This window comes from Delphinapterus leucas, chromosome 3 (assembly GCF_059928025.1).
Source record: "Delphinapterus leucas isolate spDelLeu-1000000601 "Yukka" chromosome 3, BTC_Dleu_Yukka2, whole genome shotgun sequence".
NCBI classification, from domain to species: Eukaryota; Metazoa; Chordata; class Mammalia; order Artiodactyla; family Monodontidae; genus Delphinapterus; species Delphinapterus leucas.
The window spans coordinates 126100814-126389171 of record NC_143131.1 but is presented as its reverse complement, the minus strand read 5'-3'; the positions used below and the strand labels follow the sequence as shown (position 1 = coordinate 126389171).

At 41.2% G+C, this 288358-nt stretch overlaps 1 protein-coding gene and 1 long non-coding RNA gene across 9 annotated transcripts; one reads left to right on the top strand and one right to left on the bottom strand.

Moving 5' to 3' along the window:
- Positions 1-25900: 25900 nt before the first annotated feature.
- Positions 25901-48882, bottom strand: ADRB2 (adrenoceptor beta 2). Of its 3 annotated transcripts, none has more exons than XM_089909486.1 (2): positions 47333-48881; positions 25901-39890 (listed from the first exon to the last, which is right to left on the bottom strand). In XM_089909486.1, exons 1-2 carry the CDS (start codon positions 48519-48521, stop codon positions 39883-39885), a joined length of 1197 nt encoding a protein of 398 aa, XP_089765612.1. In that variant the 5' UTR covers positions 48522-48881; the 3' UTR covers positions 25901-39882. The 3 variants fall into 3 exon arrangements, with proteins under 3 accessions (XP_089765612.1, XP_022445752.1, XP_089765613.1); XM_022590044.3 differs by having other exon boundaries at positions 32430-33918; XM_089909487.1 differs by lacking the exon at positions 25901-39890 and adding an exon at positions 41454-45200 and having other exon boundaries at positions 47333-48882.
- Positions 48883-67569: 18687 nt separating this feature from the next.
- LOC149749690 (uncharacterized) lies at positions 67570-229308 on the top strand. Of its 6 annotated transcripts, none has more exons than XR_016392803.1 (5): positions 67570-70504; positions 102015-102085; positions 124465-124549; positions 186031-186273; positions 221688-229308. It is a non-coding gene; the product is annotated as an uncharacterized LOC149749690 (long non-coding RNA). The 6 variants fall into 6 exon arrangements; XR_016392801.1 differs by having other exon boundaries at positions 76876-102085; XR_016392799.1 differs by lacking the exon at positions 124465-124549.
- The last annotated feature ends 59050 nt before the right edge of the window (positions 229309-288358 follow it).

Sequence of the window (288358 nt, the reverse complement as noted above, 5' to 3'; positions counted from 1 at the left end):
TGCCTTCGGGCCTCACTGCTGCCTCCCGCCAGCCCCTGTCAGCATTACACACGCAGTCCTCCTGATCTTTCAGTTCTCAGAACGTGTCCCCAGGTCCTCATCTGGAAGCTTCTTAATCAACTATAGCCCATTTTTTTTTTTTTTTTTTTTTGCTGTACGCGGGCCTTTCACTGCTGTGGTCTCTCCCGTTGCGGAGCACAGGCTCCGGACGCGCAGGCTCAGCGACCATGGCTCACGGGCGCAGCCGCTCCGCGGCATGTGGGATCTTCCCGAACCGGGGCACGAACCCCTGTCCCCTGCATCGGCAGGCGGACGGACTCTCAACCACTGCGCCACCAGGGAAGCCCTATAGCCCATTCTTGAGGTTGCTTCTTTCAGAAGGTTTTTTCTCATACTCAAGTCTGGGCTAGGTCCTCTCCCTCTCCTGGTAACTTTGTCCTCTTCCTTGTGATTTATTTAGAGTTTGGGCTTTGGAATCAGACCATTGGGATCTGAATTCCAGCTCTACCACCTACTGGCTTCTATTTAACCCAGTGATCTTCATTTTTTTAATCTGTAAAATGGGTCTAATAACAAAAACTGTTTTATAGATTTGCATGTTTATTGAAATAGGGATTAAATGGCTTTTAATTCATTATTTGTATAATTAATTGTTTAAAATCTATATTTTTAATTTGAATTTAAGCTCTATAAGAGCAGGGGCTACACCTACCACTGAATGCCCAGTATCTACTATAGTGCAGGTAGCAGCTTAACAAAAAGACATTGAATAAATTATTAAGCATAACTTGATATTTTGATTTGAAAAAAATTTTAACATTATCTTGGTGGCTTAATAGCCTATTGCATAAATGTCCCAGAAATGATGTAACTCTTCACTTATTATTGGACATTTAGGGTATTTCAGTTCTTCATTATTTTAAATAATACTGTGACAAATATTCTTGTGCATAATTTTATGTCTATATCTTTTTTAAAAAGATTTATTATTTATTTAATTTATTTTTGGCTACATCGGCTCTTAGTTGCGGTACACAGGATCTTTGTCGAGGCATGTGGGATCTTTCGTTGCAGTGTGCGGGTTTTCTCTTCACTAGTTGTGGCGTGTGGGTTCCAGAGTGCGTGGGCTCTGTAGTTTGTGGCACGTGGGCTCTCTTGTTGAGGCGCCACAGCTCAGTAGTTGTGGTGCACGGGCTTAGTGGCCCAATGGCATGTGGGATCTTAGTTCCCTGACCAGGGATCGAACTTGCATCCTCTGCATTGGATGGTGGATTCTTTACCACGGGACCACCAGGGAAGTCCCCTTATGTCTATATCTTAGATTCTTTCTTTAAGTTACTTTTCTAGAAGAGGAATCTTTTTGTTATGTCTTCTTTTGAAAATATCCCAGAACTCTCTATTTCCTTTTTTATTGCCTACAAAACATGTACCCTTAATGTTTTGTGAATTTTTCTTTCTTTCTAATGGCTTTGGGATAACTAGTACCCCAAGCCCAGGGCTGAGCCTTACTCAACCTTGCTGCTGTCCATGCTAGGGGTAGATGTTCTTGCTCCTACACTGGAAGCTACCAACATTTAGACCTTTGACTTATTAAATCTATCAGGTTACAGAGAGGGAATAAAAGCAGATTTTTAAAATTATTCTTCCTCTTCCTACTGCTCTCCTTTGTCTTACCTCCCCCATCCTCTTCCTCCTCCTCCTCCTCCTCCTCTTCTTTTTCTTCTTCTCACACTCACCTTTTTGAAGAAGGAAAGATAAAATTCTTTGAAAAAAATAACAAAAATATATTTGTTACATAATATGGGTAATTAAGGGAGAAAAACAATGAAAAGAAGGGAAGGAAAGAAAGGAGAGAGTGAGAAAAAGAAGTAAAACTAGAAAAAGAAAAAGAGAATGGAATAAAAAGAGACGAGAAACAACATTTTAGGATAGAAAGAATAATTAGAGAATGAGAGAGGAGAAAAAAGGAAAAAAAATACTGATGTAGCGAAGTATACCTGTGGGGCCATTCTTATACATCCCTTTGATTTAAATTTTACCTGACAATATTTCAGAGATTTGAAGAAGCTATTCTGATTCCATAAGATTCATTTTTACTTTTATTTTTGCTTTTCTCTGGGGTAAATTTACCTAATTATTTCCACCGTTCCTCTGGGGACACAGTTTTCATACTCCTCAATAGTCCAGTTACCCCTTTTGGGTAGTATTCAGTTTGTCAAGTTCCCTATTAAAAGCGTGGTGCTCGGAGCTGGACAGGGTATTCTTGAGTGTTCCTGGTGTGGGATGATGTACAGAGCACACAACAGGACAGTTACCTCTGGTGCTTGGTACGTGGAATTCAGTTTACTCTTTTGCTGTTTCTCAAACATTTATAGAAGTGATTCTAAACGTCTTGGTTTTAGATCATTTTACTCTTTAAAAAAATGGTTGAGGAACACAAATGAATTTTGTTTATGTAGATTATATCTACTAGTATTTACCGTATAAGGAATTAAAACATATAAGTTAAAAAAATATTGATTCATTAATTCATTTAAAAATAACAGAAATAACAAAAATAAACCCCTTACATGTTAACATAATTAACATATCTTTATGAAAAAATTTCAGAAACGAAAAATAATATTGAGAAAAATGGCATTTTATATCTTTTCATATCTTTTTAACATCTGACTTAATAGAAGACAACTTGATTCTCATATTTGGTTCTGATTAAATCTGTTGCAGTGTTTTGTTGAAGTGTATAAATAAAGTCTGGCTTTGCTCAGAGGCATAGTTGGAAAATGGAGACATATTTTAATGGTCCTTTTAGATAATTATGGGTATTCTTCTTTGATATTATGCTAAAACCTGACATGTAGAATAGAGGAGCATATCAGTGACCTTTTCATATGTTATTACATTGGTCTAAGTTACATTAAATAGATTTTTTACCCTTGCATGATTTTGTAACATCATGCATTGCTCAGTGGGAAAATATTGGATTACTGAGTTATGCTGGCCTTCCAAATGTTAACACATTTCATTCTATAATATATAAAAAAAATCGCATTCGTTAATATTACTTCAATCTCATTAGAAAAATCTTTAAGTATTGGGAAACTGATGAGTTTATGGTAGCAAATATGAGAGTTCCCACATTCACTTGAAATCTTGAATTTTATCATTGGCAACAAACATTGGTAGTGATTTTCCTTGACGTGACAGACTCATTTCATTGATTTTTGAGAAAATGTCTGCAAAACGCCTTTGTTATCTGAATAATAAAGTTTGTTAGGCAGTCAGTCCTTTCAAGTAAAAATGTTCTTTCATGACAAAAGCAGCTAATTCGTGTTGCAAATCAAACATCTGCAGGAGTGCTTTTCTTGGAGACAACTATTGTATTACAGTGTCCAGCAGAAGTATTTTATGCCTGTCTTTATTTTGTCACACAGAATATTAACAAGGAGTATACTCAAGGGCCAGGATTGAATAAAATTAACAACATTTACAGCTTAATAAAACACAGTGTTAAGTGAAACAGCCTTTTTTCTTCTGGTGCCTAGCAGTAAAGAATACAGTGGTGAAATGTACTTGGGAGTCACTATTTTGATTCATGCTAATAAGGCGCCAGCAGTTTTGCCTGCCATTGCTTTTGCACCATTGGTGTAAATATCGCTGCAGTGAAAAAGGCAAGGTAGTATTTTCTTGAAAATAGTTTTGGCTTTGGGGATGCCTTGAAAGGGTCTTGAGAATTCTCAGGGTCTGTGGACCATACCTTGCGAACTCACTGTTTCCAGGATGCCTTGTATAGTAGTTTCATGAGTTATGTCGAGTCTTACACTGATCCCATCAGTGATGGCTGGGCTGTCACCAACAGATTGGGGGTGTCTTTAAAGAGAGAACACTAACAGCAGTAGGAACTAACATATCTTAGGTGCTGCATCAGATACTTTTTTATACACTATCTCACAGCAACAATTGAGGTAGGTTCTGTTTTATCCTCGCTTTCAGATGAGGAAACTGAAGATCAGAGAGTTAAATTAACTTGCTGAAGATCACACAGCTGGTAGGCAGGAGAGCCAGTATGAATATCCAGGCAGTCTGATTCCAGAGCCCATGCTCAAACGGCATTGCTATTGCTAGAGAGGCTAACAGGATGGGCACAGTGAGGGAATAGCCCTTTAGAGGGTCAGGCGGTCAGAGCAGTGGCTGAGAGTCTTGGACCCAAGGGTCTAAGTAACAATTCAAAGGTTTCCTCCGAAACTATTTTTCCAACTGATTCTCACAAAAGCTCTCTGAGTTGGCTGGTCACAGTTCTAATTTCCCTCTCATAGTTCAGGAAGTTGATGCTGCTTAGCAGAGAAGGAACCCCTTAAAGGCCCAGAGTCATATACTGGGAGAGTTCTACCTTCTCACCCAAAGCCAAGCACTCAAGGCCCTTCTTGGTAGCTCTTTCCCCTTGGGGTGTCCCGCTGTCACATGTTATGGTGGGGAACTTGGCAAAGCAGGTGTTGTTGGCACTGATTCTAGAGAGAGAAAGAGAAAGGAAGGGCAAGCCCATTAGCCCTGGTGCCAGAGAGGAAAAATCAACCGAGGTCTGGCAGCCACGGGAGCCCTCCTCACCCCAGGTGTCTGTGACTTGAGACTCAAAGTGGTTCCCCATTCTGGAGATGAAATTCCCCATCAAGCAGGAAACAGTTTATCTGCCAACAAAAAAAGGAGGGGTGGGGGGAGGGAGCAGGTCAGAAAAGTACACCAAAGGCTTGGAGACTGCTGACAAGGAGGTTTGAAAGAACAGAGAAAAAGGTGCCCCAATGCAGCCCAGATCTCCTTCTATGGAAGGAGGAACTGAGTCCTGCAGTGGGGAGGGAATCTGCCAGAAGTCATACAGCCCATGAAGTAAAAATGCATGCTGGCCCGCAGGTCCCTGATGCTTGCTTCACAGTACTCCCTGAAAAGAGACCATATCGCAGATGTAGAGAATGGACTTGAGGACATGGAGAGGGGGAAGGGTAAGCTGGGACGAAGTGAGAGAGTGGCATGGACAAGTATCCACTACCAAATGTAAAATAGCTAGCTAGTGGGAAGCAGCTGCATAGCACAGGGAGATCAGGTCAGTGCTTTGCCACCACCTAGAGGGGTGGGATAGGGAGGGTGGGAGGGAGACGCAAGAGGGAGGAGATATGGGGATATATGTATATGTGCAGCTGATTCACTTTGTTATACAGCAGAAACTTAACACAACATTGTAAAGCAATTATCCTCCAATAAAGATGTTAAGAAAGAAAGGAAGAAAGGGAGGGAGAGAGAGAGAGAGGGAGAGAGAGAGAAAGAGAGGGAGGGAGGGAGGAGGGAAGAAAGCCTGCTGGGATCTCCCTTCTGCTTTCTGAGACCAGAGGAGGCACAACTGGCAGCCAAGGTTGCTTTGCAAGGAGAAGCCCAGGCTCTGGGGACACGTGCCCCTTCTATGAAATTCTTGTAAACATAGACTGAGAACCAGGATAGAATTTTGTTGGTTTATCTGGACCCCTCCCCAGGGGGTTTGTGTTGTTATTCTTTCTGCATGCCACTCTGGGTGGTATTTCAATTCCAAGCAGGTTTCATATTCCATTAGCTCTGAGATTCCTTTCCTTCCAACGTGTGGGTTTTGCCTTTGTTCTTTTGTTTATATTCCCTAGACAATCAAGTTCCTGAAAGTTAACAGGCCTCCTGGCTGTGGAAGAAGGGAAATTTCAGGACAGTTCCTGAATGTCCAAGCCTTTAAAGCCCCATGCAAGGCCAGCAAACAGCCTCCACAGTCAAGGGGGAGAGCCTTCCTGAGTCAGGGTCGGCTCCAGGTGGAATGTCTGTTCTCAAGTGCACATCCTCCTGCGGTCCCCCTGCCCTGGGGCAGTGCCTCCACTGCCCTCTACACAGGGATCTGTGTAGAGAAAGCTTTGCAGGAATAAGGGGGATGATTGCTGTTCCCCCAGTTCCTTTCCTCATTAGCAGGCTGAGTTCTGAATTTTAGCAATTAGAAATTAATTCTTTAACTTCAGGTTTTGTTCACCAGGACAAAAGAGAATGTTTTATTGTAGGATGACTTCCCCTCCCACTCTCCTTCCTCTCTTCCTTCTTCTCCTTCTTCTTTTCTGTCCCCAATATTTATTGAGAATTTGCTATGTCCAAGGCCCTGTTCTAAGAGCTGGGAATTCAACAATGAAAGCAGACATCTCTGCCCTGGTGGAGGCAGAGCTGATGGCCCTTTGAGGGAGTCAGACAATATATAATGTGATGCACAGTGTAGTTTAAGGGCCTAGAAAGTGACAGTTTAGACTGGGTAGTTAGAGGTAGGCTTAGAGTCAGGAACAGGGTTAGGAGGAGAGAGTGAGGAGGGGGTATCTGAGTAGAGATCTGAATGAAGTGAGAGACTGTGCCCTAAAGCCACCTGGGGGATGTCGCCTACTTGCCAGAATGGTCCCCAGGAAATGAGGCAGGGTCTGCCATCCACCCATGGATGGCACAGGACCAGCTTAATCCTGTTTCCAGGTGATGTCCTCCTCTACATTCTTGAAGACAATTCTTAGATCCCAATTAAATCATCTTATCCCAGCAAATTTGGCTGTTATTTCAGCCTAAAGTAACCTTTCAGAGTAAATTTCCCTGTAAAAACATCTATTCCAGAATCTCAAGTCACTTGACCAAGTCTTTGTTTCTTCTTTCATTCTTGATCCTCAGAAGATTCCAGTGTTTTAGAGTGGGAAGTGCCCTTTGAGGTCAGAGGGCCCAACCCCCTCATTTTAGAGATGGAGAAGGTAAGGCCAAGGCATAGGAAGGGCCTTGCTTATGGTTGGTTGGTCACAGGGTTAGGTACGGAATGGCAGAGTGAGGACACACACCCAGGTGTCCTCCTGTCCCAGTGCTTTTTCCCCTCCACCCCCACTGCACCACATGACATATGCCCTCTAATCCACATCTGTTTTCTATACTTGCAGAATAGCAGTGCTAGCTCATATTTCCCCAGAACTTGGGTTTCCTCTTGCAATGTTGTTCTGTTCTTCTCTGAGAAAGTTTTCTGAGAAGAGAAACTCTCTGTAGGTTTCTTTTTTTCCCTTTTAAACTAAATATTGTCTTTTTCTCTATGCCAGGCTCTGTGCTAAAGGCTTTACACCCGGGATTTCATTTAACCCTCACAAGCCCTTTGTGAGGTATTATTATAATCATTCTTACTGGGAGACTGGGAAACTCAAGTTCAGAGAGAGTAACTTACCCAAGGTCACACAGCTGGAGAATAGTGCAGCCGGAATAAGAACCCAAGCAGTGTGACTCCAGAGCTTGTACCCTCACCCACTAGGCTAGTCTCCTGTTTATGTGTAGCGTCTGGCACCAGCCAGGGCTGAAAGCTCCGGTGTTGGAGCATCTGTACCTTCAGACTCATAGAGCCTCTATCTCTGGCCATTTTGGATATTTTCCTCACCTGCATTATCATAGCAGGTGGTCCAGGCAAGGAGCTTACTGCCCCCTAACCTTCTGCTGGGAGGCCCTTGACACATAGGTTGGTATGCTTAGCATTACCTGACTTTGGTACCCTGACTACAGATGACACAATACAGAATGGCAGCTTGACCCAAAGACATAATAGTGTGTATGCTCTATCCAATAGGAGCACGGTGCCTTGGCTGGGGACTGGCTGAACCAATCAGACCTTGATTCTTAGAGAGCAGTAAGATAGGAGTCAGGCACAGAACAATGCTCCTCCTCAGAGGAGAAAGTGACAGGTGCCCACTGCTAATGGAAGGATGAGATAACCTAGTCACAAAGAGTGACAACAGTCCAGTGGCTGAACAATATTCCCGCCTCCGGGTGGTTTGGCTCTGCGGCTCAGATTGTTTCTTATCTTCCTTCTCTGTGAATTCTTAAAATAAATTCCTGGTAAATGAGTAACATGAGTGGGTCCCTGTCCATGCTCCCTGGAAGAGGCACATAACCGTCCTCGGTCTGTGTCCCTTCAGTTACAACAATCAGTTGAGCTGATCACCCTCCAGTGCCAGGCACCCACGTCGGGCAGGACTTGCACGGTCGTCCATTTTACGGGCCCCTGGCTAGACCTGAGATCATTTTCCCAAAGGGAGACCTAGTGATCATCTGGGAAGATTCCCGAGGCCCGCCTCAGACTTGCTGAATCAGAATTTCTGTGGGTGGTGCCTGAGGGATTCATGTACCAAAACTCCTAGGCTGCTTTTATTCCCAAGTGATTTTTATGGATCCTAAAGTTTGAAAACAATGGCCATGGAGAGCTGCTTTTGGATCAGATACTCATCCCGGGTTCTACCAAATGCGATCAGCGTGCGTTCTCTGGAGTGGCGTCCCATGTTCTTTGGGGGATTGGAGGTGGGGGGCATTGAACTGTGTGATCAGCATGCGTTCTCTGGAGTGGCGCTCCATGGTCTTTGGGGGATTGGAGGTGGGGAGCATTGAACTGTGATCAGCGTGCGTTCTCTGGAGTGGCGCCCCATGTTCTTGGGGGGCTGGAGGGGGGCATGAACTGTGTGATCAGCGTGCGTTCTCTGGAGTGGCGCCCCATGGTCTTTGGGGGGTTGGAGGTGGGGGCATTGAACTGTGTGATCAGCGTGCGTTCTCTGGAGTGGCGCCCCATGGTCTTTGGGGGATTGGAGGTGGGGAGCATTGAACTGTGATCAGCGTGCGTTCTCTGGAGTGGCGCCCCATGGTCTTTGGGGGATTGGAGGTGGGGAGCATTGAACTGTGATCAGCGTGCGTTCTCTGGAGTGGCGCCCCATGGTCTTTGGGGGATTGGAGGTGGGGAGCATTGAACTGTGATCAGCGTGCGTTCTCTGGAGTGGTGCCCCATGGTCTTTGGGGGGTTGGAGGTGGGGGCATTGAACTGTGTGATCAGCGTGCGTTCTCTGGAGTGGCGCCCCATGGTCTTGGGGGGCTGGAGGGGGGCATGAACTGCAGCAGCCAATACATGTGATATGTTGTAGAGACTGATTACACCGGAAACTGCAAAACGCCTCTCATGAGCCCCGTCTACACACTGTGGAAGCATATTGTGCTTAAAAGATTTTGAATTGTTTGCCAACCTTAATGATCAGAAGATTTCACACAAAAAATACCGACTTCCAACTTTTGAAAATCTGGAAGCTCTAGTGGCATTGAACGTTCATTCTGTTTGGCAACAACCAACTGTTGCTGAATGACGGATGCCACCTTTAGGTGGGGCTTGAATGCCCTGACTTGGTCCCCTTTCCCTCTAGTCTCTTCCGATTTGAGGCTTTGTCAGTGGTTAAAGAGAAATGGGAGTGAGCACATTTTTTGGTGGATATGAAGAACATTCCTTCATGTTTAATAGGTCAGTTTTGTGACTGTATTGAAAACAACAGAATTCAATATGGCTAACTTCACTCATGCCTGATGTGCATCTGATCTTAAAGGCATTTAGTTGGGACCCTGGACATTGACTCCCAGATCACTCTGAGGGTCTGTAACTAGAAGCTGAAAGGCCACCATAAACGCAGAGAATATTAGAATTCAATTGTAGAGTGCAACACCTTCCTTGTACAGATGGAGAGACGGTAGCCCAGAAAGAGGAAGAGCTCTTCTGGAGGTCCCTCAAGAAGTGGAGTATGGCCAGGGTGCCAGTCCGGTCCTCACTCTAGTGCATCATCCAACTTCCCCCGTCTTCATCTATAGCTGGTACTATTTCCTACAAATTTTCCTTACACTTGGCCATATCATTTTTTCCACTGGATGTTTACTGTATTCCAAGTACAGGGCTAACTATAGTGTTCTACAAACATGTCTGATTTAATTTTTATCTCTGTTTGACAAATGAGAAAACTAAGATTTACAGAATCACTTTACATATCAGTAGAAGAGACAGGATCTGAACCTAGGTCTGGGTATAATCAGAGCCTTCCCCACTGTGCAGCGTCATATTGACCAGCCCAGCAACCCTGCCAGGGAGGCACCATGCTCTTCCCATTTTACAGATGAAGAAAGGAAGAGGGTAAGCATCTTGGCCAGGATCCCACAGCTAGTAACTGATACAGTCAGGACTGACATCTAGGTCTGGCTTCAGGGCTGGGTGCATAATTGTGTCTTCATTTGCTGCCCTTCTGTACCTCCTGGGACCACTTGAGGCCTTCCAAGAGCTCATTTGCATTGCTCGGTGTGTAATCACCCTACAGAACTCATTATCGTGTGTAAATTTGGATGTGTAGAGGGGCTGCATCCATTCTGTGCCACACTTAGTATACCTGTGTGGTTAACTGTAGTGCAACCTTCTGTGCCAAACATGCTGAGCAGCAGCCACAGCCTAGACACTCAGGGGAAGTGACTTCCGTGAATGGGGACTCTTGAGTCCAAAGACAGGAGGGGACTTCTCAGGTGTCACCCAGTTCGTGCTAAATCTCCAAAGACTAGAGCCAAAACTCCAGGGCTCAGAGTAAAACACGGGGCCCAGACTTTTTTCTGCACCATCCTTTCTCTTTCCAACACACAATGCTAGTTCCCTCTTGTTCCATTTTAACCAGTGAAATGCTGTGAAATGCTTCAGTGCCCTTGTGTTGTCTTTATCTTGCTTTGTGAGACATGATGGCAGTGACCTTGTGTTTTTAATCTCACTTTGTGAAAGATGAGATAGTGACCTGTGATGACTCAGAACCCTAACACCCCAGAAAGGGAGGACTTATCAGTGGTTTTCATGCCATGCTCCAGAGAACCCTGCAGTCTCCTGTACGTCCTTCAAGATTTTGAAAATAACAACATCTTTGTCACCAAAAAATAAAGATTCACACAGACTAAGGAACATGTTAATCACCCATTTAAAAATATATTTTATATATTGGGATTTAGTGCAAGATGTCATTTTGAAGAAAGAATTCTACTAAAAAGATTACAATCTCTTTTACTAAAATACCATGGATCACAGAGCTATAGGATACATCTGCTCAGAGGTAGAAAGTAATCATGGAACAAAGTCAAGCACCCCAGCAAAGCAGAGGAAACAAAATCTTCATCTTGGGCTAACCAAGCACCTTGCTGAAAGGCGATCCTGCCTTCCCAGCATTCCCACCTCAATCTGCTGGGACAGTGACAATGCATCCTCTGTCCCCACTGGGCATGCATTGATCTGCCCCATCTTTGCAATGCAGGCTCTGGATTGCCCAGCTTTTCCCTTGCTCAGACAAAGGTCTGAGCTTGCTGGAGAGTCTTAATATAATATATAGGCTGCCCTGTAGGATTCTACACTCTGGGCCCTCCAACCCAGAGACCTGGCTGCAGATTCTGTCCCTAGAAACCTGGGGGCAGGGGTCACTGGTAGAGGAGTGCTGTGAAGGTTTCTGGAAACAGAGCTACAGCTGATGTTTCCTTCTCTGTGAGTACGAGGGATTAGAATGGTCTGTTCACACAGGAACAAACTTGAGAAAAGCAAACAGATGAAGCACATATACACTCAGGCCTGTTCTCCCCTGTGCCCCTCCAGCTCAGGCAGCCGGGTGCATACACACACACACACACACACACACACACACACGCACGCACGCACTCACACAGACTCAGATTCAGAGTTGGTTCGGTTCAGCTATAGTTCTGGTTCAGCCGTGGTTCTTAGTAAAGTGGTTTAACTAGACAGGTCAGGTCTCTTGCTTCTTTCCTCTCCAGCCAGCCTCACCACCTGTCCTGCTTGTCTTTTCCCACAGTAGGTCAGTAACCATGGGCTTCTCCGCCAGCCTCCCTGGCAGCTCACCCAGCCCTGGACCCTCCCAGTGCTCATCTCCTCAGCACCGTCCAGACTCCCAACGCCTTCTGCTGCTCCTCCTGACTTCTTTCTTTACTCAGGCTGCTCCCCTTTCAGTGCACCACGAAGGCACTTAAACTTCATCTCAGACTCTCCCTTCCTTGCTCATTGTTTTAAATCAACATTACATTAAACCCTGTGGTACATTAAACCCTGTTCATATGTTCTCTGTGTTTTTGGCTTCAGATCTTTGTTTTCTGCCTCCCTCCCACCTCAAATCCACTCTGCAAGGCATTGCCATGTTATTCTTTTTAAAGCAGTGGTTAGATCACATCACTCCCCTCCTTAAAGACCATCAGTGGCTCTCTGCTGCCTGATGAGGCATTCTCCCCTTCTTTAGCCTGGCCTTTGAGATGCTCTACCATATGGGGGAAGCTTCTCCAAGCATAGCTTCCTATAATTCCTCTTTACCTTTCCAGCCCTCCTGCCAAGCCAAACTATTCCCAATTTCTCAAAGGTCCCCAGTACTCGTCCTGTCTAAATACTTGTACCTTCTGTTTGGAATGCTCCACTGCTCAGCCTTCCTCGTGGGACTTCATTCCATCTTTTAAGGTCTAGCTCAAAAGCCACCTCCAGGAAGCCTTCCTTGAACAAAATTCTCTCCCTCTGCTACCACCCTCATTCCTGTTCCCCAGCCAAGGAGGCAAACTCTCACCATTTGACAACTGTTTATGGAACATCTACTATGTGCCAGGCACTGTGGATACTCATTCATTCATTCTTTAAAATTTTGGCAAATACTAACGGAGTGCTTAGTATGTGGCCAGCACTATCCTGATATAAGAGATGTAACACTTACTGCCATCATATAATATCAGTGCAATGAAGAAAATAGAAAGCAGCTAAGTCTGATACACAGGGCATGGTAATAAACAAGTGAGGGATGAACAGGATCCACCAGGATCCATGGCACTGAGGGACACCTGCTCCAGAGATGTGCAGGCCTAGCTGGACCTGCTCAAGAGCAAAAGTTCAGCACCAGCCTCTGGCAATTCTGTGGCTCGTCCTGCATCTTGACTCCTTTGATGTTGATTGACACTGTGGCTGCTGAGCCTCCTTTTTTAGTGCTCTCCAAGGGGAATGCAACCATGAGAAGGGCCTTCAGATGTAGGAGCTCCCCATGGCTGGGCCCTGGAGGCTCTATCCTGATGCCAGGCACCCGACAATCAGAGGAGGAATGCAGGTCCAGGCCACTGGACAGCACAGGGCAATGCAGCCAGTCAGAACAAAGCCTTCAAAGAAGGGTGAGGGGGTTGATCTTTCCTTCATTGTGCCCGTCTGAAGTCTGTGAGCAGGATGGCAAGCTTCAGCCACGAGTAGTAGCTCAGGTGGGCTGATCATGCTGGACATGATGGACATTGTAGGCAAACTGGCTACTTTTAGCAGGGAGTTCCTCCAGGCAGAGCAGTGCTGGAGGGCGAGCGATTATAATTCTTGCCCCTTTCCATGCAGCAATCCTGCAGAGCTGAACTTCCGAGTCCTCCGAAGAGAAAGGAATGATCTGCTGAAGCTGTGCTCAGTGTGATTCTGGTTTTGTGGGCTTCTACCAAGTGTTTATGAAGTCACTTTAAGCAAAGCCCTGCTCCTTTCTCCAGGGTGCTATCACTCCAGCACCTCCAAGACTAACCTACCCAGAACTTAGAAGGAGCCAGGATTAGGCTGTGCCCAGTGGAATTCCCAGGCTGAGGTCCAAGAGAAGCCCTCCCACTCCCACCCCACCAAGTAACTGAATGGTATTTCCTCAGTCAATTAGAAGACCTTTAAAAAGGAGGATAGGAGGAAACTTGCTGAAAAGAGCTCTAGGCAGGCTATTTAGAAACTTCTGTCCTTTTGCCCAGTCCCTTCTCTAGAACCAACGGGTTCTTAGGGACCCAGCTGAAGGCAGTGGTTCTCAGCTTTTTTATAAAACAGAACTTTGAGAATCACACCAAATTTTTGCACTCTCTCCCCACAAAAATCCCCCCCTCTCCCACATACAACCAAGTATATACAGTTTTAGGGTATTCAAGCGATTCCTGAAGTCTACCCATGAACCCAAAGTTTGGTGTCCCCAAAGTGTTGTATGCAAATAAGATGATTTTAGGTGGTATGTGGACAGATCCTGTTTTAAGTTTTCACTCCTGAGTATTTATTTTAATATGCCTTGGGATCATAGTTAATGCATCACGTCTGTGATATTGTAAATGTTCTAGGATGAGGATAGGCTAAAAAATTATGACTAGAATTGAAGTCAGTTTTAAAGGGAGCATTAAGTAAATGATCACCATTCCAGGGAACCTGTGTCTGGAGAAAAAGCTGGGAAGTACTACACACACATGACCCGTGTCATGGATGTGCTGCCCTGGTTTGTGGAAACTCCAGTCTGATGCAACGACCTCATTGCACAAATGAGGCAACTGAGGCGCAGAGTTAAGTGACCTACCTGAGAGCTCTCAATAGTCAGAAGCAGATTGGAGGAAAGTCCCCAGAGTAGCACATTCCCAGGCCAGTGTTTTTCCTATAAGCACCATTAGTTTTCTTGCTTTCTTCCATGCAGTTTTAACCTCTAGAGGGCAAAAGGAGTCTACCCAGGTTCACTCTGGGAGCAGAGGGAACCAGCAGTAACCTCAAACAGCCAGTTAGATCACTGTCATTTTACAAGGGCTTTTACAAGTATTTTCCTTAGATTCTTCTCACTGCTTATACTTACAAATGAAAAAATGTTTCAAGATGCTTGTCATTCCTCCCACACTGTTCCAGGTTTGCCTGTGTAGAGTCTCAGGAAATGATTTGATGTTCTCCCCTGGGGGTTATTCTGTTTAGCTGGAGTCATAAGAGAGAATCAACTTTGTTTGTTGTGAGGCTTCTTTCAATTTGGGTTGACATTGTGCTCTCTGGTCTCCTTGCCAGGTTGAAAACTAATGGTATGTAATATAAAGACTTTCTTTAAATCCTCTGCCTGGGTCAGCCCCCCTGGGGAGCATTGTTCTGGGTTCTGAATGCATCCCTTTAAGGAGTGTGGTCAGAGGAGAGGGTAACAGGACAGGGAGGAGACTGCTGCCTAAATCAGAGGAGGGACGACTGAAGGAACCCGTGTTGAGAGTTCCAGTTGCAGGCAGAAGACTCGAGGAGCCATTCCAAGGTCACTGCAGATCTTTAAAGGGCTGCTGTGGGACGGGGCAGGGCAGGCACACAGTGCTGCAGGTCTGCTGTGCTCCTGTTGGCAGCGCAGGTCTGTGGAACGGGGTGGGCAGGTGGAATGGGTGAGTGGGCACCTGGGAAAAGAGAGGAGGGGTGCACAGCAGCTCCAGGTTGTCATGCAGGCTAGAAATCCGAATTTTATATGAAATCTGACTTTTAAATGGTGGCAATACATTTCAAAAACATTTGAAAACATTGCTTGGCCTGTTTTGTTTAAACACACCTGAGTCAGATCCCAGCTGTGGACCACTATTTTGTATCTTCAGCCTCTGTGTTCATGAGTTATTTAGGTGTTCCCGGTTCCTGATCCAGTACTTGAGCCCAAGCATGGACTCCCCCTTTTCTGGGTGGCAATTCCTGTGTCATGGTCCTGTGAGCAGTGTTCAGGGTACACATGGTCTTAGAACAGCATCTTCACCACACTTTGGGTAAAGTGGGAAGCTCCAAGGGCTGGGGTACTCCTTCTGGGGTGAAGGGAGGGACAGGCAATGCCAGGGAACCTGAAGGAGGTAGCATTGTACCTAGAAATATCATTGAATCAGAGGCAGGATATCTGAGTTCTCATACTACCTGTGTGATCCCCTAGTTGTGTGTCCTGGAACAAGTGACTTCTCTGGGTCTGTTTCTTCCTCTGAAAATGGGAGATGGTATTGGATGGGGTTCTGTGATTTTTATGACAGTCACTCCTCCTCACCCTCATCCCCACCCTTGTAGGACTTCCAAGTCCCTGTATCCTGTGTCCCTTTCTTCAGTGGGTTTCTGCCAACCCTAGGAAATCCCTCTGCATATCCAGCCTGGGTCAAGTTGCCCTGTCCTGTCACCTTAGGGATCTCTCTTCTGCTTATAATGTCTTCCTTGTCACTGTGCCCAGTAATTCCTACTTATCCACTCTCTGGGCAAGCTTCTCCTGACCCCAGGCCAGGTCTCTTCCCCAGTTACATGCACCTTTCCTTCAGAGTACTCCCTATAGTTCTCCTACTCATTTATTTGTATGGTTATCAGGTTAATATCTCCTTGGATAGATTATCCTGATGGTCTCTTCCAACCCTGATATTCAATGATTCTGGAATTACCAGCCAACAAGGGACGGAGCACAGAGCAGTGGTTCTCAAGCTTTATTTCTGCCCCATGCACCTAAGAGATTACAGTACACACCCAGCATGAACTGGGCCCATTGGACAGAAACACTCACACGGAGGTAAAGAACACAAGCCTGGTCTTAACATTTTCCCTGCTGCTTGTTAACTGTGTGGCTTTTTAGACGAGCCACTCTGAGCCTCCGTTTCTTCTTCTGCAATGTGGAAAAAATAGCTGCCCCACAGGGTTCTTGTGAGGAGTAAGTGAGCTAAAGCCCTTAGCCTCCTATTGGGCACAAAGCAAGCACGCAACACATGGAAACCATAAGAATATTTTCAAATTGCAGGTTAGAGTATCCTTACGGTATAAATCCCGGCTGAAGTTTTGGATATTTGCTCTCTTCACCAGTTAGCATCCCACTCTCCACCAAAGGACTAAGAAAGACAGGAGGCCAAATCAGTGGTTCTCAACCAGGGCACATTTTTCCTCCAGGGAACATTTTGCAATGTCTGGGAATATTTCTGATTGTCACAATGTAGGGCAGGAAGATGCTATTGGCATCTAGTGGGTACAGGCCAGGGATGCTGCTAAACATCCTGTAGTGTACAGGGCAGCTCCCACAACAAAGAGTTATCTGGTATAAAATGCCAATAGCGGGCTAAACAATAACCCAGGGACACAGACTACAATGGAAAAATAATTTCTGAGGTTTTATATATGTGTGTGTATATACATATGTATATAATACGCATACATACATATATATACACACATTATGTCTCCGTATATGCCATCTGTATATGGACCATATACTATATGTATATGTATATATAATCTTGTATGTTCTAAAGTCCATACACATACCATCAACTGACAGCCAGCACAAATACAGAGCCAGTGCACAGACTCCCAGCCACACACCGGACTGACACTCTGGAGGCTGACTTACTGGAATGGGAAAGTCAGCATTTGATCTATGCACAACTTTTCAGGAAAGTAAAGCTTCGGGGAGGCTGAGATGTCCCTCGTTTTCTATGCAGCATGATCAGGGAACATGACATACATTTGTGCCCACACCCTCTTCCTGCTTAATCTCTCCCAATACCGAGCAATTCCTGTCCCTGGGAAACTCTTTTTTTTTTTTTTTTTGCGGTACACGGGCCTCTCACTGTTGTGGCCTCTCCCGTTGCGGAGCACAGGCTCCAGACGTGCAGGCTCAGTGGCCGTGGCTCACGGGCCCAAGCCGCTCCGCGGCACGTGGGAACTTCCCGGACCGGGACACGAACCCGTGTCCCCTGCATCAGCAGGTGGACTCTCAACCACTGCGCCACCAGGGAAGCCCTGGGAAACTCTTTAGGAAAGTGAGAGGCAGAGAGGTGGCAGGCAGCAGGGGAAATGGCGGGGGCTGGCGGTTGTGCTGTGCTACCGGCTGGCTGGGCCACCTTGGTTGACTCACTTTCCCCTCTTTGGCTTTAATTCCCTCATCGGTGAGATGAGAGTGTGGGATAAAACGACACTGTGTCTTCTTTCTGTTTGGACAGTGCTGATTCTTAGTGAGGCAAGGTTGGAATTCCCTTGTTGAAGGCCTATTTTCCCAGCCACTCTGGTAGGCAGGAGACCATAGAAGTTGGGAACAACAGCTTGGGAATTAGAGAATCAGACAAACCTGTGTTGAAAATCCTAGGTCCTTCTCTTACTTCTACGTAACCCTTGGAAATTTTCTTAAATGAGAATAGTAATACTACTTACCTCAGTAGGCTGATGCAAGATGAAGTAAGATATTGTTTGACTAGTCTATGACACAATAAGCATTTGATAAATAGAAGTTGCTATTATCATTATCAATATTATTATTAGGTATTGGGTGATGGTGGTGGTGGTAGTGTGATTAAGAAGTGGTCTTTCTACTGGAAGAAGTTACAATCTACCGAGAGAACCAGATAAGTGATACAGAGAATGATGAAGTGCTAAGTAGAAGCATGGCCACTGAGATTCGAGGTGGGGTTTGCATTTGGCATGAAGAAATTCATCCCAGCTGGAGAGGTCAGAGAAGTCTTTGTTTAGTGGAAAAGGCAGGATAGATGGGAATGTTTCAGGATATGTTGGGAAATTCCCTCACCTAAGATGTTTTGTGGATTCTAAGCACCCTCATCTTTACTCTCCTAAGGAGCAGTCACATGGGACAAACAAGTTCTCTCTGTGGTCCACATTCAGCCCAGGTGTCTGTGGAACTGATGGGTTCCACAAATATTATATGTTCTTCCTGACCCTTCTGCCAAAAGGAACTGGGAAGAAAGGGAAAAAAAATACATTCTGTGTCCCAAAAGAGTATTTGGTGGCAGGACACAAGTGCACAAAGGGAAAAAAAGAGCAGGAAAATTTGTGTTGGCTCTTCTAACCAGGAACTCAGATGGGGAGTGTAAAGAGTGACTGTTGGGGCTTCCTTCCCAGTGGATAAGACTCTGCGCTCCCAATGCAGGGGGCATGGGTTCAACCCCTGGTCAGGGAACTAAGATCCCGCATGCTACACAGTGTGGGTACCCCCCCTGCCCCCCCCAAAAAAGAGTGACTATCTTCCACTTAACTCTTTGGTTGCTCTGTGAGGCTCACATCACACAAGCTGTGCATTCCCAGCCAGCACACTTTGCTCTCAGGTAGCAAAGCAACTTCCACCGCAAGAGAGGGGCAGCGAGGAGTGAGGGTGAGGCCAAGGCAATGAGGCAAGTCCTGCACAGTGGAACAGAACCCTAGACTTGGTGTCTCAGCCCCTATCAATTTCCCTCATATGTGGAATATAAAAAAATAAAAAAATAAATGAACAGGCCAAACCACATGAGAATAAGCATATAAATACAGAGAACAGGGTATTGGTTACCAGAGGAGAAGGGTTGGGGGGAGGGCAAAAATGGGTAAAGGCTGTCCCTTGTATGGTGATGAGAGGAAAATAAACTTTTGGTAGTGAGCGCACTGTAGTGTATAGAAATTGAAATATAATATTGTACACATAGATATATAATAAAGTTTTATTTTAAAAAAGCCAGCTGGGGGAAGGGCAAAAATTCTGGACTTGGGGCCCAGACCTGGGCTGAAGTCCCACCTTACTAGTTGTGTTATCCTCTATGGCAGTGGTCCCCAACCCCCAGGCCGCACAGCAGGAGGTGAGTGGCGGGTGAGCAAGTGAAGCTTCATCTCCCTCTCCCCATCGCTCCCCATCGCTCGTGTTACCGCCTGAACTGTCCTCCCACACCCCCACACACCCGCGTCCTTGGAAGAACTGTCTTCCACAAAACTGGTCCCTGGTGCCAAAACGTTTGGGGACCGCTGCTCTACATCACAGGTTGTAATGGTATTAAACCGGAAACCACAGGTAAAGGGACTGCTGTAAAATGCACAGTGTCCCGTGTGAAACAAAGATAGCATTCCCCAGAGATGAGGAAACTGAAGCACAACAGGCAGAGTCTTTGCCTGGGCCCAGAGCAGTAAATGAAAGGCAGAGCTGAGAGGAAGGTTCCATCTCTTCAGGCCAGATGGGCAGGTTGCAGGCAGGCCAGGGTCACCTGAACAGCCAGGTCCTTTGCTTCAGCCACAGGAGCCAGGCTGGGTCTGATAAACACAGCCAAAGTCATATCTGGTGCACATTTCAGCAGCCCCAGCCTTTGCCGCCGCCCAAGCACACAGGTTGGTTGTGGGAAGCCCTGGGGAGCCGAGAGGAAGAGCTTGGGAGAACATGGGGGAAATTGAGCCTGCCAAGAGAAATGAAAAACACCTTAGCTGGTGTGAAGGGAAGAGGATGCAGAGACATTATCCATACCTTCAGCGTTTCCATCATCTGTGGCAGAAAGGTGAAGGTGACTTTCTGCAGGGCCAGCCCCAGTCCAAAGCCCAGGCTGCTTAAGCAAAATGCCTTTAGACTTCTCTGTCAGAAGTTTTGCACGCAAAGTGACAATGACAAAATCACTGCAATATAAATGTGCAGAATTTCCACAGCTTGGCTTCCAGGTTGGTCCATGGAAACCAACTTGTGTGTACTTTGAGGAATGGAGTGGGAATGGGGAGACTGTAGCTTAGTGACACATTTCCTGACTTTCTGAGTCAAGAGGCAAGGATGCAGGTGGGCTTCCATATCAATTGGCTGTGGTTTGCTGAACAAAGTATCTGCCCTGCTTGAGTCTGTTATTCCTCAGCAAGACATCTGGATGGGAAGAGTTATGGGGTCCTTTCTAGGCCTAAAAATGTGAGGCATGTGGGAGAAGAAGGGGAAAACATGAACATTTATTAAGTATCCCTAGTTGCTGAGGAGTACTAGCTTACATATTTTATATTTATATATATATATACAATATATATAATAATATATATAATATATATAAATTATTTATATATTGTGTATATATATATATATATATATATATATATACACACACACACATAAAAGTATACCCTTTAAGGTTTCCCTTTGAGGACTGTGTTACTGTGTTATTGTTCCTAGTTTAGATATGAGGAATCTGAGGCCTGGAGAGGTTTCAGACTCATCCAGGGTCACACAGCCAATAATCACAAAGTTGGGATTCAAAGTCATGTCTGTTGCCCTTCAAAGACCACGGTAAAATAGCGGGAGCAATACTCTCGCCCCTGAGAATGATGCTGTCATTGAACATGCATTCCTTGTTTCCCTCATGGGCCTGTGCCATGTCCTAGTTCTGGATATTTTAGGGGAAAGATCTCTAGCTTTGGAGATGGGACAGAGAAGTGTGTGCTGGAGCTGGCTTACAGTGTGTCAGAAGAGTCAGTTGTGCGCATCTCTTTCTCAACTCCACATTCAGTGACGTCATGTTGGTGGCTTGAAACTGGCCATGGGAGGAGTATGGAAACAGGCACACTGCAAATCAAGGGCTTGCCCCCACCAAGAGCTGGCTTACTAACACACCATTGGATGTTGTCTTATCTCCATCAACACCTGAGACACTAAGCATTTAGAAACCCAGATAGTAAATGTGGTGTTGCTGTGATATTCAAGTACATGAAAAGTGAACTTGTCTCATTGAGCTGGGTTAGACTGGTTGGGTGTCGGTGAGTATCAGAATTACCTGGCATGCTAAGAGAGAGAACAGAGACCCAGGTTCCTTGAAATAGGGTAGGGCTTACTGTGTTTTTACCACATTCCTCCGTGATTCTGATACCCATTACAGTTTGAAAACTGCTGGTCTATAGTACAGACTGTGAATAGGAATCCCTCCCTTGACCTTCCTCACAAGGATGATTACTGGAAGTATAAACAAACAAAATCAACACTTAAAAAGGAAAGAAAGCATCATATAAGTGCCACTGAGGCCCCATCTCCTTGACTATAAAATGTGGATAATTCTGCCCTTGCCCATTGGTTATTGAGAAGGTAATACTGTAGTAATGTTTTTATAAGTGGGAAAGCTCTGTATGACATGTGGCATTGTGATGATAAAAATAGAGGATGAGTTCTCCTTTGGCTCTACTTTCCTTGGAGTGCTGGGGAACACCCTTTTTCACCTTCTGTTCCCACACCCTATTTTTGAACCTGGCATATTTTGGCCGAGGGATTAAATGACCACTGGGGAGAGCAAACCTGCATGACTGCCCTGCCCCGGCATTTCCTAGCCCCTCTGCTCCTTGCAGCAGCTGACCTGCCTCCTCCCAGCGCCAATCACTGGCCTACAGCCCGGGCTGAAGACACCCAGCAGTTCCATCTCCTTTCCCAGGGTTGCTTTTTAAAATCTGACACTTAGCTTTTTATGTAGTAGCTACCTCACCTCAGGAGGCTACTCAGTTTTAATTTTTTATATATCCCTTTCTCCCCTGTGTTTTGGAGTAAAGCCAACCTGACCCTAGCCAGTGACCTCTCCTATTCTTGGGTACAGCTCAAGTCCCCAAGCCTGTGGGGCAAGGGCCAACATTTTAGCGCACACTTGCTATGATCGTGCCAGCTGGTGTTCCTTCTCAGGGTCTCCCTTCCTCCTTTGGTGTTTCCCAGAAGGGAGCTGTCGGCATTTTGTGTGGGATGATTCTTTATTGTCCCGGAAATTGCAGGGAGTTTAGCATTCCTGGCCTCCAGAACTAAATGCCAGTAGTGTCTGTTTTGTCAAGAGTGACAACTTTAAGCATCCTCACACATTTTCAAATGCGCCCATGGGGCTGCTTCTGCTCAGGGACTGTGTTCTGAAGGGCCTCAGTTTCCTCATCTGGTAAATGAACAAGAGAGACTCCCCAGAACCAGAGGGGCCTCACTCAGGAGCAGCTACAAGAACTGCCTGGGGCTGGAAGGAAAAGCTGTGTCTCTGCCCTGATCTGACCAAAGCTCTGCTTGGATTCATTTAATCTGTAGCGGTTCTACAAAATAACTTGTTTGGAGAAAACCTTCTGTGGCTAAAAAAAAAAGTGTGAAAACCACTGAACTGGATCAGAGGTTGCCAGATGACAGCCCAAGGGTCCAATGTGCTCTGCATACATGTTTTGTTTGACATGGGATTTTAAGATATTTGGAATCAATGTTGGAAAAAAATCTGGGCTTTAGGCTTCTCAAAAAAAATAAAAACAAGCAAAAAAGAAAACAGGAAGATTTGGCAACACTAAGCCCAGATTTCTACAAGCAACGGTGGGCTACAGCCGAGCACAGGCTGCCCGCTGAAGTGGAGTCTGTCCTGTCTTCATTTCCTCTACTTGCCTAGCCTCGGAGGCAGCTTGATGTGCAATGTTTGGATTAGATCCGTGGTTCTCAACCCAGAATACCTGGAGGAGCTTTTAAAATTCCAGTACTAGGACCCTAAGCCAGACTAATTTAGTAACTGTCTCTGGGCGAGGGGCCTAGGTATGAGGTGATTTTACTGTCCAGGCAGTCATGAGAACCAGCAGACTCTAGAGGATCTCTAGTTTGGAAACCAGCTCCAAGAAGTCCAGATTCATGGCAGGGCTCCTGATCCCTACCTTTCTACCCCTTAGGCTCCCCAGCGTCCTACTCTTCCTCTGGAAACCCTTGATCTGCCCCAGACTCAGCCCGTCAATCTCCTTGCTTGATTAGTGGGTTCTCAGTTGGCAGATTGTCCACCTGGCCTCCCCTGGGTTGAGTGCTTTCCGGTTGGATCCAGTCATTGCTCTGTTCTTACCAAGGCCCCCAGGGCTCAGTGCCCTTTCTTGGGGCCCCAGCCCCCCCCCCCAGGGAAACTCTGCAAGCCTCATAACTCACCAGCTCCTGTCAGCCTCTACCACAGAAGCAAGTCCAGGCTCCTTCCTAATACTAGTCCTTCTGGACTCACACCTACAGGACCCTCTTCTCTGGGCCTTCATTTGCATAAACACAGAAAAGCAACTTGTAAAGCAGGGTTCTCAGCCTCAGCATTTTGATACTTTGGGCCAGATAAATCTTTGTTATGGGGGCTGTCTTTGTGCATTGAAGGGTGTTTAGTAGTATCCCTGGCCTCTACCCACTAGATGCCAGAAGGACCTCAATCCCCTGCTCCCCCTGCCCCTGCAAGTCATGAAAACAAAGAGTCTCCAGACATTACTAAATGTCCCTTAGGGGCAAAGATCACATCCATTGAATACCACTGCTGTAAAGTAATTCAAGTTCTCACTTTCTCTTAAGGGGTAGGTAATATTTGCTAATATTCCACTTCTTATGCCATCCACTTACCTGTACACTCTCCAGCCCGTGTCCCCTAGAACCCCGTTTCCCTTTATAGTAAATAGTTCTCTCTAGTCCCATCCACCTCTAATGTTCCTTTACCACTTCAATAATAGCACATCAATTCACCCTGCTGCTCAAAAGCCTAGAAGTTTTCTTTGAGTCCTCTGATTCTCAGTTTCCATAACCAGGTCATCAGCAAATCTTTTTTTAATAAATTTTATTTATTTTATTTTTGGCTGCGTTGGGTCTTCGTTGCCGTGCGTGTGCTTTCTCTAGTTGTGGCGAGAGGGGGCTACTCTTTGTTGCGGTGCGCGGGCCTCTCATTGCGGTGGCTAGTCTTGTTGCGGAGCACGGGCTCTAGGCATGCGGGCTTCAGTAGTTGTGGCTTGTGGGCTCTAGAGCGCAGGCTCAGTAGTTGTGGTGCACGGGCTTAGTTGCTCCGTGGCATGTGGGATCTTCCCAGACCAGGGATCAAACCCGTGTCCCCTGCACTGGCAGGCAGATTCTCAACCACTGTGCCGCCAGGGAAGTCACCATCAACAACTTTTAATAGGATCTATGTTTAGACATATCCCAAATCCTTCCACTTCTTTCCATCTCCATTGTTACTCTAATTTTGTCTATCGTTTTTTTTTTTTTTTTGGTCAGGGCTATTTCATTGGCATCATTCTGTCTTCTACAATCCATTCTCCTTCCTGCAGTCAGAGGGGTCTTTAAGAAATATAAACTGTAGATTTGGTTGCTTACCTGCTTAAGAGCCTTCAATGGCTTCCCATTCTTCAAATAAAACCCAAACTCCTTACTAGGGCCCATGAGGCCAATCTGGTCCCAGCCTACTCCTCCAGCCACTTCTCATGCTACTTTTCCCTTATTACATTCCAAGCCATACTGGTCCCCTTTCCACTCCTTAAATCTACCAAATGCTTTCCTGCCTAAGGGTCTTTGCACACACTATTCCCTCTACCTGTAACTTCTTTACATCCTGGTGTCCCCCGGTGCTTCCTTCTCAAGTTTCAGATTTCGTCTTAAGTGCTGCTACTGCAAAGAGTCACTCCCCCATCCCAAGTTAGTCAATATCCATTCGGTAAAGTGAATTAATCTATCATATATTTTTTATTACCTTTCAAGCAGTTATTACAAACTGTAATTATCTTGCTTGTTTCTTAGTTTCCTGTTATTACGCATCTTGCCCCACTAACGTATGTGAGGGCAGACATCTCATCTGTCTTATTGATGTCTGTACCCCAGGCCCTAGCACAGTGCTTGGCACGTGGCACAGGCACAGTAAATTTCTGCTGAAGGAACCAGCGAATGGATACCCATAATCTTCAGGTCCCAGACTCCTCAGTGTACCCATAGTGGATGATGATGACAGATGCCCTTCCAGCTCTGACATTTTAAGATGCCACAGACTCTGCACCATTAAAATGTCAATTCACAGTGGGCCACTGGGAATGACGTAAGTCAGGGGATTATTACTATCTTAGTGCCTCTGGGACCATAATAGGCCTTCTTTGGTAGAGGGACACTGATTTCTTAAATGTCAGTGCCAGAAAGGAACTTACAGACAATGAAAGCACAGTCTCTTCATTTGTCAAGTAAGATATAAACCCTTAAATTTTATCATCCACTGACCACTGTCCCTTGCTACTGAGATACATTAAAAGTTACAGAGCACAGGACCATTCTTGCTGAGAGAGTCAAACCACCTTGTTCCACTGGTAAAAAATATTGCCTTTCTCTTGGGCCTGGTGTGAGTGCCCTGATGCTTGGTCAAATGTTCTGGCCATGACCTGTACTTTCTGGTACAAAAGAAGTAGAAGGGAAGGGATCATACCTTATGATTTTCACTGGAAGCCTTGAGGTTGGCAGAAAGGCTGATCTCAAAGAATTTTTGATGATACTGTCTTACACCTGATAGCAAAGGGAAACTGAGTTATTTAGAAAAGTTTACACCCACTCAAAATAGATATGGCTTAGTGCTCAGCTTTCGTTGTCCATCAGCAGAGTATAGAGGAAAAAGTCTGTGAAACTGAGTTGTCAAAGATTATTAGGAAGAAGAGATAAAAGACTAAAAGAAAAGGAAGAAGGAAAAGTTGAAAGTACAAGCTACTATCTGAGATTAATTTGAAACCCCAAGGTCCAAGGAAGAGAGAGTTTCCTCTTGGGCTCCATGCCTCCCTCCGCCAAGAATTTGGTATGTGACAACGTGCAAACTCCATCCTCTGTCTGGTCCTCTGTAAAATGAAAACGGTGGAGCAAATGGTCTTGAAGTAATTTCTAGAGTCCTGTTTATTTGTCGCTTTTTGATTCAAACCCACAGACAGATCCCCAAATAGAGCTGAGAACGGGCTCTGACATCCTTTCAGTTATGTGCCAGTTTATTCAAAATCAGTTGGGGATTTCGAAGCCTGATGGCCCAGAGTGACAGACTGAAATAACAGCCAGTAAAAAGCAGAGCTGCTTCTTTTTACTTAGGCAGTTAGCTCTGCATATAAAGTTCCCAATGACACCTGAACACCATCCCATTTTTTTTTCCACCAGAGCCTAAAGTCCAAAACACTTTGGATTAAAAAACCAATAATAAAAGCCCTTACATTTGTATATATGCCTTTTGAAGCTTATAAAGTGCTTTTTCTGATTTTATTTCATGTAAGTCTAACAAACAAATGTGAGAGTTATTATTCTTCTCAAATTGCCAGTGAGGAAACTAAGACTCTGAGGGATGAAGTGATTTGCCGAAGGTCACCTGGGGTGCCCATCAGCCCGTGTTTGTTTTCTTCTCCTTTCGGCATACTTCCTCTGCTCTGCTCTGCACCATGGGGACCTCCACCCTGCAGGTTACCCACCCTGTTGCTTCAGGGAAAGTTTGGCTAATGGGAATCTATGATAGAAGACTGGAGGTGAGGAGGGGAGAAGTGGCTGTTTCTCCTCTCTTTCTGTCTCCTGTGGTATCTTCGGCGAATGGCTTCGTGTGTTCTGTGCCTCCGGCTCCTGCCAAGTAAGCGCCCTGGCTTCTGGGATCTTGTAACACCACCTTCTCCTCTGTCCCTCCAGACCCAGGAGCAGCAGCATCTTCCTGCTGTTGCTAATCTCTGGTTCCTCACTATCCCCTGTTTGGCTTTGCAGCTCTTCTATCACCTGTGCATCCAATTCCTTATATTAAATTTCTTATTTTGAAAGATCTAGGGTGGTTTCCATTTCCTGGTTGGACCCAGTGCACGTCCCCTGACTGGGTAGTCACTACTATGAGGAGCTATAAGCATGGCAGAAATAGCTTGAGATAGCATATCATACTAGTGTATGTGTGTGCATCTCATTATTAAATGGTGAGAGGCTTTTCACCCAGGAACCGAGTTTATACAGCTTTAGGCCTTGAGATTCTAGCACAGCGCCTGGCACTCAGCAGACACCAGTACAGTAAATGTTTGTTGACCTTATATATTTGTTTGGTAAAACAAACCCAGCCAGAGTGGCTGTTTAGTTTATCTCTGTATCTCTACGTGTCTATTTAGACATAAGAATACAGGTCCTTCCAGTCTATACAGTGTACCCCAGTGAGCCATTCGGCCACACTCTACAAAGCCACACAGGGAACTGCATCATTTGCAATTTCTATGGGATATTTCTGACTTTGAACCATAGTAGTTATTTCAGATGGGAAGATATTAATGAGTTGAAACTTGGAAAAATATACAATTGACCAAAAAAGAAAGTGGATGAAAACCATGGGAAAACAGGAAAAAAGTTTTTTCTAATTATGTTAGTTTTCATATGCTTATATAGGCAGAGTTTAACTGAGTATAATGCTGGACTGGGATTGGAAGATTGGGTGTTTGTGTCAGCTCTGCCACTAACCAATTGTGTGGCCTTGGGCAAGTCATTTCTCTCTGGGCCTTGGTTTCCTTCTTGGTAAAATGAAGTAAGATTAAATGATCTCTTGCTAAAATATCCAATAGCTCATCAGTGACTAGAGAATCGAGCCCAAATTTATTGTCATATAAAATAAGAGCTCACCTAGTCTGACCCTAACTTACCTTTCTAGCCTCACCTCATTCACCAACCCTCTATGCTGCCTGCTTAGCCAGCTCCTTACAGACCTTGACCTTTAATCCTGTTTTCTCTACTTGCAATTCTCTTCTCTGCTCTCTTCACCTCACTACATGGTGTGACTCAGCTAAAATTTCCTTCCTTTTCACAGTGGTCTCATGTTCCCCTTCCTTATGGGATAAAAAGAATAAGATTCCTTGTCCTGAAGAGGCAATGTGGGGTGCTGGTTAAGAGAGTGGACTTTGGGGCCAGAATGAGTGTGTTTAAGCTCTGCCTGCAATTTACTAGCTGTGTGACATTTGGAAAGCTACTTGCTGACTATGCCTCAGTGTTTTCATCTGCAAAGTCCTGACCATAATAGCACCCACGTGAAATTTCTTATGTGGAAAGACCTAAAGTGATTCCCATCTTCCTGTTGGGCACAGACTAAATTACCTGGCTGGGGAATAATAACTAGGATGGGAGCCATAAACATGGCAGAAATGGACTAAGACAGTATATTAGATATATGAGTGTGTGCATTTCCTTATTAGGCAGAACAAGTATTTCCACTCTGATCTAAGCTTATATATTTTTGGACCTCTGGGCCTAAGCATAGTGATTGACATGGCAGGCACTAATGAAGGTTTGCTGAATTTAATCCTGACAAGGATTAAATTAGATAATATATTCTGTGCTTGGCAGTGTATGTGGCACACAGAGATGCTTGGTGATACAGCTGTTATGAATATTAACCACTATCTGTTCTCCACAAGGTTTTTACTTTCCTGTATTGCAGCAGTTATTACATTGTCTTATCATTCCATTTTTGGGCACGTCCATCCCTTTCATTAAACTGTGAGCTAGTCAAGACTGTTATTGACTGAATTGTGTACCCCCCAAATTGATATGCTGAAGTCTAAACCCTCACTATCTCAGAATGTGGCTATGTTTGGAGGTGAAGCCTTTGATGAGGTAATTAAGTTAAAATTAGTCCATTAGGGTAGAACCTAATCCAGTCTGACTGGTGTCCTTCTAAGAAGAGATTAGGACACACAGATAGACACCAGGGATGTGGGTATACAGAGGAAATATCATGTGGCGAAGCAGGAAGGTGGCCTTGGAGGAAGTCAACTCTGCCGGCACCTTGATCATGGATGGCCAGTTTCTAAAACTGTGAGAAAATATCTGTTGTTTAAAGCACATGGTCTGTGGTATTTGTGATGGCAGCCCTAGAAAACTAATACAGAGACTATGTTTTTATTCATTCATTCAACAGATATTTATGGAGCATCTATTACGTGCCAGGCACTGATCTGTGAAATAGGGTATAGAGTGCTGAGAAAACACGGAAAGAAAAAGAGCTTCTGCTCTCAGGAAACTTATAGCCTAGTGGGAGAGATGGACAATCAAAAGATCACATGAGTAGTGTGGTAAGAATGAGGGAGAGGTTGCTGTGCTCTGAGGGTGCGTGATGCTGGATGGGGGTGGGGGATGGTAAGAGAGGGCTGTTTAGTTGAATGTACTGTTTTATCCTCAGCACAGTTGCTGCAGTGCTGTGCTCACAGCTGATAACTGTAAATCTTAGTTGGCTTTTGTTGAAGGCTACAATCTCTCAATTCTCTACGTGGAATGACTAGAATTTTTAGCACCCAAGGAAAGAGAGCCCACAGGCCGATGCTGCCAAGTGTGACAGTTTATAGGGCCCCACGAAGCTGGGGCAGTAGAAGGACTGATGGATGAGAAGGATGAGGAAGTTGTTCTCATCTCAGCCCTGCCACAAGCCGGTGGTGTGGGGACCTACTACAATGCCCTTGTCTAGACCTCCGTTTCCTCATCTTCAGCAATGATGAGGCTGGGCTGGAGTAGTTCATCTCTAAGATCCCTTCCAGCTCTGTGAAATCTTTTCTGAAATCTAGTTCATATAAGACTAGTACTGAAAAGAGGAAGGAAAGGACAGAGGGAGGCAGGGATGGGGGAGGGAGAAGCGGAAAGAAGCTCCACCATTATTTGCTACGGGACTCTGGGCAAGAGGTTGCCCCTGATCTGAACCTCAGTTTCCTTTTTCTTAAAGTGAGGAAGTTATTTACGTTTAATATTCCTTTCAGTTCAGGAAGATTTTATAAGTCTGTGAGTATTTGGAATTCTTGAATCTTCCCTGAGCATTAATTTCAACAGGAAAACACCCTTGGGTTAAGAGTGTGCATTGAAGGTAACCCTGACGGCCTCTGTTTCCCTGTGCACTCCATTCAGTTGTGAACACTTACATTGGCTTATCTTTCAAACAGGAAGTTTTAGAAACACAACTCTTTACTAACCACAAATCTTAATAACTAGATCATCAACTAAGTCAATCCGCACTGAAGGAGGTCACAAAAAACATACAAAACTAAGGGTTGGTCTATAGATATTTCGTGGAAAGGAAGCAATGTCTTTTTTCCAACTACTCGCAGTGAGAAACAGTTACTCCAGGTACCTTAAAAGCCAGGTTCTATCAGAATGGTTTGCACAGAAAATAGATCAATTAGAAAAAAATTAAATTGTCATTGTCCAACAATAGGGAGTTGCTTAAACTACTTTTGATACATCCATATGAAACTTTATGCAGCACAGAAAATAGTGTTTAAAAAGATTGTTTTAATTTGTATGGAAATATGTTAACATAAATGTTTCAGACATTACATGAAATTTCTAAAAATCTTAAAAAAAAAGATTGTTTTATAACATGTGGAAATACAGTATAGAGATAAATTAAAAAGCAGGATATAAACCAGAACTTAGAATAATCTTAATTTTTAAATATATACTATATATCATATATATGTATACACATAGAAAAAAAAACCTGAAAAAAGAAATAATCCAAAATATTAACAGAAGTAAAATCCAGAAGGGGGAAGTATGAGTGATTTTTATTTGCTTCTTTATACTATTCTGCATATTCAAATTTCCTTCAGTATGTACTCATTTGTTTGTTTAGTCTGCTGAATATTTAGAAATATTCAGCAAATATTTCTTATGTATCAACTATGAGCCAGCTGTGTCGTCGAGACTAAAGACAGAAGTAAATCCCAGCTCTCCCGCAGCATACCCTCTGGTGAGTGGACACAGATAATAAAGAAAAATAAGTAAACGTGCAAGATGATGCAGATGGTGGTCCATGCTGTCAGTGCCTCCAACCAAGGGGATGGGAAGGAGAATGCGTGGGGTCCTGCATCAGCCTTGGTCAGGGAAGGCAACCCTGAGGTGGTGTCTTTAAACTTGAGACTGAACAGCACAAAGAAGTCTGATCTGGGAGAAGAGCATTCCAGTCAGAGGGAACAGCAAGGTTGCAGGGACCTGTCCACACATAGGCTTGGGAAGAAGTTTGACTTCCTACTTTAGCTGCAGCGGGGGCCACAGAGAGCTTTCCCATGGGGAATGACAAGGTTGCACGCCCCTCAGACAGATGACTCTGGCTGCAGAGTGGAGAGAGGCTCCTGCTGATAGAGGCAGAGTAAAGCAAAGAGACCTACTACGAGACATGTTTTCTTATAATTTGCCAATTCTGTGACATCAGTTTCCACTACTGTAAAATAAGGCAGTAGGGCAAGGTCAGTGATTTCTAAGAGCCCTTCAGTATTTAAAAAATAAAAGCATTATTATTTTGTACACCTTTTTAAAAAGTGTGTAAGCTTCTTAAACCCAGGGCCTAAGTCTTACTCTGCTCCTCTTTTGATTCCCTGCATGCTGCCTGGCACCTCACAGGACTGAATGAAGGGACGTGCTGTGGGCTGGTATCACTTGAGGTGCATCATTACTTCCCAACCTGAGTTTCCGCTGTGCTTCTGTGGGCTCACCTGCTGAAGCCTTTATCCTGAAAGTAACAGGGAGCCACTGAAGGCTTTTCAGCAAAGGTTGAGTTCTGTGTGTTAGAAAATTCACACTGACAGTGATGAAGGGGGTCTGGAGTGGTCCACAAGCAGAAGAAGCACAGAGACAGAGAGACACGTTGCTTCCTTGAGAATCCCCCTGGGCTGTGATACTGAGACCTGCCTGTGGGAAAAGGGCACCTCACCTGCACAAAACCACCTCGACAGGGGGCTCTCACACACTGGGAGAAAGTGCGAGATTCGGCCTATTTATAGTTGGGGGAAATGAGGCACAAAGAGACAAGTGGCTCATATGCCAAGGATTTCTGGCTTCAGGGCCTCTACTCAGCTAAGCTAATGTGAAGCCAGGCTGCACTTAGCATGTCATGGGGCGGGAGGGCTTTTGCTTGTGCCAGAACAGAAGGGAGCATCAGGGGCTGGGGCAGGGTAGGGAAGGGGGAAGACACGAATCCTGGGCAGAAGCGGTGACAAATGTTCCAATACCTTCATTTTGACACTCCCATAATCCAAGAAGGGCTAAAATTGGCTGTAGAGCTTGTATTACGAAACCAGAGCAGGTCAAACAAAAGAAATAAGCAAAACTTGAGTCAGCCGGATGATAATCCTTGTGGTGAGCATGCAAATCCAAGCGAAAATAGATCAGAGACATTTTCCCAAGAGACACAGAACTTGGAGATCCTGGAAACAAACCCATCACGTGAAAGATGGGGAGGCAAAGGAGGGAAGGGAGGTTAGCATCACACCCTGGAGAAGGAGACAAACTTTGCTGGCAGAGCCAGGGCTGGGACTCGAACCCAGCTCTCCCCATTCTGAGGTCAGAGCTCACATCACTCCTTCAAAACTAATTATGGGTCTAACGTTTTATTTGCCAAACCTACTGATAGGCAAAAGAGCAGGAGGCAGTTAAAGTGATTTCAAAGCACCCTGTGTATACTCAGTGTGGCCATGCGCACACGCACACACGCACAGAGCTTTAGTTTGGCGAAATCTTTCTTTAAGTACTCTGGACTAATTAAATACCTGCATTCACTGCCCCAAATCAAAGGCACAGCTCATGGGACCTAGAAGCTATCCTAGTCCAGCCCTTTTATTTTATAGACAAGAACTGGAATCCAGAATGGATGAAGTTGCAGTCACTTAAGCCAAGAACCAGGGCACGCTGCCCCTGAGTTCAGTGCTCTTTCTAGCCCTGGCCCTAGCACCACAGGCAGGAAAAGTGTAACCTTTAATACACATGCATTACTTTATGTTCTTCAGCATGGATTCTCAAAAGGAAGGTGTTGGAGACAATTTCCAGTGTATTACTTTGACTGGGGCCTGAAATCTTGGCACACTGATTAGTGAATTCCAGGAGAAGGCTTTTAACTTCTTTAGAAGTTTTTACCATGATGATAACAATCACAGTCTTCCATTAAATAAACATTTATTGAATGTCCACTATGTACCAGTCACTCTGCTGGGTCATTTATGTACTTTTAATCTCTTAATTTTCATAGTACTATGATACAGGTGTCATCATTCCTGTTTTGTTTTTTTTTTTCCCCCACAGTGGGGAATACAGTTTGGAAAGTTTAAACATTTTGTCCAGGTCATAGACTCAGGAAGCACAGAGCTGGGATTTGACCCTCTGTTGTCTTTTATTATGCTGAGCACCTTAGATATGAAGTGATCTGTACTACACCATGGATACTGAATGGGGCAGTCTCATAGTCCTAGAGGTGTATGAGGCTGGGTTTCTCCAGATCCCATGTTTTTCTGGGCTGCTAAGTTCAGCTGTGAGCTCTATGCTACATCTCAGGTTTATAAGCCACTCCCAGAGGCTCAGAGTGGGGTCTCCGACAGCCAGGACCCAAGGTAGCTGGGCTGGGCTATGAAGAGGCCCAGACCAGAGCAAAGATCATTAACTTGTGAGGACTAATCTCCTAGAAGGATTTGGCTTATAGATGTGAAAGGAACATAGTAACAGTGACTCCAGGATGGATGGACTCAGACGGCAGAAAGCATATAGATCATGGGACAAAGTTTTTGTTTTTTAAAAAAATTTTATTTATTTATTTATTTTTGGGTGTGTTGGGTCTTCGTTTCTGTACGTAGGCTTTCTCTAGTTGCGGCGAGCGGGGGCCACTCTTCATTGCGGTGCGCGGGCCTCTCACTGTCGCAGCCTCCCTTGTTGCGGAGCCCAAGCTCCAGACGCGCAGGCTCAGTAGTTGTGGCTCACGGGCCTAGTTGCTCCTCGGCATGTGGGATCTTCCCAGACCGGGGCTCGAACCCGTGTCCCTTGCATTGGCAGGCAGATTCTCAACCACTGTGCTACCAGAGAAGCCCTTTGGGACAAAGTTTTAAAGAAAGGTTTGCTGTTCTGTGTTTTATGTAAATAAAACTTCCATAACAGACCCGGAGAATTTCCTACACATAACAAGAATTTCCTCTAACGTCCCTGATGGCATTTTTGTTTCTGCTTTAATGTCTCCAGGAACAGGGAGCTCGTTACCTTTCAGACTCTTGTAATTGTTAGAAAGTTCTAGTCTTCAAACTAGGTCAAAAATCTGTCTCCCAGATGTGTTCATGCATTGGGTCCAGATCTGCCCTTCGGTTTACAAAGACTAAATCTGCTTCCTTCCTACTCAGCAAGACTTTGGATATTTGAAGACAACATTTATTTTTTATATCAGCATTCCCCAAAGCGCGCTGAGCAGAGTAGTAAGTTTTCACAGTGTTAATAGGTGTCCTCTATAAAACAAACATATCAAAACAAACAGACAGAAGCCCATAAATAGCACTCTGTGGGCATGCTGGGTTAAATCAGGTCAACCAGATATGCTTCCTGCAAGGCTGCTCAGGACGTTTACTACGCTGATGCAGAGTATGGAGTCCAAAGTGGAAACGCTGGGCATGCAGTGTTTCCCAAACTTTCAACCTCCCAGATTTTTTAATCTCAAAACCCTTTTTTTCCCCCAGTATACCTTTTACTATTTTCCATATATACTTTTAGAAACTCTGTTTGGAAAATGCTTCCCTACACAAGTCTAGGTTCTTACTCTTTTCTCCAAGCTAAAAAGCCAGGCTCCTTCAACTATTCATTTTCAGACAAAGTGTTGGGTTTCCTCACAGTCTTCCCTCTGGTTCTCTACTAGGGCTGTCAGTTTAAAATACAGGATGCCCAGTTAAACTTGAATTTCAGATAAACAATGAATAATTTTTTTGGTATGAGCATGTTCTATGCAAAATTTGGGACATACTTATATGAAAAAGAATTCGTTGCTTATCTGAAAGTGGATGTCCTGTATTTTTATCTGCTGAATCTGGCAAACCTAGAAGGGCCCCGAATGCCCTTCTTCCCTTGAAAAATGTGGCCCTCAGAGCTGGGCACATTATTTCAGATGTGGACCAAGACAGAGACAATTGATAACTTTGTGAGCCACCATCAACTCCGATTTTCCCAGAGACATTTTTAAAGGGATGATAGAAATATTTTTTGTAGATGATTAGAGGCCAATCTGAGACTGATCCAGATATCTTTCTGGATCTACTGGCAAAATGCAGAAGCCGATTTCCCATCCCTCACTCCTGTTCATAAGTATACTTAAGTTTCTCTGGTGTGAGTATTAGGGAACTCGATCCAAATACCATTTATAATTCCCTTTTCGTTGTCCGTCTTCTCCATTAGACCGTAAGAAACTAAAACAACAGTGACCAACCATGTCTACCTCAGTCATGGCTGTATCCCTGGTAGTTAGTACAGGTTCTGGCATATAGAAGTCTTCAAACATCTTTTGAATGAATGAATGAGCAAATTAGTCACACATTGCTTAGAAAGCTAAGTAAACCAGATAAGCTTACACTCTGAGAAGAGATGGCCAACAGGAGCTTTCCTTGTGGTTGGATTTGTCATCCACTCCAAGCTTTCCCAGATCCATTAAATACAGTTAACCTGTGCTGAAGGCACCTCTATTGGAAGATATGTGTGTAAAATAAGAACACCTAATTGCTCTGACTAAAATAATTTCAACCCAACACAAGCCATTTTCAAGAAATGGAAATATTTCCTGGAGCCTGCAATTTTTATCGAGGTGTGGAACTTGGCCCTTAAAAGAAGGCTGGGCTGTGGCCCAATGTGTGTGGGATTGGGGCAGCAAATCCCACTGGGTCTTCCCACAGGAACGTCCTGATCCAAGAGGAATTGGGCAGAGTGAACAAGGACAGCCTCAGTGGAGCCCTAAGTTGCCAGCAGGGCATGTATGGGAAGCCGGACATGTGATTCCATAGCTCTGACTTGGTGAAAGTGCATCTGGTGACTGTCATGAGGAACCCAGAAGGCTTGGAGCTTCTGCTCTAAGCCATAGTTGATAGATCTGGGCCCTGCCTACTCCGAGCTTAAGCTCACACAATCTCGGGGCTTGTCAGTATTGAAAGCATCCTGGGGACTGTCCCTGGAGCTGGCAGTCACTTATCTGCTGCTTGGCAGCTGTGGCTTCTGTGCTGGGGAGTGTTAACCGTAAAATTTTAAGTTAAAATGCAGCAGAAAGCAGGAAAATACAGTGAGAAGAGTCCTGGGTCCTAGGAGGGTAGCAGAGTGTGAACAAACTTTTTTTTCTTCATATTCCATATGAGTATGAAGACCGAAGTTTAAGTCCCAGCCCTGCCATGTCTTAGTGCCATGCCCTTAAGCAGGTTTTGAACCTCAATCTTTTTATCTGTGAAATGCGAACAACCATGTTGACCTCAGAGTTGTGAGGATTAGAGAAGATGGCATATAAAAAAGCCCTTTGTAAACTGCTAAGTGCTGGATCAATGTGAGGGATTTGCTACAACAGTAGCCCCATGAGCATAGTGCTGTGGCCTTCAGTCCTTGATGCATCTGGTACTTTGCTGCTGTGATAGCATAAAAGAACCACCCAACTGAAAGAAAAGAAGGATGTTCCTTACACAGCCTGAAGCAAAATAAAAAGAGCTTCAAATTACATTATATAATTCCTTTTAATTATGGAGGAAAACATTTTGCAAGCACATATTTGAAAACATAAAATGTCAGTGGGTAGGAGTCTTTAGAATATATACATAAAAAATCACTTGGGAACATCCTTAAGACCCTAAGATGTAAGGTTCTAGGTGAGCCTTTAATTCTGCATGAATGTTTCTGTTGATCTCCCTGGAGCCTGTCACTGCCTCTGGTCAAGGCCTTTGCTGCCTTTGCTGGTAAACAGAAGCAAAACTACAAGTGTCGTTCTAGTTCATTTGAGAGAAAATAATGCAGGGTATTGTGGCTGATAATTACTTGCTACTTCCTCTGCTGTGGGATGGTACACCCACTGGGGGAAAATTTGTATGTGTAGATATGTATGTACATGTGTTTTCTGTGCCAGGGCAATAAGGGACACCTCGTCAGACATCTTGCCTTGAAAAGGCTTTCTTTCCTGGCTTTCTCTTTTTCTTCCTCCAGTGTCACGTTTCACACAGTGGTTAGTTATGGAGCACATTACTTCGAGTCCCATCGCAATCCCCATCAGGACCCACAGACCTCTGATTGTGGATCCTTATGTTAATATCTTGGTATAGCTGACTCTGTGCAAAAATTACTTCAGGCCTGGAGCTGGGCAGAGGCTCTGCTTATAAAGTTCTGGGGGGGCACAAGGCAATCTTTATGCAACCTGACCTGCCCACCCTCCCCTCCTTGCCTGGGCCAAGAATCGTGAACGATCCTGTTCTGGAAGAAACCCCACCTTGCCACTGAGTGCTCTGAGCCAAGAGAAGGGGGAGCAGAGCTGGAGGCACAGGCATGAGGCCAAGCCACAAAGCCCAAAGCTCCAAAGTCAGAGGGTTCAGATCTGATACACCATTTGCCTTGTCCCTGCACCATGGACTGGCTTAGTTAGGCCTGATGGTACCTGGCAAGGAAGGTGTTTCCCTGCCTCCTAATGCCCACTGGATTTATATGTACCATGAATATAAACATATAAGAGTATGTTCACAGAGGCAGAGTTTGCAAGTGAATACTTATATGTAAGTGTGCATTTTAGGAAAACATACACAAGTGTACATAGGAACACATGTGTGCACTTACCTATGTGAGAATGCTTTTGTATGGACAAGCATATCTTCAGAGAGTCTTTTAAAATATACATCTGATCTCTGCCGTAAACATATCAATGGCTTTTAAATGCTTTTAGGATAAAGAGCCAAAACCTAATGCAGCTTATAAGGCCCTTTATGTGTGGCCCTGCTATGCTCCCTCTCTCTGTACACCTTCTCTACACTGATCTTTGCTTAGTCCTTCTTATGCGTGAGGTTTCCTTTCACCACAGGACCTTTATACATGCTTTTCTCCCTGAATGGTATGTTTTTCCCTTCTCTCCTTTTCTAGAAATTACTTAGTCATCCTTCAGCTCTCAGTTGAAACCTTACTTCTATGGGGGAACCTTTACAAACCTCTCAGAATTAGTCAGATTCCCTCAAAACACTCTGAATCTCTACATAGAAATTGCCACAGTTAAAAATCTGTCTTCATTAAAAAAGAAACTTATCCCTCCCATTACACAAACTCAGTAAGGGCAGAGATAAACTGTTTTTGTTCACTCACCGATCTTCAGCACGTAACAATTCCTGCCACTTAATAAGAACTCAACAGACATGTATTGAATCAGGGGTGTATACATTTACCTAGGAAGAAGGGCCAGTATAGGAACTTGTGTGCCTGTGTGTACTTAGGTAGCGGTGGGACCATGATTACATGACATGGCATATTTTCTCATTTGGAGAACACGAAAGTGTGCTTAGGAATACCCGTGTGTATTTATCTAAGGGAGAGTGTGTAGGTTGAGTACATCTGTGTCCTGTACGTGTGAACATATTCATATGGGAGTATACACAAAAGAACATAGATGTGTCCGTACATCTAAGTGAAAATGTATGTGTATATACTTGTGTTGATATAGGTGTAGGCATCAATGTAAAAGTCTGTGTGTGTTATGTGTGTTTATTTGGGTATGTGCATATATGGAAGTGTATGTATATGTATGAATCATCCTGCAGCTGGGTGGGTCCTCCTTCAGATTTCTAAGTAGGAGGGTTTATGTAAATTAGGCAAATTGATTCAGATAGACTTTAGTATGATTTGACTTAATCATAGCAGAGTGTCCAGGAGGAAGGAGCACTGGACTAAGAGTCCATCCCTGCAGCAGAATCCTTTTTTCTTCCTGTGCTGCTATTTCTTGGTCTACATGCAGAGGGTTCAGGACAATGAGACAGTGATGCTGTTGTGGAGGTACAACTGTGTAGATGCCGTGTTGTCACAAAACACATTTTAAGTCAAGTGTCTAATTGCTCAATGCACTTTATTACCACCTTCGTCTTTCATAGTAACTTTTTATCATTTATAAATTATATTCGTCTACATTGTTCTATTTGATAACACAGGGAAATTAGGATTCTGTTTATTTGACAGAATGGTTATTTTTGTGAATGTATGCAGATGTACAGGATCAATTTTTACAAGCCTACATTTTGTGCTCTTGAGCAGGAAGAGTGGGCAGGGGAAGACAGTGAGATCCCTAGGTCCCCAAATTGCCATCCTAGGAGCACCTGCATCACAGTCCTCTGGGGGAAGTAGTGACAAAATGCAGATTGCTGGCCCCCAACCACAGTCCTGTTAGAATCTCAGGGAAGGGGGTCAGGAATGTGTATTTTCTCAGCGCAGATCATTTTTGGCCTTTGTAAGGCTTGGGACCCACTGCAATAACAACATAATGTCAAAAGACTCACTACCTAAACCAACAACACAATTTTATAGAAAGAAATTTCTAAGGCTGCCCACCTCAGGCCCTCGAGATTGACCCTTGGTTCTCTTAGGTTGAGGAGGCTAGGTGAGCATCTGGATTTATAGAAAGACACTGTGGGAACTAAAACAAGAAAGGAAGTCTGACAGGCTTATTGTTGCAATACATATTGTGAGAACTGTGAATCTCTCTCAAACAAAACAATAAAAACCCAGCAGATTGTCAGGGTTGACTGTAGTATTTAGAGACATCTAGTAGAATTTTTATAAAGAGAAATGCCAGGCAGTCGCATAGAGACAGAATTGTCTAAAAATGAAGGAATCTCCCCAACAGCAGTTGTGGCTTCTGGGCACAAGGCCTGAGGCTGCAACGCCAATATGGTGTGGTAGAAAAGAAAGCAAGCAGGGATTACCTAGGACTCCAGTTCTGCTTCGTCATGGATGTTGCCGTTATGATTTCAAAAACCGTTTTCTCTTCCTGGAGAAATGAATACATGCAGAAACTCCAGTCTTTCCCTCATAGCACTAGAAAAATAATAATAAAACAAGCCACGAGAGATGGTCATCTCCAGGTCCTTGTGTTACCTTGCCACTGACGTTGCCTCTTGGAATCTGGGGTCTCTTAGTACACTAAGGGTGTATGCACTCTCTCAGTGCCCCTCCTACCCTGATATTCTCTGTTGTGGAGACTCGGATGCAGACACAGACCTGGGCAGAGAAATGGAAAGAGCACCCCATTTCCAGCTGTCAGGAGCCTCCTGACCCTAAAGCAGTGACTTGACTCGGCACAAACCCATGTGCCGTTAGCAGGCGCCTCCCTCTGCTTCCTTCCTGGCCTTGGCGGGGGAAGATCACTCAAACTGTGCCTGAATAATGGTGAAAGAGTGTGCTCCCAGCTCTCAGCACAGATTCTAAATGCAGATTCTCCCAACTCTCAGTCTGGTTTCCTAGCTGATACTTAGCCACCGCCTACCTAGAGGGCATAGGCTTGCCCCTTCGTTCCAAGGCTCAGAAATCCATCAGACCTCTCTGAAAAGAGTCCCTGGAGAATAAAATAAAATGCACCCCTTAAAAATCTCCTCTCATCATCGTCTCCCTCCTACTTTCTTACCTGATCCCCAGCAGGAGGAAATATTGCCTATCTTAATGGTAAAGCACATGGGCTCTGGCTCAGAATGCATGGGTTTTACTGAAGTATGGTCTGTAATCTTCAGCAACTTAGTTGATCCCTTCGAGTCTCAGTTTCTTGATTTCTAAGATAGGGACAAACATAATAGTACCTATTTTGTAGGGTTGCTCTGAGTACTAAATGAGATCATGCATGAGAATTGCCAAGTACAAGGCCTAGTTCATGGTAAGTACACTGTGTTTATTAGCCATCATGATCACAGCAAGTGCTCTATGGAGTGGAAACCTGCTGTTGCACTTTTCAAATGGTAGGTATTGGTCACTATAAAACTTGATTAGACTTATTTTAACACAAGTTGACAGGCTGGGTCAGAGGCACTTAACAATGCAGAAAGAACCCTGCCCTGGAAGTTTGGTGGTTAGTTTCTCATGCTCTGAAAGCAGATCAGAGCCCGTGAAAGGAGCTTTCAAAGAGACAAGTACAGCATAGAAACATCTTTTTCAACCACCAGTAACAGGAGAGGGAGCATTCTGTTTAATTTACAAAATTTATCTCTGTAACCTTGTTCCTCAAAATGTGGTCCTTGGAAAAATCCATGGGAACATGCTAAAATGCAGATTCTTAGGCCCCAGCTCAGATTTCCCAATCCAGATGCTCTGGAAATGATGATTCTTTTGTACTCCTAAAGTCTAAAAACTGCTAAATACTCTGCCAGGCTAGTAGCAATTACGATATCTGGATCATATTATATATAAAACATATTCAAGGAGGCATTTGTTAAAGTGTTATCAGTGGGTACAAAATTGTATGAATAATAATCATGTATGAATAGTCTAATTCTGTTTTTATTTAAAAATATATTTCTACCCATAGCCATGCTTAGGACAAAGGCTGAAAGTATATACATCACATTTAACAATGGCTGTCTCTAGGTGGTAATGTTGTATGTGATTTATCTCATTTTGTGCTTTCGTATATTTTTAAGTGTTTTACAATGAGTTCTGTTACCTTTTTTTTTTTTTTTTTCTGCGGTATGTGGGCCTCTCACTGTTGTGGCCTCTCCCATTGCGGAGCACAGGCTCCGGACACGCAGGCTCAGCGGCCATGGCTCACGGGCCCAGCTGCTCCACGGCATGTGGGATCTTCCTGGACCGGGGTATGAACCCGTGTCCCCTGCATCGGCAGGTGGACTCTCAACCACTGTGCCACCTCTATTACCTTTTGAACAAGGTAAAAATGTGCTTTTAAAATAAGAGCCATCCAGCCAAATGTGCAGCACTGAAGACTTCCTGAAATCTTACAGAGTTTTGGAGAAAGAAGGAAAGAAGGAAATGCAGGACTTACGTAAACCAAACCATCTCTGCTCAGAGATGATTAAACAGGTCTAGAGAAGGGAAGTGACCTGCCTGAGGTTGCCCAGTGATTAGGGGTAGGCTATACAGTTCCCAAGTCTTCAGGACCTTAGGCCAGAGGGCTTTGAAGTGCTCCCTGTGCTGGCCAGGGACCTGCCTCCCTTCCTTTCCGTCCTGTGAGGGTGACGGAAAGACCACGGGAAGTGCAGTGATTCTGAGTGTGGAGAAGGATGTAATAGACTTTGCAGAGAGGACTTTTCAGCTTTCATTATTTTCTCTGTGGGAGTTAGTAGGTCATTTGCAAAAGGCATGGGAAGAGCAGCTGATGAAAAGGTCTAATAGTTTGGAAAACTGCTTAACCGTATTGCTCTATTTCTGGATTTCCCCCCATGGCCAAGGACTGTTGAGATCCTGATTTTCCCCAGAGGTTTCCTGGTTAGGAATGTAGTGAAACCTCTGAAATCCCAAGGAATTGGGGAGAAGGCCAGCTGGAGTTAGGGAATGGTCTGAATACTTTTTAAGAACATTTAGGTCTGTTGTTTTCAAGGACATAGAATCACAGATTTGGAAGGTTAGTCCAGGCCCTGCTCAGTGTAGGGACCCCTTGTGCTTCATCCCACACAGAGCTTTATTTGGACTTCTCTTGAATGCTTCCAATGAAAGGAGACTCACTACTCTGATAGAGAACCTGTTTCACTCTCAGAAAAGTTTTCTTTCCTCTGAGCTGGAATCTATCTTCCTGTAATGTTCTACTTGCCTTCTGGTATTCATCTAAAACAGATATGCTCCTTTTTCCCAGATGGTCCTTAAATATTTGAAGGCAGTTATCATGTACCAAGTAGTCCTTCACAGCATTCTCTTCTGCAAGCTGACCACCCCCAGTACCTTAAACCATTATTTATATGACAAATGTCATCAACTCTAATTAGAAACAAACTGTTGTCTCTAATTAGCCTCTTAATTAACAGCTATATAAATTCAGAGCTAAGCAGAGCTTAGAGACCACCTGCACTAGCCTCATTATTCTACAGATGAGCAAACTGAGGTCCACTGAGAAAACAGGAAAACTGCCTTACCCAACTAGAGAGAGAGAGACAGAGAGAGAGGAGAGGCAGAGTTGAGACCTGAAATCTAGTTGCATGAATCCCAGTCCAGGCCTCTTTTCGCCTCACCCGGCCTCGCATTATTCGTGAGACGCAAGAATTTCTCAAGTTCTTGAAAGTGGCTGGGAAGTTTGTTCTCTTAGGTATTTCAAAAATTCCTCCTTAAAATTATATTTGCTCTCTCTGTGAAGTAGGGATTAGCATAGGGCTGAATTTAGTGGAGGTTATACTGTCAATGGAAAGCATCCTTCAAAGTGTATTAAGTCTCATTGCTCTCTGCTGTCAGAAGTTCATCTCCATTGCCCTAAATGCTAGCTCAAAATGGCCAGCACATGTATAGGGCCACCTAGGCCTGCCAAATTTTCCATAAGGTCCAGATACCTGCTCAATGTAGGAGACCTTCCCAACTCTGGAACCAGAAAATGAATTTGCCAGGACGTGAAGCAGGCTGTGTTTCTGCTTTACCCTGTGCTTGTTTTAAAGTTTCGTATCCTCTTTTCAGTCTGGACTGATTCTCTGATGAAAAGACAAAGCAAAGACTCAGAGAAGCAAACTAGACACTTCAGTGATTGGTTTCCTTTCCCAGTCCACAGCAAACTCTGCAGTCACATGCTTCCAGGGGAACATTCCTCCCTGCCCCAATCCACAGCAGTCTCCCTCTTCTCTCAACAAGGTATTGCATTTCCAGTTTTTACACTTGTTCTGGCATGGATTATAAATTGCCTCATGCTGCTCCCTGGTTTCCATGTGTGCAGGAATCACTGCACCTGGGTTCCAGTCCTAACTCTGCAACTAGCTGGCTGTGTGGCTTTGGAAGGTGACAACCCTTCTGAAACTCAGTTCCCTCATTTGTTAGATGAGGACAGTTTTGCTACCTACCTCATAAGACTGTCAAGGTCACATAATGCCTAAAAGGTGCCTAGCACAGTCCCTAACATTTAGTAAGACTTTAGAAAAGATATCTATGTAGTATTATTAATATTATGCTCCAGACTTCAGAGACAGAGACCTGTATTTTTCTCCTGCTGCGCTCAGTAGTTGTAAATACCCCGATTGATCCTGGTCTAGTCTTCTTTTGGCAGTAGATACATCAGAAACATTCTAAGCGTCGTGTAATGACAGTTCCTATTTCCCAGCTCCCTTTTCCCCAGATTCCCTCTCTCAATAATGATCTCAGTGGGGAGGCCCACCCTGTCCTGCCACTTTGCACACCTGTCAGCTTGCATCTCAGCATAAGGTTCTCATTTGACAGACTCTGAGAACTTGCTGTCCAGGCAAAGACAACTTTATGATGATGAATCCAACACAAACCTTATGTAAGCAACCTGTCAGCAAACAGAGGGACAGGGAGACGCTGACCAATGCCCACCCCCAAAAGAAACAAAGCAGAACAAAAGGAGAGAGAAAGCAAGGAGTTGAGATAGGCCTAAAATGCTCTTGCTTGTCAAAACCCTTAAAACTGGTCAATGTTCTTATATTTAAAGTATTCCCAAATGAACATGAATTAGGCTAAACTCCCTTTTAGCTGAGAGTCTGTGAACTAACATTCATAGCAGAGTTCTAAACTGAAATTACATTAAAATGCATCTCTAAGCAAAAGAGTATATATACAACATTGTTTATTAATAATATTTATTGTCCATGGGACTTAACAAATGATGACGGAAAAGTTTCCAGCTTTTTTTTCTTTTAAATAAGACTGGGAAATTTCTACCTGGAGTGGCTTGAAATCCCTTCAGGTCATAAAGAGTTAAGGAATCTCCCAATTTCCCTAAATGCTGAGGATATCCTAGTGAACTCTTGCCGAGAAAAAGGAATAATTCTTTCTTTTGTCCCTATCGCAGATTATTTGTTTATTGCCTGCGTTTTGTATTAAGGACGCGAAAGAACTAAAAATATCTGCTGAAATGAATTTGTTAATGTGACAACCCCAGGGAAAAGCTTCCGCAATTGAGGGTGAGGGCAGAATTCAATGACAATGTGGTGGAGAGCATACACCAATTCCTGGTATGACAGCCAGGTTTGCTGGCTTTAGCCCCATCTCTGACATCCTTGGCTTCTTACTTTGGGCAGGTCATCCCCCCTCACAGGCTTTTGGTCTCTTTGGATGTCAAATGCTTTCTATGCTTTCTCTGCAAGTCTGATATCCCATGAGGCTATGAGGAGTGTGAAGATTAGCTGGAGAAGCTGCCTGCATCTCTGAGTGCAGGGCCCAGAGCAGGAGAAGAATGTGATAATAGGTATGAAAGCCCTTGGAGAAAAAGCAAAGGGCTAAAGGGCTCACGCTCTCCAAAGCTCGATGGCACATTCTAGAAACATGGGCAGCTAACTTTCTCTTGAGAGCTCAGGACTCACCCAGAAACACCCCATCACTGAGCTGACAGGAAGCAGAGGAGACTAATGCTTTTCTGGTTGGGGACCATGGCTGGGACAGAGGGAAGAAAGGAGTGGAGTCAGCTTCATGAGCGAGTGAAATGGCAATGAACCCTGCAGGCTGATCCTCTCCAGGCTGCCGTTGCCAAGGAGGATGATCCACTTGGTCAAACCTGGGCCAAGCTGTGGCTCAGACACACAGGCAAAAATAGAAAGGGGGTGGTAGAGGAAATGTGTTTACTTTTGTGATTTTTCCCTTACGTGCCTCTTAACACTATTATAATCTCTCCACAAACAGGCAGTAACTGCTCACAGTCCTCGCCTTCATTGATAAACCCTCCAAAACAATTCATGTCTCACAGGCAGTATGTGGGCAGCTGGAGAATCAGCTTGGCAGGCAGCGTGATGGAGTAGAAAGAGTACTGGCCCGGGGTCTGTCACTAACTGGGTGAACCGTGAGAAATTCCTCTCTGACGCTCTGCACAATGAAGTGGTTACATTAGGCAGAATCTAAAAATCTGTTTAGATTTTTGAAGTTTCTAACTGTAGTTCTCAGCCAGGGGTAATTTCATTCCTCAAGGGAAGGGTACTTGGCAATGACTGGAGACATTTTTGGTTGTCACAACTCAGGGGATGCACTGGCATCTAGTGAGTAGAGACCAGGGATGCTGCTGAACATCTGACAATGTATAGGACAGCCCTTCACAATGGAGAATTATCTGGTTAAAAATGTTAATAGTGCGAGGTTGAGAAATTTCGATTTGTACTGAAGTGACTAGAGTCACAGGGAGAGGGGAAAAAAGGGACAGCAGTTCAAAGGAGGAGGGGTCAAACCCTGTTTCTAGGTCATGAGGTATTCACCAGTTAAGTGTTTCCCAGCTTTTCTCCCTATAACCCACGACCTTTTCATTTCCCTTGGAATTACCGGGCTATGTTTGAGTAGCTTTTTCACAAGAACTTTCTTATCCTTAAAATGCCAAGCCCTGATGCAGTACAAAGATCTCTACTGTAAGACACAGCAAAGATAAAAATATAAGCAGCTACAAAACAAGTAGAACTGGAAGGTGGGCGGTGGGGGCACATGATGGGACACAACAGATGCCCTTAACTCCGTTTCCATGAGTCAGTGTTTCTGATGTTACAACACAAGAATAATACCCGTAGGAAGAGCAAGATGAGCTGTGCTCAGGGCGGGCAGAACTGATGTGGGGGCACCAGCGTCAGGAGAGATACAGGTTTACAACAGCAGATTCAAAGGCAAATGAACAGGTTAAGCAATCAGTGCATGTCATTCCACATTAAGTCACTGGGAAGTTATTGCAAATAGTTACCTGCGGTTTTCAGTGGGGGAGGCAGCCACACTCCAGTCAAGGGGTTTTGGAGAAACAGGTGCAATTAAGTCATGGTCAAACAATTTATTTACTGTAAACTTTAGACTTTGCTCAGGAAAACAACCAAAGCTGCCCCTCAAATCCCTGCCTACAACACCCCGTTTGAGCAACTAAGAGGGGCGGGGAGAGTCCACGTTCACAGCAAAAGGTCCGAGAGACTCGAGTTTGTCCAGTCCAAGGGTGCAGGAAGGAAGGTCTCCTTCAGATACAAATTACCAGCAGCAATATATTACCCCTAATACTTGATCAATGAGGTAGATATGCGGGAAAAGTCATTAAAACATAGCAGCCCCAGGTCCTCTGAGACTGAAGCCCTTCAGACATAAACTTACAAGTTCCATGCAAAGAGGAACTGAACTGTACAAGAAACAATCACTCAAATACGTTTTCTCTTTTTTACAACTTAAAAAAATAAAAAGGCAGAAGGATATCCTTCCTCCTGCACATCTCTATACAAGTTTATTCTAAATTTATTACACTCAAGTTAAATAGTCTGTTTAGTGTTTTGTTGGGTGGGGGGAGAAGGGGTCTTAAAAAGTAGAAAAAGCGCATTACAGCAGTGAGTCATTTGTACTACAGTTCCTCCCTTGCGAATCAGTGTTATCATTGGGCACAGTACCTTGCCGGTTCACAAAGTCTTCCGTGCCTTGGAGATCCTCACACAGCAGTTCATTGTCTTTCTCCTCCCCCAGGTGATATCCACTCTGTTCCCCTGGGTAGTCAGTTCTGCCATTGCTGTTGCTGGAGTAGCCATCCCCAGAGGCCTTTAAGGAAGACTTGCGCCAGCACAGGAGCTCCTGGAAGGCAATCCTGAAATCTGGGCTCCGGCAGTAGATCAGGGGATTGAAAGCAGAGTTGACATAGCCCACCCAGTTTAGAAGGATGTAAACTTCCTTAGGGATGAGGTTATCCTGGATCACGTGCACAATGTTGACAATGAAGAAGGGCAGCCAGCACAGGGTGAAAGTGCCCATGATAATGCCTAAAGTCTTGAGGGCTTTGTGTTCCTTCAAGCAGAACTTGGAGGCCCTGCGTTGTCCGGGCCCGCTCCGCCCATCCTGCTCCACTTGGCTGATGTTCTGGGCATGGAAGCGGCCCTCAGATTTGTCGATCTTCTGGAGCTGCCTTTTGGCTACCTGGAAGACCTTGGAGTAGACGAAGACCATGACCACCAGGGGCAAGTAGAAGGACACAATGGAGGAGGCAATGGCATAGGCTTGGTTCGTGAAGAAGTCACAGCAGGTCTCCTTGGCATAGCAGTTGATGGCTTCCTGGTGGGTGGCCCGGTACCAGTGCATCTGAATGGGCAAGAAGGAGGTAAGGCCGGACACGACCCACACCATCAAAACGACCACCCGGGCCTTATTCTTGGTCAGCAGGCACTGATACTTGAAGGGTGATGTGATGGCAAGGTAGCGATCCACGGCGATCACGCACAGGGTCTCAATGCTGGCTGTGACGCACAACACGTCAATGGAAGTCCAAAACTCACACCAGAAGTTGCCAAAAGCCCACATTTTCATGAGGATGTGGCAGGCCCCAAAGGGCACCACCGCCAGGCCCATGACCAGGTCAGCACAGGCCAGGGAGGTGATGAAGTAGTTGGTGACCGTCTGCAGACGCTCGAACTTGGCGATGGCTGTGATGACCAGCACGTTTCCAAACACGATGGCCAGGACGATAAGCGACATGACGATGCCCATGCCTACCACCCACGCCTCGTCCCGTTCCTGTGTGACGTCTTGGTCCGGTGCGTGGCTTCCGTTGGGCGCCAGCAAAAAGACGCTGCGGTTCCCGGGCTGCCCCATGGCGCGCAAGCTGGCAGGTGAGCGCACGGGCGGCCAGCGCACCAGCCGCCCCTCAGCGAGCGGACCTCCGGCGGGGCGCTGCGGGCAGCAAGCGGGCACCTGGAAGCCTCATTCAGCGGCCGTGGGGTGGGTGTGGTGGGGGCGCGTGGTGTTCTCAGCTCCGGGGGTGCTCTGGGCTCGCGGTGCCAGTCAGTCCCAGCCTGCGCTCTGGAGAAACAGCCTCGGAGTGCGCGCTGCCCGTTATGGGCACAGGGCTTTAGGGGAACTGCCTTCCCCGTGACGTGCTGGAACTTTTGACCAATAGCGTGTGCGGGAAGCCCCGAAGGGGCAAGGCCCTCCGCCCCTTCCCTCCTCTCTCTCCCGCCCCCTCCTGGGGGTGGCCTGGGCGGGGCCCCCCCACCCCCCACCCCCCACCCCGGCGGGGCCCCCCCACCCCCCACCCCCCACCCCCCACCGCCGCTCCCGGCGGGCGGGCGGGCGGGCGAGCCGGCCGCCGCTCCCTCCCGGCTCCCTTGGCTGGCGCCGAGGGCTGAAGCTGGGGCTGGCGTGCTTACCAGCCAACCCAGGAGGTGCTGGTTCTTCCGTGGCTGCTACCTGTCTGCGCGGGGCGCCTGTGCGGCCTGAGATCTCGGAGCAGAGGGCGGTAGACGGGCCTTCCTTCCCGTTCGGAGATAGATGAGAGCGCCCACCGAGACACGCACCGTGTACCCCAACAGTCATGCACAGACTTACACGGAACTGGAGCCACAGACACTCATACACCCGTACAGCGCACCGACAAGTGCGCGCGCAAGCACAGAAGCCGACCGGCACAAAGTCACCCCTGTCCAACACAGAGACACGGCCGGGGGCAAACCAGGAGGACCCAGAAGCACAAAGACATGGGCACACACACAAAAAGAAGTATGTAAACAACATGCAGACACCCACTTGGAGGCAAGCAGTGCTCCACAGCTAAGGACCTCCCGTCCAGGTACTCCAAACTCCTCAGCCCTGCATCCCGGACATCCACTCCCTCTTCCCCAACACGGGGACACGCGGCATATTCCCTTTCAAACATTTGGCAAGACCACAGGAGGTGACTTCAACAGCAGCCGATTTCCTCAGCACGCTTGCTGTCAAGTACTTTTGGTGCCCTCCTTGGGAATTTGCAGGCATTGAGACATAATTTTACAGTTGGGATTTCTTTCGGAGCTGGGGTATACACGTATGTGCATGGGGACGGAAAGAGAAAGTTGTATGCTTTAATTTTTAATTCTAGGGAGTGTGGCATCACTCCATTATCTGTTAAAATGAAAATGCGTTGAAAATGAGATTATTTTCCTTTCAAGTTCAACTTCCTCAGTAATCCCTTTGCAACTAGAAAAATCCTCTGCTGGGTAGTTGGTTGATCTGTCGGGCTGAGCCATATGAAATTGTCACTGTCCTGTCGTGTCTGACTTTAAAAAAATGGCAATTTTATATGGCTCAGATTATTAAGAACGTGATAACATTAAGAATGTTTTGAAACCACAGAAAGCAAAAGATAATTTCTCTTAAAAAAAGAGTCAGACCAAACCTTCAAACTAGGGTCTTTGCCATGAAATAACTATCCTTTGCATCTGGCATATGCCTTTACTGTTAAAAGAAAAATATTTTTCAGGATTTGATTTCACATGTATCAGTTGTGCTTTTGAAAAATGGAAAGTATTTCACGCAGTGTAACCAAACATTTTCTAGATTACATAATAACATAACTATGGCTAACATTTATGGAACATTCTGCTATCCGCTTTTCATGTATTATTCCATTTAATCCTTCCCACAGTCCCATGGTGTGTGTTGTTGGTGGGGGGGAGGGTGTAACTATTTTTAGCTTAATTCACAAATGGGTCTCAAAGAAGAAAATAGTTTGCCCATGGGCACAGGGCCAGGCAGTGCCAGAAGCAGGAGTTGAACCCAGTTCTGTTTGACTCTAAAATCCATCTTTTAATCCTTTCAATGTACTGTATCACCGCATGCAGAAAGGAATGGAGGATGGGGAAGAAGGATCACAACTGGAATTGGAATATCAGCTTCCAAATCCCCATCTTAGAACTTTCTAGCTCACACTCCTTAGACAAATTAAAAATGTGGACTCTAATTTCCTCCATGTCTAAATGGGGAATAAAGTCACTTCTATTGATCTGAGTGAGAATCCAATGATATAATGACAAACATAATAGTGTTTTGCACGTATAAATGCCACACAAATATAGGTTATAAATAAAATTTATATAAATTAGTAGTCTAGAATATGTTGTTAGTGTTCTCTAATAGAACAGTAAGATACTTTAGGACCAAAGTAACTTGGGCATTTATGCTAGAAGTATAACTCAGAAACAAAATTTAGCCTACATGCCCTTTTTAACTTCCTTCACTAGCAGAAATTGTTTTTGCATGAAAGATGCCTTAAAAAGCAAGTAGTTTCCATAAAAGCCACGTGTATTAATTAAGAATGTATTATGTTCACATAGTTTTCAAAATATACCCATCCCATATTTGTGTTTTCCAAAATTGGCTCTGGTGTGATGCATTTTAGGAAGAGGCAGTGTGCATTATGCAATATTTCTTTAAATATATATCTACCCCAAACTGTGGAACTGAGCCATTTAAAGCCTCCTTCCTCTTTGTGAAGCTATGGAATAAATAAGCATATTGTTTAAACTTCTCATAACAAAAAAGGAACAAAGAAAGCCCTTTTAGGACAAACACTAATTGATCATTTAGATATACACATAAGTCACTTAAAAATTTAACTTTGATTATTTTGGTAAGCACCTTTAAAAAAACCCACAAACATTAAATCTAGAAGGGAGGTCTGCTCACGTCAACAAAGTTCCAGACCATTGTCTCATCAGCCTTGCCAAACGGACAATACCTCTCCCTCAATCTCTTCCTCTTTCTTTTTCCTGCATCACCGCGGCTGGTAGGAATTTCAAAATGTCTTCACGCCAAGAGTCTTTTGCCTGACCTCCCTTTTAGAATTATAGGATTAAAGAGAGTTATAATGGGAAAGAGTTTAGTAGATCATTTACTTTATTCCCCCCAGTCCTTCAGTTTGCAAATGAGGAAAGTGTCCAGTCAAAGGTGGCAGGGAAGATTGGGAGTCCAGGTCTGTTCCTGGCCCCACACGTTTTCACTGCCCAACATTGTGGCGTCATTTCCCAGCGGAAGAATGTGACCAGCACTGCTTATTGAGCTTGTGGTCTTAGAGAGCTAATGCTTTAGTTGAACTGGAAAGTTCTCAGTAGATTAAATGCACTTTTATCTGATATAAGAAAAAGCAGGCTCTTTTATGGTGATTGATAGTGTCTAATTACATGTATTTTGTCAATCCCTTAAGACACTGATTTGTCATTTCCTGCCTGCCAAACAGGAAAAAAAACCCACATTTTGATTTACCAAACAAATGTTTGAATAGGAGTAAGGCTCTGTGAGCCAGGGAACGCTCTCACATGAATATCTGGACGCTTTAGGAAAATCTTATCCTGGTCTTGGCTTGGACAAGATTCCTTCCATCTTTTAAAACATTTTTTTGTTGCTGTTGAGGTGTAATTGACAAATAATATTATATCGGTTTCAAGTGTACAATGTAATGATTCAATATTTGTATTCATTGAGAAGTGATCACCTCAATAAGTCTAGTTAACATCTGTCACCATGCATCATAGTTAACTTTTAGGATTTATTCTCTTGGCAACTTTCAAGTATGCTCTACAATATTATTGACTACAGTCACTGTGCTGTACATTATATCCCCGTGACTTATTTATTTTATAATTGGAAGTTTGTACCTCTTGACCCTCTTCACCTGTTTCACCCTCTCCCCATCACCACTCCCCTTTGGCAAATACCATTTTGTTCTCTGTATCTATGATTTTTGTTGTGTTTTCTTTTGTTTGTTCATTTGTATTGTTTTGTAGATTTCACATGTAAGTGAAATCATACGGCATTTGTCCTTTCTTTGTCTGACTCATTGCACTTAGCATAATTCCCTTAAGGTTCATCCATGTTGTTGCCAATGGCAAGATTTCATTCTTTTTTTATGGTAGAGTGGTAGTCCATTTATGTGTGTGTGTGTATATATATATTCTGTTATATATCATATCATTTCATACCTCCCTTATCCACTCATCTATCAGTGTACACTTAGGTTGCTTTCTTATCTTGGCTATAGTAAATAATGCTGCAGTGAACATGGGGGTGCATATATCTTTTTGAATTAGTGTTTTTGTTTTCTTCAGATAGATACCCAGAAGTGGAATAGCTGGATCATACAGTAGTTCTATTTTTAATGTTTTGAGCAACTGAACCCCCATACTGTTTTCCATAGTGCACATTTCCTCCAGCAGTGCACAAGGGGTTCCCTTTTCTCCACATCCTTACCAACACTTGTTATATCTTATCCTTTTGATAATAGCTGTTCTAACAGATATAAGGTGATACCTCATTGTGGTTTTGATTTGCATTTCCCTGATGACTAGTGATGTTGAGCATCTTTTCATGTGTCTGTTGGCCACCTGCATGCCTTCTTTGGAAAAATATCTACTCAGATTCTCTGCTTATTTTTTTTAATTGAATTATTTGTTTACTATTGGGTTTTTATGAGTTCTTTATATATTTTGGATAGTAACCACTTATCAGATACATGATTTGAAAATATTTTCTCCCATTCAGTAGGTTGTCTTTTCATTTTGTTGATTGTTTCCTTTGCTGTGCAGAAGCTTTTTAGTTTGATGTAGTCCCACTTGTTTGTTTTTGATTTTGTTGCCTCTGCTTTGGATTCAGATCCAAAAATTTTTTGCCAAGATCAATGTCAAGTAGCCTACCACCTATGTCTTCTTCTAGGAGGTTTATACAAAGTGGATACAGAGGGAATGTACCTCAACCTAATCAAGGCCATATATGACAGGCTCACAGCAAACATCATGCTCCATGGTGAAAAGCTGAAAGTTTTTCCTCTAAGATTAGGAACAGGACGACAAGGATGTTCACTCTCCCCACTTTTATTCAACATAGTATTGGAAGTCTTTGCCAGAGCAATTAGGAAAGAAAAAGAAATAAAAGGTATCCAAATCAGAAATGAAGAAGTAAAGCTGTTACTATTTGTGGATGACATTGATTTTATATAGAAAACCTTAAAGATGCCACCCCAAAACTGTTAGAATAATTGAATTCAGTAAAGTGGCAGGGTATAAAATAATATACAAAAATCGATTGTGGGACTTCCTTGGTGGGGCAGTGGATGAGACTCTGTGCTCCCAATGGCCCAGGTTTGATCCCTGGTCCGGGAACTGGATCCCACAGTTAGATGCTGCAACTAAGAGTTTGCATGCCACAACTAAGAAGCATGTATGCCGCAATTAAGACCCAGTGCAACCAACCAAATAAATAAATAAATATTAAATAAAATCGAGGGCTTCCCTGGTGGCGCAGTCGTTGAGAGTCCGCCTGCCGATGCAGGGGACATGGGTTCGTGCCCCGGTCTGGGAAGATCCCACATGCTGCGGAGTGGCTGGGCCCGTGAGCCATGGCCGCTGAACCTGCATGTCCGGAGCCTGTGCTCCTCAACAGGAGAGGCCCCACAGTGAAAGGCCCACGTACCACAAAAAAAAAAAAAAAAAAAATCGATTGCATTTCTATATACTTAACAGCAAACTATCAGAAAGAGAAATTAAGAAAACAATCCCATTCACAACTGTCAAAAAGAATAAGATACCTAGGAATAAATTTAACCAAGGAGGTGAAAGATCTGTACACTGAAAATGATGTCATTGATGAAAGAAATTCAAGAAGACACAAAGAAATAGAATAATATTCTGTGCTCGTGGAGTGGAAGAATTCATATTGTTAAAATATCCATATTACCCAAAGCAATCTGCAGATTCAGTGCAATCCTTATCAAAATTGCAATGGCATTTTTCACAGAAATAGAAAAAACAATCCTAAAATTTGGAACCACAAAGGCCCCAAATAGCCAAAGTAGTCTTGAGAAAGAAGAATAGATCTGGAGTCATCAAGCTCCCTGATTTCAAGGTATATTACAAAGCTATAGTAATCAAAGGAGACACAAAGATTAATGGGACAGGATAGAGGACTGAGAAATAAACCTGTACATTAATGGTTAATTAAGTTACAACAAAGGAGGCAAGAGTATACAGTGGGGGAAAGAACAGCTTTTTCAATGAATATTGTTGGGAAAATTGGACAGCCACATGCAAAAGAATGAAACTGGACCACCGTCGTAACACCATATGCAAGAATTAACTCAAAATGGAATAAAGACTTGAATGTTTCCTAGAAGAAAACATAGGCAGTAAGCTACTTGACATCAACCGTGAAGAGTCCTTCCATCTTTACAATCCTCTAAGCAGAGAAACATCTATAGATTTTTTTCTAAATGATGGTCTCAAATGTTTGTCTTTAGTATTATCTCTGTACAGTATCATCTCATTAAGCTTACATTAAATGAGACTAAATGCATGCAAAGCTTAGCATGCTGCCTTGGAAAAGAGATAGCTATTACTGAAATCTTATTTTTGAATCAAAATGTATATATACAATACATGTCTTAATCAGATCATGTTGTGAAAAGACACTTTGAACATGAGTAATTCATTTTTAATTTGAATTTCTGTGAAAATGAATTTAAAAAGGGATAAAACTTGGTTCCTTAGAAAGAAGAATGATCCTAAAAATGACCATCATCACTGAGTTATATAGCTGGATGGGATGTTAGTGGTATTTGAATGAAGCATCTCACAGCCTAGTCAGCTCCTTCCACAGCATCCACCAAAACTCTTTGACAGCCATCTCTAATGAAAGCAAGCTCACCAGTTCCTTTCATCAGTGTGTATTTCTCCAACTATCCAGATATTGAACTGAAATCCATCTTCTGATAGCTTCTACCCATGGATCTTAAGTCTGCCCCCTTGAGGCCACTCAAACAAGTCTCCTCTCTCTTCCCCAAGATTGTCCTTGAGATTTTGGTAGAATCCCTTAAGAGTTCTCGTGAGCCTTCGACTCTTCAGGTTAAATATTTCTGTTCCCTTGGGTCTAGAGTCTTCTTTACCATCATGGCAGGTCTCTTACTAGTCATACTTGGGTTTGTCAATGTGTAAACTTAACATCAGTACCTAGAATGATCCAAGAACAAGTCATCAAACAATCAGTTTACAATTACCTTGGCAACCATAAAGTAAGCATGAGCAACCAGCAGTTTTCAGAGCAATACCAGATGAATTTAATTTCCTGCTATGCTAGCATTTTATGAGAGACATGCTAATAAATTCTCTGTGTCTCAGGGGGACTGAACAAAGAAAGATGGCATTAAATTAAAGCAGGAGGAGCTTCAGATGGTCATATGAAGGACTCTTTGGCCCGAGGACAATTAATCTTCAAAAGGGGCTAAACTCTAGCAGCTTTCCGTGGTTGGGGTTTTGCAAGAGGATTAAACCTTACAGAAAGATATTTGAGTGGTCATTCTTCCCAGTTCTCCCAAGGGTGGTACAAAACTATTATTCTACTAAGAACATATAATAAAATAGATGCCTTAGGGAATAGGGCTTAATTTCTCTTACTGAATCTGAGTAGAACTGCTTGGAGTCTCCTTTAGTTGTGGGGATGAACAGTGTGTGATGGTAAATACAAGTCATCATCAATCTGATGCAGAGGAGAAAGCATGAATTGGGGATAAGGAGACCTAGGTTCTGGTCCCAGAACAGCTATAATGTTATCCATAACCTTAAAGAAGTCACCTTCTTTCTTAGAGTCTCGGTCTTGGTCCATAGTTGGCATCTAAGAGCCTTCCTTTTCTAAACTGAGCAAGCCTGTAGTGGGAAGGAAGCACATTGAGGGCCATTGAGGAGCTGAGTTCCTGCTCTGAAGAGCTACTGAAGAGTTGGCAAGCAAAAACTGTCAGCATCCCACAGAACAACTTGGTTATGTTTGTTTGGTTTCTTTTCGGCATGCTTCACCATGGTGATTCCTGCTATTCTGAGTAGCAGGTGTACTATTATTTACTGAATACTTCTTTTTGACACTGACTTCTAAAACTCAGATACATTTATTTATCTATTTATATTTTAAAAATCAATTTTTTTTTGTTTTTTAAATTTTATTTATTTATTTTTGGTTGCATTGGGTCTTCGTTGCTGTGCACAGACTTTCTCTAGTTGCAGCGAGCTGGGGCTACTCTTCATTGCGGTGCATGGGCTTCTCGTGGTGGCTTCTCGTTGTGGAACATGGGCTCTAGGCGTGTGGGCTTCAATAGTTGTAGCACGCGGGCTCAGTAGTTGTGGCTCACGGGCTCTAGAGCGCAGGCTCAGTAGTCGTGGTGCAAGGGCTTAGTTGCTCCACGGCATGTGGGATCTTCCCTGACCAGGGCTTGAACCCGTGTCCCCTGCATTGGCAGGCGGATTCTTAACCACTGCGCCACCAGGGAAGCCCTCAAATGCATTTATTTTTAAAGAAAATTTTGTATTACTGCCATTACCGCAGGAGAAGGTAACCATGAAAACGAAACAATGTTAATAAATTCTAGCTAGATTTTGTTGCCTGCCAAAGTTCTGAGCCTGGGGCCTGCTCTCATTTTATTGAAAAGGAAGATTAGGAAGTGCCAGGGAGATATTAACGGTATTCTAGTAATAAATGGGACTTTCTCCATCTATTTTAAAAGATCGAAATAAAATTGAAAAGCATAAAAATAACTTCAAAGTAGTACACTGTTATTCAATGTAGTGTTACTGAAGTGTTTAAAATAATCTCTTATTACATCTAAAGGTATCTCAGCCCCAGGCTCGGGCTAATGGAACACACTGCTGTGAAGGAAAGAGCATCGGCTTTGGAGCCAAATGGATCTGGGTTCCAACCCTGATAATGCCCTTAACCAACTGAGCGCTGCAGGTAATATACTTGAGACCTCTGGGCCTCAGAATGTTTGTATGTAAAATGAGGATAAAATCTCTTGGATGACTGTTAAGGAAATAGAAAGAACGTATAAAAAACTGGGTTTGGAAAGGGAGGGAGAAAACCAAGAGATGAGGCAACAGAAGAAATCAGCCTAAGTTGGATTGGCTGGGGGTTGAGGAGATGAGTCAAAGGAGTGGGGGCCGTTGCCCAGCAGGTGTGAGGAGAGCAGTGGCCTAAGCGTCTGTAGCACAGGAAGGAGTGATGAATTCCGATATAGCCACATCAAGTTGGAGGTTTTGGTTGGACATCAAAATGGAAGTTAAAATATCATAATGTTTAGAAGATAAACAGATTTGGGGTGATGTGTCTGTTGGTGGTTGCCATTACAGTGGAAGCATTCCCTGAATAGCAGTACTCTCAGAGGACACTTTTGATGGTTAAATGAAATAATGCATTTAAGGTACTTAACACAGTGTTTCCAAAAGAGAGTGTTTATCATTGTCATCATCATCACTGTCGTCATCTTAGACTTTCTAGCACGGCTTCAATTTCACAACATTATATTTGTTTCTCTAAGGGCAGTCCTTTAAGTGAATTAATAAATTTATCCAACATGGAAAAAAAGTCCTTTGTGTATATCAAACTACTAACAGTGATAACCTTTGGGGCGGGTTGTTGCAAGAAGTCTTAGGTTGGATCTTCTAGCAGCAGCTGCTGAGATGAGGGTTTGTGAGCCAGTAATTGTTGAAGGAACAGCTCCCAAGGAAAACCCGTCAGAGAGTGGGAGAAGCAAAGCCCGTGGTGCTTTCAGACAAAAACCCGGGCATGACCTGATCCTTTGAACGGGTGCTCTAGAGCGTCTCTGGAGCCAACTGCTTGGTTTGAAGCCCTGCTTCCTCCAGCTCTTAGCCATCAAACCCTGAGCAAGTTACTTAATTTCCCTGTGTTTTGACTTCCTCATCTGTAAATTGGGGCTATTGATAATAATATCTCACAACCTCTTGGGGGTGTTCAGAGGAACAAATGAGTTAATATCTGCAAAATGGTTAGAACTGGCCTGACACATAGTAAATGCTGAATTAATTACTGACATTAAACCTAGAGAAGCCATGGAAAGGTCTGCTGGCCATGGAACTGAGGAAACCTCTCACGGGGAAGGGATTGTACATGCAGCCTCTTGGGCTGAAGAGCCCCTAAGCGCTAACTGCCCAGTGCTGGAGCCCAAGAAAAGGAACTGCAGTTGCGGGCCCTGTAGGAAAGCAGGGATGAAACAATTGTAGGGATCAAGAAGTGTCTGCTTGAAGAAAAGCAGCAGAGCTGACAGGGAAACAATGGGGGAAGATAAAGCCAACTGTGGCTGGGGAAGATGGACAAAGGAGGAGAAATGCCTTCCAGGTGCTTGAAAGGGAGCAGGGCTGGCCTCCCTCCAAAGTGGTGCCTTTTGCTGATGCCACAGAGGGAAAGATCTCCCTGGCTCAAGGTGAGAAGGTACAGATGCCCAGCTGAGTCTAATCACTGCGGGGTGGTGAAACATGTGCTGGCCTGGAGGAGGAGAGTCCATCCTGGCCCTCACCCCTGTTGTGTGATTGCCCCTCACTGGGCCTCAGTTTCCTCAACTGTAAAATGGGAAAGTTGAATCACGTGATCCCTTCATAGTTCGTTGGTGGTTGTTAAGGGGTCTGAAAGACAACAGGCATAGGTTTTATTTATTATGTGCATATTCTACATACCAGGAGCTATGTGTAGCACCTTACCTGCAGTCTCTCATCTTTTATCTCATCTCATACAGCACTACGAGGTGGCACAGTTATTCCCACTTCACAGATGAGAAAACTGAGGTTTAAAGAAATTAAGCAGCCTGCCGCAGGTTACACCATAGGTAAAAGGAAGAGGAGAAGGGCCTTAGACCCAGCTCTGTCTGATCAAAAGCCTGCCTCTGAACCACTTAGTCAGGATTCAGACTCAATGAAAGTACTGCGTGTTAAGGCTGCCGAGGTGAAAGCGCCCCAGTTGTCAGGGTCTCGGAGCTATGTTTCACCACACTGCCGGAGGCTGGAGTAGTGGCAGCACTGCCCAGTCACCAGTGGGGAGAGAGGTTGGAAGGCGTTGGCCATGAGCCTCTGGGCTTCATCCAGCCTCCTTCCTCTACTCATAGTAGCTCCCTATTCCACCTCCTTTCCTTCTCCCCTCATCTCCTGCATGGTCCCCATCCCCAGTGCACACGTACACACACACACACTCACACTCACACACACTCACGTTTTGTCAGCTTCCTCCAGGAAGACGTGCTAACTATGAAACCAGGTTAGATGCCTCTGGTATGTGCTGTTGTGTCACACCAAACAGTAGCACTTGCCCTATGTTAGTATTATTCCTCATTTTGTTTTCTAATACTAATTTATTCATCTTTGTATCCCTAACACCCCAACTCAGGGTCCAGAATACAGAGGGCAGATACTATACGTATATGTGTGCATGTATACACACACACACAAACACACACACACACATGTATTTACTTAGATATCCTTAAAGTATGCGGCTGAGGAATGTAAAGAAATGAACAAGGCAGGGCTCTTGCGTTGAAGAAACTCACAGGCTAGTAGTGGAGGTTAGTACATAAACTTCAGTTCCATATAATGAAGTAAATACTGTGAGCTGGGAACTTGATTTTGTGCACAAAAGAGGACTGATTCAGTAACCAATCTCCCCACATAAATACTGGGGAGGAGGCATGGGGAAGACTTCCAAAAGAGCAGGGAGTATTGGATAATAAAGAGTCTTTAGCCAAGAGACTAACAGGATTTTAAAAAAGAAAATAAATTGGCACAGCTGTTTCGAGAGTAATTTGGTAGAATTTATTAAAATGTAAAATGTATATATCCTTTCACCTAGCAATTCTCTTGCTGGAAATTTGTTTGTTTGTTTTTTTTTTTTTTTGCGGTACACGGGCCTCTCACTGTTGTGGCCTCTTCCGTTGCGGAGCACAGGCTCCAGACGCGCAGGCTCAGCGGCCATGGCTTATGCGCCCAGCTGCTCCACGGCATGGGGGATCTTCCCAGACCGGGGCATGAACCCGTGTCCCCTGCATCTGCAAGTGGATTCTCAACCACTGCGCCACCAGGGAAGCCCTGGAAATTTGTTTCTTAAATGTCAGATGTTTATGTAAAGATACTGTTTCACTTGTGATTAAAACAAAACTAATTGTTCAAAAAGGGGAAATGGTTCAGTAAATTAGAAGAAATATATATTGTGATGTGTAGTTATTAAAAAGAATGAAGTAGACCAAAGCTTGCAGACTCAGGAAGTTGTCCACGCTTTATCACTAAGGTATGAGAGCAAATTATATGCCAGATTGTATGAAATGGTTTCATTTTTGTCATGTTCAAAACATACATATGAGAGTTTTGGGGGGCACCTTAGTTACTACTTCTGGGTCCTGCTGAAAGCTCTGGGGGGACACAGTTAGCTGCCTCCCAAAGATTTACTGTAACACAGTGAAGTTAAGAAGGAAAATTATGATATGACAGGATGTGTGATAAAGGCTGTAAAAAAGGTATAAAAGAGGCCTGCATTCAACAGAGGGCTGGTCTTGTTAGTTATGTGGGCGAAGACAAAGAGAAATTATAAAAAGTTTCATTCACTTGGTGGCCATTGAGCTTGGCTTGAGGATGGATGTGATTTGGGTAGTCAGGGAACAGAAAGAGAATACCACAGCGGAGATATGATGTGAACAGATGTGGAAGTGGGAAACGTTGAATTATGTTTGAGTAACAGTAACTATTGCAGGAGAGCTATAACACCTGATATATGAGGAGAATAACAGTAAGATGTGAGTCACACTATGTATTTTGAAAGCCCCTGAATGCTGGGATAAGCAGTTGAGGTTTAAGAGAAATTACAGAAGGAGGCAGGCAGGCCATGAAAAGCTAAAATCTGGAAAAAAAACTGGTGGTAGGATAAATGAGGCTATTTCACAGAAATGTGCCCAGCAGCCCTGTGCCAAAGGAGCAGATGAGGAAAGAAACCAATTTGGCAAGGGGCGTGATATGGCACTGCTCCTGTGGGCCTTGCTGGGTGACAGGTCTTTGTTTCCACATTTGTAAAGCAGAGTGTTACTGCTCTCCTACCTGCCCTCAGACTGGTGGTGAGGTCAAGTGCACTATGTGCATGCAATTGTAGGCCTGGATGCTGGCAAAGGGCTGATTTCCTATAGAGGATTGTGATTAATGCTGCAAGAAAATACAGGACAGACCTCACAAGCAGGGAACTCAGGTTGACACAGGGAGAGGGATGTGTGACAAGCTGTGGGAGCATATGGCGTGGTCATCTGGGCACTGAGGGAGGAAAGGAGGGAGTAGATTGCCATACAAAATCCAGAAACAACAGCAAAAATTTTTTTCTCTACCACACTGGCAAAATCGAATGCTTTACAAAAACTCAGGGTTGGAACCAGACTAGGATAGACACTGTTATTGTCTCATTGAAATTTAAAGTGCACATATTCTCTGACTCAGCAATTGCACTGCTAGGAATCTAGGAATTTCTCTTGGAGATATATGCACACGGATATGCAAAGGATATTCTTTGCAGTGTTGTTTAGCATAATTTAAAAGCTCCCAAACTGGAAATAACCTAAATGTTTGTAAAAGGAAAATGGCTAAATAAATTTATGTATTGACATTCAGTGGATTATTATGTAAACATGGATGTTTGTAGCAGCTGTATTCATATTTGCCAAACTTGGAAGCAACCAAGATGTCCTTCAGTAGGTGAATGGATAAATGAACTGTGGTGCATTTCGACAAAGGAATATTATTCCTCAGTAAAAAGAAATGAGCTATTAATTCATGAAAAGACATGGAGGAAACATAATGCATATTACTAAGTGAAAGAAGCCAGTCTGAAAAGGCTGCATACTGTATGACTCCAACTCTATGACATTCTGGAAAAGGCAAAATTGTGGAGACAGTAAAAAGATCAGTGGTTACCAGGGGTTAAGGATGAGGGAAGGATGAATAGGCACAGCACAGGATTTTTAGGGCAGTGGAACTACTCCATATGATACTACAGTGGTGGATACATGTCATTCTACATTTGTCAAAATCCTTAGAATGTACATCAAGAGTGAACTCTGAACTATGGAATTTGGGTGATGATGATTTATCAGTGTAGGTTCATCAACTGTTAAAAAATGTAGCACTTTGGTGGGGGAGGCTATGCACGTGTGGGGCAGGGGGCATATGAGAAATCTCTGCTTTCCTCTCAGTTTTGTTATGAACCTAAAACTGCTCTAAAAAATAAAATCTCTTATCAAAAAAAAAAAGAGGTAGCTCTGTACCAGCTGATATGAAGCAATATCCAAAATATATCATAAAGTAAAAAAGCTAACTGTACAACAGTGTAACATGTCCCCATTTGTGTAAACAAAGCATTGTATGTGGCATCTTCCTAACAACATACACATCAATAAGGAGATGTGTAAATTGATTAAACAAATTAGTGTAACCGTACAGTGGAATGTGGAATTTTATGCTGCAGTTCAAAAGAATGGGATAGTACATGTGATAAAGCTCTCTAAGATATTAAGTGAAAAGGGTTGAAGCAAAACAGTATGTGTATCACCTTTTTGTATAACGTATGTTTCTATTTTCACAAACATATTTTGGAAAGACACTCAGAAATAATTAACAGTGTTTGATATGTAGGGGACCAGGGACTGGGAGATGGGGCTGGTGGGGAAGGCAGGACAGTATACTTTTACTTTTTACTCATCTGCTCTGCTTGAATTTTCACTCTGAGTACTATTAAAAGGCATAGTTTAGGGCTTCCCTGGTGGCGCAGTGGTTGAGAGTCCGCCTGGTGATGCAGGGGACACGGGTTCGTGCCCCGGTCTGGGATAGATCCCACATGCCGTGGAACGGCTAGGCCCGTGAGCCATGGCTGCTAAGCCTGCACGTCCGGAACCTGTGCTCCGCAACGGGAGAGGCCACAACAGTGAGAGGCCCGAGTACCGCAAAAAAAAAAAAAAAAAAAAAAAAAGAAAAAAAAGCATAGTTTAATTTAAAAAAAAAAAAATAATGCACACAGAATTCTAGAAAATACTGTCATGGCCACAAGAGTCTTTTCCTTTGACTACTCTTTTTTGGTGAAGAAATTGAGGTGCAATTTAAGCAAAAGTTAGTGAATTCTCTGTAATTATGGAGACTGAGGGTGGGTTTGGGGAGGGAAGTGCAGTAGATAACAGCAAAGAAATCAAAGTAGAAATTATTAGAATTTTTCAGTAACTTCTTTGGAGGGAGAAGAGGAAGGATGTGAGAAGAAACCAGGAGATGAAAATAAAGATGGCAAAAACTTGAGCAAATGCGGAAGCTATAAGAGAGAAGACAGAGCTTGTTAAAGCAGTTTCTGGGGCCTGTTTTCTATTTAGAGTGTACATGGGTGTGTATCTCTGCTGATGCGGCCCTTTTTGACAGTCCAGTGGATTAACAGGGCTGTGAATCATTCCACCTTGGAATTGGAGTGCTCTTAAGGATTGCCTAGCTCAGAAGGGCCCCCACTTCAGCAGAAGGCCCTCAGAGGCAGCCACAGACACAGGGAGGTGGGTGGAGGTCCTGGGTTCCCACTCCAACCAGAGCTGCTCCCCTTGTAGTTGCCTTTTTATATCCTGCCTCTGCATACAATTAGATTTGTGCAAATCTTCCATCGCTAAAAAGATACCCGTTAAAAGATATTCCAACCCTCTCACAGTAGGAATGGGGAAACTGAGGAAAAATGAGGAAGAAAGTTGAGAAATGTCACAAAGATAGTTGGAGGGATGTGTCAGAAGCCAGGGCTTCTGACTCTCAATCTTTCTTATGGCTTTTTATTCTTATGTTTTAGTTGAGACTGAACAGAAGAGGAACAGGCCTGCAGGCAAGCTTAAATTTCAGTGGCTTAAGTTGTAAAGGAATGTTCCTAGGGAAAAAATACTAGACTCACAAAGACCAAAAAGGAGGAAAAACAAATCAGATTGACAGAATGACAGAGGAGAGTAGACAAAGGAGGAAAGTTAAGCCTAAATATGTTTGAGGATGAAATGGACCATAAAGTGGAAACTTACAGAACTGGACAGCAGGGATTAAAATATATATTAGCTGGTGCAACCAACAAATATGTTTTGATTACCCGCTATGGGCCAGACACTTTTTATAGCCGTTACAGTGATGAATAAATGAGCTGCAATTCCTGTCCTCAGTGGATTTGCTGTCTAGTGTACAGTTTGGCAGTTTGCACAAAACAGGACCATGGATTCATTTATACAAGCTCTCATTTGACATACCCTCGTGACGTACTAATTATTTGCAAAGAGCTGCACAGCCTACTGTGCTGTTTGGCATAAAAAAGATGTTGGCCTCAGCCTTTGTAAAGCCCCTACTCAAGAATGAAACTAGCCTTCAAGGGCAGCTGTTGAGGGGGAGAGACGTAAGGCATTGCTTACTGGTTATGGTTACAGGAAAGTGGAGGAGAGGCTGGGTAAACAGAGCAGCCAGGGGAGCAAAGCAGAGTGTTTGCTAAGAGGAAAGGGAAGGAGGGACAACAGAGGCTCCTGCCTGACAGTGGAGCTGACATGCTGTGATGTGCTAAGTGGGTGAAGGAGCCAGTTGGTGACCACCCAGCTCAGAGGATGCAGTATAGACTCTCAGACCCTTAGAATCCTAGAGCCCCACCCATCTCTCTCTGCGTAGTGGAGGAACCTGAGGCCCGCAGGTGGGAAGGAGCTTGCTCTGTCACACAGCAAGTCGGAGGCCGTGCTGGGAGCAGAACCCAGGATTTTTCTTATTGCTCCATCCTTCCCTGCTAAGAGACTATCACAGAGCTTAAATGCAGTGTATTTTGGAGTCACATAGACCGGGGTCTGCATCCTAGTTCTTCCACTTGTTGCTGGCTTTGTGATCTTAATAACTTTCTTTCTTAGCCTCTGTTCCTTCATCTGTACGGTGGTACTGTGGTGGCTTATCTCCAACACAGTCATCATTGACTCCTTCCCTCCCGTATGCACATGCCATTGCCCCATCAAAAGATGGGCTTTATTCTTCCACCCCCTTGAATCTGGTCTGACTATGACTGCTGTGACCAATGGATACAACAGAAGTGACACTGTGGCATTTTGGGTGCTAGTCTTTATGAAGACTGGCAACCTCTGCCTATCTACCTGAATAACTTACTCTGGAGGAAGACGTCTGCTATATAACTACCCAGAGACCTCATGTGAAGAGGCAGCCCAAACTAGCCACGAGGTGGAGAAGCCCCTTGGAAAGAGATGCCCCCTGCTCTTCCAGCCACTCTAAATAGCTCAGCCCCAGCCACCATCTGGCTGAAAATGCACGACGAGCCCCAAGCAAAATCCACCCAGCTGAGCCCCTTTCACAATCAAGAGACAGGATAATGAAATGATTGTTGTTAAAGCCACTGAGTTTGGCAGGTGTTTGTTACACAGCAGTGGTAAAGGGAGCATGTACCTTCTGAGGCTATTGTGTAGACTCATGAGACAGTTATTTAGAACAGGGCCTGGGACATGTGAAACTGAATAAATGATAGCTCTTTATTTTAACTAAAAGCAAATAACAAATCCTAAACACTCCCATCAGTCTCTTATGGAAAGTGTGTCTGTGGCACCCCTAATGGATGCATTTGCAGACTGCACAGAACAAGCCTCATGAGGATAGCCTCCCAAGTCCCTCGTGGGGTGCTCCCACCACACTGGCCTTCTCAGTCCTTCCTGTGAGTCAGGTATTTGCACATGCTGTTCCTGATGCCTAAAAGCCTTTCCTTCCCCCTGTTTACATCATTAGTGCTCACTCATCTCTTAGCTCTCAGATGAATCATCATTTCCTATGGAAGTATAGGTCCCCACCTCTGGGACACACCCTCAGAGCACTATACCCCTCTCCTTCCCATCACTTATCTCAGTTTTGCACCTTTGCATTTGTTTTTGAGATTATTCAATCCGTGTCTTTCCAGAAGACTCCCTCGGGGTAAGTACAACATCAGTTTTATTTGCTTTTGCTTATCACTATCGCCCCAAAACTTAGCACCAGCTGGAACCCTGCCACATGTAGATGCTCAATAAATATTTTTGCCAGCAAGCCAGCCAACTCCTGTTTCCTTTGTGCCTTTTCTTCAGGCTAAGCATCCCCAGTCCCTTCAAGGTATAGGACTTGGTTCTGACTTTATTCCTCCTCTCTTCTCTTGACCTCTGGTCCAGACTCCTGAGCCCACATGCCCTTCCCTCCCTGCTACCTTCTTGACTCTGACCTCAAACCCTGTAATGGGTGGCTTGTTTAGTCTTTTTGCTATTTTGGGAGGAGGGCTCTCTAATGCTAAGTGGTTCCTCCTCTCCAGTTGTCTGTTATCAAACAAGGCACTTCCTTTCTCAAACTTGAACAGTGGGTCCCCAGGGCTCTAGGCAAAGGTGTGACATTGGTACCCCTCTTGGGCTCCTGGCCCCTCCCTACATCATCAGTTCTCCCAGCACTCCCCCCCCCCCCGCCCCGCTTCCCTCTCCACTGCCCCAGTTAAGGCACCAATCATTCCTCACCTGGAATATTATCTTTCCGCTACCTCTAGTTTCTTCCCACTTCAATCTCTCCTTCATACCAGATGCCTCAGAAATTTTCTCAGGAATTTTCTGCTCCTGTTACTTCCCTGCCTAAGACCTTCAATGAACACACCCCTACCCTCTTTGCCTTTAGCAGAGGTTGCATATTGATAGCTATAGGCCACATTTGGCCTACAGATGTCTTCGGTTTGGCTTAGAGAGAGTTAAAACATTAAGCAGGCACTGACATTTAAAAATTGGGGACTTTCACATATTTATATGCTCAGCTTGTCTTAGAAATATAAGCGATCCAGCCACACTGGAAATATGGAAGAATGAGTTGGGGCTAAGTAGCCCTTGGAGCACATGGTCTTGAGTTTGCCACAGCCCTACACTGCTCCCCAGCAGTCCTCACCTTTCAGGCCAGCGTTCAGCTGCCATTTACATTGAACTTGCAGTGGTGCGTCTCAGGTGTTTCACTTGATATCCCACCTTCCTGTTTTCTGTAGGCCCTTGCGTTGCCACCTGGTCCTGGCTTATAAGAATTCTCAATTTCTGAATCTGTTAAGAAGTAGAAAAGAAGGAAAAGAATAAAGAACATTGTCACCAGTCAGACCCTAGTAGTCCAGTAGCATTTGTAATTCACAGAGGAATCTTAATTTTGTGTATGTGGCGGTGAAATTGTAGTTAATTTTTATTTTCTTCTCTGTGCTTTCCTATAGTTACCAAATTTTCTGCACTAAACATGCATCGTTTTTTGCAAAGCTAGAATTAAGTAGGGGATATACCTACAGAATTTCAGCTATGTCTATAAAATCTAGAGTACTTAGCTCTGCTTTATATAGTTATACTATTGGCTTTGTTATCTAAGTAGATCACTTCTTATCACATGATACTTTTTAGTCCATAAATTAAACTAAATTTAAATCACCTTTTACTTCTTACAGTTTTACTTTTTTTGGGTAATTGTTTTATTGAAGTAAAAAGCATACATGTAAGTGTAAAAATCTTAAGCATATACTTAGTACATTTTTATAAATGCACTTTAATGCTTCATTTATTTTATTAAATGAATACACTTTTGTAAACAGCACCCAGAATGAGTAGGCACTTCCACACATATTAGCTCATTTGATCCTTATGATCTTGAGATGCAGGCGAGGAAAATAAGGCTCATAGGAGGCAAAAATAAATACCTTGCCTTAGGTCTCCTGCCTGGCATGTGGTTGTGCTGAGACTTGAACTGAGTCTTCTACAGCATGGTTGGACTCCCAACAAGGCCACAGGGGGCAGAGAGCAAGGCCGGGCCAAGGGGACTGGAGAAAATATTGTTGCTGTGCATCAGACACACAGTAGATTTAGGCCCTGTGTGCACACAAAACATTTTTTCTTTTCACTTGCCTCCTCCCACTTGCTCCTGCCTCCCCTGACCCCCCCACCCCCTGCAATTCAGTTATTTGGTCACTTAACTAAATGTGAAACATTACCCTTAATGGCTATTTTGGGATTGGTTTGTCTGAGACAGTCACCATATTGGAGAAATGCAGCCCTAGCTTCCTTCCTCTGCCTTCTTTGGAGCATGTAAACAGTAGCTGCAGAATGGGAAGAAGGAAATGTCTTATTTATATGATGGCTAAAGCCTGAGATTGGATCCTCTAGAGTGACATCATCATTCAGAAATCCCTAGCAACTCCCTGGTGCTTCTGCAGTCAAATCCCTGCTCATACATAGAAAGGCCCTAAGAAATCATCTAGTTCTTCTCCCCTGCCACGGATGGGGAAATTGAAGCTCAGAGGAGGGAAGCTCCTTGCCCAAGGACATAGTCAACCTGTGACAGAGCCAGGGTTTGAAACCCACTGGCAGGAATCTTTCATAATTATGTGAAATATATATACCTTTGTATCAGATTCTTGGTTTGTGCTAGTTATGTGTCCATTGCCTCTCAGCTTGTATCCCACCTTCCTATCCCTGCTCTGTGATTCTGGGGTTGGGAGTCTGCAAACTATTGTACATTGCCTAGACTTCCATGCTGGGTATCTTGAGGTTTCCCTCTGACAGTAGAGGACAGACATGGCTCCATCTCCAGCAACCTTCAGCACACCCTGTATCACCTATGGTGTTCTCCAAATCAGAGGTCTAAGCTACAGCCATGTGGTTTCTGCCTGTCTGAGATCTAAGCTTCAGCCATACCTGACACCCTCCTCTAACTCTTAGTTTTTGGTAACATTTCCATTTCCCTTCTATTCCCTCAGTCCTAGGAGTGGGAGCTGCTTCCTGTAGTCACTCATACCTGGATTTTCTCAGCATTCTCTGTTTGCCTTCCCTTCCTTCCAACAACTGTGTAACTAAGTCCCTGTATTAAATACCTTTTATTGGAAATAAGTAGCATGGATACTGATCTTCAAACTAAACTCCAACTGATACGCTGCTTAACAAAATTTTGCTTTCTAAGTTTTTTCTAAAAATTTTGCTTTCTACTTTTTTCTCCCTCTAACCATCCATGGAAACAAAATAGGTGATGCCAGAATCTGGAAAGAGATGTTAGCATTCATTAATTCAACAAACGTTTACTTAGAATCCATCTGGGTTCTGAGACATAATTTTAGGGAATCTTTGTTGAAATGATATTTGAAGTCTTATGGGGAGACAAGCAGTAAACAGGCAAGTATGGTGCCAAGTGATAAGGGTTGTGGGAGGTGTAAGCACAGGGACACTAGAAGATATGAAAAAGGCTCTAATCTAATTGGTGGGTTTGCGAAATGTTAGGGAGGAATTATCCAAGAAAGCAATATCTAACAAACTTGAGGGATGAGTAAGAGTTTGCCAAACAAATTGGTGACTGTGTTAGTTTGTTGGAAGAGATATTATGGGCAAAGATGGTAAGACAACACGTCAGGGCCTGTTATCGGTTGAGTTATATCTCCCCAAAATTTGTATGTCGAAGTTCCAACTCCCAGTATCTCACAATGTGACCTTATTTGGAAATAGAGTTGTTGTAGTATGAGGTCATACTGGAGTAAGGTGGATCCCTACAATATGACTGGTGTCCTTATAAAAAGGGAGAAATTTGGAGACACAGGAAAAATGCCATGTGAAGATGAGCACAGAGATTGACGTGATGTATCTGTAAGCCAAGGAATGACAAAGATTCCCAGAAAACCACCAGAAGCTAGGAGAGAGGCCTGGAACAGATTCTCCCTCCAAGCTCTCAGAAGAAACCAACCTTGCCAACACCTTGATCTTGGATTTCTAGCCTCCAGAACTGTGAGCCAATGAATTTCTGTTGCTTAAGCTACTGAGGCCACGATGATTTGTTACGGCAGCCCTTTCAAACTAATATAGGTTCTAATCATGAAGAGTATTATAAGCCTTGTTAGTAATACTGTACATTTAATGAGCACTTATACATCATGCTCTGTTCTAAGGGCTTTATAGGAATTAACTCATTTAATCTTCATGACAACTCTAAGAGGTAGGTACTATTATTATCTCATTTTGACAAATAAGGAGAATGAGTACTAAGAGTTCAAGTGACTTGGTGAAGATTACACAGTTAATAAGTGATATTATGAGGCTGGGCTTTGAATCCAGGCTGAGAAGGAACATCTAATCCACTATGTAATACCACCACCCTGCGAAAAGTTAGATTTTTACCTGGAGAGCAATGACTATCATTAGAGATTTTTTAATTCGGATTTATTGAGATGTAGTTTACACACTGTAAAATTTACTCTTTTTAGGTGTGCGGTTCTATGGATTTTGACAAATGCATAGCATTTTGCAACCACCACCATTATGAGCTATGTAGTCACCGTTGTTGGGGGGTTTTCAGGAGAACAGTGACATGATAAAATTTTTGTTTTAGAAATATAACCCTGGCTACAGTATGGAGAATGAATTGGAAGGGGGTGAGCATGGAGACAGAGATAAAAGTTGGTGGTGGCCTGGACGTGAGCAATGGTGGTAAACATGGAGAGAAGGGAACGGGTATTAGAGATCTGGAAGAGGTAGAATCCATGGACCTTAGAAGTAATTTCTTGGGTCAAATACAATCTGAATGACCCCAGATCATCTGCGATCTTTCAGTAAAGACATTTTTTAACCAAGTTATCTGATACACCAGCAATACTGTCTATTCACCTATTGTTGCTCCTTTTCTGTAACCTACTCTGGCCAGGAGTCTCTCAATTAGGCTTAGAACAATTAGTATTTACAATGAAACCTGAGCAAATTATATAATTTGAGGCTACTAACTTATACTAAAATTACACCATGAAATTGGATTCATGATGGAAGGTTTATTGACAAAGGGGGGACAGGCTTAAACCAAGCTCCCACATGCATCTAATTTAAATTTGAGGCAATTTCAATAGTTATTTAACAGCTGTGGGCCTTCTTGGGTATTAATGCCTATAGTTCCAATTCCATGTAGCCTGTGTATACTCATTTCTTACTCCTTCCTTCTCATCATTCTGTTCTTTGCTCAAAACTCCCCTCCCCAGAGTGCCTTCACTGACCACTTCATATAAAATAGCCACCACCCTGCATCTGTCACTTTCAATCTCTGACCTTATTTTATTTTCTTCATGGGCTAATCTTTTTCTGAAATTTTCAACCTGTTTATTCTGTATTGCTCACCCCTGCAACACACCTAAAATACAAAATCCATGAATACAGGCACTTTGTTTATATTGGTTATTATCATATTCTCAGTGTCTGGAATGGTGCCTGGCACATCATGGGCACACAGTAAATATTTGTGGAATTAATGAATAAAGCTATAGCTGACTAAGGAACATCCTCAACATCCAGTCATTTGGATCTGCAGATGAGGAAACTAAGGCCTAGGGAGGGACAGAAATTTGCTTGAGCTTCCAAGCAGGTTGGCTGGGCCCCAGATATTCCCTAAGTTCCCTGGTTCCTGGCCAAGACCTCTTTTGACTGCTTTATGTGGCCTCGCGAACCTGTCCAGTCCCAGCACAGCAGAGTGGGTTAAGAACATGGACCTCAAAAACCAGACCTTGGTTTAAATCTAAACTCTACCATTTGCAGAGGTGTTGCTTTACATCTCTGGCTCTGTCTCGCTCACCTGTAAGTCAGGGATAAAATAAAACCTACCTAGTAGCATTGCTGTGAACCTTAAATTGATAATTCAGTCAAAGTACTTTGAGCAGGGGGCCTGGCACAAGATAAATTGCCCATAAATATTGGATATTGCTGTTCTTTCATGAGAACCACGAGTGGGCATTATATCTTTCCTAACTTCTAGTGGCTGCAATCATTACTTTTTTTTTTTTTTTAACATCTTTACTGGAGTATAATTGCTTTACACTGTTGTGTTAGTTTCTGCTGTATAACCAAGTGAATCAACTATATGCATACATATATCCCCATGTCCCCTCCCTCTTGTGTCTCCCTTCCACCCCCACTTATGCCATCCCTCTAGGTGGTCGCAAAGCGCCAAGCTGATCTCCCTGTGCTATGCAGCTGCTTCCAACTAGCTATCTATTTTACGTTTGGTAGTGTATATATGTCAGTGTTACTCTCTCACTTCATCTCAGCTTACCCTTCCCCCTCCCCGTGTCCTCAAGTCCATTCTCTACATCTGTGTCTTTATTCTTGTCCTGCCCCTAGGTTCATCAGAACCATTTTTGTTTTTTAGATTCCATATGTATGTGTTAGCATACGGTATTTGTCTTTCTCTTTCTGACTTACTTTGTATGACAGACTCTAGGTCCATACACCTCACTACAAATAACTCAGTTTTGTTTCTTTTTATGGCTGAGTTATATTCCATTGTATAAATAAATGTGCCACACCTTCCTTATCCATTCACCTGTTGATGGGCACTTAGGTTGCTTCCATGCCCTGGCTATTGTAAATAGTGCTGCAATGAACATTGTGCTACGTGACTCTTCTTGAATTATGGTTTTCTTGGGGTATATGCCCAGTAGTGGGATTGCTGGGTCATATGGTAATTCAATTTTTAGTTTTTTAAGGAACCTCCATACTGTTCTCCATAGTGGCTGTATCAATTTACATTCCCACCAGCAGTGCAAGAGGGTTCCCCTTTCTCCACACTCTCTCCAGCATTTATTGTTTGTAGATTTTTTGATGATAGCCATTCTGACCAGGGTGAGGTGATACCTCATTGTAGTTTTGATTTGCATTTCTCTAATGATTAGTGGTGTTGAGCATCCTGTCATGTGTTTGTTGGCAATCTGTACATCTTCTTTGGAGAAATGTCTATTTAGGTCTTCTGCCCATTTTTGGACTCAGTTTGTTTTTTTGATATTGAGCTGCATGAGCTGCTTATATATTTTGGAGATTAATCCTTTGTCAGTTACTTCATTTGCAATATATTCTCCCCTTCTGAGGGTCGTCTTTTCATCTTTTTTATGGTTTCCTTTGCTGTGCAAAAGCTTTGAAGTTTCATTAGGTCCCATTTGTGTATTTTTGTTTTTATTTCCATTTCTTCTGGAGGTGGGTCAAAAAGGATCTTGCAGTGATTTACGTCAAAGAGTGTTCTTCCTATGTTTTCCTCTAAGAGTTTTATAGTGTCTGGCCTTACATTTTGGTCTTTAATCCATTTTGAGTTTATTTTTGTGTGTGGTGTTAGGGAGTGTTCTACTTTCATTCTTTTACATGTAGCTGTCCAGTTTTCCCAGCACCACTTATAGAGGAGGTTGTCTTTTCTCCATTGTATATTCTTGCCTCCTTTATCAAAGATAAGGTGGCCATATGTGTGTGTGGGTTTATCTCTGAGCTTTCTATCCTGTTCCATTGATCTATATTTCTGTTTTTGTGCCAGTACCATACTGTCTTGATTACTGTAGCTTTGTAGTATAGTCTGAAGTCAGGGAGCCTGATTCCTCCAGCTCCATTTTTCGTTCTCAAGATTGCTTTGGCTGTTCGGGGTCTTTTGTGTTTCCATACAAATTGTGAAATTTTTTGTTCTAGTTCTGTGAAAAATGCCAGTGGTAGTTTGATAGGGATTGCATTGAATCTGTAGATTGCTTTGGGTAGTAGAGTCATTTTCACAATGTTGATTCTTCCAATCCAAGAACATGGTATATCTCTCCATCTATATGTATCATCTTTAAGTTCTTTCATCAGTGTCTTATAATTTTCTGCATACAGGTCTTTTGTCTCCTTAGGTAGGTTTATTCCTAGATATTTTATTCTTTATGTTGCAATGGTAAATGGGAGTGTTTTCTTAATTTCACTTTCAGATTTTTCATCATTAGTATATAGGAATGCCAGAGATTTCTGTGCATTAATTTTGTATCCTGCTGCTTTACCAAATTCATTGACTAGCTCTAGCAGTTTTCTGGTAGCATCTTTAGGATTCTCTATGTATAGTGTCATGTCATCTGCAAAGAGTGACAGCTTTACTTCTTCTTTTCCGATTTGGATTCCTTTTATTTCCTTTTCTTCTCTGATTGCTGTGGCAAAAACTTCCAAAACTATGTTGAGTAAGAGTGGTGAGAGTGGGCAACCTTGTCTTATTCCTGATCTTAGTGGAAATGGTTTCAGTTTTTCACCATTGAGGACAATGTTGGCTGTGGGTTTGTCATATATGGCCTTTATTATGTTGAGGAAAGTTTCCTCTATGCCTACTTTCTGCAGGGTTTTTATCATAAAGGGGTGTTGGATTTTGTCGAAAGCTTTCTCTGCATCTATTGAGATGATCATATGGTTTTTCTCCTTCAATTTGTTAATATGGTGTATCACATGGATTGATTTGCGTATATTGAAGAATCCTTGCATTCCTGGGATAAACCCCACTTGATCATGGTGTATGATCCTTTTAATGTGCTGTCGGATTCTGTTTGCTAGTATTTTGTTGAGGAGATTTGCATCTATGTTCATCAGTGATATTGGCCTGTAGTTTTCTTTCTTTGTGACATCTTTGTCTGGTTTTCGTATCAGGGTGATGATGGCCTCGTAGAATGAGTTTGGGAGTGTTCCTCCCTCTGCTATATTTTGGAAGAGTTTGAGAAGGATAGGTGTTAGCTCTTCTCTAAACGTTGGATAGAATTTGCCTGTGAAGCCATCTGGTCCTGGGCTTTTGTTTGTTGGAATATTTTTAATCACAGTTTCAATTTCAGTGCTTGTGATTGGTCTGTTCGTATTTTCTATTTCTTCCTGATTCATCTTGGCAGGTTGTGCATTTCTAAGAATTTGTCCATTTCTTCCAGGTTGTCCATTTTATTGGCATAGAATTGCGTGTAGTAATCTCTCATGATCTTTTCTATTTCTGCAGTGTCAGTTGTTACTTCTCCTTTTTCATTTCTAATTCTATTGATTTGAGTCTTCTCCCATTTTTTCTTGATGAGTCTGGCTAATGGTTTATCAATTTTGTTTATCTTCTCAAAGAACCAACTTTTAGTTTTATTGATCTTTGCTATCGTTTCCTTCATTTCTTTTTCATTTATTTCTGATCTGATCTTTATGATTTCTTTCCGTCTGCTAAATTTGGGTTTTTTTTGTTCTTCTTTCTCTAATTGCTTTAGGTGCAAGGTTAGGTTGTTTAACCGAGATGTTTCTTGTTCCTTAAGGTAGGATTGTATTCCTATAAACTTCCCTCTTAGAACTGCTTTTGCTGCATCCCATAGGTTTTGGGTCATCGTGTCTCCATTGTCATTTGTTTCTAGGTATTTTTTGATTTTCTCTTTGATTTCTTCAGTGATCACTTCGTTATTAAGTAGTGTATTGTTTAGCTTCCATGTGTTTGTATTTTTTACAGATCTTTTCCTGTAATTCATATCTTGTCTCATAGCGTTGTGGTCAGAAGAGATAACTTGATACAATTTCAATTTTCTTAAATTTACCAAGGCTTGATTTGTGGACCCAAGATATCCTGGAGAATGTTCCATGAGAACTTGAGAAAAATGTGTATTCTGTTGTCTTTGGATGGAATGTCCTATAAATATCAATTAAGTCCATCTTGTTTAATGTATCATTTAAAGCTTGTATTTCCTTATTTATTTTCATTTTGGATGATCTGTCCATTCGTGAAAGTGGGGTATTAAAGTCCTCTACTATGAATGTGTTACTGTCGATTTCCCCTTATGCATTGAGGTGCTCCTTGTTGTTACTATTTGCCTTATGCATTGAGGTGCTCCTATGTTGGCTGCATAAAGATTTACAACTGTTATATCTTCTTCTTGGATCGATCCCCTGATCATTATGTAGTGTCCTTCTTTGTCTCTTGTAATAGTCTTTATTTTAACATCTATTTTGTCTGATATGAGAATTGCTACTCCAGCTTTCTTTTGATTTCCATTTGCATGGAATATCTTTTTCCATCCCCTAACTTTCGGTCTGGATGTGTCCCTAGGTCTGAAGTGGGTCTCTTGTAGACAGCATATATATGGGTCTTGTTTTTGTATCCATTCAGCCAGTCTGTGTCTTTTGGTGGGAGCATTTAATCCATTTACATTTAAGGTAATTATTGATATGTATGTTCCTATTCCCATTTTCTTAATTGTTTTGGGTTTGTTATTGTAGGTCTTTTCCTTCTCTTGTGTTTCTTGCCTAGAGAAGTTCCTTTAGCATTTGTTGTAAAGCTGGTTTGGTGGTGCTGAACTCTCTCAGCTTTTGCTTGTCTGTGAAGGTTGTAATTTCTCCATCATATCTGAATGAGATCCTTGCTGGGTAGAGTAATCTTGGTTGTAGGTTTTTCTCCTTCATCACTTTAAATATGTCGTGCCACTCCCTTCTGGCTTGCAGAGTTTCTGCTGAAAGATATCTGTTAACCTTATGGGGATTCCCTTGTGTGTTATTTGTTGTTTTTCCCTTGCTGCTTTTAATATGTTTTCTTTTTTTTTTTTTTTTCAGTACGTGGGCCTCTCACTGTTGTGGCCTCTCCCATCGCGGAGCACAGGCTCCGAACGCGCAGGCCCAGCGGCCATGGCTCACGGGCCTAGCCACTCCGCAGCATGTGGGATCTTCCCAGACCGGGGCACGGACCCGTGTCCCCTGCATCGGCAGGTGGACTCTCAACCACTGCGCCACCAGGGAAGCTGCTAATATGTTTCCTTTGTATTTTATTTTTGATAGTTTGATTAATATGTGTCTTGGCGTGTTTCTCCTTGGATTTATCCTGTATGGGACTCTCTGTGCTTCCTGGACTTGATTAACTACTTCCTTTCCCATATTAGGGAAGTTTTCAACTATAATCTCTTCAAATATTTTCTTAGTCCCTTTCTTGTTCTATTCTTCTTCTGGGACCCCTATACTTCGAATGTTGGTGTGTTTAATGTTGTCCCAGAGGTCTCTGAGACTGTCCTCAGTTCTTTTCATTCTTTTTTCTTTATTCTGCTCTGCAGTAGTTATTTCCACTATTTTATCTTCCAGGTCACTTATCCGTTCTTCTGCCTCAGTTATTCTGCTATTGATCCCATCTAGAGTATTTTTAATTTCATTTACTGTGTTGTTCATCGTTGCTTGTTTCACCTTTAGTTCTTCTAGGTCCTTGTTAAATGTTTCTTGCATTTTCTCTATTCTATTTCCAAGATTTTGGATCATCTTTACTATCATTATTCTGAATTCTTTCTCAGGTAGACTGCCTATTTCCTCTTCATTTGTTAGGTCTGGTAGGTTTTTATCTTGCTCCTTCATCTGCTGTGTGTTTTTTTGTCTTCTCATTTTGTTTATCTTACTGTGTTTGGGGTCTCCTTTTTGCAGGCTGCATGTTCGTAGTTCCTGTTGTTTTTGGTGTGTGTCCCCAGTGGCTAAAGTTGGTTCAGTGGGTTGTGTAGGCTTCCTGGTGGAGGGGACTAGTGTCTGTGTTATGGTGGATGAGGCTGGATCTTGTCTTTCTGGTGGGCAGGTCCACGTGTGGTGGTGTGTTTTGGGGTGTCTGTGGCCTTATTATGATTTTAGGCAGCCTCTCTGCTAAAGGGTGGGGTTGTGTTCCTGTCTTGCTAGTTGTTTGGCATAGGGTGTCCAGTACTGTAGCTTGCGGGTCGTTGAGTGAAGCTGGGTGTTGGTGTTGAGATGGAGATCTCTGGGAGATTTTCACCATTTGATATTACGTGGAGCTGGGAGGTCTCTTTTGGACCAGTGTCCTGAAGTTGGGTCTCCCACCTCAGAGGCACAGCACTGACTCCTGGCTGGAGCACCAAGAGCCTTTCATCCACACGGCTCAGAATAAAACAGAGAAAAAGAAGAAAGAATGAAAGAAAGAAAGAAAGAAAGAAAGAGAGAGAGAGAGAGGGAGGGAGGGAGGGAGGAAGGAGGAAAAGAGGATAAAATAAAATAAAGTAAAATAAAATAAAATAAAGTTATTAAAATAAAAAATAATTATTAAGAAAAAAATTTTTTAAAAGAAAACAAACAAAAAATGGACGGACATAACCCTGGGACAAATGGTGAAAGCAAAGCTATACAGACAAAATCTCACACAGAAGCATACACATAGACTCTCACAAAAAGAGGAAAATGGGAAAAAATAATATATCTTGCTCTCAAAGTCCACCTCCTCAATTTGGGATGATTCGTTGTCTATTCAGGTATTCCACCGATGCAGGGTACATCAAGTTGATTGTGGAGATTTAATCCGCTGCTCCTGAGGCTGCTGGGAGAAATTTCCCTTTCTCTTCTTTGTTCGCACAGCTCCCGGGGTTCAGGTTTGGATTTGGCCCTGCCTCTGTGTGTAGGTCGCCTGAGTGTGTCTGTTCTTCGCTCAGACAGGACGGGGTTAAAGGAGCCACTGCTTCGGGGGCTCTGGCTCACTCAGGCTGGGGGGAGGGCGGGATGCGGATGCAGGGCGAGCCTGCGGCGGCAGAGGCCGTCGTGACGTTGCACCAGCCTGAGGCGCGCCGTGCGTTCTCCCGGGGAAGTTGTCCCTGGATCCCGGGATCCTGGCAGTGGCGGGCTGCACAGGCTCCCCGGAAGCGGGGTGTGGATAGTGACCTGTGCTAGCACACAGGCTTCTTGGTGGCGGCAGCAGCAGCCTTAGCGTCTCATGCCCGTCACTGGGGTCTGCGCTTTTAGCCGCGGCTCGCGCCCGTCTCTGGAGCTCCTTTAAGCAGTGCTCTTAATCCCCTCTCCTCACGCACCAGGTAACAAAGAGGGAAGAAAAAGTCTCTTGCCTCTTCGGCAGGTGCAGACATTTCCCCGGACTCCCTCCCGGCTAGCCGTGGTGCACTAACCCCCTGCAGGGTGTGCTCACGCCGCCAAGCCCAGTCCTCTCCCTGCCCTCCGACCGAAGCCCAAGCCTCCGCGCCCAGCCCTGCCCGCCCCGGCGGGTGAGCAGACAAGCCTCTCAGGTTGGTGAGTGCCGGTCGGCCCTAATCGTCTGTGCGGGAATCTCTCCGCTTTGCCCTCCGCACCCCTGTGGCTGAGCTCTCCTTCGCAGCTCCAAAGCTTTCCCCCTCCGCCACCCGCAGTCTCCGCCCTCGAAGGGGCTTCCTAGTGTGTGGAAACCTTTCCTCCTTCACAGCTCCCTCCCACTGGTGCCGGTCCCGTCCCTATTCTTTTGTCTCTGTTTATTCTTTTTTCTTTTGCCCTACCCAGGTATGTGGGGGAGTTTCTTGCCTTTTGGGAGGTGTGAGGTCTTCTGCAAGCGTTCAGTGGGTATTCTGTAGGAGTTGTTCCACCTGTAGATGTATTTCTGATGTATCTCGACTGCGACGACATGGTCTTGAAGCCCTTCACCCGGTTCTTTCTGCGCTGTTCCCACGAGCACAGCCGGCGGGCCCAGGGCCTGATGTGCCTGCAGAACTAGCGCGGGGGCTGCCTCAACTTCTAAGACATCAGGAAGCCAGTCAGTGACGAGTGGAAGAGCGGCCTCAAGGCCATGAAGTGTGCCTTGTTCCTGGAGAAGCGCGTGACCCGGAGCCTGCTCCACCTGCCTCTATGTCTTTTAATTGAAACTTTTTCAAGTATTTTCAAGAATATGAAGTTTTATAAGATTGTCTTTTAAGATTTTTTAGATAGAAGTCTTCACGTAGGATTAAAAACTTGCAATTACGGAGAAACATAAAGCGTTAACAGGAGCAGGTGTCTTCAAGGCTGTGCTTCCAGGCTTAAGGATCTTGGTAGGGGCCTTAAGCCCACTTGCTTTTAGCGTAGTCGTTGTACTTAGTATGTCAGAGCTGTTTTTCCTTCGCCTGTTGCCACTATCTTTCCCCAGTTGTTGATACAACTGTGGGTGTTTCTATAGTGAAGTCAGTCTCTGGGTTAAATCTCTCGCTGCCACCTGGGTCGCCACCAGTCACCCCCACGTGCCCCACTGCAGCAGCAGCAGCAGCAGCCGTGTGGCCATCGCCTCCTGCCTCCTCTTGGGATCATTTCTCATTTAAATTTTAAGCTGTTGATGACGGCAAAGTACTAGGAGATATGTTAATGTATGATGGAAAAAAGGGGGAAAGGGTTCCCCTGCATGGGAGGGAGACACGCGTATGGAAAGAACTAGTCCCTTCCTCATTAAATCCGATTTTACTCATGTGTAGAGTGGAAGGCTGAGCTCCATAATCTCTATGATACTGTCTGTCTGGCATCTGATGATTCATCCCCTGAAAATAGAATGAGGTTAAAATGGCTCATGCTGAGTATGAGTTTAGAAGTTGAAGGAAGGTAATCTTGTGTGTCAACCTCTTTTTTTACCCCCCTAACAATAGTGGATTGCTTTGAAATTCATTTCTTTCTTAATGAATAGGTCAACACATGTCTATTATATGCTGGACCCTGTGATGAACCTGGGAATGGCTTTGTCTATGAGAATCTGAATGGAGGGGTTTTCCCAACTTCCTTCAGGTCAAGGGTGCTCCTGGGCCAAATGCTCTGTAGATCACTGTGTTAGTTTCCCTGGGCTGTCATAAACAGGGTGGCTTAAAATAACAAAAATTCATAGTCTCACAGTTCTGGAGGCTAGAAGTCCAAGATCAAAATGCCAGTGGGTTAATTCCTTCTGAGGACTTTGAGGGAGAATCTGCTTCTCTCTCCTCTCAGCTTGGTGGTTTTCCAGCAGTCTTTGGCATTCCTTGGCTTATAGATACTTCACCCCGATCTCTGCCTTCATCATCATATGATGTTCCCCCTGCGTGTCTGTTCCTGTGTCCAAATTTCATTTTTCATAAGGATGCCAGTCATACTGGATTAGGATATACCTCATTACCTTAACTTGCTCATTGGCAAAGACCCTGTTTCCAGATAAGGTCACATTCACAGCTACTGCGGGTTAGGACTTCAACTTCTTTTGTTGGGGGCACAATTCAAACCATAACAAGCACCCTTCCAGCCTTAAATAGCAACCCTGAGCCTTCCCTACAGAGAGTCCAAAATGTGTTCTCTTGGCTTTGACTTCCCATGGAATTAGGCTCAGAGCTCCTGAATACCATGAGACCATTAGTACAACCCAAGATTCCATTTGTGTTTCTGGCAGTCACCTCCCATCATGGGCTCATTAAGCTTGTGGTCAATTAAAAGGCCCAGATTTCTTTCATATTAGTTGACAAACCAGTTCATCATACCCAGTGCTTGAACAGCTGATTTATGAAACTACCAAACTTTACACAGTTTCCTAAACAATTAAATTTTGAATGGCTCAAGTTGGTATCATGAGAACTTAAGTTATTAACAACTTTAGGTCCAGAAATAATTTCTTTAGTTGCCATTTCTCCATGACCCCAGGATCCAGTTAGAGGGCTATTTTGTTCAAGCAATTGGTCCCATTAGTCACAGGCCTGTAGCTCCTCGTAAGCATTCTATCCCAGCACTGGAGACTTACTTGTAAGGTCTCCTCAGGCACTGGGGCTGGAGGTCCCCAGATATGGCTGGAATGAGGGTGAGGTGAGTGAGGCACTTGCCTCAGGCACAAATTAATGCAAATATATCCATGATGAGCAAAATACACAAATTTTAAATAAGGACCAGAATTAGAATGAGGTGAGTGAGGTGAATCATGCAAAAGCAGGGTTAGATACTATCTTTATTTAGAATTTAAATATTTTGTTCATTATGGATGTTTTGTATTCTGATTTTTAAAAATATTGCGTGAAAGTATTAGCTTAGCGTCCCTTTAAAATTTGCACTTTAGGTAAGTGCCTCACTCAACACACCCTGGTCCTGGCTTTTGGTCCAGGTGTGGATTCTTGTGGGTCAGAGTGGAGTCTGAGATCAGCCTCATAACTGGAAGTCAGGATACCTGGGTCTCATCGAGTTCTACTATTAATTACCTGTGTATAATTGAGTAAGTTACTTCCTCTTGGTGGGTCTCAGTTTCTCCAAATGCTAAATTATGTGGATAGAATATGATTTTAAGGTACAAACTAATCACAAGATTCTGTGATGCTAACCAGAGTTCTGACTGGGGGTTGGGAGACTCCCCTCTTTGAGCCTATCTGTGCTATTCACTGACTCTGTGACTTTGGGCAAGTCACTTCCCAGTTAAGACAGACAGACTTTCTCCTCTCCACTAGCTAGGGTGCAATTGAAATGATCTGCAAGGCTCTTTTGAGTTCTGTACTTCTCTGATCCTTTTTCTGTTTAAATGTAAAGAAGAATATCCAAACACCATAAAGTACTGGCAACTAGGAACCAGTTGCAAGCAACTATATTTTATCAAAGGGACTTTCTTAAGAGCAAAGTTAGTTATTTGGCAAGATGTCAGGAAGCCTTCTCTACAGGGAAAGAGAATTCAGTGTCAAACAGGCAATATCTAAGTATTGTTTAATTTTGAAACACCCTCATTAGAAACTTGAGTTAGTGTGTTTTGCTGTTGAAGACGAAAGTACGGATCAGGGTACTGTATTTTTCATTGACATGTTGACATTTCATCCAGTGATGTGGAGAGGGCCCTCATGGAAGCTCAGTGTGAGTGTAACCTTGAGAAAGGCTCATGACTTGTGTGGAATTCTTTTTCCACAGAAAATGATAGGGACAACAAGACCTGCTCGTGGGGTTGCTGCAGAAATCAAGTAAGGTCTGAGTATAGATGGAAGTGCAGTTTAAGCTAAAGAGTTCACATAAGTTATGAAATCTCATTCAAAATTACCAGAGGGCAATTTGAAAATGCATATCAAAGACGTTTAAAATGACTCAGTAATTCAGCCTCCAGGTATTATGTCTGGGGAACTAATAAAGAATACAGACAAAGATGTAGTTGCTGTGCATTTATTGCAGCACCTTTATAATGGAAACACACTAGCAAAAATGAGCTTTCTGGAATAATAATAGAAGATTGGTTGAGCATGTTGTAATAGCTCCATTTGGCGGAATGTGTTGAAAATGACTTCGTAAAGCATATTTATTGACATACATAGATGCTCAGAACATATTGTTGAGTGAAAATTACAAAGTAGTATATATAGTGTAAGCCTATTTTTGTAAAAATAGGCATGGGTTATCTCTGGGTGGTGATATGATAAGCTTTATCCCCCCCCCCTTTTTTTTGGTTTTATCTAAGTTTTCTGATTTTTCTACAGTGAATATACATGACATAAAATTTTTAAAGGCTTTCTTAAAAACGGAGATACATTCAAGAGATTGTTCTTCTGAAAATAGTGTTGATCACATGTTAAAAAAAATTAATAAATATCAGAGGTTTTTATGATTTTTTTAAGGAAATGTTAGCGTGGGATCTTGATCTAGAAAATTATATTCATTTTGCCCAAATTTTCCTGCTGTATATTCTTTTGCTGAGTCCTCTGCATATACTTATTCACTGATTCATTCATTCATCTTGCCAACACGTGTTGAACACTTATCATGTCCTGGACAGTAGGCTAAATACTACAATCAGTGCTGCAATATGGTTGCATAATGATTGATTGGCCCCCTTGTTCTATTCTGTCTCAGTTTCCTCAACAGAAACTTCAGCCATCTCCAGAGCTCCTAGAGTTGGCATCACCATTCATTCCACTCCATATCAATTGTGTCATAGTTGCTGCTGATGACTACCTCTAGCTCCCCAACACCCTCTCCTCCCTAATGCCACTCCCATCAAGTTCCTGATTTAATTCCTTCCTCTTTACTTTCACAACCATATCTTGATGCAAGCACTGTACATTTCCTTCTCCATGTCATCTAATCTAGCAACCTCCAAGCTTTTTGTGATCAGACATACGTCCTTAACCATAACATTTTTGACCACCCAAACGCAATGTATATATTTATAAATCATATGTGCCACTTTCAATCCATTTAGTAAGTATTAGAGTATTCATTTCTTTATGATTTTTTGAAACAATATAAACAGATATGATATTTTCTTCCCATGCTCCAGTGGATCATCTTGTAAACTCCCTGGAATGTTTGGAGACCTTTGCTCTACCTATAGTTCTAAACAGGACACAAAAAGTGACCTTCTTATGTTTTTATTTGTTATAAACTTAGTTACGAACTTTGGTAAGTTTACACTGGCCTCATATTAACCCAAAATGCCTGATCCCTGGATTCAAGGGCTATTACTCATTACATCCCTCCAAATAGGTCTTAGCTGGTTTTAAGCTGAAGTTGTTACACTGGGGTTTCCCAAGGTGTGTTTTATGTGAAGAGTCCTGCAGTTGAATAAGGTTGAGGAGCCCTGCCAACTTCAGCCCTGTTGGAGTCTACTTGCAAATGACCACCCTGAAGGTTCAGAGAAGGCCCTAGTAAAGAGGGAAAAGGAACATTTTCTAGGCTGACTCGACCCTTTATTGTGTAACATTTATTCACACACCCTGAAACTACTGTTAGCATAAGATTCTTTGGGAAATACTGAGTTACACAGCTTACTGACTTCTGCCTACCTCACCACGTATATATTTGCCATCACCAAGAATGGCTTCCTCCTTCTTATGTCTTTTCCTCACTAGGATCCATGTTCATCCCTTAATGAAATCATCCCAGATGGACCATGACAAGCCACAAAACTTTATTTTTATTTAAGAAATCACCTGGTCTTTCATGGACAGCCCTGTATAACAATCAGTTATACATTAGTCTTTTAAAAGTACAGATTGTATATGTTATTTCTCTGCTCAGAATCCTTCAGTGGTTTCCCAAAACATGCAGAAGAAAATACAGCCTCCCTAGAGCCCCATGATCTGCCCCATCTGCTTCTCCAACCTGATTTTCATCCCCTTCTTACATCTTTCCAGTCACACTGGCTTTCCCTCAACCGTGCCAGCTTACTCTTGTTTTGGGATCTTTGCACTTGCTCTCCCTTTCACCTGGGATGCTCTCAGTCCAGAACCCATGTGGATCACTCCCTCTCTTTGCTTAGGATTCTCTCACAGATCACCTTCACAGTGAGGTCATCCTGGACCTATGCACCTCAAGCCCCACTCCCCGCATTGGCTACTTTCTGACCCCATGCTCTGCTGCTTTTTCTACATAGTCTTACCACTACCTCCCTTATGCCATACAATCATTAGTTTATTTATTTCTTGTCTTTATCTCCCACAAGAATGTAAGGCCCAAAAGGGAAGGGAATTTGGTTGCCTTCTTCATCACTCTATCCCCAGAGCCTGGAAGAATGGTTGGCACATAGTAGGAGTTCAAGAAATATTTGTGGAATAAGTGAATAAATAAAAATGCTTAGTCAAGGTTAAAATTCTGGTTGTTTGCATGATTTAGTGAAATAACTGGGCCTCTATTTATGTTTCTTTCCCATAGGGCTGTTTTAATAAATGGGACTGACTGATTATTTTTATTATTATACTCAGCTCAGTAACCCAACTACTAGACTATAAATTTGAGAAGAAAGGAATAGTATTTTATTTATCATTCCATAGCCCACTGACACAAGCACAGGACCTTAAGAATAAAAGGCACTGGAAACTTGATTCCTTCTAGTTCTGATTAGCGCAACTCGCTAAAACTCTGAGATACGTAGCTTTCTTTAGAGTATTTCAGTTTGACAGTAATGAAAGCTTTATTATGTTTTTTATTATTTTTCAAGGCGAAATGCAATTTTAACCTTCAGCATGCCAACTTTGTTCTTTATGAAGAATCTATACAGTCTGAATGGCTCCTAAATACAGTTGTAGGTGTTCTTTGTTGTTGTTTGTATTGAATTTTAGGCATTTTCTGATTCGCAGGCAGTGAGTTAAAGGTACTGAGGCTGGAAAACCTTGGACTACACATTCACTTGACTTCCTTCGGAAAAAAAAGGATATGAGAGGCCTTAAGAAACATTGAGTTGAATTCGTTGGTAAACAGAAATGTGCCCTGCTCTAATATTCATTTCTGGTATGACAGTGGGCAAGTCACTTGACCACTTTTGTAAAACGGGTATAATGATAGTACTTGCTGCATATGGCTATTATGAAAATTAAATGAACAGTGCATGTAAGGTGTTGGGCACATAGATATTATTCTTTCATTTTATTGTTTTTCCTGCACTGACTCCATTGCCTAACACATAATAAGGATGGAGAAAACGTTAGCTAATATAATTATTAACTCAGATACCTCCTTTTTCCTAAAGTTTGCAGACTGATCCTTTACCAAGCAATCGATGCATATTTTCAGAGGTTTTTCCTGTATTTGGCACTCTACAAGGCATTGTAGGAGGGTATGTATACATATGAGATATGTACTTGAGATGATTGTAAGTCAGGGAGAAAGCATAAATGTATAATATCATTTGAAAACTGGGAAGACTTGAAAATGGACTGTAAATGCTGAGACGCCTGGATAAGTTATGCTCTGAAGGATAAATACTACCTGACATACAGGAAGAGGAAAGGGCTCTCCAACGATGGAGAACATAGAGAGGAAAGGGGCAAGATCCAAAAGGGAGAGGTGTGGTGACAAAGGAAGGGGGATTGATAGCCAGGAGGATAGTGAGACATGCAAGGAGAGATAAAGCCAGGGAGGCAGTATGGGAAGAATCATGGGTCTTGGTGACTATGAATGATTAAAGTAGAGGCAAAGGAAGAAGACGGACTATCAGGTTTTCAGCTTGGGCTACCAGAAGGGGTGGTGCTGTCTGTAACTAGATGGGGGTACAAGAGGAGGAGTGAGTGTAGGGTAGAAGAGGAAGTAAATGGCACTGTGAAGACGGAGAGTAGCTGTGAGATTAAGTTCCTGGGGAAGGTTGGAAGGAATGAGGAAATGGAGGATTTGGCTTAAGGAAAAAAAGAGATGTTTCCCAGAGATTGGAGGAGGGATGGGGGGAAGGTAATACCAGTGATTAAATCAGATGTGCATAAAAGTACATTGATAATAGGTATCATGTAACATGCCCTTGTCAAGTATTATCTCATTTAATGCTCATGGTGGTTCTATGAGACAAATTCTTTGAGGATTACATAAAGGCCAAGTAATAAAGGTTGCTTGTCCAGGGTCACACAAAACCTAAGAGCAGAGATCAGATTTAGATTCAGAGTCAGACTCTAGAATCCACTCCCCAGACCTTTTGCTGCCAGTTGTCCAAGGACAGGGAGGGCTATGATGCATGCAGGAGTGAGGCTGGGGTTAACTCAGGAATAAGTGATAGGCTGAGAGAAAAACTGGGAAGTGGCGTTGGAGAGAAAGGAGAGGCCAGAGTCCTGCGGGGTGAGTTGAGGATTGAAGGAAAGAAGTCGTCCAGAAAAATCACTGTGGGAAAATATGTTGGGTAGAAAAATGAGAAGGAAAAAGGAGGCCTGACTCAGAACAGCATGAGGATCTGTTCACAGTGGGGCAGAGAAAGTCATTTGAGGTGAAGCCTGGAGACACACAGAAGGCTTTCGTCCTCATCACCAGGGCAGCCTTTTAGAGTTCAGTGAAGGAGTTTTCAGTATCTCTCCTGCAGGCTGAACATTGCTCTTTCCTGAGTGGGTAACTCTGAGATCTGGATCTGCTTAGGGTGCAGTGAAGTTGTGGCTCTCTGTGGGTCTGAGAGGCAGAACAGACCAAGATTCAAACTCAGCTCCTCCACCACTGGCTGTAGAGCCAGGGGCCAGGAATCCTTGTGCCTTGGTTTCCATAACTACCCAGCACCCACTTCAGAGGAGTGTTGTTAGAATTAAGTAAAGTTTCTAACATAGGCTGTTGTAACTTCCCTAATGTATACATTACATCCTGAGAACTATAAATGGCTATACCAAATAAAGGGAAAAAAAGATTCAAACCATGGCTATTGGTTATTGGTTTAAAGAGAATTATGTTCCAAAAACTCTATATAAGCTGTTGAACTTTAGGCATTATGTAGATATTATATATCACTATTATTACTTGCTGTAAGCCAAGTAATGATTTTTTTTCTAGACCCAGCTCATTGGGTTAGCCTTTTGCTTGTCCTTTTGCCATCTGTCTCATTCTGTTATTCACTTTTCACTGAATGACACCAGTTTACACAAAGTACTTTTCACTTATATTATCTCATTTCATTTTTAAAGCAAACGTATCAAGTAGATGCATTTATTACTCCCATCTTATAGATGAGGAAGACTGAGGCCCACATACAGAAGGTGACTTCCTCAAGGCCCCATGAATTTTCTACCTCCAAAATCTTTTTTTTTTTTTAAATGTGAAAACTACTCTGCCAACACCCCTCAAAAAACGGCTGTGTTGATAAAATAAGAGACGTGATTATGCCTTGACCACATAAAAAGTGCTATAGTAGGTTGTGGGGTTTGGGAAGCAAGGATGGAGGACAGAGGAAACCAGGATGACTTGGCTTGGATTCCTGGCTCTGCCTACTTGGGCAAGTCACCTAACCTCTTTGAAATTCCATTTCCAGTTACTTATCATCTCTAATCCCTTAGCTTCTGAAAACATATAATAATCATTTTTACTAATGGAGTTGTTATGAGGATTAAAAGGCATAGTGCATCTGAGATTGATCCTAGCCTAAAATACACTGAGTTAATTATGAATTCCTTCATCTTTTATTTCATACAGTCTCTCATTGGTCCACAAACCACCTATTTATCTTTAATGCAAGGAGGGCCCCTCCCTTGCCAGCTTCTCATAGATGTAGTAAAATCCCCTAAAGATTTTAGGAGCTTGGTCTAGTGGTTAGAAAGCAGAGTCTGAGTCACAAAGTCTGTTTCCAAAGTGAGTCACTTTGTAGCTAGCGTTTTGCCTCAGCAAGAGTCAGCTGGGGAAGAAGGGAGACCCATCAGTGGAGTAGAGGTTAAGGATGGGACTTCTGCTTTCCATGGAGAGCAGCTCTGTAAAGACCAAGTGGTGTTTTACTGGATGAATTATTTCAGTTTATCATTGCTTCCATTGTTTACATGTTACCAGCTCCTTTCTTTTTACTCCTCAAAAACTTGCTCTTGGAAACATCAGTTGTACTTGCTGTGCGCCCCTGGCCAGGTCTCTTCCCCTCTCTGTGCCTCATTCTCATCTGTTAAGTGATGGGATTGTGTCTGACATCCTTAAGGTTCATTCTTCTTTGGCATTCAGACCCTCTGGGATGGGGAATGGAGACTCAGGTGTGTTCTTTCTGTGCCAAGGAAAAGAACATGACATGATCATCACACCCAGCTTTTCCTGGTCCCTGACACATCATCCTGTAATTTTTGACTGGCTCCCAGGGCACCTCATGCCAGAGAGTTATTTTCCATCCTCCCTACAGCTCTGCCATTCTCCTGGCATGAGGAAAATGGTGCTGGTGCTAGAGAGATTTAGAATTTTCAGGGGAACAAAATACCCCAAGGGCTGCTTGCTTCTTTAAGCCCCCAGGTGATGGCTCAGGAGCCAGAGGGATGGCTTCAGCCTGAAACAAAACCATTCATCAGGGGTCATTTCCCATTTATGGCTGGTTGTTGTGGTTACCAAACAGATGGACATATATGGAATTGTATTTTCCCCTCTCTCTCAAGTTTATAATAGTGAGGTGGGGCCATTGTAGGATTAGCTTAGAGCTGTGAGTCACTGGGTACAGGGCATGTTCTTATTTGTCTTAGCATTTTATTATTATTATTGAAGTGTGTGAGGCCCTGTGGATACTGAGCCCTAGCTCCACCACTTCTTCTCCTCCAGATGGCCTCCGTGTTCCCATATGCATCACGAGCATGATGAGGAGCAGCTACGTAGACATTCAGTAATGAAAGACATGCCTGTTGAAGTTAGGCCAGATTTCTGCATACCTGACCAGTTTGCAGGCTTATAATAGTTGAAAAGATTGGAGAATTTTCAGAAGGGGGAAAATGGAGAGAACATTGAATTGGGAACCAGGAGTTTAAGCTCAATTATTAACCATTATATAAATTTGGGTCAGTGATTTCACTACTTTAAGAGAGCAGGGTGATGGGGAGAGATAAAGAAAATAAAGTTCATCCAGTTTGCCAGAACCAATTGATTCGTAGTTGCTGTCTGATGTGGCATGCTGAGAATTATGGGGCATGATTTGGGCTCCAGGGAAGAAGACCCTCTAGGAAAGTGACAGCACTGGGACTCTGTGTGCAGAGCTGGGTTCAATTAGCAATGTCCACCACTGGCTCTAGGGGCAAGAGTGTCAGGGGGTGTCAGCCATTCAGGTACTAGATGATCTCTAAAGTCCCGTTTAGCTCCAAACATTTCATAATTAGAAATTAAAGAAATAAACTTGTCCCAAATCTGTCACCACTTCAATTTTGTCAGTGGGACTTGATCACCAGGGTATCTAATTGTCAAATATAGCTATATTCCTGGAAAAGTGAATGTTTCTGGGACTTTTGTTACATGCACAGCACACATTAGATCTGAATAAGATTCCAAATAAGAACTATAAGGACTTCAAGTCATCATAAAAGAGATGTCCTCTACAATTTTCAAGGGCACTGAACGTAGGATGGATGAACAGCATGTGCAGTTTTAGAAGCAAGTGTGTTCCTAATACTTACTGCTTTCATATTATAAACTTCAGAACACAACCTCCCCACCTCCGTTTCCCCGAAACCCCTTTCAAATCTTGACTCATGTATGGGGCATGTGTTTAGAAGGCATAAGAAATATTGCCAGTCATAAAGCTGAGGCAGCTTTTTGAGAAGAGTAAACGATGTTTGGATGCAGAGAAGGGTTGCTGGAGTGACAGAAAGTGAGGTAGGAGTCTTTGGTAAACACAAGCTCTAATACACCAACTAAATTTTTGGGCTGCTAAAAAGCTGAGCTAATCTTCGGCTAAATTAATAGACGTACAATAAGTGTAAAATTTCTCCATACTGTAACCTAGCAGATCTACATATGGGCAATTATACTCTTGTCTGAGCATCACGTGATCAGGATGGCGAGGTATTTGGAACCACGTGTGATTGTGCACGATAGGAAAGTCAGGGAGAAGAGAACTGGGGAACCAGAGTTTTATTAGGGTTCCCTCTGGGTGTCTCCCATCTCAGCTGTCACCCGCTCAGCCCCATTTCCTCCTTCTACAGTTGGGATTCCTCCACAGTGACATAGGCCGGGTTTTCTGGGAAAACAGACTGTAAGATGGAGATCTGTTTGGAGAGTTATTCAGAACATCAGCTGTGGAGAAGTGAAGGAAGTGGGGTGGGGTCAAGGGAAAAGTTAGGCTGCAGTGCTCTCACAACAATGGCCTTAGCCCACCCACCACATGGGGGTCTGGAGCTGGGAGAGCTCTTCAGAATTGTCCTGGATGGAGGCACAGGAGCCAGGTGTTTCTACTCTATATTAGCCAGTCCCTGGATGTGGGCTGTCTGTACCTGGAGAGGGCATAATCATGCTCAAGACAGTTCCCTTAGCTCAGAGGAAAGACTCAGCTGTGAGCCTCCAGCAAGCAAAACTCATGGCATTTGGGGGGGTAAATGCAATGTATCAATCCTGAATCTGGTGGCACGTCTGGTGGCCCATCACAGCATCCACTGCAATGAGGCCAAAGACATGGCTACCAGTAGCCCTAGATCTGTACTTTCCTAGCCCTATGACTTCAGAGAAAAAAGAGTCTCAATTCTGGCTTTAGTTTTAAAAAGTCTTGGAGAAGACTGGGTTGGCTTGGGGCACCAACTCTGGCCAGACGTTGAGGAATTATGATTGACTGATTTTGAATGTGGTTGACCATTATGGCAAAGTGGATGAAACTGGTTAGCAGAAGAAAGAGTGATAGCAGTACTGTGGGGAGCAGCCAGCTTTTGTCATGTTACCTGTCCTGGGAATGAGGGAGCTCATTGGCTCTGCATAGCATTAGAAGGCAAAAAGAGAGTGAGGTCAGCTCCATGGAAAGTTAATTCTCTTTTAGTAATTAAAAATGCTTTCTAGGGAATTCCCTGGCTGTACAGTGGTTAAGACTCCATGCTTTCACTGCCAAGGGCCCAGGTTCAATCCCTGGTCAGGGAACTAAGATTCCACAAGCTGTGCAGCATGGCCAAAAAAAAAGCTTTCTGTGGGGAAGAAGCTCCATAACTAGAAACATTCCAGCAAAGGCTATATGCCTCTCTTTCCAGTACTCCGTAGAGAGATTTTCTATATTTGGATCACATCAGAATTAAATGAAGAACTTTAAAACGATACTGATTGCTGGGCTCTGTTATGAGAAGTTCTGATTCAGTAGGTCCAGGGTGAAGAGTCCATTCCAGGACTCTTGTATGTTTTAAAATCTTCTTATTTGATTCTTATAAGCTGCCAGGTTTGGAAATCCCAAAATATGAAGCAGATATTAACAAAACTGCTCTGTTGAATTGTTTGAAGCACCAGAGGGAAGTATAGGAGGCAGGTAGAGACAAAGGAACTGAGTTTGCTTGTCCACCCTGTCACCCCGTTCTCATAAAGGTGATATCTAAGCCATCTATATGGGACAGAATTTAAAATCCACTATACTAAAATTTTAGACTATCTACTAGCTCTAAAAACTCATTGACCCCATGGATATTCCAGGTAAAATAAAGCAATAACTGTGTTCATTGTTCTTTACTGTTTCGGATAATTTTGGGCATTTCTGAACTGAGACTTACTTGGTGAAAAGAGGTTTATTAGATCTATCTTATTTGTAAATGTTTCCTCAGACTTGCATAAGGCACAACTAATTGTGGGCCCAGGAGTAAAGAAAGAAAAGCGAGTTACCTTTGGAAACCTTAGAATTATGACCGGTCTCTTCTGATTCAGCAGAGGAGATAATTTGGGAGTGACCGAAGATATTTTTCCTTCTTTAAAAAAAATGCATGCTTGCATAATACTATGAGGCAATTAAAAAAAAAAAAACTCTTTTGAAACTATTAAGCTGTTAACCCCTTGTCTTTGATATCTTCCTGTCATTATCAAGGTGCAAACAGATTTTATGCAGCTCTACGTGGGTTTATGCAATCTGTTGTTTTATTTTTTCCAGTTGGCATTATTTTATATATGCATATTTATGGCTCTTGTAGTTCTTTCTTTTATGGCTACGTAGTATTTCATTGCCTTAATATGCCATGGTAGACTTTTATCTTACTGTAATTTGGGGTATTTGGGTAGTTTTCATTTTGTCAGTGTACATTTGGGTGGTTTCCATTTTGTCACAGTGCATTGCGTTGCCATGTACCATCTGGTACCCGTCCTCACCTGTAACTGCCCCACTTCCAGAATTCCTAACTTTGAAGCTCCTTTCCCTGACTACAAATTCTCTCTGGTCACTATTGTCATGTAAGGTTTTTAGCTTTAGTACATAAGGATTGCTCAAGAAATATCAGCTATTATGATAATGACTGTGATGATAATCATGATTATTGAATTCAGGGTCAGTGTCTTACTCATCGTTACCCAATTCCCTACCCAAGAGTGTCTGACCCACAGAAATCATCCCATCACAAAGTTATTTGCTCAATGAATGGATGATTTTAATATTATTTTTATCAAATGTTCTTTCTCATGTTAAATAATAATCCATTTTACCTTTTTAAATATAAAAATATCACAATGAATTCCTGGAGGACAGAAAACATATCTTATTTTTCCTTTTATTCCCAATACCAGTCTGATTTCTGTCAAAATTTGATAGAGAATGTTATCAAAACTCTTTTTGATGGTTTCTGCTTTCCTTTACTGTGTTAGTAGTTTTCTTTGAATTTTTCCAGTTTTGTTATGATAGGATAAACTATATTTAATCACAGATAATGAGAATAATTTTCTTACTATATGGATGAATTCTATTTGCACAGATTCAGTTTAGAATAGTCTCATAATAAAACGAATTGCTTATAACAATTTTCTTGTTATTTATGAAGAGGGAGTTTTCTAAATGAAAATTTGAAAGAAAAATTTCCTGTAACACCAATTATCTTTTTGTAATAACATTAACAGTTCTTTAAAAAATTTTCCAATTTTCTCTTGGTTTTTTAGTAAGTTTACACCTCTTTATTTCTTTCTGGTCACTTTTGGTCATTTTTAGTTTTGTAAAGGCTCGACCATGTCACTGTAAGTTCAAATATATTAGCATGACACTGTGAATAATACAAACACTAACTTCTTAAGGCACTTTTCCCTTAATAATTAATTTCCTTAATAATTAAGGAAATAAGTAAAGTAGTAGTAATGCATGCATATATTTAAATAATTCAATATATAGTTTTTAATGAAAAATAACCATTCTCTGCCCTACATATTCATATCTTAGCTCCAATTCCCAGAGCCAACCGCTTTCAACCCTTCTAACTGTAACCTCTATTATCTACTTCAGTATTTCTGCATAACCTACTTATGCTGCCATTAGTTTTTCAGGTAATCTACATGTGTCTTAGTTCTGCTCTATTCTCACTCTCAGAAACCCTGGGACCCCAATTCCTGGGTGGTTGGTTCTGCAGCTGCCCCCTCCTTCCACGATTTTGTGGGCATCCCATGTTGGAGACGGTCTTCTCTTCTTTTTGACTTACTACTTTAAAAAAATATCTTGTCTTATCTATTTAGTAGGTGTCAGGAGGATATAGAGATAAAGCATATTCGCCACTTGCTATGCTTAACTACTAGTCTCTAATAACTTTTTAATGAATTCAGTTAATTAATTAATTAATCATGATAAATAAACTAATTCCCGTGCTCAAAATTCAGAAGGTGTAAAAAGGTTGAGTGAAAACACTCCCTTTACCATGGCCCCTGGCCGGACAGTTCTCTGCAACTAATGTCAGTGGTTTCTTGGACAGCCTTCCAGAGATACATTATGCATGTATGTGCAAATATATGAATGTTATTTAGTCCCTCTATACACAGAACTCTGCACACTGCTTTCTTCCCCTCACTTAGCAATACGTCTTGGAGAACATTTTTTATCTTTATATAAAGAGTTTATGTTTTAGTGGCTACATAATATACCATGATTTATTTAAGCAGTTCCCTGTTAATGTTCACTCATATGTTTTCTAATATTTTGCTCTCATGACCAGTGCTGCAGTAATTAACCTTGTTTTTTTGTCATTTTGTAAGTCTGTTAATTGATTTGTAGGATAAATTCCCAGAAGTGCAGTTGCTGGGTCAAAAGTACACCCATTTGTCATTTTGTCAGTCTGTTAAATTACCCTCCACGTAAGTTGTATAACTCACATTGTTCATTTTGGCAGAGTTTTAACGTGTATTTTTCTCATTACGAGTAACGTGGGTCATCTTTTCGTATAATCAAAGCCACTTGAATTTCCTTTTCTGTGAATATTTCATCTATTCTTTCTTTGCCCACTTTTGTAATGAGTGTTGTCCTTTATCATTTTTCAGAGGCTCTTTATATTTTAAGGAAACAACATGTGGTTGATCATATGAGTTGCATTTTTCCCAGTGTGTCATTTGTCTTTTAATTTTGCTCATAGCTTATTTTGCTGTGTAGACATTTTAAATTTTTATGTAGTCAAACATCAAACCAAATTAATCAAACATCAAACCAGAGAGGATTTTTTACAGGCCTTGAAACCCAGTGGAATTTGCCTCTTGGGTTTCAGACTCACTTGGGACCAGAGACCACTTTATTCCTTCCCATTTCCCCCAGTGGGAATGGGAATGTCTATCCTATCCCCGTCCCTGCATTTTGGATCCAAGCATATAACCTATGTTCTAGTTTCACAAGATCACAGATAGAGAGAAATTTTGTCCCTGGATGGATGAAACCCAGAATCTCATTCAGGCTTGATTTGAATAATTTAGATCATGAGGTTTGGGACTTTTTGAATTGATGAGATTTGAGACTTAGAGTTGATGCTAGAATTGATTAAGACTTCAGGTGATGTTGGGGTGGAATGAATGTATCTTGCACGTGTGATGCACATGAATTTTGAGGGGCCAGAGGATAGACTGTGGTGGGTTGAATAGTGTCTCCCCCAAATTCATGTCCACCTGCAACCTCAGAATATGACCTTATTTGGAATAAAGATCTTTTAAGATGTAATTAAGGTGAAGGTTGAAATGAGATCGTACTGGATTAAGGTAAGCCCAAAGTCCAATGAGAGTTTCCTTATAAGAGACAGAAAAGGAGACACAGAGAAGAAAGTGATGTGAAGATGGAGGGAGAACTTGGAGTGATGCATTTATAAGTCATGGGACACCACAGATTGCTGACAATCACCAGCAGCTAGGAAGGAGGTGTGAAACACTGCCCTTAGACCCCAGAAGAAATCAACCCTGCCAACACCTTGGTATTTTAGACTTCTGGCCTCCTGAACTGTGAGAGAATAAAGTTCTGTTACTTTAAGCCACCCAGTTTGTGGTAACTTGTTATGACAGCCCAAGGAAATGAATAAACACTAACCTGGAGTATAGGAAAAGGCAGAGAGCTGGCAGTGTATGGGAATACTGAGGGATGATGGTTAAAATCATGGCAATTTATAGGTTCACTCATTTGACAAATATTTACCCCCCGAAACATCTGAGCTCCTCTTTGGTGCATATCTTGTATATACTGGGATGAATCAGATATATTTATTACAATATGCTCATACCCTGGGATGCCTAGGTTGAGAAGGGCAAAAAGATGAGATAGTGAATCTTAGGAAATACCATAAGTAGAGCAAGCCTGAGGGAAGAGTTGAGGAAGGAAACAGAGAAGTGGTTGGGGACACAGATGGAAGACTGTGAAGGAGCTTTATCACTGAGGTCAAGAGGGGAATGGTTGGTGGTGGAAACTGCTGAGGGGGCCATTTGAGTTGGGAAGCCTTTTGGATTAGACCGTTGAGGCCACAGATGACTTATAAGAATGGTGAGAGCCTTGAGAATCAGAGTTAATGTGTTAAGGTGCCATTTTTTCAGAATCTCAGAACGAATATCTTCCTCACAGGTTGTCTTTTATTAACTGTCAATTCATGCCCCACAAAACTTGGGCCAATACTGCACCAGGTACAGGTGTACAATGAGGAACAAGAGGGCATGGTCCCTGCCCTCTTGGAGATTAAAGTGCATTCAAAGAAACAATATTAACCGATACAATTATGGAAAGTATTATTTTATTTCACCTGCAACAAGTGTTTTGAAGGAAAGTGCATTGGGAACATATGAAAGGCCAATCTTACCTAATTTTCTGGGAGAACTGAATGAAGTAGCTTGTCATGAGAGCATGCGGCATATCTTATGCTTAATATGTACCAACTGATACTAAAAGAAGTCTTTTTGCTTTAAAGCTGAAGAAACTTAGGCCCAGAAAAGTTCAGTGACTTGCAGTGTGTTGTTAGAAAAGCCAGGATTATAATTTAAATCTTAGTCCTCTTTCGTGTTCTTCTCCAAACTATACTAACTCCCATAATCACACAAACACACGCACACGCAAGTACGAATCTCTACCTGTATCTATATCCACATCTATATCTATTTCTGTATACACATATATGATGTATCACTTATATTATTAAAAAGTATATTTTATGAGATATGAGTCAGTTTAAATTTTGGATTGCACCCATACATGAAGAAAACATTGTATATAATCCTGTCTCTTTACCTATATTGTCATTGGCCACCCAGGTTCTTTCTAGAAATGGATGAGTTATACATCATTAATTATGGAGTGGTTATTTTATCTGTGGCCTGGGGATTCTCAGCTCCTGAGCCTTTAGGAAATACTCCAGTGATGCTGTTACCTTTGTTGGGGGTATCTGTGTCACAGGCTTCCCTGCAGGGCTGGAGAGGATTTTCATGGTGAGAAAATTTTATTTACTTGCACAGCCCTCACCCCTGGTGACTCTCATGGCTGCATTGCCAGGATGTCAGTTATGACGCTCTCTGCAGGCCAGCCAGGGGCTCCTCATACTCAGTGAAGAGGTCTGCTCTCTAGCATTTACAGCCTCTCCTCTGAGTTGGGGCCACTCAGGAAATCCATGTTTACGTGTACAGGCAGTGCCTTCTCTTCACTGTAATGCTGTTCTGGAAAAAGCAGTTGAAAAGCAGATTGCCAAACAGCAGGTTTAATTTTCCCAATAATGTTATCATTGGTTCTTTGTTGGTAACCAAGGATTCTGCATCAAACCAGTCAAGAGGAGGACCAAAAGTAGGTCTGAAAAGCAAAGGTACAGCTATCAACCACCATTAATATTTGAGGTTAATACGTTATGCTTACTTCCAAATCTGGAAAAACAATCATAAATAGATTGTGTCCGTTGATTATTGCAAGGGGCATCTTATGCCATAAATAATACATGCAGGACATGAAATTTAACCTGTGTCATTAGGCTGACAATATTTTTCTTACTGTGGAAAGGGAGAAAGCAAATGAATTTTGGGACCAGGTGCATCAAGTGTGAATCTTGGCTTTATTACTTCTAGCTAGATCACTTAAGAAAGTTAAATCTCTTCTGAGACTTTTTTTCTTCCTCTGTAAACTGGGAATGATTTCTACACTAAGGGCATATTATGAAGATTTAAAGAAAGTAAAGAATGTAAAATATCTAGCACAGTGCCTAAATATTGTTTTTTGTTGTTGTTTTTTTTTTTTGTGGTACGCGGGCCTCTCACTGTTGTGGCCTCTCCCATTGCGGAACACAGGCTCCGGACGCGCAGGCTCAGCGGCCATGGCTCATGGGCCCAGCCGCTCCGTGGCATGTGGGATCTTCCCGGACCGGGGCACAAACCCATGTCCCCTGCATCGGCAGGCGGACTCTCAACCACTGCGCCACCAGGGAAGCCCCTAAGTATTGTTGACATTCAACAAATATTAATTTTCTTAACTCTGCATTTTCCCTTAATTTTTCAAATGTAGATGTCTGGAGGATGGTTTGAATGAGTCAGATCTCTGACAAAAACTACTTTGATAATTTTGAATGTCTTGTGGGAAGAATATTTTTAAAAGTACTAAGCTAGTTTTTTTTTTTTTTTATCTCAAGTTACCCCTAACAGTTTCTACAGTTTTTATAGCCCATGGTTAAATAATACATAATCTGATAGGAAAACACTGTTAATTTGCAAAAAAAAAAAAAAAAAAAACATGAGAGGGAAAAAATATTTTTTGAATCTGGATTTTACATGTAAAGAGCCAAGCCAGAAAAGTCCCAGCAAAGACTATTTATCGACCATGGATTAGAAGGATGGAAATAAGAAATAAGAGCAACTCCTGCCATACCAGGGCAGGGGTGGGAGGCATGTGGAAATACCCCAAAAGGTTTAGGAGATAGCAGGTAATAGATGCTAGGAAGTGGCATGGGAAGGATGTAACTTCATATGTGGCAAGGTGCATAGCATTTATGTCCATGTGGCAGGACAGTGTAGAGAAGCAATGCCAAAGGGAGATGCCTGGGTGAGTGGGGTGGGTGCGGGAGGAACCCTGATCACTTCAGCTTGGTGAGAGTTTCCTGGGGCCCCAGAGAGAAGTGTGAAAGAGCTGAGTGTTTTGACAGACCAGAGGGACTGTGGTTGGGCTGAGAAGGTCCTAGACTACAGACATCTTATGATCAGAGTCCATAGTCAATGGACATCAATAGTGGAGCCCAGTGCCATGACCTCAAATCCAGTTTGGGGAATCATATCCAGCTGATACCAGTGGAGGGTGCCCAGAGTCTGGGGCTAAGAAGGTCAGTTAGGTTCTGGATTCCAGCCTCCAGATTTGATATTCCTCACTCCCTAACCCAAAGATGCCATGCTTGGGAGCTACCCCACTTTCCCCCAGATGCCACTGCAGGACAGAAGGGGAGTGGAGAACCCTGAGTGGGGTAGAATAGTCCTGATACGGAAATTGAAATCTGCATTGCTTCAGCTTATACCTTGGTGGTAAAAAAAAAAACTCCTAAGTTTAAAAAAAAAAATTAAATTTCTGAAAAAAGTTTTTTGGAGGGGAGGAGCATTTAGAAAGAAAATTAAATTCTGTTAGAAAAATAGGGAATTCCCTGGTGGTCCAGTGGTTAAGACTCCAAGCTTCCACTGCAGGGGGTACGTGTTTGATCCCTGGTCGGGGAACTAAGATCCCACACACTGCACAGTGTGGCCCAAAAAAAAAAAAAAAAAAAAAAAAAAAATCCATTCCTGGCCATTTGATTTTTTGAGTATAATTTTTATACCTGCTCCAAGCATAGGACTTCATTCCTCCTAAGCTGATCAGCAAGAGGAGGATATCCAAACCCTTCATGAATATAGTGCATAGCATCTTTTAGTATGAATGCCTGTTTACTTGCCTGTCTCCCCCACTAACACGAAGGAACCTGAGGCCATAACTGTATGCTGTTCACTTTCCCCAGTTTGGATAGGACTTGGCATATGGCAGGTGCTCAATAAATATTTAGAGAATCATTTAACGTCACTGGCTTTATTGCTGACACATGAGATAGATGTGCCTTTTAAAAAATAACTGGTAGGAATCTTTTGCATGACCAAACTGTACACAAATGCATCTATAAACATATATTAAAATTGAACCAGTCTCACATTAGGAAGGCTGAATTGAATGGAGCAAAGTGACCATCTTGTGTAAGCAATGAAGTTCCTAGAAATCACAGTGCTTTTTACGGAACAAGATTGCATATTACTATGTTAAATTTAAAATTAAAAAAAGCATTCAAGCTGTGCTAAATCAGATGTCATCTTATACTTGATTCTAGTATAGACCAGAATTGTAGGAACCAGCAAGTATAAAATAACTAATAAAATTCAGAAAGTTCTGTTTACTAAATATAAGTGCTTTGCAAAGTACAGTAGGCAAACTAGTGGTGGAATATGGATAATTTTAGAGGCACATAGATGAACATCTTAATAGTTATTTGTGTGTTTTAATGAGTATTAGAAAAAATATGACCAGCACAAAAGCCCCATGATATCACAAATCTTATTGCTTTGGGTGAAGCTAAAGTAGATATCTGAGCATAAGAGGTGTGTTGATTTGAAGAACAATGTGAAGTAAAGAGTAGCACAGGAGGTACAGTTTTGGCAGAAAGCACAAAGGAAGCACTGAGATCACAGAGGTTTGGCATGCCCAACATTAACTGTTTTTATTAAAAAAACTTCAGTTATTTCCCAGTTGGTTTATTTTGAAGTGGATTAGACAGAGTGGATGGATTGCCTGCTTTGTAGTTTCCTGGTTCTCATCAGGGGGTAATTTCCCCTGATGGAGCAAGTCAGGGGGCTAGAATCCTCATCTCTTACATGCAGAGGTTGGACTGAGCCAACAGTTTCGAGACTATATCCCTTAAAACTAGGGTTCCATACTTCCTGATTTGCCCAGGGCAGTCTCAGTTTACATCGGTTGTCACAGCATAGTTATTAATGGAGTCTCTTTTCATGCTCAAGTGTCCCGATTTGGCAATATATCATATGGCGCCTTTACTTGGAGCCAACTCAAAGCACTCCAAGCAGTGGGTACAGGGCTGGGCATTAAGGAACATGAGCAGGCATTGCTCAGGAGCCCCTATTTCACATGGAGCAGTTATACTTTTATATGGTAGGGTTTTGCATAAGATCTCATTTGGGGGACAAAAAGAGGATTATAAAAATAACAAAAACTGAAACTAAAACTGCTTCACAAAATGAACTTCAAGTTCCTTTCTCTCTCCAGCTCAGTTTGACTGAATTCAGTGTATTCAGTCCCTGTGGGGCTGTCTGGAGATCTGAAAGTGAATGAGAGTGCAGTGATTTGCATCACTGTGTGCAAAGTCTCAGGAAACAGCAGGCTAACTTTCCAGTCCACTGTCAAGGAGGAGAAATAGCAGAGCATTGTAGTGTTGGCTTTTCTCTCCTAATCGCACTTCTTTTGATTCTAGGTGTCGCCAGCACCAATAGACTGAAGACGTCTGCAGAACATCAGGGTTCTTCCTTCACAGTTAAAACTCAGGTAACATGGCTTTGTGAGATTAAGATAATCTTAATCTCAGGACTTCTTTGATATTTCACATCTCTTTTTAAACATCAGTATATAAAGCTGTATTTCATAGGCCACAGGGGATAAAAATAGGGTCATGACAACACAAGACAATGTGTCTCTGGCTCTGCCTTCTCTATGGAAACATCAGTTGCTCTCAATTTTTTTTCTGTACAGTTTTAGGAGTCCCCAAGAGGTGTTTCCCATGTAATTCAGAGACTGGCTCTCCAATTGGCCAAATGGGGTCTGCCATTTCTCTTGTTGTGTTGATGTCTGGTTGCTACTGTCCCTGCTGGTGGCAGCTATGCTACCAAGAGGGCCGGGGTGGAAAGAGCATCAGCATATGATATCAGATTCTGCTCACACAGAGTCATCATACACAAGTACAGAACTTGGACTCTGGCTTCAGGTTGCCTAGAACAAAATCCTAGCTTTGCCAGTTGGTAGTTATCCAGCTCCTCAGACATCAGTTTCCATGGGGGAGACAATGATACCTGCTTGACTGGGCTGTTTAAGAGAGACGATTGTGTAGAGTTTAGTACTTTGCCTTCATTAAATGTTAGTTATTTCTCTTATTACTACTATTGTTTTGAGTCACTCCCTCCACCCTTCTCTGGACCACTTCTCAGAATACTTTTTAGTGTCTCATGTAAATAAGTTTCTGACAGACCTGCCGCATAGTTCTTTCCCTTGAATCCTAAAGAAAACACAGCTTAGGCTTAAGCTGTGTGTCTGCAAATAATTGATTAAATTCCAATCATTTAGAAGTTGAGCTAAGTATTTAAAAAGGTACTTTATTACATTTATTATATAAATTAACTTATTTGTTTATATTATTAAACAGATGATACAAGCACATGATATATTTAGGCAATACAAAAACATTTCCAATGAAAAATGTACCTCCTCCTCTCTCTATGTCCTCAGCCTCACTGCCTTGAGGCAACTGACTTCAGCAGTTTCTTGCATGTTCTCCCAGAAGATTTTATGCACATACGCTGATGTACATGTGTAATTGGAAACAGGTCTGGGTTTGCTTCATCATTTTAGTGTAATAAATGTCTCAGTTGCCAAGTACGAAGATTGATAGTAAATGAAATCTGTCATGCTTGAGGGATTTGCCTTCCTTAGGGTAGTGTAAGACTCTTAGGAGGTTAAAGGCTATGGGAAGTGAGGAAAGCTGGGTCCTAATAACAGTGCCGGCGCCCACCATTATGACTCCTGCTGTGGCTGCTCCATGCTGCTGGCCATTACTGGTCCTCCAGATGGGCTCGGAGGTGGCTGTCATACCCTTTCTCTGCACTGAGCCAGGCTCAGCTACAGAGACCTTCCCTGCTTCTCTCAGGAACATATGGCTTAGGGTCTATGATCCATAGATATTTAGCAGTCAGTATTCCAGAAAGTTATCTGTAAAAACTTGTGAACCGCTACAATATTACTTAATCTCAGATAAGCTGTCTCTCAGTTGGAGCTTTCCTTCTCTTTAAGGCAAAGCCTGAGCTTCCATCCCTTCTGGAAACACTCAGAAGTATCCCCTACATGCCTAGAAAGGGCTGGTGGGATTTGTCTTCCCTAATCCAACAACCTTTGATTTTGGCTGTAAAACCAAGAGCTCCTGACAATCCTGTAGAGCAAGAGTGCCGTAAAATCCTGTCTGTGAGAAGAAAGATGTATTAGGAGCAAGGAATACAAACACAGAGACAGTTATTCCCTTCAAGTAGTTTACTGTCTAGAGTAGAAGAAAGACAAATGAAAGATTTTAAACAGTGTGCAAAGCATCAGCGTAAAAGGATGGACAGATACAATGAAACAGTGGAGATCTCTAAATTAGATTTGGGGAACATCCTGGAAGCTTCGTGGAAGAAGTGATGCATAGGTGCAAAATTTTTAAAACGTCGTTTAAAAATAAGGCATTTTTGTGTAGCATGAAATGTTCAGACATCAGTTCTATAAACTTGAGCTGGAATTCTGGGCTGTACCATTTGTCAGTTGTGTGACACTGGGCAGGTGATATACACATTCTTTTAAAGTTTTGTTTCATCATCTATAAAATAGTGATGAAAATAGTACTGATTTCATTCTGTTATTGTGAAAATTAAATAACATAAAGCACATACAGTTCTTAATCTAGTGTCTGGAACATATTTACTATTCAGTAAATAACTATTCGTTATTACTTTTATTGTTATTATTTCACACATTAATCAGTATATGATCTAATCAGATTTTCTAAATATTTGGCCTTCTCTGTATTTTCAGAAATATTACAGAAACACTTCATTCTTTTATCAGAGGAGATTTTGGGGTAGAGGTCACAAAATGCACTTGGGTGTATGAGGAATCTACGAGAAGGTGCCAGAGAGGAGGCTGTGTGGGACCCTGGGTGAATGCCAATCAATCGGGATTTTAATCTGGAAACCTCCCTGTAATTTGGAAATGACTCTGGAAGCCAAGGTGGGAAGGGGTGGGGCTGCTCTGGGATTTCAGCATCCCTAACTACTTCAAATCTCTTCCCAGCTTGAGTGCATTGCAACATCAACAATGAGGCAGGCGCCTACCCCACCTTCTCTGGACTATCTTCTCCATCTCCAGAAAAACACAAACAGAATGGAAGGAAGGAAAAGGCACAATGGGCAAAACATTAGGAAATACTTTCCTTTTAGAGTTTCTGGCAGCGAGCAAGCTTTTCTGTTTTGGGGTACAGTTATTTGGACATTTAAAATATCATAGGGTCATAGAAGGAAAGCTTTATGGAGATCTGACAAGACTAGTCCATCTGTCGATTTTATAGATGAGAAAACTGAGACCCAGACAGGTCCACAGAGGAAATGAAAAGAATCAAAGTTGATGAGATCTGGAATCAATTATCTGAGGGGTTTCTAGAGGGAAATAGCAAAAGGCTGACTGAGGACCAATGGGCGGTAATGTCAGGGGACACATTTTGTTCAATAAAGAAGGTTAATAACTTTCAAAGCTGCTCAGAGATAAAAAAAGGATACCTTGGGAGGCTAGGCCACCACCTAATAGGAGTGTTTCAAAAGTTGTAGGGTGGAAGTGGTGAAGAGAGAAGAGGAATAGTGGGTCTGATGACCCTCTAAGAATCCTTTCAACTCTGAGCTTCTAATGTGTTTAAAAGCAGCCAGAGAACGTTAGGATCCTTTTTACTTGGTGATCCAGTAATTTACATTTCAGTAAATTCAGTACATTTCAGGTACTTTCAGTAAATACAAATAAACTTACCTGTATTTTTGGCTAACCCATGTTCTAGAGGTGGGAAATAGTAAAGAAGGGCATTTGGAGTTGAAACACTTATTGTCTGTAAGCTTTTAGGAAAATCACTGGCATAGCCTCTGTGTCCTCATCTGGAAAACAGGCAGTTGTGTTGACTGAATAATGTAGCATATGTGAAAATGCTTTGCTAAATTGCTGAAATGATTAATAATATTTAAAGGTGGAAAATAGCAGTGAAATATAGGACCACACAGGTTAAGACTTCTGTGTGCTGAAACTATTTATAAATACAATGATTTTCTTTCATAGCTAATTCAGGGCATAGCTAGAATTTCAAATGATTCATGTCTTTTGTGTGTGTACAAACCAGAGATAATCCCCAGGTTTCCAGGTGAGAAGTTTTCTCTAGCTGGGAGGGAGCTAGGCAAGTAGGTCACCTTACAAGAGAGGAACTCTTGTAATCAGCTCCAGGATGACCAAAGTTTGTTGTGGCAGAAACTTCTTTAAAGTCTTTATAGTTAAGTTGGAATTTAGATTATCTTGTCCAACAATCTGGAGCAAACACCCTAGCTCCACCACTTATTAGTTAGGATAACCTTGGCCAAGTTATTTCAACTCTTTGAAAGTAGATATCCTCATCAGTAAAACATAATGGTTGTAGAATAGTGCCTGGAACATAGTAAAGTTTTAATAATTATAAGTGGTTGTTATTATTATTGTTGTTGTTGTTTATTTTATTATTAGAAGTTAGTGCCCAGAAAGGAGTCAGGACTTGTCCAGGGCCACACAGTGAGGTGTATACTATGAATAGAATCCATTTTTTTCCCTTGCAGATTATTTCTTTTTTCAGTACAGCCCCTTTGCTTTCTAGCTAGCAACCTGTGTTCATAGATTCAGCTTGTAGAGGCCATTAAGCTACTGATCAAATTCCACAGCCCTAACCCAATTTCTACCAGCTTCCACTTGTACATCAACAGTCTCAAATCCTACTCAGACTTGGCAGTGCAGCTTAAGTCCGGCCACCTCCATGAAACCTTCCAGTATGTGGCCTAGAGAAATATTGAAAACCCCCTACTTGGAAGCAGTGATCTTAACGCAAGTCCAAGTCCTTTTGCAAGACCTGTCACTTCCCCTCTCTGGACTTTTATTTCCCCAGTTGTAAAATGAGAAGGATGTAAAAGAGTCAATAAACAGTTGATTGCTGACTGGGGGCTTTGCAATGTGCTAGACAACAGAACAAAAGATGATTTAGACCAGCTCCCTGTCCCCAAAGATTTTATAGTTTACTGCAAGAGACAGGAGAGGAAATGTGAAGTTATATGGACTGTTATAAAAGTCTCTGCTCCCCAAGCAGTAGACTCTTAACAGAGATTTGAATAAGTAGGTGGGGAAAAATGAATGTACCAAGGGTGTGGGGAGTTAGAAAAAGTGGTATTCAATTTAGGTCTTCTTAACAGGGAAGGAAAGAGGAAAGGAAAGAAGGGTAAACAGCATGTACAAAGGCTCAGAGGTATCAAGGAGTAAAATAAACTGGTTAATTATGGCAAAAAGTTTTGTGTGCTGGGGAAAATTTAGGGAGGGCAGTGATGGCAACAGAGGAAGTAGAGGAAGATGAAATTGAAACTGGTCTCTTGTCTCCCTCATTAGACTATTGGCGAGGGGAGGACAGAGATCTCAGTCACCACTCCTTCCTTTTTTGTTTTGTTTTGTTTTGTTTTTTTCCAGCAAATAGGATGTGAACAAAAACATTTGGTGAAAAAACCAAAGGAAAGAATCATATGCCATGAGAATTATATGCCGTGCTATGGCATTTGGACTTTCTCTTGTCCAAACAGGGGCCCTGAAAGTTGTTAAACAGAAATAACATAATTAGATTGGGTCTGTGGAAAAGATGGGTAGAGGACAAAGCGGGGTAGAGGACAAATAAGAAAAGATTGAGACTGGAAGTAGGACAATGTGTCAGGAGACTATTTCGCTCGTTTGGGAGAAGGATAAGGCTCTGAAATCAGTGGAGGTAGATGAAGAGAGGAAATTAAAAAAAAAAAGAATTGCTGGGACCTGGGAGCTCGCTGGTTGTGGAGAGTGAAGCAGGCACGAAGCCTCAGGAATTATTGAGATTTCTTTCATTGGAAGTTGGTGAATGGTATTCTGTTTGGCCTTTTGGGTAAAAGTTACTAGTGAGTCATCTAGGAAAATGTGGCCTCGTAGGCAGTTGATACCTAAGTCCCTTCCAGGCCTCTCATTCCAATCTGTTCTACCTAATTTCAACTTTGCACTGCCATCTTTCTAGTAAATGTTAATAATACATCTCGCCTGGACTACTGCAGCAGTCTCCCAGCTGTTTCACCCACATTAATTCCATTCTCCGTGCAGCGGCCAGAATACTTCTGAGACAAAAATATGATCATTTTTTCTTTCCTTAAAGCACTTCAGTGGCTCCTCATTACAATGTATCATTCACAATGTCCTAGATACAATCAAAATTACTAACATACAAAGAGCAGGAAACTGTTGACTCCTACTTGAGAAAAAAGGCAATCAAAGGAGACTGACTTTGAGATAACCCAAATGTTGGACTTGGCAGACAAAATTTTAAAGCAGCTATTATAACCATGCTCAGAGATGCAAAGTTAAGTAATTATTGTAATTAATAGACAAATAAGAAATCTCAAAAAAGAAAAATACTATAAAAACTGAAAATTCTAGAGCAGAAAAATGCAGTATCTGAAATAAAACATTTACTGAATTGACTTAACAGTGATGAGAGATGACAGAAGAAAGAGTCAATGAACTTGAAGACAGAGCAATAGAAATAATTCAATCTGAAAAAAGAGAAAAAGACTAAAAATAATTTAATACAACCTTTGCAACTTTTAGGGATCATATTGAAAAGATGAATATATAAGTGGAATCCCAGAAGGAAAGGATTGAGAGAATAGAACAGAAAAAAATCTTTGAAGAAATAAATGTACAGATAAATTTACAGATTCCAGAAGAACAGTAATCCCAAATAGAATAAATACAAATAAGACCATATCTAGGTACATCGTAGTCAAACTGCTGAAAACAAGAGATAAAATCTTGAAATCTGCCTGAGAAAAGTGGCACATTCCATAAGGGAATAACACTACATATCATCTCTGACTTCTCATCAGTAATGATGGATTCCAGAAGAGAGTGGAACTACATCTGAAAGTGCTGAAAGCAAGGGGAGGGGGGTGGGGGAAACAGACAAGCTTCTCAACTTGGAATTCTACATCACTAAAAACATCCTGCAAGAATTAAGGTGAGGGCTTCCCTGGTGGCGCAGTGGTTGAGAGTCCGCCTGCCAATGCAGGGGACACGGGTTCATGCCCCGGTCCGGGAGGATCCCACATGCCGCGGAGCGGCTGGGCCCATGAGCCATGGCCGCTGGGCCTGCAGGTCCAGAGCCTGTGCTCCGCAATGGGAGAGGCCACAACAGTGAGAGGCCCGCGTACCGCAAAAAAAAAAAAAAAAAAAAAGAATTAAGGTGAAATAAAGATGTTTTCAGATAGAAGAAAACTAGGGAATTTATCACCAGCAGACCTACACTTCAAGGAAAACCAAAAGATGTTTTCCAGGCTAAAGGGAAATCATACCAGACTGAAACATGGTTCTTGCAGTAAGAAAAGAAAATATCAGAAATGATAAACATGCGGGTAAATATTTTTTTAAAAAGTAATTTTTCTTCTTAACTTCCTTAAAATACATATGACTATTTAAAGCAAATATTGTAACTTTGAATTGTGGAGTTGCTAACATTTATATATGTAAAAACTATAATAACTATAGCATAAAGGACAGTGTTGGGGGTGGGTAAATAAATGTATATGGTTACAAGTTTCTTTCATTTAACATAAAGTAACACAATATTAACTCTAAGCAGACTGAAATGTTAAAAATATATGTTGCAACCCCCTAGAGCTACCACTTGAATAATGAAAATAAAATAATAATAATGCAAAGGCATATAGCTAAGAAGCCAATAGATAAAATGGAATTCTAAAAAAAAAATATTAAATTATCCCTAAGAAAATCAGGAAGGGAAAAACAGAAGAACAAAAGACGAATGAAACAAATAGAAACTAAATAGTAAAACAGAAGGCCTAAATCTCCATTAGCATGTTGACTCCATAAAGACAAAGACCGTATTCATTTTTGTTCACGATTTATCTGAATGAGTAGGTGAGGGAGTGCGTGAATAAACGTATGCTCTGAGCAACAGCTCCTCCAGTCCTGGGGTCTCCTTGATGACTTCTTGTGATAAACAGGACATATTATACATTTGTTGATGTTCTGCTTGTCAGAAAGTTTTCAACAATTTGGGTTTGTAATTCTTTGGGTAACTCCTTGAAATGTATGGAAAGACATGGGCTAAAAGTTGAATTGGATAATCCTTTATATTGAAATTCCACAAATCCACTTGTCAAGAAAATCAGTCCCATTTCTCTACATGGAAACCTGGCTGTGGACAGGGTGTTGCCTAAGGAGGCCCCCCAGGATTTGGTGGGTTACTTTGGCTTTTACTGTGAGACATGACTGTTGAAAACTAATAACAAATAATTTGATTATATGATTGATTTTGATTTGGAGGGGATTCCAGCTGTAGGGAAAAGTAGAAAGTCTCGAGTCACGTTCAAGTATTTCATGGAATGAGAATGAGAGGCAGAGAATTCTTCTGAGGACCAAAATAGTCTAAATTTTTCTGAAATGATGTTTAAATATTGATACTTGGAGACTTTTTTTTTAGTACCCCAAGGACCTCTTCTTTGGAAGATAACTCCTAACTGATGAGTTCCCACTGAGGATACAGTTTTCCTGTCAAAAGTGAGGGGTGGACTGAATGACTAATACATTTAGCAACTATTTGTCAAATATTGATTGTGACCACTCAAGATTTTAATTTTTTCTCAGCTGAAAAAAATTATGCTTAATGGGGGAACTCACTTTAACAGAAGCCAGATATAGTATAAAGAGAGCAGATTGGGAATGGGGGGATGATCCTCATTCACCAGTTATTTATATGATGTCTGCTTTCTCAAAGGAATTTTGGGATTCCGTGGGAGACCTGAGGTCAGAAAACCTCACTTTCACTCCCACTCTGCCACTTAGCAGCAGGTTACCCTAAAACAAACCACATGACTTCTCTGAGCCTCAGTTTCCTCCTCTGTAAAATGGAGAAGTAATAACATCTTTTCTACAGACCTAGGATGAAATGAGGAAATAGATGTGAAACAGTGGAGCGCTGGATGAGTATGAGAATAATCACAACCAAGAAGAAAAATTTTATATTTTTTTCTTTATGAAAAGAACTACATTTTAAATTTGTTTGCCTTTTTACTTTTATGGGGCTTGAGGCAATACTAAATACCTTGCATGTTCACTTTGATGTCTTCTATAATGCTTTTATTAGTAATAGTGCCATGTTAAACAGCAAACCAGTCAGTAATATACCCAAACACATAGGGAACTAAATATATAATAAAGGGAGTATTTAAAATCAATAGAAAAAGAAGGATTATTCAGTGAACAGTTTGGGGAGGCATAAAGTTCAATTCTTACCCTTATAAATTCTATGAGAATACAAAATTTAAATGTAGAAATGAAATCATAAAAGTACTAAAAGAAAATATTGATATATATTTAAAAAATCTTGCTTGGAGTGAGGAAATTCTTTCAAAGCAAGACACAGAAACCTAGCAGCTATAAAATGTGTGATTCATTTACCCATATAAATGCCTGCTAGGCAGAAAAATAAATTGCAACACATAAGAAAGATGATATGCTATTTTTTTCTGTTAAAGAGCTATAACAAGTTTGGAAGAAAAACAATGAAACTGGTTAAATGATATGAACAGGAAATCCACAGCAAATAAATAAAATGACTTCTAAATTTATGAATATGTTCAACCTCATTCATAATTAAAGAAATGTAAATGAAAACATTGAAATGCCATTTTGTCACTCATAAGGTTAACAGATACTGAAAAGAATGGCAGTATGGCAGAGATTCATCTTCATATGCTATGTGTGTGAGAGTACAGTTCGGTGCAGCTTCTTTGAACAACAATTTGGCAAAATCTGCCAAACTTCTAAATGCCCTTCCTTTGGACAGCAAAGATGTACGTACATGATCATTTATTATAATAGTTTTTTTTGTAGTAGCAAGAGGCTGAAAAAAAAAAACCTTTGTTGTTCATTAGTAGAAAACTATTAAAAATTTAATGGAACATCTGTATAGTAGAAAAACATGACACCATAAAGAAAGAATGAAGTAGAACTTTATTATAGCTCTAAGGTATATTGTTACGTGATTAGAGCAAAATCCTAAACAGCAGGTATGGTATGTGCCCTTTGGGTTATAAAGAAAAAAAAATTTTTTTTTGCATATTTATATTAGTAGTCCCAAAGGAATTAAAAGGCAACTGCTAAACAAATGTTCTTTAAATGGATTAATTCACTTGCTTTAATCCATGACATAATAGGCGCTGGCTGCCTGTGAGGAAGCCATACTTTTCAAGGCTGGAATCTCCTCTCAGCATTCCTCCTCATTAATTTTTAATGTGCTCAGAAGAAACATTCATACACACACACACACACGTGTGCGTGTGTGTATATACGACCCTTTAAATAATGAATAAGGAATAAAGGAAGAAAGGAAGGAAGGAGGGAAGGAAGGGAGGGAGGGAGAGAGGAAGGGACTTGGTCTAGCAACATACATGGTTAGAACCTTAAGATACCAGATGTAATTATGCCCAAGGAAAAACTTTTGACTCAAAACTTAAAATTTTTGAAAAATTTTTAAGCAGAGATTGATAACAGTTAAGACCAAATAGAAATAAAAAGTGTGCCTCATGTGTTTATTTTATTTAACATTTTGTTTCTCAAGAACATTTATTTCCTTTTTAATGGTTATGACATTTTAGTAAACTCTATAAAACATGTTATTCTCATTCTTGGTTACCTACACCTTGAGGAACTCTCTCCATCTGGACAGTGAAATTGAAGGTACTGCATCACCACTTACCTTGCTCATGGATAAAATACCCAAGAGAAATCCTGAGAATATTTTGGGCAGAGCTTTCCGTGGAAACAATTAGATAACATTAGCAGACAGCACACAATTTGAAAACTATCAAGCATGGAAATATAGACAAATTTCAGTACGTGTTATGAGTAGTAGGAATGGAGTTGGGAATCGCTGTGGGCTGGAACCATTGGCTGGGTTTTCATAGAGGACTTGGCAATGAAAATAGGACTTGGAGTAGTTGGGGAGAATTTATAGAGAAAAATAACAATGGAAAGGCGGGTCAGGAGCACCAGCAAAGACAGAAGAAAGGCACAGGATGTGCTTGAGACCCAATAAGAAGAGAATTCAAATGACTGGAGTCCAGACTTGTGAGTGAGGAAGGCAAAGCAGATATGACAGGCCAGGCTCAGGACTTGCATGCTGAGGAGAGATGTAGCCATGTGGAAGCTATTGGAAGTTCTTGTGTCTAGGACTGACATGAAGAAAGTGTGTAAGGAAGATCAGCTGTATGATGGGTAGATTAAGAAATGGAGGGACCAGAGGCAGGAAGAACCATTGCAAGGGTCTTGTAGGGCTACGACCACAAGGAGAGGGCCAGGAGTAGGCAGGTAGTTCTGGAATAGACACTACCACTATGATTTTCAAGCTTGGGATGCTGACCAAGCCCTGCAAAGGAAAAAACATTTCTTATGGTTCCCAGTGTTGACATGTTTCTTTTAGTATAATGTTATCTACATGTACACAAACATAAAAGTAGGAATACCTTGTTCGTTTTATAGCTTGTATACAACTAAAGTGACAAAAATAAAGTTATAAACTAAATGCAAATAAAATGACAAAGTAACTACAATTTAAGTGGACAAATTTAATTACATATGAAAGATAGTCCTGTTTGGCTGAAAGGAATTCTCTGCTCACACCTGCTCTGACAAGGTCCTTTGGAGTTTGATTTGTCTGTACTTACTTGAGCCTCAGATCTCCCATCACAGGTTTTCTATTTGCATTGTTGCAAAACTTTTGTTCCATGAAGTTCTGTGATGTCATTTGGCTTTCACTTGCTGTGAAGACATCACTTATTCATTAAGACTTCTTTTTTTTTTTTTTTATTACCCACGACAGCTAAGTAGTATTACTTGAGGCCAATGCCAATTTGCTTATAAACACAAGAAATACAGGCACTTAAATCTCGTAAATAGTAATGCAGGTGACCCAAGTATTAAAAGTGTTTGAATGGTTATAAAAGTCAAAGGAAAATTATAACATTATCATAGGATGCCCAAGAATTTGTGGATCTCTGAGACTCCACTGAGAAGTAGAATACCTATAGAAAGGTTTCCTGGGCTTACAGCTTCTTTCTAAGGGAGCTGCCTTTTCTAAGCCTCTGCTACTTAAGTGACCATGTCCTGTGCCTTATCACCCATTGGCCTTTCCCCACCCCCACCCTCCCTGGCCACTGTGGGTTGGGTCAGGAAGGGAGGGTGCACTTGAGCCAACGATATGCAATCCACTGGCTAGTCAGTAGCCAGAAATTTTTAGACAGCAAAAAGAGAGTTGGCTGTATTTCGTCCCTCTCACTTCTCTCTCCCAAATATGGAGAGAAGTTGCCAATTGACAACACATATGAATGCAGAAAGGTGATGTCAAATGGGGGCTAGAGACCTATGTTGCCCATGAGCAAAGTGAAGTTATGGGGAAATGGACACTGAGCATTCTGAATCACTCCTCAGTTGCAAGTATCAACAGATCCAGCACAAGTTAGGTTAATCAAAGAAAGGAAATGTCATTGCTCCAAGATGGGCAGGTCAATCATTTCACCTGGACCAAGTCTCTCTCCTTCCAGTGGTTCTACTTTCCTCTATGATTGCTTCATTTCCAGATACCACATGATGGTAAGAAGGAAAGTGGACACACCTCTCCACCAAACAATAAAAGTCTTCTTGTATCTCGTTAACTCTAACCAAGTCTATAGGCCCATCCCTGAAGAAATTTGTGGGACCTCAAAAGTCTAATACTGTTATTCACGTGCCCCATCCTGAGAGTGATAAATGGTGTTGTCAGATCTTCTTAAAGTACATGGACTGAAAACGGGAGTGTGTTCCCCAGAGGAGGACTAGGACAAGGATGGAGGGATGTTTGGCAGCATCATTACTTATCCACTACACATCTTTTCTCTGCACCCAGTTTCTTTGTAAAATGATAATAGTAATCCTGCTCTGCGCACCACTCAAGATAGTTGTGAAAATGAAATGAGGCAGTGGGTATAAACACATTTCTAAACTATAAAATACATACGATATGAAATAATATTGTTTCAAGGGCTTGCTATCCCCCCTTGTCAGGTACACAAGAGCATCATCGAGCTGCATGGGCACTTTTCACCCTACTGACTGCAGCTTCAAGTTTCCTGGGACCAGTTCCTCTTGCAGGATTCAAGGGTATTCCCCTTAGTTTATTTTGGGCAGCACATGTGGTTCACAAAATGCAAATATTGCTATTTTAATGGCAGCTGCTAGAGGTTTACGGGGTCATTAATTTTAATAGTCTGAAGGCTTTCTCATTATCCAAAGTCTTTCGCTTCACAGTTAGAAGGCATGTACAACTTGCATATTTACTGGAATCTGGACTGGCAGAGAACGATTATAGCTCAAAAGAGGAGGGGCACTCTAAGAAAGCTGACAGTTTCTGCATGTTAAAGGCTTCCTTGATTTTGAAATGTATGTGATTCAAAGAGCCAAAGAACACTATACTCTTTGCGTGTCTTCTTTTGGACAGTGCACAGTTTGATGCAAGAGTTGTTAGGGTAGATTGGTGTTTAAATAAGCAACCCCTCAGGAGGGAGGGTCAGTGGTGAGAGGGGCAGCAGACTTGGAGCCCAGAAAAAACTCTCATGTGGCAAAAATAATAGTTAATCAATAGGGCCTACTTGCTGGGTTTCTTTGATGTGAAAACTGAGCCCAGATATGCCTGAAAGAAGCTGGAAACTAAGGCATAGATGGAGCAATTCTGATTGGACTTTGTGTTCTAAATTGGAAAAATGTAGGTGAACTTCTTGGATTTATATCACTGTGTTGAATACAAATCCCATCCTCAATACCAGGAAAGTTCAGTATTCACTTTTGGCTGTATTTTCTGTATAACCTGTGTCAACGTAAGGGTTATGGAATTTGTTATTAGATAACATTTGGAGGAAGATGGCTTGGAAATACAGCAATTACTGTACAGTCTGCAGGCCACTCTGGCAGAGAGTGCCTTTGTGTGAATAACAAAATGGCATCTGCTCCAAAGGAACCAAGAACAGGAAAGCTCTTTCTCCTCTGGGCTAACACAGTGCTTTACCAAGGCCCGTGGCTGGCCCTGGCAGCCCTCTTGGCTGGGGTCCTGTGTGCAGGCACAAGGGTATACACACTCCCAGGGAGAAAACCTGGCAAGGTATGTATCCTAGTTTGCTTGAATTAGGGGGAATAGGAGGGACAAAAGAGTCATATTTGTTGTTTTAATCAGCATTTTGGGGGCATCTCCTTGAAGCAGAGTTTCTTAAGGAGGGGACTTAATAAGAATTTACTGAAGATACATTTTTAAATTTGGGTGCATAATTCTCAACCCAAGAAATTCCTATTTAGGCTGTCTGGGTTAAGGGCTAGACATGTGCATCTTGAAAATACTTTCTGGAATATGGTGATGCTCAGTCCTGATGTCATCAGTTATTTTCCTTTGGGGTTCACTGGATGTTCTCTTTCCCTTCCTCACTGAGTTCAGTGGCTCCTTGATATGTGGCCAGATATATCCTTGTGAGAAACCACTACTCCCCACTTAGGGCTTCACTATGATGTCATTCCTGCCTCTTCTGAATTCCTTCAGCACTTTGTGTTGCTCACACAATACTTATCTCCATGTTCTGTATTGGAGTTATTTATGAACGTGTCTTATCTCCTAACACACAAGTCCCAAAAAGGCTGAGACTCTGTGACACCCAGAGGTCACCCACTGGGGCCCTTGGATTGCATCCTGTCTGTAGATATGTTTTCCTTGGCTTAGAGTATTTAAAACTTTTTTGAATTACTTGCCAGCTTTTAAATCATAGAGGTATTCCTCCCACCCCTGACTTTCCCCCTAAATATAATGACCATTGTGCAATGATTTTTCTGTTGAAATATCTGAAGTCCTGTCAACACAGGCCCCACATTCCTGCATTGCTGCTATTGACTAGAGCTAAGTTTCCCATTTCAAATGGGGATTGCACTCTCCAGTTCACTACAGTCCCCACCACTCCCTATTGTCTTAACACTAGACTGCTTCTTTCATTAACCTTTCTCTCCTGGCACCTGTTAAGCATTTGAATTTGTGACCCCATTAAGCATTTTTGATTTCTTCACAGGATCTGACTTTTTTAGGTGCTTCATAAATATTTGTCAAATGGCAGAATGAAAGTCTAAACTGCTCCAGGGGTATGGGTGCTTAAGTGGACTTTTTTCTCTAAGCTGCCAGATAGGAGTTCATAAGAAGAACAAAAGAGTATATTATATTAGATTTTGTATTGTGGTTTTCCCCAGTCAAGAATTATGAGCTTGTTCCTCATTTTCAGGAGCTTTATCTAAATCTCTTTACTTACCAGTTGCCAAGTAGCTAAGCAGTCCTCCTCAAGCTAGAGGAAATTGATACTAAACATGGGAATTTGAGTGAGCAGGTTGTTCTCACCCAGTCTCTCCCTGAATTTTTCTGTGTTAACCTGCTATTTGTCAGGGCTTTCAAAATTGGCTTTATGTAAATCTCCACTGGAAAGCCCCTTGGGCTGAGCAATTCTTGTCCAGGAATATCCTTTTTTATGGCTGCCAGGATCATCATCATGGTTTTTAGGAGATATAAATGGAATAGTGCTTTCAGTGCTGATTTCTGAAGTAGCAATCTCACCTCCTTAGCTCTCTAATTAAAATTTCTCAATGTCCTCCATTCCCACATCCTATATAGGATGTGAACCACTTGACAAAATTTTAGGAGGCATGTGAGAATTTTATTGGTCTTGTGCTCAATTTTCTGGCTACCTGTTCTTAATGGCAAATGATACTGTCTTTCTGTATATAGTACTGACAATATTATTAAGCTTTCCTTTAAAATATTTTACATAAAAGTTAAGTTTATTGAAAGAAAAATAAGGAAGTAACAGTTCTGTTGGAATGAGGCTGTGGCAGAAATGCGAAGTTTGCTATGGGTATGACACGTGTTTGGGAAAGACTAAATTTTAAGATAAAAGTCTGAGGCCCTCTGCAAACAGGCCTCAGCTCCCACCAATGTCTTTCCCCCTTTTCCACTGTACATCCTAATGTAACAGGAACATTTTACTGTTCCTCAAATATCCTGGGAGGTTTCCCCACCTTTCAGAAATGGTTTCACAACGGTTAAGTGTCTTCTTCCTGGAGAGCTTTGGGTATTCTCTCTGCTAAAAGGATCCTCTGGGCCCCCACTCCCACCGTACCATCTTGTTCCTATGACTAATGGTTCTCATCCTTCATTTGCAGCTACAATGCATCCTCCGCCAGAGTCCTCGCTGGACCACCCTATATAATATAGGCCTTGCCTCCTATTTCCTTCACAGCATCCTACCTTTTTCCTTCCCAGTTCTTCCAACAAACTGTATTTTTTTAAAAATCTATTTCCTCTCTTGATTATTAAATGTCTCTCTCACTGCATTGTGAGTTCCTTGAGGACAGGGCCCTTGTATCCTGTTCACTGCTGCATCCCTAATGGCCAGGAGAGTGCCAGGCACACATAGTTGCTCAGTAGATATTTGACGAATGAGTGAATGTTCTTCCTGCCTTTGTACCTTGGTGAATTCCTTCTTATCTTCAAGGTCCATCCAACCCATGAACTACTCACCTGAGGACTTCCTGCACCTTCCTCAACCAAGACAGAATAGTCTCTCTCCTCCACATGACCATTATAGTATCAAATCTCCACATGACCACATGACCATTATAGTATCAAATACATTGTATTATAGCCAAATACATTGTATTATAAAGGTCTATTTATCCAAAAAGACTGTGTGCTTCTTGAATACACAACGCCTCCACCCTGGCCCCGCCATCTAGTATTCATCCTCTATTTCTAACCATGATGCTACTCACACCAAGGGAAACCATCTCCTTCTAATGTACTTTGTATCCAGAGCTGACTGGGGTGGGAAGTGAGGAGGGACAGCAAAGACAATGAGAAAACATTCTTGGTATTTATGGGATGTTCAAGCTAAGTATGCATGGCTTGTAGATGTGCCCATAAAACTGTCTTAATAAAAGATGTTATTTCTTTAGAGAATCGTTTGGCTTAAGGTAAATCCTCCCACTCAGAAATCTCCAATGTGATGTTTCCATCTGCAGAAAAAAACTGAACTTTGCCAACTGGTGGTAGAAATCATGAACTGCAGACATACATTCATTATTCAGTTATTCTCTTTCTCCCACTCAGCGTCTATTTATTGACCACTTAGTATGTGCCAATAATTGATGCAGAGAAGTCTCTGTCCTTATTTAGTTATTCATATATTGATCACTTTCTATGGGTGGTGAATCATGTTGTTTGGAGCTTTAGTGTCTACACGTTTAGATAAACAGACCCGAGGGAAGCCAGGTCTATTGGTGCAAAGGCCAAACACTGGCATCTTGGGGCTCATGCAAGTTGATTTTTAAAAATGTAAACAAGTTGGAGAGACTTACACACACACACACACACACACACACACACACACACACACACACAGACTACATGGACTTCTGGCTTCTCTGGCAAACAGTGCCCTGCATTCTTGCATTTCAGCAGTTGGCTGGAGCTGAGAAGAAGCTTGTCCTTCTAGCTGGGGTGACTCCGTCAGCCCCGCATCAACTGTCTTGTCCACTTACTCATTTGCGTGTGATCTCTTTTTGGACATATCCAGACACTTGGATTTTGATTCTCTACCTTTATTCTTAAAGAGGGACATCTCCAAATCTCTCCAATACTTCCGAGAAGGCCCCTCTTTCCAGTAAGGGCAATTATAACTGCACAATTATCAGTAATATGCTTCTTGATGACCCCTAGATTAAGGGCCATTTACTCCTCTGTGTTTCTGTCCTTAAGAAAAACCTCTTTGCTCAAACCCCGCCCCCTCCCCCCATACTTGTTTATTTCCCTTTCCTACCTTGCTTGGTGAGATAGAAGATTCTTATGGAGATGTTGAGTATTTCTCCCACTTATTTGTTCAACAGAGACTTAATGAACATCTCCTAAGGGCTAGGGCCTCTGGTTCGTATGGGAGATGTAGCTGAGTATGCAACACACATACGCTCAATGGGGCTGGCTGTGTGGCCATCATAAAAGGTCCGTAATGCCATGGGAAAGTATACAAGGAATGCATAAAAGGAACGCTGGACTTAATATAGGGGTAGAAATGGATCGAAAAGTGTCCCTAGAGAAAGTAACATTGAACCTCAACCCTCAGGATCAACAGCAATTAGCCAAGGGGGGATAAAACCTGCACAGATGCCCAGATTCAAGAACACTGTTGAGCGTGGAGAGAGAAATTCAGTAGTGCCTGTGAACTCTTTGCAGAAGCACAGACTTCATTCTACAGGTGATGGGGAGCAAGAAGAACCCACAGTCAGCGGGTAAATGTAAATGTTCACATCTTCGTTTTCAGAAGATCCCTCCACCCAGAAATCCATTTTAAGAAATCTGGCTGAGAGCTAGGGCTGCTGGTTCCTTTGAACACCTCCTAGTTCAGTTCTGTATGGGACAGTTTTGTGGCGAAGGACTCGGGAAGAAGCACCTTTGGCATCCTGAAGGCACGGTGCTGATGGCTATTGTCCCATCCCTGTAGCAGTTTTTGTTTTGCCCTTTAAATTCTTGTTTTTCTGTCTCCACTTTCCTGGGAGTTCTCTCTGTTTTCTCCGTAGTTCCTCGTCACTTTCCATGTAATTCAGGCATCTTCCTGGAGCTGCTGTGGGTTTGCGGTTGCCTAGAGAACCACAGCAACAAGGCCCTGAACTCCCCACCCACCCCAGGGAGCCCTTATATCAAAAAGTTAGCTTCAAAGCCTAGTTGGAAGTAGTCGATATGAAGCAAAAAGTCAACAAACATTTCCCTGGAGTCTTGGCACCAGAAGGTCTTTTTCTTTTTCCTTTTGCTCAATTCCCAGCTGGTTAGCAGCCTGAACTTCTGCCTACTCATCCGATCCCCATGGCAGCTACCAACTGGGCTGTAGTAGTGCTGTTGTGGTAGGATGTGATCCTCCCCCCATCCAGGAGCCCTTTCCTTTTCTGACAGCAGGCCAGTCTCCTTTCAAAATGAACTGGTTTAGGTTCACCCCATCCAGGAGCCCTTTCCTTTTCTGACAGCAGGCCAGTCTCCTTTCAAAATGAACTGGTTTAGGTTCACCCCATCCAGGAGCCCTTTCCTTTTCTGACAGCAGGCCAGTCTCATTTCAAAATGAACTGGTTTAGGTGCCTAACACACCCACATTCTGGTTTGAGCTGCTGTGATTGCTGGCTGTGTCATCTCAGGAAACTTATTCCACCACCTTGGGCTCGGGTTTCCTTGTCTGTAAAATGGAAATGATAGTCCCTGTTCTGCCTACTTCACAGGGTTATTTTGGAGAGGAGAAAATGACTCTACAGATTATTCAACCATTTACAAAACAGTTATTGATTACTCAGCCACGTGCCAGCTGTGGGGGGATGAAAGCCCTTGTTAAACTGTAGAGTGCTACACAAATATGACATTCTCAGGTGCAAATAATTCACTACCGACTGGGTCAGATTGGGTGTGTTTGTTCTGCTTCCCTCACCTGTCTTGCCTCCAGGTAGAAGCAACCACTAGCTACCCGAGTACTGCCCGCCCATACGCATTCAAGGCAAAGCTTTAGTAAGAGAGTAATAAATAGAAGATACCAGCTAGCAATCGAAAGATCTATGGTGGCTGGGTTGTGTTTGGAAGCTTAATTAAGTCCTGCACCAGATGCTGTAAGAGGATGGTCAGCCATATTTTCCCTATTGCTCCAGCATTGAGAAGAAGGGCCCAAACAATGGACAAAGAGGAGTTAGTCCCTTATTCCAAAAAGAGTTTTCAACAGTTGGGGCCAGGACATCCCTCTCCCCACAAATCCTCAGGGCTTCCTAAAAGTCAAAACTGGCCTTATCACCGTGGGCCTTTCAGCTTCCTCCATCCTCTCCTCCAGGCTATGTAATAGAAGTCTAGGAGAGGAGAGGAAAGGAGAGTCATTACAGGGTCATCTTTGTTGGGAGTGAAGTGCTCATGAGAAGGTGTGTAAGGGTTAGAGTCCCAGTGGGAAACAGATGGAACCTCACATTAAAACAATCTAGGGAACGTTTATCTACAGAGAGGAACCACAGAGGCTGGTCAAGCAGGGGTAGTAGCAGCAGAGCTCTCACCACTTCTAGGCACAGCGAAATGAGGGGAAGGAACTGAAACCAGAACCCAGATGGAGAGAACCCTCTTTAGACCAATCAGAAATCTTTTTCAGTGGTTGGCCAGGGTATTGATGAGCCCTATATAAAAGTGACAAGAGTATTGGAGAGAAAGGTGAAAACATGAGAGCTATTTGGAAGGCAGACTTCACGAGGCTTGCAGATGGAATGGATCGTGAAGGAAGAAGGAGAGCGAGGAAAGGGAAACTTACAGGTTTCAGGCTTGGGCAACTGGGTGATTGATGGTGCTGTTAATTCTAATTGGGAATGCAGGATGGAGGTTGGGAGGGTTGGAGGATCTATGTTCAGTCTGGAACCTGAAGGTTGAGATGACTGTAAAGCATCTAGATGGAGGTGTCCAGTATTCAGTTGGATATGGCATCTGAGGCTCAGAAAAGAGACCCCAGCCAGAAATACAAAATTATACTATATGTGAACAATTATAATTACATCTATTAAAGGCTGCTATGTAACATGTACATGAGGCTGTGAAATCTAATGCTTCATAGGTGAAGAAATCAGTCCTTGGCATTTTGAAAAATTTTTTTTGTTACCACCCTGGAATTATGGCCACACCTGGAAAAGATAATACCATTATGCTGGCCCGTGCTAATTACTGTCCACAAAATAGCCATTTTGCGGTAGAGGAAATTGAGGCCCAGAGAGATGAAGTATAGTAGTTAGAATTATTATTCTTGCAAGTGACCAAAATCTCAGTTTAAACCAGCTTAAATAAACAAAGAAATTTGTTGGCTCAGATCCAGGGGTGCTTTGTGGCTTCAGGCACAGTTTGATCCAGAGGCTCAGAAAATGTCATTAAGGCACAGTGTCTGTACTTTTCTATTTGTTCTGCTTTTCTTCATGCATTTGTTGACTTCATTCAGACTGGCTCAGATTCATGAAAGCAAGATGGCTACAGCAGCTCCAAGCCTCACATGCTCATGCCTTTAAATCTAGTGAACAGATACCAAACTTTTCTCTCACAGAAGCCCTTTTACAGGTGTCAAGTCTTCTCATTGCTCCAATCAGGTCCTGTTCTTAGCCCTGATCCATCACTGTGGCCAGAGGGTTAGGATGTGCCAATTGGATTGAGACAGTAGAGCTTACTTGAGAACTGGAAGAAGTGTCAGTCCCACATAAACATTAGGATTTCATAATAGAAGAGGGGTGTGTCCACAAGTGAAAAACAGTGCGGTCACCTGAGAAGAGATGCTGGAGAGGGGAATAAACAATAACCATGGGAAGAAGGGACCTGTTTGAGGTCACCCAGCTTGTCAGCATCAAATCTAGAGCTCAGGTATTCACCCCATCTTACTTTCTTCAAACCCTACTGCCTCCTGAAAGCTTTGTTTCCACCAGTGTTCCTAGAGACTTAAGGTGGTCAGAGGCCAGGAATGGGTTAATAAGAAAAGTAGTAGTACTAAAAAAAACATTAGAGAAGTCACAAGTCCTTCAGGATCTTCCTCTGGTCCAGGGTCACAAATTGGCCAAAGTTGTCTCCAGAGTAACAAAAGGAAAGGCACTGCCCCAAGTGGGCAGGCAGGAAAACAAGCTGGTCAGAAAAGCTGCTGCTGACCACTGCCCCAGCCCATACTCCCTCAGCCTGGAAGAAGTCAGACCATAAGCAGCCAGGGAACTTTCAAGACCTGCAAAGAGCCGGTTAGGACCAGTCCACAGTGGTTTCTACAAGCATCTCCAGTTCATTATTCACTGTCAAGTTATTCCATGTGACTTTATCACTCTTTTCTCTCTGTCTTTTCCAGCCTCAAAAAGTTTTGCTGGTTCTGGTTATTTTTAGCTCAGTATGGCCCTTGGGGATCATCAAATCCAACTCTCTGGTTTTGCAGAAGAGAGAAATGAGACTCAGTGTTTCTAAGTGAGTTATTAAGGCCACACACTTCCTATCAGAGTTGGTCACCCTACTTGGGTCTCCGGGCTTCCAGCCCATGGATTCCATGGCACCTGGCTGCTTCCAACCACCTGTTTGTGGTCTCAGCAAGGTGACCAGCTGGGCTCTGCCTTATTAAAGAGCCAAATGTGGTCCCAGCACTGACAGACACAGGTCATTTTTATCTTAGAAACAGGGTGGATTCCCAAGGAAGATTTGCAAGTCGATTTTTGAGAGTTTAGGAACAGTTCCCATAGAAAAAATGTTTTGTTTTATTAGGTTCTCAGTCTTACAAAGCCCACTGGACCTGAGATACCATAGACCAATAGTGAAAATTAGTTAATTCCTGTTTCTACTCTTAAGGGGTGGATACTAAACTTCACTTTGGGACTTCTTTACAGAAAAGCTTTAGGGGCCTCCACAGGATGCTTTTCTTTGGCATTTTGTTTGCAGCCTGGGGCCCACTTAATTTCTTTGCTCTTGAATGATGGCTTCTTTTTTTTTCAGGGCTGGCTTCAAGGGTTTGCAATCTGTGTAGTTAGTTGTCCAGGGACCCACACTCAGCATGTCCTGTGTTTAGTTTAATGCTCTGTTGTGGCTGTCTCGAAATTCTTAATAATTTTATCTTTGAACTTGTGTTTTGTAAGTAAAGTCCAATGGGACAATGGAGCATTCATGTGAGCAGAGGAGATGCATATGTAATATACGTGTCCACTGCTGTTCCTCACAGACGCATTTGCATACAGCATTCACGATGTCCCATGAACATGGAATTCAGCTGCACCCATGATGCATGGAAGCTCAGTGAAACTCACGTGAGTACCAGGCAAGTGTGTTACTGAGAGGCCATGCTTCTGTTCAAGTCAGAACTTGCTCTGAAAACAGAAGGAAGACAGTAGCATCCTAAGAAACACGAGTGACCAAGGGTCCCCCCATCATATCCTTTCTTATTCATGTTACTTCTGTGTATTAGACAATACTTAGGCTGAAAATTAGGACACAGGAAGAAAGTATGTTTCTTTCCTATAGTTCCTTTATTTTCAGTCCTTCCTTATAGGTAAGGTGAAGGTAGGCAGTGTTGGTAGAATGTACAGGTAACAAGAAGTGAAATAAAAGTTGAGTTAGTACTTTTGTAGCATTTCCATTGTTCTGGTAAGAAGGAAATATATATACATGTGTGAACTACAAAATACGTATTCAGCATATGAATTTGGGGGGACACAGTTTAGCCCATTACAAGGGCTTTTACACTATTTCTTTTTTTTTTTTTTTTTTTGCGGTACGCAGGCTCTCACTGTTGTGGCCTCTCCCATTGCGGAGCAGAGGCTCCGGACGCGCAGGCCCAGCGGCCATGGCTCATGGGCCCAGCTGCTCCGCGGTGTGTGGGATCTTCCCGGACCGGGGCACGAACCCGTGTCCCCTGCATCGGCAGGCAGACTCTCAACCACCGCGCCACCAGGGAAGCCCTACACTATTTCTTTTTATAATAACCTTGAGGGAGCAGCCAGTACACTTATTTTGTAAATCCATTCATTCACTAATTCAACAAATACTTACTGGGGACTTACCAATTGCCAAGCACCAGCTAGCTGCTAATGATATAATGACCAAGAAGACAGGCAGGTTCCTGCTCTTGTGGAAATTAGGCTGTAGTGGGAGACAGGCAAAAAACAATTAAGCAAATAAAACAATTACAGACAGTGGTTAAGTACAAGTAAGATCCTGCACACAGTGCAGTGATAGAAAATAAAGTGGGTTAGATTTTTGATAGGGTCATCAGGGAGGGCCTCTCTGAGAAGGTGACAGTTAACCGGGTTTAAGCACTGAGGATTCCTTAATGCAAATGAGCTCAGTAGAAGAAAGAGTCAGCAGGGGAAACAGCGAGTGTAAAGTCCCATAGGTGGGAAGGAGCTTAATATGTTCTAGGTATTGACAAAACGCCAGTGTGTGGGAGCATAGTGTGTGATGTGGTGGTGCAGTGAGATGGCAGGAGCAGGAAGAGGCAGGGCTCTGGCAGCCTTGGTTTAGGGCTTTAGGATTGATTCTGAATGCAGTGGGAAGTCACAGAAGGGTTGCTGGCAGGACAGTGGCCTGGTCTGCCCTGCAGTGTAGAGGATGACTTGGTGGTGGGCAGGAGTGGGAGGTAGAGAAACTGAGTCCCGGAGGTGTTCAGTGACTGCCATTCACACCACTTCTAAAAGGCAGGGCCGGGCAGGTAGACACTGAAAGCTGGGACGTGCTTTCATGGAGGAAACATGGAGGAGGGTGCCCTCTGCTGTTCCAAGTATTCTTTAACCCTCCTTTGAAGGCAGGTCTTCTAGGAAGTGAAGAAAGGAACCTCCCAGCTCTTGATTGTGAAATTCTCCAATCACATTTCCAAAATAGACATATCAACATTTTGAAGTGAAGAAAAATAGGGGGTGAAGACCTTACCAGCCAGAATGTGCAACCTTTTCAGTAAAGCTGGGTTGGAAATGGAATAAGCTGGCCCTTTTATTTTTAGGAGTAATTAGTCATGTTACTTTTTTTTTTAATTGTACATGCTCATTACAGAAAAAAATCAGGCAATACACAAGCATAAAATGTAGAAAATTACTCCAGATCTTACCACTCAGATGTAACAAGTAATAACATTCAATGAACATTATTTTAGTCATGTGCATGCATATAGATACACAGGTTGGATAAAAATGTCCTCTATAAAGATCCCTCTACAGTTAAAACAATTAATATAGCAATTTGAAAGACACAGTCTTTTTTTGTTACATATTTCAATTGTAGTTATATGGATATATTTATGGATATATTTATATAGATATATAGATATATATAGATATAAATATAGATATAGATATAAATATATATATCTATATATTTATATAGATACATTTATATAGATATATCTGCAAACATTTTTTTGCAAAGGATCACAACCATTCTGCTCTGCCATTATAGCAAGAAAGCAGTCAGAGACAATACTTAATGACTGAGCATGACAGTGCTCCAATAAATCTTTATTTACAAAAGCAGGTGGTGGGCTGGGTTTGGCCCGAGGCTGTAGTTGGCTAAACCCCTACTGCTAAAGAGAAGAGAATTACTGTGCTTATTTTCCTTCCACCTCACTTTTCCAGATTTTGCTTATAATATTTTCACTTTGTTAAGGCTCTGATATGTATATTCTTGTATGCTTCCTTCATGTCCACACACGATTAGCTTTAGCTGTGAAATTAAGTGAACTTGATGTTTACCTTAGTCCATTTGGACTGTTACAACAAAAACACCCAAAGCTGGCTTATAAACGACAAGTATTTATTTCTAAGAGTTCTGGAGGATATGAAGTTCAAGATGCTGACCTCAGTAGATTTGGTGTCTAATGAGGGCCCACTTCCTAGATGGTCATCTTTTTGCTGTATCCACACATAGTGGAAGGGGTAAGGGATCCCTCTGGGCTCTCTTTTATAAGGGCATTAATCCCATTCATGAGAGCACCACCCTCATGGCCTAATCACCTCCCAAAGGCCTTACCTTCTACTACCATCACCTTGGGCATTAGGATTTCAACATATGAATTTTGGGTGGACACAAGTATTCAGACTATAGCAGCATTTCACAGTGCTTCTCTTTTTCATCGTTTTTTCACTCATGAGTTCTTTATTTTATTTTTATTTATTTATTTTTTAAAACCCATGAAATATTAAGGGATAAATTTAATAAACTATACAATACACACAATGAATATCACAAAACATTGCTAAGTGAAATCAATCCGTAAATAACTGAAAGAATATAGCATGTTTGAGATTTAGAATACCCAATGTCTTTTCTTTTGAATTTTATTTTATTTATTTTTTTATACAGCAGGTTCTTATTAGTCATGTATTTTATACACATCAGCGTATACATGTCAACCCCAATCTCCCAATTCATCACACCACCACCCCAACCCCCTGCCGCTTTCCCCCCTTGGTGTCCATACGTTTGTTCTTTATTATTGAGTTCTTCATTATTATGAGTTCTTTATTATTGTTCAACTCTTGTTCAGCTGGGATTACAGTTGATTCTTGAACAATGTGGAGGTAAGGGGCACTGACCCCTGTGCAGTTGAAAATCCTTGTATAACTTTTGACTCCCCCCAAACTTAACTACTAATAGCCTACTGTTGACTGGAAGACTTACTGGTAATATAAATAGTTGATTAACACGTTTTGTATGTCATATGTATTATATACTATATATATTCTTACAATAAAGTAAGCTAGAGAAAAGAAAATGTTATTAAGAAAATCGTAAGGAAGAGAAAATACATTTACTGTACGGTACTGTATTTATCAGGACTGTATTTACCGTAAGTTTACATCATCTGTTTACAAGATGAATTGTCTGTCAGTACCTACATTAATATTGTCGTATATGATACAAAACACTGTAGATGTTATACGTAATACTAAGACTAGACATCAAAAATGAAAAGATAATATGCAAAAGCAATTCATATTTATTTACAAGTATAACGATTTGTGCATTGATAACAAAGAAGTAGCAATATAATTGCTTTATGGTAGCCTAGCTTATACACTAATTTATAATGTTGTTATAAAATTTTTATGGCATACAGTATTCCAGTCATATGCATAATACAGTATTGGAAACATTGTTAACCTTTTTTTAAAAAAAACACTTTACCTGGGATGGTAGACCAATACGCAGTTTCTCCACTTATGGGAGAAAGAGGGGCAAACTGTACAGTAATGTAATTCTTTGAAAGCAAAGTTATAAAACAGTAAGAAAACTAACATACTATTAATTTTATATTAAATATGCCTATATAAAGATAGACTAGTATCTACATATATTTTATGCATTCATGACATAACATTTCTTAATTGTTTTGATATTTCTAGAATACACAGTTTGTGACTTTTTTTTCAGATTTCCACAAAATTTTCCAATGTATTTATTGAAAAAAATCTGCGTGTTAAGTGAACCCCTGCGGTTCAAACTTGTATTGTTTAAGGGTCAACTGTATTTGTCAAATAGCTTTGCTTAGTTTGTTTTGTTTTAAAACGAGTTCATGGGTATTATATTTCCTGAACTCTTTCATATCAGAAATTATCTGTCTTTTATTTCCATACTTGGTAACACCCTGACTTGGTCTAATATTCTTGGGCACACTGCTCTCAGAAGTTTGTAGTCATTGCTCCACTGTCTCTGGGCATTGGAGTTGAAATGGAGGAGCCTTGAAACCCACCTGACTTCTTCCCCTCATGTGGCTGACTTGCCTTTATCTCCCTGAATGTCTGAAAGATTTTTTTCCCTTAACATTGAATAGTTTAACCAGGAAAGATCTCAATTTTGATCATTCTCTATCAAATTTTCTTAACCTAAGGTGTGCCCTTCTTATCTGCGAATACAGTTCTTCCTTTCAGGAAATTCTTCCTAGGTTATGTCTTTGAATTCATTTTTGTTTTTCTTTATACTCTAAGGATGTAATGTCTCCATGTTGGATGATTTTTTCTCTATATATCTTCTTTCATCTGTGCTTTAATCACACTGTCTTTTCACTCTGCAGTTTCGATGATTATCCCCAGCCGCTTCTCTGTGATGTTTTCAACCCCACTTTTCTCTCTTTTGCCATTTATAACTTATTAAATCCGTAACAACGTTGTTTCATTTCTCTGTTTTTTTCTTAGCTCTACAATCACTTCTTTCATCTTAGTCAACTGTTTTATGATTTTTCTTTGAGGTCTTGTCTTATTGAATTTGTATCTTAATGAATTCTTCTCTATAATGAAGCATTGAAAGGGAATCAGCATTTCTCCTTTGGGTTTTATTTTCTTCCTGAGGGTTTTTGTTTGTTTGTTTTATCTTTGTCTTGCCTGATATATTACTCATTTTCATTGTAGTAGATTTGTATAATTTCTGTACTACTTCTTTTCATTTTGCTCACGTTTAACAATGAGTAACTTTGCCTTTAGCTTCTCTGAAGTGGTGTAGATGGATTCTCCTGAACACCTTTCCCACTTTAACTGGGACCAACTTGTCTACCCTGCATCACAGGATTGTTTAAGAGCTGAGTGCAGCTTTCTATTTACTTTTCAATTGACAGCATCATTTTGAATTCCCAGTATTTTGTTGACTAACTCTGTTTTGGGAGATGGGTGTGACCTTAGGAGTTGTCCTCAGTCACATTGGAGTCTCTTTTCTTTTCATGGCTACCAAACCTAAAAGATAGTGGTTCAGGTGCTACTCTTTTCCTCTCTGGTTGCTGCTGATTAATTATTGGCCTTAAAGAAATAACAACTTCATCAGATGTGGGAAGAAGTTTCTGTGATCTTGTTTTACTCTGCTATCTTTACGTGGAAGTTGGGTGTTGAAGAAAGAGCCAAGTAAAGTTTTGGAAGGATTGAGTTATGAAATGGAACAGACTAGATGAACGGTTTTTTTTTTTCAGACTTCAAGAAAGACTAGATGAATTTTAAAGTCGCATTTAGTTACGTCTTCTGAGACATGACTAATATAACAGTTTAGGTCACGCAACCACTAAAAATTGTCAGGGGCTTCCCTGGTGGCACAGTGGTTGAGAGTCCGCCTGCCGATGCAGGGGACACGGGTTCGTGCTCCGGTCTGGGAAGATCCCATGTGCCGCGGAGCGGCTGGGCCCGTGAGCCATGGCTGCTGAGTCTGCGCGTCCAGAGCCTGTGCTCCGCGATGGGAGAGGCCACAGCAGTGAGAGGCCCGCATACCACACACACACACACAAAAATTCTCAGGAAGTGCAAAAACAATTTAATGATGAGGCATTGCAAGTTTTAGACCGCTAGAGGGCAGGACTTGGCCACAATTTGAAGTAGTTCCATAATACATTAACTATTGTCAAAAGTATTATACTGGATTTCATTTAAACTATTGTAAAAAGTGCAAAAAGGAAAAACAGTGAGGGGCATGGAGCTAGAATTATCTGGCAGACAAGAGCTACTCACTGGTAAGATGGATCCCATGTTTCTTTCTCTGGGCATCTAAATCCAACCCCACTTATGAGCTCATTTCTGTCAATCCCCCCAGTCTTCTATGTTTGCAAACTATTAAACCACACCCCAGTTCTCAGTCAACTGTGCTGTTTTCCAGCAAGAGTGCAGAAAGGTGAAATGACTTGCCCAGAGTTACAGCCACCTACCTTGTAAATGGTAAAGACCTGAAATGGAGCACCCCTGTATTCTGGGCTCCTGGGCTTTCTACGGGTTTCTCCAGTAGAACAAGCTCTTGCTTCTGACACTCTGTGTTCAGGATTGCAGCCTAAAGAGAACCAATGCCAGCAAGAAATAAATCAAAGTCCTCCCTTCAGCCCTAGTTGTCTGTAGCTCCCTGTGGCGTTCTGCGTTGTTACTCCTGACTGAGTCTTTTGTGGCCCAAGGATAAGCCTCTGTACAACAAAGATGATGGAAACCTGCCTTTGCTGGCAGCAGCGTAACATTTGTTTCTTAGACTAGATCTTATTGTTGTAAGTACCATTTGCCAATATGAACTTTCGGCTTCTTGCTCACCAAATTCCTCCTTATATCAATTGCAATGCTTCAACAGGGAATTTAAGGCTCAGTTTTTCCTTCTTGGGCTGCATTCTTAGCCTCAAGTCTTTAGTGAAATGTTTAATCATGTACATTTAAGATAAATGTCCACTCATCATTGTACTCAGGGAAGCTCTGAACCCACAAAATCACTCAAACCCTGCCAAAGATTTCAGGTTGGGGTATAAAGTACTCTGTCATAACAGAAATTGGGAGTATCTTCAACAGGACTGCATCCTTACAGAGACGAGGCATTTTATTTATTTACTTTTTATGTAGATTTTATTTGGTCTGTCCCAGAAAATCATGTTGTTTTCCTTGGGAAATACGTTGGCTTAAATACTGTCGTTAGGTTTTCACAAAACCAGATCCCTCCCAACAGGAAGCAGGTAGGTTTGATCTTTCCTTCATGATGAGGTGTAAGCATGAGCTATAGCTGGTGTGGTGCAGTTCATTGTGGGTTAAAGTGTCCAGTACTCCCTCTCCAGCACCTCCCTCCTATCTTTTACGCTGGAAAAAGATGCAGAGAATTACGCTTTCTACCACTGGAGTTGCTTTGTTTGGACTCCAGCATGGAGGCAATGATATATGCTTATTGTTATTTTCCATGGTGAAGAAATGAATAGAGCCTCGGATTAGGGTGGGGGATGGCTCCGCTTCCTCCTTTCTCTGGGGCTGAAGGGAGTAAAAGCTTGGACTCGGGGCAAAAGAGAAAAACAACAAAGCTCTCTTGGAGGAGGTGACCCAGTCCTTGAACTATACCTCTGTGTAGTGGGGAAGGAAACCAGTTTCAGACCTATAGATCCTAGGAGCTGTGCTGCTTATATCGAGTTCAAAAATTTCTTTTTCCTTGCATTATTCTCAAGATTTCAATAGTATTTTATCACTCATGTGCTGGATTATGGAGAATTAGGACAGGGCTTGTACCCTCCTGGTGTGGGCCATACCAAGACAGGGGGCATGTCCTTCAGGCTGCACCCTTTAACAAAGTCTTGTAGTGAGAGCCTGTAAAACAGCGGTGAGATGGTGAGAGGTGACCAGCAGAGGGGTGCAAAGCGGTGGTCCATAGTGAGAGATGGTAAATGATGATCAAAGTGGATTTGTTACAATGTGGAATTATGCCCTGAGGATTCTCAGGAATAATAAGGAGAAGCCCCCCCAATAAATATGGATATTTCATAATAAATAAATAAAATATAGGATAGGGCCCAGCAAAATTAGTTGGATATTAAGCAGAAGGGCCTCCCTTGAACACTAAAGAAACTTGAGAAATTGGGGGTACCTATTGTTAGGGCTTTCTTTTTCGATTGTCTGCAACTTTCCATTTCCTAAAATAAACTCAAATGAAGAAGGCTGGGACAGAGCTTCCCTGGTGGTACAGTGGTTAACAATCCACCTGCCAATGCAGGGGACACGGGTTCGATCCCTGGCCCGGGAAGATCCCACATGCCACGGAGCAACTAAGCCCATGTGCCACAACTACTGAGCCTGCGCTCTAGAGCCCATGTGACATAACTACTGAAGCCCGTGTGCCTAGAGCCTGTGCTCCGCAACAAGAGAAGCCACCGCAATGAGAAGCCCGCACACCACAACGAAGAGTAGCTCCCGCTCACTGCAACTAGAGAAAGCCCATGCACAGCAACGAAGACCCAACACAGCCAAAAATAAAAACAAATAAATTAATTAATTAAAAGAAAAAGAAGAAGGCTGGGATCACCTTTATTGAGAAGTTCAAAGAAGAAAATGTATATTATCTTATGATCAATGTCTGGCCGGAGTGTACCTAAGGGAAAAACAGAGTGGAGTTCATTGCTAAGCAAACATACAGTTTAGCCCTAGAGGGAAATGCAAGATGTTTACAATGCCAAGAACAAGAACGTTAAAACTAGGAGCATATCTGCAGAGAATGGAGCCATGTAGGTAGTGCAAAGAGCAGCCTATTTAATTACTTTATGGTTCTAAAAGGTGATGGGAAAATCCTGTGTCTTAAATAGGAGTGAGTTTAGTATTACAGAGAGTTATAGATCTATGGAGTGAAATGAGAATCTCAGTAAAGATGCGGCTAGGTGTAACAATGTATCCTATGTTTAAGTAAAGTATTCCATAGAAGGAAGATTGGAAAGATTGATGAATAATAAGTGATATTGGGAATAATTGGAGAACAATTTGGGAAAAAAATTATCTTAGAATGATACCTTATACCATGATATACTGGAAAATTGTTAAAATCATCTAGAATCTATTCCTCCTTCCTATGATAATAAACCTTAACTTTGCTTGGGGGAATAACCTCTTCTTTTGCATGTGCACTGTGGGTGGGACTATAAATCAAGGTTCATTGCCTTTTTCTGGCCAAGGGGTGGCTGTCACCCAAGTCAGAACAATCAGAGTCTGTCTCAAGAAACTGTGAACAGAGCAAAGGGGGAATATGTATTGAGTACCTACTGTGTGCCAGGCAGAGGTCCCTGCCCCCATGGAGCTTACGTTCTGGTGGGTGAGGAAGGGGGCAGAGGACCGTAAGTGCCCCTTCCTTTTGCTGCCATATTCCTTTTATGTCTGATGAGTGGTTTCTCCTGCCAAGATCCCCAGAGCTGCCTGGTTATTCCCTCTCCAAGCCAAGCTCATCAGCTTTCACTTCAATTCTGTAAATTCTCCCCAATCTTTCCAATAAATTCCTTTTTGGCTTAAATTATTCTGAGTCAATTTATTGCCTGTGAACATAAATGAAAAATAAATTTCATATGATTTAAATAAGTGATTTTCAAGCTTCAGGTGCAGAAGAATCACATAGAGGGTGGTCAAAAATACACATTTATATGATCCTTCTAGAGAAATTTTGATTAATTAGGTTTGTCATGGATATTAGCGATGGGCATTAAAATAAACAAGCAAACAAGGAGGTAATCTGGTACAGATGATTCTCAGACCACCCTTTGAGAACCATTAGGTTTAACAGTCAATTATGGGCTTCCCTTGTGGCACAGTGGTTAAGAATCCGCCTGCCAATGCAGGGGACACGGATTCGAGCCCTGGTCCTGGAAGATCCCACTACTGAGCCTGCGAGCCACAACTACTGAGCCCACGCACCACAACTGCTGAAGCCCACACACCTAGAGTCCGTGCTCTGCAACAAGAGAAGCCACTGCAATGAGAAGCTCACGCACCACAATGAAGAGTATACCCTGCTCGCTGCAACTAGAGGAAGCCCGCGTGCAGCAACGAAGACCCAATGCAGCCAAAAATAAATAAATTAAAAAATTTTAAAATAAAATTTAAAAATTAAATTAATGACGACAAAAGATTCAAAGAAATGCCAGTAATGCACTGGCTAGGGTAGGCTGCAATTGTCAGTCTCCTGCCCCACTGGTGGCAGTTTAATTGGGATTGAGGAAACTCTTGGAAAGCTATATTCCCAGAAATGACCAAGGTGTTCTTCTCTATTTTTGAGGTCCATGAAACCTTTAATATAAGACTTCTGCTTTTAGAATTTATTGCTATAAAGGAATAAGTCCCAGCTCATCCCAAAGTCCAGCTCCTTCAGTCCTTCTGGCCTAAGGCTTGTTGTCTGTTAAAGACATAAGGGCCCAAGTTCCAACACTGCTCTATGCTAGGGCTGCCAGATTTAGCAACAATTAATAATAATAAAATATAGAACATGCATTTAAATATTATGCAGGATATACTTACACCAAAAAATTATTCATTGTTTATCTGAAATTCAAATTTAACTGGACACCCTGTATTTTATCTGACAGCTTTACCCTAAGCATACATATCCCATCCTTTCTCTCCTATGAAGCTTGCAAAAAGACCCCCATTGAACAGTCCAGTAAAACCTCCAGCTCCAGGCATTAGTGGTACCTTAGATGCTTGATTTCTTAGAACCATAGAGCAAGGGCATGACATTTTTCAAACTTTCAAATCTACTAACTCAACCAGGGACCTTTAATTCAGAAGCTAGGGTCACTTTTAGTGGGGTGCCTTGACTCTTGACCCTCAGACTCTTGACCCTCATATAGCCAACAGTGACCCTGGGAGTAGGTGGATTCTTGACCAGCCAGAGATCAGTCTAGAGGAAGACTCAGTCACCTTCTTCAAACTTTGCATTCCTTGTGTGTAAAGGAGTGTGAATAATACTATCTCCCTTCAGTGAAAATAAGAATATATATTTTCTTTTTTTGTGTGTGTCTGCAGAAACTAAGAAACCAGACAGATAAACAAGAGACAAATCAAAGTGGTTACTTATAAGGGGTGAGAGTGGGAATGGGATAGATGGCGATAAAGATGGGGGGTACTTCTCAGGTATAGCTTTTTGTATCATTTTAGTTAGGAGCCATGTGACTGAATTATACACTTGAATAACCTCCCTTGCGAGGCTGTTCTGCGGATAAAATGTGGTCATGCAGGTACAGTGCCCAGCACACTCAGGGGTACTTGTAAAATGGTGCTAACATTATTTCCACCACAGCACCTTGAACCTGTAGGGGACCTGTTCCTTGCCTGGCACCTAATGGCGCATACACTAAGCAGTGACAAAAATCATCAACTTTGTTCTCAGGGAGCTGTTCTAATATTTATTTAAACCCTAAAGTTTGTGGTGACTCTTGCTTCCATGACTTCTGCATTCTTTCCTTCCTGCCTTCCTCCACCCATGTCTAGTCCAATTTGGTGCTTCATGATTTCATTCTGGCTCACTACTACCCACCCCTTTTCCTTCCACCAGTTAAATGCTACCTTTTCTTGGACGGTGCAACCAGTAACTTGTTATGTCTTAGATGAAGCAACTCTAAAAGCAGGTGTCGAGAACGGTACCAAGGAAAGAGTTGGCTCTGAGTGGATGTGGTCATGTGGGAAAGCAATGAAGTGAGGAGATTTAGGAGGCATTTGATTAATACCAGTAATTTAGAGATTCACTTGCCATTACTGGATTCCAGAAACCCTTCAGGCTGACTTCATCCAGTTTCTGGGAGTGTCTCTCTGGGTCAGGATTTTTTTTTTTTTTTTTTGCAGTACGCAGGCCTCTCACTGTTGTGGCCTCTCCCGTTGCAGAGCACAGGCTCCGGACGCGCAGGCTCAGTGGCCATGGCTCACGGGCCCAGCCGCTCCGCGGCATGTGGGATCTTCCCGGACCGGGGCACGAACCTGTGTTCCCTGCATCGGCAGGCGGACTCTCAGCCACTGCGCCACCAGGGAAGCCCCTGGGTCAGGATTTATTTGTGATAAGATTCACTTTCCAGCAATGAAAACAGAAGAAAGGAAGAACAATAGAAAAGCTTGTATTCCAGATTTATGAGAGGTGGCTGGGAAAGGAAAGAGATAAGGACTGAGGGGCTTTAGGGCAGGAGGTGTGGAAAATTCCTGGTGTGAGTAGCCCAGCCTCAGCATTCAAGATGGGGATACACATCTTCACTGTGCTGTTGCCATTTGTTTAATGGGTGATCCAAGTTCTTTCTGAACCTGTAAAATGAGGACACCAGAAGGCCCTGCATATCCTTGGCCAATCATGGAACCTCAAATGAGTCTATTTCATTTACTGTAAATTTGTCTTAGCAAGAGCTACTCCTAGGAGTTAAATGAAATCATGAGCCAGTGATTGGGACTCTAGATTCAGAAAGCCAGGGTTATAATCCCACTTCTGCCACTTGCTATCTTTGTGGCCTGGGGACAAGGTATTCAATCAGTTATTTTTTCCAGTTTCTTTATGTAAGAAACAGGAATAAAATGTATTGAGCACATACAGTTGTTGTAAGGACAAATAAAATGATCTATGTAAAACATGGAGAACAATACTTGGCAGAAAATAAGTGTCCAGTGAATGTTTCATGGAGTAGTGATGGTAATATTAGTAGTGAAAGGTAATGCATGTAAAGATGGGTGCAAAGCCTGGCACATAGTAAGTCTTCCGTATGTGGTATCTGTTATTACTCCGGCTTCTCCTACCTTCAGGATCTCCTCACAACTGTGTCTGCCCCCATGTTCTGCTCCAGCTCTAGCCCTTCTCTGAAACAGGAACTCCATCCCTACGAGCAGGTGTGGACTGAGAGTAGTTTGGTGCCCTGTGGTAAGGGGAGTGATGCAAATGGGCATTTCTTGTTTATCATGGCTATGATTTTCAAGTCCTCAGGACTGTACTTGTGCCTGGTTTTCTGAGGTTATTACTGTATCTCTGCCACATCCAGAACCTGGCAGTGAGTTCCAATCTGTCCAATAAACTGATTCCTCCTTCCTTTGGCTTGTTTAACCCTACTCGGGTCCTATTTCAAAGCTACCTGGGACTGTGATACTACCACTCACATGATGCAGAATATTCTCTGGGCATTGACACTTGCTACAGTGCTCAGCTCTCTGTATGAGCTGCCTTGGATATCCAAGCCTGCTGAGGCTGGGTGGAACTGTCTGTAAGCCTGCTGCCCTCCTTTGGGGGACCAACTCCTTATTTAGCCTAGGATGCTCCTCTTGAGCTTTTTGTCTTATGTTTCCTGTCTTCCTGGTCCCAGTTCAAAAATGTTCATGAAACTTTCAATCATGGGGTTCTGTTACCCCTTGTTGAACTCGAGAAGCATATTATAACTTCAAAAATAAGTCTCTGTGTTGTAGAAAAGGAGCATATGTCAAAGATACGGCAGGAAATGTCTTGGGTCAGAATTTCCTTTGAAGCTCAATAATGTAGAGGTATCTGGAGAAATAGACTTACATTTTTGTTCACTCCATTTTTCTTTTAAAAACATTTTTGGTAAGTATGTGCTGGCACCTAGCAAAATCTTGGGACTTCTCTCTGTCACAGTTTTTGTCTGTTTCTTTTTTGTTTTTTTACTTTTCTTGGGAAAAAATGCAGCAAGCTCAACTATCAATGGAAAGCCTTAGGACGTGGCATTTATTAAACAAATGTTGAAAACTAGTGCAAGTTATATTCATGATACTACTATATTATGTTTCAGCAAGAAATGTTGCTTGCTAATTTCATCCTCCAAGTGACATTTTAGAAGGTTTCATTGAATTGAGGCATTAAATTAGGATCTGGACATGAAACCTCTGAAAGTTTTGGCTTCTGAGTGAGGAATGTAACACTTAGAATACAAATTTGATTTTATACCCTGAAATCACTCTATCTTTAGTTTGTGCATGAATACATTTTTGAATTGCTCAAGACTTTCATTGCTAGATATGGAAAAACTGACTATAATAAAAACTGGGTTATTTGGGTTGGAGCTATTATCTCTATTTAGGTATATGTTTGAAAATTATTAGCCTAAAAAGTTAAACATGCATATTGCACAATGCCGTGAGTGATTCAGATTAATATTGCTCTTCTCTGCTCTCAATGAACATGCAGTTTGGTGAGGAGAGAAGCTAGGAATAAGACAATTATACTAATTCATGCAATTTGCGTTACCTACTAAAACAAGACACTTTTCAATAAGTAATGAAGATACAGAAATGAGCAAAATTAAGTATCTACCTTTACAGAGTTTACATTATTACTTAATAGGATCTTACTTAATAGAATTTTGAATTACAGGTTTCAGAGGAAGAGAATTTTTTTTTCCACCTGCGAACTGGTGGTTGAGAAAGACTTTTTTTTTTTTTTTTTTGCGGTACGCGGGCCTCTCACTGTTGTGGCCTCTCCCGTTGCGGAGCACAGGCTCCGGACGCGCAGGCTCAGCGGCCATGGCTCACGGACCCAGCCGCTCTGCGGCATGTGGGATCTTCCCGGACCGGGGCACGAACCCGTGTCGCCTGCATCGGCAGGTGGACTCTCAACCACTGCGCCACCAGGGAAGCCCAGTTGAGAAAGATTTTGACATATGGTGTGGAAAGGTTCAAGACTTAAGGAGGAGTCTTAACAAAGGCACAATGGCGTAGATATGCAAGATGTACCCAGAAAGTTTGGCTATAGTAAAAATTTTACTGCAATAATAAGTGGAAGCATGGACAGATTATGAAGGAACACACTTCTAATTTTCCTTTCTATAATGTTAAATCTAATATTTTAAACAAATCACTGAGCATAGGCAACTCCTACATGTAAGTTTTAAGGAACCCAAGGATCAAAATTTGGAAACATTGGCCAAAACATCTGATTGCATTGAGAATTTTTCAGGTAGAGAAGAAAGTGGAAATGTTAGTAAGAAGAAAGTAACCGATTGGCTGGTCTTCCATTTGATGGGGTTAACTCACCCTGGGTTAAAATGACCTTGGCAAACACAATGGTACTGATTAAATTCCTACTCAAAACTGGCATAACGAGAATTTTTACCTAGCCATGTTCAATTGGAGTTCCACCAGTCAGGAAAAGTAACATGTGTCTTTGACATGGGGCATTGATTCTTGATGAAAGAGTAATTTCAGACAGAATGTAGCTAGGTCAGTATAGAATTAAAATGAAAGGAAGCTGAAAATTTTAAGCACCAAGCTGGAACATTTGATAAATTGTCATCTTCTCCCTGGGAAAAACTCTACCTCACTTTCTGATGAATTACAAACCTTCCCAGTGGGGAATATTAGTCACACTGACCATTCTTAATCAGAATTTCTCATTTTTAAAGACCCATTTTCTTGGGCTATGAGAGAACCACATGTCAGGGATTATATTGCTTGAGTCATATTTTAGTCTCCTCCATCATATACGAGAGGCACCCTAGTTTAATCAGCAGCACGTTCTTAGATCTCATTACTTCTGCAGATGGTCATCTCGTCTGCTTCACATGGCTTCTCTTGGAGGGTGACTCATTAAAAAAAAATTTCATTGCTTATTTTCTTAGTATAAAAGTAATACACATTTGATGTAGGAAATTTGAATATAAACATAAACAAAAGGAAAAAAAACCAAATCTTCTATAATTCCATACATACGAAAGGAAACATATTGTATATACCTTTTGATAATTTGCTTTTGCTACAATGATTTAAAAAAATCTTTCTCTGTAATTAAATATCCAGGTATGAGATTCTTTTCTTTTTATTGAAGTATAGTTAATTTACAATGCTGTGTTAGTTTCAAGTGTACAACAAAGTGATTCAGTTATAGGCATACACATACATACATATTCTTTTCCATTATATATTATTACAAGTTATTGAGTATAGTTCCCTGTGCTATACAGTAGGTCCTTGTTGTTTACCTATTTTATATATAATAGTGTGTATATGTTAATCCCAGACTCCTAATTTCTCCCTCACCACACTCCCCCCTCCACGCTATCCCCTTTGGTAACTGTAAGTTTGTTTTCTATGTCTGTGGGTTTATTTCTGCTTTGTACGTAAGTTCATTTGTATCATTTTTTTAGATTCCACATATAAGTGATATCATATATTTGTCTTTGTCTGACTTACTTCACTTAATGTGATAATCTGTAGGTCCATCCCTGTTGCTGCAAACGGCATTATTTCATTCTTTTTTAAGGCTGAGTAATATTCCATTTTGTGTATATGTATGTATATATATACACACACACACACACACACACACACACAACACACACACATATATTTTATATATATATGTGCCACATCTTCGTTATCCATTCCTCTGTCGATGGACATTTAGGTTGCTTCCATGTCTTGGCGATTGCAAATAGTGCTGCAGTGAACACTGGGGTGCATGTATCTTTTCGAATTAGAGTTTTCTCCAGATACATGCCCAAGAGTGGGATTAGTGGATCAGATGGTAACTCTCTTTTTAGTTTTTTAAGGAACCTCCATACTGTTCTCCATAGTGGCTGTACCAATTTACATTCTCACCAAGAGTGTAGGAGGATTTTTTTCTCCACACCCTCTCCAGCAGTTAGTATTTGTATACTTCTTAATGATGACCATTCTGACTGATGTGAGGTGATACCTCATTTTAGTTTTGATTTGGATTTCTCTAAGAATTAGTGATATTGAGCATCTTTTCATGTGCCTTTTGGCCATCTATATGTCTTCTTTGGAGAAATGTCTGTATAGGTCTTCTGCCCATTTTTTGATTGGGTTGTTTGTTTTTTTGATATTAAGCTGTATGACTTGTTTGTATATTTTGGATATTAATCCCTTTTCAGTAGCATTGTTTGCAAATATTTTCTCCCAGTTCGTAGGTTGTCTTTTTGTTTTGTTTATGCTTTCTTTTGCTGTGCAAAAAGCTTTTAAGTCTAATTAGATCCCATTTGTTTATGAGATTTTTAAAAAATAGCTACACAGTATTTTATTGAGTGCATATTCCCTGGTTTACTTAACAAATCCCACGTTGTTGTATATTTAGGTTAAATATATTAGGTTAAACGTTTTGCTGCATTGAACATTCTTGTAGTTTATTTTTACTTTTCTTTAACTTTCCCACTCAGTCATGGTTATTTTCATGAGAAGTTTCTATATGTAGAATTGCTTGGTCAGTCTACATCCACATCTCAAGGCTTTTGCTAAATATAGTCAAACTGATCTCTTAGAAGGTTGTATAATGTATATTCTGAACTGCATTGTTGGAGGATGCTTGTTTTCCTAGATGAAGTGTGTTCTTTTTGACTTTGTCTCCAAATTATGGGGTTTTCCAATTTGGAACCTATGAATTATTTTATAGATGGTGACTGTATGGGAAGAATAGTGAAGTCCTGCCAATGATTCCTGCCAATGTTTGTTACATTTGTTAATAAAATGAATAAATTAGGTAAGAAAGTTGTTTTTAGAAACAGTAGTACCAAATTCAAAGTCTTTAGTACAATGGAAAGGACTGAATATCAACGTAGGTGACATGGCTTGAATTCTGGCTATGTATTCTTAAAGAAGTAAAATTGCTATAAGCTTCAGTTTTCTCATCTGTACAAAGAGCCTCCAATCTGCCCTATCTATTGGTAAGTGAAATGAAGACCATGTGGTCTAGATTGATTGATTCCATTCCCACTTAGAGGGTAGGCTTTGACTGATATAAGCCCAAAAGTATAATCCTCTCTCCCTTACCTGGTAAGGTTCAGGGATGAACAACCCAATTTATCCCAATCAGCATATAGAATTTGCAGTAGATTATGCTATGTTCAAAGTATATCAAGCTCATCCCATCTACCGATGATCCTACCAAAAGATCTTACTCCCATCCCACTGACAACACACTTAGGCAATGATTTTCTTTGCCCCATAAAATGTGGGTGGTACTTTCCTGTGCCACTTCCAAGTGGACGTTTTAAGGGGCAGCATGTCGTTCTGCCGTCACTCTTCCCTCTCCCACAAGAGTAATATGCTCTAGAAATGGGCTGCTCCTTCAGTCTTAGTCCCAGAATGAAGAGGACATGGATGAAGTCTCAGCTATTCCATAACTGCCCATATGCAAGCTGAATGAGAAACAGACCTTTTATTGCTTTGTAAGCCGTTGAGGTCTTAGGGTTATTTGTTACCACGGCACAACTTAGCCTAAGCTGACTCATATACCATTTCTTGGGCCAGAATGAACATTTTTCAAGAGTGGGTGCCTAACCTAATTTGGTCCTTTAGGGACGAAGCTCAGGGCATTTGTGTTACATCTGGGAGAAGAGTCTCTCTCTTTCTTCAGATGCTGTAATATATAGTGGTGTCACTAAGAACTGCTGTAGCATTTTGTTACTATACTAGAAATCAGTCAGAGGAAAGAGCAGACAGAGCAGATAACACCAAGAGAACTGCAGAGAAAGGGAACAGGAGCCCCAATCTTAAATCAGTACCTGAAGCTGACCTACCTTTGAACTCCTCAGTTAAATGAACCAGAAACAACAAATTTCTTTTACAGTTTGAGTTTTCTTTTATTTGCAGCCAAAAGCATTGTGGCTGATTCAAATTTCTTTTGCAGTATGATTCAGAAGAACACAATTTGCGAAGCATGAAAATAGGACAGTACCATGGGATGATAATTTCTGATAAGTGCATGTGCTAATGGTGGTTGAAAGAGGACAAAGGTGAAACTCAGAAGGTTTCCAGAAGATGAGCAATTCTGAGATTAGGGTGCAATACAGTTGTTCCACTATGAGGTGGAAGGTGAAATGGATGGATGGAGGATAGGGTGAAGAAGAGATGGTCCATGGTTTCATACATGCTGATTTCTAGAAGTCCTCTGTACCTTCCTGTTCTTACAATGCTAGTAGTGCTTCTCTCTGCCTTAGTTGACCTATAGGACTTCAAACACTGCCTGCTTAGCTAGATGTCCATTTCCATCCCACCCTGTTTTGTCACAGTCCATATACTGTGGCCTCTTCCTGGATAGGGGGCTTAATTAATTAGCATTTGTAAGATGTTTTAGCGGATTAGGGGTAATTAGGAAAGCAGAGCCAAGGGCTTTTATTACCTTCCTCTCTGCTGTCTCTTTTCCTGCCTCTTCTGAGGAACTGGCATTGATGTTGACTTGAATGAATTTGAACTTGTTATACTGTATCATTTCATTTTTCATTAAATAGATTCAGAAGTCCTCCAGGTCCCATATGGGAAACGCTTTCTAAGGATCAGTCATTTCTCCTGTAGACGAGGCAAATTCAGTGTTGATAAATAATCCAGGCTTACAATCGCCATAAAGGGCAAAGTGTCTGAAAGCTACAGGTGGAATCTGCTGGATTCTTACAGCTTTCTCTTACAAGAACCCCCCTCCACTACCCGGCTTGGACATCGCAGTTATCCCATGGCTTCCATCTAGTAATTCCCTCCCCATTAATGCACCATGCTCTGAAAACTAGACAGTTTTAAAATGCTCTCTTTTGTTAACATCTTGATTAAATAATTTTTGCTGTGCCTTTCTTATTTTACCATACAGAAGATGAATCAGTTAGGAACTGTATTTGGGGGCTAGTAACAGAAACCTGAAATAACATGGTTTAACAAGATGGAGGTTTATTTTTCTCTCATATATAGGCAGTCTGGTGGCTGACTTTTTATAGTTATTACAGTTGTTCTATGACACAATGTGTGCCCTAAGCTTCTATCTTTTTGTTCTATCATCATTAGCATGTGACTTCCAATTTTAAGGTGCAAGATGGCCACTGCAGCTCCAGACATCAAGTCTATATTCCAGGCAGGAGGAAGGAAGAATGGGAAAAATGCAGAAGAGCCTCCTACCTAATTTAGCAGCCCTCCTGAAAGCCTTATCCCATACTTGCTTACCTGGCTGCCCTTTTCATAATGTGATGCTGGATAAAGTAGTTTTGTATCAGTGCACATTGATGCCACCAACAAGATCAGGTTTCTATTATTAAGGAAGAAGTGATGATGGGTAATTATCAGCTTCTATCACACCACATTCCTGAAGTATGTCTTAAATAATAATTCTTACCTGAATAATAATTACTAATATTTGTACAGTGTATTAGGGTGTCAAAACCAAACCCTTCAATGGTCACGGCCTCTTGTGGTCCTGGGTGATTTAGAAGAACACAGAGACCATTTTATCCAGAAGAACATTAGGAAATTTTATTTGCTACAGGGTACCCAGCCATGACCCATCTGAAAGAGAGACAAAGGGAGAAACCTTCTCAAAGATTTTAATAAGTTCAAACATTATATTGACTTCCCTAGACACCTCCTAGTAGTTTCACCTGCAGTTACTCTGGAGCAAAAGGGACAGAATATGAGGTTCTGGTGCTTCCTTTGCAGAGGCCCTGTCTCATCTCTTGCTCTTCCGGTTGGATTTATGTCATTTCCAGTATCTTCAGCAGTGGGGTTTTTTTAAGGTGAGTTGCTTAATGTCTTAGTCATCAATTGGAGTGCATCCCAACTGGGGAATCAGGAGGTCATTGCAGAATTCTAGACCTGGGGCAACAGGAACAAAACAAAAGATATTCATTGTGCAACTATCTGGCCATTGACAATTTTCAAAATTGTTCTGCCTTGGGGAGATAATGACAGATGGTTGTGTGTGGGGTGAACGGTGTGGGCAGTGCAGGGAAGAGACAAATAGAAAAAGACTGGACAATCTTCTGAGTTTGATGTAAGGAAAATACCCAGCAGATAGCAGGTTAGCAGGTGCTCACTCAGTGTTAGTTCCCTGTGCCCTTTGTGGTTCTGGGACTAGGAAGTTTAAGAACTGTGAGGGAGATTATCTCACAAAGACATTTCATTTCAACTTATTTTTGTGCTATCACCTAGAAATAATGAGAGAAACTGAGGCAAAAGTACTGAGACCTTTTTCCTACCAAGGGTTAGAAAATATTTCCTCCACCATCTTCTTGGAATCATGTAGTATTTGTGGGTTAGACCTTACCCAGAAGCTATTTCTGTCAGCAAAATGCAGCTTCCTTCTGTCCCACCACCCACTTCTTGCCCTGTTCTGTCTTTGTAAGCTGTTGTTTTCAGAGAGCAGAAAGCAGAACTAATACACCCTTTGATTCACTTCTGGTGTCTACTAACGAAGTTGTAGTTCAGGTATGGAAAGATGTCATTTTTCCTGTGAGGTCTCTTTGTCCTTGTCTTCTGCCGATGCTATTTTAGAACAGCCATCAGTATGCAAAGTTCAGAAGCAGTGTCATTGTTTGGGAAGAGCATATGGAACCTGAATTTCATTTCTGCCCTGGGACATATGCTGTAAAGGCAGATTCTAAAGATTGCAGTCAGAGTATGTATTGTCACACTGGAGAGAACTGAAAAATCCACTGAATGTATTTCAGCTTCATGTCAATCATTTTATATTTGAGTGAAAGTAGTGAGCTATTTGTTGTATATCACATTTAACAGAGGTGGTTAATACACTGCTTAATATCCTTCAGTGCATTCCCAACTCTTTGGAGAAAGTCTGAACTCCCTAATATAGTCTGTAAGACCTTTTGTGACCTGATCTCTGGCCATTTACCTTTTCAGCCTCATGTTTTACCACCTTCTAATATATACTTTATTATCTAGCCATATCAAGCAAATAATAATAATAAAAGCCCACATTTGGGGGCCAGCATCTATGCTGAACACTTAACATAAACCTCATATAGCTCAAAGTAAGAATCCCAGAAATAGGATTGCTGAGTAAATTAAGGTCTCAGGGGTATGCTCCTTATAGGCGCTTGTATACATTGTTCATTGCTGATTGCTGTTCTGTTCTTTTCACATTCCCTGAAACCATCATGTGTCTTTGGTCACAGTTTCTACCAATGTCCCTTAGTTGGATTCCAAGTTGATGCGGCTGGGCTGCAGGGCCATTCTTCATACTGCGCCAGGCCTGCAGTCAACCCGATTGCTAGCTCATCTGCATCCTCTGAGCTGCAGCCATTTCCTTTTTTTTTTTACATCTTTATTGGAGTATAATTGCTTTACAATGTTGTGTTAGTTTCTGCTGTATAACAAAGTGAACCAGCTATATGTATACATATATGCCCGTATCCCCTCCCTCTTGTGTCAACCTCCTATCCTCCCTATCCCACTCCTCTAAGTGGTCACAGAGCACAGAGCTGATGTCCCTGTGCTATGCAGCTGCTTCCCACTAGCTATCTATTTTACATTTGATAGTGGATATATGTCAATGCTAATCTCTCACTTCGTCCCAGCTTCCCATCCGCCCCCACATGTCCTCAAGTCCATTCTCTACGTCTGCGTCTTTATTCCTGTCCTGACTCTAGGTTCATCAGAACCACTTTTTCTTTTTTTTTAGATTCCATATATATGTGTTAGCATACGGTACTTGCTTTTCTCTTTCAGACTTACTTCACTCTGTATGACAGTCTCTAGGCCCGTCCTCCTCACTACAAATAACTCAATTTTGTTTCTTTTTATGGCTGAGCAATCTTCCGTTGTATATATGTGCCACATCTTCCTTATCCAGTCATCTGTCGATGGGCACTTAGGTTGCTTCCATGTCCTGGCTATTGTAAATAGAGCTGCAGTGAACATTGTGGTACATGTCTCTTTTTGAATTATGGTTTTCTCAGGGTATATGCCCAGTAGTGGGATTGCTGGGTCATATGGTAGTTCAATTTTTAGTTTTTTAAGGAACCTCCATACTGTTCTCCATAGTGGCTGTACCAATTCACATTCCCACCAACAGTGCAAGAGGGTTCCCTTTTCTCCACACCCTCCCAGCATTTACTGTTTGTGGATTTTTTGATGATGGCCATTCTGACCAGTGTGAGGTGGTACCTCATTGTAGTTTTGATTTACAGTTCTCTAATGATTAGTGATGTTGAGCATCTTTTCATGTGTTTGTTGGTGACCTGTATATCTTCTTTGGAGAAATGTCTACTTAGGTCTTCCACCCATTTTTGGATTGGGTTGTTTCTTTTTTTGATATTGAGCTGCATGAGCTGCTTGTGTATTTTAGAGATTAATCCTTTGTCAGTTGCTTCGTTTGCAAATATTTTCATCCTGTGGGTTGTCTTTTCATCTTGTTTATGGTTTCCTTTGCTGTGCAAAAGCTTTGAAGTTTCATTAGGTCCCATTTGTTTATTTTTGTTTTTATTTCCATTTCTCTAGGAGGTGGGTCAAAAAGGATCTTGCTGTGATTTGTGTCATAGAGTGTTCTGCCTATGTTTTCCTCTAACAGTTTTAGAGTGTGTGACCTTACGTTTAGGTCTTTAATCCATTTTGAGTTTATTTTTGTGTTTGGTGTTAGGAAGTGTTCTAATTTTATTCTTTTACATGTAGTTGTCCAGTTTTCCCAGTTTTCCCAGCACCACTTATTGAAGAGGCTGTCTCTTCTCCATTGTATATTCCTGCCTCCTTTGTCAAAGATAAGGTTCCCGTATGTGCGTGGATTTATCTCTTGGCTTTCTATCCTGTTCCATTGATCTATAGATTTGTTTTTGTGCTGGTACCACACTGTCTTGATTACTGTAGCTTTGTAGTATGAAGTCAAGGAGCCTGATTCCTTCAGCTCTGTTTTTCTTACTCAAGATTGCTTTGGCTATTAGGCATCTTTTGTGTTTCCATACAAACGGTAAAATTTCTTGTTTTAGTTCTGTGAAAAATGCCATTGGTAGTTTGATAAGGGATTACGTTGAATCTGTAGATTGCTTTGGGTAGTATAGTCATTTTCACAGTGTTGATTCTTCCAATCCAAGAACATGGTATATCTCTCCATCTGTATGTATTGTCTTCGAATTCTTTCATCAGTGTCTTACAGTTTTCTGCATACAAGTCCTTTGTCTCCTTAGATAGGTTTATTCCTAGGTATTTTATTCTTTTTGTTGCAGTGGTAAATGGGAGTGTTTCCTTAATTTCTCTTTAAGATTTTAAATTGTGAGTGTATAGGATGCAAGAGATTTCTGTGCATTAATTTTGTATCCTGCTACTTTACCAAATTCATTGACTAGCTCTAGTAGTTTTCTGGTAGCATCTTTAGGATTCTCTATGTATAGTATCATGTCATCTGCAGACAGTGACAGCTTTACTTCTTCTTTTCCAATTTGGATTCCTATTATTTCTTTTTCTTCTCTGATTGCTGTGGCTAAAACTTCCAAAACTATGTTGAATAATAGTGGTGAGAATGGGCATCCTTGTCTTGTTCTCGATCTTTGAGGAAATGGTTTCAGTTTTTCACCATTGAAAATGATGTTGGCTGTGGGTTTGTCATATACGGCTTTTATTATGTTGAGGTAGGTTCCCTCTATGCCTACTTTCTGGAGAGTTTTTATCATAAATTGTTGTTGAATTTTGTCAAAAGCTTTTTCTGCATCTATTGAGGTGATCATATAGTTTTTATCCTTCAGTTTGTTAATATGGTGTATCACATTGATTGATTTGCGTATGTTGAAGAATCCTTGCATTCCTGGGATAAACCCCACTTGATCATGGTGTATGATCCTTTTAATGTGCTGTTGGATTCTGTTTGCTAGTATTTTGTTGAGGATTTTTGCATCTATGTTCATCAGTGATATTGGCGTGTAGTATTCTTTTGTTTGTAACATCTTTGTCTGGTTTTGGTATCAGGGTGATGGTGGCCTCATAGAATGAGTTTGGGAGTGTTCCACCCTCTGCTGTATTTTGGAAGAGTTTGAGAAGGATAGGTGTTAGCTCTTCTCTAAATGTTTGATAGAATTCGCCTGGGAAGCCATCTGGTCCTAGGCTTTCGTTTGTTGGAAGATTTTAAATTGCAGTTTCAATTTCATTACTTGTGATTGGTCTGTTTATATTTTCTATTTCTTCCTGGTTCAGTCTCAGAAAGTTGTGCTTTGCTAAGAATTTGTCCATTTCTTCCAGGTTGTCCATTTTATTGGCATAGAGTTGCTTGTAGTAATCTGTCATGATCCTTTGTACTTCTGCAGTGTCAGTTGTTACTTCCCCTTTTTCATTTCTAATTCTATTGATTTGAGTCTTCTCCCTTCTTTTCTTGGTGAGTCTGGCTAATGGTTTATCAATTTTGTTTATCTTCTCAAAGAACCAACTTTTAGTTTTATTGATCTTTGCTATTGTTTCCTTCATTTCTTTTTCATTTATTTCTGATCTGATCTTTATGATTTCTTTCCTTCTGCTAAATTTGGGGGTTTTTTGTTCTTCTTTCTCTAATTGCTTGAGGTGCAAGGTTAGGTTGTTTATTTGAGATGTTTCTTGTTTCTTGCGGTAGGATTGTAGTGCTATAAACTTCCCTCTTAGAACTGCTTTTGCTGCATCCCATAGGTTTTGGGTCATCATGTTTTCATTGTCATTTGTTTTTAGGTATTTTTTGATTTCCTCTTTGATTTCGTCAGTCATCTCTTGGTTATTAAGTAGTGTATTGTTTAGCTTCCATGTGTTTGTATTTTTTACAGTTCTTTTCCTATAATTGATATGTAGTCTCATAGCATTGTGGTCAGAAAAGATACTTGATATGATTTCAGTTCTCTTAAATTTACCAAGGCTTGATTTGTGACCCAAGATATGATCTATCCTGGAGAATGTTCCATGAGCACTTGAGAAGAAAGTGTATTCTGTTGTTTTGGATGGTATGTCCTATAAATATCAATTAAGTCCATCTTGTTTAATGTATCATTTAAAGCTTGTGTTTCCTTATTTATTTTCATTTTGGATGATCTGTCCATTGGTGAAAGTGGGGTGTTAAAGTCCCCTACTATGATTGTGTTCCTGTCGATTTCCCCTTTTATGGCTGTTAGCATTTGCCTTATGTATTGAGGTGCTCCTATGTTGGGTGCATAAATATTTACACTTGTTATATCTTCTTCTTGGATTGATCCCTTTATCATTATGTAGTGTCCTTCTTTGTCTCTTGTAAGTCTTTATTTTAAAGTCTATTTTGTCTGATATGAGTATTGCTACTCCAGCTTTCTTTCGATTTCCATTCCATGGAAAATTTTTTCCATCCCCTCACTTTCAGTCTGTATGTGTCCTTGGTTTGAAGTGGGTCTCTTGTCGACAGCATATATATTGGTCTTGTTTTTGTATCCATTCAGCCAGTCTATGTCTTTTGGTTGGAGCATTTAATCCATTTACATTTAAGGTAATTCTCGATGAGTATGTTCTATTACCATTTTCTTAATTGTTTTCAGGGCGTTTTTGTAGGTCTTTTCCTTTTCTTGTGTTTCCCACCTAGAGAAGTTTCCTTAACATTTGTTGTAAAGCTGGTTTAGTGGTGCTGAATTTTCTTAGCTTTTGCTTGTCTGTAAAGCTTTTAATTTCTCCATTGAACCTGAGTGAGATCCTTGCTGGGTAGAGTAATCTTGGTTGTAGGTTTTTCTCTTTCATTAGTTTAAATGTGTCCTGCCACTCCCTTCTGGCTTGTAGAGTTTCTGCTGAAAGATCAGCTGTCAACCTTATGGAGATTCCCTTGTAGGTTATTTGTTGCTTTTCCCTTGCTGCTTTTAATATTTTTTCTTTGTATTTAATTTTTGATAGTTTGATTAATATGTGTCTTGGTGTGTTTCTCCTTGGATTTGTCCTGTATGGGACTCTCTGTGCTTCCTGGACTTGATTGACTATTTTCTTTCCTATGTCAGGGGAGTTTTCGACTGTAATCTCTTCAAATATTTTCTCACACCCTTTCTATTTTTTTAAATAAATTTATTTATTTTCAGTTTTACTTTATTTTTGGCTGTGTTGGGTCTTCGATGCTGTGCACACGCTTTCTCTAGTTGCGGCGAGTGGGGGCTACTCTTCGTGTGGTACATGGGCTTCTCATTGCAATGGCTTCCCTTGTTGCGGAGCATGGGCTGTAGGCACGCGGGCTTCAGTAGTTGCGGCGCGTGGGCTCGGTAGTTGTGGTTCGTGGACTCTTGGTCACCGGCTCAGTAGCTGTGGTGGATGGGCTTAGTTGCTCTGTGGCATGTGGGATCTTCCTGGACCAGGGCTTGAACCCATGTCCCCTGCATTGGCAGGTGGATTCTTAACCACTGCATCACCTGGGAAGCTCCTCTCAGACCCTTTCTTTTTCTCTTCTTCTTCTGGGACCCCTATAATTTGAATATTGGTGCCTTTAATGTTGTCCCAGAGGTCTCTGAGACTGTGCTCAATCCTTTTCCTTCTTTTTTCTTTATTCTGCTCTGTGGCAGTTATTTCCACTATTCTATCTTCCAGGTCACTTTTCCGTTCTTCTGCCTCAGTTATTCTGCTATTGATTCCTTTTAGAGTATTTTTAATTTCATTTATTGTGTTGCTCATTATTGTTTGTTTGCTCTTTAGTTCTTCCAGGTCCTTGTTAAACGTTTCTTGTACTTTCTCCATTCTATCTCTGAGATTTTGGATCATCTTTACTATCATTACTCTGAATTCTTTTTCAGGTAGACTGCCTATTTCCTCTTCATTTGTTTGGTCTGTTGGGTTTTTTCCTTGCTCCTTCATCTGCTGTATATTTCTCTGTCTTCTCATTTTGTTGAACTTACTGTGTTTGGGGTCTCCTTTGTGCAGGCTGCAGCTTTGTAGTTCCTGTTTTTTCTGGTGTCTTCCCCCAGTGGGTGAGGCTGGTACAGTGGCTTATGTAAGCTTCCTGGGGGAGGGAACTGGTGCCTGTGTTCTGGTGGTTGAGGCTGCATCTTGTCATTCTGGTGGGCAGGGCCACATCTGGTGTTGTGTTTTGGGGTGTCTGTGAACTTAGTATCACTTTAGTCAGCCTGTCTGCTAATGGGTGGGGTTGTGTTCCTGTCTTGCTAGTTGTTTGGCATGGGGAGTCCAGCACAGGAGCTTGCTGGCCGTTGGGTGGAGCTGAGTCTTAGTGTTGAGAGAGAGAGATCTCTGGGAGAGCTCTCGCCGATTAATGTTACATGGGGTCAGGAGGTCTCTGGTGGTCCAACATCCTGCACTCGGCTTTCACACTTCGGAGGCTCAGGCCCGAAACCTGGCCGGAGCACCAAGACCCTCCCAGCTGCATGGCATGGAAGAAAAGGAAGAAAACAAACAAACAAACAAAACGAACAGACAGAACCCCAAGACAGATGGTAAAAGCACAACTAAACACACAAATATCACACAAAGAAACATACACACACACACTCACAAAAAGAGGAAAAAAGAACAAAAAAAGGAAGAGAACAGTGAAACCAATAAACAAACCCACAAATGAAAACAAGCATCAAAAACTAAACTAACATAAACATAAAACCAAAAAATCAAATGCAGAAAGCAAACCCTAAGTCTACAGTTGCTCCCAAAGTCCACAGCCTCAGTTTTGGGAACACTCATTGTCTATTCAGGTATTCCACAGATGCAGGGCACATCAGGTTGATTGTGGGGATTTAATCCTCTGCTCCTGAGGCTGCTGGGGGAAATTTCCCTTGCTCTTCTTTGTTCGCACAGCTCCCGGGGTTCAGCTTTGGTTCTGGCCCCGCCTCTGCGTGTAGGTCGCCTGAGGGTGTCTGTTCTTCGCTCAGACAGGACGGGGTTAAAGGAGCCGCTGATTAGGGGGCTCTGGCTCACTCAGGCTGAGGAGAGGGAGGGGGGTACAGCAGTCAGAAGTGGGATGGAGGGAGTGCCTGCGGCGGCAGAGTCTGCCATGTAGTTGCAGCAGCTTGAGGTGTGCTGTGTTTTCTCCTGGGGAAGTTGGCCCTGGATCACAGGACCCTGGCAGTGGTGTGCTGCACAGGCTCCTTGGGGGTGTGGGTTGTGACCTGCATTTGCACAGAGGATCCTTGTTGGCAGCGGCGGCAGCAGTAGCGGTCTGTGCCCGTCTCTGAGGTCCAAGATGATAGTCATGGCTCGCAGCCATCTCTGGAGCTTGCTTAGGCGGTGCTCTGCCATCTGTGGGCACACAGAGCAGGGAGCCCCTCTCCTCACACACCCCGAGAGACCTCAATGGTCTTTTGCCCCTTAGGCAGTTCCAGACATTTTCCCAGACTCCCTCCCGGCTAGCTGTGGCGCACTAGCCCCCTTCAGGCTGTGTTCACGCCGCCAACCCCAGTCCTCTCCCTGGGATCTGACCTCCGAAGTCCGAGCCTCAGCGCCCAGCCCTCACCCGCCCCAGCAGGTGAGCAGAGAAGCCTCTTGGGCTGGTGAGTGCTGGTTGGCTTTGATCCTCTGTGTGGGGGTCTCTCTGCTTTGCCCTCTGCACCCCTGTTGCTGTGCTCTCCTCCGTGGCTCCAAAGCTTCTCCCCTGCCCACCCCCCATCTCTGCCAGTGAAGGGGCTTCCTAGTGTGTGGAAACTTTTCCTCCTTCACAGCTCCTTCCCAGAGGTGCAGGACCCATCCCTATTCCTTTGTCTCTTTTTTTCTTTTGCCCTACCCAGGTATGTGGGGATTTTCTTGCCTTTTGGGAAGTCTGAGGTCTTCTGCCAGTGTTCAGTAGGTGTTCTGTAGGAGTTGTTCCACATTTAGATGTATTTCTGATGTGTTTGTGGGGAGGAACGTGATCTCCACGTCTTACTCCTCCGCCATCTTGAAGGTCTCTCTCTCCTGCAGCCATTTCCTTGAAGCCTCCTGGGGCTGCTGTTACACTTGCATTTCAGAATGTAGATTGACACCTGTCCTTTGTTACCCTTAGGGGTGCTCAGCCTTGTTACCTACGCAATCTTGGTCAGCTGTTATGGGTCAACATTGCTTGCCAGAATGCAAAATAAATGGCACAGAGGAAATTAACAAACTATACATCTTGATCAATACTTTCCATGCAGCCTGCTCTTGAGCTCTCAATTGGTGGTGAACAAATGTGTGCATATAGAGTGCATTATAATGATCCATTCTGTGTAACTTACTGTAATGATTTATATGGATATGCAGTATATTTTAATAAAAATACATCAAAGACAACTTTATTACAAAGCAGCATTTTCAGTAGGGTCTAGCTGTACATGTTTCCTCATTTAGTTCTTGCAAAACCTTTGATTTAAATAAATTAGATTAAGTACTGTTATTATTACAGGTGTGGAAACTGAGGCTTAGAACAACCTCAGTGGTGTGTTTAATGTGGCATACAGCAGAACAACTCAGCCAGTGTACCAGAGGGAGTGCACTAATCGCTCTCAGGTTGAAATCAGCCATAGATTTGGGGGTGGGGGGAGAGAAGAGGGCACAGTAGGTTTTGTTATTACAATTTTAGACATTCAAATTTACTAACAATTTCATACATGCATCTCAACACAGACTTGTATTTCTGTTGAAAAATGAAAATTTGTAGGAATACTAGGTCCTGCCTAGCATCAGTCACTGGAGCTGTGGGGGTTGATCTTTTTGAGTGCAGCATGCCCTCCGCAGTTTGCCACAGTCTCACTACTCTCTCTTGTCTTTCCCAGGACCTAACCGACTCCACTCATTCACATTGCCTCTGGCTCCTATGGCCATTTGGGGTTAAGACCACTGAATCACACACACACACACACACACACACACACTCTCTCTCTCTCTCTCTCTCTCTCTCTCACTCTCTCTAGCTCCTCCAGAGCACTATAGTTTGCCCTTTCCCTCCTTTACAATTGCTCAACTGTCCTATCACTTTAACTCAACCAGTACAGTTCACTTCCTTTCCTGCCTCTCTATCACTCCCTCTTCCCAACACTTTCCACCCCTGCTAACACATGCCTCTCTGAGCACTCTGGGCAAACCTCTCTTAGTCCTTCTGCAATGTACTGTAATTGTCCTTTAAATGTGTTGTTCACACAAGCCTACTGACAGCTGGGAGTAACATAAATCTCGAGGCCTAGCTTGCTCGTGTTCAGTAAGGATTTGAATGAGTAGATGAATGAATAAGTGGATGGATGGGTGGGTGAATGCATGACTTGTTGACCAGAACTCAGGTGAAACCACTTTCTATTCTCCTTTCCAGAGTAGGGGAAGTGAATATTAAAAGCCATCGGTAGTGAGCTACCCTTGGCTTTTGACTGGAGCATAGCATGTGCTTGAACTGCTTGCTGGTCTGCTCAGCTATTGCTTCTAAACCAAAAATATCCGGGAGGAAAGAATATGATGTCTTTTTCTTCCCAAAGGAACTCAGAGCAGCAAATACTATTAAACCACAGATAAAGCTGAATGGTCATTTAGTTTTTAAGAATTAAAAAGAGCCAGTCTCTAGGATCTTAGTCGCTATAGTTGAGTGCTGAATTTAGCCTGAACTAGTAGTAAAGGCAATTCTAGTCCACTTAAGAGAAACAGTTATTAAACAAGACGTTCTAGCCAGAAAGCCTCCTTTAAAAAAAAAGCCTCCTTATCTGATCACATTACTGAAATATTTTAGTTCACTCTTATTTCAACTAGGCATTCTGCCATCTGCAAATAATGATATTTTACATATACTTTCCCAACAGTTAGATTTCTTTTCTTCCTTTCTAACCATTACAGTTGCACAATTCTCCAATCCAACATTAATTGTGAAGTTAAATGCCAACCTTGTTCTGGCCCCTTCTTAAAAAAATTATCAAAGTAATACATTCATAGGGTAAAAAAATGAAGCAGAAGGCTCACAATAAGAAACAGCTGTCCCTTATCCCTCCTCCCCAGTTTCTCTCTCTAGTAGCAATCATTTCAAACTATTTTTAGTTATCTATTATTTTAACTAAATATTTCTAAATGCTTTACTGCTTTTCTATAGTTATTAATTTTAGATATTATGTACTTGACTCCTTGTTATAGAAGATGGTGATTCAACTCTCATACCATCCTTCTTCTACTCTATCCCCTCATCCTTCTCCATATGTACAGTAAACACTACTATTTTAAAAACAAAATCTATATCCAGTCATTGTTACTTTTGCATGCAGTAGCCCCTCAAAGTCCCCTTGTTTCTACTCTTGTCTCCTTACATTCTAGTCTTAATAGCAACCAGAGGGCTCCTTCTAAAACGCAAGGAAGGTCTTGTCTTTTCTCTGCTCACAACCTTGCAATGTTTCCTCAACTTACTTGGTGTAAAAGCTCAAGTCCTTACAATGCCCTTCAAGGCCCTGCACTATCTGACTCTCATTACCTTCTGATCTAGTCTCTTGCTGCTCTTTGCTTTGTGTACATCTTTCTAGACGTGTTGGTCTTCTTGTTCTTTGTCAAGCATCTCAGGCCCACTCTTACCTTAGGGTCTCCACTAGGGCTGTTGCATTGGAATGTAACACCCTTCTAAATATTTTTATGGTCAACACCCTTACCCTCCTCTCAACCTGCCCCCCTCCTGCCTCTTCTCATCATTTTTAGGTCCCTTCATTCTGTTAATTGTAATTTTTCAATAGCCTTTTACTTTTTCAATAGCAGTTATAACCTTCTAACCTACTGAATTTATTTACTTATGTCTCAGTTTGTTGTCTGTATTCCTGCTCCTTGCTAGAAGCTCTGTGAAAACAGAGATCTTCATTTTGTTTACTAATGTATGCCACATACCTAGAAGAGTGCCTGGCACATAGTAGCTGCTGAAAGAATTGGATAAGTGAATGAATCAATATTATGATTAAATGTGACACACCGTAGGGCCAGGTATAGTGTCGTGGGGAGGTCATTGCCTTTCTTACAGTTTTCTTTTTCTCCAAGAGTTTATAACTATGCTTTTTTTCTCTTATCCCATCTGTTATCCATTCATTCTGACTTTCATCCCAAATGTTCTGTAATATCAGGGTTTTGCTTTTAAGGAGAATGACTGATGTTTCTCTAATAAGTATAATTTTGGCTTTGTCAAAAGATTTTTTTATCATGTTAAGAGAGCATTCTTACACTATTTTAAGACAGCTTTTTTTTTTTTTTTTTTTTTTGCGGTACGCGGGCCTCTCACTGTTGTGGCCTCTCCCGTTGCAGAGCACAGGCTCCGGACGCGCAGGCTCAGTGGCCATGGCTCACGGGCCCAGCCGCTCCGCGGCATGTGGGATCTCCCCAGACTGGGGCACGAACCCGTGTCCCCTGCATTGGCAGGCGGACTCTCAACCACTGTGCCACCAGGGAAGCCCAAAACAGCTTTTTAAAGATATAATTCACAAATCACACAATCATTCCTTTAAAGTGTACAGTTTGATATTGTGGAAGAATTATGTCCCTTCAAAATTTATATGTTGAAGTCCCAACTTGCAAGACCTCAGAATGTAACCATATTTGGAGATAAGGTCTTCAAAGAGACAATAGTTTAAAATGAGGCCATTAGGGTAGGATCCTAATTCAATATGGCTGGTGTCTTTATGAAAAAGAAGAGACACCAGAAGTGCAGATGCACAGAAGGATGACCATATGAGGAAAATGAGCAGCAAGAGGGTGGCCATCTGCCAGCCAAAGAGAGAGGTCTGGGAGGAGACCAATCCTGCCAGCACCTTGTTTGTGAACGTATAGCCTCTAGACTGTGAGATAATACATTTCTGTTGTTTAATTCATTCATTCTGTGATATTTTGCTATGGCAGCCCTAGAAGACTGATACAGATGTTCTTTTAGTATATTCACAAATATGTGCACACATCACCACAGTTAATTTTAGAACTATTTCATCACCTCATAAAGAATCCCCGTACCCTTTAGCTACCAGCACCTTCTACCCTCTCTGTTCACCCCAGACGTGGGCAACCACTATTTTGTGTCTTCATAGATTTGCCAATTCCAGAAATTTCATATTAAAGACATCATATAATATGTGGTCTTTTGTGACTGACTTCTTTCACTCAGCAGGTTTTTAAGGTTCATCCATGTTGTAACATCTATAAGTACTTCATTGTTTTGTGTGTGGCCTAACACTATTCTTTGTGTGGGTATACATTTTAATTTATCCATTCACCAGTTGATGGATATTTGGGTTGTTTCCACCTTTTGGCTATTATGAATAGCCCTGCTACAAACTTTTGTGTACAAGCTTTTGTGTGGACATATGTTTTCACTCTCTCGGGTATATACCTAGGAGTAGAATTGCTGGGTCATAAGGTAACTCTATGATGAATTGTTTGAGGAACTATCAGACTGCTTTCCAAAGTGGCACCATTATACACTCTCACCAGCAGTATATGAGGGTTCCAATTTCACCATATTCTCACCAACACTTGTTATTATCTGGCTTTTTTATTATAGCCGTTTTATTAGGGGTGAAGTGGAATTTCATTGTGGTTTTGATTTGCATTTCTCTGATGACTAATTCTGTCAAGTATCTTTTCATGTGGTTATTGGCCATTTGTATATCTTCCTTGGAGAAATGTCTGTTCAAGTCTTTTGCTCATTTTTAAATTGGGTTATTTGTCTTATTGTTATTAAGTTGAAAGACTTCTTTATATTTTCTAAATACAAGTTCCTAATCAGATATATGATTTGCAAATACTTTCTCCCATTCTATGGATTGTCTTTTCACTTTCTTGATAGTGTCTTTTGCAACACAAAAGCTTTTAATTTTGCAGAACTCCAGGTTACCTATTTTTTCTTTTGTTGCTCATGATTTTGGTGTCATATTTAAGAATCCGTTTCCAAATCTGAGTTTGTAAAGATTTACCCCTATGTTTTTTTCTAAGAATTTTGTAGATTTAGCTTTTAGATTTAAGCCTTTAATCCATTTTGAGTTAATTTTTGTATGTGATGTGAGGTAGGGGTCCAACTTCATTCTTCTGCATGGTGCTATTCAGGTGTCCCAGCGCTATTTGTTAAAAAAAAAAGACTAGTCTTTCCTGAATTGAATGGTCTTGGTATCCTTGCCTAAAATCAGTTGACCACAGACACATGAATTATTTTTGGCTTTCAGTTTTATTCCACTGATCTATATGTCTATCCTTATGCTAGTACTATTCTGCCTTAATTATCATTGTTTTGTAGTAAGTTTTAAAATTGTGAAGTTTTAATTCCTCCTACTTTGTTCTTCTTTTTTAATATGGCTGTGAATATTCTGAGTCTATTGCAATTCGATAAGAATTTTAGAATCAGCATGCCAGTTTCTACAAAGAAGTCAAGCAGTATTCTGACAGGAGTTGTGTTCCATCTGTAGCTAAATTTGGGGAGTATCGCCAGCTTAAAATATTAAGTCTTCTGGGCTTCCCTGGTGGCACAGTGGTTGAGAGTCTGCCTGCCGATGCAGGGGACACGGGTTCGTGCCCCGGTCCGGGGAGATCCCACATGCCGCGGAGCAGCTGGGCCCGTGAGCCATGGCCGCTGAGCCTGCGCGTCCGGAGCCTGTACTCTGCGACGGGAGAGGCCCCAACAGTGAGAGGCCCGCGTACTGCAAAAAAAGAAAACAAACAAACAAACAAATAAAATATTAAGTCTTCTGATAGTGAACATGTGATGTTTGCCATTTATTTAAACCCTTTAACATTTCTTTCAATATTGTTTTATAATTTTCAGAGTATAACTTTGCATGTCTTTTGTTAAACTTATTTTTAAGTATTTTATTCTTTTGATGCTAGTGTAAGTGGAATTGTTTTCTTAATTTCATTTTTAGATTGTTCATTGCAAATGTACAGAAATACCATTGACATTGTTCTTTTTTTTTCTTTCATTCTTTTTTCTCTGTGTTCTTTGGATTGTGTAATCTCTATAGATCTCTTCATGTATGCCAATTCTTTCTTCTGTCAATTCAGATCTGCTGTTGAACATCTCTAGTGAATTTTTCATTTCCACTATTACACTTTCAACTCCAGAATTTCCATTTAATTCTTTTTTTAATAATGTCTCTTTACTAATATTCTCTAGTCAATGCAACATTGTCATCATATTTTACTTCTTTAATCATGGTTTTCTTTAGCTCTTTGAACGTATTTTTTTGATGGCTACTTTGAATGCCTTGTCTGTTAAATCTAACACTTGGTTGTCTCACAGGCAGTTTATTCTATCTGCTTTTTTCCTCAGTGTATATTTCATACTTCTCTGTTTCTTTGCATGTCTTTGCAGTTTTGTTGGAAACTGGATATTGTAGGTAGTATATTGTAGCAACTCAGTACTGCCTTCTCCCTTATTGCTTTTCATTGCTGTTTGCTTAGTGACTGGATGGATTATTTTAGTGAAGTCTGTTTCCCTCCTGCATAGTGTTAAGCATCTGATTTTGCTTCTTAGGGGGTGCAGCCTTGTATATGTCTACTGTCATTTGGGGCTGACAAAGGTTTTGGTAGTGCTCTCTTTGACCATCTTTTTCCCTGTCCACAACCAACTGTTAAACTCCATTAACTGCAGGTTGATTACTCCATTAAAAAAAAAAAAAAAGGGGGGCTTCCCTGGTGGCGCAGTGGTTGAGAGTCCGCCTGCCGATGCAGGGCACATGGGTTCGTGCCCCGGTTCGGGAAGATCCCACATGCCGCGGAGCGGCTAGGCCCGTGAGCCGTGGCCGCTGAGCCTGCGCGTCCGGAGCCTGTGCTCCGCAACGGGAGAGGCCACAACAGTGAGAGGCCCGCGTACCAGTAAAAAAAAAAAAAAAAAAAAAAAAAATGCCCTGGAGTATAAATTGCTCCACAGATGAAAATTTAGTCTCTTTTGAAGGAACAGTACCCAAGGTCATTGTTTGTGATTTGTTCTGACCCTAAATGTCTCCTCCCAGCTGTGCCTTTCCCTGGTTCTCTTGGATAACTAGCTGGTTTACAGTTCAGGCTATAAATCCAGTGAATCTACCAATCTCCTCCCAATTGCCTTTGACCACAACTTTCACTGTTATTGAGAGTGTCCTTAGGCTTGAACTTCTCTACATTCTATTCCAAGTGAAGTCAGTTCCTTTGGGAAGAGATTAGGATCTACCTACTTTATGGCCTGCTTCTTCCCTCAGGCAAAATATCTGAGAGGGTTCTGGAGCTGAGGGTGGGGATAATGAACCATTTCTCTCCAAGTGATACCACCACTTTAGGAGCTGAACTCCTGGTGGAGGTGGGAGCAGTAGCCCCAGTCTTCTCAGCTTGCCTGTCCTGCATGGCACCACCACCTTAGGGCAAGGGCTGTTGGGACTCCAGTATTCTCAGAGACAGCATACCCAAGGTAGAGCCTTCACACCACAAGTGGAGGGTGAGTGGAGGAAGAGAGCTCCCACCTCTCAGTGGCATTTGTCTGGAACTTAGCCTCACCAGCAGGTAGCTAGGGGCAAGATGAAAAGTGCTAACGTTCTGCTCCTCCTGGGAAGATAGCCCTTTGACTGGGAGCTGAGGGAGAGGGAGACCCGTTTTTCTATCTACACCAGTCTGGAGCAGAGTTTCCATCTCACTGATTTCAGAGGGAGAAGGACAGAGTATGTCTCAGTTGAAATACCAGACTTGCTATTATTACCAAACTTTAATAGATTTTCTTGAGTAAATTTCATTTGCTGTGTTTCCTTGGGACCATTTCCAGAGACTTTAAATGGTTGGTTTTTTTTGTTTTTTGTTTTTATATAATCTTCACCAGTTTCATTGGAGAGCAAGTCTGTGGAGCTTGTCATGTTGCCATGCTGCCCTTTACTATTTTTAAACCATCCAAAAATCAGGAATGGGTCTTAGGTTCTGTCAAATGACTTATTGCTTCTATCAGTGTGATTTTTTTGTGTGTGATGAAGCTTTTGAAATGAAAATATTAAGTAGAATATATTTCCCTTTTGTTGTATTCTTCTAGCATGCCTGTATTCTGCTGACATCTTCTAGCATGTAATAATTTATCACTTTATTCAATTTGCTTTTTTTATTGAAAAGTTTATGTCTATAAGGGGAAAGCTCACCATTGGTGTGTGTGTATGTGTATACCCTAATCACTATTAGGAATAAAACCAATTTTTTCTTTTATAGTAGTTTAGGTAGTTTGCTCTTTTTTTCTTTTTTGGGGAATGAAATAGGTAGTTAGGTTACTATTTGCTATTTGAAAGTTTGGAGAAGTTTTGATCAAAACAAGTATATCCAGTTATGTGTGTGTAGTGTGTGAACAATTTTTCAACATATTTAGTTACTAGATATTCAAGCTTCCTCTTCCTTACTGTGACTATTTTGACGTTTTACATTATTAGGATGAAAATGTGGAAAAGTATAAATAGTATAGGCCTTACAGATCTGAATTTGAATTCCGACTGCATCTCTTAGTAGCTGGGTGACCTTGAGTATACAGCTTCATCTCTCAAAGCTTCAGTTCTTTATTTCATGGGGTTATCACAGCAACAAAAGGAAAGAATGCACATAAAACACTCAGTGCTGTGACTGGGTACCAAGTCAGTACTCAGTAAGTGATAATTCCCTTGCTTTTGAGAAAATAATTTATTTCAGATAGAATTTAAAATAATTAGCATTTAACTGTGCAAAGTGTTTCCTGATAATTTTTTCCTATTATCCTGGATGCTCTATTTCCTGCCCATTTCTAATTATATTAGTTTTCAAATTAGACTTGCTGTTTTTTGGCCATTTGTTAGTCTTTTCCAACAAGTTATCTTTGGTTATATCAATCACTTCTTTATATTTTATTTATTATTAAACTAATTTGTTGTTCATTTTATCACATTCACAGTTTCTTATCCACTTTTTTACTCATTTCCTCATCTTATATAATAAGGTGATAATTTAGTTGATTTTCCTTTATTTTTTAAAGAGTGAAGACAAAGTTATGAGCTCTCCTCTAAATATTGTTTCAACCACTTTCCATAGATTTTTGATTCATAATTATTATTCTCTTTATATTCTGCTGCTGGATTCTGAGCACATGATTAGAACCAGACTTTCAGGGATGGACTAGAAGTAGGGACTAGTTAAAGAAGCTATCACACTTGTGAGCTGAAAAGCTATACCCAACTATCTAGACTGAGAATACTGTTGGGTGCCAGAATATCTGGGGCTTAGTAATAAAATCAACCAATACCAGCTGAATGCCTATTATGTGCTGAACACAGTTCTCCTGATAGCAATTTTGCATATGTATCTCCTTAATTCCCACATCAGTATTGTGACCCTTATCTCATTCCTTCTTTTCTGCAATTGAAGATATTGAAGTAGTCAAATGACTTGCCCAAGAGTACAGAGCAAGTATAATCCATTCATCAGAAATCCTGATTAGATGTTCTCTTCACTGCTATGTCCTGTCACCGCATTATACATCTCTCATAGGCTTCTTCTTAAGCCAAGTTGTATTCTCCAGACTGTCAATGGTGAGCATTGTTATCTTTTAATTAACTTTTTGGGGACAGAAATGGTTTGTGTTTACTTTGCAGTGTTACTTAAGATGAGTTACCCTAAGAGAAAACAAGGGTGTCACTGGGAACAATTTTCAAAGATAGGAGAAAACTTACATGTGGAAGAGCTTACTGATCTATTTCACAAGCCTCCATAAGACCAAGCTAAGTAAGAACAAGGTGTAAAACACTAATAGTAGCTACAGTTAATTAAATAACTACGATTGGCCAAGCATTGTGCCATAAGAATATTACATGCATTATTTCAGTTAATCCTTATCACAGTCACAAGAGGTGGGTATTACTTTTTTTATTCTTCCTTATATATAGATTGGGATATTGCCACTCCAAAGTATTGAGCAGTTCATCCCAAGTTGCAGAACCAGGAAGTGGCACAGCTGGCAATTAAATTTAGGTTATCTGACTTCAAAACCGGAAACTTTATCTTTTTTGCTTAATTGCCTCTCCTGGAAGCTATAAGAAGGCAGACTATTAATCAACACAAAGGAAAATATTAAGAATGTTCTACTTCAGGAGGTGGTGGACATTTTCATTTCTGGAAGGATCCAAGCAGAGGCTTGTGATCCTCTGTCCACAAAAATAAGAGGAAATCTGTGACCTGCAGGCCACAGTGATACTGACCCTGAAAAATACTCTAGAATAATTGTAAGAAATAGGGTATAGTATGTGGTAGAAAAATCAGACTGTCTTGTGAGGTGGTGATACTCCTGCCAGTGAGTCAGGTGGGGTAAATGGTATATCTTTTTGCAGATAGAGTCTAAATTTGGATGTGTAATTTAACTCAATGGCCATTTAATTTTTTCTGATGACATTTTAAGGACGTTTTACAATCGAATATCTTAAATATTAATTTTGATTTTTTCCAGAAATAGACGTTAGAACAGCAGTGGTCAGGTTTTTGTGTATGTGGCTTACATTCAAACACTAAAAGTTTAGAGCTTCCCTCAAGGGATCAAGAGATTCAAAGAGCTCTAAACAAGTCAGCAATAACTGCAGTGTAAACACTAATCCCAGGTACCGGTGCCTCAGATAGTCTGTAGAAGCATCCATAGTTTGTACTGTGTAAATTCATCACCCATCTGCATTGGGGAGCTCCTAGGGGAGAGCCTGTTAGTGCTCTCTCCTGCTCCTCCTATACTCATGCAGCCATATGCCAGCAAACATGCATCCTTTCTTAGATGCCAGCTGGGTACTGAGCTGTACCAATTATTCGAAGCATGTTCTACCAACTTTACGTTATTTCAGTAAACCATTCAATTCAGCGTTACACCTGACAAACTGCTGTAACAGTGTGAATCAACAGTTAAAGCAAAATTAAGTTTACACATTGAGTAACTGTAGGAGCACACCTGTGATGAGACCATAGTACAGTTCTTACTATGTGATGAGCACTAAAGAAACTGTTGTATTTTGACCACTAATGCTGCCTGGGACACAAGCTGGTGGCTGAATTAAGAAGCCTTTTATCATTACTGTCCATGAACTAGACATTGTCAGTAAATCTGGAACATATCTTAATTCAGAGAAAAGATCTGCCCCTTATTTTATCGTGGGCTGGAATAACCCCTATCTGAAGTCTTCGGACTGCATGGGGAAATCTGACTGTGACTCAGTGACCACTGTTGCCCAAGGTGAACAAACTCCATGCGCCCCTCTTTCCAAGCCTCATACCCTTCTGTTGACTTATTGCTATGCAATCTAGGCAAGTCACTAAATTTTTGTGATCCTCGATTTCTTTACCCGTAAAATGGTTATATTAATATTTTCTCCGTAAGATTTTACTGTGGAGGCAAAATGAAGTAAAGACTATGAAAGATCTTTATAAACTATAAAGTGCCATGAAGGAAAAAGAGTAATTATTATTTTAAAAGTGATGTTCTGGCAGAGCCTGGACTGTAGCCGAAAGCAAGCTGACTCAGAAGCAGGTTTGTAGGGGAGCTGGAAGCCTGCTGGGGCATTTCTAAGGAAACCAGCAGAGAAATGTACGTCACTGAGCCCCATCCTTATCTGTCCACTGCAGAGTATCTACCAAGAGCACAAACAGTGCAAGGGACCGGTCATGGATAATTTGGGAAGGGAGAGAAAGTGGGAGCAGGCTCCAAAGAAGGAAAATATTTCTCTTGGTTACGAAGAGGAAAACACTTCCTGAATATTTCTAATCGACATGTATAATGCCATCTGGAAGGCAGAGGGAGAAAGCTGGCTCTTAGGTTTCCTTTCAGAAGGGGAAGCCTTTGTCCCTGGCATCATTTTTTTTTTTTTTTTTTTTTTTTTGCGGCACGCGGGCCTCTCACTGCTGTGGCCCCTCCCGCCGCGGAGCACAGGCTCCGGACGCGCAGGCCCAGCAGCCATGGCTCATGCGCCCAGCCGCTCCGTGGCATGCGGGATCCCCCCGGACCGGGGCACGAACCCACGTCCCCCGCATCGGCAGGCGGACTCCCAACCACTGCGCCACCAGGGAAGCCCCCCCGGCATCATTTTGATATTTGTAAGTAGATGAAGTTTAGTAGCATAAGCCCTGGGAGTCCCTGGGCTCAGCTGATGGGTTCCACTGTCAGCTTCTTTGTTGAGTATAACAAGTTCAGATAAAAATGAATCTTGTGACCCTGGGAATGAAATTGTGGAAAGTTCTCAATGTGTCCCTTTGAATCTCTGCAACATCTTTCGTATGATCCCCTTCCTTGCCATGAATGCTTCTCCTACCATTGTCGTGATTTCCATGATGGGTTATTTTCCTTGCTCACTTTATACCTGAAATGGAGGATACCTAATAAGCGTTCTAAATTCAGCTTTCCTTAATGGAACTCCTTATTGCCCATTCTCACCCTTAAGAGTGCTTCTCCCCCAGCATTAGAATTCTAGCCACTATTGGACCACTTAAGTTACGAACCTTGAGGTTATTTTGACCCTTTTTATTGTCTTACCTAGTATAATATCAAAAAATCCTACTGAATTTATCTTCCTGGATCTGCCTAGTCCACTGGGACTTTCCAGATTTGGGCCTTCACCATATCCTGCCTGGACCATGGATTTGGGCCTCACCTCTAGCTTTCAGTCACTTTAATACCTCTTCCTGAAGCAGCTAAATCCACCTTTTCAAAAGGCAGACCAGTGTGTGCCTTTCACTTACTTGAAAGCTTTCGCTGACTTCCTGTTACCTACAGAAGTGCACACTGTTTTCTATGGCATTTGAGTTCCTTTTAGGGACAATCCTGGGAATTGTATGACCAAACAAATAACGGTAGTGTCAAGTGGGGCTTAATGCAGTGTGGTCTTGAGCTAAGTTCTTGGCATGGTCAAGATTCCTCTACAGACAAATCATTGTAGTGAATACAGAGAAGACTGGATACATAGTCAAAATTGTTTTTAAAATTGTTTTTTCTGAAAATTCCATTGGTCATGAGCAGTATTTAGGTCCCTGAATTACTTTTGGCCTGGATAACTAGGACTAGCAGAGCTGTGATAAATGAGGGATGTGTTAAATAAACAGACTAGGAAGTCTTTTCCATTACAGGTTTGTAAGCATGAAAAATGGACTTGGGACCATCATTATTGAGAATAAGTATGTGGGGCTTGTTGAAGAAAGCCATTTATGGCTTGTTTTTAACGCTAGATCACACTCAAAATTATGTATATTTTTTAGTTGCCTGTATATTCTTGTTTTAATCACTGTCTATGATATATGGTTTAAAAAAGATTTAGAAAACATAATATCTAGTCCTATTAGAAATAGAAATTTATTTTTTAATTTTTTAATTTAATTTTATTTATTCTTTTATACAGCAGGTTCTTATTAGTTATCCATTTTATGCATATTAGTGTATACATGTCAATCCCAATCTCCCAATTCATCACACAACCACCACCCCTGCAGCTGCTTTCCTCCCTTGGTGTCCATATGTTTAGAAATAGAAATTTTTTGCTGAGGTCCCTTTTTCTAATCATTCTTCCATTTAGGGACTGACTTAAAAATTAGACCATAGGATCTTCTGGGTGACAGACAGTTCAGATAGACACATGGAGAGAAGAAATTGGGACCATAATAACTGATCTTGGTTAAGACTAATTAAAAGCAAACATAAGATATACTCACATATGCTTAAAATATTCAAATGGATTACACATGGAATGATGAGCAGTGGTTACTTCTGCAACTGGGTGGGAGATTTTTACTTTGTATTTTATGCCTTCTACATAAGGAATTTGCTTAACCATGAACATGTAGTACTTCTACTAAAAAATAATTACACATATTTATATGTATTGCTATGGAAAGGATACAAAATATATTGTAAATTGAAAAAAGTAAGTGGTAAATGTATATTGCGTAATTCCATTCTAATTAACAAATATATATTTTTTCCTGTAAGCAAATATTTATATAACTGTATGTGTGTGTGTGTGTGTGTATATATATATATATATATTTGATGAGAAATGTCAAATTATTTTCTTTGAATCAAATGAAATCTGACTCTTGAGTCCCCATTTTGACAGGAGGACAAGAAATTCAATCCTCATGATTTTGGGGGAGTTTCTCTCCCTTCTTAGAGTCACATACAAATTATCTGGTCCCCCGAATAGCCAAAGCAATCTTGAGAACGAAAAATGGAGCTGGAGGAATCAGGCTCCCTGACTTCAGACTATACTACAAAGCTACAGTAATCAAGACAGTATGGTGCTGGCACAAAAACAGAAAGATAGATCAATGGAACAGGATAGAAAGCCCAGAGATAAACCCATGCACATATGGTCACCTTATTTTTGATAAAGGAGGCAGGAATATACAGTGGAGAAAGGACAGCCTCTTCAGTAGTGGTGCTGGGAAAACTGGACAGGTACATGTAAAAGTATGAGATTAGATCACTCCCTAACACCATACACAAAAATAAGCTCAAAATGGATTAAAGACCTAAACGTAAGGCCAGAAACTATCAAACTCTTAGAGGAAAACATAGGCAGAACACTCTATGACATAGATCACAGCAAGATCCTTTTTGACCCACCTCCTAGAGAAATGGAAATAAAAACAAAAATAAACAAATGGGACCTAATGAAACTTAAAAGCTTTTGCACAGCAAAGGAAACCATAAACAAGACCAAAAGACAACCCTCAGAATGGGAGAAAATATTTGCAAATGAAGCAACTGACAAAGGATTAAGCTCCAAAATTTATAAGCAGCTCATGCAGCTCAATATCAAAAAAACAAACAACCCAATCCAAAAATGGGCGGAAGACCTAAACAGACATTTCTCCAAAGAAGATATACAGACTGCCAACAAACACATGAAAGAATGCTCAACATCATTAATCATTAGAGAAATGCAAATCAAAACTACTATGAGATACCATCTCACACCAGTCAGGATGGCCATCATCAAAAAATCTAGAAACAATAAATGCTGGAGAGGGTTTGGAGAAAAGGGAACACTCTTGCACCGCTGGTGGGAATGTGAATTGGTACAGCCACTATGGAGAACAGTATGGAGGTTCCTTAAAAACCTGCAAATAGAACTACCATATGATCCAGCAATCCCACTACTGGGCATATACCCTGAGAAAACCATAATTCAAAAAGAGTCATGTACCAAAACATTCATTGCAGCTCTATTTACAATAGCCCGGAGATAGAAACAACCTAAGTGTCCATCATCGGATGAATGGATAAAGAAAATGTGGCACATATATACAATGGAATATTACTCAGCCATAAAAAGAAACGAAATTGAGCTATTTGTAATGAGGTGGGTAGACCTAGAGTCTGTCATACAGAGTGAAGTCAGAAAGAGAAAGACAAATACCGTATGCTGACACATATATATGGAATTTAAGAAAAGAAAAATGTCATGAAGAACCTAGGGGTAAGACAGGAATAAAGACACAGACCTACTAGAGAATGGACTTGAGGATGTGGGGAGGGGGAAGGGTAAGCTGTGACAAAGCGAGAGAGAGGCATGGACATATATACACTACCAAATGTAAGGTAGATAGCTAGTGGGAAGCAGCCGCATAGCACAGGGAGATCAGGTTGGTGCCTTGTGATCGCCTGGAGGGGTGGGATGGGGGGGTGGGAGGGAGGGAGACGCAAGAGGGAAGAGATATGGGAACATATGTATCTGTATAACTGATTCACTTTTGTTATAAAGCAGAAACTAACACACCATTGTAAAGCAATTATACTCCAATAAAGGTGTTAAAAAAAAAAAAGAATTAATTATCTGGTCCCACTTTCTTATGGTGGCCACCAATACCTATTTTGTCCACATTTGCATGGGCAATAAGTTGTTTTACATGCTAAGCTTGGTGGAAAATCTTTGCTGAGACTAGACTTTCCCTCTGGGAGATCCCTCTGAGGTCCTGAATTCTCCTTGAGGGTGGCCCTGGGAATTGAAGCCCAGGTTCGTATTGCTTTTGGAATGCAAAATCTATGTCCTCTTCTCCGTCTTGAGGATTGTCTATCTCTAGTACATTCTCTCTTAGCACAAATCACTCCACAAGTTCAAGGTCCGGAAGCAGGTTTTTTTTTTTGCAGTCATCTTTTTTGGGCTCTGAGTCAAAGAGACACAAAAGGCCTGGAATTCTTGGAATTCACATGTGTGTACTTGTGTGTGAGGATTTGTGCACATACATTTGTCTTAATGCGCATGCATATGTGCATGGGGGCTTGGTAAAAATGGAGTGAGAATAAAACACAATTTACTATCTTAATACATCATTTTGCCACACTCATTTTACAGATAAGGAAACTGAGGTTCAGAGAGATGAAGCAACTCATACAAGATTAAGCACTAATAAGTGGGAGTGATAATTTTAAATCCTGATCTCTCTAGCCCCAAAGCTCATTCTAATTTCCTCAGACTTAACCATAATCACATTTTACAGTAAATACAAAGACTGGAAATTTCAGGCAGACTTAACCAGATTTTCAGCTTTTTAGCTATTTGAAAACTTGTAGGGAAAATGCCAAACTGCTTGATTTTTTTCTTCCTTTTCAGACTTCTTCTGAAGGGTGGATGCTCTGGTAGAGAAACAACTTTAAGTCCTAGGAAGACAGTAAGATAAAAACCATGAGGTGCTAGGACTGGAGGAGACTTTAGGGACCATCTAGGCTGTGGTTTTGACTTTTTTCTTCTAAGAAACACTGTGCTGCTAGGTTATTCGGTTTTAAACAACAGAAACCCACTCTGCCTAATGTATGCCAATGAGGAATTTATGGAGAGGATCTGGGATAAGTCACAGATTCCAAGGAAAGTCGACATACCAGACCTTAGAAAGAGCAGGTCTGGGCCTCCGAGGAGCAAAACTCTGAAGCCGTCTTTTCAGTCTTTTCCTGGGAATTAATATGTTCCAATTTTGTTCTTTCCTAGAATTCCATGTTTTAAACTTACATTCTCAGAGAATCTGATCACCCTGATAGGGGCCATGGAACCACCCCTAAGTCCAGAGAGGTTAGGGGCCCTTGACTGACACCCCATGAGACCATGCAAAGTAGGGGTGGGGGTAGTTGACTTTGCCCCAAGTTACCCAAATCTGGACAGAACAGAAACCACAACCTAGACTTTCCAACTCGAATCCTGGGCGGCCCCTACTTTTGATATTATGATTATTGTGCATTCCATTCTAAGTAAGTTCAAATTAGAAGCTACATTACATAGTCTACTGGGGGTAGTTTTAGGTGCTAAGCACCTTTTCAAGGATTTTTTAAAAAAACCATATCCAAACAGTCAAGAAGAAAAATTGCAAACATGGTGGGAAGTGATTATCATTCATCAACTGAGATCAGACATCCTGCAAGACTGTTTTGCGTGGTTGATCTGCTGCCTGATTAGAACTGAATGAAATCTGGAAACCCTTATTTGTTGGTTCTCAAACCTGGCTTTGTGTCAGAATCCACTGTGGATTTCCAATAAGTGCTGGCTTTGGAGCTGTTTGACCTGGGTTGGATCCCAGCTTTGTCTCTATCCAGCTGTGTGATCACATGAAGGTTGCTTAAGCTCTCCAAGCCTCAGTTTCCTCAACTTAAAATGCTGACAATTTTACTTTCAAATCATAAGGTTGTTGGGAGAATTAAGCAAAATCCTTTGTGGATTATATTTATCATTGTGGCCTGGCACCTAATACATGCTCAGAAACGTTAGTAGTACAGTCCACTGGATTCTTCTTCCTTTACCATGGCTTTTTAGGCTTTGCAAAACCCTTTCACACACACACACCTCATCAGTCTTCAGCAGCTCAATAAGTTCTCTTATAAAAGCCAGAATCACGTATGACCACAAAACAGGTTATTTCATGAAAGTAGAATTTCAGAAGTAAATTGGAATTGATGTGCTCTTAGAAATGAAAAGTATTCAATCCAGAAGGTTCACTATTATATTTAAGTCAAACAGTGCTTGAAAAAAGCAGCAGAAAATCCTATCAAAAGCAGAGTAAGTTTCTCTTCCCTTTGAAGGTGATGACTCCTTTCTGGTGGAAAAACAGCAGTCACTGGGGGACCTACTATCTACTTGCTCCTCTTTGTGAATGAAGAGGCTGCTAAGCCAGGGGCCAGGAACCAGAGCAGACAGATGGTTAATTACCTTCTTCTTCCCTTCTGTTAGCTAGAAGCCTCCTCCTTGTAGTATCAGGGCAAGAAGGATGGGCAGGTAGGTAGTGGGCAAGAAAGTGGCTGGCACAAGATACCCACAGAGCAGCAGTTCCCTGCCAGCACTTCGGGAAACCTGAGAGTTGACGTCAAACTTCCTGCAATCCTAGGAGGGATCTGTTTCCAAGAAAACAGGCTATGATGAGTAAGAAAGCAGTGTTCTGATCAAATCTGCATGCAGATTGAATAGTGAATCATGCCAAGTTTTGTGAGAAAGGCGACAGTTTGTGAGCAGGTGTTCATTTCACCCAAGTTTTTTTGCAGCTAGGTAAAACTAGATTTGCATATAATATTCATGCCTTTTCTAATCTTCGGTAGCTACTAACAGTGATTTTGGCTTACCAGGTTTCTTCCCCCCTTCAAGCACCCATACCTCTGAAGGGAAGAAAGATAAAATTGCAAATTCTGTTAAGATGTCTTTTTCAAATGCTCTCTCAGGTTATACTATGAGTTTTTAGGTTCTGAAAAAGAAGTGAACTTGTGAGCTGAAGCCCTTGGAACAAAATTAATAGTGGCAGCCTTAGTTAAGGCCTGGAGAAAGTTCTATGTAGTCCTATGCAGTTAGGTTAAACACCAAAGGGGAATTATTACCAATAGATATTCTACAAACTAAAAAAGCAAGGGAATTTACAAGAGAGGTTTTTCAGAAACCTAGACTTTAAGATTTTTAGTCTCTTGTTTTGGTTATCTGTTGATGTGTAACCTAGTTCCTGCCCCCTTGCATGCTAGTGGCACAAAACACCACCCTTTTATTATGCTTCAGATTCTGGAAGTCAGGAAGTCAAGGGAAGTTTGCCTCTGCTTCACAATGTCTAGGACTTGAGTTGGAAACACCAGAAGGCCTGAAGTGACTCAATAGCTGGGGGCTGGAATCATCTCAAGGCTTACTCACTTATATGTCTAGAGGTTAATGCTAGCTGTCTACTGGGGCCTCCGTGGGGCTGTTGGCAGGAACATCACACGTGGTCTTTCCATGCAGTCTCCCTGCTTCCTCATAGCATGACAGCTGGGTTCTAAGAGGACCAGGTGGAAGCTGCAACCCTTTTTATGACCTAGCCTAGGAAGTCATGTGAGGTCACTTCTAGTCACAGTCTCACCCAGATTCAAGGGGAGGAAAGATAGACCTCATCACTCTCTGGAGGAGTATCTACTTCATATTGAAAGACGAGCATGTGGGATGGGATATTTGCTGTGGCCATTTTTGGAAAATATAATAAGGCATACATTTCAATATCTTCAATCAATTTCCAGAGCTTAAAACCCTTCCACGATTTCTGATGACACTTATGATGAAGTTCAGTATCCTAAGACGGCCTCATATAATCTGACTCCAGCCTCTCTTTGACCTCATCTCCTGTACTCTCTACCTTGCTCTTTGAGCTCCTGCCACACCAGCCTCTTTGCTGTTCTTCACCACATCAAGCTCCTTCTCACTTGGGAAACAACAAGCATGCTGTTCCCTCTGCCTGGTATACTCTTCCCCTCTTTATAATGTTCCTTCCCAAGGGGGGGACTAAAGCAGGATTATTTTCTGTTTTGAACTTCTTAGCCCTGTTTCTGCAAATTCTCAGATTCACACATGTATGCCTTTCTTTGCTCACACCCTTTACCTCAGAGCCACTGACCCTGACAGAGGGGTGTAGAGAATGTTAGCACTGCAGAAACTGCAACCTCCTTTTTACCCTTCCCGTGTCTGAGCAGCAGGATGAAGGAAGTGAGGATCCCAGGCCCTGGCAGCCTTGATGTCACCAGATGCTGGCTGTCTGCTTCTGACATGGGAGATGACATGTCCCACATTGTTTTTGTTTTTGTTTTTTCCCAGATGGGGCACTGCAAGTGGAACTCACATGTTCCTACCCCTGCAAGTAACTGCCGCATCCTAGCAGGGGCAAAGTGGCTTATGATATGGGAGTGAAGGCTTCAACTGAGGCCTCAGTTATCTCTTAGGGACACCTGGGGCCAGAGAACAGGCCAGTCACCTTTACACATGTTGAAGGCACTTTTCCTGGAACCAATATAGTTCCTCTAGTTTAAACATTTAAATGCTTCCCTCAAGCAGCAACTTCAACACTGACAATTTAATCTTCTCAAAAGAAACACTTTCTTATAATCCAGAAAAAAATTTATGGCAAACTTTTTCTGTAAAGGGCCAGATAGCAAATACTTTAGGCTTTGCAGGCCATGTATTCTCTGTCACAACTACTCAGTTCTGCTGCTGTAGCATGAAAAGAGCCATAGACAACATGTAAAAGAAGGGGTGTGGCCATGTTGCAATGAAACTTTATTTATGGAACTGAAATTTACATTTCATATCATTTTCATATGTCATGAACTATTCTTCTTCTTTGGATTTTTTTCCAACCATTTAAAAAGTAAAAATCAATCTTATCTCATGAGCTGTACAAAAATAGGCAGTGGGGCCAGATTTGGCTCACTGGCCCTAGCAATTTAACTCATTACTTTGGAATACTCAGTTCTCTCCAATTTACAGTTTAAATCATTATGTCAAATGATTTGCCAGGAACAACCTGGCTTGATGATACTGTCTTTTCAGTATTTATAACATGGCATCACTCCTCTCTGCTTTGTTAACTATTACATATTCTTTGAATCTCAAATTTGTAATTCTATTTTTAATTTTTTAAGGAACCTCCATACTGCTTTCCATGATGTCTGTACCAATTTACATTCCCACCAACAGTGCAGAAGGGTTCCCTTTTCTCTACATCCTTGCCAGCACTTGTTACCTCTCATCTTCTTGGTAATAGCCATTCTGGCAGGTGTGAGGTGATACGTCATCAAGTTTTGATTTGCATTTCCCTGGTGATTAGTGATGTTGGCACCTTTTTGTATACCTGTTGGCCATCTGTATGTCTTCTTTGGAGAAATGCCTATTCAAGTCCTTTGTCCATTTTTAAGTCATGCTATTTTTTAACTTGCTGTTGAATTGCTTGAGTTCTTTATATATTTTGGTTATTAACCTCCTATTAGATATACAGCCTATATGTTATATGGCAAATATTTTCTCCTCTTCCGTAGGTTGCCTTTTTATTTTGTTGATGGTTTCCTTTGCTGTGCAGACACTTTTTAGTTTGATGTAGCCCCACTTGTATATTTTTGCTTTTGTTGTCTGTGCTTTTGGTGTTGAATCCAAAAGTTACTGCCAAGATTTATGTCAAGTTGCTTACTACCTGTGTTTTCTTCTAGGAGTTTTATGGTTGCAGGTCTTATGTTTTGGTTGATTTTGTGTATGGTGTGAGATAGTGGTCCAGTTTCATTCTTTAGCATGTGGCTATTTTTTAGCCTTAAAAAAGAAGGAAACCCTGCTATTTGCAACAAGCTGGATGGACCTGGAGGATATTATGCTAACTGAAATAAGCCGAACACAGAAGGACAAATACTTTATAATCTCTCGTACATGCAGAATCTAAAATAATCAAACTCAAAGAAGCAGAGAGTAGAATGGTTATTGTCAGGGGTTCTAGGAAGCGAGAAATGGGGAGGAGATGGTCAAAGGATACAGTTTCAGTTATGCAAGATAAGTAAGTTCTGGAGATCCACTATACAGTATGGTGCTTATAGCTAACATTACTGTATTGTACACTTTAAATTTGCTAAGAGGGTAGATATTTATGTTAAATGTTCTTACCACACACACACAAAATAATACAGAGAACAGGAGGAAACTTTAAGAGATGATTGATATGTCTACGGTTATGGTGGTGGTGATGGTTTCAAGTCAGTTTTATAAACTCAGTGAGTTGTACAGATTAAATAGGTACAGCTTTTTAGCATGCCAATCATACCTTAATAAAGTGGTTGAAAATCTCAATGTGAACTTCAGTTCTTAGAAAAGCCTTTCAAGAACCATAATTGGAATTAAAGTATGTTTTCTCATAGGTTCTTGTACTTTTGGGCACTTATAATTTGTATTATGTCTTTATTTGTGAGATCAGGTAATTACACCTGATCTCCTACAAAACTGCAAGCATCAGGAGAAGAGAAACCATGGTCGTCCTTTTCACCACCTGTTGTATCCTAAGCTCTAGCAAAGTGCTCGACACATAGCGGGGACTCCATAGATGTTTGATGAATGAATGAAATATAGTTTCCTTTTATCTGTTCCTCCTCCTGCTTTGAAGCGAAGCAGGGCCCCTAAAAAAATGGCACTTGAAAAGTCAGACTAACTGTGGAGGCAATAGGAGAATTTCTTGCTCAGGTCTTAAAATGAGGGCAGTTAGAACTAAACTCAGAACTCAAACATGGAGAAGAGTTTGAGTTGCAACAGAGAATCACTTCCCACATTCTGAAAGCTTGACCTCTGTTAATTAGGTCATTGTTGCTCCTAGCTCCCCCTGTTTCATACTACTTACTGCAGTTGTAATTACACATTTATTTTTGTGATCATTTTATTTTTGTCTTCCCTCCATGAATGGAGGGACTATGTACATTTTGTCTAAAAATTGTCAAAATAGGAAGACTTTTAAGACAAACACAGAACTGGGAAATTGCATTAGATCAGATAAATGAGCTGGAAAATGAGTCCATTAGGCACCTTTATTTGGAACACAGTTTTTGGTCAACTTTATTTTTCAGCTCTTAATTTTGTCTAGTTCTTACATTGTCAGGTTAATATAACTCTGACTGATGCTCTGACAGGTTTAGAATATGTTTAACATATTGTTTTAAGATAATGCCGGAGAAAGGCTGAGAATTTATTCATTCATTCAATGAATATTGAGAAATGCAAGATTACAAAAATATGGTCCTTGCCTTAAAGAAGCACAGTGTGGAATATGCATACCACTTCCCTTCCCCACCGCTATCCCATCCTTGGCTTGCTCTTGATTCTGTAAATTGGCATTTGGTTTAGATCAAATCTGAATTAATCTAAGGAGCCCATGACCAACAAGAAAGTTTGCACTGGTTTCTGGCCCTCTCTCTTTTCCTGAGATGTTAGCATAAGTGAGGGGGGACTGTCGTGTCTTGGATCCTCCACAGACTGAGGATCCCCTTTCTCTGTCCCTGTGTGGAGTGAGACCCCAACAATAAGATTTGGCCGCAACTCTGTGTGAGGAATCTCCTGCCAGTGAAGGAAAGAAGTCTGAAGGGCACTGGATGGCAATTTGGAAACCTTGGTTTCATCCTGGCTCCTCCTCAAACTCACTACATAACCTTAGGCAAATAACTTTTCTCCTATAGGACTTTAATTTCCTATAAGAACAAGAAAATGAAAAATTAGACAAATGACTCCTAAGATGTTATTCAGGGCTCACGTTCTCACTTTCTACTTATCACTGTACTCCTGTAGTTGAGAAAGCACAATTATAAGATACATTGTTCTTAGTTTACTAACCATCCTGTTTTGTTAAAATTAATTTTTCAGTGTCTCTAAGAAAACAAGTTCAACCCCTTTATTAGGTCTCTGGCTGAAAACAGATGAAGATTAACAGGCTTTATGGTATGAAGTGGCAATTGAAATTTTTTAAGGAAGGGGAAGGCTTCACCTTGATCTTGAAGACCCTTTTGGGGGACTTCTCTTTGGATGAGCCCCAATCTGATAACAGGCAGAGGGAGAAGGCTTTTATAATTCAGAACAGTTAACATCTATTGAGCATCTGTTAGACACCAGGCACAGACCTAATTGCTTTGTATGTATTACCCCCATTTAATCCTCTCCACAACAGTGTATCATTCAAACAGAAAATTGAAAGAGTTCTCTTCTAACAGGCCAGCAAGGAGCAGGATGCCTAACATCAAGATGAAAGTGTTAAGGGAGCAATTAAAAATGCATTTTAATGAGTTCATGGCTCTGCAATGAAATACCAGTGTTTATTTTATTCACCAAAGGCTTTCTAGCAGTCTTTTTGGTCCAAAGCCACTAGTTATCTCATGTCACTGCAGCTTAAATCCCATGCTTAATTGAAAAGGATAATGGAGAGGAATGAGGTGAGCCTACTAAAGAGAAAAAGACCTGAACAAGTAGGTGAAGGGGAGTATGTGTTTGCTCTAGATTTATTAGCCCAGAGGATAGTTCATGTAGTTTTAAGTGAGAGAGTAGTTTGGAAGGGTAAATTGAGGAAAATTACTAGAAGGATTTATTCTATGATAAAGTTACTGTGTTTGTTTGCAGGGGACTCAGAAGCCAGATTATGAATGCTTGGAAGTGACAGATATAAGCAATTGTAGGAAGTGCTAGTAGGCAACAAGGGGAAGAGTTAAGATGTAGGGCTCATTCTGGAAAAAGGTGGAGGCTACTTCAGGATGAGGAAGGCCCAAGAATGTGTGTAGGAAGGGAGCAAGTAGTGGAGGGAAGGAGGGAGAAGGGAGAGAGCTAGAGAAAGGGAGAATCAAACTCTCCCTTTAGCTGTTCTACTTGGATCTCTCAAGGTTTTTACAAAATCAGTATTTCCCACTTTGCGGAAGAAAACAAGTTCAAACCCATTTTATTCTAAACACTAACTTTATCATAGAATAAAATGGTGCTGAACTTGTTTTCATTCTATCATAGGATAAAAACAACCCCTTTCCGGGCTTCCCTGGTGGTGCAGTGGTTGAGAGTCTGCCTGCCGATGCAGGGGACGTGGGTTCGTGCCCCGGTCCAGGAAGATCCCACATGCCATGGAGCGGCTGGGCCCGTGAGCCATGCCCCCTGAGCCTGCGCGTCCGGAGCCTGTGCTCCGCAGCAGGAGAGGCCGCAGCAGTGAGAGGCCCGTGTACAGCAAAACAAAACAAAACAAAACAATCCCCTCCCTAGTTTTACCCATCTCATTAAAAAGCATAACCCAATTGTTTATACCTGAAACCTGGGAGTCATTCTTGATTCCTTCCCTGACCCCCTACATTTAGAAAACAAAATTTGTTGAGTCCCTATCATGTAGCACACTCTGTTCCACATTCTGGGTATCTCATGGAAGCTTCTCCCATTCCAGTGCAAAGAGCCGGACAGTGAAAAAAAAAAAAAACGAAATAACACAACATGTTAGAAGGTGGAAAGTGCCAAGAAGAACATTAAGGCAGGAAGGGTTATAAGGATTGCCAGCGTGGGGGCATGCAGTCTTAAAGAACTTGGTCATGGAGAGCTTTAATGAGATTCATTTGCGCAAAGGGGAGAAGAGTTGAAGGGGTGAACCATGAGAGGAAGCTGGTAAAACATCCTGGGGAAAATTATTTCAGGCAGAGGGAAGAGAATAGCTGACAGCATGGCTTTAATGTTCAAGAAACAGCAAGGAGGTGAGTGTGGTTGGAATGAGAGGGAGATGAGAGCAGAGTGGTGAGGGGAGGGGCAGATCCTGCAGAATCCTTACCTTACACTGAGTCATAAGAAGAGCCATCAATGGGTTTTGAACAGAGAAATGACACAAGAAGTCCTTTCAAAATATTCCTCAAGCGCTTTTACATCTCTCTGTCTCTACTGCCACTATCATTGTCTAAACCACCACTAGCTCTCGTTGAAATTCTTGAAAATCTCATTCCTGGCTTTTACATTTTGTTACTCACCCTGTCAAAACTGTTGTCTGTGCAGCAACCACATGATCTTTGAAATGTATATTGGATTATAACACTCCTGGCTAATAGTGCTTCAGTGACTGAAATCCTCTCCACCACACATAGTCAGTTTCTTTCTTTTGTACTCTGCTAAGGGCCACATGAACCTTCTTTCCATTCCTCAGCCCCCTGACTCTCTCTGCCTGCAGCTCTTTGTACCTGCCTGGAACAGTCCTCGCCCAGCTCTTCATAGACCAGACCCTTCTCATCTTAAATGCCTCATCCTAAGAGATGCCCATCCCCACTCTTCCTCTGTTAGTCTCCATCAGAGCTCCTTTCTAGTTCCTGCACCTCCCCTGTGCAGTTGGTAAGGATGTGTTTATTTGTTTGCTTGCTTTTTAAGTTGTCTATTTCTCCTGTTAGACTGTGAACTCTGTGAGGGAAGAATTCCTCTTACTCATGGTTGTGTCCCCAGAGCTGGCCATGGTGTCTGGCAGGTTGTTGTTTGTGCTTGTAAAAAAAAAAAAAAAAAAAATGAATAAATTAAAAGAAGAGAGAGAGGGTCATAGATACAGACCCTGCAAGGACCTATATATTTTTTGTTCTGCCACAGTCAGTTTGGGCTGCTATAACAGAATATCGTAGACTGGGGGACTTAAACAACAGACATTTATTTCTTACGGTTCTTGGAGGCTGGGGAGTCCAAGATCAAGGTGCCTGCAGTTCTGGTGTCTGATGAGAGTCCTCTTCCTAGTTTTCAGACTGCCAGCTTCTCATTCATCCTCATATGGCTGAGAGAAAGATCATTTCTCTCCTGTCTGTTCTTACAAGGGCACAAGTCTCTTTCATGATGGCTCCATCCTTGTGACCTAATTACATCCCAAAGGCTCCACCATCATATTGGGAGTTAGGATTTCAACAAATGAATTTTGGGGGGACATAAACACTTGGTCCATAACACTATACAAATAAATTGTATTATTAGGATAAAGGAGGTAAGCTTTGTAAGTAATAAAAAGCTATCATTTTATAAGCTGTCTTAAACGTTTTCCTAAAAGAAAGGGCAGCAAATATAATGTGAATATTTAAAGAAGTGACATTCTTTTTACTTTGTAAAATGATATTTTTAGTATGTTCATTTCTCTTCTAATTGTTACTGCATTTATTTTGGTTCCCATGCGAACCTAGAGAGGGACTTTCCCTATTTTCCCCACCCCTTTGGGCTTCAGTAAAGGAAAATGGACATAAGGGATTCTTTAGGAACTGCTTCAAAATTCACTGTTCATCAGGTGGTTGACGATAACAAGTACTTGCTGGGACTTGCTCAGTGCCAGATACGGTGCCTGGCATTGTGGAAAAGGAGGTGAATGAGATAGTGATTACCAGGGAGGTTGGTGGCCACTACCTGAGTCATTTCAAAACAGTGTAGTAAGTGATGTGATGGGCTTTGCACAAGGTGTCAAGTGCAAAGAGAGAAGTCAAAAGAGCTTCTGGAGAGACAGTGCCTAAACTGTGTTTGAATATTGTCCTGTAGCTACCCAAAAAACGGAAGGGAGAGAGAGTGGGAGGAACTCTCTCATCAATTGTTAATTATTTTCCAATTTCAATTTAAAATCATTAAGAAGAGTTGAAGCACACAAGGAAAAAAAAGAGAGGAATTAAACCTCCGAAAAGAAAAAAATACATCCTGCCCATTGCTTATGTCCTGTGCAAACGATTGACATGAGTCTAGGTAAAGAAAATTATGAACTGTGTAAGAAAAGGAAATAACTAGACTTTTGTCATCTTAGGTTTTCCCAGATCAAAAAGGTCGAATAGCTACCTTTGGGATGTATTCAATAATATTATGTAAGAGAGTACCTTGGAGCAGGGGTCCCCAACCCCCGGACCTTGGCTTCTTAGGAACTGGGCTGCACAGCAGGAGGTGAGCAGCGGGCAAGCGAGCAAAGCTTCATCTGCCGCCCCGCATCGGTCCCCATCGTTCGCATAGCCTGAACCGTCGCCACACCCCCGCCCCCGAGGTCTGTGGAAAAATTGTCTTCCACGAAACCAGTCCCTGGTGCCAAAAAGGTTGGGGACTGCCGCCTTAGAGTACATGTGGGGTGGGGAGGGGTGTATCAATCTGAAAGGGGGTAAACCTGACCAGGTGACTGTTGGACTCTCTGCAGCCAGTAGGAAGGCTGATAATGCCACAGGTGAGGGGGTGATAGAGGGGGGGTGCCCTGGTTGGTCTAGGACTAGTGTTTTATCAAAACACATCCAGCTATGTACAGTCATTTAAAAATAAACCAAATCCTTTGTAAATATGTCTCAACAACTGAAGTGGAAACATAATCCCTAAGGACTTTCAAGTTCTCTCTTTTCCTGCTTTCTCCTAGCTACTTCTCAATCTGCAGATTCTCCCTTCCAGCTTCTCTGCCCTCTCTCTCCCCATATCCTCATGTTCCTTCTGTTACCCTCACACAGATCATTTCCTTTTGATCCTGCATCCTATAATCCCAAGAATGATAGGGAGGATCTCCCTTCCCAGGCAAGGAAGGACCTTCAAAAGCTAATAATTTTCATTCTGTCAAATGCTCATTAATTGAATCTGCAGAACTCAATTCTGCTACAGACATAGAATCCTAAGATGTGAGAAGCAGAAGGAAATGCGGGATCTTAGTACAGTGCTCTTGCTTTACAGATGAGAAATCTGAGGTACATAGAGGGGAAGCCAGAGTAGTTTCTCAGGACCGGGAACTATCTGATAAGTGAGGCCATATGTTCATATTTTAATAGCTAAACTCCCTTGAATGAGGCTCAGAACTTAATTTCCTTATATTGAATTCCCATCCCCAGAAGATTCTATTGTGTCACAGTGGGAATCACAATGCTACCTTAAAGATTCTTCTCATGAAGCCAGAATACATTTTCCCCTTCCACTTCTATGTTTGAACATGGTAATAATGTTTTTAAAAATTGCCTTCCTTGTTGGCATTTTTATTGATTCTTTCCCGGCAACTACCCAACGTAATTAAATGCATAATATGGAGCAAAATGTATAGAATCATCCAAATGCTTATTCTTGGTTATGATCTGCCAAGTTAAAACCTTGTAGGGAGAGAGTTTAGAACAAATGACAATAACAACGAGGTGCCTGGCACTGAGCCTAGAGGCTTGCATGCCTCGCTCAAGCCTTACAACACTCCTGTGAATGATGGGCCGTCATGTTTCCATTTCAGTAAGTCAAGGTTTAGAGAGATTAGGCTCCAGGTCAGATGGTAGAGCCAGACTCCAAGCCTACGTATGGTAGAATCAATGTCTGGGTGCTTAATCCGTCCATTTTACTCATCAAAAGACAAAATAAATCGATTCAAAGGTGTAATAACTTTACATTTCACAGTCTAGTTGTCATAGATGGATGCCATGAGAGTAAGCAGCTTCCACTGTGTGTAGAGCCCTGAAAATGATTTAATTTGGGGGGACTTTTTCCTATGGGCTGTGAGAAGGCTCATTAGATAGCCCCTTTGGGGTAGATCAACCAAAGTATCTGGTGACAGTTTCAATATCTTATCAATTCCTGCCCTGCAATTCTATCTCCTTGTTCCTCCCTGTTCTCCAGTGTGTGTCTTCTGGAAATCTTTTTGGATTTCTGAGTCAACAGCAAAGTCAGTCCTTCCTGAGCAGGTCATGTGGCCTCACTGGTCATACACACACACACACACACACACACACACACACACACACACACACACACATCATGATTGTCTCTTTTGCTTCACAATTCACTGTCAGTGTTTTTCTGGTTCAAGTACCAACATAAAACTATCTTTACATTCCTTTGATGATTATTACAACTCTGCTTGTCTATTAACTTTTTTTTTTTTTTTTTGGGGGGGGGCCTCTCACTGTTGTGGCCTCTCCCGTTGCAGAGCACAGGCTCCGGACGTGCAGGCTCAGCGGCCATGGCTCACGGGCCCAGCCATTCCGTGGCAAATGGGATCTTCCTGGACCAGGGCACGAACCCGTGTCTCCTGCTTGGCAGGCAGACCCTCAACCACTGCGCCACCAGGGAAGCCCTGTCTATTAACTTTTAATTATTATTAAAAATAAATAGGGGGACTTCCCTGGTGGCACAGTGGTTAAGAATCTGCCTGCCAGTGCAGGGGACACGAGTTTGATACCTGGTCCGGGAAGATCCTGCATGCTGCGGAGCAACTAAGCCCGTGTGCCACAACTACTGAGCCTGTGCTCTAGAGCCCGCAAGGCACAACTACTGATCCTGCATGCCTAGAGCCAGTACTCCGCAACAAGAGAAGCTACCTCAATGAGAAGCCCGTGCACCATAATGAAGAGTAGCCCCTGCTCACCGCAACTAGAGAAAGACTGTGCGCAGCAACAAAGACCCAACACAGCCAAAAATAAATAAATAAAATAAATTTACTAAAAAAAATTAGACAAGTTATCTGTAGCTAAGTAATTTTTAAAGAAAAAAACTTAAAAAAATAAATAAGTAAATAGGATACAGTCACTGTTAAGTAACTGGGCTTTAATCAGGAATGAAAGCATAATGTAATTTCTCTTCCTCTCTCATCAGCCCATGGAGAAATCCAAATAGTGGTAGCAACTGTTCTTCAAGGTTAACATATTTTCCTGTAACTTTTTGTGGACCTAAGAATGCCTTAACCTAACAGATGACCCCCTAGGAAGGATTTTAGGCTTGGTAGTGGTCATCCATGCTTGTGGCATTAACAATGTGAATAGGTGCTTCATTTCCGTTTCTAGCCTAATCTCTCATCCAAGGTACCAATGCTTAACCTCAGATAACTTGGAGGCATTGCTTTCTACATGTCCTTCAGCCAAAACAAATTGAATAAGTTTAAAACTGGACTCATTGTTATTCTAGAACTGTACTCTTCAATATGCCATGTGTGGCTATTGGGCACATGAAATGGAACTAGTCTGAGTTGAGCTGTGCTCTAAGTGTCACCCACACTCAACTTCAAAGACTGAGTACAAGAAAAAGAATGCATAATATCTTTCGTATGTATACAATTAAATAAAGCATATTATTAAAATGCATTTCAGCTGTTTCTTTTTACTTTGTAAAATGTGGCTATTAGAACATTTAAAATTATGTAGCTTATGTATATTTCTGTTGGACAGTGATATGCTAAAATATCAAAGCTGGGAGGGATTGTCTAATCTCATCCCTCATTTTATGATTGAAGAGGGATAATAATAATAATAACTCATTATTGAGTAAATTTCACATGCCTGATAATGTACCTTAGCACTTACATGTATTATCTAATTAATCTTTACTGCAATCCTATGGTAGGTACCATGGTTATGCTCATTTTAGAAATGAAGTCTATGGGGGGGAAGTAGCTTGTCCAGTGTTGTAAAGCTTGTAACTTGGATGCTCTCTGTGTAGCTTCAAATTCCTATGAATGATGAAATACACAAGTACTTTTCAAGACGTAGATACCATGGGTATGCTTCTGTGGTTCTCTCTCGCTGAATCCACCTTTCTGTGGTAGCCACAGTACTATGGACTAACTCCTCAACTATCTTTGCCTCCAATTCTGATCTCATTTCTCTTTGAAAAGAACATATACCCAGTTTAAAGGAAAAAGTCATTCCCTTGGAGCAGGGACCTCTACGATTACTGCAAAATTGATTTTATTAACTACCAAAGGCAAAGGAAAATGACAAAATGTTAAGCTCTGTGATGGAAGGTGAGTTTCCATTCTTCCTAAAGCATCTTGCCTGTCACAGCAATGCATGCCCATGTGCCCGTGCACACACACGCACACTCATACATGTGTTCACACACATCGCAAATCACTCTTCCCAGACTTAGTAGACATTTACAGTGTTTCATTTTCTCCCTAAAATCATGATGATTTTGCTTTGTGTTTAAAAGTCAATTGGCTAATTCATTTCAAAGGTGACTCTTCATATACATTTTATTATATATAAAATAGATAACCAACAAGGACCTACTGTATAGCACAGGGAGCTCTACTCAATATTCTGTAATAATCTAAATGGAAAAAGAATTTGAAAAAGAGTGGATATATGTATATGTTTAACTGAATCACTTTGCTGTACACCTGAACATTGTACAGCAAACATTAATACAACACAAACAACACAACATTGTAAATCAACTATAATCCAATATAAAATAAAAATTTTTTAAAAAGAAAAAAAAGGTGCCTCTTTGACTTTGTGTTCTTAATCTGGAGTTTGTTGTAATTACTGATGCCAACAAGAGATATCTATTTCAACTTTGTACCTTCTTTCCTTTTCTTTCCTCAAGGTACTTTATGACCCAGGCTGCCTTCTGGATCAGAAAGATACTGGAAGCTGTAAAACACACAAAGCCAGGTTTTATCACCTATGTGTGCAGAAGGACACCAGCCCTGAGTGCGTGCCACTTCATGCCCCTGTCACGTGATCCTCTGTTTACCTGACTCCACTTTTCCGGGTCCATCCCTGGATAGAGGATGAAAGAAGCCACAGTAAAACCTGGCTGCCTGGGGCTAGCTGCCCATTCATGGAGGTGAGTTGCTGTGTTCCTATGTTCATGTCTGTTTAGAGTATGTGGAATGCACTTTCAGGCTACACCTGCTGCTCTTAGCCCTGAGAGTGGGGCCCTCAGCACGAATGTGAGGACAGCCCAGTTAGCCTTTGGGGCCAGGCTGCTTCATTTCTCATCACTCTCAACCCAGGGGTAGTCATATCCCCTGCTCTAGTTTCCCTCAACACAGCTGATGCCAGCTGGTGTTCCAAAATAGCTGTGTTATAAATGCTCAGGACTCTTTTCAATTAAAAAATATTTTAAACGCATTTGGAAAAAAGTATATTGCCTTTTTCTGATCATCAAGTAAGATATGTAGAAAATTTGACAAATGCTGAAAAGTATAAGGAAAAAAAGCAAGCATGAACTATGATTCTGCCACCCAGAGACATCCACTGCTAATATTTGGGGAAATTCCTCAGGAAATTTCTCATAGATTTTTAGTCCTGTACCACAGGCATTTCTACAAGTAGGATGCTATTAAATGTGCTGTTAGGCATCCACTTTTTTCTCTTCATATTATTTTGTGAATATTTTTACATATCATTTAGTAGTCTATGAGACCTGTTTGAATATGTTTGTATGTGTGTATATACATGTACACAGTGCTTTCTAGTGATTTCTTCCATAATTTAAAATTTCTCTTAGATGGAGAATTATCCTGCATTCTGTATAACATTAATCTTCATGTGTGGTAGCCCTAGAGCTCCCCTAAATCATGTATTTTGGTGTTTTACTTCTTACTCTGTGGCCTCTCCATGACTTATTATATTGTCTTCATATTTTATTTTTTACATCAAAGTTTTAAAAAATCAAATAATGCAGTGCTTATAGGAAAGAGATAGTCATCTGTCTATTTTTTCAACTATCCAAGAATCATTTGTCTCCAGAGAAGAGAATTTTTCATTTGAGTTCATCTATCAGGACTGTTCAGTTTTGCAAATTACAGAAACATCAGCTGTATTGGTTAGGAATAGGTTTACTGAATATAATAGAAAATACAAATTAATAGTAGGTTAAACACTTTATCATTTATTTTCTTGGGTAAAAAGATGCCTGAAGATATGCAGTCAGTCTTTGCTATGTAAGCTCCACATTGATCAGGGACCTGGGCTCTAATTTCCCCACTTCCTCATGGCTTCCATTTTCAAGGTTTCAAAATGCTTGCTTCTGGAGCTCCTCCGTCCACACAACAGGAAGGAGTAAGGAGCAAAAGAAAGATGGCATGCTCTAGCCATATTAAGAAACTTGAAGGAGTCTTCCTGGAAGTTCCATACAGAACATCTATTTAAATTTCATTGGCCAGAGCTCAGCCAGGTTCTGGGAGTTTGAGAATGTAGTCATTTATTTGGGATCAGTGCAGCACTGAATAAAATTGGGGTTTTATTACCCATAGAAGTAGATGAAGGATACTGTGTAGGCAGTCAGGAAATATATTGCTTTACATAACTAAATAATTCAAGGTTTATCTATGGCTTCAGGTACAGTTTGATCCAGCTGATGATAACATCATCGGACTTTCGTTCCATTTCTCAGAGATCCTCTGGCTCATCCTCCTCATGCATTGTTTTTACCCACAGATGGGCTCTGCCTAGAATGACAGAGTTGACTGGAGTATTTCATGATATTGTATCCTACACCTCACTGCCCAGAGAAGGACATCTTTTCTTTCTTCATTTGTGGTTGTTCATTGACCTCCCAATATCATATTCTCAGTTCCTTCTCTGGTCACCTCTACAACTTTAAATAGCACAATTAAACCTTCATTTCTTATTCCATTAATCACAGGGATGGACATCTCTTGACTCCCACGTTGTATGATAAGGACATTTACCACACGTTTAACCATTTACCACACCTTCTCACTTTTACCTGTCAAACTTTGCCAGTTTTACCTTTATTTATATAATGTGGAGATTGAGAAATATATGTTTTGAGCATCCTAGTTAAGTCTTCTTAAATGTCCCTAGGCTGATTCTAGAAGCTTAAAACAGAAAATAACATTTAAATCATTATGATATTATAAATATTGTCCTTGAGCATCCAAATGGTATGCTAGGTGGTCAAAGAAGCAAGTCTGTGCCACTCTAGTTAAAATCCTTCTAGTTTTGTTGTTGCTGCTGCTGTTGTTGTTTGGTCACGCCGCACGGCACACGGGATCTCAGTTCCCCGACCCGGGATCAAACCCGTGCCCCCTGCAGTGGAAGCGTGGAGTCTTAACCACTGGACTGCCAGGGAAGTCCCCCAATCCTTCTGTTTTTAAACACCACCAAACACCTTTACCATTTCTATAAGTTTTCTAAGATCCTGTTTAAACTGATTCACCTTTTTGTGTTTTTCCATAGAGAGGTCTTTTCCATGGTCATCTAGGCCAAATTAGACCAAGTGCTCCCAAGACCAGCAGCTTGGATATCTTATATCCAAGATGTAGGTCTGGAGCTCTGAAAAGAATTCTGGGCTAGAATGTAAAATTTGGGACCTGTTAGCATACAAATGATAAAGCAAGCACAGTGGATGAAATAGTATAGGGGCCTATAGAGAGTAAAAGAAGAGGAAGGGCTTTGACATTTAAGTGTTAGCCAGAGAAGGAGCTGGCAAAAGAGACTGAGCTTTTCAAATTTCAGCGTGAGAGAATCAGTGAGCTGGGGGAGTAGCAGAGGTGATGTTGAACCTCGCACCTGGAACAGGGGTTCTTGCTTCAGCATTCCTGGCAGATGGCACCCAGCCTGTGCTTTGATACCTACAGTGCTAGACGGCTCCAAATGTTGAGACAGTCTTACACCAAGCTGAATTGTTTCTCCATAATATCCTGGCCCCTGTTTCGCTTTCTCATGCATGAAAAATCCAGCCCGATTTTATTGTGTCTCTCTGCATAATAGCTCTTGAAATAGTATGAGATAGTTAAGCGCCCAATACATATAATATCATCAACCATTAATGTTGCTTATATATTGTTATTATTATGATTTTTATTTCATGGTTGCTCTCAGCAAAGTCTTTAAAGTCAGACAGCCTGAATTCTAACCTTGACTCTGACCCTTTCTAGCCATGTCATATCATCTCAATACCAAGTTCCTTAACCTTTTTTAGCGATGTGATTAGCAAATCATATGCACTCAATAAATGTTTGTTATGTAATAATAACAATAATACATACCATGAGCTCCATTTACCACTTGTGCTACCTTATTAACTTTTACAATGTGTTGAAATGATCTGTGTCCAGCCCTATCTCCTGTAATTGGCTCTGGGTGCTTTGAAAAGAGGGATCCATCTTCTTATCTTATTCATCATATCCCCATGGTTGAGCACAGGGTCTGCCACAGAGGAAACTAGTAAAACTTTTGTGGGACAGATATTTGCCAACCCCCTAGCTACCCAGGTTGCCCTTCTTTAAACATAAAATGATAGCTCAAATCATCCACTAACCATCCTATTGTAAGTGCCCCCTTATTATCTGTGGGAGACCCCAAAGGGATTCTACACATGTACCTGGAATCCAGAGATGTCAGCCATACTCACCTTGTCCCTCTTTGCTCTGACCACCTCTGTTGCCTTCAGTGCTTCTTGGTGACAGGTCACTGCTCCCTCTGCGCTTCATGGGACTGTTGGTGTCTGTGCCAAGGAGTCTGGCTCTGAATGACCTGCTTCTCCAGGTGCAAGGACGGGCTTCCTCCCTGGGTCTGAGCTCTGCTTCATTAGTTGGGCCCTGAACACAGAGTATTGACTTGTGCCCAGCCTCTCACAAATCCTTCCTGAAGGGTCCTATTGGTTTTTGCTTCTAATCCCTTCTTGCTACAACTTAAACCAGTCCAAAGAATCTGGTGGGGTGAGAGGCCACTCCATATCCCCAACTTTTCTCTTCTTCCCACTGTAGCTTCTGCCCTCATTAGAGCCCCATCTTCTAGTTCCAGGGAAAAAGCTTCCAAATTTATGAATGGGACAAACTGATATAAGGCAGGGGAGGATGGGCAGTGTGGAGGGAGAAGAGACTTGTTCATATTAGGCAAAGCTAGTCAAAAGTATCCCACTAAATAGAATATCCCCAAATACCCTGGTCCGTGTTAAAATTAGTTTTGCCATATCCTGAATGTGGTGGTGGTTACATAATGCTATACATCTGTTAAAACTCACGGAACTGCACACCAAAAAATACAGTTAATTTTTACTATGTACAAATTTTAAAATAAGTTGTACAGTTTCAGTTGTGCCAGAGTTTTACCTGGCAGATCACACTCATGATGTTTTTCTTATGACTTGGCTGTTCTTGGAAGATTTGATTTTTATTGATAATAAAACATGGATTAGTTAACGGCCTTTCAAACATAAATAGATTAAACCCAACAATATCAGGATGACTAGAGGACAAAGAACAACAAGCACAAAAAAGGGCCAGGAGCCTCTTATCTGGACAGTGATAACTCTGCTTGGCTGCCCTTTATTTGCCTCTATTCTCTGCTAATTCAGGCATCCGGCTCTTCAGTGTTCAAAGCAGGTTCATACAGACTTTGCCACATAGCAAGTTACTAAAAAGAGCCTATCTTTGAATTCTTGTGGTCTCATACTCTCTTGCTTAATACTGTTAATCCCTTTTGGAATAGACTGACTTCTGGACAGCTCTCTTCTGGCCAGAGGCAACCTGAAGCTTCTCTCCTCCTTCTCTGGATCCTCATCCACTTTTCATTTGCAGACATAATGTCACAGCATCTGAACCACCTGTTCCATTTCACAGCCCCTCCTGCACACTAGTCTATATCTCCCAAAGCCACATCCTCTCACAGAAGTGCATGATCATCCTTTCATTCACAGGGTTGTGGGTTCCTTTGGCCTCCAAGGGCCCTTGGTTCTTGGGCAACTCTGACCCACTGGAAAGCACAAATGCAAATCCAACTGTCCGTTCGTATTTCTATCCATTCAACTCTTACCAAGGAGTATCCACTCTAAGCCAGGCTCTTCCTGAAGTTCAGAGTCTCTTACCTCTAGTAGCTTATGTTTTACTGGAGAGGCAGAGAGTAAGCAAGTAAAAAAAATACATCAATGAATTAGTTACAGAGTGAGATGAGGACTGTAGGTGACATAAACGGAGTGCCAGAACAAAAAATAATGGGATGAGGGATAGCTGGTCAAGGGGAATCCTCTCTGTACAAGAGATACTTAGGCCCAACCAGAGGAGAAGCATTTCAGGTTTATGAAACAGTAAACGCAAAGGTCCTGAGGCCAGAGAGCCGTGCGTGACTAAAAACCTATAGACCAGGATGGCTAGAACTCAGTGGGAGAGCAGAGTGTGTGAGCTGGGGTAGAAGAGGTAGCAGAGTTCAGGACAAAAGCTCCCTGGAGGCTGAATTGAGGAGTCTGAGCAACAAGCCTCGCTCATCAGGTCTGATTTGGGTTTGGGGGAGTGGGAGATAATCATACACTCCAGGATGTGTAGCAATGTAAGAATAAACACGACCCTCTGTGGGAAATTTGATTCTCACAAACAACAAATTGCAAATGTTTCTCCATTTTCAACTTTAGAGGAGGCTTTGTTAGAAGTTGTTTCCTGACACAGAATGATTGTCTACAACAGGGTTCCCCAACCCCCAGGCCGCAGACTGGTACCGGTCTGCGGCCTGTTAGGAACCGGGCCACACAGCAGGAGGTGAGCGGCGAGGGAGCGAAGCTTCACCTGCTGCTCCCCATCGCTCGCATTACCGCCTGAACCATTCCCCTCGGCCATCCCGACCATGGAAGAATTGTCTTCCACGAAACCGGTCCCTGGTGCCAAAAAGGTTGGGGACCGCTGCTCTACAAGGTAAACTGAGGACTCCAGTGAATGAATCATGTGAATGACATGTGCCCAGGGATGCCACAGTGTCTTGTTCTAGGGTCTTATTTATTCTGTGGTGTCTATTAAAATGAAGCCAGCCACTCTGGCTTCATTATAGGAAGGGTATTCACAGTTTGGTTTCCGTTATTTTGCAGCTGCATTAAAACTCTTTGTCCAGCTGTTTAAATTTTTAGCAGCTCTTAGTGGATGGAAGGTATGCAGACTTCAGGTTTGTGAGTTCAAGAGAAGTTTTGATTTATTTCAGCAGTTTGGATTTGATTTCCATCTTCTTTGTTCCTTCCTCTTTGTCTCTGCCTACTTTCTTTCTCTCCCTCTCCCTCTCTTTCTCTCTCTCTCATACACACTCTGTCTTGCAGCTAAGGCACCCAGAGTCAAATAAACTTAAAACAAGCTTTGAAACTTTTAAGATAACCCCCATGGTGTGTTGCTGATAAGGTGCTTCAGTCCGTGGCAGGCTGCTATGCAGTAAATACGTAACAGGACATTTGTACCAGTTGAGCAAAGTGTGGACAACCAGAAGAGAAAAAATAGTATTTTTTTTCTGTAGACTAGAAGAAATTAACAATAGAAAACCTTAACATTTTCAAGTTTATAAATGAAATAATAGAATCAAAGCTTTCTTAATCTCCTCTGAATGGTGTTTCTGGCCTGGTAGCTCCACTGAGCTGTTTGTACCAGAGGCTTCCTGGCAGGGAAACTTGGCCTGGAAGGCAGAACAGCCTGATGCCTGGCACATCCCAGGGGCTCGTAGTGGCCATTTATTATTTTCAGGCTGTCAGCTTCCATTTTGCCTTCCTAACAGCACCCCAAATTTACTGGGGAAGTAAAATCTCCCCTACTGTGTGTAGTCTTGGTGAAAGGACTAGATCTTTCCTTCCTCACTCGCTGATTCAGAACAGGGGAAGGAGGAGATACAAAGTTAACTTCAGCCTGTCTGGCGTGTTCTCCAGTGACTTTGGACTTGGTTGAGTGACCCAAGGATGGAGAACTGGCAGAGGCCATTCGCCATATCAGGAGGGATGGCACACGGTCCTGATGGAGTTCCTTTGTGAACCAGGTGCTTCACTTTCTGCTTCTTGGTTCTCTGGAACTCTTCCTGGTACCTGATTCTCCAAGCTTGGCTTCCAGTAGCTCAGCAATTCTGTATGTCCCCAAATAACATTCCAATAATTTCCCTTTTGCTTAGGTTATCTAGAGTTCTTTTCTGTTGCTTGCTGTTGAAGGCCTTAATTGAGATGGTACAATAAATGTTCCCAGACTGAATGAATTAATGGAATGAACTATATTTCAAGCCTTTTGTGATTTTCCCCTTCTTTTGTCATAGTCAGAGAATTAAGTCTCATCTGTAGATGAATTTTCTTGGAATTTGGAAAAATATCAAAGTTTTATACAATTTTCCTTTTGGAGGCAAAGCTATTTTAAAAAAACAATTAAACCTAAGTTTTAAATATAGGCTTATTATAGGGTAGTTAGGAAATAAAGATAAACATAAAAAAGAATATAAAAAATTCATGAACATCTTTCTGTATAATAAATGTCAGTTGACAAAACAATGTTTGATAACTGAATGGTATCTCATGGTAGAGATAATATATTTAGAGAACCCCCCATTACATTTGGGCTATTTCCAATGATTCACTCTTATAAAAGATCCTGCATTGAACATGCTCTTAGATAAACCTCTGTAAACATAGGCTTATTATCCTTATGATACATTTTAAGTAGTAGAATTGTTGGGCCAAAGAGTTTGCATGATTATAATCATTTTACTTATAATAGTAGCCCCTTTTAAATGAAGTGGATAAAAAGGAACTTTTATTGTGGGAGTCTTCTTCAGCAAAAGCAAAACAAAAACAAACATAAAACAAAGAAAAGGAAAGAAAAGTCTATGATTTAAGCTATGAATCAAAGCAGTCCCATTTAAAACCTCATTGCATTAACTGAGGTGCTTCAATTGACCAGCCCAATTAAATAGAGCCAGACGGTACAATAGCCCTGTCTGTTCAACACAACCAGACATTGCACTTGCTCTCTTCATCCATTCATTCAAGAAATGGTTATAGAATCCCTACTGTGTACCTGGCATGGATGTAGGGGCTGGGATGTAGAAAGGGAGGTAAGACCTGTTGTCCACCTTGGAGGCACTCACTACCCGGTGTCCAAGCAGACCTTTAAATAACTCACAGTCACACAGTGTGGTGGTAACTGCTGCAGTAGAGAGAGGAAAACAGCATTGTGGGAACAGAGAACCTGGAGCAGTTTCAAACTGTGCATGTAAAGTCCATTCTTCTCTCTCGTTCCCTTCTCTCCCATTAGAAAGCACCAATTGAAATGGAATATACCTTGAAAAATACAAAGTTCTTTGTATTTGAGAAATCAAGGAAGGGAGAGATCACGGACAGCTCCATGGAGTCCATGAGCGTTGAAGAGAGGTAGGACAGGCAGCATCTGGAGGAGGGCACTCTGGAGAGGACATTGTGAGCACTGGTACAGACAAAAGAAAAGCAAGTGTTCAGGGGACAGATTGCTTGAAACACAAGGGTTGGGTATACCAAGAAGGCTGAAAAGAGGGGCTGCCTTGGATTGCTATTAATAATAAGACAAGGCATTCATGTGTACCTCCATAAGTAAAAGAGAGGCATTGTATTAGTTACCTATTCGTGGTGCAACAAATTACTTAGTGGCTTAAAACAACCCAAATTCATTATTGTACAGCTGTCTAGAGCAGAGGTCTGACGTGAGCCTTACGGCACTAAAATCAAGGTGTGTTCAAGGCTGCCTTCCTTTCTGGAGACTCTAGAGGAGAATCTGTTTCCTTGCCCCCACCTCAGCTTCTGTATTCCTTGGCTTGGGACCTTTCTTCTTCCTTGAAGGCCAGCAACAGCTGTTCAAGTCCTTCTCACACTGCATCACTCTTGACCTCCTCTCATGCCCATCACTTCTACTTTCAAGGACCCTTCTAAAGGCCCACCTGTGCAACCAGGATAATCTCTTATCTCAAGATCCTTAACTTAATCACATCTGATTCAGTCCAATGGGAATAGGGAGGAGAGAACAGCTGCCTGTGGAAGAGTGGGGAGAGACTCCCTAGGAAATGGGAAGAGGTTGAGTGGAGACTGGGGAGAAGGGGAAGAGAGGTAGAGTTGTCAGAGATGATTCAGGCTTTGCACTCCCAGGAGGGTGAGGATAATGGTGTCATCCATCAGGAATATTTGGTTTAGGGAACTGGCATAGTGGTAAATTTAAGTTTGGATCCTTAGAGAAATAACTGACTTTTCCACTTTCGAATTCTGAATGGGGATATAAGATCAATAAAGATTCAAGACATCCACAAGCCAGGGAGAGAGATAATGGGTGGGAACGGCTGAGAGTGCGGAGTGTTGAGACAGAGACAGGGCACGAAGGAAGTAAAGAAGAGGTACCTGGGGTGGGGAGAGACTGAGATGGGAAGAGAGAGAGAGAAGAGGGAAAAAGTGTACAAGTGAGATGGGGAAGAAACACAGACCACGAGGCTGGCAAAAGAAGGAGGAAGAGGAAGGCAGGAGTATCAACAGAGAGAATCTCAGAAAGGGACCAGCTCAGAGGTTTCTGGCATGAATACATTGGTCAATTTAAATTTCCAGTCCACTTGGGTTGTGCTCACAATTGTAAGTTAATCATTTTCAAGATTGTCTGGAAAGATTTATTTACTTTTGCAGGTTAATTACTGTCACAGCTCCTCTGTTTGTCAGGCTTCCACGCAGACTCTGTGGTCCTGGAGGGGGTGAATTATCCTACCTATAGGACCTTTGGCCCCTCACCTGTCTCATCAAAGGAAGACTTCTTTCCTCTTCCCTTCCCCAAATGGCCTAACTCTTGAATTGTTTTGTCCCTGGAATCTGAGGCCTTGGAAAGATGTGTTGAGGAAAAATGTTTTTCATTCTTTCACAGTTCTTCACAGATATTACAACGCACTAGTGACACACAGGCAGGAGCTTTGGTAAGTCTCAACACAACTGGGAGTTTATGGTCCCCGTTTTACAGATGGGAGCAGTGGGTCTGGGCTTTCGTCTAACCACATGCTCAAGGTCACAAGTGGAAAAAGCTGGGAGAATAGGCTTCCTGCAGATGGGGGAAGCAAAACAAGTATTGGCAGGATCACTTAGGAAGACCAGTCGATTGAAACACTGACCCTGGAAAACCTGGAAGCCTTGTATCTAAGGGACTACGGATCTCACTCTGAACCCTGCTCCCAAACTAACTGTGCCCAGGCAGAGTCAGAGGCATGAGAAGGAAGTAGGCTGTAGATTTCCCTTAGCACGGACACCACAGGCACTTTCCGTGTTCACGTTTATTATCTTTCAGTAGAGGAATGAGTACTCAGAGAGGTTAACCAAGTTGCCCAGGGTTACCCAGGAGCCAGCAGTGAGCCCAGGGCTAGCTTCCTCTGTTGGGCAGCGCTCCCCGGGGAAGGCGCCCTGCTGGCCCGCCCCGAGGGGTGAGGTCCCTCCGTCACCCCTGCGCCCACTGCCTTGCGCGCCCGGACGCGCCACAGCCACCCTCGGCGTCCGCAGGGGGCGGCCGCGAGGACCACGCGGGCTGGGGGCTGCTGAGCCTGAGGAGCCAGTCTCGGCCGGCCGGGAGGAGAACGATGCTCGGCCAGCCGCGGTGAGCCTGCGCTGGGGTCCCTCCGCCCGCAGACCCGGGCGGGCCCGCGCCTCGCGCTCGCCAGCCTCCCAGTGCGGGGGATGAAGCCCGCACCCGAGGGGGCGGCGGGGAGGGCGCAGGCAGCGGCTGGGAGCGCGGCGACAGAAGCTCGGCTCCGCGGCGAGAGGTGGCGGGTCCGGTCCGCCAGGGCGCCTCGCTCCCTCGCCTCAGGCGGAGGGTAAGGTGCGGCGAGGGCGCAGGGGTCACGACCCTGCGAGTCCTCGTGTTTGCGGGGACGCGGCGGGGGCGGGGCGGCGCGACGGCGACGCGCTGGGGGCTCTGGACTTATGGGACCCGGGTTTACCTCAGGGATGGGCTGCATGGCGGCTCAGGCTGTAGGTGGGCTGGCTGGTCGTGTAGGACATGCCTCCAGCGTGGGACCACTAGGGTTGGGGCTAGTGCCCTACGCTTGTGTACGTAAGTACTTGTGAAACTGTGTGTTCGCTGGCTCTGTGAGGTAGTGTGTGTAAAGGGTGTGTGTGAGAGAGAGACATAACATAGGCTGTGCGTATATAACCGTGTGTGTGTGTGTGTGTGTGTGTGTGTGTGTGTGAGAGAGAGAGAGAGAGAGAGAGAGACAGGGTACATGTGTGGACAGTATGGATGATCCTGGATGTGTAACGGAGTGTACTACTCTGTCTAACTCTGTGTGTGTGTGTGAGTGTGTGTGTGTGTGTGAGTGAGACAAGATATGCATACCCGGAGTGTATACCTGGCTGTGTGTGTAAGTGACCGTGAGTGTGTGGCCATGCTGTGCTGCATGAAACGTTCGCTGTGGCTGCCAGGGCTAGCTTCCTGCGTTTGTCTTTCACAGAATCCCAATCCCAAGTTAAGATGCATTTCTTCTCAGCTTGCTACCCAGTGTGTGGCACTGTGCTGTTAGTTGCCTTTGGAAGAAGTGGCTGTTGATACAGGGAAGTGATGGCTGGCAGAGGTGGAGAAGTCATGGCATGAGCTTGTCTTCCTAGAAGACATTGGCTTGATTTCCCATTGGTTCATTAAAATACACAAAAAATGTTTCTTAGGGTACAGGTTTGGCATGAACCAAACGGTGGCTTTTGATGGAAGGACCCTGAGGCTAGTTTGCTCTCCTGTCTTAATATTGCTGGGACGGAGTCCCCAGGTCAATAGCTGTGGGTGACCCTGGCGGTGGTGGGTGGTGTTTGCCTAGTCCCCTGTGTGAAACTTCAGCATCGGTGATGAGGGAGGAGAAGTTGCTGCGTGCTGCTGGTGAGCCCAGATGATGAAGGGAAAGGACACTGGTGATGGATGCAGTTCCCTAGAAACAAGGAAGAAGTCAGGACATGGGATGAGACTCGTGGAGCTCTGAGGAGCAGCTCTCAAGAAGCGATGAGTGCGGAAAAAATTAGTATAAAGTAAAGAGGATTTGCATCATCCTCAAGTCATTTTTCTGTCTTACGTTTATTTTTTCCACGCCACCCTTACTTAGCCTACACTCACTCCTGTGTTTTGGGAAATGTCTTTGTTATAATTATTATTGTGCAGTTCAGTGGGTCATCATTTAAACTCCAGGAGAACTGTAGCACATCAGGCTAGCAGGAGCTTCAGGGAGTGTTCAGTTCGGCACATGTTGAGCAGACAGAGGTCCTAGGGCTCAGAGGACAGTGATGCTCTTGGTTCCTCTGAGTTATCTGGATTTCACTCCTGAAGCTGCTCCTTCTAGGGGCCACAGTGGCCTTGTAACCTCCAAACTGAATGTGTTTTCTTCCATTCGACTTCTCCCGGACCTCCCCGACACTGTTCATCCCCTCATCTCTTTCCTTAACTTCACAGACTGAAGAACAGCACCTGAAACCCAGCATAAGTACCTGCTACCCAGATCACCTCCTGACTATCCCATCTATCACTGAACCACCACCATCCTCCAAGTCACCCTGGCTGGGAACTGAAGTCACCTCTTTATTTCTCCTCTTTCTTTATCAGTAGCGACCACAGCTTAATCAATAGGCGGGTCTTATCCATTTTTGCTCAATATCTCTTGAACCTAAATTTTTTGTTTGTTTGTTTTTTATTCCCACTTCCAGCACCTAATCAGGTGAGACCCATATTCAGGGATTTCCAGAGATAGGAGCAGATGTAGACTGTGATCATTGAAAAATGCAAAATAAAGGCACATAGAGAAGTCCCTTGATATTATCAGTGAGTAATAAATAAGTTCTTTGGAAGAATCTGGACCTTCTGATGGTTGTAGTATTATGTGACCTAGATCAAGTCTCTTGGCCTTTCTAAATCTCAGTTTCTTCATCTGTGAAATGAAATGGAAGACTTCAACTAGAATCTATTTGCTAAATCATATCCAAGGTTTTTTCCAGCTCTAAAGTTATCTGATTATCATTGATGTTCTTTGTTTTAGTGAGAAAATTTTATCCTAATGTCTTATGATTACCTTCCAATATCTAACCGTCTTTTTTAAAAAAGAAATTCAGTTTGTCTTCAGGGAAAGGAATTAGGCAAAGGGAAAAGGGTGAAAATGCACTATTGACTTAGTTTTGTGGTTGAGCATTAACTGCACACATCAAGCCTTAGAGTTGAAAAGGTCTTATAGGTCACCCATTCTCACCTCCATCAAGTGCCAAAATCTTCCATACTATTGCCTTTTTGAAAATTAAAAAAAAAAAATCTGTCAAGCCTTCTTAAGATAACTTCAAACAACATTGTAATTCAGGGTTTCTCAGACCTCTTGTACCATTAATGTTTTGGGCTAGATAATTTTTTGTTGTGAGGGCCTAGCTTGTCCATAGTAGTATGTTTAGCAGCATCTCTGGCACCCATTAGATGCCAGTAGCAACTCTCTGTTGTGATAACCAAAAATATCTCGAGATATTACCAGTATCTCCTTGGGGGACAAAGTACCCCCCCAAACACCTGTTGAGAACGACTGTTGTAATTCAAACACGAGTCTTGGGGTCTTGAACAGACCTTACAACAAAGTATTTTAGTAGATAGATGAACTGCTGTGTTGCTTGCTGCTTTTCCACCCCCTTCCAAATTAGCCACCCTCACACGTTTACCTTCATCCCTCCTGGTTTCTCACTGCCTTGTTGCTATGTCTGGAAATGCTCAAGATGCTGCTGAAGGCTGAGGAGTGTTTGAGAGACAACATAGTAATGATCCTAATAGCTTACATTAATCCAGCCCTTATGTGCTAGACACAGTTCTAAATGCTTTACATGGATAATCTCATTTAATCTGCATTAAGGATCCTATAAGAGAGATACTTTATTCTCTCTGTCTTAGAGATGGGGTAACTCATACGTAAGAGAGGTGGAATAACATGTCCAAGTTCATTTAGCTGTGAAGTGGTGGAGCTGGGGTTGGGTTGTGTGCTCCAGAGTCTTTGTTCTGAAACTTTGTTCCCCACATTAAACTGCCTCTGAGAATGGGATCTTGACGTTACAGGGTAGAAATGATCTTAAACATTGTCTGTTTCAGTTGTAGAATCAAGTCTGCTTCTAGGAAGATTAGAGACTGTGAGGTTGATAGTTGTGTTCAGTTGACATATTGTGACTTCTTACCTTTTTTGTCTTCTCTCTCTTTGTAATTCAGGTTATTCGGAAATAGCTCTAAGGCATATGCAGAGTGAGAGAGGTGGTGGCAGGGTTGGTTAAATTGGGGGAGAAGGGCTCAAGGGAAAGGAAGAATGGCAGAAAGAAGCAAACAATGGATGAGACATTTCTTTTTCCATTAAATCCTCACTATTATCTAAACTTTTGATATCTCTTTTATCACCCAAACTAAAGTTGCCATATTTTTATCAATTCCCTCCTCCTGTATTCTTCTTGGCCTGCCCTTTCATTCTTCCATTCTGCTTGCTGTTTTTATACTTTGGCGCAGTAGAAAGTAGTACACATTTGGACAGAGGGAAATATAAGTGTGATATAAATAGCCACCAAACAGGCTTATCGATGGGGCTAACCTTAAGTATAGTCAGAGTAAGAATGACTACTTTACCAATTACCATTAATATTGAAGATCCAAGGCAAGCCCTAAGAAGGTTGACTTTAAGACCCTATATCAACACACAGATTGCTGATCCCCACTCCTAGAGTTTCTGATTCCGCGCTTCTGGGCTGGGGTCTGAGGATTTGCATTTCTAACTGATTCTCAGATGATGCTGATGCTGCTGGTCCAGGGACCACAATTTGAAAACCACATGGTTGAGACCTAATAACCAAATAAAGCTCACAACTCACCCACTTGAAATTTTTTAAATAAAAAGATACCTTATTTTTAAGATAACTAAATATTTGGATTTAGGAGAATCAATAAATAAAGCAAGATTGAAAGACAGTAACTGCTAGGGGCTAATTGACATCTCTCACGAAGCGTCTAAGCTTTGCCTCTCGTTTTGAATTTCAGAAAAATGTATTCTTTTTCTCAGCTGTGATACTTCTGAGTTAATAGTTATGATCTTAGATCTTTTCTTGTTCCCTCCTTCCACCTACCACTCAATTTGGGTGATAAAAGTCCTCATTAGTCACAGAATAATCCCAATAAAAAGTACATTAATATCTTGTCTACTGTCAGATAAATTCTGACCAGTCCTTCTGAGATTAAGAAATATATGTTATGTGTGCATCCAGCTTTTGTTTCCTGTTGCTTTGTACATTTTTCCCTTTCGTATCATCAGCAGCACAAAGAAACCCAACAGAAACTCCAGTCAAAACATGAATATGTAACTGATTAATTTTTTTAAAATTTCAATCAGGAAAGTTTCTTTTAAAACAAATTTCAAACTCAGTCAACTCCTTCCTTCTTCTTGACTGCCAGCATCAGTCTGTTTTTGCATGACCACACATCCTCCACCTAAACAAGGTGTCTCCGAGTACTTACTCAGAAAGATTTAGTTATTGTGAAACTCAGATGCAATTAAAATAATGTTTATTGGATATTTACTCTGTACTGTGGAGTTGTTACACCTAGTCTTTTTAAATTTTTCAATCAGTCACTGAGAGATGAGGGGTTTTTGTTGTTGTTGTTTAGAGATGAGGAAACCAAGGCCTGGAAATTTAAATAAACTCTTATATTATTAGAAAGCTAATTGTATTAGTAAATATATATTTTTCCTCATACATAATAAAAGCCAACTTTAGCTTGCTTAAACAGAAAGTGAAATTTATTGGAAGGATAATGGAGCTTCTCATAGATCAAGGAACTAGGCCCCAGGAGGGACAGAAATCAGGTCATCTCTGGAGAACTCAGTTGCAGGCATTCACAGTCTTCTCCCCATTGCTCTTCAGTTAATATGACATATTCCCACAAGTGTGTCTCTTGGTTCAAACTCTCAAGAGAAAGGATCTGATGGCCCAAGGTCATAGCAGAAGAGTAGTTGCCATGGGCTCACGCTTGTATTGTGGTAGGTATTCCTAGTAAAAGTGGTCTAGAAGACGCTTGAATGAATATCTCCTGTTGTCACATACCTAGTTGGCAGAGACAGAATTTGAACTCAGGTTTGACTCTAAATCTGATGCATGTCTCCTACCAAAGGGATAGTTGAGAGAGAAACACATTAATTTGGCATGTAATAATGGCCATTTGCCTTTGTTTTCAAGGTCCTCCCCATGTTAACCATTCCCTGTGTAGGGTCCTGCACCTTTCGTTTGTGCATACCTCTTGGTTTCTCATACTTCTGTGACTGCATCCTGGCTCCTCCCTGTCAATCTGGTCTCTATGCCACGTGGCCTGGCTTCTCACTCTGCTTATGCATGTCATGCCTCTGGCTCACCTAGCACAGCTCTGACTCACAGATTGTACGAGCTGAAGGGATCTATCATCTTGTCCCATCTTCTACCTCTATAGTAAATAATCATTTCTAAAATATGACAAGCACTTACCATGAGCATTGCTGAGAGCTCTATATCTGATCCAACTCTTCTAACAAACCTGTTGTTGCCTTTTTGGGGGTTTATTTCCCAATATTTTATTGTAAAAAAACTACTTAAAAGTTGAAAGACTTGTATAGTGAATACCCATATACTTACCACATAGGTTCTACAATTAACATTATACTAACTTGCTCTATCATATTACTATCTATTCACTCCTCTATCCATTCAGCAATTCATTTTTTGGATGATTTCAAAGTAAGCTGTTGTTCCTTTTTTTAAAAAATTTTTAAATTTTTTATTTTTATTTTTTTAAACATCTTTATTGGAGTATAATTGCTTTACAACGGTGTGTTAGTTTCTGCTTTATAACAAAGTGAATCAGTTATACATATACATATATCCCCGTATCTCCTCCCTCTTGCGTCTCCCTCCCACCCTCCCTATCCCACCCCTCTAGGGGGTCACAAAGCACCGAGCTGATCTCCCTGTGCTATGTGGCTGCTTTCCACCAGCTCTGTATTTTACATTTGGTAGTGTATATATGTCCATGCCACTCTCTCACTTCGTCCCAGCTTACCCTTCCCCCTCCCCGTGTTCTCAAGTCCATTCTCTATGTCTGTGTCTTTATTCCTGTCCCTCCCCTAGGTTCTACAGAACCTTTTTTTTACATTCCATATATATGTGTATATGTGTTAGCATACAGTATTTGCTTTTCCCTTTCTGACTTACTTCACTCTGTATGACAGACTCTAGGTCCATCCACCTCACTACAAATAACTCAATTTCATTTCTTTTTATGGCTGAGTAATATTCCAATGTATATATGTGCCACATCTTCTTTATCCATTCATCTGTCGACGGACACTTAGGTTGCTTCCATGTCCTGGCTATTGTAAATAGAGCTGCAATGAACATTGCGGTACATGACTCTTTTTTTTTTTTAATTAATTAATTAATTAATTTATTTTTGGCTGTGTTGGGTCTTCGTTTCTGTGCGAGGGCTTTCTCTAGTTGTGGCAAGTGGGGGCCACTCTTCATTGCGGTGCGCGGGCCTCTCGCTGTCGCGGCCTCTCTTGTTGCAGAGCACAGGCTCCAGATGCGCAGGCTCAGTAGTTGTGGCTCACGGGCCTAGCTGCTCCGCGGCATGTGGGATCTTCCCAGACCAGAGCTCAAACCCGTGTCCCCTGCATTGGCAGGCATATTCTCAACCACTGCGCCCCCAGGGAAGCCCCATGACTCTTTGAATTATGGTTTTCTCAGGGTATATGCCCAGTAGTAGGAATGCTGGGTCGTGTGGTAGTTCTATTTTTAGTTTTTTAAGGAAGCTCCATACTGTTCTCCATCAGTTTACATACCCACCAAAAGTGCAAGAGGGTTCCCTTTTCTCCAAATCGTCTCCAGCATTTATTGTTTGTAGATTTTTGATGATGGCTATTCTGACCGGTGTGAGGTGGTACCTCATAGTAGTTTTGATTTGCATTTCTCTAATGATTAGTGATGTTGAGCATCTTTTCATGTATTTGTTGGTAATGTGTATGTCTTCTTTGGTCTTCTGCCCATTTTTGGATTGGGTTGTTTGTTTTTTTGATATTGAGCTGCATGAGCTGCTTGTAAATTTTAGAGATTAATCCTTTGTCAGTTACTTCATTTGCAAATACTTTCTCCCATTCTGATGGTTGTCTTTTCAACTTGTTTATGGTTTCCTTTGCTGTGCAAAAGCTTTGAAGTTTCATTAAGTCCCATTTGTTTATTTTTGTTTTTATTTCCATTTCTTCAGGAGGTGGGTCAGAAAAGCTCTTGCTGTGATTTATGTCATAGAGTATTCTGCCTGTGTTTTCCTCTAAGAGTTTTACAGTGTCTGGCCTTACGTTTAGGTCTTTATTCCATTTTGAGTTTACTTTTGTGTATGGTGTTAGGGAGTGTTCTAATTTCATTCTTTTTACATGTAGCTGTCCAGTTTTCCCAGCACCACTTACTGAAGAGGCTTACAGTGGAGCACCATATACTCCATTGTATATTCTTGCCTCCTTTATCAAAAATAAGATGACCATAGGTGCATGGGTTTATCTCTGGGCTTTCTATTCTGGGCTTTCTGTTCTGTTCCATTGATCTATATTTCTCTTTTTGTGCCAGTACCATACTGTCTTGATTACTGTAGCTTTGTAATATAGACTGAAGTCAGGGAGCCTGATTCCTCCAGCTCTGTTTTTCTTTCTCAGGATTGCTTTGGCTATTCAGGGTCTTTTGTGTTTCTATACAAACTGTGAAATTTTTTGTTCTAGTTCTGTGAAAAATGCCATTGGTAGTTTGATGGGGAATGCATTGAATCTGTAGATTGCTTTGGGTAGTATAGTCCTTTTCATAGTGTTGATTCTTCCAATCCAAGAATATGATATATCTCTCCATCTGTTTGTATCATCTTTAATTTCTTTCATCAGTGTCTTATAGTTTTCTGCATACAGGTCTTTTCTCTCAGGTAGGTTTATTCCTAGGTATTTTATTCTTCTTGTTGCAGTGGTAAATGGGAGTGTTTCCATAATTTCTCTTTCAGATTTTTCATCATTAGTGTATAGGAATGCAAGAGATGTCTGTGCATTAATTTTGTGTCCTGCTACTTTACCAGATTCATTGATTAGCTCTAGTAGTTTTCTGGTAGCATTTTTAGGGTTCTCTGTGTATACTATCTTGTTATCTGCAAACAGTGACAGCTTTACTTCTTCTTTTCCAATTTGGATTCCTTTTATTTCCTTTTCTTCTCTGATTGCTGTGGTTAAAACTTCCAAAACTATGTTGAATAATAGTGGTGATAGTGGGCAACCTTGTCTTGTTCCTGATCTTAGAGGAAAAGGTTTCAGTTTTTCAATATTGAGAACGATGTTGGCTGTGGGTTTGTTATATATGGCCTTTATTATGTTGAGGTAAGTTCCCTCTGTGCCTACTTTCTGGAGGGTTTTTATCATAAATGGGGTTGAATTTTGTCGAAAGCTTTTTCTGCATCTATTGATATGATCATATGGTTTTTCTCCTTCAATTTGTTAATATGTTTTATCACATTGATTGATTTGCATATATTGAAGAAACCTTGCATTCCTGGGATAAATCCCACTTGAGCATGGTGTATGATCTTTTTAGTGTGCTGTTGGATTCTGTTTGTATTTTGCTAGTATTCTGCTAATATTTTGTTGAGGATTTTTGCATCTGTGTTTATCAGTGATATTGGCCTGTAGTTTTCTTTCTTTGTGAGATCTTTGTCTGGTTTTGGTATCAGGGTGATGGTGGCCTTGTAGAATGAGTTTTGGAGTGTTCCTCCCTCTGCTATATTTTGGACGAGTTTGAGAAGGGTATGTATCAGTTCTTCTCTAAATGTTGATAGATTTCACCTGTGAAGCCATCCAGTCCTGGGCTGTTGTTTGTTGGAATATGTTTAATCACAGTTTCAATTTCAGTGCTTGTGATTGGTCTATTTTATTTCCTATTTCTTCCTGGTTCAGTCTCAGAAGGTTGTGCTTTTCTAAGAATTTGTCCATTTTTTCCAGGTTTGTTCATTTTAATGGCATATGGTTGCTTGTAGTAATCTCTCATGATCCTTTGTATTTCTGCAGGGTCAGTTGTTACTTCCCCTTTTTCATTACTAATTTTATTGATTTGAGTCTTCCTTTTTTTCTTGATGAGTCTGGCTAATGGTTTAATAATTTTGTTTATCTTCTCAAAGAACCAGCTTTTAGTTTTATTGATCTCTGCTATTGTTTCCTTCATTTCTTTTTCATTTATTTCTGATCTGATCTTTATGATTTCTTTCCTTCTGCTAACTTTGGGGTTTTTTTTTTCTTCTTTCTCTGATTGCTTTAGGTGTAAGGTTAGGTTGTTTATTTGAGATTTTTCTTGCTTCTTGAGGTAAGATTTTATTGCTATAAACTTCCCTCTTACAACTGCTTTTGCTGCATCCATAGGTTTTGGGTCATTGTGTTTTCATTGTGATTTGTTTCTAGGTACTTTCTGATTTCCTCTTTGATTTCTTCAGTGATCTCTTCGTTATTTAGTAGTGTACTGTTTAGCCTCCATGTGTTTGTATTTTTTACAGATTATTTTCTGTAATTGATATCTAGTCTCATAGCGTTGTGGTCAGAAAAAAAAACTTGATATGATTTCAATTTAAGAAAATTTACCGTGGCTTGATTTGTGACCCAAGGTATGATCTATCCTGGAGAATGTTCCATGAGCACTTGAGAAGAAAGTGTATTCTAGGGCTTCCCTGGTGGGGCAGTGGTTGATAGTCCGCCTGCCAATGCAGGGGACACGGGTTCGTGCTCTGGTCTGGGAAGATCCCACATGCCGCGGAGCGGCTACTCCCGTGAGCGATGGCCACTGAGCCTGCGCGTCCGGAGCCTGTGCTTCACAACGGGAGAGGACACAACAGTGAGAGGCCCGTGTACCGCAAAAAAAAAAAAGTGTATTCTGTTGTTTTTGGATTGAATATCCTATAAATATCAATTAAATTCATCTTGTTTTATGTATCATTTAAAGCTTGTGTTTCCTTATTTATTTTTATTTTGGATCATCTATTCATTGGTGAAAGTGGGGTGTTAAAAGTCCCCTACGATTGTGTTACTGTCGATTTCCCCTTTTATAGCTGTTAGCATTTGCCTTATGAATTGAGGTGCTCCTATGTTGGCTGAATAAATGTTTACAGTTGTTATATCTTCTTCTTGGATCGATCCCTTGATCACTATGTAGTGTCCTTCTTTGTCTCTTGTAATAGTCTTTATTTTATTTTTTATTTATTTATTTTTTTTGCGGTATGCGGGCCTCTCACTGTTGTGGCCTCTCCCGTTGCAGAGCACAGGCTCTGGGCGTGCAGGCTCAGCGGCCGTGGCTCATGGGCCCAGCCACTCCGTGGCATGTGGGATCTTCCTGGACTGGGGCACGAACCCGTGTCCCCTGCATCGGCAGGCGGACTCTCAACCACTGTGCCACCAGAGAAGCCCTGTAATAGTCTTTATTTTAAAGTGTATTTTGTGTGATATGAGAATTGCTACTGCAGCTTTCTTTTGATTTCCATTTGCATGGAATATATTTTTCCATCCCCTCACTTTCAGTCTGTATGTGTCCTTAGGTCTGAAGTGGGTCTCTTGTAGACAGCATATATATGGGTCTTGTTTTTGTATCCATTCAGCCAGTATATATCATTTGGTTGGAGCATTTAATCCATTTACATTTAAGGTAATTATCAATATGTATGTTCCTATTACCATTTTCTTAATTGTTTTGGGTTTGTTATTGTAGGTCTTTTTCTTCTCCTGTGTTTCCTGCCTAGAGAAGTTCCTTTAGCATTTGTTGTAAAGCTCGTTTGGTGGTGCTGAATTCTCTTAGCTTTTGCTTGTCTGTAAAGGTTTTAATTTCTCCATCGAATCTGAAGGAGACCCTTGCTGGGTAGAGTAAACTTGATTGTAGATTTTTTCCTTTCATCACTTTAAATATGTCCTGCCACTCCCTTCTGGCTTGCAGAGTTTCTGCTGAAAGATCATTTGTTAACCTTATGGGGATTCGCTTGTATGGTATTTGTTGCTTTTCCCTTGCTGCTTTTAATATTTTTTCTTTGTTTTTAATTTTTGATAGTTTGATTAATATGTGTCTTGGCATGTTTTTCCTTGGATTTATCCTGTATGGGACTCTCTGCGCTTCCTGGACTTGGTTGACTATTTCCTTTCCCATATTAGGGAAGTGTTCAACTATAATCTCTTCAAATAATTTCTCAGTCCCTTTCTTTTTCTCTTCTTCTGGGACGCCTATAATTTGAATGTTGGTGTTTTCAATGTTGTCCCAGAGGTCTCTGAGTCTGTCCTCAATTCTTTTCATTCTTTTACTTTATTCTGCTCTGCGGTAGTTTTTTCCACTATTTTATCTTCCAGGTCACTTATCCGTTCTTCTGCCTCAGTTATTCCACTCTTGATTCCATCTAGAGAATTTTTAATTTCATTTATTGTGTTGTTCATCATTGTTTGCTCTTTAGTTCTTCTAGGTCCTTGTTAAATGTTTCTTGTATTTTCTCCATTCTATTTCTGAGATTTTGGATCATTTTTACTATCATTACTCTGAATTCTGTTTCAGGTGGACTGCCTATTTCCTCTTCATTTGTTTGGTTCGGTGGGTTTTTACATTGCTCCTTCGTCTGATGTGTGTTTCTCTTTTAATTTTGCTTAATTTATTGTGTTTGGGGTCTCCTTTTCAAAGGCTGCAGGTTCGTAGTTCCCGTTTTTTTTGGTGTCTGCCTCCAGTGGCTAAGGTTGGTTCCGTGGGTTGTGTAGGCTTCCTGCTGTAGGGGACTGGTGCCTGTGTTCTGGTGGATGAGGCTGGATCTTGTCTTTCTGGTGGGCAGGACCATGTCCGGTGGTGTGTTTTGGGGTGTCTGTGACCTTATTATGATTTTAGGCAGCCTCTCTACTAATGGGTGGGGTTGTGTACCTGTCTTGCTAGTTGTTTGGCATAGGGTGTCCAGCACTGTAGTTTACTGGTTGTTGAGTGGAGCTTGGTCTTGGCTTTGAGATGGAGATCTCTGGGGGAGCTTTCGCTGTTTGATATTATGTGGGGCCAGGAGGTCTCTGGTGGACCAATGTCTTGAACTCAGCTCTCCCACCTCAGAGACACAGGCCTGACACCCGGCCAGAGCACCAAGACGCTGTCAGCTACACGGCTCAGAAGAAAAGGAGAATAAAAGAAAGAAATAATGCAAATAAATAAAATAAAATAATTAAAATAGAAAATTTAAATAAATTATTAGAAATAAAAAAATTAAAAAGTAATAAAAAAAAGAAAGAAAAAAGAGAGCAACCAAACCAAAAAACAAATCCACCAGTGATAACAAGTGCTAAAAACTATACTAAAAAAACAAAAAGCAAAAAACAAAAAAATGGATAGACAGAACCCTAGGGCAAATGGTAAAAGCAAAGCTATATAGAGAAAATCACACAAAGAAGCATACACACGCACACTCACAAAAAGAGAAAAAGAAAAAAAAAATATATGTCTATATATGAAAAAAAAGGAAGAGAGCAACCAAATCAATAAAGAAATATACCAATGATAATAAGCTCTAAATACTAAACTAAGAAACATAAAACCAGAAACCAGTCAGGCGCATACAGCAAACCCCAAGTCTGCAGTTGCTCCCAAAATCCACCACCTCAATTTTGGGATGTTTCCTTATCTATTCAGGTATTCCACAGATGCAGGGTACATCAAGTTGATTGTGGAGATTTAATCCTCTGCACCTGAGGCTGCTGGGGGAAATTTCCCTTTCTCTTCTTTGTTCGCACAGCTCCTGGGTTTCACCTTTGGATTTGCCCCTGCCTTTGCGTGTAGGTCGCCTGAGGGCGTCTGTTCCCCGCCCAGACAGGACGGGGTTAAAGGAGCCGCTGATCAGGGGGCTCTGGTTCACTCAGGCCAGGGGGAGGGAGGGGTACGGATGCTGGGTGAGCCTCCAGCTGTAGAGGCTGGCATGACATTGCATCAGCCTGAGGCGTGCCTTGTGTTCTCCCGGGGAAGTTGTCCCTGGATCACGGGACCCTGGCAGTGGTGAGCAGCACAGGCTCCCGGGAGGGAAGGTGTGGATAGTGACCTGTGCTCGCACACAGGGTTCTTGGTGGCTGCAGCAGCAGCCTTAGCGTCCCATGCCTGTCTCTGGTGTCTGCGCTGATAGACGTGGCTCGCGCCCATCTCTGGAGCTCATTTAGGTGGTGCTCTGAATCCCCTCTCCTCGTGCACCCCAAAACAATGGTCTCTTGCCTGTTAGGCAGGTCCAGACTTTTTCCCGGACTACCTCCCGGCTAGCTGTGGCTCACTAGCCCCCTTCAGGCTGTGTTCACGCAGCCAACCCCAGTCCTCTCCCTGGGATCTGACCTCCGAAGCCTGAGCCTCAGCTCCCAGCCCCCGCCCGCCCCGGCAGGTGAGCAGACAAGCCTCTCAGGCTGGTGAGGGCTGGTCGGCACCGATCCTCTGTGTGGGACTCTCTCCGCTTTGCGCTCTGCACCCCTGTTGCTGCACTGTCCTCTATGGCTCTAAAGCTTCCTCCTCCTCCCTCTCCCACCCCTGTCTCCACCAGTGAAGGGGCTTCCTAGTGTGTGGAAACTTCTCCTCCTTTACAGCTCCTTCTCTGAGGTTCAGGTCCCATCCGTATTCTTTTGTCTCTGTTTATTCTTTTTTGTTTTGCCCTACCCAGGTATGTGGGGAGTTTCTTGCCTTTTGGGAAGTCTGAGGTCTTCTGCCAGCGTTCAGTAGGTGTTCTGTAGGAGCTCTTCCTCATTTTTGATGTATTTGTGGGGAGGAAGGTGATCTCCATGTCTTACTCCTCTGCCATCTTGAAGGTCTCTCTTAAGCTGTTGTTTCTAATTCTCGTTTTTATCACTGGGAAACTGAGACCAAGACAGGTGACATGACTTGCCTAATGTCATTCCTGAGGAGGTAGTGGATTTAATGCTGTTGCTCTGACTCCCCCAAACCATTTTCTTAACCACCAAGCAGCATTGTGTCTCCTGGAAGGGGAGAAAGAAAGACTCACTCAGGGTCACTTAGTGGCAGGGCAATGACCAGCACCCAGGTCATCTGATTCTCAAGCTCCTGAAATTTCCATTGCATTGAGCCATGATAGTCTACTTTCCACGTAGAAGCAGTGTTTCTTCTGCTTCACAAATATAGGTACTTTACAACCTACCAAATCTCTGGAAAACCTGAGTTTTGACACAGATGATTTTGCAAAACACTCTTCCTTCTCAACATTTTAAAATAATTTGCGGAAATGATAGGCTGGGAAATTATCATTCTAGATAACTTTTTACAGTGTTCAGAGAACTTTCACATGTGTTATCTTATTTGAACTTCATGAGTTATCGCAGATATGCAAGACAGGTGGCCTGGATATCTTAAACATGTTGAACAGCTGGAGACCTTGCGCTTATGGAAGCAAAATGAGGAACTCAGTGTCACATACTGCTATGAACAAAGTTGGGCTTTCGTAAAAAAAAATTATTCTCTTTCAGGTGGTAGTAGACATTCTGTAAGTTTTGATGAGCTACATAAATATCTAATTAATAAAACTGAACTGGAAAAGTTGATCTGGATCCTTTATGGTATAACTTAAAGGTCTGGGCTCTGGTGTGGCCTTGGATAACATCTTCTTTCTATGCCTCAGTTTCCTTGTCTGTGAAATGGTATAATTGTAGTACTCCTTTGTAGCATGATGTGAAGATGAAATGAGGCAATGCATGTGAAGAGTTTGATACTTAGTATGTGTTAAACAAATATCAGTTATAGAAACATGTCATTACTCCTCTCCTCCTTCTTCCCCAGGAGTCTTCTCTTCTGTGTTAAGTGGGCCCCTTTAAAATCTATGGTTTGGTTTTATATTTTCCAAGAGGGTTTTTGGGGAACTATTGGTAGGAAACTGTGGGCAGCAGCCTTTTGGGAGGTAACATCTTATTAGTCCAGTAAAGATGCAGCTTCTGCCCAAGAATTTACATCTAAGCTCTAAATAGCACACGTCCTTTGAGGTTGCACTGGCGTCCTTAATTGTATATGATAATCAGCACATGATATCTGAAGTAGAGAGTTCTGTATACACTGTTTTCTACTCCAGGAGGTTCAGGAGAAATAGAGAAGAGTGAGGACAGAAGAGGTATATATGCTGGCGGAGACTTTTCTTTTGGCATGCATAGCAAATACTGTAATCCTGGTCTCTCAGCTGATGAGGCATTTAAACAGATACAGGAAAACAATTAAAGAGGATTTCAGAAGGGCGTGCTCACCTGGTGGATTGCAGTCCAACCTTGATGTGTTTTCCAAACTGCTGTCCATGAATCATCTGCACCAGAGGCACTGAGACATTTGTTAAAATGCAGATTCCTGGACCTGGTGATTCAGATATTCTTTGAGTGAGGCACCTGAATCTGCAGTTTTGCAAGTGATTTTTAGGTATGCGAATGTTTGAGAACCACTACTGTCAGCAGCATAATTCTGCGAGATACAAAACACTAATTTGGAAGCTTAATTTAGATGGAATGCAGATTTTGGCTTGACCTGCTCCCAGTTCCAGGCCTCTGAAATCGGTGGTGACAAAACCCTTTGGGTATTTTCAGGTTCAGCTTTCAGGGACCTATTCTGTAGAGAAGCAGAAGAATTTCTGTAACCACATCCCAAAGTGGGGGAGATCAGCCCCCAGGTGCCTAGCTGCCTTTGTGGAGAAGTAGAGTATGAAACATATAGACTCCAATGACTGAGGCACTGCCAAACTGGAGACCACCTTGATACAATAGCTGGCTAACATTATATTGTGAACTTTCTGGGCACCTGCTTTGTAAGTATTCATTTTCATTTATTTTTTGCAGTAACCTTGTAATATTGGTATTATGCTTACCCCTGTTATACAGATGAGGCCACTGAGGCTAAGAAAAGTAAGTAATTTGTCCAAGGGCATACTGGTAATTGATGCCTTGAATCAGGGGCTGGCAAACTATCTGATTGGCTGCCTGTTTTTGGGCTGCGAGCTCAGAATGGTTTTTACGTTTTGTAATTGTTGAAAAAAATCTAAAGAAGTATACTATTTTGTGACAAGTGAAAATTATATGAGATTCAAATTCAGTGTCCACAAATAAATTTTATTGGAAAACAGTCATGCTCATTCATTTATGTATTGTCTATGGCTGTTTTCATACTATAACACCAGAGTTGAGTAGCTGTGATAATGATCTGATGCTTGAAAAAGCCTAAAACATTTGCTAAATGGCCCTTTACAGAAAACAAAAAACAAAAAAACAACTGCCAATCTCTGCTTTAAACCACTATGCTAGCATTTCCCAAACTTCAGTCATTTGAGTATTACCCTTGTGATTCTTGCCACCTTCTCATGCAAGTATCTGGAGCATTATCTACATAGCACTTTTCTTTAGATCAATTAGTTTTCCTTAAATAAATTTATTTTACAGAGAAAGAAAATTATAAGTGGAAACCAGTACCAATTGCAAGAAATGGAAGGTAACTGTAAAAAACAAATGCAGAAACCACAATGTATCAGATTTCAGCTAAATAGTTGGAGCAGATACTATCAACTGTTCCTCCCATTTTCCCCACAGATCCCCTTACCATTTCTGTGTATACCATCCTGACTTCCAATGATGAACCAACATAATTTTTGGAGGGCTGCCCTCAGTCTGCTGAAATCAACCTTTCTCACAAGCAGAATGAACTGGAGATGCCTGGGAATCCATGTCCCCCTGTGGACAGCTCTTAAGCAATACATAATGGCTGTGGGAGTATCAGTACCCCAGTTCCCTCCCCATTTGTCCAGGATAATTCTGAGGCATACGTTTTACACTGTTTCCCAGAAGTTCCCTGTGGGATTAAGCTTCAGTGTCTTATAAGCTGCCTTTCATCCTCTTTCCTGTATCATTACTTCCCTGCCAGTGTACCTGCACCTGCCAAATCAACTATGTGCATCTATTTAATCCTCACCTCAAGATCTGCTTCTTAGGGGGACCCCAGTAAGACAGTAGTGTTTCTAACAAAAGACTGTGAACCTTCGACCTGTTTTTTATTATAAAAGAGAGATTACCAAATATCAGGAAGGACTCGAAGATAAGCTAACACGTATATGAATCCTTTTCTTCAGTGTAAACAACAGTGATTAAAAAAGAAAATGAATAAACACATTTTTTTACCATACGATCCAATGGTACTTCTATCCACCTATTGCCTAATATCGTGTGCTTTCTCCAGGAGACATGAGAAAACATGGGGAGATCTATGTTTTACCTTAAGGAGTCATCCCAAGAACAGCAGCATCAGCAATACCTGGGCATTTGTTAGAAATGCAAATTTTTCATTCTAAACTTACTGAATCAGAAACTTGGGGGTAGGACTCAGCCATTGTGTTTTAACAAGCCTCCAGGTGATTCTCATGCATGCTTAAACTTGAGAACCACTGCTCTACAGTAAACAGTCTCTTATTTAGTTCTGCTCTTGCTGCATTCCTGGATTTCATCAGAATTCAGAATCATCCAAGACTTGCTTCGTCCCCTCAAACGTGACTGACGGATGGTTTTCTGGCTTCTGTTTGAGCCTCCCACTGAGGTGGACCTTGTTACTTGCCAAGGCACACAGGTCAACAATTGGACGGCTCTGATGTCAGATGATTTACCTCATAATGCGGTTCAAACTTCTCTTGAGACTCCCACCATCTCCCCTTTGGCAACACAAAGACAAGGCTAATTGCTTCTCTAACTATCAAGTTGAACTTTCATATCATGTCATGCCATTCGTTCAAAAATACTGATCGCGTACTGTGTCTCTTTCCATGTAGAACCTGTGGCCATATTGGGAGTGGGACATTAATCAAGTGATCAGAAAAGTAAATATATAAATAAATGACTTGAATCTTCTTTTTTTCTTCAGGAAATATCCAGATCCACATTTAATTGGACCTGATTTCTTGTAACCTCACAGTCCTCATCACGTTATTTGGGGGTGGTGGGGGATCTATGCCTCAAAAAAATATGATTTCTAGAAATGCTCTAGATATACTCCATTCAGTTCTACATGAAATGGAAGTTCATATTCCTCCTTTACATTTCCTGTAATCCATTTTTTCCCCAGAGGTAGAATGGGTATGCCTCTTAAATATTCTTTCATTGGTTAAGGGCTGTTTTCAATATCAGTTTTTTAATAAAGGGACTATAGCTGAGAGATGTTTTCTTACCTAGAAAGAATATTCTTAATTATTTTGAAAAAAATTAAAAGCCATTTTGCATGCTCATTGTATATATTAGCATGGTGGTCCCTTAAGTGTAACTGAGTTGGCATCTGTTTGGATTTTCAGTTATGGAAATAAAACAGCTAGAAGGTTTTTATTTAGACTAAATCTTTCTAGATGACTTAGCACAAATGGCATTTTGACTACCAGCCCTAGAAAGAGACACTTGCAATAAAGATCCAGCTCCTGGAATACAGACTCTTTTTTTTTCATGGTTTATATGCATTTGCACTCGTGAACTACCATCACTTGCATGTCTAGATAAACAAATAATGTAAATTTTTTCAGGACTAATTTACAGAGAGAAATTCTTTTAGAGGGTATGATCAGCTGATTGAAGTAAAAAAAAAAATGGTGAAATAACATCCTATAAATTCCAAATATTTTCCAGAAAACAAAGTCATAGTAAATAGCTAAGAAGAGGGCTCTTTTTCTTCCATTTAGTGAGAATTTGCACAGTTGCAATTTTTCAGATGATCCAAGAGTTTTTATCACAGTGAAGGTTACTAGGAAATCATGATCACCATGGGATGCAGAAGACTATTTGGGGGAATGCTTGTGTGTTTGATCCTGGTGAGACTGGCTGTTTTGGTACATATGGCTGGTAGTGAGTTAGGGTAATGAGGTGATGAGGCCAACAACAAGCATTTGACAGCTAACTCTTAGCGAATATCTGGCTTTAGTTAATTGCACATTACATTGCTCTTCTTTTAGTCCCACCTGTTCCGAAATGTCTGTGATCATGCTCAGGAGATGGAGCCTGTTTGGGACAGTATATGTGAATTGATCATACATTTTTTTAATTTGGAAAATCATTCAAAACACTTGGTCTTTTGCTGGGGTTTTGAGCAGAACTAACACAGGCTATCACGGTCCTACAGTTTTAGCATTGGAAGAAACCTTATCAGTCACCAGAATCACATTTCTTGTTTCGACATCCTTAAATAATGACCCACAAGCTGCCTAAATGCCTCTAATGACAAGCAACTCACCTTTTCAAAATTTCCTTTAACTTCCGAGAAGTTCTGATTCCTTGAAATTTCTCCCTTTGTTCACCCTGTCCAGTACTCTCTGGCCTAGTTGATTCTACAGTTGGGACAGTTGAGACCTAGACTGATGAACAGACTTGCTTAAGAATGGGAACAGTGAGTTAGTTAGTAGCAGGTCAAGCTGAGTGACTCCTGGTCCAGTGTTCCTTCCATTGTGCCAAGCTCCCACCCTCAATTTGGCAATTAAGATAAATAATGTTTTACTTATTCCTGACACTTGTCCAAAACAAAGGTATTGGAATATGCCCTTTGATGTAGAAATTTAACCCATGTAGGCATACTCTATAAAGAAACGTGGTCAATCCATGCACAGTTATGCATGAATATCCGCCCATGTGGCCAAAACCAAAGGAAAAAAACCAAAGTGCAGCAAAGCAAACTGAGGTTATGACATAGCTCCAAGTTGGCAGGTGTTGGCACTATACCAAACTACATCAATATTTCACTCCAATAGGTGGGGACTATTTACAGGTGAGCCCTGTGCTCACACTTCTCATAATAGAGATGCAACTACACACCTTCTGTTAACCATTAACAGCTGTTCCACAGCAATTTTTCAGAGTATTCTGAGTAAAAGAACAAGGGTAAAGATGGGGTGTGCTTACCTTTGGGGTTTGCCCTTTAGTTTTTTAAAATTTGTAAGCCAGAAAACTAAGGGTTGGAATCAGCATTTGGTGGCATAAGGAATTTCACCTCTTCCTCCTCCTTCTCCTCCCGTTTTGAGGAAAGATCAGTCTCAATGTATCCAACAAGGAAAAGAAGCTCCAAGGAATCTGATGGAGTTGTATGTTGCTGTAGCTTTACTTTTGTGACAGATAAAGTGTTTTGAGTAATTAGTGACGTGATGTCCTATTGCTGAGATAATACTGAGACCTTCATTTGTACCTCACATGGTAGAAGGGTTTATTTGGCTCCCTCTTCCACCCCTTTCCCAGGACTTGCTGTGCTTTTTTTCTGATTATGATGATCTAGGAGTGTTTCTCTGAAGGAGATAAGGATGCAGCATGACTATCATTAAAACACACACATACACACACATGCACGTGTACCATATGCACACGAGGTCTAATTGAATTTCAAATTAAAACTTTTAGAAGGGATATTATATAGCTTATATCTGAGCATGGGAGATGCTCTCAGTTGATTGTACTTTTAATTAACTGGGTAGTATTTTGTTAAGGAGTCAGAAATATAAGTATGCAACATAAAAGCATGGTTCCTTGCACACACCTGTCACTCTGAGCAGTCTTCCCAGTAAGTGGTGTCCCTATAATCACAGCTCAGATTAGATATCCCTGGTGAGCACGGCAGAAAATAGTGGACTATAATCGATGAATCAATTCAGGATAAGTACTAATCACCAGCTTCTCTTTTGTTACTGTTCCTTTATCTCTAACAAAATGCGTATTCTCACTGGCTTGTTAAATGGCAGTCATTTTAAATTTGCTCATTGAGTTTCCATGATCAAAATATAACAATGTACATTGCTATGAATATATGATTTCCCCATGTTGTAACATTTTCAAATGCAGTTTCAATGAATGAACTTTAGCTAGCTTTTAACTGTTTTCCTTACTTCCAGCTTTTCTTCCTTCTCATCTGTATACAAATACAATGTGGATTTTCTTGTATATAACTAAGGATTTTTTTGTTTGTTTCAAATAATGGTTGGAACCCAACTCAGATTGGCTTACAGAGGAAAAAAGAGATTTTTTTGGCTCAGTGTAATTGGGAAGTTTAAGTATAAAACTGTCTTAAGACAGTGCTAGACCTTAAGCCTCAAATTATCTCATCAAGACTCGGCATTCTCAGTGTTGCAACTCTGTTTTCCTTTGGATGTTAGCTTCGTTCTCAGAAAAGCTCTCCCCACAAAGTGGCACTGATGGCCACCAGCAGCTTTAAATTGAAAGTCTGTCAGTTTAGCTACAGCAGGGGAAAGACAGGCTCTTTCTAGCAAAAATCCCAGGGCTGGCTTTACAGTCTAGCTTTACAGTCTAGCTGGTGAGTTAATGAATCCTTGTGGCTAGAGAATGGACTATTCTGATTGGCCAGTCCTGGTCATGTGCTCATCAGTGGGATTGAGGCAGGGGAGGCAATCCACAGAGGAAAATCAAGGCACTGTTCTCAGAGAAAGAGGAAATAAATGGTCAGCAGAAAATTAAAGCAAATATTCACTTTCATGAGGAGTTTCCCTTGTTAACAGTGGGAGGAAGTGTGATAGGATGACAAAAGCTATGCAAGATAAAGCTTGAGTTTCAGAATTCACAACCCTGGATTGAATTCTCAGTTTGGTTAAGTGCTAGCTGTGTGACTTTGGCAAGTCAGTTAACCTCTTTGACCCTTAGTCTCTTCATCTAACAATAGACATAAAGTCTCAGAGGTTGGAGGAGAACGAAAAGGACAGTATTTGGCACTTGTTAATACTTAGTAAAGAGTAAATAAATAAGATGAACTGGTTTTTGATACTTTTAAAAATTACAATATTTATTCTGGAGTGGTTCATATACTACCTCCCAGAGGGAAAGTCACAAGCTCTCAAACCTCAGTTTCCTCATTTGCAAAACGAATTAACTACTTAGTTGACTCAAGAAATATCTATGAAGAGAATACTTTAGGCATTTTTCTAGGCACTGAGGTTATAATAGTGATCAAGATATAACTATGCCCTCTTGAAACTTATATTTTAGTAAGGGAGATAGATCACTACTAAAGAAGCAATGGCGTATATATAAGGTGTGTACTAAGAAGAAAAAAATAGAGTGGATACAGAGGACGGAAACTTTCAGAAAATGAGGTCTGAAATTTTATTTAGAGGGTCAGGGAAGTGACAGCCTTATTTCCTGTGTCCCTAAGGAAGTAAGGGAGTGATCTACATGGTAGCATTCCAGGGAGAGGAAACAAGTGAAAAGGCTCTGAGGTGAGAGCCTACTGTGATGGTCAAGGAAAGACACAAAACCAAAGAGTTCAGAGGTGGTGAGGGGCATGGCTAACGTTGAGTTGGAGAGGAGCTGGGACCAGATCATGATAAGGAGTTTGGATTTTATTTTAAGCATGACAGGAAGCCACTAGAATTTTATATAGGCAAGAAATGATCTGACTTCCATTTAAAAAATGTTCTGGCTACCATGGGGAGAAGAGGTGATAGTGGAGCTAGCAGGAGACCAGTTAGGAGAGTGGTTAGGGCACCAGTTGGGAGAGGAGATGGTGGCTTGGACCAGTGCTGGCTTCGGAGGTAATGAAAAGAAGTCAGACTGAGGAGTCATTTTCAAAGCAGAGGGAGTGAGTTTGCTGTTAGTTTGATCGTAGGGTGTGAAAAAATGTGTTTTACCTGTGCGACTGGATAAATAGTGGAGCCATTTACTGAGATGGAGAATACTAGGGGAGGAGTAGGTTTTTGTGCTGGAGTGGGAAATGAAGGGTTTAGTTTGAACTGCTTTTTAATCATACAAGTTGAGATGTCAGGTAGGTGATATGAGTGTGGGAGAGGCCTAGACTTTACAACTTTGGAAATCTCTAGTGAACAGACTGTCTTTTAAGCCATGGGAATGGACGTTAATCTGTTATTTTTTGCTCTTTCCAGAAACATAGGTTATTTATACGATCTGCATTAGGACACTAGCTAGTGAAAATAGGTAACTGTATTGTTATGATTGAAATAGTATGAGTATCTTCAGTTCTTTTTAACCGTTTTTGAGGGTGGGTAATCGTATCCCTTTGAGAATCTAGTAAACTCTTGACCATCACCTGCCTAGAAAACAAATCGATGTGCACACACATCATCTCGCTTCAGGAATGATTTTAGATAGAGGAGTACAAAGGATGGAGCCCGGCCGCTTCAGTAGTTAGGGCTTTGTGCTTAGGTACTTCAAATAAAAGATTATTCCAGATTCAAAATGTAAAAGAGGTAGAAGTAGACAGAAGTGCTTTGCTTGAGGTCAGAGTAGGGGATTGAGTCCTGTAGGCTGAGCCTTCCTCATGCCTGTCACAAACCCAGAAATGCCCTTGGGAGCCCTTGTTAATCTTAGAGGCTTTAAAGAATAAACTTTGAAAAACACAGAGAAATCCATGTCCTTTCCAGCTCTGGTGGCCTGCCATTCTTTTCCTGGCTGCCAGGCATATATGTTTGGTTCACCCCGACCAAGGAATCCAAGGGCCCAGGCAGAGTTTCATGGTTTTGTTATGTAGATAAACAGATTTACAGTTTCTTCCCTGTAAAATTGTATTGGAAAACCAGCAGATGGAATTATAGAATGTCAGAGCTAGAAGTAAACCCAGAGATCATCTCTTCCAATCCCTTCGGTTTATTGAGAAGTAGAGGATGAAGTTAGAAGGAGAAAGCGTTTTGCTTAGGGTGACCCCAAAAGAAACAGACTGAGATCCACCCCTACATTCTCTGATTCACCATGTTTTAGAACAAATGTGGTGAAAAATATAGGAATTCTTCTGAAAACTGAAACTACACAGCCAGTTCAGAGAGCTGACTTGGTGGAGATCAGTGAGTGTCCATCCATTAAAGAGTGTAAGGTCTTCTGAGGGTCTATGCTAGAGGAACTTACAGTAGTTTGAAAGTTGACTCCTCTTCAATTGTGAGTTCTTAGCCTGGGGTTCATGGAGGGGCCTCAAGGAATTACGGGCTCCCCAGAAAGTGTGTATGTATGTACATGCACATCTATTTTTTTTTTTCTAGGAAGAGGGTTCTCAGGAGTTTACTAGATTCTCAAAGAGATTTATCCATCCTCAAAAAGGGTTTTTTAAAAAAACAATCTGAAAAATCCTCATAGGAAACAAGATGGCTGACCATTTTAGGCAGTGTACTATTTTAATCATAACAATGCAGTTACCTGTTTTCACCAACTAGTGTCCTAATGCAGATCATATAAACAAGCTATGTATCTGGGAAGAGCAAAAAACAACAGATTAAACATGGAGTAAAAAGAAATACTTCTACGTTTTAATCTCTAAGAGATTAGTCAAATGTAAAGAAACTTTTTGCGGTACTCAGCTGTGCCATACTTCAGTATGCCAATAGCTTTTTGCTGTAGTGTTGTTTATTAAATACTTTTCTGACACACTACAAAAGTCCTAATAATTAGGAAGCAATGATTATTTGGCATTTTTTCCCTTCATGACTTTTATTTTCCTACATAGCTTTCTTGTCTAATCTCTTTTTTATTTCCCCATTATAGTACCCTGTGCACACTGAAATCCAACTCACCCATGCCTGTTTCCTGTAATGGACGAACTTGATGCTAATGTGAGGTATGTTACATTTCTGTATATATTGTGCTGTAAATTGCGGTCATTTGAACCCTAAGGTCTCTGAAAAGTCTGTTGTCATAGAGCTACAAAGCTAATAGATGTGGATTTTCTTCAATATTTCATATATAATCGTGAGTGTGGTACTGTTTGATTATTAATGTTTTTTCATTTCTGCTTAAATGATAAATATAATATGGCTATAAATGATTCCAGATGCCTATACTAAAAGTCTGCATTATGGGAGATGCTCCTCCATGAAAATAGATATTCATCTCTGTAATAGGAAGAAAGAAGATGTATTTAAATGGGGGTAAAAATAGCTTAAGAATATTTTTCTGTACATCTAAACTTTAGATATACATTTAAATAGCTTTTTGTGACAAGTGCTAGTTTGCCAGTTCTTTTATCAACCAGGTCATTAGATTATGTGACATGATGGTTGCATGGTATAGTTACATAAAGCTAAATGATTTTTGTTTTGTTTTTCTGTAATTTCCTGCAACCCTTGGAGATCAAATAATAGGATGGCTTCTAGGGATTTTTTTTTTTTCTTTAAAGGCTTGCTGCATTTTATTCGGTACAACCAAATATTGTGGAGAAAATTGTATTCAATAAGGCTTAAATGTTATGAATTGGCATTTGAGGCTGAAGATATCATCGATATCAATAGCTGGAAGACATGCTCAAAAAATACATTCTTGGTGCAATCACAGGAGCAGTTTTTCTTTCATTTGAGATCTGTAGGAAAGCACATTTCAGGTATAGGTCAGGGGCACTATGCCTCTGTGTTTGATGTAGGAGAACGCTGTGACAAAATGGAGCTGTCAAATATCTTGACAGAAACTCACACAGAAACTCTAGTGTAATGTGACTGGAGCTGCAAAGATGTACTATCACCCCAATGCAGGGGTTCCTTAACGATAGAATATGTCTCATGAATAATCCCTGGCACATGGTGGGTATTTAATAAAGAGTTATTGATCAGCCAGTAATTGTGCTACATATATTTCAAATAGGGTGATGTTCTAGTACACTTAGGTATGCACAGAGACTCTATATTCAGCAGTAAAACATTTTACACTCCCAATGGGAGCATCGTGGACTTTGATATTTACCAAACACACTGACTTGGTGCAGTCTTAGGACTTTAACAGAGATTTTTAGGCTAGTACCACATACTTAATTTTCCTCTGAAAATTTGTGGCATTATTTGCACAGAGAAAGCATAGTGGAATCTAGAGAGTCTCCATTTTATTTTTATTAATTAAAAGGCCAAAGTGAGCAGTGTCAATGGTGATGTTTGTCGAATTATTTTAAGTTTCAGACATTGTATTAAACTGGATCAGTTGGTTAAAATCAGTACTTCTTTTTGGATGATTCAGATAGTATGATCCCTAACATTTCCAGCTTTTCAACATTTATTTATAGCAGCATTGGATTCTAATAGCAGAATACAATTCAATTAAATGAACATTAGCCATTCTCCTGGGTGCTGTAGATCTGCAATGCAGGATACAAGATGATATCACCCCTCCGAATCTTGTCTCTGGACTATCCTCTCTGTTTGATTTCTAGCCTGATCCCATCAACATATGCTCATCCTCACCTACTCCCCATCTCTACCCACAATATTAGTAACATGCAAGTGCCACAGACTTTCCAGCCATTTCCCTCTCAGCCCACCCTCTGTCCATAGTAAAGGACCTTTATTTACCAAACTGTGATGCATGGATCAATAGTAATGCATGATGATTTTAGGTGGTACATGAATATCTGTTTTATTTTTTAAAAAATACTTATTTTAAGGTAACCTTATGGTGGTAATACTATTTTGCCACTGATAGTAGTGAAATAGAGTTTTCTTTTAAAATACATTTACTTAAAATTTGAAAGTAAGTTTTACTTAAAGAAAAAAATTATTAGCAGTGTTTTTTCATTATTATTATTGGCCATTTTGGGTTTTTGTTGCTGCACGCGGGCTTTCTCTAGTTGTGACGAGCGGGGGCTACTCTTTTTTTTTTTTTTTTTTTTTTTTTGCGGTACGCGGGCCTCTCACTGTTGCGGCCTCTCCCGTTGCGGAGCACAGACTCCGGACACGCAGACTCAGCGGCCATGGCTCACGGGCCCAGCCGCTCCACGGCATGTGGGATCTTCCCGGACCGGGGCATGAACCTGTGTCCCCTGCATCGGCAGGCGGACTCTCAACCACTGTGCCACCAGGAAAGCCCAGGGGCTACTCTTTGTTGCAGTGCGTGGGCTTCTCATTGCGTTGGCTTCTCTTGTTGCGGAGCACGGGCTCTAGGTACAGCGGGCTTCAGTAGTTGCAGCACGTAGGCTCAGTAGTGGCAGCACGTGGGTCCTAGAGCGCAGGCTCAGCAGTTGTGGTGCACAGGCTTAGTCGCTCTGTGGCATGTGGGATCTTCCCAGACCAGGGCTCGAACCCATGTCCCCTGCATTGGCAGGCGGATTCTTAACCACTGTGCCACCAGGGAAGTCCCTATACAGCAGTGTTAATTATATTTATCACGTTGTACTTAGGCGTTTGCATCTTTTACCTGCCTTCATCCTTGTTAAGAGAGTAAATCCTAAGAGCTCTCATCGCAAGAAAAGGTATTTTTTTTCTATTTCTTTAATTATGTATCTGTATGAGATCATGGATGTTCACTAAACTTACTGTGGTACTCATTTCATGATATATGTAAGTCAGCTCATTATGCTGTACACCTTAAACTTATACAGTGCTGTAAGTCAATTATATCTCCATAATGCTGGAAAAAAAGAAAAATAATATGTACTTTTAAAATATTCATTAATAAATGAATGTGAAAAAAATCACAAGGGTACTATGCAGATGACTAGGGTCCAGAAACCCATGTTCTAGGTGTAACTAGATAGAGTAAATTTTATCATTTGAAGAATAGGAACCAGAAATTTTTTTTTTGGTAAGGAAATGTCTTCACTTGGTAAAGTGCCTGTATAGAGTGAAAGCCCAAAGGGTCTGGGTCCCTGGCACAGGAGAGGAATTTTTTAACTTGCTCTGAAGACAGGAAAATGAGTGACCAGAGGAGGGAGAAGGTAGGAAAAGAGAAGATTCAGAGAAGAAGGAGAGTCTGGATCCTGCTTAGCAGAAGGTGGGATATCTAGCTGTGTGGTGGCTGTAAGACATTGAGAGGAGTTAGGTTGCATCTTTTTGTTTGTTTGTTTAAAAATGCATGATGTGTGCTGACCTCTCCCAGCACTGAGTTCTTCAGCAAAATTTTCTACATTGGCTAGGAAAAGAGTGTGGAATGTGTGAGGTCATCGTGAGCTATAAACTTAATGTGTATTATCCTTCTAATTTTTAAAACGATCCTCTGAGGCACATCATTATTATCCCCATTTTACAATGTGTGATAACTAAGGTACAAAGAGGTTAAGTAAACTGCTCAAGGCCATAAAACCACACTGCCTCCTACTATACTACAGATATTTTATATGAGTGTGTGTGTGTGTGTGTGTGTGTGCGCGCGCGCGCGCATGTGCACGCGTGTGTAAATTGGTGAGATGCCTGACGTCCCTGTCTGGGTAAACGTAGTTTGGAAGAGAGAGTGCATGTGTGAGAATGAACAACCCAAAGGCACAGGATGAGTGTGCATCAGAAATCTGAGAGAAAGATTTCTACGGGCTATAGAATTGAGAGTCTCCAGCCAATTTTCCCCAGATATCAGGAACAGAGAAGTCCTAGTTGACACTTAGGGCCAAATAAAATGTCTAGCATTTAAGTATTTTGTCAGGTCATACTGTTTACTTAATTTTTGGTTTGTTTGGTTTCATTTCATTGAGTTTGCTATTTCACCATGATCCTTGCTATTGTGTATGTACCAGTGTTATTGACTATAAACATCAGAAACTAACTTGCTGGGCTTCCCTGGTGGCACAGTGGTTAAGAATCCGCCTGCCAATGCAGGGGACATGGTTCCAGCCCTGGTCCGGGAAGATCCCACATGCCGCAGAGCAGCTAAGCCTGTGCACCCACAACTACTGAGCCTGCACTCTAGAGCCTGCGAGCCACAACTACTGAAGCCTGTGCACCTAGAGCCCATGCCCCGCCACAAGAGAAGCCACCGCAGTGAGAAGCCCGCGCACCACAGTGAAGAGTAGCGCCTGCTCGCCGCACTTAGAGAAAGCCCGGACATGGCAATGAAGACCCAACCCAGCCATAAATAAATAAATAAATTTATAAAAAAGAAAGGAAGAAAGAAACTAACTTGCTAACATATTCAAAGGTAATTTTTGGGACGCTACAATGTATATGTTCAAAGAATTAAGGTGAAAATTCTGGGGGACCAGGTTTGTAAATAAACGAGAACTTTGAGAATTCTAGTAGAGCTAGGAAGTGGAACAGTGGCCAACCATGGGAAGAAGTGGTCAGTACATTTCTGCATCATGGATAATGTCCAACCATTTCCTCTTTCTATATGCTACTCAAGAGTCAGAGTCAGACATCTGATTGACCAAGCTAAGTCATGTGACCACTTGTTGTCCATTTCATAATGGGAGGCAGGTATCACTCAAGATGACATGCGGTGGAGGAAAGTTAAATCCTCCAAAGTAATTGGTGCTTTTTAGGAAGGGGGAATTGAGGCTTCGTAGCCAAAATATGTTAATGTCCAGCTCCATTCGTTTTGTAGCGGTTGGATTTATTTATGGTATTTCAATAATGCTGCTCCATTGGTAAATAAAAATATGTGAGGGTTCCTTCATTAGTTTGGTATAATTAGTTAAGCACCTAAACGATGTGCGAGGAAGAGTTAACGTAAGTGCCTGTTCTTAAGGATCTCAGGCTAGAAGACAGTTGCACAAATAGCATTCAATACAATGACAAAAGAACCCAAATAGTGGGCTATACAATGAGCTGTATTCTCTGTGAACTAACTATAAGGGAGGACTAAAAAAAAAGAAATGCTAGGTTTGGATTTTAGAAATAGGAGAAGCATTACAAGCATTTTTTTCTCTTAAGAGCTTTCACTGCAGAGGACAGTCGACATAGGATGGATTGACTCAGGATGAAAAGCTAGCAGTGAATCAGGCCCTGGTTGGAGCGGCAAGTTCCCGATGAGTCCTGTCCCTTGGTAAATACTGTAGTGCCTCACAAACTTAGTAGTCACCCCTTTCCAGGCAGTCTGACACCCACCTGATGTCAGTTTTTGGTCTGCTTGCTTCTTGTTGGGGCTCTAGAGGAGACAGCTGCATTCTTTTTGAAGGGTTGAAGAAAGGAAAATGGAAACAGTGGCTTCAGTGATTTTGTAGCAGATACTCTTTGAGGATATCATTGGCCTGTGTTTGGGCAGTGAGCCTGGTGGTGCCTTACCCCAGTGCTATCCCTAAGCCCCTGAGGCTGCTTAATGCAGCCCTGAAACACTGCCTGACTTCAGAGGTAACCCATGCCTTCTGTTTTGTTTTAACTACCAGATTCTTCCCACTGACATGTGGTTTTCCTCAGCTCAAGTGTGATCCCTAAAGGCCACCTAGGTCTCCGTTCTTTTCCTCCTGCTGTTTATTACACTTATACAGTTTCTGCTTTCTAAGAATTTTTTTTTCTATCAATTTCTAAGTTCCAGAAAGTACAGGGTTCAGGCAGAAGACGTAAGGGGAGGAAAAGTCCAAATATACACACAGTTGCTCTTAGAAGATTTCTCAAGATAAAGACCTCAGACTTTGAGTGGAGAGAAAGTTTATTTTTTAATCTTGATTCTTTTTAGCTGTGGCTTCTTCCTAGCCTTGACTCATCGCCCTGCCCCAGTACACTTTCCTGCTGCACTGCCTCTCTTTAGTAAGAATACCTTGGTTTAATACTGTTTCTCCTCTACAGAAAAACTGTTGTGCTTTCTCATTAATGTTTCTTATTAGCAACCAAAAAAGCATCATATAGGAATGATTAATCATATAAATGGTAGCATTTCCCTCCTTTTGCTACGGTTTCTAGCAAAGTCAGAACCAAATTTATAACTACCACTGGCAACTATAGAAGATCTCCAGGCACTTATTATGGTTATGGCTCTAAGATGCCCTTATTTTATTTTTCCAGCCCTTTTTGTCACTTCATCTTACTTTGTTTGCTTTCTTAACTACATCTTATATTGTTTATTTTTGTAAGCCACTTTAAGGAATGAAGGAAAGAAGGAAGAAAGATAGGGAGAAAGGAATCCAAGAAAAAACCTTTTTTCCAAGGGAGAATCTTTCTTCCTTCTTTGGTAGGGCTTGATGCCACCATGTGCTGGGGAGCCACTAATCATTGAACAGAAGATCAAGATGGCAAGCTTTTGTATAAAGCACAAAAAATCTGAATAAATGCCAAAAGCTGAATACTCTAAAATCTAAAATACATACACGATGTAAGTACAGCCACCTACTGTACACACATCACAACATTAATTAAAAGCCGTGACAAAGAAGAGTATCTGGCTTCGAGTTACAGTTACAGTTTGAACTGCTTGGGTCCACTTACATGCAGACTTTTTTCAAAAGTAAATGCTACAGTACTGCATGGTCCGAGATTGGTTGAATCCATGGATGTGGAACTATGGGTACTGAGGGCCAAGTATAAGTTATACACAGATTTTTCAACTGCTCAGAGGGTTTGTGCCCTTAACCCCCGAGTTGTTCAAAGGTCAACTGTAATTACCCAGTTGCTTTAATTCTGTCATGGCACTAATTTGCAATTCATTACTTCAAATCAAGAAATAAAATTAATTGTAAATCAATGTGACTACGAGAATTAATTGAAATGATCCAATTTTAGCAAAGAGAAAAACAATTTTTAAAATAAGGGAGTTGCTTTCTGGTTTGATTATTAGTACTGGTGACAATACTTATATTCCACTAAAGTCTCAGGATGAAGTTGGAATTTTTAATGCTAAATATTCTAAAGTCTTGAAATAACTCCTAGAGTTTAAAATCAATGTGTGCAAGTTGTCAGCCCTAAAGACTTATCAATATGTAATTGATTTGGAAGCAGAGTTAATTCATGTTCGTAACCTGGCAGTTGCAACTGTGAACATGTGCAACTTTAAGTCAGTGAAACGTTTTGCAGGAAATCTCTCTTCAGGCTTTGAAATTGTGACATGTATTAGCATATAAGGAGAAAGTGAGTGGGTACCATTTAAAAGGGGTTATTTTTATGTTGCTTTAGAAATGTAAATGAGAATCATACTCAACTTTATTGCTTGACTGATACAATGGTGATTATTCAGTTAGTCTCCTAATTAGATCATGAGCATAGTGACTATGAACTGGAACTTACCCTGTAGTGGAAACCCCTGTTCCTCATGGGGTCACAGGGGACCTTAAGGGGGAGGGTGACATTTATGTTCCTAAAACAACGGTCTCTTGCAATGGGTGAAATTCGCTGGTTGTGGCACAAAGCTAGCAGTCCTCTACATCAGGGGGTCCCCAACCCCCGGGCCTTGGACTGGTAGCGGTCCACGGCCTGTTAGGAACTGGGCGGCCCAGGGCAAGCAAGCGAAGCTTCATCTGCCACTCCCCATCACTCACATTACCACCTGAAGCATCCCCCCCCACCTCCCACCCCCCCCACCCCCCCCCCCCCCCGCCTCCGTGGAAAAATTGTCTTCCGTGAAACTGGTCCCTGTTGCCAAAAAGGTTGGGAACCACTGCTCTACATGATGTCACACTACGCAGCTTCTGAATTACATATATCACAGTGATTTCAACTGGCAGCATCACAGGAAGCTGGAAGAGTGGGATTTTGGGAAACAAAATGATGTGGGTTCAAGTCTTGGCTTTCTCATTCACTAGCTATATGACCTTGAACTAATTATTTCATTTTCAGAGCCTTTAGTTTTGGCATCTGAAAATGTTTTTTTGTAAGGATTATAATGTAGGTAATACTCTTAGCATAGTATCTCACACATACATGGATCGAACAAATGGTAAGTGTTGTCTTTAGTGCTCACAGCAACCATGAGATATTGGCTTTATTACCCCTAGGACTGATAATTAACTACTCTGTAAGTTTCTTGATTGCTTAAATTTGGTGTCCATTTAATTGGCTGACCTTATTCATCAGTTGTTAACTTTTTTTGACTATTTGTCCCGGATTGTGCCCATTCTCTGTTGAGGAAACTGAGGCTCCCAGAGGTGATAGAAACAAGGGGCATAATTGGGATGAGACCGCGGCTCTTCTCTGCCCTATTCGGCACTGTTTTCTCTTTACTCTGCAGCTTCCATGAATGTGGATCCATTCCTTTTTGGGAACTGGAGGATCTAGGGTTCAATCCTGTGTCTCTTTGACTCTTAGTCTTGTGTTCTGTTCAATAAAGACAGCTCTCCATTATATGCAATGCATCCCTAGATTGAAGATCTTTGTTTAGAGAAAAACGCCTCTGACTTGTTTCTTTCTGCTTCTATATTTATCAGTGTCCAGTTGGGAAAATAGAGGCTGTTTAATAAATTTCAAGAAAAGGAGGTTTAATGCAGGGCATTGGTCACAAAGCTCCCTGGAAGGGCAAGAAGAAGGGGATTTTAACCAGGGGTCATGAAGCTTCACGGATCTGCTGCAAGCCCTGCTCCCATCACATCTGTTGCTTAAGGAATCATCATTTGCTGCTGCTCTCACTGCCAATGGCACCTCCAGATATTGGAGAAAAAGGTTCTTTTTCCTTCTCAAAGTCCAGTTTCCCATTCTGAACCTCCTGTGGAGAACATAACCAGAAGCTAGCTGGCAAGGAAGTATGGAAAATGTAGTTTTTAGGCTTCTACCCTTTCTGATTGAGATAAGGGCCATCATCCAGAGTCACATTTCTAGTAAGAGGTGAAGCCAGTGTTTTCACCCAGTTTGTTTGATGTCAGAGCCTAAGTTTCAGTTTGCTTGTGCAAAAATTTCTGTGTTGTAGAGTATCTGTTCTATACATTTTTAGACTTGGGTTCCCAAACTAAAGGCCTGGCACATATGTTTTTCTGGCCTGTCTCAGTTTTTAAAAATTGACCTAAGCACCTGTGGGGAGGCTGGGCACTCTCCAGTTTACCAGAGAAACAATGAATCCTGTTGCCTGCAAAGAACCATTACATTACCTTCCATAGCTACAGCGTCCAGTTGGTCAGGGAGTTCGATCTACCTACCACACCCTTGAAGGCTTTTTATTTTATCACTTAAATTTTGAAAAAAGTGGTAAGAATCATTTCTAATTTTATAGATCATATTATGACACTTAGTACCTGCTATTTTTTTCCCTGGAAATTTGTCTTATTATCATTTAGCAAATAGGGTTGTACTGAATTAAAGAACTTTTGTCAATTAAAGAATTGGAACAGGTTTCTAAGTAAATACCTGTTAAGCGATTACCACTTTATCAGTCAGGTAATGATGTTCAGGCAATGTTCTTATTTGCATTTCTAAAGAACTGTAAGAATAATCTGTTTTTTTTTCCACTCTCCTCCGCCTACTCACTTGCTCCTGAGCTTATAATGGCTTTATTAATTTAAGTGCTTGCAAAAAGTATTATACAAAGTACTCATCCTTGAATGTTCAATACTATCTTGCCCTTTGCGTAACAGATACAGATGCATATTTATTGTAAGGTCTCGCTGTCAACAGTGTAACTGACGTTTTTAGCCTTACCTTATCTCAAATGCCAGCATTGTTCATTATGTATAATTATTGCAATCCAAACCGTCAAAAGTTGAATTCTAGAAAAAGTGTATGTGTAGATAGTATAGAACTCTGAAGTTGCTTTTTAAATATGAATAAAAGACAATTTCTCAGCATTCAAAAAATATTGGTAATAGTAAATGAAGAAAACTAGATATGGAAGGTTCAGAAATGTGACCAGTCTGCACAAAAGAGGGAAAAGTCATGTCAGGTATTGTGGGAGGATGACTCTGAGTACAGGCTGAATTACAGTGGATGACAGGAGTTACGGGCTCAGGGACTCAGGCGACTGTTATACTTGTCCAAGGGATGGTGGATAAGGACTGGAACTAGGAATGAGGGAGTAGGGATAGAGGAAGAAGACACAGATTCTAGAGGAATTTAATAAGTAGAATTCATGGTAGAAGGTGACCAATTGAACGAGAAAGAAGAGGGAAGACGTTTTGAAGGTGACCATGGAGCAGTAGGGTGTCTGAAGAAATAGAGCATAGCTCGGAGCTGGTGGAGATGGAGGAAACTGTGAGACATTCTGGTGATAAACATCTAATAGAAAGTTGGCTAAATTGGTGTGGGGCTCAGAGGGGAAATGTTTGGGGAAAGATTCTGATCTCATCTGATGCATGATGGATCGAATGGAATAGAAATTGATCCCCAAAGCTCTAATTATCTTCTAGACAAGAGAAAAATGAATGTAGCTCTCTAAATATTAATATCAAAGAGACTGCCTGTATATGAAACTTCTTCCTTCTTGAGACTTCAGGGGTTATTTCATTCTCTAACTTGCAAGTAATGAGGAAGTTTTGCACAATTAGGATGTGTGTAAGAGTTACAACTATGACCCTACTGAATTCCTAACCTCAGAAAACTTACATGAGCAAGCCACGTCCTGTACATCTGGAAATACTAAATTATTTCCTTTGTACTTTCATTTCTAGTCAGTGTGATTGTGGGAATTGAGTCTAATATTTTTCATGGTAAATAAATGATTTATGACTCATGGGGTTATGATGTAAGAAATGCACAAGTATTTGGAAAATAAATAGTGCATTGATTTACTGTGAGTTTTAGACAGGCTATGTTAATTAAGGATTTCAGCCAATGTAGTACTTTAGTAAAGGATAGGATAGAATTCCCTCTGTAAAAGGGAATGTTTTCGTGGCTTGTCCTGGGATTGAATTTTATCATTGCATCACTGACAGAAGTTTTGAAAACAAACTGAGTTGCCCCAAAGAATCCTGAGAATCAGAAAAACGTGGCAGATTTCTGTTTGCAGCTACAAACATGTTATTTTCTACGGTTGTGTTACTGATGGGCTATCCAGTTTGACACTCCTAATTGACAGGGAGAAGTACCAGCCAACCAGTCTTCTAGCTTGTTGAGAGATTTTATAGGCCTCTCAGACCAGTTCTCTGGTGAGTCAGCCTGAGGTTGGGGTTATGACTTTTTTATACTAGTGAAAGAGGAATTGGCTCTGAGTAAAGATCAGCTTTGGAATCTGGGAAGCGCATTTGTGGGAACAAAAAGCAGAAGAGAGAAACATTCAATCCACTTCAGAAAAAAACTTTGCTTCTAAGAACCTCCACTTTAATTGTTTTCAGGAACATTGATGCTGCTAATTAAAAGTAGCAAAGTAGAAAGGTATTTAAAATATCTCATCTAGTCAAAAAACCCTAAGCATATTTTTTAAAAATTTGTAATTTATATTTGATTAATTGTGACATGCTTCTATGCAAGTTATGCTGAACTGATGAGCTTTTACTCTGTGGAAAAAAAAATAACTAGTAACCTTTTTACACCAGCTTAATTTTAGGACTGTTTTATTTAGAATTATGTAACCTTGACTCTGCAACCCTCTCCTCCTCTTCCTGTCATTTCTGTCATTAGACCTCACCATTTCTTTTCTGAGCGATTGGCGTCATCGCCAAACTCCTTTCTTGACTATGGCTGTCCCACCTCCAGTTCATTTAGAAGTCACATGACTGGCCATCTTTCTATAGCTTATGATTAATCATGCCCATCCCCTGTCTTTTGTCAACTTCCTATTCACACTTTGAATTCAGACTTACCTTCTACAGACCCACAAGCCTTGCCAACCTCCCCAGATCTCTGTATACAAATTGCTGTTATCAGTTGTTTGTAATTGTCAGAGTTGATTGTAGTTATTTGTTTAATATGTCTACCTCCTCTGCTGGATTTCATGTGGCCAGTATTTATCACACTGTCTGGCATATTATAGTGTTGGAGGAATTTAACTAAAATTGAGAAAGCCTTTGTATTTCACTTTACAACTCTTTAGACAAGATTTCATCATCACTCCAGGCCTGTCATAGACAGGTTCGTGCCCAGTAGATGTTAGCAGCCACCACCTCTTCCTCCCACCCCCCATACGCCAAATTTTACTTGGAGTTATGGATTCGGAGGCTATGAGATTCGGAGAGGAGACAGGAGGATGGAAAGAACACCTGTTCTCTATTTGAAGTTGAGAAAGCCTCTCCGGTGGGGCTGTTTACAGATTCGCAGCATGACCTCTAGTGACAGGCTTGGTGCTCCATTTATTTTGCGTCCTTTACCTGGGAGGGACTCTTTTGCAGTGCTGCCACCACCATTCCTGCTGTGTCTCACTAACAGGTATCGAGCACTCAATAATGTAGGTGCTGTGCTAAACCCTTTATCACTACTTTTTCATTCACTCCATATAACAGTTCTATGAAGGGGGTGATCTTATCATCTGCATTTTATAGGTAGTAGCACTGAGACATAGAAAGATTAATGAACTTGCCCAAGTTCATACAGCTAACACACGGTAGAGCCAAGGATCCAAACTTAACGAGGTCTGACTCCTGAGCTCCGTCTCCTGACTCCTGTACTGCAGCTTCCTCTGTACCACGGTACCACGGTGGTGCATTACTGATGCTGGTATTATTATGCCAAGCTCTCAGACCACCATTACTCATTTACTTCTACAACGTCTGCTACTACTTCAACTATTATTATTAATTCTCTTATTTCTCCTGTCTTTAGTACCACAACTTTGAGTTCCTAATACTTTCTTTGTTCCAAATACTATGCTAAGTGCTTTATCAACAGTGTCACTGGGGAACAATACAGGTGGCCAACTCTGAGAAAGAAAGCCTGTGTCATCCCAGAGAGAGGAGCCCGTGTGCTCTGTGATCAGAGGAGATTATGCCCTTTTCAATAGGCTTTCTGTTTCTCTTTGTCTCATTCTCCAGGAATTCTTCCTCACCTCTAATAAGAAATCCATTAGTTGTATCACTTCTGGTTTTTTTTTCCCCCATATTCAGAGGAGACTGAGATTGGCTGGGGACCTAGAATGTTAGCATAATTATGGCCCTTCAGAGACCTTAAGAGAGTTGAAGGCTCTCCCATATCAGAATTCCCACTGTGGTGTCCTAGAAAGTAGATACCTGCTTCTGCTTGAAAATTCCACTCCTCTTTTTAAGTATGTCCAGATAATTGGTTAAATTAGACTCAATCATCAGTTCAATCCAGATTATTATGTATTTCAGTGAAGAAAAGCAACCATGGTGAGACTGTCAAATTATGTAATATTTTAATAGTCAGGTCTGGCAATAGGTTTTATTTTACAGACTATTAAGTTTGCCCTCTGCGCCTTTACTCTTTCTCTCATTTTCTGTGCTGTTGTTTAACATGCTGCTTCTTTGTTTGTCCAGCTGCTGCCCCGTCTCTTCCCACAGAGCAGGCATCATCTGCATCTGCCTCCAGGGAACAGGTGCGCTGGGCTGGACGGCTTTCCTTAAGACAACTTCAGGGGGCTAGTTCTTTCCTAGCTACTTGAAAGCCAGGAGCCCATTTCCATCTCAGCCCCTCCTGGGTTTCCCAAGCAGATCACTCTAGTTTAAGAATGACTGATGCCTTTTCTCTTCTGTCACCTTTTCCTGTTCCCTGCTGTCTTTTCCTCTCCTCCTCTTCCTCTTCTACATTGTGTTCCTGGCATGTCACCTTGCATCCCTCTCTCCCTGTCTCCCCTAGTTCTCTTTTTCTCTTGCATTTCCACTCTGCTTGGCACTTCTACTCTCATTTACAACCCATCGTTTTCATCCTCTTCTTTTTTCTCAACATTTTTATCTCCCCTAACCCCTTACTTAGTTCATTGTCAAACGTTTTTCTTTTGTTTTACAAATGGATTTTTAGGAATACTTGCATACAAACTTGACAGGTGTTCACCAACTATCTACAATATGTATGGCTGTTTGTGGTTGAAAAGAAGTGTGAGATAACAGTTCTGGCTAGTGATAAGACCTCATATTAATAGTTTATTTACAAGGTATTTCAGAGTTTACAGTGTGCTTTATTTTAAAATTTTTATTGGAGTAGAGTTCATTTACAGTGTTGTGTTAGTTTCTGCTGTACAGCAAAGTGAATCAGTTATATGTATACATATATCTACTCTTTTTTAGATTCTCTGCCCATATAGGTCATTACAGAGTCTTGAGTAGAGTTCCTTCTGCTATACAATAGGTCCTTATTAGTTGTCATTTTTTTTTGGCCACACCGCATGGCTTGGGGGATCTTAGTTCTCTGACCAGGGATCGAACCCATGCTCCCTGCAGTGGAAGTGCAGAGTCTTAACAACTGGACCACCAGGGAAGTCCCTAGTTACCTATTTTATATACAGTAGTGTGTATGTGTTAATCCCAATTTCCCAACTTATCCCCCTCTCCCCCTTTCCCCTTGGTAGCCATAAGTTTGTTTTCTACATCTGTGACTCTATTTCTGTTTTGTAAATAAGTTCATTTGTACCATTTTTTTTTTAGATTCTACATATAAGTGATATCATATGATATTCATCTTTCTCTCTCTGACTAACTTCATTCAGTATGACAATCTCTAGGTCCATCCATGTTGCTGCAAATGGCATTATTTCATTTTTTTTTATGGCTCAGTAATATCCTATTGTCTGTATGTACCACATGTATATCCATTCTTCTGTCGGTGGACATTTAGGTTGCTTCCGTGTCCTGTCCACGTCCATTGTTACCTAATTCTCACAACATGCAGCAAAATAGGGCAAGTATTATTAACCTAACTTACAGATAAAGGAAATGAATTTTTTTTTTTTCTTTTTGCGGTACGCGGTCCCCTCACTGCTGCGGCCTCTCCCGTTGTGGAGCACAGGCTCTGGACGCGCAGGCCCAGTGGCCATGGCTCATGGGCCCAGCTGCTCCGTGGCATGCGGGATCCTCCCGGACCGGGGCACGAACCCGCGTCCCCTGCATCGGCAGGTGGACTCCCAACCGCTGTGCCACCAGGGAAACCCAGGAAATGAAAATCTGACAGGTTATGAAAAAGATTTTTTGTGCTTGAGGTCACACCACTGGTATATGACAGAACCAAGATTAGAATCCAGGTGTATTGATTCTAAGTCCAGTGTTATTTTTGCTATATATTGGGCGGTAAGTACACACAACAGTATCATAAGCATATCAGCATGGTAACAGTGGTGTTATATGGTGCCAAAATGTAAGCAGAGAGACATGATGTAACTAGGTGTTTGTTCTACGTTGGGATATGTGGAAGTGTTACCTGAAGTCTGGTGAGAAGTGGTGGAGACCTAAAGACAAATTATCCATCAGGATAGGTTTGTTTACAAAGAAATATAACAGGTACATGATGGAATGATTAGTCCATGAAGTGATGTTATAACAAGCAGCTGGCATCAGGCAAACCCAGCAAATGGTAATAATATTCCTACCCAGCAGTGGGGAATCTGGAAGTTGACCATTTAAAATCATATAGATCATTGTCCTTAAGGAAGTTTCTCAAGATGTACTAGGGACCAGTGGGAAGAATGGTGAGGGAGACCTCTGATGCTGAAGTGACTGGGGTATGGGACGTTATTACAAGAGGAAGTCAGAAACATAGGGGTGCATTTGGATACCAGTCAAAGCTGGAATGCAAATTGGCCGGTGGGTCTCAGGCTCCATACTGAAACCAAGAGCTCAGAGCTGGGATGTAACCCAAATGAGCAGTAAGGATGACTTGATGTCGAGGATTGTCAGTAACTCAGCATGAAATATTGAGGTGACCTTTGAATTCTCTTGATTATGGATGGACCAGATTTCCAAGGCAGGTTCTAATAAAGAAAATGGTGCCCTACAGACCATTTGTTGAAAAGGACAAAATAAAGGGAAAATTCAGGGTGAGCTTACATCAACAGGGGAGACTTCACGAGAAGTTGCCTTTGCAATACAGGAAAAATATAGATTATCCATGTAGTGGCTAAATATTGGAAGAGTGCTGTTAGTCAGAATTCTTCCAGTTTCAGGCCAATTCAGAGTAGCTTAAGCAACACTGAGAATTCATTAGCTCACCAAACTGAAAAGTTGAGGAGTGCAACTTGCTGGACCAGCGTCTCAAACAAGATCCTTGGAATTGGTCTCTCTCTCTCTCTCTCTCTCTCTCTCTCGACTCTGCCATCCTCTTAAAGCAGGGCCTTTCAAGGTAGCAATGCCTTGAAGTTCCAGGCTTACAACCTATCAGCTTCTAATATGGATATTACAAAGGCCTTCCTTCCTAACAGAGTCCCACAATTAAGTCCATTGGATCAGTTTACATCCATGTAACCATCTCTAAACCATTGTGGTTTGCATTATATTTCTATTGAAATGTCTAGGGGAATTAAATATGGCAATTGGCAAGGCCTAGATTCTGTGCTGTCCCTGGAGATGAGATGGGAGAGAATAGGCTCAGTCCCACCCAAACCGCAAGATGGTTCCCCCAAGGAAAATGGAATTCTTTTACCAAATGAAGAGGGGATGCATGCTTGACAGCTTAAAATTGCAGATGTTCAATACAGGGGCCAAAATCCTTGCTTAGAGGAGACTAACCTCAGAGATCTTTGAGGTTGAGTTGTGAAGGATATCCTTTGTTCACTGACGTAAGAGTGTATCATTTTGCAAATTTTTGTATAATTGTGTCATTATGTAAAATTATTGTATCACCATGGTGGACCAGACAGAGTTTAGATCAGGAGTTTGATGTAGTTGGCACGTACTGAGAGATAGGTATGCCAGGTGATAGGTTCCAGTGAAATTGACAAGACCGTAAGGATCAGGTGGCTCTTAGGATTCAGAGAGAGCAAAAGTCCAGAGAAGACGACTAAGAGAGCTGGATCCAATTGTGCTGGTTGGTAAATCACACTAGAGTTTTTCATTCCAAGGTACAAGCTTGGTTTTCATGCTCAGTTATGTATGAGCAGCCCTGGAACTCTTGATAACAGGTAAAAGACTTATGCTAGAAATACCTCTCAGTGAACTGGCTTCTTGTTAGAAAATGGGAGACACAAAGTTCAAACACTTCTTTTGAATTTCAAAGCATTTCTTCTTGTTAACAAGCATTAATGACTCTCCCTCATTCAAACAAATGATTGCAGTTGACAGTAGAAATGTAAATCTCACTGTAACTAATGATGCTGCTGATATTCCTTACCTATTTATGGATATTATTCTGACATATACGAATATGATTGTATACATATATGGTAAGTGGTTGTACACATGAGGAGGTGATGGTGACTGTTCTTCTAAGTAAGTGTCTATTCCTGAGCGGGTGTGAGTTGTGGTGTGGATACAGCAGCTGTTGAGTCTCAATGTGGTTTTCTTTTTTTTTTTTTTTCTTTTTTAACATCTTTATTGGAGTATTATTGCTTTACAATGGTGTGTTAGCTTCTGCTGTATCACAAAGTGAATCAGCTATACGTACACATATATCCCCGTATCCCCTCCCTCTTGTGTCTCCCTCCCACCCTCCCTATGCCACCCCTCTAGGTGGTCACAAAGCACCAAGCTGATCTCCCTGTGCTATGCAGCTGCTTCCCACTAGCTATCTATTTTACATTTGGTAGTGTGTATATGTCCGTGCCTCTCTCTCACTTCGTCCCAGCTTACCCTTCCCCATCCTCTCAAGTCCATTCTCTACGTCTGTGTCTTTATTCCTGCCCTTCCACTAGGTTCTTCAGAACCATTTTTTCTTTAAGATTCCACATATATGTGTTAGCGTACGGTATTTGTTTTTCTCTTTCTGACTTACTTCACTCTGTATGACAGACTCTAGGTCCATCCATCTCACTACAAATAACTCAATTTCATTTCTTTTTATGACTGAGTAATATTCCATTGTATATATGTGCCACATCTTCTTTATCCATTCATCTGTCAAAGGACACTTAGGTTGCTTCCATGTCCTGGCTATTGTAAATGGTGCTGCATTGAACATTGTGGTACATGACTCTTTTTGAATTATGGTTTTCTCAGGGTATATGTCCAGTAGTGGGATTGCTGGGTCGTATGGTAGTTCTATTTTTAGTTTTCCACTTACAGCACATCTGAATTTGGACCAGTCACATTTCAAATGTTAAATAACTACGTGTGGCTAGTGGCTACCATAATGGACAGTGCAGTCCTAGAATCAGGTTCCAAGGTCAGCAGATTACTTGAATGAGCCACCACTCTCCATTCTTATCCCACCCCTCATCCCAACTGCAGACGATATTAGTCTGTTACTCTGTATTCCCATGTCCTGGTTCTGTGACCTTACCATCCTTCTGGACAGTTTTTGAGGCTGTCACTACCAACTGACCAGTTACTGGACAAGTGACTTAAAACCATTTTGCCAATGCAGATAGTTCAACCTCTGATTTTTCCTCCGTATTCTTCTCACTGGGTTCTGCTACAGGTGTCCTGTCCTTGCCTGACCTTGTCCTGAGTAAACATCTCAGTCTTTCTCTCATTTTCCCCCAATATACCAACAAGTTTAATTTCCCACACTCAGTTCATCTATTGCCTGTTCTTGTACCTGGCTGTTTATTTATTTTTTTAGGGGATTCTTTTGTATATATGTCCATGCCACTCTCTCACTTCGTCCCAGCTTACCCTTCCCCCTCCCCGTGTCCTCAGGTCCATTCTCTGCATCTGTGTCTTTATTCCTGTCCTGTCCCTAGGTTCTTTAGAACCATTTTTTTTTTTAGATTCCATATGTATGTGTTAGCATACAATATTTGTTTTTCCCTTTCTGACTTACTTCACTCCATATGACAGTCTCTAGGTCCATCCACCTCCCTACAAATAGTACAATTTCACTTCTTTTTATGGCTGAGTAATATTCCATTGTATATATGTGCCACATCTTCTTTATCCATTCATCCGATGATGGACACTTAGTACCTGGCTCTTTATAATGGATATTTTTAGCATGAAATACCTCAGAGCTTAAAAGGTTTTTTTTAATCCTTTTTAATAATATCAACTGCCTCATTTCTGAATAAACAGGCTACATTTTCCAAGCTCCGTCTTTTCAACTGATATGTTTCATGTTTTTCTGTTTTATTTTGTGACTCTGTCAAGTTACAGCTCATTTCCTGCTTTGGCCTTTTTCTGATCTTCCTCCTACAGCTTCCACAGTCTTGGCTGGACCAGGCAACCTACACAAAGTAGTGCAGGGACTCCCTCCTCTGCAGACTTTCAGCTGTATTTCTAATCTTGCATTGCATCCATGGCCAGGCTGTGTGGGCTCCTGCTGGCTTCAGTAGTGCTTTTCTTGGGCTTCACTGAAGATCCCTATTGATAGCCCATGTTGTCTCTACATAAAATTTGGTCTGAGGCAAGAAGCCGAACAAAAACAATTTTGTTTTGAATTGAGGTCAGTGCCTTAGGTTTCCATTCCATTTTTTTTTTCTTTTTTTTTTTTTTTTTTTTTTTTTTTGTGGTACGTGGGCCTCTCACTGTCATGGCCTCTCCCGTTGCGGAGCACAAGCTCCGGACGCGCAGGCTCAGCAGCCATGGCTCACGGGCCTAGCCGCTCCGCGGCATGTGGGATCTTCCCGGACCGGGGCACGAACCCGTGTCCCCTGCATCAGCAGGCGGACTCTCAACCACTGTGCCACCAGGGAAGACCCCATTCCATTATTAACTTAAATGATTGCCTAGTTTTCAAAAATAATTTACTTTCTTGGTCAAGAGAGGCATTTTTATCCAACTTAGTAAAATATCTTTATTTTCTTTGAACTGGCCGTGTTTGTGAGTGCATTTGTTTTGCAGGCATCATTAATTGTAGTTCATTAGGACTAAACATATTATTCAAATCCCAGTATTTGACAGATCAGATCAATGAGACCCAGTGAAAGACCCAGTGGTCCCAAGTCCACGTACAATGAGTTATAGGCAAAGCTGGGGTGAGTTTCCAGGTTTACTGACTCCAAAGTCAGAACTCTTTATCACTATGTTCTTTTTTTTTTTTTTTCAAATTCCCTCCCTCCCTTCCTTCCTTCTTTCAGTTTTTTCTAGGGAAGCTAGAGCAACTGCATTAAAGTATAACCTTCGCAAGGTATATTCCAGATACACACTACTAAATCAAACGAATATGAAAGCAGTTGGAATCACTAGTATGTGTTACAATCTTCAGTGATTTCTGTGGTTGCCAAAGTTCAGATAACAGTGACAGGTAACTTGTATTAAATTGACTAGCCCTTAGCCTTGAACTTTCAGTGTTCCCGTTTATTTCTTGAATGAGGATTTTAATGGTTAACCAGATTTGTGGTTGATCTGAAGGAGCACTGATAAGTTGAGCAACCTGATAGGAGGCTGCACCTGGCAAGGTCCCCTGGAAAGAGAATATGAATGGGGTAAAGGGGTGGTGGAGTACCCTCCGACTCACACAGCATGGAGCTGTTACCACCCCTGTGTCTGAGGAGCAAAGGGAGAGAATTATTAACAGAACTGAAAGAGGATCTGTAGTTGGTTGTAGAAGTTTATCCACGAGGAGCTGTCTTCATTACAGCGATACAGCTACTGCCAACTGGTGGACCAGCAAGGAGGGAGATGGAGATAATTCTCTGACTTGACTCTCTTGTTGATGCCTCCTGTTGACTAAACCCAACCAGAAACCAGAGGAAAGGGAGCTGATTGATATGATTCCTGCACAGAGCCCAGGTGGAGAAGGGTGGCGAGCGGATCTGAAGGAGCAAACGGAGCACAGAGGATAATGGTACCCTCTTTCCCTGGTAACAGCTCCCTGATTATGCTTTAGGGAATGACCCCTCCTTGACTCTTGTGCTTATTGGGTATGGTAGACTTTGTCCCCAGACTCCAGAGTGAGCATGTCCTCTAGGCCTGGCCCCCCTCAGAGCACCTGGCCTCTGGCCACAGTGCTTGGTCATCAGAGTGACTCCTAGGATTAAATCAGAGGAATGCTTTTTCCTCTGGAATTCCTGAGAACATAGAAGCCTAGAGATGCTGACTAGCCATCTGGTCACTATTAGGGGAAAGCCTTCCCAAGAATTAAGCCATTACAGAAGAAGGAATGGCTGGGAGGTAGAGGGAGTGAGGCCTTGTCCCAGTGACCTTATTTGAGTCCATGGATCCCACTGTGCATTCAGCTAGCCCCTGCTAATGAAACTTTCAGCCATATAGCTATACATTTACTTTTGCTTCAGCCACTTTGAGTTGGGGTTTCTGATGTGTAAGACTGAAATTCATTAATGTAAGAAGCCAGGTTAAGAGACTTGCACTAGGTTCATGCTAACAGAAATGGAAAGGAAATAATGGTATGCGACTGGGGAATTAATAAAGCTAGCTGTGGTTATGTTCAGGAGATGAACAGGAAGATGCAATAAGATTAGTAAAATTATCTGTAACTGGTCATTTATTCTGTTAATTATCCCAAGTTTTATGGCAGTGCTTATTAAATAATTATGGCATAGTATAGAAGCCATTAAATACTATGTTGGCTATAGTTGAGTTTATAAGACATGTTATGACTTCATGTATACAGGTGATGCAATTCTGTAAGAAAAAAAACCTGTGTGCATATGCACAGAAAATAATCTAGAGCGATACGCACCAAGATATTTACATTGGTTGTTTCTTGTGAATAGGATAATGGATAGTGATGTTCATTTACGTGTCTGTATTTTTCTGCTTTTTTGTTAATGATTATGCATTGCTTTGTAATAAGAACAAAATAAAACAGACTTAATCATAGTCAACAGCATTATATTTTTCACCACAACTGAATAGGGTAAATGCTGATCACAGGGGATGGGAGTTGCTGCTAAGGAGATAGAAAATGCCCTTGTAATTAATCAGTTAGGTGAGGTGAACTGGTGTGGATGGGGAGGAAACAAGCAGAGATCAGGCTGAAGGCTGTTGAAATAGCCCGAGTTATAGGTAATGCAGGCTTGAACTTGGCAAATAGAAATAAAGGCCATTTTTATCTAATTTCGCCATTCAAGCTGATAATCATTACAACATACTGTGCCAACTTTGCATCGAGGAGAATTTTCAACACATCTTGGAAAAATAAACCACCAGAAAGGTTTAAAATAAGTGTGCCTTGTCCCTTCTCGGGCAAATCCAGGAGCATGTGAGTCAAAAAGTACTAACTCCTGTGGCTATCAAGACAGTTCACTCACAGGCTCCTATTTCTCCTTCGTGCAGATGCTCAGGATCCATTCATTGAGCTCATGTGTGGCCCTTGTTGCCTAGCAACATGAGTGGAATTGCTATGTTTGCTTCTTAATCACTGTGAAGTCTTGTCCTTTATTTTATATCAAAAAATAGAAAGGGGAGAGGGAAAGAAAGACTATGGAAAACAAAGTGAAAAAGAAAATGCCCAGACAGTATCTTCCAGCTGCAAATTAATTCATAGCATTTGAATAAATTTAGGCAGGGGCAATATTTTTTAAAAATATTTTTGGTTTTCACCTGAGGGATTGATTGACAAATGAAAGTCCTGAGTCAGCATTTTACCTGAGCAGTTGGCAAAAAAGGAGGTCACAGAACGCCATCATTTCTTTAGGAACGTTCATCTGCAAGGTCATGAGGGTTGGAAAAAGCCCCCACTCATTCTTTTTCTTGGATAGTTGTGATGAGCAATGTTTTTTTCGGAAAGATAACATCATACTAGGGTTGTTCTGAAACCCCTCTAGTTTCTTTCATAACCCTCCTGGAACTTATAAAATTGGTATAAATTGGGATTTTTAGGTTCTACAACTCTTAGGGTAGTGAATTCCATTATTTACTTTTCCTTGAAGTGGAATTTCACTCAAGGGTTCTCAAGGTCAGTGCCTAAGGTATATTTTCACATAGTAAAAAATCATCCTTAAAAATTTCTTAAGCTGTAAGCATTAAAGTACACTATACAAAAGTGGAGACCAGAATGCCCTCTTTCAGTGAATCCACATCACCACTTTTCTTCTCTTGAGAACAATATTAAGTAATTGTCTTATATTTTGCGGAAGCATGTTTTTGGAAATTCAAAAATGCCTTTCTTTGATTACCAGAATTACAACCAGAGTAGCAAGGATTGTACCCAGTGAGGGACAATGGGAACCAAGTTGACTGAATGAACAGCTGATACCCAGTTCCCTTCTCATGCTTATTTGGGGGCATGTGGTCATTCAGTAGAACAGTGAGCAGAATGCCTGTAGTATTCAGTTGGTCCCTCCCTTTCTCTCAGAGTAAGTTAAATGAATGCACAGTGCAACTTCATTATAAATAGTGTGCTTTATTTTTATGTCTAATATCTTACCAATTTTTAGGCAACAAGGGGATCCCTACTTCTATTATTCAAGAAATCAGTGAATAAATAATTATTTACTCTTAATCCCTATTGCCAGCACAGAATCAAAGTACTGCAGACTTGAAAGGGATCCTGAGTGAAGTGAGCCTGTCCCCTACCGGACATAAGAATCCCTTCTGTATTAATATCCCTAATAGAATATATCATTTTGATTAACCACCTAGGAGTGATGGTTGAAGATCGGGCAAGCTCAAAAACTAATAAAATATTAAGTCCTACTGCTTCTATCTCTTAGAACATTGTCATCTCTTCTTCTGGCTTATTGCAACAGCCTCTTCCCTGGTCACACTGAGGGACTGATGGAAATGTTCTCCTCTTGTCTCCCTTCAATCCATTCTGCACACTGCATCTGGAGTGACATTTCTAAAACGTGAATCTTGTTATGCTGCTTCCCTACTTAAAAGCCTTTAGCAGTTTCCTGTTGTCCTCAGATTAAGATCCAAATTTCTTAACATGGCTTTTAAGAATTTCTGCAATTTGGCTCCTGCTCTGTCTCTTTTGTATCATACCACTCTCCCCTTTACTACTTGCATCCAGCCCTAGTGCAGTACTTCCATTTTTCCATCTATTGCATTCGCTTACTACTGAGAGCATTCTTCCCTGTTTCTTCACCTGGTTAGTTATATCACATCCTCCAGGTCTCAGATGTTGGTTTCACCAGGAAGCTTTTGTGGACCACCCAAGCCTGTATTACCTGCCCTTCCAAGCTGTCCCCCTAATATTTCATTATAGCACTTATGATTTTGTATGATAATTGCCTATTTATTTGTTTCTTCTACAAGGTCTTAAGGTATATGAAGGCAGAAACTGTCTTGTTTTATCCAAATTCTTAGCACAGTATATGCTCAATAAATATTAGTTGAGTAAGTGCAAAGGTAAACCAGGTTTACACTTTGGGCTCTGACATAGCCGTAGTTGCTTCTTGATAAGATAGCTCTTCATCCAGACAAGACTATATAGACTATATTTTTGGATGGACTTCAGATCTTGTGGTGTGGTCCAGACTACCTAAGTTTCCAGTTGTAGTTAGACAGTACAGAGTAAGTGTCTAGGCTTCTGGACTATTCTTAATCTTAGCTGTCTGTCTCCAGTGTTCTGACTGGAATCCACTAGGGATCACGGACTTGGCAGTATAAAACTTTGCCAAGTTAACTTTGAAAGTCTAAAGAAATAAGTTTCATGTTTTTTTCATTTCTACATTAACTCACTTAAAAACTAGTCACTGAGTGAGGTGGGGCTTAAACCATGGAACTTAATTATGTTTTAGATTCTAAGTATTCAAATATAGTAGGAAGGAAATAATAGAGAATCTTCTCTTGGTAGTTCCTACACATGTCTCGTTATTCTTAGGAATGGACCAACTTGGGTCATGTGCACAGTGATGAACCAATCACTGTTGCCAGAGAAATTTGGTTCTCTGATTGGCTGGGCCTGTGTCACATGCTTCATCTCTGGAGGCAAGTGGTGACCCTCCCCCCAGGCCACTTGGACTGTGAGTGGGAGTGGAGAGGTTTGTCAAAGATGATTTAGGGCCCTGTTAGGAAAAGAATGGGGAAAGGATGCTAGAGAGAGGGGTATAAAAACAACAAAGATCCATAAAAAAATGACTAATTTTATTTCCTTCAACTATCTTCAGTCAATTATGGCCCTTCTATAACATGCATTATTGCTGCCTATGGTAGAGAATTGGACAGGCCAGGTCAGTGTTGGAACTATCTCAGATTGTCTGGTCCAGTCTGTGCCCACTGCTTTTTTTCAGTGTTTATGTGGTGTTCTGAGAAAATGGAAAGGACGTAAATATGTGCCTAGGCACTGTGTTGAGAGCAGAGGTATTTTATTTCAGTACTTTATAAATGAGGGATTGGATACCTGAGAGACGAAGCAACTTCCCTGAAGAGGAAGGAATACTATTAGACTCCAGTCCAGATCAAGCTGATTCCAAAGTCAGTGCTTTTTCCCCACAATACATTTTTACTTCTCCGATGATGAGTAAGGTTTAACTGAGACAGGATCAGCTTTACTCTTCAGAAATGGTTTACTGTCGTATTGGTCAAGTGAGAGGGGTATAGAAACATTACCAGGTAGGCTTTATGTCTACAGAGTATCCACATCCTTCAATCAAATGTTGCATACTTCCAACATGCTATTATTTTTTATATGAGGCTAATCCATGGAAGTTAACTGAGTTATAGACCCCTTTTATACATATATAAAAAGATAGGTTCCCATCACTAAGTTCTTTTTACAGACTTGAGCCATAGCATCACATACACAAATTGTAATAAAATTTACAGTACCTCAAAAGCTGATTTTTAACCATCATTACGTACAGGCTTGAGTATATATGTTACTCTCCTTCATAGTGGTAGCTGTGGAGTATGAGGATCAGGAGCTGTCAGATACTTGTTTTCCCCATGTAGGGAAATCTAATTTGCAGTAGCAGAGAAAGACTCAAACATGTGGAGAAAAGCAGAGACCTCAAGAGAACACACAGGAACGTGTCCTGGCCACATTAGATTCCCTAGGTCCAGTTGGTCCTAATACCCAGCTCAGCCAACACCCTTTATTGTGGTTATGTGAGATGTTTCAGTGAGTTTCTATATTGCCTGAGCTATGAAATAGAATGGGTATAGTGATATCTTACTTTACATCACAATTTACAGTTTGCAAAATGCTTTCCTTCCCTCATCTCATTTAATACACTAGGTAGCCAGCCATCTTCTCCATCTTTTTACCCAGCTGGCCCTGGGAAGTGGTAGAAAAAAATGTTATTCATGGAGCAGCCGTGCCTGTGATTTTACTGTTTTTACAACAGTTGCAGCTATATGAGGGATGAAGTATTCTGTATTTGTAACCTTCTATGTTATGTAAGTGGCATTATTATCTTGTTAAGATGTCAGTTTTGATAAAGGTGTATCTGGAATCCTTTCAAATGAAAATTGGATTATACAATCAAAGGAAGACATCAGGAAGACTAGGAAATAACTTACGTAAGAGAAAACAGATAGAGGAAGAGCCTGATGAGAAAAGCAAATGTGATTAATTAATTATTTTTAAGTAAAATTTTTATTGAAGTAGAAAACGTACCTAGAAATGTGCCGAGATAAGGATACACCTTGATAAATTTTCTCAAATGAGAAGACTTATGTAACCAACACCCAGACCAAGAAATATGTTTCCTACACCAGAATGCTCAGTCACAACCCCTCCCCATCAAAGGTAACCATTATCCCACCATCTAACATCATAAGTTAGTTTTGAATTTCATTTAAATGGAATCATAGATTCTGTGTTCTTTCACTCATCATTATACCTTTGAGATATCTTTATATCTTTTTTCATTTTGTTGCTTGTAGAAGTTGTTAGTCCATTCTCAAGACCATTAAGTATTACACTGTAATGAGTGTACCACAATTTATTTATTCATTTTACTGTTGAGTCTTTGAGTTGTTTACAGTTTTAGGCCATTATGATTAATGCTGTACAGACTTTTTTTTTTTTTTTTTTAGTGGCTATGTACACCCATTTCTTCTGTGCCTGAGTTAGCATTGAGATTGCTTGGGCCACAGGATATGAGTGTGTTCAGCCTTAGAAGAAACTATCAGTTTCCTATCAGAAGTATATGAGAGTTCTAATTGCTCCATATCCTTGCCAATGCTGGTATTTCTTTTCTTTTTTTTCAATGCTGGTGTTTCTAATGAGACATTTGTTCAAGTCTTTTGCCCATTTTACTATTGAATTTAATGCCTTTTCTTTATTGATTGTTAGGAACTCTTTCTACAATTCTGGATTAAACTCCTTTTTTCTGCCTATATATGTATTGTAAATATCTTCTGCCACTCTCTTAAAGGTGATTTTCTTTTCTTTTTGGGCATCGGGTCTTTGTTGCTTCACGCGGGCTTTCTCTAGTTGCAGTGAGAGGGGGCTACTCTTCGTTGCGGTGTGCGGGCTTCTCATTGCGGTGGCTTCTCTTGTTGACAAGCACGGGCTCTAGGCGCATGGGCTTCAGTAGTTGTGGCTCGTGGGTTCTAGAGTGCAGGCTCAGTAGTTGTGGCGCATGGGCTTAGTTGCTCTGCGGCATGTGGGATCTTCCCAGACCAGGGCTCAAACCCGTGTCCCCTGCATTAGCAGGCAGATTCTTAACCTCTGCACCACCAGGGAAGCCCCAAAGGTGATTTTCAATGAACAGAAGCTCTTAAAAATGCAATCCAGTTTATCAATAGCATTTTTTATGGTTAGTACTTTTTTTTTATATCCTTTTTAAGAAATCAGGTTACCTCAAGGTCAAGAAGATATACTTGGAAGATTTCTTCAAGAAAATTTATTACTTTATCACTCATTCAGATTTATTGAGTTTTTATATAGTATGTGGCAAAAATTAAAATGAATTTTTTCAATATAGATATTTAATTGACTCAGCACTGTTCATTAAAAAAGGCATTTTCCCCTATTGCACTCAGTATTCTAAGTCAGTGATGATTATGTGGGGGTTTGTTTCTGGACTCTGTTCTGTTCTTTTGGTTTGTTAATTTCTTCTTATGCCAATACCACACTGTCTTAATTGCTGTAGTTTAAGACATTTGATGTACGACTATGCATCTATAAACAGCATCATTTAAAATTTCATTTGCTAATTATTTTGTTGCTGTTATGTAGAAATAAAATTTACTTTTAAATCGACCTTGTATCTAGCAAATTTGCTAAATTCTTTAATTCTAACAGTTTTCATATTATTTGGGATTTTCTATATATATAACCATATTTCTTTGCAAATAATGACAGTTTTGCTTCTTTCATTCCTATTTTTGTACCTTATTTTCTTGCCTTTATTACCCTGGCTAGGATCTCCAGCACACTGTGTCTCCAGACATAGTGAAAGTGAACATCTTTGCCTTCTTCTTGATCTTATAGAAAAACTTTCACTATTTCTCTATTAAGTATGATATTTGGTACACAATATCTTTATATGATATCCTTTTATATTAAGGAAGTTTCCCTCTATCCCTAAGTTTGCTAAGAGTTTTTTTCTTTTTAAATTACAAATGGAGGTCAAATTTTCTCAAATGCTTTTTCTGAGGTGATAATATGAGTATTCTTTATTTTTTTAATGGGAGAATTGCATTGATTTGTGTTTGAATGTTAAACTAACCTTACATTACTATAATAACTCTAATTTATTGTTTTAGATATTGTTGCATCCAATTTGTTAATGTTTTGTTTAGGATTTTTGAATCTATATTTAGGAGATAAGTTTGCTATAATAATTCTTCTTGTAATGTCCTTTCAGATTTTGGTACCAAGGTCATTCTGGCCTTTATTTTCTAGAAGTTTTTGTGTAAGATTAGTGTTACTCATTTCTTAAATGTTTGGAAGAATTCACCAGTGAAGTTATCTGGTCCTGGAAACTTTGTGGAAAGGTTTTTGGTTAGAGATTCAATTTTCTTTGATAGACGTGGGATATTTAGATTGTTAAAATTTCTTATTGAGTCAATTCGGTAAATTGTGATTTTCTAGGAATTTGCCCATTTAACCTAAATTTTAAATTTATTAACATGAAATTGTTCATATTCTCCTTTTATTACCATTGTAATGCATATAGAATCTCTGCTATGTTCCATATTTTATTTCTATGCTAGTAACTTGTGCCTTATGTCTCTCTCTAAAATTTCTTTAATAATATCTGTCTTGGGTCAATTTTATTAGTCTTTTCAAAGAAGGAAGTTGGGGTTTATAATTTTCTGCACCGTTTGTTTTAATTTCTGCTTTACCTTTTTCTGTTTCCTTCATTCTACTTTCTTTGGGATTCTACTTTCTTGAACTTGCTCTTGTTTTTCTAACTTCTTAGGTGAATATTTAAATAATTTTAAAAGTTTTAATTTTTTATTATATTCTCAGTAAATGCTTTTTTACAATATATGCATTTAAGGTTATAACTTTACCTCTAAGCCCTGCTTTATTTACATCCCACACCACAGATATAATCTATATAAAATATATCATATTTTAATTTTTATTCAGTTCAAAATACTTTCCATTCACATTTTGATTTCTTCTGTGACCCATGGTTTATTTAGAGACATACTGCTTGATTTCCAAATATTTTTTAAAAATATTCTAATTTTACTGCTGATTTCTAGCTCAGTTCCACTGTGATCAGTGGATTACTCTGAATGTTTTAATTTTTCAAAAAATTTCTTGAGATATGCTTCTGATCAGCATATGGTCAGGTTTGATAAATTTCTGTGTGTACTTGGAAAAAAAAATTCTGTCATTGTTGGGTACAGTGTTCCATGTGTCAGTTAGGCCACATCTGTTAACCCAGATCCTCTGTCCTTACTGATTTGTGTGTGTGTGTGTGTGGGGGGGGTTGCTACCAGTTCATGAGAAGAGAGTGTTAATGTCTCCCACTCTGATTGTGGATGTGTCTATTTTGCCTTTTAGTTTTGTCTCTTTTTTTTCTTTATATGTTTTGAAGATATGATATTAAATACATAAAATTTTGGAATAAATATATCTTCTTGATGAATTGATACATTTGCCATTTTGAAACATTCCTTTTTATTACCTCTGAAATACTTCTAGCTTTAAGTTTACCTGTTCTGATATTACAATAACTATACCAGTTTTCTCTTAGTTAATGTCATATATATGTGCATGTGTATATGTATGTATATATACATACATGCATATTTTTATATGTATATATATATATATATATTTGACCCTTGAACAATGTGAGGATTAGGAGTGCTGACCCTCCCTGCAGTCGAAAATCTGTATATAATTTATAGTTGGCCCTTGGTATACACAGTTTATCTGCATCCCCCATTCCACATTTGTGGATTGAACCAACTCTGGATCCTATAGTATTTACTATTAAAAAAATTCACATATAAGTGGAACCACACAGTCCAAGCTCTGTCATTCAAGGGTCAAGGGTATTTATATTTATGTTTATATTTTACTTGTGTCCTTATACTTAAGCTATATTATAAGCAGCCTATATTTTTTAATCCAGTCTGTCTTTTCCTTTTTATTGGTGTATTTAAACTGTTTACATTCCAATATATTTGAGTTTGTGTCTATTATTTTAATTTTCTAGTTGTCCTACCTGCTTTGTGGTTATTTTCTTTGCTTTCCTGACTTATTTTGGACTAATAATTTATTTTTTTATTATTGTATTAACTTCTTTATTAGCTTGTTAGATGTACAGCCTTTTAGTCATTACTCTAGATATTAAAATGTGCACTAAAGTGTTATTAGAGTTTTAAACTAATTTGTACTTTTACCACTTCTCAGACAATCCTAAATTCTTAAATACTTTTTCATTTATCTTCTTCCCTTCTTTGTTTTGCATGTTAAGTCTGCATAGATGTTGAACACCACACTATGTATTGTTTGTACAGTTAGAAATAATTTAGATTTATGCATATATTTAACCTTCCCATTGTTCCTCATTCCTATCTGTATTCCCATGTTTTTCTTTGGGGTCATTTTCCTTCATAAGGAGAACCCTCTTTAAGATTGCCATGGGAGACTTCCCTCGTGGCTCAGTGGTTAAGAATCTGCCTGCCAATGCAGGGGACACGAGTTCGATCCCTGGTCTGGGAAGATCCCACATTCCTCAGAGCAATTAAGCCCGTGTGCCACAACTACTGAGCCTGCATTCTAGAGCCCACAAGCCACAATTACTGAGCCCATGAACTACAACTACTGAGCCTGCAAGCCACAGCTACTGAGACCACATGCTTCAACTACTGAAGCCCACACTCTCTAGGGCCCGCATGCCACAACTGCTGAGCCCGTGTGCTGCAGCTACTGAAGCCCACGACTGTAGCCTGTACTCAGCAACAAGAGAAGCCACTGCAATGAGAGAGAAGCCTGTGCACTGCAACGAAGAGTAGCCCTCGCTCACCGCAACTAGAGGAAGCCTGCATGCAGCAACAAAGACCCAAAGCAGCCAAAAAAAACCCAGATTGCCTTTAGTGCAGGACTAATGATGGCAAATTCTCTTAGTTTTACTTGGGTGAAAGTGTTTTTATTTTTCTTTCACTTTTTAAGGATATTTTCACTGGATATGGACTTTCTAGGTTGACACTTTTGTTTTCTTTCAGCACGGCAAAAATATCATTACATTGTCATTTGACTTCCATACTTCCTGTTGAGAAGTCTGGTGTAAATCTTTTTGCTTCTTTGAAGGAATGTCTTCTCCTCTGGCTGCTTTACAATTTTTCTATTTGTATTTGAGTTTAAAGCAGTTTTTATATTTTATTTTGTGCCTAGATGTGCCTTTACTTTGTACTTATCTTGGTTGGGTTCATTGTATTTCTTGAATCTGGAGTTTGATGTATTTTAGTAGTTTTAAAAATGTCTTCAAATAATGCCTTTGCCTCTTTCTTCTTTTCACCTTTTCTTGAATATTGTGTCTACATTAGATCTTTTCAATGTGTCCTATCTACCATGCTATTTTTTTCCATTTGAGTTTTATCTCCAAGATTCAATCAGCATTTTTCTACTTACCTATCTTCCTATTTTTTAATGTTCTCTTAATCCGTATCCAATCTGCTATTAAATCCATCTATTACATTCTTAATTTCAATAATTGTATTTTAATGTTATAGAATTTCCATTTGAGTTTTTAAACAATATTTAAAGTTTTTTATTGTGAAATTCTATCTTGTCATCTATTTTCTTAGACATATTAATTACAGTTATTTTAAAGTCTGTGTCTTTTTTAAAGTTCAAGGTCTGGATCCCCCACCAGGGATTCTACCAGTGATTCATTCTATCATTCAACATGAATTTTGTTACCAGAAGGAAAGCTACTAGGCAGGCAAGCCCAAGGACGTTAGCCACACTGCTAAAGGAGTAGGTTTAAGTAAAAGTAGGTTTAGTTAGAATCTATTAAGCAAATGTTCATTTAATACCTGCCATGTGCCAAGGCACTTTAAAAAATGCTAAATTATGTGGCTTGAAGATCTCACTGACCACTAACTTTCACTTATTTCACTTATTCTGATTTCATCTCCTGGCTTTCTGAGCATCACCTTCCTATTCCATTTCTTCACCCCCCTTCCTACCCCACTGCAATCTATCCTTCCCTCACTTTCTCCTTATTCCTTCTGACTGTCCTATTCTACTTGCACTTTTCCTGGTCTACTGTTTCCTCTTAATCTCAGAATCTTCACTTAGAGTTCTCTGGAGTCAAGCTTGATGGATCCTTAAGTAATCTCAGATGAACCTTTCTCTGCCTCCAACAACATTTAGTCAAGAGCTTTGAATGCCTGGCTAAGAACTGGACTTTGAACAGTACACAGTGAGACCCAATCTAGGGTTGACATTAGGGAGTGACTGAATTTGAGGTTTGTTTCAGAAAGATGAGTTAGGATTATTTGTCAATGAGTTAGGGGTAATTGTACCATTTCAATGAAAACAACAAAAAAAGAGTTTACTGGGACACATTCAGAGACTAGTAGTAGGGCATTATCATCAAGCCCTAATGTTTTTATAAGCACATTTTCACACACGTGTTTGTCACTTAAAATGGGTGTCAGATAGCTACAGTCTATACATTTTGGGGTTGTGAGACTTCTCATTAGCATTTGCTTAATTACTGTGTCTTCATCTGCTGCTCTAGGTTTAATAGAAGCACAAATGCCATATGCTGTGATTGATTTCCAGCCACAGTCTTTGATCGGAAGTCTGTGGGCTGCAGATTGCTGTCTGAAGCAACTGATCTTCTGCATGATACTTTTAACTAGCTTGGAAAGATAAAAACATGACGTTGCAATGATTATTAGTCATAGCAGTAAATAAGTGTGTCACTACTGTAACTCATGCAGCTCACAGTTTTATGGATTTCATCCCTGTAAATGGGTGGTATCATTTTTAGAATTTATATCATTTAAATTGGAAAAAGATTTTTAAAACAATCTTTTGAGGATGCTGGAGGGTGGAGTGAGTAGGGGGCCATAGAAAATTTAGAAATTATCTCTCACATCTAGCATAAAGGACTAGAAAAGGACAAACTGAGTTATTTATTACATTTGGAATCAATATTAATTGCTTTCAGCAAGGTGATTTATATAGAATGGTCGATGTGTCAGTCTCAGCAGGCTAATAATTAATATAATGATGTCATATAAGTTAAAGCAACAAATATATATGAAGATTTCTCCTGCTACAAATGTTATATCACTGTATTGTAAGATCTTTAAACAGGTCTCCGGTGTTTGGGGCATTTTTCGTTCTTTGTGGGTAGAGTATGTCCTGTGTCCTGGGTGCTGTCAGTCAGATCCACTTCAGTGAATTATTTGGAAGAGAAGAATGTGAGGATGCAGATGCCGTGGGAAATCCATTTTCTGGCTTTGGGAGGCAGTGGAGGATCTGGCTTTGGCAGGAGATCAGTACAGGTGGTGTTGGCTCTGATGCCTGCCCAAATCCAGAATGTGAGCTGTGCCTTCTGTGCCCAGTGGTGGTAGCAGCGCTGAAATTTTCCCTGGAGTACTCCCATAATGTTGTTTGTGTTTTTTCTGATTGAGTGGCTCCAATGCCAACTCTTTTGTCTTCCTAGAGATTCTGGAACTTTCTAATGTCTTTTAATAAATGGCTTTTCTATCTAAGTTAGCTAAAGAGTATTTTGCTGTTTGCAACTAGAAATGCTGACTAATAACTCATATATGGTCCTACATTTGGTTAAAAGAGATTATGTTTCCATAGAAAAAAAAAGTCACAGTGGTTATTTCTGCCAGATGGAATTTCTAGAGGTTTCAATCTTTTATGTGTTTGCTTTTCTTTAGTTTTGAAATTTTCTACAATGAGTAGAAAGTATTTCTTATGTCAAAGCTTCTGGGTAGTAAATACATGGGAAAACTTGTTACTTTATAGCATTAATCCATTAATGGAAGATGAGAAATGAGAAATCCTATTGATTTTCTGCAATTAGGTTGAAATTATTGTAAAAAAAATTATAAGTCATAGCCATAGCTCTTTGTGAAGATTTATGAGATCGGGTTTGTTGCCAGCTTTGCCTCTGACTAATTGTGTGACCTTGAGTACCTCATCACCTCTTTGGGCTTATGTACTTTCATTTGCACAGTGACTGGGTTGGGGTAGATGAATAATTTTTAAATTTGGCTCTGTGTAGCCTCTGTGTTTCTGGCAAGAGAGAGATAGATTACATGTGCCTAGGGCCGCAGTATCCTATACTGTAAATTAAACCAGAAGAGACTGACGTGTCTGTCTTGCATGTTGGATTTCAAAAGTTTTTTTTTTTAAAAAAACAGTTTCCTGGCTAGCAACAGATCTGAGAAACTATGGACCTAAATTATCTCTAAGGTCACTTTTTGTCCTAATATTCTATGATTTCATTACTTTTCACACTGAATTGCCCTTATTATAATACTAGGTAGCTTTACATACACACACTCCTAATGCAAAAGTACAGAATGTTGAACATCAACTTTTTACTGTTATAATTTCTAATCATATCTAAGAAACTAGTTCCCCTTTAAGAGCTTACTTGCCTTAAGACAAGCATTTATGTTTATGAGGAGTCTATTATTATACTTGCCATTGAAAGTATGTTTATAGGACATAAAATATCTTATTATTAGGAATATATATTATGCCGTGACTGAATATGAACAGATGAAAGTAATTCCACTAGAATTACCAAAAAAGTAGAATATTGTTGCTGACTACAACAATTTAATATGCTTTCACTACTAAGCATAATGAAGAATAACAATTTCATCATCAGGAAAGATATAATAATTCATGCTGAGAAGCTTACTCATGGATTTTATGGATCAGCTCATTGATTTTTTTGTAGCATATTCAAAATACATTCTGGGGAATTGAAGTAGATTGAAAATCTACTGTGGTTAAGGCCTTGGTCATTTGGAGGCACTGAGGGGAAATTAGTAAGAGATAAAAGCTTAAAAGAGAGATCAGATTATCTATGGTCTGAATTTCACCTTAGATTTTGAGTTTTATTTTGAAGGCAATGGAGGGGGGCCGTAAAGGTTTTTAAGCAGAAGAGTGACGTAATTCAATTTGAATTTTAGAAAGATCAGTCTGGCTGCAATGCAGATAATGAAGTAGAGGAAGTCAAGTCTTGTGGCAGAGGGAGTAACTAGGAGGCATATTTCAGATATGAGATTAAAAAACTAAATTAGTTACATTAGAGATGGAGGAAAGTAGATGCATTCCATTAAAGAGACAGAAGCTGTAAGACTCACATATTCCGATGTGGGAGTAAAGAAATATGAGGCCTATGAAGGATGATGTGTTATTTTCTCGGTTTTCTTTTTTAACATCTTTATTGGAGTATAATTGCTTTAAAATGTTGTGTTAGTTTCTGCTGTATAACAAAGTGAATCAGCTATACGTATACATATATCCCCACGTCCCCTCCACTTGCGTCTCCCTCCCTCACACTCTCCCTACCCCACCCCTCTAGGTGGTCACAAAGCACGGAGCTGATCTCCCTGTGCTTTGGGGCTGCTTCCCACTAGCAATCTGATTTACATTTGGTAGTGTATATATGTCCATGCCACTCTCTCACTTCGTCCCAGCTTATCCTTACCCCTCCCCATGTCCTCAAGTCCATTCTTTACATCTGTGTCTTTTTTCCTGTCCTGCCCCTAGGTTCGTCAGGACGATTTTTTTTTTAGAATCCATATATATGTGTTAGCATACGGTATTTGTTTTTCTCTTTCGAACTTACTTCACTCTGTATGACAGGACTCTAGGTCCATCCACCTCACTACAAATAATTCAGTTTCATTTCTTTTTATGGCTGAGTAATATTCCATTGTATATATGTGCCACATCTTCTTTATCCATTCATCTGTTGATGGACACTTAGGTTGCTTCCATATACTGGACGTTTTAATAGTGGTGCAGTGAACATTGTGGTGCATGACTTTTTGAACTATGGTTTTCTCAGGGTATATGCCCAATAGTGAGATTGCTGAGTCATATGGTAGTTCTATTTTTAGTTTTTTAAGAAACCTCCATACTGTTCTCCATAGCGGCTGTATCAATTTACATTCCTACCAACAGTGCAAGAGGGTTCCCTTTATTCCACACCCTCTCCAGCATTTATTGTTTGTAGATTTTTTGATGATATGCATTCTGACCAGTGTGAGGTGATACTTCATTGTAGTTTTGGTTTGCATTTATCTAATGATTAGTGATGTTGAGCATCCTTTCATGTGTTTGTTGGCAATCTGTATATCTTCTTTGGAGAAATGTCTGTTTAGGTCTTCTGCCCATTTTTGGTTTGAGTTGTTTGTTTTTTTTGATATTGAGCTGCATGAGCTGCTTGTATATTTCAGAGATTAATCTTTTGTCAGTTGCTTCGTTTGCAAATGTTTTCTCCCATTCTGAGGGTTGTCTTTTTGTCTTGTTTGTGGTTTCCTCTGCTGTGCAAAAGCTTTTAAGTTTCATTAGGTCCCATTTGTTTATTTTTGTTTTTATTTCCATTTCTCTAGGAGGTGGGTCAAAAAGGATCTTGCAGTGATTTACGTCAAAGAGTGTTCTTCCTATGTTTTCCTCTAAGAGTTTTATAGTGTCTGGCCTTACATTTAGGTCTCGAATCCATTTTGAGTTTATTTTTGTGTGTGGTGTAAGGAAGTGTTCCACCTTCATTCTTTTACATGTAGCTGTCCAGTTTTCCAAGCACCACTTATCGAAGAGGCTGTCTTTTCTCCATTGTATATTCTTGCTTCCTTTATCAAAGATAAGGTGACCATATGTGAGTGGGTTTCTCTCTGGGCTTTCTATCCTGTTACGTTGATCTGTATTTCTGTTTTTTTGTACCAGTACCATACTGTCTTGATTACTGTAGCTTTGTAGTATAGTCTGAAGTTCGGGAGCCCGATTCCTCCAGCTCCGTTTTTCTTTCCCAAGATTGCTTTGGCTATTCGGGGTCTTTTGTGTTTCCATACAAATTGTGAAATTTTTTCTTCTACTTCTGTGAGAAATGCCATTGGTAGTTTCATGGGGACTGCACTGAATCTGTAGATTGCTTTGGGTAGTATAGTCCTTTTCATAATGTTGATTCTTCCAATCCAAGAACATGGTGTATCTCTCCATCTGTTTGTATCATCTTTAATTTCTTTCATCAGTGTCATAGTTTTCTGCATACATGTCTTTTTTCTCTTTGGTAGGTTTATTCCTAGCTATTTTGTTCTTTTTGTTACAGTGGTCAATTGAAGTGTTTCCTTAATTTCTCTTTCAGATTTTTCATCATTAGTGTATAGGAATACAAGAGATTTCTGTGCATTAATTTTGTATCCTGCAACTTTACCAAATTCATTGATTAGCTCTAGAGTTTTCTGGTAGCATCTTTAGGATTCTCTATGTATAGTGTCATGTCATCTGCAAACAGTGACAGTTTTACTTCTTTTCCAGTTTGGATTCTTTTTATTTCTTTTTCTTTTCTGATTGCTGTCACTAAAACTTCCAAAACTATGTTGAATAATAGTGGTGGGAGTGGGCAACCTTGTCTTTTTCCTGATCTTGGTAGAAAATGTTTCAGTTTTTCACCATTGAGAATGATGTTGGCTGTGGGTTTGTCATATATGGCCTTTATTATGTTGAGGTAACTTCCCTCTATGCCTACTTTCTGGAGGGTTTTTTATCATAAATGGGTGTTGAATTTTGTCGAAAGCCTTTTCTGCATCTGTTGAGATGATCATATGGCTTTTCTCCTTCAGTTTGTTAGTATAGTTTATCACATCGATAGATTTGCGTATATTGAAGAATCCTTGCATTCCTGGGATAAACCCCACTTGATCATGCTGTATGATCCTTTTAATGTGCTGTTGGATTCTGCTTGCTAGTATTTTGTTGAGGATTTTTGCATCTATGTTCATCAGTGATATTGGCCTGTAGTTTTCTTTGTTTGTGACATCTTTGTCTGGTTTTGGTATCAGTGTGATGGTGGCTTTATAGAATGAGTTTGGGAGTGTTTCTCCCTCTGCTATATTTTGGAAGAGTTTGAGAAGGATAGGTGTTAGCTCTTCTCTAAATGTTTGATAGAATTCGCCTGGGAAGCCATCTGGTCCTGGGCTTTTGTTTGTTGGAAGATTTTTAATTGAGTTTCAATTTCATTACTTGTGATTGGTCTGTTTATATTTTCTATTTCTTCTTGGCTCAGTCTCAGAAGGTTGTGCTTTTCTAAGAATTGTCCATTTCTTCCACGTTGTCCATTTTATTGGCATATGGTTGCTTGTAGTAATCTCTCATGATCCTTTGTATTTCTGCAGTGTCAGTTGTTACTTCCCCTTTTTCATTTCTAATTCTGTTGATTTGAGTCTTCTCCCTTCGTTTCTTGATGAGCCTGGCCAGTGGTTTATCAATTTTGTTTATCTTCTCAAAGAATCAGCTTTTAGTTTTATTGATCTTTGCTATCGTTTCCTTCATTTCTTTTTCATTTTTTTCTGATCTGATCTTTGTGATTTATTTCCTTCTGCTAACTTTGGGGGGTTTTTTTGTTCTTCTTTCTCTAACTACTTTAGGTGTAAGGTTAGGTTGTTTATTTGAGATATTTCTTGCGATACGATTGTAGTGCTATAAACTTCCCTCTTAGAACTGCTTTTGCTGCATCCCATAGGTTTTGGGTCATCATGTTTTCATTGTCATTTGTTTTTAGGTATGTTTTGATTTCCTCTTTGATTTCTTCAGTGATCTCTTGGTTATTAGGTAGTGTATTGTTTAGCCTCCATGTGTTTGTAGTTTTTACAGTTTTTTTCCTATAATTGATATCTAGTCTCATAGTGTTGTGGTCAGAAAGGATACTTGATATGATTTCAGTTCTCTTAAGTTTACCAAGGCTTGATTTGTGACCCAAGATATGATCTATCCTGGAGAATGCTCCATGAGCACTTGAGAAGAAAGTGTATTCTGTTGTTTTGGATGGTATGTCCTATAAATATCAATTAAGTCCATCTTGTTTAATGTATCATATAAAGCTTGTGTTTCCTTATTTATTTTCATTTTGGATGATCTGCCCATTGGTGAAAGTGGGGTGTTAACATCCCCTACTATTATTGTGTTAGTGTTGATTTCCCCTTTTATGGCTGTTAACATTTGCCTTATGTATTGAGGTGCTCCTATGTTGGGTGCATAAATACTTACACTTGTTATATCTTCTTCCTGGGTTGATCCCTTGATCATTCTGTAGTGTTCTTCTTTGTCTCTTGTAATAGTCTTTATTTTAAAGTCTATTTTGTCTGATATGGGAATTGGTACTCCAGCTTTATTTTGATTTCCATTTGCATGGAATATCTTTTTCCATCCCCTCACTTTCAGTCTGTATGTGTCTCTAGGTCTGAGGTGGGTCTCCTGTAGACAGCATATATTCAGGTCTTGTTTTTGTATCCATTCAGCCAGTGTGTGTCTTTTGGTTGGAGCGTTTAATCCATTTACATTTAAGGTAATTATCAATATGTATGTTCCTAATCCCATTTTCTTAGTTATTTTGGGTTTGTTATTGTAGGTCTTTTCCTTCTCATGTGTTTCCTGCTTAGAGAAGTTCCTTTAGCATTTGCTGTAAAGCTGGTTTTGTGGTGCTGAGTTCTCTTAGCTTTTGCTTGTCTGTAAAGGTTGTAATTTCTCTGTCAAATCTGAAGGAGACGCTTGCTGGGTAGAGTACTCTTGGTTGTAGGTTTTTCCCTTTCATCACTTTAAATATGTCCTGCCACTCCCTTCTGGCTTGCAGTTTCTGCTGAAAGATCAGCTGTTAACCTTATGGGGATTCCCTTGTACATTATTTGTTGCTTTTCCTTTGCTGCTTTTAATATTTTTTCTTTGTATTTAATTTTTGATAGTTTGATTAATATGTGTCTTGGTATATTTTTCCTTGGATTTATCCTGTATGGGACTCTGCACTTCCTGAACTCGATTGAGTATTTCCTTTCCCATATTAGTGAAGTTTTCAACTATAATCTCTTCAAATATTTTCTCACACCCTTTCTTTTTCTCTTCTTTTGGGACCCCTATAATTCAAATGTTGGTGCATTTAATGTTGTCCCAGAGGTCTCTGAGACTGTCCTCAATTCTTTTCAGTCTTATTTCTTTATTCTGCTCTGCGGTAGTTATTTCCACTGTTTTTTCTTCCAGGTTACTTGTCCGTTCTTCTGCCTTAGTTATTCTGCTATTGATTCTTTCTAAAGAATTTTTAATTTCATTTATTGTGTTGTTCATCATTGTTTGTTTGCTCTTTAGTTCTTATAGGTCCTTGTTAAATGTTTCTTGTATTTTCTCCATTCTATTTCTGAGATTTTGGATTATCTTTACTATCATTACTCTGAATTCCTTTTCAGGTAGACTACCTATTTCCTCTTCATTTGTTTGGTCTGGTGGGTTTTTACCTTACTCCTCCATCTCCTGTGTGTTTCTCTGTCTTCCCATTTTTGCTTAACTTACTATGTTTGGGGTCTCCTTTTCTCAAGCTACAGCTTTGTAGTTCCCGTTGGTTTTTTGTTGTTGTTGTTTGTTTGTTTTTTTGCAGTACGCGGGCCTCTCACTGCTGCGGCCTCTCCCGTTGTGAAGCACAGGCTCCGGACGCGCAGGCTCAGCGGCCATGGCTCACGGGCCCAGCCGCTCCGCGACACGTGGGATCCTCCCAGACTGGGGCACAAACCCACGCCCCCTGCATCGGCAGGCGGACTCTCAACCACTGCGCCACCAGGGAAACCCTTCCCATTGTTTTTGATGTCTGCCCCCAGTGGCTAAGTTTGGTTCAGTGAGTTGTGTAGGCTTCCTCGTGGAGGGGACTTGTGCCTGTGTTCTGTTGGATGAGGCTGGATGTTGTCTTTCTGGTGGGCAAAGCCACATCCAGTGGTGTGTTTTGTGGTGTATGTGAATTTAGCATGATTTTAGGCAGCCTCTCTGCTAATGGGTGTGGTTGTATTCCTGTGTTGCTAATCGTTTGGCTTGGGGTGTCCAGCACTGCAGCTTGCTGGCCATTGAGTGGAGCTGGGTCTTAGCACTTAGATGGAGATCTCTGGAAGAGCTCTTGCTGGTTGATGTTACATGTGGCTGGGAGGTCTCAGGTCCAGTGTCCTGAACTTGGCTCTCCCACCTCAGAGGCTCAGGCCTGACACTAGGGCAGAGCACCAAGACCCTGTCAGCCACATGGCTCAGAAGAAAAGGGAGAAAAAAAGAAAGAAAAATTAATTAATTGAAAGATAAAATTATTAAAAATTACTAGAAGAAAATTTTTTTTAAAAAGTTATAAAAAAAAAGAAGAGAGCAACCAAATCAATAAATAAATCCACCAGTTATATGAAGCACTAAAATCTATACTACGATAAACATAAAAATCAGAAAGAAGTCAGTCGCATACAGCAAACCCCAAGTCTACAGTTGCTCCCAAAGTCCACTGCCTCAATTTTGGGATGATTCGCCGTCTATTCAGGTATTGCACAGATGTAGGGTACATCAGGTTGATTGCGGGGATTTAATCCAGTGCTCCTGAGACTGCATGGAGAGATTTCCCTTTCTCTTCTTTGTTCACACAGCTCCCGGGGTTCATCTTTGGATTTGGCCCCGCCTCTGCGTGTAGGTCGCCTGAGGGCGTCTGTTCCCCTCCCAGACAGGACGGGATTAAAGGAGCGGCTGATTAGGGGGCTCTGGCTCACTCAGGCCGGGGGGAGGGAGCAGTACAGAATGCGGGGCAAGTCTGCAGTGGCAGAGGCCGGAATGACATTGCAACAGCCTGAGGCGCGCCTTGTGTTGTCCCGGGAAGGTTGTCCCTGGATCACGGGACCCTGGCAGTGGCGGGCTGCACAGCCTCCTGGGAGGGGAGGTGCAGATAGTGACCTGTGCTCACACACAGGCTTCTTGGTGGCGGCAGCAGCAGCCTTAGCGTCTCATGCCTGTCTCTGGTGTCCGCGCTTATAGCCGCAGCTTGTGCCCCTCTCTGAAGCTTGTTTAGGCAGTGCTCTGAATCCCTTCTCCTCGTGCACCCCAATACAATGGTCTCTTGCCTCTTAGGCAGTTCCAGAACTTTTCCTGAACTCCCTCCTGGCTAGCTGTGGCACACTAGCCCCCTTCAGGCTGTGTTCACGCAGCCAACCCCAGTCCTCTCCCTGGGATCTGACCTCCGAAGCCTGAGCCTCAGCTCCCAGCCCCCAGCCACCCTGGTGGGTGAGCAGACAAGCCTCTCAGGCTGGTGAGTGCTGGTGAGCAGTGATCCTCTCTGTGGTATTCTCTCCGCTTTGCCCTCTACACCCCTGTTGCTGCACTCTCCTCTGTGGCTCCGAAGCTACACCCCCTCCCACACCCCGTCTCCACCTGTGAAGGGCCTTCCTAGTGTGTGGAAACTTTTCCTCCTTCACAGATCCCTCCCAGAGGTGCAGGTCCTGTCCCTATTCTTTTGTCTCTAATTTTTCTTTTTTCCTTTGCCCTACCCAGGTACGTGGGGAGTTTCTTGCTTTTGGGGAAGTCAGAGGTCTTCTGCCAGCATTCAGTAGGTGTTCTGTAGGAGTTGCTCCACCTCCAGATGTATTTTTGTTGTATTTGTGGGGAGGAAGGTGATCTCCATGTCTTACTCCTCCGCCATCTTGAAGGTACCCCCTTAGACAGTTTAATGGAATAAAATCAGAAGAAAGAGTAATTTGGGAGCAAATGATGAAAAGTTGTATTTTGTAAGGGAGATGTGAGGTGCAAATTTCTGCTACTTTACTAGTCCGGGAACTGGCAAGCCAAGGAAATATCGTAAAATTGGACCTGACAGGTCTCCTACCTGAAGAAAGTTCAGATATCTTCTGGAGAGAAACATGCCGAACCTAGGTTGTCTAGAATTCTCACAAAGTCCCACCAAAGAAGAACTGAGCCCAAAATTGCAAAGTATATGAGAGAAAAGGTTGCTTTCAATAAGAGTCAGCAGACCCCCAAATCAACAGGATTTTAACTTAGAGAACTTGAACTAGTAGACCAATTTAATAGAAACTACAAAATAATTGTTTACAGTGAATAAAGCTATAAAAGAAGGAATCAAAACCATAGGACAGTCATCAGAGGCAATATTCAAAGAAATTATGGCTGAAATTTTTCCAGAATTGATGAAGGAGATGAGTATTAATGTATAGGAATCACAATGAGTCCTAACTAGAAAAAATGAAGAGTAAATCCATTTATAAACACATTTTAGTGAACCTGTGCAACATTAAAGACAGAGAGAAGACTAAAAGTTATCAGAGGAAAGAACAAGTTTATCTGCAGAGCAGCAGCAGACTTTCAGCAACAATAGAGGCCAGAAGATGGCCTCTGTCAAGGGACTATTACCTTCAAAGAGCTGAGAGGAAATAATTATTAATTTAAGTACCTGTATCCAATCAAAAGTCTTTTCAGTATTAATTCTGAAACAACCACATCTCAGACAAGACTGAGAGCAATTATATATCAGTCCCTGACTTAAGTATTAAGGGTGGAATTTAGGAGGAAGGAAACTGAACCAGAAAGTAGAAATACAATGCAAAAAGCAATATTAAGCGAAGAATTTGATGAACATATGCATAATACTAAGCAAGTATTTGTTATGCTGTTCTATAAAAACAAAATAAAAATAATGGTAGTGATTTGGTGAAATAAAAACAAGGTAGACCTGAAATCCCGGGGAAATAGCATATTAGATTGGAGGCGTATTACAAAGACCTAGTATGGTATTAGAGTAGGAAAAACATCTTTAATGAGACACAAAAATCATAACCTAATAGTAAAAGATTGCTATGTTTGACTACACTAAAATTAAAGCTTCTACCTGGCAAATATACCAAAACAAAATTTAAAAAACAAGCCAAACTAGAGAAGTTATTTGTGAACCATATAACCACTGCTTCCCACTAGCTATCTGTTTTACCTTTGGTAGTGTATATATGTCAATGCCACTCTCTCACTTTGTCCCAGCTTCCCCTTCCCCTTCCCTGGTGTCCTCAAGTCTGTTCTCTACGTCTGCGTCTTTACTCCTGTCCTGCCTATAGGTTCGTCAAAACCATTTTTTTTTTTTTAGATTCCATATATACGTGTTAGCATACGGTATTTGTTTTTCTGTTTCTGACTTCCTTCACTCTTATACACTGAATTTTAGTGTACTGGTAATTTCTGGGGAGGAAGGGTGAAGGAATCAAGGCTTATAGCTATACCTAGTTTTTCCCCATCGTCAAAGTCCAACACTGTCCTAGAGTTTAACCTGTAGTCAGCTGTGATAGAACCCTGCCATCACACTTGCTCCTGGACCTCAGAGTTTTTCTCCGGTAAATATTGCTCAGGCCTGGGTGTCTGGTCTTTTCATCCTTGTTTTCTGAACTCAGTGTATTATTTTCCTTACTTTTTGCAATGTTTGCAATGTTTCATAATTTATAATTGTTCTAGAATTTTAAAAGAGGCTCTTAATCGATAATGCCAGGTGGTGCCGCAATTAAATCAGACAGATGCTGAGAAAAGTCTGTTGGTCCTGTAGTCACAGAGATGATTAATGGTTTAGCAGGGGAGACCCAGAGCTGGTTGGTGGCAGAGAAGGAACTAGCTTTGAGTCTTAGGAGTCTTGTTTTTTTGAAATTTCTTCCATCTGCTCACAGTGCTTTCTGTTTTGGTTAAAATTACTTCCAATGTCCCTAAATCTAGTTAGAAGGGAGCAGGGAAAGGCTGATAGTAAAAGGAGTGAGGTAGGAAAGGCCCAGGGTAGTTACCCCCCGCCCCCGCCCCCACGCAGAGGCTGTCATGGCCAGCAGAGGAAGTGTAAGGGTGTGGGGGCTGCCAGTACAGCTAGCAAGGCGCCTTCCAGGCACGGCTTTGATACCTGCTGTGAGGTGCTGAGTCTGATTTACTGACTCTCGCTTCTTGGTGGGACTTTCTCTGGAGCCCGGGTGGGAGGATGTGCAAGAAAAGAGAAGAGAATTCTCCAACTGGAGTTTCCCTCTGTTCAGGACTGTCTTGTTTCTTCAGAGGTTTGGTTAAAGGAACATTATTCTCTTCTAGAGTAAACAGTAATTAGTTATATAAAGTGACAGAAAAGATACAGATACAAATTAGTGAAGGAGGATGAAGGCACAGATGTATCATTATGTGGGAGGAGCAAGCATCCTACCTTTCAGAGTGCTGCTGGGAGGAAAAGCCTGAAAAAGGTGGGCTCAGCCCAGACAGAAACTTGATGATGTTCTGAACACCTGCCCCGTACCACCCAGCCTCCTCCCACCTCCAGGACCTCAAAGCATCCCTACCCTGTACCAGACCAGTTTGGTGTGATATAAGCAAGTTGAGTTCCATCCCAAATCTACCACTACCTTACTCTGTGATTTAAACATGCCATCTGCCTTTCTAAGCTTCACTTTCCTCATTCTCAAATGAAAGAAGTGGAATCAGACCACTTCTACATTTTTTCTACCTCTGATATCCTATACAGCTATAAATATCTTTAAAATATTGCTCTCCATGCCACAAAATTAGTCCTGGATCCTTTACTCATGGTCATGTTTTATCTAGTGCTAAGAGCTGGGGAAATTACATTTTAGCCCTGATACCAAGATGGTAAACTCAGATATCTTCCGGGACCAGGGAGGTAATATAAATTTCTGAAGCAGGCAGGTGTGACATAGTAGGGGGCTGTGTGGGTGTTGGGGAACTGGAGAGTGTCTGCTTACCCAAAGGCATTTACGTGCAAATGTTTCATAAACACCATGCTGAACAAACAAAGATTTTCTGGGGCTGGGTTTGGGCCAGGAGCCACTAGTGTACAGCCTCTGATAAAAGAAAAGGAAAATCTGTGATGGGATTTCAGCCATTGATCACGGGAGGTTTAGGAGGATTGGGGCAGCAGGGAGTGAAGAAATGAGAGATGTAAGGGCATATTACAGTCAATCATCATTTCCTATCTCATCCAGCATCTATCTAACATTTTAGACAGGTAGCCTGTGATAGATTTATCCCCAACCTCACCCCCTATTACACATTAGTTGAATTCAGTCAGTTGGATCTTGAGGCAGGTCCTGGGCTTCACTTTCCTCCTGTTTCACATGAAAGGGTTGGAGTAGCTTTGTTCCAAGATCTCTTCTGCATCATATGTTCTACAAAGCTAAATATGAGATGCCTTCAGGATTCATTGATTCAACATAAATTGCCAAGCATAGCTCACGATTATTTACCAGATGAAGATTGCTTCAGGAACCTAGAATTCTAGAACTGAAATTCAGTGTTCATATGACAGATATTTATTGGGTACCAATTTTGGTTTCAGGCATTGTTCTGGTCTCTGGAATGCAGTCGTGAGCAAGGTAGACAAGATTTCTATTCTTATTCAGACCAGCAACAAGCATGTTGGAAAAAATTAGTAAGATAATTTCGGCTGGTTACATGAGCTAAAAAGAAAATGGTTGAGTAGACATGATAATCTTTCAGGGGGTGGTCCAAAAAAGTGGCATTCAAGTTGAGACCTAAATAATGAAAGAATGCCATCCAAATAAAACGAAGGAGGAAGAGCAATCAAATGGAGGGGACAGAGAGTGTGAAAGTCCTAAAACAAGACCAAGTTGACAAGTTTGAGGAAATACAACCAAGACCACACTTAATGGTGCATAGAGAGAATAAGATGTTAGAAAATGAAAGGACCACAGGGATCAGATTTTGTTTCTCAGTCATGACGGTAGACAGCAAGGCATGCCTTGTGATGGTATACAAACATTTAAATTCAGGAGTATTCAGATATAGACAAAAAATAATGCAAGAGGCATCAGCAGGCTGGAGTTCTACTCTGACACCTGCCACTGGCGGCTGTGTGATCTAGGAAAGTCTGCAAGTCACTTCACCTCTCTGGGATGCAGTTTCCTCATCTGTAGAATGAGTTGATCATAGCAAATACACTTTGAGGAGTGCCCCCACTAGAATATAAGGACTATGAGAACAGCGGTCTTATTTCAGTTATTTACTGGTGTATCTACAATGACAGTGCTGCACATACATTTGGCACTCGATAAATACATGTTGGGTAAACCTTGAATGATCTTTCTAGCTTTAGCATTCAGGATTCTGAGGCAATCTTCAATGAATATTCATTAGTCTTGTTTTGGTAATTTGTGCCTTCCACAGCCAGTCTAGATATGAAGTTGTGAGGGTAATACATATTGTTTGCTGAGCAATTAGATTGACTCTGCATATATCCCCTGGTTATACATTGGATAATAATAAAATAATTTGAGTGAGATTCCTGGATTTAACCAGGCTACCACATACTGAGGGCTTGCAGTGTGCTGGGCACCATTATAAGCACTTTATATACATTATTTTATTTAATCTTAAAATAATCCTGTGTGTTGGGAAGTCTGACACTCAGAGAAGTTAGGTAACTTTCTCAATGTCAGGCAGCTATCCAGGACTCAAACCCAGGTCTGTTTTGGGCAGTGTCTTTATGCACTATAACAAATGGCTTTCTGAATTGTTGTTTCTCATCTTGAATAAAAACACAAGTAGTTCAGGGCTGTTGAAGGAGGTCAGGGGTATCAAGAATCCACGCTCCTTCTATCTTTCCATCTTATTGTCCCTTATGTAAGGCATCAAATTTAAGTTCAGAGGGAAGAAAGGGGAAGGGATGATGCTCAGGAAAGCAAAAGCTTTCCTTAACTCCCTAGCCAACTTCTGCTCACTGGCTAAAATGTTATCTTGTCACCCCTGGCAGCAGGGGAGATTGGAAAAGAGAGTAGCTTGATGGAGCTGGGCATAATGGTGCCCCCAAACAAAATTGAGGTTCTGTCACCCAGGAAGAAGGAGAGGATGGCTACTGGGAAGGTAGCTGTCAGTGTTTTCATTATGTGTGTAGAACAGCCTGGCCACTCAATCATCACAGAGAATCTCTGCTTGCTCACTAGTGCTTTTAAGCTCTAGTGAGCTATTTTCACTTTAAAATCATTTATTTGGGTTTTTATATGTAAACACACACACAGAATGAAAGAAGCTGATTACTAAGCAGAGCCTTGTTGGGGGTGGGGGGGGTATACACCAGTTGCCTGGTGAGGTCATGTAATTGGAGAGGATACAGCCCTGAGCGAGTGAATTCCTGCTGCCCATCTAGTCCTGGTTCTGCCTCTACCTCATGATTTTAAGAAAATCGTTTCTTCAGTTTTTCCATCAGTAAAATGAAGAGTTTGAACCAGATGAAATCTGAAGTGTCTTTGAGTATCACCCTTTGCTGACCTTATTTATGTTGATTATGGATTGACATTTGAAGAGAATGAAGGGCGTTAGTGTAATAGGAACAAAATGTTTTATATGCTTTTATAAGATGTGAGAGAGCTTTTGAATACCACGTGTCTCCACTAAAGTTGGGTAAGAGGGGGTGAAAAGCTTTAAAATAAATAACAGGTAAAATTAGGTAAAGGAAGTTGTGTAACCAGGAAACAAAGATCAAATGTAAAGGCCAAGAGGGCTGCATTTTGCACTTGGCAATGCATATTCCACCATCAAGTTGGTGTTAAGAGACTGGGAGCTTCTGGATTCTGGTGTGGTCGGTTCCAGGACTAGAGTTTCAACACTAGCTCTCTCTAGGATATTAAAGAAGCAGCCAATAAAATGACCAAGCATCTTCCCAGGGAACAGCGGCTCCTTAGAAATGCCTTGCAAAGTGCTCACCATCTCCACGGGCTTTTCCTGGCTTGTGTGAGGAGTGGGTGTGTGGAAGGTGCTACTGTAGGCTTTTGGGGTTCTCCTTTCTAATGTAAAAGTGATGATGATGGTGGTGGTGGTAGTGGTGGCAGCCGATATACATTTGTGAGTGTTCATAGTATGTGCCAGATCCTGTGATAACTGCTTTATAGATATTATCTCTAAGCCTCAATTTATTCATCTATAAAATGTGGGTGTATTAGTCTCTGCCTCATTCTATTGTAGAATGCATAATTTTAGAGACCTAATCAGCAGCAGTCACCCAAGGAGCTTCTGTACTAGGCTTATTTCAAAAGGTCTGTTCAGAAAATGAAATAATGAAAACAGAGAGACTAATCCTGAGTATACTGAGTACCTGGAAGTGATTGTCTTTGTTTCTTTGTATCCAAATGACTTTTTCGGTGTAGTGAGCACCATTGTCTCCACTGTATGCCCAAAGCTTATGGGGCCAAAGTGGCTCACTGCTGAGTGTCAGAACTTGGAGATGCCCCCAAGATTTCCTGCTCCCTGGAGTACATGTTCCTTCTCCTATGTCCTTAATGGAATACTAATCTAGGTACTGCTGTGAAGGGATTTTGCAGATGAAATTAAGGCCCCAAGTCAGCTGACCTTTAAATAGGGAGATTATCCAGGTAGGCCTGAGCCAATCACATGAACCTTTTAAATCTAAGTCTAGAAGTAAAGCCAGGTAAGTCAGAGAGGGAGTTGATGTGAGGGAAAATCCTACTGGCTTTAAAGATGGAGGAAGCCCCATGGCATGGAATGTGGGCAATCCGTAGGAGCTAAGAGTGGCCCCAGCTGACAGCAGCAAGGAATGGGGTCCTCAGTCCTTCAACTGCAAGGATCTGAATTCTGGCAACAACCATGTGCACTCAAAAGAGGACCCAGAGCTCCACATGAGACCCTGATCTGCCTACGTCTTGATTTCAGCCTGTGAGATCCTGAGAAGACAACTCAGTCGTACTGTGCTCAGACTTTTGACCTATAAAACTATGAGCTAAAGAATGGATGTTGTTTTAGGCTGTTATCTAGCTATAGAAAACTGATGTGCTTACCATGAGGCATGTGACTACCCCGTGACGGAGCTAGGATTTGAATTCAGGCCTGGCTAACTCTAAAGCTTTTGTTCTGAATGTCTCTTACACTGGGGAATGATGCAAATTCCAAATTTTATGTTAGATATGTTATTAATTTATTATTATTTTTTTACACAGCAGGTTCTTATTAGTTATCTATTTATACATATTAGTGTATATATGTCAATTCCAATCTCCCAATTCATCCCACTACCAGCATCCCCCGCTACATTCCCCCTTTGGTGTCTGTACGTTTGTTCTCTACGTCTGTGTCTCGATTTCTACCTTGCAAACCGGTTCATCTATACCATTTTTCTAGATTCCACATATATGTGTTAACATACGATATTTGTTTTTCTCTTTCTGACTTACTTCACTCTGTATGACAGTCTCTAGGTCCATCCACGTCTCTACAAATGACCCAGTTTCGTTCCTTTTTATGGCTGAGTAATATTCCAATGTATATATGTACCACATCTGCTTTATCCATTCGTCTGTCAATGGGCATTTAGGATGCTTCCATGACCTGGCTATTGTAAATAGTGCCACAATGAACATTGGGGTGCATGTGTTTTTTTGAATTATGGTTTTCTCTGGTATATGCCCAGTAGTGGGATTGCTGGGTCATATGGTAGTTCTAATTTTAGTTTTTTAAGGAACCTCCATACTGCTCTCCATAGTGGCTGTATCAATTTACATTCCCACCAACAGTGCAAGAGGGTTCCTTTTTCTCCACACCCTCTCCAGCATTTGTTGTTTGTAGATTTTCTGATGATGCGCATTCTGACCGGTGTGAGGTAATATATACCTCACTGTAGTTTTGATTTGCATTTCTCTAATGATTAGTGATGTTACGAAGCTTTTCATTTGCCTCTTGGCCATCTGTATGTCTTTGGAGAAATTGTATTTAGGTCTTCTGCCCATTTTTTGATAAGGTTGTTTGTGTTTTTAATATTGAGCTGCATGAGCTGTTTATATATTTTGGAGATTAAACATTTGTCCGTTGATTCGTTTGCAAATATTTTCTCCCATTCTGAGGGTTGTTTTTTCGTCTTGTTTATAGTTTCCTTTGCTCTGCAAAAGCTTTTAAGTTTCATTAGGTCCTATTTGTTTATTTTTGTTTTTATTTCCATTACTGTAGGAGGTGGGTCAAAAAAGATCTTGCTCTGATTTATGTAAAAGAGTGTTCTTCCTATGTTTTCCTCTAAGAGTTTATTAGTGTCTAGTTTTATATTTAGGTCTTTAATCCATTTGGAGTTTATTTTTGTGTATGGTGTTAGGGAGTGTTCTGATTTCATTCTTTTACATGTAGCTGTCTGGTTTTCCCAGCACCACTTATTGAAGGGACTGTCTTTTCTCCCATTGTATATCCTTGCTTCCTTTGTCATAGATTAGTTGACCATAGGTGCGTGGGTTTATCTCTGGGCTTTCTATCCTGTTCCATTGATCTATACTTCTGTTTTTGTGCTAGTACCATATTTTCTTGATTACTGTAGCTTTGTAGTGTAGTCTGAAGTCAGGGAATCTGATTCCTTCAGCTCCGTTTTCTTCCCTCAAGATAGTTTTGGCTATTCGGAGTCTTTTGTGTCTCCATACAAATTTTAAGATTTTTTTTTCTAGTTCTGTAAAAACTGCCATTGGTAATTTGATAGGGATTGCACTGAACCTGTAGATTGCTTTGGGTAGTATAGTCATTTTCACAGTATTGATTCTCCCAATCCAAGAACATGGTATTATCTCTCCATCTGTTTGTGTCATCTTTGATTTCTTTCATCAGTGTCTTATAGTTTTCTGCATGCAAGTCTTTTGTCTCCTTAGGTAGGTTTATTCCTAGGTATTTTATTTTTGTTGTTGCAGTGGTGAATGGGATTGTTTCCTTAATTTCTCTTTCTGATCTTTTGTTGTTAGTGTATAAGAATGCAAGAGTTTTCTGTGCTTTAATTTTGTATCCTGCTACTTTACCAAATTCATTGATTAGCTCTAGTAGTTTTCTGGTGGCATCTTTAGGATTCTCTATGTATAACATCATGTCATCTGCAAACAGTGACAGTTTTACTACTTCTTTTCCAGTTTGTATTCCTTTTATTTCTTTTTCTTCTCTGATTGCTGTGGCTAGGACTTCCATAACTATGTTGAGTAAGAGTGGCAAGAGTGGACATCCTCCTCTTGTTGCTGATCTTAGAGGAAATGCTTTCAGTTTTTCACCATTGGGAATGAAGTTTGCTGTGGGTTTGCTGTGGGTTCCTCTTCGATTTCTTCAGTGATCTCTTGGTTGTTTAGTAACGTATTGTTTAGCCTCCATGTGTTTGTGTTTTTTACGTTTTTTTCCCTGTAATTGATTTCTAATCTCATAGTGTTGTGGTCAGAAAAGTTGCTTGATATGATTTCAATTTTCCTAAAGTTACTGAGGCCTGATTTGTGACCCACGATGTGATCTTTCTTGGAGAATGTTCTGTGCGCACTTGAGAAGAAAGTGTAATCTCCTGTTTTCAGTTGGAATGTTCTATAAATATCAAATCTATCTGGTCTGTTGTGTCATTTAAAGCTGTGTTTCCTTATTTTCTGTCTGGATGATCTGTCCATTGGTGTCAGTGAGGTATTAAGGTCCCCCACTATTACTGTGCTACTGTTGATTTCTTCTTTTATAGTTGTTAGCATTTGCCTTATGTATTGAGGTGCTCCTCTGTTGGGTGCATATATATTTATAATTGTTATATCTTCGTCTTGGACTGATCCCTTGATCATTATATAGTGTCCTTCCTTGTCTCTTGTAACATTCTTTATTTGAAAGTCTATTTTATCTGATGAGTATTGCTACTCCAGCTTTCTTTTGAATTCCATTTGCATGGAATATCTTTTTCCATCCCCTCATTTTCACTCTGTACGTGTCCCTAGTTCTCAAGTGGGTCTCTTGTAGACAGCATATATATGGGTCTTGTTTTTGTATCCATTCAGCAAGCCTGTGTCTTTTGGTTGGAGCATTTAATCCATTCACGTTTAAGGTGATTATTGATATGTATGTTCCTGTTACCATTTCCTTAATTGTTTGGGGTTTGTTTTTGTAAGTCCTTTTCTTCTCTTGTGTTTCCCACTTAGAGAAGTTCCTTTAGCATTTGTTGTAAAGCTGGTTTGTTGGTGCTGAATTCTCTTAGCTTTTGCTTGTTTGTAAAGCTTTTGATTTCTCTGTCAAATCTGAATGAGATCCTTGCCAGGTAGAGTAATCTTGGTTGTAGGTTCTTCCCTTTCATGTCTTTAAATATATCATGCCTGCCACTCCCTTCTGGCTTGTAGAGTTGCTGCTGAGAAATCAGCTGTTGACCTTATGGGAGTTCCCTCGTATGTTATTTGTCGTTTTTCCCTTGCTGCTTTCAATAATTCTTCTTTGTCTGTAATTTTTGCCAGTTTGATTACTATGTGTCTTGGCGTGTTTCTCCTTGGGTTTATCCCGTATGGGCCTCTCTGTGCTTCCTGGACTTGGGTGGCTGTTTCCTTTCCCATGTTAGGGAAGTTTTCGACTATAATCTCTTCAAGTATTTTCTCAGGTCCTTTCTCTCTCTCTTCTTCTTCTGGGACCCCTATAATGTGAATGTTGGTGCATTTAATATTGTCCCAGAGGTGTCTTAGGCTGTCTTCATTTCTTTTCATTCTTTTTTCTTTATTCTGTTCTGTGGCAGTGAATTCCACCATTCTGTCTTCCTGGTCACTTATCTGTTCTTTGGCCTCAGTTATTCTGCTGTTGATTCCTTCTAGGGTAATTCATTTCAGTTATTGTATTGTTCATCACTGTTTGTTTGTTCTTTAATTCTTCTAGGTGTTTGTTCTTTAATTCTTCTAGGTCTTTGTTACACATTTCTTGCATCTTCTTGACCTTTGCCTCCATTCTTTTTCCAAGGTCCTGGATCATCTTCACTATCATTATTCTGAATTCTTTTTCAGGAAGGTTGCCTATCTCCACTTCATTTAGTTGTTTTTCTGGGTTTTATCTTGTTCCTTCTTCTGGTACATAGTCCTCTGCCTTTTCATTTTGTCTGTCTTTCTGTGCATGTGTTTTCGTTCCACAGTCTGCAGAATTGTAGTTCTTCTTGCTTCTGCTGTCTGTCCTCTGGTGGATGAGGCTAAGAGGCTTGTATATATTAGATATTTTAAATTGCTAAGTGCAAGTTTAAAATGCAAGTAAATGATGTGGTTCATTTGGAGTAAATACTGAGAACTATGAGGAAAATAAATTACCTGGAAGTTATACATTCTATGCATAACTCAAACTAAAATATTATTAAAATGAATGTGAAAAAGGATGGTTGGCCATGCCACCAGCCCTAGTTTAAAGAAAGAATGGTGACTTATAAATACTTAAGTGTAGTTATCTAGTTGCCAAATTAGCCTGACAGGATCTGACAGCTATGAGTGAGCTGAAGAAATTCTCCTGTAAAAAAAAGAATGCCTGGAATTTGGACAAATAGAACTTGGTGTGCAGGAACCCAAAGACTGGACATTGCCATGGGTTCTACAGTGTTTTGAAGTGCAGCTGATTTCCAAAGGCTCACACAAGTAGCAGAGGTGGGCAGAGGAACATCATAATTCTCCTGTGGAGTGACCATGAATTGGGCTTGGGGTAAGGATGCCATCATAAGAACCCTTCCCCATAAGGCATAGACAGTAGCTATAAATAATAATAATAATAATAATAATAGTATTTGTCAAGGACTCCCTGTGTGCCAGACATCTCTCTAAATGCTTTACCTGAATTTCCTCATCTAATCCTTAAGCAGTCCTGTGTGGTTGGTACTTGTGATTATCTCCGTTTTAAAGATGAGAAGCCTAAAACACAGAAAACCTGAATAACTTGCCCTAGGTAAATATTAAGCATTAAGCAGAACTCAGGCATGTCTCTCCAAAGGCTATTTTCTTAGTTGCTGTACCCATCTCCCTGGGAAAAAAAGCTAAAGTTCTAGGAAAACGTATTTTTGTTAGTGAGGAAAGTGTATTTATATGATCAAGAGATAATGTTAAATGAAAGTGTACATGTTACATTATCACTTACATAAAAAGGAAAGGCACACATGTTCAAACAATGCTATATATATTGAGTAGAAAAGAACTAATATATAAAGCAGAAACTAACACACCATTGTAAAGCAATTATACTCCAATAAAGATGTTTAAAAAATAAGAAAAAAAAAGAAGCTGCTCAAGCCAGTATAAACTGAATCATAAAAAAGAAAAAAAAAGAAAAGAACTAATAATTAGTATCAGTAGATATCCCTGGAGTGTGCCTAGAATGAGGCTTTGGGTAATAGTCAAAGTGAGGTTTAAGGTTATTTGAAATGTTTGAACTTTTTCTCTAGAGTATTTACAATTTATTATGATGTAGGTCAAACTAACAAAATGGCACATAGTATAATGGAAAAAATTCCCACATACCGTTATCCAGGTTAGGAAATAAGGCATGACAAATACAGTTGAGTCCCTCATGTTTGCATCTCCTTGCTTCCCTCAACAGAGGCGATTGCCCCCGAGAATTTAGAGTCTATTGTTCTGTTGCATTTCTTTATACTTTTTAGTATGTAAGCATGTATTCCAAAAAATATATTAATAGGTTAATAAAATATTCATGTTTCATGTTTTTAACTTTACATAAATAATATACTGTAAGTATTATTCTACAACTTACTTTTTTAAACTCAGCATTGTATGTGCAAAATGTATTGATATTGGGGCCTCCCTGGTGGTGCAGTGGTTGAGAGTCTGCCTGTCGATGCAGGGACAGGGGTTTGTGCCCCGGTCCGGGAGGATCCCACATGCCGCGGAGCGGCTGGGCCCGTGAGCCGTGGCTGCTGAGCCTGCGCATCCGGACGGAGCCTGTGGTCTGCAACGGGAGAGGCCGCAGCGGTGAGAGGCCCGCGTACTGCAAAAAAAAAAAAAAAAAAAGTATTGATATTGATGTTTATCTAGTTTAATTTTTTCCACTCCTGGGTAGTAGGCCATAATTTATGTTTTGGTTCTCTTGTTGATGAGCATTTAGATAATTCCCAGTGTTTTGCAGTTACAGAAAATTATTTCATAAATTATCATGTCACTTTGGGTATATGTGTGCATTTCTGTAGGTTCTATGCCTGAGAGTGGTTTTTAGGGTATATACATCTCAACGTTACTAGGCAGTGCCACAATCCTCTCCAGTGTGGTTGTACTCCTACCAGCAGTTCATAACAAGCTCCATTGTTCCAGATCTCTGTCAACACATGGCCATGTCAGATATTAATGATTACTAATCCAATTTTGTTAACTGAAGAATGTGTTCATGTTTTACCCATGTAATTACAAAGAAAGGGAAGGGGGAGGAGAGAGAGAGGCAGAGAGATAGAGAAAAAGAGAGAAAGGGAAAGAGAGAAAGAAGGAGGAAATCAGGCATAAGGCATAGGAAAGAAAGGAATCCTGTTGCTAAACTAGAGTGTGGCTTTGATGTTTGGTTAGGGCCAAAGTGGAGCCCCAGGCAGGCTGAGTTGAGGTGTAGACCTCTAGGTAATTGACCAGGGCTGCTTGCTTCTCCTTTTATTAAAGGCTATAGTAGCCCCAGAACTGGAGGTTGAGAGGAGCCTGTAGTGACTCCAAGCTGGTGAGAAGAGACAGGTAGAAATAGGCAGACAGAGAGGAGATGCACTCAGAAGTTCTTCTCTTGACTGGACCATCAGCCAGTCAGCCCTTTTATCTACAGATGTTTTGGCTCATTTTCAGGATGCTTGGTGGTTAACTCTCATGCGGACCTAGTCATTAGTTATCCTGTAATGCTGGCTTCCTCTTGGGATATAGTAATCAGCTCCACTATGAGGACATTTTAACAGCATAAACCAGAGAAAATTATTTTATGTCACTTGGCGATTTATGAAAAGTAAAATGAATTCCATGGTGGGTAAAAATTTGACTTAATGCAGAATATCAAAGATAAATAGTTTACCTGAGAACGTAAGAACTGCCCTATGTTATAGGACTCATGGTCCCTCAAGCCCAACCTTCCATCACTGACTCTGGCAATGGGGAGGCATTGGCGGGGTGATGAGGTACCCCTTTCTCTGCTATGTCAGCTTTGACAGGTTAGCAAGTCCGTTTTTGGCATACACCCGTTCAGGGGCTTTCCTGCACACCACATATATAGACTTAACAGTATTTAGTTAAGAGTGAGTGAATGAAATTAATCTTTTTGAACCTGAGTTTCCTTGTCCAAAAGTATCAATTATAATAACAATCCTAACTGCTCTGAAAAATGTACATTAAATAAGAATAACAAGGAAAGCTTTTGCTAACTGAAGGCTGCATTCAGATGTTAATTTTAAAAACCTATTGTGTGTGTGTGAGTGAGACAGGCTTTAATGCAATTTCTCACGTGTTTTATCCATTGTTGCTTAGTCTGACTGGCTGCTAATGGGCTTGGGTGAACAACAGATCATTTCCTCACCTAACCATTTGCTGTCCTATCTGTTGCTGAATAGACTGCTAGTCAGGTTCTGGTTTTTATAAAGAATCCTGATAGCACTAAAAAGCTTGCTATAGGGGTTTCTCCCAGTGGAAATCTTTTGCCTTGCTTTCTGTTTGATTTTTTCGATCATTGTCTCTCCTTGGGGAGAGAGGTAATGTGATTGACTCTTGTGGAGAAGAGAAGCAACGATGCAATGATGATGGTCAGCCCATGTTTTCGTCTGCTTTAGTTGAGTAAGATTCACTCCAGTGCTTGGCCATTTAGTTGGTTTGAGAACTAGTTATTTCTCTCTAAAGATCTGGCTGCATTTAGTACAAGGTTCTACAATGCCTAATTCTTTTTATATCATTGTGATAAAGGACTCATGTAGAAACTTAGAACTATGGGCTTCCTCATGTAGAAACTTAGAACTATGGGCTTCCTTATTGTTCCGTTAGTCTATTAGATAGAGGATAGACATTATGGTGTTATTTGACTTACCGTCCTCTAACCTTTTCTCGCACCCGTCTGATGTTGGGGAGCTCACTGCATTGGGAAGCTTTGTAGGGCAGCTCTGGTGATTAGGGTAGGAATGAAAAGTACCAGACTGAAATGCCAGAATGTCTTATCTGGACCCGTGAGGTACACCACTGCTCACTGTGCATTATGCTACTCACTGTTCTCTCCTTCTGGGCACATTGTAGGTTTGAATATCCTACCTTCCTTATGGCTGTATGGGGCCATGTGTCTAGTTCTGTCCAGTTGTTGAGTGGAAATGACACGAACCACTTTCAGGCGGGAGCATTTCATTACCAGTTTGTGATACACACACGCACCCACCCACTGCCTGAGTTCTCTTTCCCTCTAGAATGGCAACTGGCAGCATTTAAGATGGTGGCTACTCCATCAGTCTGGGTCCCTGAGTGAACGTGATGAGCAGAGGCTCCTTGACCACCCACCATGGACACATACGTTGAGCGAAAAATAAACTTTGTTCTTTGAAAGTACTGAAGATTGAGGGTTGCTTGTAACCAGAGAAAAATCTAGCCCATTCAGACTGACACAGTGATGATTGAAGGCCCATTCTCAGTAACCTTCTCAATATAGCATTTCAGCTATACAAGTGGATTAAACTTGTAATATGAGAAAAAAAAGTATTTGTCATTTTGTCTTTGGATGAGTTGAATTCTACCGTCCAGTGTTTTCCCTCACTGGTCCCAGTCACACTTTTTAGAGCTACTTGACAGTATTTCAGAGACTAGAGTTAGGTACCCCAGCACCTCTGAGTCTTTTGGTCCTTAGGCTGAAATCCCCATTTCCTCAGCTGCTCTGCTTGTAATGCTGGGAATAATTCGAAGGGCTTTTTAAAATTCTGGTAAACTTTGTCTAGATATTTTTGTATCTATGAATAATTATTATCCAGGACAGTTCTCAGGGTAGCCTTAGACTTCTAGCAACTTTAGCACGCATATCTTTAAGATCCCATAACCTGCCTGGGGTGTGTCAAGTTCTAAGGTAAGAAGGGTGAGGGCTAGTGAAAAAGTGTTAGGATCAGTGGATTGACTGTCCTGAGAGACTGAAAGAATTGCTAGAGTCAGACTGCTGAAGGAATGAGTTCTAAAGATAGGAAATGATGGTTGGAGAGTGAGATATTTGAAATTGAGATTGTTGGGAGTTACAGCTATTGGTAATGACAAGTTCAAGGTTTGAACATTGGAGTGAGTAACTGAGGAAGTATAGAACACAGCTTACTGAAGAACAGGTTTAGAAACTTGTAGTTCTCAAAGGAGTTTCCAAAACATTATTTAAGAGGTAGCATGTATATTCATCTGTATTCCAGATTATGTATTTTAACTTTTAGATTATCTTCATAAATTTTACCACTGATTATGAAATTTTCTCTAACATGTTGGAACATTTATCCTAGTACATCATAGGTTCTGGAGTTAGGGAGATCTACATTCAAATCTTGAATTTACTGTTTACTGGTTGTATGACTTTGGGCACATCAGTTCAAATCTTTGAGCTTCAGCTTCTTCATCTGAAAATTGGATAGAGTAGTAATACCCATCTCTGTAGACTTGTTGTGACAATAGAATGAGTTAATGCATGAAAAAGAGCATTCTTGCTGGCACTCAGGTAATGATAATAACTATTCTTTACCCCATTATTATTAAAGCAGAGAGGCCAAACAGGCCTGAAGGATTGGAAAGCTGCCACAGTCAACCATAAGGGAATATCCTAATTATATTACATTACATTATGTTACATTACATAATACAGCCTAGCATTTATTTTCAAGCTAACCAAAAAATTAATTTTTCTGTCTAAGCAGTTTCTAGCATGGAAGCGTTTCTACCCCATAAATTATTGAGAATGAATAACACACACACAGACACACACACACACACACACACACACACACACCAGAATTCCACAAACTTGATTTGCAAATATTGTCAAACTAGATATTTATAAGATAATGAAATACAGCTTTTTACAGAAGATGTGTATTACAGCTGTTAAAAATCCTTCAGGACTATGAATGAGAAAAGCTTGAAGCTAGAACTTTCTAATTTTCTTGATAGACAAGTAGTATGCTGCCTCTGCCCCTGCTCTTTTATTTCCAACCTTTGACATTCACTGATCTTCTTTAACTGCATATTTCCAGGATTGATAAATCAGGAATACGTGAGTGCTTTCATTTTAGACAAGACACCTGAAGTTCAAGAGAACAAAACAGCCAAGCTCTTGAAAGTCATTACACTTTGCTAGACCAGTGATTCTTGACCGTATCAGGTCAGGCACTACTCTGCCCTTTTTTAAACAAATATTTTGTAATACCCCTTGACTATACTGAAATGAGATCCATGAGTAATATAACCTGTCTAATCACAATTAAATTATGCACATACTTCCTTAACTGCAATACAAAATAGCAATAAAGCAAAAGTTATTTATAATATAGTATTTGTTTCATTATAAATGCTCAGACTTGTCTACAGTAGAAAACATAGTAAAGTAGTCAGATATGTGTGGCTTGTACGTTAAAACACCGTGAATGCAACAACTACTAATGAAGTCCAGCACAGGTGTGTTGGGTTGTCAACTCTAATACCACGAGTGGCATCACTGTTGGTGACATTTAGAGAATCCCTGTTCTGAACAAAATGAAAGTGTAATTCCCCTTCATTTAGTGTATATAAATTACCATGCAAAAAATTATTTGTGTTTATATGTAAAAGGAGCTAAGTGCTAAATTGGGTAACTATAAACAAATTTTTCACTTATACTGATGGCTGATAGGACATTCTAAAATCGTGGAGAATGTGGGATGTGATTTTTTAAATGAGAGATTGTCCTTCATATTGTAATGTCACCTGTCCTCTCGCTAAATGCCTATAGTGTTCCCCAATCATAACCACAACCCACGGCCCCACAAGTATCTCAGAGAACCTCTGGGGGTGTTACCACTTCTGCTGAGAATCATGTTCTAGATATGTTGACTGGAGTACATATAACTAAAAGGTTTCAAAATTACTAAGGCCGAAGTCCATCCAAATAAAACTCACAGTTGTCCCTCTACACTCTAGACATGTCAAAATGTAAATCTGATCATGTCATCCTTAATGCCAACCTTCTTTAAACAATTTGTGACTCCCCACTGAACTCATAATGAAGACCTAAATACTTAGCGCAGCCTGTGGTCCCCTCCTGATCTGACCCTTGTTGGCCCCAAGTGCTGGTGGCTCTCCTGGCTCCCAGCACTACAGTTATGTTGGTCTTCTTTCAGCTGCTGGAATAAATCACATCATTTTCACCACTGCACTTTCAGCCCTGGCCCCTGACATTTCATACTTTTTTTCAGTCAACTCCTGCGCTTCCTTGAAATTGCAGCTCAATGATCACACCCTCAGAAGAGTGTTTGCTGATCTCAAAACAGGGTTAGCACCACCACGTATACCTCTTCTCATAGCCTCCACAGCAGGGGTAATTTTACGTATATGTATAGTTGGATTCATGTCTGTCTGCTCTGGTAGCCTTTGAGCTTACTGAGGGAAGGAACCATGCCTGCTGTCTCTTCTCAGTGACTGAAATAGCTTAGCCCCTCACATATTCCATTGAGTGCATACACAGATGACTGAGTAGACAAAGGGATGGTTGAATGAAAAAATGAGCAAACATATGCCTATAGCTAAGCTGACATTCCTGGGCCAAGCCTAGTTGCGTCAGTGAGTTTGTTTTCTAATCACAGCAGAGCTCACACTCAACTGTTTAGAGAAATTAATGCTCTCATGTATGACTTATTTGGCAAGAACAATATGTTAACCTTCTAGTGTGAAGTGAGAAGGGGTGTGGTAGAGAAGTGCAAGGGAAGATGAGATTCACAGCAGAGGGAGTAGTACTTCCGTATTCTTCAGTTGAACAAGTAATAAATAAATTTATTCTTGTCATTTCAAATTCTGATAATACCCTGAATGAAAAAGTTTCCCATTACCTTCTAGTCCTCTGCCCAAAACATTTATGATTAGCAATTGGTTGTACCTTCTAATGGCCATAACCTCTGAATTTAATTATATATATATGCATAGATGCAGACATAGCTCTCCTTCTCTCCCTGTTTTAATTTTCCTTCAAATATAATTTTATTTGGATATAAAATATGTAAAGTCTTGTGGAAAAGATAGCATGTTCGATTTGTAAGTAGATGACTAAAGTACCTGAAAGCAGTACTTTGGTCAAAATAAATAACGACATGTTATTTGTTATAGATGAATTGTGCCTCCTCCCACTCATATGTTGAAGCCCTAACCCCCAGTGTAGTGGCATTTGGAGATGAGACCTTTGGGAACTAATGATAATTGGATTTAGAAGAGGCCCTCATGGTGGGATTAGTGCCCTTATAAGAAGAGATACCAGAGCGCTTGCTCTCCCTCCACTGTGTAAAGACACAGAGAGAAGGCAGCCTTTTGCAAGTTAGTAAGAGAGCTTTCACCAGGAACTGATCTGCCAGCATCTGGATCTTGCACTTTCCAGCCTCCAGAACTATGAGAGAATAAATTTTTGTTGTTTAAGTCACCCAGCCTATGGTATTTTGTTATGGCAGCCTGAGTGGACTAAAGCATTATTGTAGCAGGTGATATAACCATAATTTCCAGGATAATCTAATGGCATCATTTATTCCTTAATTTAAACAAATATTTGTTGAGTACCTACTATGTGCCAAGAAAACAAAGGCTCTGCTTTCATGATGCTAACAATCTATTGGAGAGTGGGGGTGAAGGGGTTGGGAGATGCATTCAGTAGACACTAAAAAGCAAAGAAACATATGCTAGATAAATGCCATGAAGAAAAATAAAGCACTGGAAGGAATTTTACACAATTCAGATGTAGGAAATGCCAGATTTCTTTTAATCTCTAAATTAGTAGACTTTTTAATGAACCTTCAAATGGGTTTCAAGGGGAAATTTAATCTGACATTTTGTGGACTTCTTCCAGTTTCCGGGACAAGCTGGACCTTTTGCTTTTTAGTCCACTCTGATTACCACACCAGGCTAGTTGTCCACTTTTACCTGGTCCCAGGAAGAAAGGAGGTTTTGCTGCTTCCATATCAAGCTTGACACTGGGGCCTTTGATTATAGTGGTTGGTCTCTATGGGTGCCGAGAGGGAGTGTGGTGTTCCCTTTTGCCGTTCTTGGAATCTGCAAACCCCTGCTTTCTCCTTGTTATAGCTCTACAAATCTCCCTCCCTCCTTAGTTAGCTACTTCTGCCTTTAGGTCAGGTGACTATGCTCTGGTGCCAGAAACCGCTGCCTTCAGCTGTGCAACTTGAAAAACCCATAACCAATGTTGCTGATAACTCAAAACACAAATTTTAGTTATCTTCTTGTAAGAGAGAAGAAAGATAACCATTCATTCCTCCTAGTCTTTTTTTTTTTGTGGTTTTAATAAAACGGTCACAAGTTAATCTCTCAACAGTTATTTTCCTGGACCTTTATGTAAATACACATTTTTATAAAAAGTTGAACTTGTGATTTACTGTTTCATACCTGCTTTTAGCACTGAGCAATACTTATGAGAACTTTCCCCTGCTGTTAAATATTCTTTTCAAACCTGGATTTCAGTGGCTGTGTAAATATTAAATAAATATGAAATTGTTGATATAACTGATACCCAAATTTAGACAATTAGGTTATCTCCAGTTTTCCTAATTAGAAGCAATATGGTTGTGAGTCATAATATATATATATATATATATATATATATATATATATATATATAAATCTTTAAGAGCAGCTCTAATAATTTATTTCTTTAGGATAAGTTCTTAGAAGTGGAATTATTGGAGCATGAATGTTTTTAAGATTCTTTTTACATTTGTCACAAGCATAGTCTGGACATGCATTTATGAACTGTAATACAATACAGTTCTTAGATTTGCCAGGTGGGAATGCTCCAGCAGTCATTTTTGTTTGTTTGATATTTTTGTTTTTGTTTTTGTTTGCTTTAACATCTTTATCGGAGGATAATTGCTTTACAATGTTGTGTTAGTTTCTGCTGTATAACAAAGTGAATCAGCTATACATATACATATATCCCCATATCCCCTCCCTCTTGTGTCTCCCTCCCACCCTCCCTATCCCACCCCTCTAGGTGTTCACAAAGCACCAAGCTGATCTCCCTGTGTGATGCAGCTGCTTCTCACTAGCTATCTGTTTTACGTTTGATAGTGTATATATGTCAATGCTACTCTCTCACTTCGTCCCAGCTTACCCTTCCCCCTCCCCGTGTCCTCAAGTCCATTCTCTACGTCTGTGTCTTTATTCCTTTCCTGCCCCTAGGTTCTTCAGAACCATTTTTTTTTTAAGATTCCATATATATGTGCCATATAGTAGGAGCTTAATCAATATCACAGTCTCCCCACTTCCAAGGAGGAAGTTTTAAACCTAGAAGCAAAGAAAGTAATTTGCAATGGAGAAATGAGGGTTTGGGTAAAGGGCATCTTTCAAAATGCTGTAGGTCAACTGGTCTTCAAAATTGTAGTCCCAGACTAGCTGCATCAGCGTCACCTAGAAACTTGTTAGAAATGCAGATTTGGGGACTCACTCCAGATGTACTGAATCAGAAACTGTTGGCGGGTCCAGTGCTCTGTGTTTTAATCAAGCTTTCAAGGTAATTTTGGTGCTCCCTTGTGATTCTGGAACACCACTGCTTTGAAGCTCTTATGAAAATGTTTTATATGAATTATTTAATTTAGTCCTTCTGTTTTTTAAAAAAAGCATTTTTAAGAAGAGAAGCATACTGTTAAAAAAAACAGTTAACTGGGCCACCTGAAAAGTTATTAAAAACCCAACGTAACATAAGCCAAATAATAAGAAATTCTTTCTCCCTCAGAAAAGACTTCTACCTAATTTGAAAATATAGGATTCCAGGTAATTGTACATCTAGAGCATATCTGGAATGTGGAAACAAAGATCACACGAATCAGAACAGAGGCTATTTATCCAGAGCTTGCTATAGCAAGTCAGCCATCATCACTTGCATTTAGCAAAGACTCAGAGTCAGGAGGCGGAGTAGAAAAGATTATAGTGAAAAACACAGGGCTTCAGCTGTGCTCTAATCAGAGGTTGTTGACCTAGGAAAGCAGGAGGTGCACAAACAAGAAGTGGGACATCTAATGTAGTTGCTTTGGGGAGCATATTTGGCTTTCTGTGGTTAGTCTTGAGCTGGAAGCAGGTACGAGGAGAAAAATAAGAAAGCTAGCAGTCATTGAACAAGTCCTGACCTTCCTGGGCTGGTTGCCACAGAGATTGTCAGCGTTTTATTGTTATTTATAGGGTCTGGCTATTGTTTGTATGTCAGTCTCTCAAGAAACCTAGAAAGAAAGGGCACATATATAAAGGAATGATGTATGCTTTAAAAAGGTTACAGTTACATTATTTATCAAGTTTTTTGGTTATAGGGAAAAACAGTTAACATACTCATGGACCCTACTCTTTCTATTTTGATTAAAAAGGCATTTTGAACATTAATTTATATAAGAAATATTGCCAATCCAAATATTATCTGAATTTAACTTTCCTACGTGTATTCCAACTGTCACGGATTTTGTTCATGGGGAGTAATAGAGGTAATGAAGACAATACATGCATGACATAATTAGTGGTAAAAAAACAACATATTCTGTCAAAGTAAAAATTGCACTGGACAAAGTTAACAGGTAAGGATGACTTCTTTCAAAGCTATTGCAATAGAGAGAGAGCCCAGAATATAGTCTGAACTCAGTTTCACTGAAATGACAGTCAGGAGAGGCTTTCAGAAATGGAGTGGGGGGCAGGGACCCTAAGCCATCTGTGTTTGTTAATTGACCTTTCCCAAAGGAAAGAGGAGGTAGTTTTACAACTTGGAGCAATGTGCCCACAGAAGGTAGGAAGATAGGCTTCTACCCTTTTATAGAGACTGGGGATGGGGGCTTTCTCTTCCTTGATGATTACATTTCAAAGAGATGGTTACCAGGCCCTTGCAGAAGAAGACATCCTAGCTTGGAAAACTGGCAAGAGGCTTTTAAAAAGATTTACATCCCAAAGGGCCAGAGAAAGAATTTACAATTACAAGTTTTCTGAAGTAAAACGCTCTAAGAAAAGGGAGGCCAGAGCCTAGAGTCAGGAAGAAGTCTATCTAAAGTTCAGTCAAGCTGAGTGAAAAGTTAAGGCCCTCTTGTTCAACACCCAGTCTTTTATCATTATAGAAAACACCAGGGACCTTACACTTAAGGTTAATAAAATTCACACTGAGAAGAAAACATCCAGTTTTAGTCAGGCTCTCATTTAATTTAGAGTGCTTTTGCATTCTTTGTGCTGACTGTTGATTGGTAAGAAAATGAACACTGTTTGCTGTAATTTAAATGCAATTATTTCATAAAGGATTGTGCAGTGGTGGGCAGGATGGGTGATGAAAGCCCTCAGATAGGGAGTATTTTGAACTGCTTGGAATCCTTAATGGATGTACTGTGTGTATTTTCAAGAAGAGTGTTTCCTGTGTGGTTGACACAACGGTGGCGGAGGAGAAACATTCTGCAGAGATCATTGGTCCAGTGATGGAGCTCTGTTGTCAAACATCATTTTATTGCAAAGCTCA

Coding starts and splice junctions, on each gene's coding strand:
- ADRB2 (XM_089909487.1), bottom strand. CDS start 48,521: ATGGGGCAGCCCGGGAACCGCAGCGTCTTTTTGCTGGCGCCCAACGGA. Junction 45,201..47,332: donor AGACTTTGTGAACCGGCAAG/GTACTGTGCCCA, acceptor TTTTTCTCCAAG/GGCTTTCATACCTATTATCA.